Source organism: Meriones unguiculatus, chromosome 4 (assembly GCF_030254825.1).
Source record: "Meriones unguiculatus strain TT.TT164.6M chromosome 4, Bangor_MerUng_6.1, whole genome shotgun sequence".
Taxonomy (NCBI): Eukaryota; Metazoa; Chordata; class Mammalia; order Rodentia; family Muridae; genus Meriones; species Meriones unguiculatus.
The window spans coordinates 89948191-90231745 of record NC_083352.1 but is presented as its reverse complement, the minus strand read 5'-3'; the positions used below and the strand labels follow the sequence as shown (position 1 = coordinate 90231745).

Sequence of the window (283555 nt, the reverse complement as noted above, 5' to 3'; positions counted from 1 at the left end):
CTTCATAGCCAGTGTTTATCATAGTTATTTCTTCCCTTTGGGTTGAGACAGCTGGTTCTCCTAGGGTCCTGCTCTGAACATTGACCACAGAGCACTGCAGTTTAAACGTTTTGAGTTAATGTTTTCAAGTGACTTTGGCCTTTGAAGAAAAATAATGATCAGTCTTCAAATTCATATGACTAGGATCTTGCTTTATTATGGGTCTTTGAGGTACTCACCAGTGCGCACCCAGAGCACAAACAGGGATCAGAAGCCACCGACCCCAAATATGCGCAATATGTTTCCTGAGCCCATATGTTGCACACACAATGTACTCACCTTAATTAGCCAGTGACAGTAGTCTGCCTGGGATTTGTGGCTGAGGTGACTCTAGAGCTGCTCCTCTTTGCCTCTTCATGGACACTTGTGAGGTTGGGAAAAGGTGAGGGGAGGGACAGAACAGAGTGCGGGTGGATCTCTGTGAGCAATAGGCCAGCCAGGGCTGCACAGAGAGGCCCCTCTCAAAAACGAAAACAACAAAAATATAAATCTCTAAGTGAGAGATTTGGTTGTAAACTCTTGTAATCCACTACTCTAGAGGCTGAGACAGGAGGATCATGAATTCAGCATGAGACCTTATCTCAAAAACAAAAATAAAAAAATCAATCTCTGAAATACATTGCTCTTTTGGAAATTGTTTGTCTTTTTTTTTTTTAAAGTTCATTTCCCCTCCCCCCTTAAATCTTAAGGTTGAAGGCGATACTGTCACCTTCTCCTTTGAAATGAGAAGTGGCCGTGAACACAACACTCCTGACAAAGCTATGTGGGGCTTTGCTTGCACAGTTCGCGCTCAGGTACTGAACCTAACTCTGCTCTGGGCAGAGTGAACTTTCTCCTGTGTGCCATGGTGACATAGATCATATTTGCCTTGGAAACTGGGCAAAATATGAGCCACTCTTTCATCTATCTTTCCATCAGCAAGTAGGAACCTAGCAGGAGTGAGTGGTTACTTTGTGGAATGAAAAGAGCTGGAACTTAAAATGAGCTCAGCAGCACAGGAACCTGCTGTGGTAGGACTCTGTGAGTCCTGGAGAGGTGGCCTGACTTTAGCATGCTCCCTCAGGGCAAAGGCAGCTGGGACACTCGATTGACATAAGCACTTGGATTCTGAGTCAGGAGCTGGCCTCCCTCTTGGGTTGTACTGTGGACTTGGAGTTTGTTTGAGCTTAACCCAGCCCAGAGCCTTTGGGGCAGAGCCATAGGCTAGCATGTGCACCTTGTGAGGCAGGGGTCTCTGTTTGTCCTCTGTTTATCAAGCAAAATGGCTGCTACCCAGGAGGTGTGCAGGTAACTTGAGTGCAGCTGCTGATGGAATAAAGGTCTGCACTCGACTAATAGAGCCGAGAGCAAACACATGGCTTCCTGCACATGATTCGTGCTTTTTCTGATATGAAGTCTGACTAGATGTTCTTTCCCCAGAACTCTTTTGAGACCTCATTCAGGGTCATTCCAGTGCCACCTTCTATTCCTGATAACAGGAATTCCCATAACAGCTGCACTTGGTGCTGCTCTGTGAAACCCAGTGGGGATGGTCCAGTGTGGTACAGCGCAGCTTGCAGTGCTCTGCCCGTGCTGACCCTTGCGTGTGGTTTGCCCCTGTCTGCATTGTAGGAGTCCTCGGAGGATGTCTCAGGAGGCTTGCCCTTCCTGGTAGACCTGGCCTTAGGTCTGTCTGTGTTAGCTTGTTCCATGTTAAGAATCCTGTATAACGGACCAGAAATTACCAAAGAAGAGGAAGCTTGTCAGGAGCTGTTGCGGTCCAAACTTTTACAAAGGTAACATAAGGTCTTCATGGAGCTAGTTCTGCCCACAAACAGTAATAGGACTTCGTGTGGAAAACTGTGCTCAGTGCATTTCCCAGCTAATTGTGCCACTACCCAACCATCTCATTGGTGTCTAAGTTTCTTGGAAATGAGATGAAAATGACACCTCCTGCCTTCTCAGCCTTACCTTGCTAACTTTTTATTAACATCTTGGAACTCTAGTTCAAACACTGTACAGTTGAAGGATTCCTAAGGGGAGGGTAAATGTATGATGAGCAAATCAGACATAATGGGGTGGCAGATAGTAACCACATAATGCTTTCAAGTTTTACTATGAAGCCCCATGGTTTCCTAATAACATGTTGGGGAGGAGATAGATTCCCAAGATTACTCTACACAATGCTATGGAAGTTTGCTGAATACAGACTGAACACATCACGTGAACTTTCATGTGTCTGTTGTAGCTGCAACTGATCAAGTAGCTTTCCAGCAATCTCAGTTATGAAGAAGTGAAGAACGTCCTTTCTCTCTCTCCCCAGGTGCCAATGGCAGGTGGAGGCCAATGGTGTTATCTCCCCTGCCCTTACTCCGAGTCCCTCTCCACTGCCACTGACCATAGAAGAAGACAGAGAATTCACCTACCCCTCGGATGTCCTCGTGCCTCCTGTTGGGAACTACTTTGACCTGCCTCGAATCAGGCTGCCTCCAGGAATCATGATAAAGCTCAGGGAAATTTCGGGGCGTGCACGACCTCAGTTTAGACCAAGTATAAAGTATGTTCAGACAGTAGGGCAGCCATTTTTATTTTATGTCTAGCAAGTGAACCTTGAGCTTTAAGTTTACTTGGGATTGGGGTGTAACTCAGTGGAAGAATGTTTTCCTCTTACAAGCCTCTGGGGTTTGAGTCCCTACAACTAAAAACATTGGTTCAATTCTGTGAAAATATCATGTTTACTTAATGGACATGAGCCAAGTATTTAGGTGAGTCTGCCAGGTAGCATTCTAGCCAGTGGTTCTCATTGTGTGACTCTCCAGTCACAGCCAAGCAGCCCCTGGGAACGCTGTTGTGCAGCCCCACTTCACACTTGTTGAAACTGATAGTCTGAGGGCAGGGCTGCTAGCCATGTCCAAACAAGCTTCCCATGGGATTCCAATCCATGGTAAAACTTGGCAAGTTCTAGATTTTTTTTTCTGATAGTTTGACCTCAACATTTACTTTCAACTTCCACATAGTCTAGGAACATCTTTACTTGAAGTCTTAGAATCACACACAAGCTTATGCTCTTCTTACTTAAAGTCCTTTTCAAAGGGGCAAAATTACTCATTTCAGAGAAAATTCTGAAGAGTAGATGAAACTTTAAATGAAACAAATACTTTTTTATTATTTTTTTTGTGGGAAGGGTTCATCTGCACACTAGGGCACGTGTGTGGAGGTCTGAGGACAACTTGTAGGAGTTGGTTCTCTCCTTCCATCGTGTGTCCTGGGGATCAAACTCAGCCTCTTAGACTTGGCAACTAACCCCACTCCCAACTGAACCCTCTAGGGTTAAACAGCATTGTTTAACCTGGTATCCACATGCACTACACACTACATCTCGGTAGCACGTGGACTCAGTATCACAAGGTGAATGGTGTCGAAGCTGTTTTCTATTTTATGTATGTGGAAATGCACACACCCATGGTTGAGAACACAGAGACCAGGGAAGGGACATGCGATGTCCTGCTATACCACTCTCAAGCTCACACTCTTGAAGCAGGTTCTTACTGAACAAAGCTTGCCATTTGGTGTGACTGGCTGTCCACTGAGCACCTGTTCTGTCATGTCTCTCTGTGCCCAGCACAGGCTGCAGTCATGGCTATTATGTGGCTGCCATAGACTCTGGTGCTCAGACTTTATGTATCCAACCGCCGTCTCCCAGAGCTTTAGACCTGTTCGAGATGTGATACAACTTTAGCTCAAAATATACAAATCTTACTAATGGACTTTTCTTTAACTTTGATTTCAGCTTCATTAGCCAGTGTCAGTTTTAACAGCTCATATACTAAGCTGGTTGCTAGCACATACTGTCTGTAGTGCCACCGTCTCTCCCTCAGTGTAATCCAACGGTTACGATGAACTAGTGTTTGAATCAAAGCCTGCAATCTCCAGCCTGTTGCATATGGTGCTGCTAAGATAAGCTTACACAGCTGTCTGGTTTCCATTATCACCACAGAGAAGTGATTCAGCCCGATGTCATGGAGGAAATGGTGGTGTCATGTGTTATTAAGCACTTGAACCTGGTTGATGCACTGCAGTCCCTGATCAATTTCCAGTATCAGGAAGAACATGCTGAGGAATATGACTTACTGTGTAAAATTATGGGAGAGACCTTTAAGAAGCTCAATGCTATGGAGAGACAGCTGCAGGTAAGTGAAAAAGGAGGCGTGTAAGCCCTGTTGAAAATAGCTTCTTTCCTGGCAAGTTAGAGAAGTGTTCCATAGCTGTTAGCCAAATTCCAAGCTTATTCCCCTTGTTCTGTCTTGCATCTGTGTACATGTTGTGTTTTCAACCCCCCTAGAGTGTGGCTGAACTGGAGCAGAAGTGGCAGAGTGAGGCTGAGGATGCCATGCAGGGGAAGCTGGAGAACAGCATGCCTTTCTTTTATGATTACCATTTCAATGAGGTCAGTGCAATTCGAGAGTCAACATGAGGGTATGCATCTTAGAGAACAGAGGTACCACGTGTGCAGAGAAAGAAAGTAGAGTTAACTTCCTGAAACCTTGTATACTATGTGCCATAAGCATGCTCTAAAAGGATAGAGTAAAGTAGCTAGATTGACATGTTAGTCTACACGTAATTGATTTTTAACTCGTTGATAGCTTTGTACAAAGGCAAAAGAAATTGCCATTATTAAGCTGGTGAGATTTTCAGTGGGGTGAGGTGCTTATCACTAAGACTAGTAACGTGCGTTTCAGCCATGGGAACAATGTGATAGAAGGAAATGTCCTCGAACTTTCACACAGGCACTGTGGCACACTTGTATACACTCCTACACTCACATAATAATAAAAAGGAAATAGAGGGGAAAGAAATTACCACTATTACCAAATTTTATTTTCAATCCTTAAAAACAAAGCAAAAATTTAAAACTACAGTTTGAGTTGGAAATCTCCAGAAAATAGACCGTGCAATTTTTTTTAGTGTTTACACTATCACATAAATCTATACAATTCTAGGAAGTCAAGGCAGGAAGATTGTGAGTTCAATGTCAACCTGTGTTTCAAGTTGAGATCCTACATCTAAAGAGTCATGTTGAGGCTGTAGCATAATGGCAGAGCATGTCCGAGGCACTGGTTTAATTCTGGCAATACAAAAATGAAAACAAACCCAGGGATCACTTTTAACAGTAGCAGAAAGCACAGACCAAAGGTGGTGGTTGGTTCCCAACATGTGTTTCTGCTAACAAATTTACAGTGAACTTGGTTTTTGCAGGTCATGCATACCATCTTTTCTTGATTTTTCCTTCTTTAGAACAAAATGAAAGAACTAGAACTTCTGTGTTCAATGAAGGAAGTCTCCTTTGATGGAAATGATCTTGAAAACATGGTCCTCTCATTGAGGTTAGTGACAATTCTCACTCTCAAGGCTGACTTCTCACCTGGATGCTCAGGAAACTGCAGGCCCAGTCCCTGCTAGGTGTTTCACTGTTGTGCATTCACCAGATACTCCGAGTTAAGCTTCCTGGTAAGTCAGCAGCTTTGGTTTGAACTCTCAGAAGGTAGCGCAGGCATTTGAAATAAAAGCAGAGAACCTGTTGGATAGAGGAGGGGCAGGTGAGCTGTGTTCACTAGGACACTGCTTACCTCCTGTCTTTGTCTCTGGAGGCTGTGTGGGGTGAGATGGAGAACGACTAAACCCACCCTAGTCTCTCTCTCTCTTTAGGGAGAAGTTCCTTCAAGAAGTGAATTCTCTTACTCAGAAGCCCTCCCACCCTCTGGCCAAAACAAAGACACTGGTGAAGAGTCTGATGAATCGAGCTGAGTTGCTGCTGCATGTCACCATTGCCGCTCAGTCAGGCCTCACTAGGAGCATCTCAGGGACACCGGCAGAGACACCAGGTACTGCTCCAGGCTCTGGCCTGACTTTGTTCCTAAAATAGACACTAACTATCTTTAAACAATCCACTGGTGGGTTTTCCTAGAACAACAAAATGGAAACATAAACAGTTTCCTTCTTGCCCCTTACTTTCCTTAGTCTCTAAGACTTCAATCCCTATGGAATCATCATGATTGGATCTCCTTTGGACTTGAGGATTCCTCCTAGGGCATCTGGTTGCCAAAGTGGGCATTGGATCCCCTTGAACTGGAGTTACAAATGGTTGTAAGTCACCATGTGGTGCTGGGAACCAAGTCCAGGTCTTCTGGAAGAACAGCAAGTACTCTTAACTTCTGAGCCATCTCTCCAGTCCCCTCTTCCAGATCACATTTTAATTCTTAGTCTAGAAATATGTCTCCCAGGAAAAACAGTGAGTTACCAACATGATCCACTATATGCATTCCTGGCCACAACTTCCTTCGTTTAATTAAAAGTCTATTTTTAATGGAAACCTCAGTCATTCCCTGTAGGTGGTGACATTTTCCAGGGGCTCATAGTCTCAGGGATAACAGGCTGGTAGCACCAAGAGATATCGTTATCATATTAGGGTTAAGCTGTCTACTCTTAAGATAGGTGATGACTTTTCCCTATAATTGTGACTTATTTAATTTCAGTGATTTTTTTTTTCTTTTCTTTTCATGTATATGTGTGTGAGGGAGGTATGTGTGTTTGTACCTGTGCAGGCCTAAGATTGGGAACTATCCTTAACTGCTTTTTTACCTTAATCCATGAGACAGGGTCTCTGGATGAAGCCCAGAGCTCACCCGTGTGGCTAATATTTCTTTCTAGCCAGCTTGCTCTGGGCTTCTCTGTTCCACCACCTGAGGCTGAGAGGATGGCGAGCTATTTAATGTGAACTATCTTTCCAGCCACTCATTTGTGTCGTTATTGTTGTTTTTGTAGCCCTGGCTGTCCTGGAACCTGCTCTATAGGCCAGGTTGTCCTCAAACTCATAGAGATCCACCTACCTCTGCCTTCCAAGTGCTGGGATTAAAGGTGTGCATCACCAGTGCCTGGCTTCTTCTTTTTCTTCTCATTTTTCTTTCCATAAAACAACTATAGGACTAGAGAGATGGCTCAGTTGTTAAGAGTGCTTCCTGTTCTTACAGAAGACCCCAGTTCAGTTCCAAGCACCCATGTTGGGAGGCTCATGCCCACCTATAACTGCAGCTTCAGGAGATTGGATACTCTCCTTTGACCTCCATGAAAATTGGTACTCATATGTAGGGACATGCTAATGTATACACACATACTTAAACACTTAAGAATGAAATAAATCTTTTGTTTTGTTTTGTTTTGTTTTGTTTTTTGAGACAGGGTTTCTCTGTGCAGCCCTGGCTGGAACTCACTGTGTAGACCAGGCTGGCCTCAAACTCACAAAGATCTTCCTGCCTTTGCCTCCCAAGTGTTGGGATTAAAGGTGTGTGCCAACACCGCCTGGCTGAAATAAATCTTTTAAAAAAGTAAAATAAAACAACCATTTTCTTGGTTAGTGGACTATCTAACAGAAAATTCAACCATGTGATCTCTCTACCCAGCCACTCTTTTTGTTGTTGTTGTTGTTGTTGTTTTTGTTTTTCAAGATAGGATTTAATGGTGTGGTCATTAAATGTAGTATTTACTCTACCAACTCTATGAAAGCAGAGATGTCAAAAGTCAGGTTAATATTCCTAGTAGTACACAGTGTCAAAGGCAGTCTCTGAAATAAATTACTTTGTGTTCATTTTAATTAAGAAATTTGGAGGGTGAGGGATAAAAAAATCCCAAGTTTTAGATTCTGTAGCTACAAAACAAAAGCCAGTCTGGGTAACAATGAGACCCTGCAGAGAGATACAGAGATATAGCACAGTGATTTTGTACCTGCCTACCTAATTAACATATAGTTGGCCATGAATTCAATCCCTGTACTAGAGAGAGAGAAAAAGAGAGGAATTGGTACTTCTGTTTTGCCTTCTTGCCTTTTTTCTCTCTTCGGTCTTGGACAATGAACCTCAGGCCTCTTGCATGCTAAGCCATTGCTGGAGCACTGAGCTATAGCCGCAGGCCTTGCCCCTTAGAGCGTGTACAGTGACGTGACCACTGTTAGTTATAAAATGAGTTTTTGTCCTCTCTGTGGAAAACCAATTTAATTAAAACACATAAAACTTTCAAGCTAAAATGAAGTTTAAGCACATACTTAGGTTTTTAAAATTACTGTTCACTCTCTTCCCTAAGCTGTGCTTGCTGGATCACTGGCCAAACCCTTTTGTAAAGTGAAGATGCCCTTATCCTGGTCTTTCCGTTGTTGCTTTCCTCCATTCAGATCAGACAGCAGAAGTGTTAAGCACTTTTTCTTTTTCTTGCAGCATGCAAATCAGCTTCTGAAACAAAGGTAGCATCTCATGCTGTCCGGCAGCCTGTTTTCCTTCGAAGCATGTCTGCTCCTTCTGACCTGGAAATGATTGGTAACGAAGACTTGGAATTTACTAGAGCAAATCAGAGGTAAATGGTCTTTGGCCAGGGCCAGATCCCAAAGCATTGTTGCACATGGTTTTCAGAATGGCCTCCCTAAGCATGGTGCTTGTTTGCTCATCTGTTACAATTCTGTTTTGTTGTAGGCGTCGTCATGTGACCAGTCACCGAAGCAGCTCCTTCACGCTCCTACAGTCACTGGCCATTGAAGACAGCAGGGACAAGCCCACTTACAGCGTCCTGTTGGGCCAGCTGTTTGCTTTCATTGGCACCAACCCTGACCAAGCAGTAGGTCACAATGTGTGGCCCTTTTGTGAATGGCTCCTGACAGAGCATGCACGACAGTGGAAGTCAGCATTCTCCCTCTTGTGCATTTTAGGTGTCCAGCAGCAGCTTCCTTCTGGCTGCACAGACAAGGTGGCGACGGGGAAACACTCGGAAGCAGGCCCTGGTGCACATGCGGGAGTTGCTGACAGCTGCTGTGCGAGTCGGTGGAGTGACACACCTGGTGGGGCCAGTGACAATGGTCCTTCAGGGAGGACCCAGGTCAGTGGCTTCTTTTAGTTCACACTGTTACATTCACCATGGACAAAACGACACAGTGGCATTTGATAGTGACTTTCCTCAAAATTTTTTTTTAATTTTGCTTTTTTGAGACAGTTTGTCTGTCTGTCCTAAAACGCAGCTCTGGCTGTCCTAAAACTCAGTCTATAGACCGTGCTGGCCTGGAACTCAGAGATCCACCTACCTCTGACTCTAGAGTGCTAGGATTAAAGGTATGTGCCGCAACTGCCCAGCTGCCCTCACATATTTTTATAGTTGGTGTATGATTTTGAAAAACAACACAGGATACACAACAGAAGGTGAAGGTCTCTTTCATACCTTCAGTCCTGAATTCTCCCTGTCTTTTTTGGGTTTGTTGAACTAACCATATATATACATATATAAACAGCTCTTGAGTCTTTTTGTCTGTGTAAGTATATATACATGTAATGTTTTCACATAGATGAGTTTGTGTTACAACTTTGCCCCTAGAATCATGGTTGTTCTCAGTACATCTTAGAAAGCACTGTCTTCTCACCCAACCTTTTGGATTTGCCTCTTCATTGTTAAAAGCAGCTCAGAACTCTACTATACTTTTGTTTTTACACTGAACTCATGTCTAATCATGGACACATAGGATTATTCATTGTCTTCTTTGCATTGACTACAGTGATGCAGACAGCATCCTTTTATACACATTAGTGATACTTTTTATTTGATCAGTTCTAAAGACATTATTATAGATCCTAACTCAGTAGAAGGCTTTGGCATATGTTTGGGAAGGTTTCCATGCTACAGTTCAGTGGCCCTCAGAAGAACATGAAAGACTGGAGCAGACACTGGCGGCTTGTGCCTTCTGGGGCTCTTTGATGCTGTATGGCCAGCAAGCAGGGGCCCGGTGGGCTGCTAAGTGATGTTTGGGGAAATTTCTGTCAATCAGGACAGCTCATGCTTTTCTTGAGAAACAACTGCAGAATGGCAGAGGCTTGAAAGACAGGATATTAGGTCTCATTTCCGTCCATAGTTGGTCCTCTCTGGCTGTCAGCCATCACAGTGGAAGAGACCCCATGTTGAAAACCAGAAATCCCATGCTCCCTTGGTAGACTACTCATTGCTGGTGTGTGGCAGTCAGGAGAATTTTGAGATGCGGTTCTCTCATTACATTTTTATGAGGCAGTGCTTGTCTTTCCTCTTTCACTGCAGTATGTCCCCCAGGCTTGCTGACCTGTGAGCTTCCGGCTGGTTCTGCCTCTGCCTCCCATGTTTCTGGAGGAGTGTGCGTGTTGAAGATGCCACCATGTCGAGGTTTCCAGGGATCACACCCTTTTTGATTTGCTTTGTTTTTTAAGACAGGGTTTCTCTGTGTAGCCATGGCTGTCCTCAACTAATTTTGTAGACCAGGCTGGCCTCGAACTCACAGAGATCCACCTGCCTCTGCTTCCCAGAGTGCTGGGATTACAGGTGTGCCTCACTATGCCCTGCCCTCAGCTCCCTATTTTTGAAGGCAACATTATTTGTGTTTGTTTTTATAAACATAATTACGTTATAAATCATTATAGATAAATCTTGATCATTTCAGCCCTCTGTTAATATTAAATTAAAATAGAATCAGCCTCATGTTGTGTTTTTACATTGGGAAAGAATTATTTTTCGTCACCTGGGCTCCCATCCTTTGTTAGTAATTTGAGCATGGACCTGGTGGAGACACTTAGCTTCTATCTCTAGGCCTTCACTCTTGCATTAGTGTAACTACATGTCCAGTCCTCAGTGCAGCACAGGATATGACAGGCATGGCTCAGATAACTGGTTTCTTATCAAATAGATTGAGGAGATGAGTGCCTGTTCCTTGCTGTTAGAACTGCAGCAGAGAACCCAGTGTAGTGTTCCCTAAGCCAAGATTGCCTGAGGTTTTCTTAAGTGTGGAGCATCTTGTTTGAATCCTTCCCAGCAGTCTTCTGTGGTTCTGCAGCATTTGACACTGAGCTTGGTGGTCTCTAAGATGCCTTTACCTCTGTATTCTTGTCACTGGGCTTCTCGCAAGAGCAAATGTGCTTCCCTCATTATAGTCACTATCGGCTGACATCTTCAGGAAACCTGAGCTTGGTTTTGTCTCATAGAATTGAAGAGCTCACTTGTGGTGGAATGGTGGAGCAGGTGCAGGAAGCCTTTGGTGAGACCATGACCTCAGTGGTGTCCTTGTGTGCTCGTTACCCTATTGCTTGTGCAAACAGCATTGGACTCCTGTGTACCATACCTTATACCAGGTGAGTACGGACACACCCTTGGCCATGTGTAGACTAGACCCAATGTGGTCAGATAAGCAGAGCGCAACTTGCCTTGTTCATCTTGTTTTTTTTTAATTTATAAAATTGGATTTGGGGGATCTAGAAAAATGTTTCAGCAGTTAAGGGCACATACTACAGCTGTGGAGGATATAAGTTCAGTTTCTAGCTCCAGGAGATTCAACCAGTACCTTCTTCTTGTGTGTGCAGACATCCACAAACGTGTGGTGTACATCACACTAGACACAAATACATACACAAGTGCACACAATAAAAATAAAATCTTAAAATTGGGATTTTTTGGTTTTGGTTATCTAATACCTCCTAATGATTCTGTTCTACTGACAGATATCTAAAGTCCCTTAATTGAGTTGCTATGTGACTAAATGTTGCCACTAGGATTATATTATACTATACAGATTTGGAGGTTTAAAAAAAAATATAAGATAGGACATATCTGGCAAGAATCTTTTGTCGTCTTGGCACAATTCTTTTATTTTTTGGGTCACTTCATTAGTAGCTTGGAGCTATTAAATATTCATGGACTCATTCTTTGAATGCCCTTATAATGAGACAAGTGCTGGGAGCAGGGTGCTCAGTTGTTAAGAGCACTAGCTGCTCTTTCAGAGTACCTGGGCTCAGTTCCAGGTACCCACATGGTGGCTCACAGCTCTCTGTAACTCCAGTTCCATGGCCTCCAAGAGCACCAAACACACACGATGCACAGAGAAGCAAGGAGACAAAACACATGAATAATTTTTTTGAAAACAATTTATTATTTTGTCTGTTATTAAGAATACTCAACAGTTTCTGACTTGCTATCCTGTGTGAACAAACCTGCTTCTGAATGTCCTTCTTTAAGGACATCAGCATAACAGGAAAAGCATTCTGGGTGATTGATATGGCGGCACCCTTAACAACAACAGCAAAGCTGCCAATATATCACAGCCCGCTCAATACCCTGAACCTTCACAAAGACTGCTCAGTGTGGTCCACCTCTTCTCTCTGCCCCTCACCAGGAGTGAGGAGAAGTGCCTGGTCCGTAGTGGCCTTGTACAGCTCATGGACCGACTCTGCAGTCTGAGCAGTCAAACTGAGTCTAGCTCCAGTGAGAAGCAGACCAAGAAGCAGAAGGTAGCCACCATGGCCTGGGCTGCCTTCCAGGTGTTGGCCAACCGCTGTGTGGAGTGGGAGAAAGAGGAAGGTGAGTATTGCGACTCTGTTCTAAACCCTGTGGGTGGTGGAGAAGAACTGTGGTCTGACCGAGGAAATTGGTGAACAGATAATGATAGTGTGACAGGAGCCAGGGCACATTGGGGTGCTTACTACATACTATGGAACACAGCTGAGCTAGAGATCCAGCAAAGCTTCTGGGGGAGGGGATATGAGCAAATAGGCTGCAAAGCTGATAAGACAGCATTTGTAGGCTCAGGTTCTACAATTGATGGGAAGCTCAAGACATGCTGTGGCTTTTCAAAAGATTTAGGAAATGAAACTCGAATGAATATAGAAATTGGTGTTATTCCTATATTATTTATGAATTAACTATGTTTCATTCTTATGAAAAGGCTTCTCCTCTGCACTGAGTGCTTATGTGTAGATACTGGTTAGGGGAACATTGAACAAGATAAAATGAGTCCAAAGGATGCTCTAATGCAAGGAGACTGAGGGGGAGGCCTCACTGTGCAGGGAGACCAAGAAGGAGAATTCACCATACCTACAAGCTGGTGTACTCCTCATTACTCTTTCCTTCTTTTCCTCAACTCTGAAGGTGGCTCCACAGAGGCTGTGCACTCAGGCCTGGCCCGACAGGTGTCCAGTCTCCTCACCAACCACCTTGCCCGAGCCACTGAGTGCTGTGGCAACCAGGCTGCTGGGAATGATGCCCTGCAGGATGTCCTGAGTCTTCTCAATGACCTCTCCAGGTATGGTAGGCCCTACAGAGCTGGAGAGCAGTCTGTTTTCCCTTCAGTGGCTGAAATAACTTTTGCTTATGTTGGTTTTTTTGGAATTTCTAAGTTCCCAGACCTTTTTTACACACTGGTGCTTCAAGAAAAATGTTAAAGAATAAGGTCATTGAAAGTATTTAGACTCAAAGTGTGAGGATTATCTAGAGGAACAATACCCTGTTGTATGCTTTATGACTTGATGGCACCAGCCACTGGCCTTGCAGGCATGTGCACTTGCAAATGTCAGCCACCTCAGAGTGACATAGAGGATTGGCCAGGCTGGTGGGGGGGGGGGGTGCTGTGTGATGTGCACAGACCCCAGCTGGGTTTCATTCTCAGCACCACACACTCACAGAATCAGTCAGGGCCTGGTATTACTTAGTTCTTTTGCACTGTACCTCTAAACAGGAGTTATTCTCCGTGGGTTTAATTACCCTACAATCCCATGTCTTGTATTCTTTGGCTTTTGCTGACTCAGTAGGCTTGCCTATGACAGGTTACCCTAGTTGGGGGCTGTAGCACTGTGTGACATTGTTGCTTTTGGCACACACATTCTGAAGGCACGAGCGGGGAATTGCAAAGCTCCAAGTTTGGACTTCTGGTCCTGTTGCTTCTTGAAACGTCATGAACAGATGAGCTATAGGCTCCAGAGATCAGAAAGGATGAGGAGGCCATCCTTTCCAGGTGTTATTGGTTAGTTTTATGAATGTTTGCTCCAGACCACATCCCCTGTACACATAGTGTCAAGTCCATGTCTTCCTCCTGAGGTCTGAGCTCACTTATTTGTCCAGCCAGCTTCACCTAGGGAACTCTTGCTTCTGATGACAGTGGGTGACCTTTTCAGCACAGTGCCCTTTTCCTCCCCCTCTTGCAGGAGCCACATAGGGAAAGCCATCTTGAGCCAGCCAGCCTGCGTGTCCAAGCTCCTCTCCCTACTGCTGGACCAGCGTCCATCCCCAAAGCTGGTGCTGATCATTCTTCAGTTGTGCCGGGCAGCTCTGCCACTGATGAGTGTAGAGGACTGTGGGAATGTGGAGCTCCCACCCTGGAGCTACTCCGTCCCTTCCTTGAACAGTGAGCAGGAAGATCCCAGTGACCCTGCCTCCAAGATTGCCTCCCTGCTCTTAGCCAAGCTGGCAGACTATGTGGTCCCAGGTGAGGAGAGCCTGGACAGGGGGTGGTGCTGGGAGCTCAGTTTCTGCTTATGGCCAGGCCCCAGATGCACCTGTGATAAAGGAAGAGGGAGGGGAGGGGAAAAGAGAAGAGGTTCGAAAGGGTTTTTCATGTATGGGGGAGCCCCACAAATGGCGCTACAGTGTTTCTGAATGGGCCTTGATTTTGTTTTAAGGATGTCAGACGGTTCTTTCTCCAACTGCTTCTGAACCTGACACCACATTGACAAAAACTAGTCCTAAGAACTCCTTAAAAGGAGATAAAGATCCTGGAGAAGAGAGTGAAGCAGTGGATGGCAAGCTCTCCATATTTATACACAAGCGGGAAGACCAGTCCTCCCATGAAGTCCTCCAGCCGTTGCTGAGGTGACTGCAATGATAAGCCCCCAGACCACCCATGTCACAGGCACCATGCTAACCCTGCTGTGGTGATTGCCTGAGCCCTCTTCACAACCCAACGAGGCACACACCAGTGTCTACCACTCCTGACTGCAGGCCTAGGCCTCTAGAGCCATCTCTCCAGCCCCTATCAGAATTCTTAAAAACAGACTTTGTGAGGCTGGAGAGATGGCTCAGCACCCACATGCCAGCTTACAACTGTCTGTAACTCCAGTTCCAGGGGACCCGACACCTTCACCCAGACATGCATGCAGGCAAAACACCAATGCACGCACATACATAGACAAACAAACAAATACCATTTTTTAAAAAATATAAACTTTGTTTGGGGTGCTAAAATATTATAATTGTGGAAAAGTTTTTTTAAAGGGAAAAAAAATCTATGGATTTTAAAAGCTAGCTTTAGATCTAGCAAGATGGCTCAGAGGAAAAACAAAAACAAAAACCATTGCCACTAAGCCTAATGACATGAGCTTTATCTCTAGACCTGCTTGAGGGAAGGAGAGATTGTCCTCTGATGTCTGTAGGCATGCTATGGTTTGTACACACACACACACACACACACACAGGAGTTTTAGCACTAAACAGGGCCTATACATCATTTGGTTACTGGGTATGACACATGCTCCTTCTCACATTCCCCTAAAGTGGCTCAGTTTCTCTGCCTTCCTTTTTGCAGTAGCTCAGAAGGACGGCCCTTTCGACTTGGTACTGGTGCCAACATGGAAAAAGTTGTGAAGATGGATCGAGACATGACCAAGGTAACCAAGAAAACTGACAGAAGAGCATTTGCCACATTTCCAGAAGAAACTGGCCTTGAACTCACAGTGGTTTGACTGCCTCTGCCTCTCTGAGTGCTGGGATTAAAGGCGTGTGCCACCATGTCCTGCTTTTTTGTTGTTTCTTAAGAAATTGTTTCATTCAGTTGGGTATGGTAGCATGGCCTGTAGTCCCAGCTGAAGCCCAATTTGAGACTATCCTGAGCAACATAAATAAGATAAATGAGATGTCAGCTCAAACTTACTTAGTAGCCAAGAATGACTTTCAAATTGTGACCTTATTCCCCCGGTTTCCCAGTGCTGACCTATGCCACCATGCTTGGTTTATGCAGTGCTGGTGAGTGAACCCAGAACCTCAGGCATAGCTGGTAAACACTGTACTGAGTTACATTCCTAGGAAGAGAATCCATTTGGGCTACAAAGTTTTAAGAAAGGTTTATAGTCTTAAATAGTTAAGAAGTTGAAGAGGTGAAAGGCTGCTAAGAGAATAATACTTGAGAGTTACCAGGGATGATAGTGTGACTCCATTGTTCAAATGCTTGCCTAGATGCACTGAGCCCTGGGCTTGACCCCCAGCAGTTTGTAAAAAGTGAGTGGTTATACATGCCCATAGTCCCAGTGCTCTAGAGGCGGAGGAGGCAGGAGGATCAAAATTTTAAGGCTTTCCAACTTGGGATACATGAGACAACTATTAAAGGAATGAAAGCAACAGTGATGAACAATTTTTTTAAACATGAGTGAATAGACATCTCAAGATCCAGGGAGTAAACACACAGTGGGGGCGTGTACCCTCATACTCAGCACTCAGGAGGTAGATGCAGACAGATCTCAAAAGAGGTCCAGACTAGCCAGGGCTACCTAGTGAGACCACAGCATGTTTTTCAGTTTTACATGAAAACCAAACAGAACAGAATCTGTGTATCTATAAATAAGGGATGTCTAAAGACATTAACACACTTGAAAAATGAAGTACTAGTCATCTAGAAGTCCAAAACCAATCAAGCAGATTGTCAGGCGTGTGTAGAGGTCCATGTAGTCACGAAAGTCACCATTTACAAAGACAAAATCTAGAGGATTCAGAGTTTATCGAGATTTGTGCACTGTGTATTTGTTTTCTGTTGTTTGTGGCATTTATCATTTGGTGATAGGGAAGAGATTTGAGAGAGTATAAGCTGGGAAGAATGAAGTGAGCAATGCAGGTATCTTCAACCCAAACCCCCAGGGTGGCTGCTGTGAAGTGATCACAGAAGAGGCCTCAGCCGCCCTCCGGAAAGCAACCAAGTGGGCACAGTCAGGCCTCATTGTCAGTGTCGGGCCACCAGTAGAATCCATTAATCCAGAGACTGTCAGCGGGCTGTCCACAGGTGACAAGAAGAAAACTGCCCAAACCTCCATGTGCCGAGAAAGGAACTCTGAACTGGCCAGGTAAGCCCTTCAGGGAGGTCCCACCTGCTGGTGCTCTTCTAGCCACACTGCAGAAAGCTTTGTAAGTAGGGTCTGAGTCTGTGCCATTCCTTAACCTGCTGGAAATGCCAAGGAGCAAGCACTCCTTAGTGTTGTGGAGGCTGCTCCCAGTCTGCTGCTGGGACGGCTCCAGAGAAGAGCCACAAAGGCAGTGCTGAGGCTGCTGTGGGAGCCAAGTGCACATGACAGCTAAAGGAGCCTCCTGATGTCATTGAGCTGCCTTGCACATAGTGCGTCCTTCCCCACTTTCTTCCTGGGGAAGTGGAGTCAAGGGGAGTGTTGCCCGAAAGGGTCTTTTCATGGTGGTATGCACCTGCAGGTTAGGAGCAGCTGTAACTGACTTTCTTTGATCCCTGAGGTAAGAAACTTGGGGTCCATTGTTGCAGAGCATTAGTGAGCATTCCTAAGTTAGGAGGCTTACTTAGCTTTCTTTGGAGACTCCGGGCCGTGTTACTGATACCAACTAGTTCTTGTTCGTGTCACATCATGCAGATCCTGTGCATGGGCAAGTGTTTACATATCCATTTAGGAGCAAAGGGACAGTTGGAGGAGCCAAATTCAGGGTTTTATAGAGCCCTAGCTCCAAATAGCTCTTGCAAAGCCAAGTCCCCAGTGACCTCCCAACTTCCCATATCTTATACTGCCTCCCATTAGCACCATCCTGGGACCATACTTTTAATCACTGTGGACTCTTGGGAGACAAATGATACTTAGATCATAGCACAAAGGACACTTCACATACACCCCCCAACACACACACAGACAAAATCAAGAAGTGGTTCTTCCTACTGTTGACTTTGCTTGTTATTTGTTAATCAAAATCTGTCATCTGTCAGCCCTTCATGTATAGCAGGAAATCTTTTCATTCTACATTAACTCTGAAACCACCTTTTTGCACCCTTTTTTTTTTTTTTTTTTCCTGAGACAAGGTTTCTCTGTGTAGCCCTGGCTTGACTGGAACTCATTCGGTAGACCAGGCTGGCCTCGAACTCAGAGATCCTCCTGCCTCTTCCTCCCCAGTGCTGAGATAAAAGCCTTGAGCCACCATGCCCGGTCTTTTTTGTACTTTTAAGCATCACTAATCATTGAATGTTTTTCATGTTCACACTTGCAGGACTGACCCTGTGCGACCCTTTATCAGTGGGCACGTGGCAAACAGCATGGCTGCAGAAGTGATCGCCTTGCTTCATAGCCTATTAATGGCACCTGAATCCAATGCTGCTCAAATATGGACCACAACGGCAGAAAAGGTTAGCACGAGGCTGCTGCTCAGCTGAGGGAGCAAGAATGAAGCAGCATTATAGTCATGCATAGCAAGGATCATCCAGGAGAGAGCGTTCCCAAATTAGTCAGACACACCTACACTCCTGGAGTCTCCCCTGCCCCTGCTGGTTCTGAAGCAGCAGTCAGGACAATATGTCAGGGAGACAGTGGCTTGTTTCTTTAGTCCTTGTTTCTTTTTGTTTGCATCAGACTGGTACTGGCATTATTACATCATGTATTCTTGATTGATTAGCCATGTTCAGTGTCCTCGCAGTCTTAGAGCAGCCTCAGTATGGTCACACTGCTCTGCCTTGCACTGCTCTATCACAGCTAGAGTCTAATTGCCTGAACCAGAGTCCAGTGTGTGAAGATACAGACAGTGGGGATGGTTTTCCCTCAGGTGAATGACTGCTTGATATAGTAGGCTTGTAATACAGTGCTAAATTCTCCTATATTATGAGCTTGTAGAGTCCTAGTTCTATCTGATCGTACAGGGGTACCTATAGGTAGAACGTTACTGGCCACACCTGTTAGTTTTTGTCTATCCAGAGTTCCTGTGATAGCTGGGCCCCAGGGCCCTGTTAGTCATTCCATTTCCGTAGCCAATGCTTTAACTCCCCAATAACTGGCCTCTTTTTTTTTTTTTTAAGATTTATTTAATTTTATCTTATGTGTGAGTGTTTTGCCCATATATGTGTATGTATACCACATGCATCTCCTGACTTAAGGAAGTCAGATGAGGGCATCAGACCCTTAAAACTGGAGTTAGAGATGGTTGTGAACCACCGGATGGTTGCTGGAAACCAAACCCAGAACTTCTGTGATCGCAGCAAGTGCTCCTAACCCCTGACCTGTCTGCCCAGCGACTGTCATTCTCCTCCTCACATGCAGGTTTTGTCTCGAGCACTGATGTACATTCCACAACTTGGGAAATATGCAGAAAGCATCCTGGAGAATGGGAGCAGCAGTGGCAGGAAACTCGCCAAACTCCAGAGGATTGCGCGGCAGGCTGTTGCTGCACTCTGTGCACTTGGAGGCTTTAAAGAGACAATCAAGATAGGCTCCGAGGTCCAGGTAACCCACCGCTGCTTCCTCCTCCTCATGAACCAGTGCTCTTAGACTGCTATCATTTACCAGAAGGACAAGCTAAAGGAATGCATCTGAAAAACTGCTGGGTTTTCATTGACATCATTCTGTACATTAGTTAAATGCTAAGGCAGTACTATATGATGTTAACTATGGTACTCATGTCCTAGGGTGCCATTGCTGAGAGTTTGAGATGATGACATGTCTCATATTTCTGTGAGGTTGTGGGCCTGATCATGTCTTGGGCCTGGCTCCACATCAGAATCAGTAATGACTATAGCTCTGGTGTGTGTGGCGTCTGCAAAGCTCTCCCTCTTCTCACTTTCGATAGTTGCTTTAGCATGACCCTGGCGGGTGGTGCTAATAGTCTCTGTCACCAGGTTCTAGGTAGAGGAATATCTGGAAGCATCGGAGTTGTGGCTTCTATCAATGAACAGGAAGGAATAGCTACAGTCAGATTCCCTCCTGTAGACTGCCGAAGGACGTCGCAAGCTGCAGACACGCTGACTATTCCCTTGTCTAGGCTTTGTGTTCCGAGGTCAGAGGTAAGGCGATGTTCGCCTGCTTTGTCAAGATGCTGTGTAGATGCTGACTGTTGCTGTGGGGTAGACAAACGCTGTAGAGAAGTGAGGGCTTCACCTTTACCTGTGATACTGGCTGTAATGGTTTCACAGTAACATTGGTGGGAGAGTTTTCATCCAGATGCTAGCTGGGGATATTCCATAGCATATGTTATTTTTGGTTGCTTTTACCTGGTTTATGATTTTCTGTGGTAGTTTTGATAGCCACATATTGATAATACCTTTGTTTTCTGTCCCTTTTGCCCTGGCCCTCACTCTGCCACAGGCACTGCCTCTTCATAAGCTGTCCATTACTGAGAAGGTAGTCCAGGCAGTCCAGTCCATGCTGCTCCCTCAGGAAGGAAGCCTCTCTATCCACACCTCTCTTCCGGCAACAGGAGATGGCTCTGCACCTGTCATGGCAGTTGTCCGACTCTTGGCTGAAATCAGAACAAGGTAAGTTGACCTGGCCTTAGAAGGTCCGTAGTCCGAAGCTCATTTTGGCTAAGTAACAGGCACCATTGTCAAGCACCACTTACCGCAACTTGTGTTTCCAGTTCCTGAAACTCTGAATGCATCTCTAGTTACTGTACTTCACGACAAGGCTGAGCTATTCACATGAGGGAACCAGCTGCTGCTGTGTGCCATGCCATGTGAGCTCACACTTAATGCTGCTCTAGCTGCTCTCCTGAAAGAACCTGCTTCACTGCAGGAATCACATGGCCACTTTTTAAAGGACTCAGGAAAGTGAGGGAATGCTCTCAGTACTGGGGTTGAGAGGGGCTGTCTGCCTAAAAATATGTATATTTTCCACTAAACAAGAGAAACATGACTCTCCTGACAGTGGACTGCTCAGAAACTTTTCAAGTGTAAGGTAATTTATGTGAGAGAAATCAAGAGGCAGATTTTCACTTACTTCTGGAGCTCTGTCACTGTTCACAAGGCTCAGTGAGGTTGACTTTGACAACTGGTCACCCAGCACTTCTTGTCTCCTTCTAGTGGAAACTGCATTGCAGCAGGGACTGAATGAAAGGCTTCTTAGTGATGCCAATTGTCTGCAGGGAGCAGTTACAGAGCCATCCTCAAATGCCACACCTGTGACTGTTCACATCCTTCCCTAGCGTGGCACAGCATGCGGATCCCACACGCCCCTCCACCCCCCATGTACTGAAAGATGTCTCTGGATGTGTTAGGCTCCCTGTGCAGGGCCAATACTGTGGACGCATTGTTGTGCCAGTGGTGTGTGCTGACTGTGAATAGAAGAGAATGTCCACACTCATTCAGTACCAGGGAGCTTTTTCTAAATATTTTCAGTGTGGGTCATCAAACCCATAGGTCCAGACCACCAAGATATGGAAGGCCAACTATATCTTTCCAAACCAGTCTGCTGTGGAAAAAGAAGTGACGAAATTGACTGAAATGTTTTCATAGTCATTGTCTTAAAGAATGAACATTGATGCCATTGAAATGTTGTGAATCTTTTAACATTAAGAGCATGCCTGGTAATGGCGCAGCTTTTAGAAGACAGCCTGTTTTGTGAAGAATTCATCCAGCAGTGTCCAGCAGCTGTAGAAGTTCTGAACCTTGTCGCCCAGGAGTGCAGTGCAGGTGAGCCCAGTGAGCACCTGTGCAGTGTTGCATGAATTCTTGTGTTCACACTCACCATATGCTGAGCTCCAAAGACAGCTCACCTCATATTTTCTGCCCTACACAGGGGCTTTCAGTCTCTGCTTTCAGGAAAGCAGCACTCCTCTTGAGTAAGCACCTGGCCCATATCTGAGTGTTTTCTTTTCTATATGCTCATTAATTCATACATAGCTGTGCATGCTGTGGTTTGGGGACAAACTCTTAAGTGCACAGTTTGTGTTGACATCCTTTTTCAAGACAGACTGCATTTAAGAGGTACAGGGGCCGTGGTGGCCCACACCGGTAATCCCAGCACTCAGGGAAGCAGAAACAGGCAGATCTCTGTGAGTTCGAGGCCAGTCTAGTCTACAAAGTGAGTCCAGGACAGCCAAGACTATATGGAGAAACCCTGTCTTGAAACAAAACAAAACAAAACAAAAATAGTACAGGGTTTGGGTTTTTTTTGTTTTTGTTTTTGTTTTTTTTTTTTTTTTTTTTGCTTGTTGGTTATTTGTTTGCTTGTTTTTGAGTCTTATGTAGCTGTGGTAATCTTGGAATTATTGATGTAGATCAGGATGTCCTCAAACTCATACCCACCTGCCTGAATGCTAGGACTAAAGGCATGTACCATATGTCCAGTCAACATTAATATTTAAAGTAAATTTAGATTTTAAGTGTAATGGCCTTCACCTGGCATGAGTGAGACAATCCTATAGCTTTAGAGGTTGAGGCAAGAGGATCAGAACTTTCAGGCTAGCTAGAGCTAAAGAGTGAGTTTAGGCCAGCCTTAGCTATACACAAAGACCCTGTTTAAAAAAGTAAAATATAGTCAAGAGGGTAGGGGTACATTTTTCAGATGATAAGAATCACAAGTGTCATCTGCTGAGTGTTGTATGCCTGAGGCTCAACAAGCTTTGCTTGAGTTAACACCATCTCATCTTCAGAACCCCTGCAGGCCTCAGTGCCCTCAAAGCTCTGGGGTTGGGGTTGGAAGCCATGGGGAATACCAAGTCCAGGATGCTCTTCTCTAGAGCCTGGCTTGCACCCGCCAAGCCCTGCTGTTGAGCTTTGTGAGAAGGCTCGGGCTCGGGCATTTCACTTTTGTATGGATGGAAATGCCCACTGCAGGTGATATCATTGTTTTGGTGCCACTCCTGGGAACTGTTTCACAATTTGCCTTTCCCTCCACAGGAGAACGGCTTGCGGTTGTAGAGGTACAGTGTGAGAGGCTCAGGATGCTGTACCGAGACTGTGCTCGGCCCCCTCCACCTCCGCTGCAGGCTGACCGGAGACAGGTGAGAGCTTGGTGCCTCCCTGCAAGCAGTGACTGCCTCTGAAGGACAGGCACTGGGTATGGCATAGAAAGAGTATGTGGGGCTAAGGACTTTGCTCTGAGGTGGAGTGCTTGTCTAGAATGAGCATGTGCAGGCCTTTGGCAGCTACACTGTCACCTTTGGAGGTCAAAGAATACTGAATATAGGAACATTATACTATGCAGCAGGATTTCTTAATGTCTTTGGAGTCTGAATAACATAAATAACAAAACAAATACACAGCTCTTTTAAAAGTTAGTAAACCAGAGTGATGGTAAAGTGCTTGCAGTGCAAATCTGTAAACTTGAGTATGGCTTTCCAGCACCCAGGTAAAAGGCAGGCATGGAGACATGCACTCATAATCCCAGTGTTGGGCTATCAGATACAGAAGTACCCCTGGGGCTTGCTGGCCAAATCAATGAAAGACCCTGTCAGAAAATAAAGTGGACAGTGATTGAGGGAGACCCAGTGCTTCCCCATGCATGTGTGCAAAACCATACAAGACTAAAAGTGTTAGGTACTTTATAAGAATTAGATTCTAGTAATAGGAGGATGTCTGGGAGTAATTAAAACACAAAAATAGCAAATAGAAAAACTGCTACATTTTAATTTTTGTAGCAGCTTTATTCACAATATTCAAAAGTGAAAGAGCCTCAATGTCCTTCAAATGTTGAATGAATTAGCAAAATATAATAGCCAAGCAGTGAGCCATAACATGACCATATAAAGGCTACCCACACAGCACCACAGATTTCCTGACTCCATTTATGTGTACAGAAAACCCATGGCTGAAGCAGCAGGAGCTGGGGAGGAGAGGAGTGAGTGAGAGGCTAGGGCATGACTTCTGGTGAGTAGGGGATTGCTTACAGTGAGAAATCAAATGCTTTAGTCCAGAATGTGCTGATGGTTGCACAACTGCATGAATGTGCCAGAAGATATGGGCTTTCAACTAGAGATAGGCAGAGTGTACATTATGAGAGCTGTGTAAATAAATTGATGCATATAAATAAAAGCATGCATAAACATCATTTGACATCTCAGCATCTTTGGTTACCATGGTGAACACACTGAGATGTGGCTTAAAAGGCAAGTGATTTCTGCTGTCTATAGTGTTCATGTGTTCACATCCGGCGTTTCCTTCACAGCAGAAGGCGACCCCTTTCTATGCTATCCCTCAACAACAGTAACCACCATGCACTGTGCACACCGTGATATACTGGCAAGCTTGTGAACTGATGGTGCCCTTGCAGCCATGTCCTTTAGTGGCTACAGTTGTTTGTGTAGGATGTGTTGGAATTGGCTGGAAAGAAACTTTGTCTCATAGAGAAGCTTGACACTTCAGTGATGAGTATTGGAAGCATGAGGAGGCAGGTGACCTGAGAAAGACCCTATTGCCCATCTGAGCATTGTCCTCAGAGTACAGCTTCTCTTTAAACACTGAGCTAAATTTGTCCTATGCACAGCTGTGAAGATGAGCATGATGAGAGAAAAATGTCATTTATCAGGAAAGTCAAAAAGTAGCATTACAATCATGAGAAGCAGAAATGGAAAGCCAAGTAGGAAGATGAACAGTTGGAGTTCAGGGAGGAATTTTATAAGCCTGGGAGCAGGGAAGGTGATTGCCTTGTAAAAAGTAATTTAAGTTCCTGATGGAGAAAAAAGAAAGACCTTTAAAAACAAAACAAAACCATTAAGCTTTCATGCTGAGTGGTGATGCAACACGTCTTTAACCCCAAGCACTCAACAGGCAGAGGCAGGTGGATTTCTGAGTTGGAGGCCAGCCTGGTCTACAGAGTGAGTACCAGGATAGCCAGGGCTACACAGAGAAACCCTATCTTGGAAAAACAAAAACTAACCAAAAAACCAGAACACTCAGAAAGCTTTCCTCTTTTAAAGATGTATTTTTATTTGTTGTGTCCGGGTGTTCTGCCTGTCTATCTGTGTACCATGTGCGTGTGATATCTGAAAGCAGAAGAGCGTGTCAGACGCCCTGGAAATGGGTGCTGAGAAATAAATTCAGGTTTTCTGTAGGAGCAGCCTGTGCAGCTAACCTCTGAGCCCTCTCTGTAGCCCAAACAAAAAAACTTTTAAATAATGTATATATAGGGGTGGACAGGGATGGTGTTGTTGAATGGGAAGCCTTGCCTGCAGGCAAGACTTTGGGGTCCATTTCCAGGAATATGACAAAAAAATGAAAAAGCGAGAATAGAGCACCAGTAGTTTAATCATATCATATGAAAATTATTTTCTTCTCTGAGGGAGCAGTGAGATTATTCGCTTTGTTGAATGAAATCCTCCTTCCTGCCCCATTGCAGCCCAAAGAGATCACCTGGAGCCCTTCTCGAGTGTTCCCTCCAGTTCGTGCCTGCATGTTCTCATCTCACCTCACCTCTGTCACCTTCCTGGCTGACCCCAGTGCTGGAGGAGGTCTTCCCCGGGGCACTTTCATCTATGCCACCTCCCCACTGCCAGTCCAGGTGAGAAAGGACCTGCCTCTTTCTGTACCTCAGAGAAAGAAGCTGCAGGTGATAGGCCTGGCCAGTTGGCCCCTCTGACTGTCACCCTCTGCTGCTGTCTCTTCAGGCCCCATCTTTTTACTGGGAAATTGAGATTGTTTCCTATGGAGACACTGATGATGACACTGGACCAATCGTCTCATTTGGCTTTGCTACAGAAGCTGAGAAGCGTGATGGGGCGTGGACCAACCCAGTGGGCACCTGCCTCTTCCACAAGTAAGTGGCTGTTCCCGAATCAGCTAAAAAGGAAAAGTGTTGTCAGGCATGGTCAGGCTTGCCCTTAATTCCAGCATTCAAAAGGCAGCAGATCTTTGTGACACTGAGGGTCTCAATCACCTGGTCTACTAGTGAGTTCAAGGCCAGCCAGGGCTACATAGTGATACCCTACCTAAAAGTGGGTCAGTGTTCCAGAGAAAGTGACTTCCCATAGGTGTGTATGGACATTCAGGGAACCAAAGTGCAATTGTGTGTTTGAGGAACTTGGGACAGAAAGTGTAACTTTCCTCTGTGGATGATTATGATTCCTCTATATGGTTCTTTCCTAGTTGTCCTCCAACAGGAAATGTGTTTTTCTTCATTCCCAAACATATCTGAGTCATATACCATGATGCTATGATCTAGACTGGAGGTTAGCTGGCCTGTTTTAATACTAAAGGAAAGCAGATAAGCCTCAAGCCAAATGTAGACAGTGATAGTTGGAAATCTGTTAGTGTTTGGGAAAGCATTGCTCATGGCTATTGGGATTTCCTCCTTGCCTGCCCTTCCTTCTCTCCCTCCACGTTGCTGGTGAGTCTCAGCCTGTACCCTCTTGTTCTTCTAGCAATGGCCGAGCTGTGCACTACAATGGCTCCAGTCTTCTGCAGTGGAAGAGCGTCCGCTTAGATGTCACACTCTCTCCTGGTGGGTGCAGTGGGGCCTTCTTACTCTACATGCTTCTGTGGGTACCAGCCTTGGACCTAGATGGGTTAAAGTTAAATGAACTTTGCAGTTGGAAATGGGTCATTTGTCTTTGCATGAAAGTCAAACTTGCCCTTATTGTCCAGTATCTATACCACAGCTCTCATATTCTGAAGTAATTATCCTCAGAGCCTCCATGTTAGAACTCAGGAGACAGACACATCTGCTTTCGTCCCTCCTTATGTAACTTGTCACATAGTTGCAAATTAGAAGTTCACTTGATAGTAAAATGAGAAAATGTGTGTGTGCTTCCTGCTGTAGGTGATGTGGCAGGAATCGGCTGGGAAAGGACTGAAGGGACTCCGCCTCCTCCAGGGCAGCCAGCTAAAGGTCGGGTGTACTTCACATACTGCGGGCAGCGCCTCACACCCTACCTGGAAGACGTCTCTGGTGGGATGTGGCCTGTAGTTCACATTCAAAAAAAGGTGAGTCATCTCGATAGGAAAGAAGAATAAATTCTTTTCAGAAATGTGTCCGGACCAGAAGGGGAAGGAGAAAGGCTTTTTTACAACCATTCCCTGCAGTGATGGGGCACAGTGAGCCTGGATAAGTGCTTCCTTCCCTGGTGGGCTCTGCAGTCTAGCATCCAGTGATGCTGTGTCCAGAATTTATTGTGTACCTGCTCTGAACTCCTCTTAACCATCCTTCCATGAAGTGTCTCTGAAGATCGCTTGTGAGAGCAACCCTCTGAGTAACAGAGTGGTAGGAGCTTGGAGACTTATTCTCTGGTGAAGACTCAAAAGTTGAAAGCTCCTTTTCCTCCAGCATCCCCAAAAGGCACACTTGAGCACTCGGGCTCACACACACAAATATGCACACATGTACTCACACTTGAATGCATACTCACATTCTTACACACACAAACTCCTGTGCACCACACACACTTCAGGGGCTTCTGTTCATTTTGAAGGCGCACCTAGGCACACCTGCTACTCTATGGGACATTATTACTGATGGCACGCTGTAGCCCCTCATCTGTGTCCACTTCTCAGTCCACAGCCAGGGGCCCATCCTCATGTACTCACAGTCAGTCAGCGGCAGAATACATGTTCAAGCTGAGGTGCCTCACTGGCCTTCCTGTCTCAGAAAAGGTGGCATTTCCCTCTCTGTCTCATGCTTTCATTCACTCAGCAAATGTGCTCCCAGCAAAGAACAAGGTGTTGATGCTGTCTGTCACTGTCATGTTATAATCAACTGGAGCAATTAGACATTAGTCAGATAATCATAGGAACATACGGATACAGTCACAAATCAGTAAGTCTTTAGAGTACCAAGCATATCCCTGCCCTCTGAAGACATGCTGTTTAAGCCAAGCCTGGAGATTAGCTAGCCTTGGAAAGTTAGTGGGAAGCATGTTCCAGACAGAAAGATGAGCAGCGTATACACAGGTATTGGTATGACAAAGCCAATGGCCAGGCGTGGTGGTGTACACATGTAGTCCTGCTTTCCAGAGACAAGTAAGATGATGGACCTGGAGAGTTGATCAGCCATCTGCAGCTCCACCCGAGGAATCCCACACTCTCTTCTGCCATCAGTGGGCACCAGGCACACATGTCCACGGACATACATGCATGCAAAATCCTCAGACATATGAAAAATAAATAAATTTTTAAAAGAAGATGATTATTGAGAGTTTGAGGCTAGCCTGGGCTATAGAGCAAAACTCTCTCAACTGGGAGAGGGTAAAGAGTGTTAGGGACAGTGAGTAGCTAGGAACCTGAGCATGTGTGATGGGAGAGCAGGAGGGAGGCCGAAAGCATGTGCAGGACTCCAGGCACAGCTCACGCATGCCTTTTCCTCTGCCTGTTTCTCCTGCCTGCCAGCTCTTGGGCTGTTCTTTAGATTTACCATTCATTAAAAAGAAAAGTGAAAGAAAATCTAAATAATCCTAAATCCTATATTTGCTCTTTCTAGAACACAAAAACTCGAGCCAATTTTGGCTCCCGCCCATTTGCGTATGCCGAAGGACAGGCCCATCGAAATGCTGCTGACCTGTGCACTGACCTGGCAGAAGAGATCAGCGCTAACTTTGAGGCCTTGCCATTTGCCATGGCATCTGACAGTGACAACGATGCTGGTACCAGCATTGCATCAGACCCAGGCACTCATGGGCCACCATGCCGGATTGCAGCAGTGGCCACAGCTCAGCAACGTAAGTCACATGATCCTTTTGCCCTGTTGCTAGTGCTATGGCTGGTGCTGTGAACTCCACAAGCCCACTTAGCTCGGCCATTCTCAGTGCAGAAAGACACAGGAGGCAGGTCACACTGGGAGTGTCCCGCTACATGGTAATAAAGGTGTAGGTGTAGCAAGTGTGGTGTAGGAAGGAAGCTAAAAGCCCAGACATTTGTCTGAAGTCACTTCACTTTACAGTGTTACTCCTTTTTTTTTTTTTTTACTCACTTAAAAAACAGTCTCTAAACTGTGGGAAGGCCACCCACATTCTATGCAAAGTTCAAGTAAGAATAAAATGGTAGAATTAGGGAAATGGTAGAATTAGGCACTATTGTGTTTCCTGATCATTTTTTAAAAATTATAATAAACCAGATTGGGTGATTCAGGTTTATAATCCCTGATATTCAGGTGACTGAAACAGGAAGATAATAAATTCAAAACCTTTGTGTGGGGAGCTGACGGTCTGCCAGGCTGCTTTGTAGTTTTGATCTCAGCGGAAAGACATGTTTTCACCTTGGCCTTCACTGGAGTCAGTGATAAACTGCCAAGTCTACCTACTTTTGTTTGAGACAGCAGGTGGGATGTCTTGTCAAGTTCACACCTTTTGCTTATGTGAGGATCACGCAGACAGGTGGTTGACGTAAAGAAGTTTGGCCTCCCTGTGAATTCATTCATTGTACTAAGGGACTTTTGCTCTGACTTAAAAGGGTCAGTCTGAAATAAAGCAGGCACGACTAGTGTCCACTAGAGCCTCTCAGAAAGATCCCATGTGCTGTGTGTTGCTTTATTAATTTTTCTTTCAATTACCGGTCGACTCTGCGGGTGGGCTCCGGCACCTTTGTGGGCTACAGAGTGTTCAGCTCCAGTCTGAGTAATTTAGCAAGACCCTATCTCAATGTTTAGATAGATAGATAGGCAGACAGACACATAAAAGATAGATACATGCATACATATGTATATAGATACATGCATACATGTGTATATAGACACATGCATACATATGTAGATAGATAGATACATAGATAGCAAGACAAACAAAAGCTGGTAACATATCTCAGTGGTTAAAAAAATACTTAGAACGGACAATGTTCCATTCCTAGAACTGTGAAAGAAGAGAGAAGGAAAGGAAAAAATAGTCTCATTGTGTTTTTCTACAGAGTATGATAGTGACACCTCCTGCCATTATAAAGTCGAACTCAGCTATGAGAATTTCATTACCTCTGGCCCAGATCCCCACCCGCCTCCCATTGCAGATGATGAAAGTGATGATGATGACGATGATGACATTCCACAGGTAAGACCCCCACAGCCTGGGGCAGGGCTGGGTGGTACTTGCTTAGCTCCCTGGTGACTCTTGGGGGCAAGCCCTATGCTGTTAGCTTTCAGCGGTATTCTTGTGTGTGTTGTGTGTGTGGTTACCTTGACACATTCATCACTTTGAACTGTCAGTAAGTAGGGATGTCGGCTAGGCTGGGCTGTCCAAGAGAGGTCTACATGTTGAAAAGTAAAGGACCATGATGGTAACTTAGCAGGAAGTCCAGGCTGTAGTGAGAATGCTTTGGTGGCTTGAAAGGAAAGGAAAGGTTTGCTGAGAGGGATCTATCAGGGAGTGCCTTGTTGTGGTGGGGAGGAGGGCTTGTTGGGGTGTTGAAAGCTTGTTGTGGGGGAGGAAGGGCTTGTGTAGCGCTACCAGAGCCTACATGAAGCTCTTCCTCAGCTCACAAGCTTCCTCTTCTCACAGGAGGACCACTATGCCCTGCTGGTGAAAGCATGGGAGACCAAGGTTTTCCCTACCATCCGAAGACGCTTCCGCAATGAAGCTGAGAGGAAGTCAGGCCTGGACCAGATCAAGGGTGCTTTACAACTAGGTCTGCTGTGTTTTGTTCTTTTGAAGAGTCATTGAGAAGCTGGAGGGATAAGGGAGATGGTTCAGGAAGCAGCTCCTCAGATGGCATGTCTGGCCTTCATTGCTAGGCTTCCTTTTCCTTGTCAGTGTGACTTGTGAAGCTGGAATGTGCTGGTGCAGCTACAGTAGTAGTTGTACAGTGGAGGCTGCATGGCCCCGTGGAGAATGCTCAAAGCTGAAACCCCAGATGGGCTGGTTTACCAGCTGGTGGAGCTTGGCTTCCCCATCTTGAAATGGAATCAGTAGAGACCTCTGACTCATCCACATGTGTGAAGTGAGCTGCTGAACATGGTGTTCCTAAGAGCAGGGCCCTCAGGTGCTCCCAGCACAGTACTCAGTGCTGCAGCAGCAGCAGCAGCAGTGATGATGGTGGTGCCATGTCCCCTTCAGCAGAGCAGTCAGTGGCAAAGGCAACAAAGGGGATGGATACTAGTGCCCAGAGGACAACCTCTGTCACCAGGTTCCGTGGGGAAGGCCACCCACATTCTCTGCAAAGTTCAATATAGAGTTTTCCAATGTTCCCTGGCTTGTTCCTCAAACAGTATTTTTCCTCCTGCGCTATTTCTTTTGAAAAACCTGCAAAGATTATTATTCTGTAATCTTGTCCTGTTGAGCCTAGCTTCTTGCCCACCCTGGGGACTTCCTCTTTCCATAGAATCCTTCTCTAATTGTGCTTTCCTTTAAAGCATGCTCAGATTGCTATGCCTTTTCACTGCAGTGAGGCCAGCAAATGGAAGGACTGTAGCTCTGTGGTGGCTGGGATTGATTAAAACAGTCTCCTGCCAACTCACATGCTCTTGCACATGGTGTCTAAGCATTGTAGGTCTGAGACAGCCACAGAAAAAATCTGGGTCCTACCTCACTGAACTTCCCACAGCGCTTTCCTTTTTGTTTTGTTCCCAAGTTTTTAGACATCTCTTTTCTTGACTTAGTATAATTAATATGATAGTGCCATTTTTGCTATTAAGTGTAACTGTAATCCTCTCCCTATGGGAAGAAACAAAAAAGCTGTATATAGAGGTGCAGGCCTACTACCAGATGAGAGGGTTCAAGACCATCCGGGGTCACATAATGAAACCCTGTCTCGAAAAGAAAGCAAACAAATCAGAATCACTGCTCTCATATTCTTCTACCTCCCATTTGCTATTGTTTGTTCTTTAAAGTTAGCTCAATCTAAGTGCCACCATAGTCATGTGCCCTTCTTGGTAACCGTCCTGTTCTGAGGAACTTTAGCGATTCCCACCTTGTTGCACACCGGCAGTGCTGACTTAGATGCTCTCAGCCCTGAGCACACTAGGCAGAAGAGCTCTGAGGCCCTAGAAGTGACACATTCATTACTTCACCTGGGTACAAACTGTCCTCCCAGCGTCAGTTCATTCCAAGCACGAGTCAGTGCCCTGTTGGTCTGATGATTGTGTTTCCTAAAAGTTACTCACTGTACTATGTTTGCAGGCATGGTGGATATCGCCCGGCAGACAGTTGAATTTCTCTATGAGGAGAATGGCGGCATCCCAAGAGACCTTTATCTTCCCACCATTGAAGACATTAAAGATGAAGCAAACAAGTTTACAATTGACAAAGTTCGAAAAGGTTTTGCTTTTGCTTCCTCTCTGCTCTATGAGTAACATTTCTTTTGAAGGGAGTAGCTGCTGGCTCCCTAGGGTGCTCTATTCTGAGTGACTTGACCTCGTCCAGGCTCTCTCGTGAAGCCCTCATGTGTCCTGGTGGGCCACAAGAGGACATGTAGCCTCAGGCCTTCTCCCACATGCCCAAAGCTCATACCATAGGCAGTTTTCAGGGCTGAGAATAGAGGGAGGAAGTGGTACCTGTGCTGAGGGCTTCAGGTAAGCTTCCTGGCCTGGGCATGGATTCTGAGTTATCTGGGCATATTGGCACTCTTTTGTCTTCCGAGCACTTGGGAGATGGAGATCCATTCAAGGTTAGCCTTGGCCACATAGTGAGTTTGATGCTAGCCTAGGTTATGTGAAGCCCTGTCTCAAAGACAACAAAAACCTAAAACACCCAAAACCACGTACTCATGTTTTATAGCACTTTTTACAGTGTACACGCACTTTTTCAAAACTAAGACAGTCTATTACATATTTTGAAGAAACAACAGAAAAGTTCATTCACAAAGAATTTTAAGCCACTCATTTTATTCTGCCTCATACTCTTCAGAAAAATATGTCATAGTTGGGGCTAGAGAAATGGCTTTGCAGCTAAGGGTGCTAGTTGCTCTTGTAGAAGAGCTAAGTTTGGCTCTCAGCACCCACATGGCAGCTCACAGCCACATAGGACACCAGCTCTTTTAACCTTTTAGCCTCTATGATGTGTACCTAGACACATGTGCCATACAAACTTAGACACACACATGTCTTTATATTGATGTATATCACTATAAAGAAAAGTACATCTTATTGCGAGGTATGGTGGCACACACCTTTCATTCCAGCACCAGGGAAGCAGAGGCAGATCTCTTTAAGTTTGAGGCCAGTCTGGTTTACAGAAGGAGTTTTAGGACATTCAGGGCTACACAGTGAAACCCTGTCTCAGGAACAAAAAAAGAAAAAAAAGAAAAAAAAAGTGCATCTCAAAAAGATATATCACAGATAAGTGGAAGTATATTTATATTTGTGTGCCCATTTCTTTTTTCTTCTTTTGGGGGTGGGGAGAGTGTGGCTTAGTGGTAGAATGCACACCCAGCATTCTTAGGTGTTTGGCTACCACCAACAAAAGTATTTGCCACGGCAGCTTTTACTGTCATCACACAGTTGTGTAACCACCAAACTGTTTCCTCTATAATTCTTTATCATGTTCGTATCCCCAGAGAAATTTGTGCTCTCCTATCTGCCCATTCTTTCCTCTCCCTAGACTCTGTGGATTGTGCCTCTGCTTTCTGTTTGTGGACTTACTCATTGTGGACATTTGTGACAAATGGAATCATTTAACATAGGCTCTTTAAGGCTTAGCTTCTTTTTCCAAGTTCATCCATGTAGCATGTATCAATACTTCATTCTTTGATTGTCAAGCAATATTCCATTGTATATCTCTGCCCCTTATTTGTTTCCAGTCATCATTGATGGGCTTGAGTTGGCTGTACTCTTTGGCTATTAGGAATACTGTTGCGCTAAACATTTGTGTACACACTCTTGTGTGAACATATATCTTCATTTCTCCAGGAGAAATACATATGTATTATATAGATGGGAATCTGAGGCATAGGTGCAGTTGTTGGGTGATACTCAGTGTTTAACCTTTTGAGAAACTGCCAAAATATTTTCCAAAGCAAGAGACCATCCCAACTTTGCCAGCAGCTCGTCGGCTATGCACATGGGTGGCAGCCTTTTCTCTGTCTTATATTAGCCGTTGCTGTTAGTGTGAGGGTTTCACTGTGGCTCTGTGACAGGTTTTCATTTCTTTTTGGAGAAGTGCTTATCCAAGTCCTTTGCCTGTTTTTAAATGGCTTGTCTTCTTAACTAGTACATTGAAAGAGTTTGCTACTTTTCTCTTTACAGGCTGAGCTGTGTTCCTTTTATGGTTACATTGAAACTGAGGATGTTGTCACATGCTGTTGTCACGGGTATAGCTATTTGGACCCTACAATACCTCCTTCCATGGTGACATGGTACTTCCTCTACCTCCTCAGGTCTCACAGTCGTAACCCGCTCTCCAGACAGCAGCAATGTAGCCAGCAGTACCGTGGGAACTGCCTTGCCAAAATTTGCCATCCGAGGGATGCTAAAAACCTTTGGCCTGCATGGAGTCGTCCTAGACGTTGATTCAGTAAGTGAAAAGCCAGCCACTCAGGCTATTCCAGTCCTGTGTGTGTAGAGAGGCTCCTGGGCCCAGGTACCGTACAAAGCGACTATAGGCTGGGGTGCTAAACATGTGCAAATGTGCATGTGCCCTGGGGTTCTGTCCTCAGCTCCACACAGACGCATGAAAAGGGATTGTGCTTTTAGATCCTTCTTCAAGTTAGAAACAAGGAAACCAGGCTGCAGAGGTTTTTCAGTGGTTAAAAGACTCACGGTATCATTAGGAACGGAATTCATATCCCAGGAACCCTGTCAGGCAGTTCACAGATGCCTTACTTAACTCTAGCATCAAGGCATCAGAAATGTATTCCAGCCTCTGTGATCACCCAGGCACACACATGTGCATACAGTCACATGGACAGGCACACATAAATAAACATAAAATAAATCTTAGAAAAGAAAGAAGGGAACCAAACAAAAGTGCAGCTTATGGGAGTGAAGCTACACCAGGAGCCCCCGCCATTCTGTGCTGCCAGTCACATCTAAACTGTCACTGCCTCACATCGCTTCATTACAGAACAAAGTGACCCATTATCCTTGAGGACAGCGTCAGGATCATTACACAGACCAGAGCTAAAAATTTAGGCTGGGGCTCTGTAATCATGGAGATGGTGGAAGAGAAAGAACCTGTTCTGAACATTGGCTCTTTCAGCATTGGTTTCCCCTTCTGTCACATGAGTGTCTTAAGCTCATCAGCAGTTGCTCCATTTTGCAGACCTGAGTTCAGACCCAGTGGTGTATCTGTGACCCCAGTGCTGAGATAGGGAGGACACTCGGAGGATCCCTGGAGCTTGCTGGCCAGCCACAGTAGCCAACCTGGGGAGATCTGAGTTCACTGAAAGGCCCTGTCTCAAAAGAGCTGGGTAGAAAGTAACTTCCTTAGGGACTCCCAACATCAGCCACTAGCCTCCACACACGTGTAACATTTGAGCATGTTGCCCCCAGGTTAAAATCTTCTAAAGTCTGTTTGTCAGTGTCTCTCTCTGCTTTGGCAAGTTTCCAGGGTCCAGGGTAAGCTCTGGGACAGGATGCGGAGTCTCCTGTTCACTTTATCTCTTGAGTCACCAAGCTGATGGCTTAGGCAACTGATCAGCAACTGACCATGAAAGATGATTGAAAGAAAGTGAAATAGGGGAGGAAGCCCAGGATTCCTTCTCTAGGACTAGGGACTGGCTACACTGCTCCTAAGGTGGAAAACTTTTAACTGGTCACTTTTTTTTCTGCAGCCAGGTCTGTAAAAGGCTGCTTCTAGCCGTAACTTCAAGGGGTTGTAAAAAGGGGCTCTTTGATCTGAGATTAGTTCCTGTGCTGGAGCAGGCTGCTGTGGAGGCCTCTACAGGCTAAAGTAAATTTTTTCCTGCTTGTCCTAGGCTGATGGTTAGAGCCTGAATCTGCTCACTTATTTGTGAATCAATAGGAAAAGGAAGGAGGAGAGAAAGTAAGCAAAGACCATTCATGTACACAGGCTCAAGGGAAAAGGTGGATGAAGTTAAGAACTTTAACTTCAATGGATTCCACAAGCTTATATGTGACGATGATGTTGATTTCTGCTCGCATCCCCTCTGCAGAAACTGCAGCAAGTCTAGGCTGCTGGTTCCATTGTATCTGCCCATATGTTCACACAGACAAACAATCAGACATGTAGACCTATACATATTTATACACACATTCAGTGGACGACACAAAAGGAGCTCCTTATATACAGATAGACAGTTGACATACACATGTAACATATGAACAAAAAAATAGACAAATGTACATATTTATATGTAAACCCATATCTATATACATATTTACAACTCATGGATGAAACGAATTCCAGCAGGCTTCTATTCAGTGGCTTCCACTACCAGGCTCCTGCCAACAAAGGTGGTTGGTTCTGCCACCATTTATTATATGGCCTTTATATGGCCCAGGATAGGAATTACCTCATAGTAAAAAATGTAATTAATCACAAAAACAGATGAATTCCAAAATACAACAGGTTACATTTTTTTTAAATAAACATTTCTTATCTGTGTATCCATTCTATAAGTTCATAGTGAATTCAGAGTGTCAAAGGCTGACAAGTTAAAAGAGTCTGAAAATTACAAGAATATATGTCTTTTCTATTAGGACTGACCTGGCTACACATTTTTCAGCTATCTCTAAGTTTATAGTGAGTTCAGGACAATAATTTTATCTTTCTTTCATTCTAAGAAACAAAGTAAATTTAAATGACAATATATAATGCCATAAGGTGACAAGGTATAAGGAATTACAACAGAACTGTATATATTTTGACATTAAGGTTTGCACTTAATTAGACATTGCTTGGTAGTGCCATTATAATTTGGGTTCATAGGAGGTTTAAATCAACTTGCCTATATTTATGATGTATACCAGGATTCATGAATGAAGGCTTATCTTGAAGACACAAATCTATCTCAAGCATGTCTCCTAGTGAAGCATCTGAAGGTCCACAGAGGTATTTATTGTAGCCATGAACTTTCTAACGTTGTTTTAGAAGTTCTAAAACAATTTAACTTTTAAAATTGTTTGAATCAAATTAGGATTTCTAATCAGGAATTCCTAATCAGGAATTAATTCATCTAAATAGCAGTACATCTTCAATAAGATCCCGGAGGATGTTTGTTCAGTTTGAGTGGGAAAAAGACAATCCATACCATGCCAAAGTATAGACAGATGCAACAGTGTGCAAACAATGAGTGTCAGAAACTAGAAGCAATTTTGGGGTGCATCACAGCAGACCTTGCAAAATACTGGATCCCCTTCCACCTGCCTAATGAGCTGCTTTAACAGAATGGCTCCTGATACCCACATGCACACACATGCACACATACCACACACATGTGTACACATGAACACATACCCACACACACATGCATACACTACGTATATGTGTACATGTGAGCATGCACATACATGTTCGACATGAAAACACAAAAGAAATTGGAATGGTGGTACATGCCAATAATCTTAGTAGTCAGGAGGTTGGGACAAGGGAATTGGGAGTTCCTGCCCAGCCTGAGCTATTTTGCAGGACCCCTTCTTAGTAAAAACACAATGAACAAAAAAGGATTTGTTGTGAGTTTCAATAATACAGTAGATACCCACATGTACAAGGCCCTGGGTTTGATCCTGGAGCACATACACATGTATATGCACACACAAATGCAGTAAATTGGACCTTCAGAGATGACTCAGCAGATAAGAGCCTATACTTGCTTATGCAGATGACCTGAATTCAGTTACCAGCATCCATATTTGGCAGCTCAAAACCTCCTGTAACTCCAGCTTGAAGGGACTCAACACCCTCTTCTGGCCTCCAAGGTCACCTGCTCTCAATGTGCATGTATGTACACAGAGACACACAGATGCAGATGTGTAATGAAAAATAATAAAAATGAATCTTTTAGCCAGGTACAGTGGTGTGCTCCCTTAACCCAGCGCTATGGAGGCAGATGCAGGTGGGTCTCTGTGAGTTTCAGGCCAGCAAGGAGTCCACAGCAAGAATTAGATAAACAAATGTATTGTAAATTGTCTTTGGGTTCATTAATTTCCTTTATAAAATAGGAAATAGACACAAATTATAGCATAATATCAAAAGATTTAATATATACATATATTTGCATAAACTTGAAAACCAAAGTCAATTCTCAGAAAAGCAAGTTGGAATTTTCCTTTTCCACTACAGGTGAATGAATTGGTGCAGGTGGAAACATACCTCCGGAGTGAAGGGGTGTTGGTGAGGTACTGGTACCCCATTGATATGTTAGAAAGGCCCCCTGCAGGCTACCGAAGGACTGCCACCAATGGGCTGGTCACACTGGACAATACCAACCTTCAAATTCACAGGTAAAATTGAGCCTTTATTTCTTTTGGGGAATAGAGATCTACTTACTGTTTTTTTCCATGTGTCCCAGTTATGCTTGACTAGAGGCTTTTTCTTTCAGAACTAAGAGTTGGAAAGAGGGAAGGCAGTTTCACAGTTGCAGGGGTCAGGAACTAAAAAAAAAAACAGGTCTAAGAAGCACATGGCCTAAGCCACATGTACTCTGCTCTATGCTTGGGGCTGGAGCCAACTAGAGAGATAAAGACATGGAGAGGAAAGAATCAGGAGGGAACAGTTCATCCATGTCTCTTTCCTGGTGACCAAGTGTACACTGGCTATGTGTGGTGCAGTGCAGGATTCTGGAAATGACAGGACTACTGTGGAGACATTCCTGCCCTCTACATGCAAAAATCTAATGTGGTGATCAGTTACCGTTCTTTGCCATGCACTGTTAAATAATGCCTTATGATTCAAGGGGCAGAAGCAGGAGAATCTTTATGAGTTGGAGTCTAGCCTGGTCTGCATAATGAATTCCAGGCCAGCCAAGGATTATGTTTATTAAAAAATAAACATAAATTAAAAAATCCCCCAATGACTCATTTCTTCCCTCATAGAAATCCCTGCTGCAGTTGAGAGGAAGGCAGAGCAACAAGTTAGTTCTCTTTTAAGAGTCTACAGACCAGGTTCACGATGATTGTTCTTAGCATCACAGGGCCTCCTCAAACAAACACACACACTGTGTCCCTGTGCTTCAAGGATCACCTGATTTTGACACACCCAAACACAATCAACAAAAACAAAAACCAATTTCTCTCCAGGGTGTCAATGTGGAACTGAGCTGAGTGTGTCCTCTAACTCCCCCTCCCCTTTTTTTAAGGACTATATAGTCCCAGCTGGCATCAAACTCATGTAGTCATTCCTCTTGTCTCTGCTTCCCAAGTGCTTAGACTATAAGCAGTGAGCCACCATGCCCAGCTTGGCTCTGTTTGGCAGCTCCAGGCTCCTACTTTTGTGCTGTTCCACTGGATATTAGATCATTCCATGGGGTTGTCTGAAGCTCAGTTAATGACCAGATCAAATAGGCCACAGGCAGATGTAGTGGCACACGCCTTTAATCCCACACTTAGGAGGCAGAGGCAGGTGAATATCTTGAGTTCCAGGCCAGTCTGGTCTACAGAGTGAGTTCCAGAACAGCCAGGGCTACATAGTGAGACCCTCTCTCAAAAACAAAAACAAACAAAAAACCACAACCATAAAAAACAGCAGCCACAGTTGGTGGCCTTAAGACACTTAAGACACCAGGGCAGGAAGAATGACATACTGCATTGCACTGGCACTCAGTTATCCACAAAGGTCAGTGCCAAGTGACAACTCAGGTGTATGTGTATGCTGACTACGCAGCCCATAGCATTAATCAGTGTGGGTGCCTTTGAGACCACTTTGCGCAGAGCTCCAGGCCAGATGTCCAGATGCCAGTGTGGTTCCTCTCCATCAGCTGCAGTGCCTCTCAAGATGATAAGCTGCTGTTGGGCTTGCAGAAGAACTGAAAGGAGATCTGGACCAAGGCTGTTTTGATGAGGCTGAGGAAAGGGTTTGGATAACCCAAATGAGAGTTCCTTCTTTGGTCCTCTCAATCTGGAGGATCAACATAAGCCACCTCTTTTCCTGAGTCACACCTCACCCCTCACATCCTTCTAGACCAGTTGTTCCCAACCCGGGGGTCACAACCCCTGTTGGGGGAACAACTCTTTCACAGTGGTCACATATCAGATATCCTGCATACCAGATATTTACATTTCAGTTCATAACAGAAACAAAATTGCAGTTATGAAGTAACAATGAAAATAATTTCATGGTTGGGGTCACCACAACATGAGGAACTGTGTTAAAAGGTTGTAGTGTTCAGAAGGTTGAGAACCACTGCTGTAGACTGTACCAATAGGCTTCCTGCCTATGCTCTCTGCAGAGGCAGCTGATGCAGATACACTCAGAGGACGGTGTTGGGTGTGAGTCAGCGTTTGCTCCTCTAATCAGATGCTTCTCACTTGGAAAGCTTCAAGACCATACATACTCATAGCACACTGTGAGCCTCTCAGGTGTCTTCCCTCCTTGGGCCATGCTGGTCTTTTTGTTCTCTGCACACTGGACTCATTTCTGCCTCAGGGATATGTATAGTCATCTTACTCTGATTATGCTGATCTATGTTATCCCTTTATCCTACCTTGTAGCAGTCAGTCGTGTAGACTTATCAATAACTATATGGCCTTTATACACACGGTTGCTATGAATTTATGTTTATAAGTTTTTGTGTAAACACATTTTCATTTTATTTTCTGGGATGTTTTTTGAGTTGGGGAGAAAAAAAAAAAGAGAGAGAACCATTGTGGCTGTTATTTATTTAAAACTCGAGTTACTTGAAACACAGAACATAGAGCCAGAAGAAAAGCTTCTGCTGTAGTGTCATCCATCATCACCTTTATCCCCACTCCACCCACAAGAACTCTGCTCAGGTGTGATGGCCAGACCATCAAGACACTCAGCATGTGTCATTTTTGTTTTCCCCTCAGAGAGCTCCTGCGGTGTGAGGCTGCACTGGCCCGGCTGTACTGTCGCATGGCCCTGCTCAACATCTTCGCCCCTAAGCTACCTCACTTATTCACTCGTCTCTTCCACATCCCCGCCATCCGAGACATTACATTAGAGCACCTGCAGCTCCTGTCCAATCAGCTCCTTGCTCCTCCCCTCCCAGGTAAGACTTGGCCAGAGAAAAGAGCCCCAAATTGAGCCAGGAAACACAGACTGCCTAGCACACTATGTCTCCAAGGAGTGTCAGGGAGGCCTGTGGTAGCCATGCGGTCTGCTCTTCAGCACCTACAGTGTACTCTCACCTAGTCATTTACTCTACTTCGACCTCACTGAGCATAGGACTGCTGTCAAAGTGTTCTGCTTGACCTGGAGAGACAGAAAGAGGTTCCCATGGCAGGACCTGCTTTATAGCTACTCATGTGAGTCAGCTAAGCCTGGGATACTTTCTGTGCCAATCTGGACAGAGCTAAGTGAGGGAAGTATTCTTGGGTCCCCCCCAGGCTGAGGGCTCCTCTGTCTGCCTCTGGTCCCTCGACTTCCATTATACTCAGAGCACCTAAGGTAGGGGGCACGGGCACCCTCTCAGAACCTGTTGCAAGCAGCACTGTGAGCCCATGGCATCTTGGGCAGCCACAGGATCCCAGTCCACATATGCAGACCACCTCCCCACTAGCAGACAACACTGGCATCCACCAGCTTACTTAGAGAAACATACCTGCAAGAGGAGTAATCACACTCACCTCAGCAAACCTCAGAAGAGCCAAGGCTGCCCAGAGCAGCAGGGTAAGCTACCCCACATTGGTCTCTAAAGTTAGCAGAGGAGATGGCTATCAGTAAAGTGCTGGCTACACAAGCATGAGGAACCTAATTCAGGTCACCAGCACCCACGTGAAAAGCTGGGCACAGTGGTGTGCATCTGCAAACTCAGTGTTAGGAGATGGACACAAGAGGCTCCCTGGGGTTCACTGACCAGTCAGTGAGCTACATCTTCAGGGAGAGACCCTGTCTCAAATACAGTGAAGAGCTACTGAGGAAGACACCCAACACCAACCTTTGGCTTCCACAGGCATGCCCATGCATGTTCATACATGAATGTGTGCACGCATGTACACAGAACAAGAGAGAGCCGGGCTTCCACTGAAGGTGTTACTTGAGGCACTATGTCACTGCCAGAGAGAAAGCACAGGTTTCAAGGCCACAGGCTCTTGACTCTCTTACACTTCCCTGATGCCTAGGACTTTCCATCTACTATTTCTCATCCTCACCGTCCTTTCTGGTGGGTAATTCCTGTCTGTTTCTCAGGTTCTTCCAGGCACTAGCCGAGGCAGTTCTGTCAACGTCCCTTTCTTTTCCTACCCACAGATGGCACCATCAGCTCCAGCTCCATCCTCCTGGCACAGTCTCTGCAGCACTGCATCCACTCGCAGAGCTGCTCTGCCACTGACCTCTTCTACCAGGGAAGCTCTCAGACTCTGAGGGAGTGGCTCAATGTAGCCATCACCCGCACCCTGCACCAAGGCGAAGATAGCCTGCTGGAGCTGACGAAGCAGATCTGTGCCTTCCTGCAGGTACAGGCTTGAGCTCATGGCCACACCTGTGGACACCACTGAATTCATTGGCTTGCTTGCTAAGTAGTGCTCTCCCCACAGCCACCCTGGGTAGCCGTAGGAGCTCTTCTGCCTTGGGCAGCCTTCTCCCCCAGAGGCTGCCAGCCTCCTACATCTATTTCAGCATGTGTCCTGGATAAGATGAGAAGATAAAATGTATTCCCTGTGTCTAGCCACACTTGCTTATTACATGTGTCCTTTCAGACAGCACCTGAGAGGTTCCCCTCTGAAGAGTTCCCAATTTCCGAGTCCAAAGTCAACATGGACGTGAATTTCCCTGGAGCGGCTTTTGTTGTTGTGTCTTGCAAAGAAAGTCAGTCTGGATTCCGCAAAGAGTAAGTTGTTCTTTGTCCAGAAGATGGTGCTGGGGAGAGAAAAGCTCAGTGGATTCATTCCAGCAGCACTGCCCCAAAAATGTGTCTCCAGTTATCCTTGCCCTCAGTTACATACTGTCTTTAAAGCTAACTTGCAGTTCTTCCTGTATCTCCTTCTGTGGAGACCTAGGCTTTATAGAGAACAACCTTCTAAAGGTGATGGAGATGACTTATGCCCAGTGCATGGCCTGGTCAAGTCTGTCTTAACCCCCACTTCCTCTCAGCTCCTCTCTGTACAAGGCGCCATGGGCACGTGTGCTCGTCTATGGGCTTGGCCACAAAGTGAAGCGCACCGGCCAGCTGAACCTCATCGAAGCTGCCTGCTACCCTCGAGACGCCTCCCCAGCGAACACTGGGCTTGCTCCTCCACCCACAGCTGACCAGTACCCTTCTGTCGTTCTCTCCACAGACAAAGTCCACATCAAACTAGGTGAGTCTTTTTCAGCTTGCACCGTGCAGATGGCAGGCAGCCGTGCTCTGCTAGCCTGTCTTTGGGGGTTCCCAGTTCCTACAGCTATGAGTGAAGAAGAAAACTGCTTGAAACTGTGTTTGAGACAGCAGATTAGAGGCCTGGCAGAGGCCGCCTGGGCACAGAGGGCTCACCTTCCTCCTCAAGCGAGTGGGAGCCGCCTACACAGGGCAGCCGTCTCGCCCCTGCGGCTGTTGCAGGCTCCAGCAGTCCTAGTTGCTGAATGTCCCTGGAGCTTTTCTTGTAAATCCTCTGGTGTCCGGTGTGGCCCGTGAGCACCTGCTGCTCTTATCTCTGGCATTCTATGTGCCTAAGCGCTTGGCTGTCTTGATGAAGCCATCACTGCCTGTCCTTGTCAGAGGCAGATGAAAGGAATGAAATCTTAATCTCAGACCTCCACTCTTCCTCGATATATTTAACCAGAAAAGAGATGCATGTGTCTTCCCAAGACATATGATCTTGTCACCGCTTCACAGTCTCTTCTTTCTGTTTTCTTTTTCTCCTCCTCTCACCTCCCCACCATATCCTTAGCTATCCTGGAATTTACTGTGTAGACCAGGCCAGTGTTAAACTCAGAGATCCGCCTGCCTCTGCTTCTGAGTGTTGGAATTAAAGGTGTATGCCACCACTGCCCCATAGTTCTGGGTTTTGAGGCACTTGTTATCTTTTCTCTTTCTTACTTATTATTTCTTTTTTCCATATAACATAGACTAGCTTCAAATGCAAAATCTTCCTGCCTCAGCCTTGCAAGTACTAGGGTGACAGATATAAGCCACCGAATCTGATCTGCCTATTAGCACTTCACTAGACAGTTCCCATTGCTGCCCATTTGTCCCATTGCCACAGCAGCAGGTGCAGTCCAGGCTTGCTTCTGATTGTCAGACCTGCAGATGAGGCCTGTCTGAAGACACTGGTCAGCAGGTGCTTTCTCAAATGTACTTGGGTCAGATACTGCCAATCACACATGGTTTTTTTGGGCCCTTCCTTTAGGAGTGTCCCCACCTCCTGGAGCTGTGCTGGTCTTGCACTCTCTGCCCCTGGAGTTTCCTCTGGCAATGGCCTTTGCTGAGCAGCTGCTGTCCTGGAAATCAGAGGACGGTGAAGGGAAGTCAGAGGATGAGCCTGATGCCATTCCTACCTCCGTCCTCCTGCATGTGGTGGAACTTCTGGGTGAGGTTGCTATTTCTTGGAACAAGTGTAGAGGGGTGTATGGATGGTGGGCTACAGGTAGTCCTGGTAGCTGTGGCCTGTCTCAGAGCACTGCTTCTGAAAGTGGGCTTGGGAATAGATGTTACATACAGTCCTGACTCCAAGTCTGTGGTCTGCCAGGGATCACTGTTGTGATGCATGGCAGCAGCCAGCCATGAAGCAAAGAATAACATTGTCAAGCTTTAGAGTGTTACATGTTTGCCTGGCATGGAGGGAGAGGAAGGTAGATCTCTGTGAGTTTGAGGTCATCCTGGTCCTCATAGTGAGTTCTGGGCCATCCAGGACTACACAGTGAGACCCTGTCTAAAAATAACAATACCAAGATGTAAATGATTGCCTCATATGCTGTTTGTTGTAACTTTGATGGTGAAAGGTGGCATAGACTTTAGTGGTGCTACCAAATGGAACATTACAGCCACAGAGCTCCTGATAGGAGTTGAAGCATACACACTCACAAATGGTCAACTTAGAGGTCAAATGTTTTAAACACGGGCAAACTTACCTCCAAAGTGTGTGAAGTAAACAACTTTAATTCACATTTGCCTGTTCATGGTTTGGGAGTGAATCATACTGATGGATGCTCAAATTAATCAGGACATAAGGTGGGGGCTGATGGCTAGAGGTACAGATAAGTATATGCTAAAGCCAGTCCAGCATCTTGGTAATGTTGTAGTCAGGGTGATGGGCAGAAAGGAATGATGCCCTGCTGAAAAGTAAAACAGACCCGTTAGCAAGCCCAGGTGTCTCAGGGCCACATGTCATTAAAACGATAGCCAGAGGAAAGAAGGGGGTGTTGACATACAGGCAGTGACAGAGCCCTGACTGTTCACCGTCAAAGTAGGTCTTGCCGGAGTTAGGCAATTTTGTCATTTTGCTTTGTTTTTTTTTTTTTTTTTTTTTAATGTAGGCTGTGTCTCGCTTTGTAGCCCTGGCTGCCCTGTGAAAACCAGTTGGCCTCAAACTGTGATTAAAGGCATAAGCTATCATGCCTGGCCAGAATTTAAAAAACAAAATAAAACTAAACTAAAAAAGTACATTTTTTTTGTGATCCTTCCAATTTTTAGACATTGCATCTAGGTCAAATTTGTAGGACATTTCTGACACCCTGGGATGTCCTTTTTGAAGGAACAGATGTCTGTGCTGCCATAAAGAGGTTTACTGAAGAATTCTCTTTGAGGCTGTCTGTCCTCTGACTCAAGTGTCCTATGGTGAAGGAAAGACGTGGCGGGAGTGACATAAGCCTTGAGCCTAGTGCTTTGACCTTTGGCATTTGGAAAGCTCCACAGGAACCCGTAACTTGTTTTTAGTAAGAGCTTGCCAGCAGCCTCTGCCTGAGAGAGCAGGAAGCTCAAGATTGCTGCCCTCCCTGCAAGGCTCTGCACATGAGCAGTAGCAGCCTTGGGAACCCCAAGGAGTTCTACCCAGTATCAGCCCAATCTGGACAGAACCAGCTGCAACTTGCTTCCTTGTAGCTATGGAACCAGCTGCCTCCCTGGGAAGTGGGCCAAAAATTGTTCACTATCCTCATAGCTGTTCACATACCTCACTCAGCTTTCACCGTCTAGCTCCAGGCAATAGGAATAGGAGCATTTGGGAGCCTGAGATACAGCAAAGTTGGCATAGTGCCTGCCTGGCATGCACAAAGTCCTGAGTTCAATCCTAACTCCGCATAAATCATGTGTATGTCTTATTTGGAGAGATACTGGGACATCTTTTTGTTGGTGCTTTTTTTTTTTAACATTAGTGTCTACAGTTTCAGACATATATAAGTTTCTTAAATCATACTCTACCTCCTTATTATCATCTCTTATTCTTTTCCTTTCCCATAAATCCTTTCTTTCCATCAAGTAAGATTTTCTTTAAGCCAAGTTCCCATGTAGCCCAGGCTAGCCTGGAACTCATGATATAAGCAAGGATGATCTCAAACTCCTGCCTCTACCCCTCAGGAGGTGGAGGTTCTGGCATTACATGTATGGAGTGCCATGTATGCCTTGTTTTGGACAAAATCCAAGACTATGCATGGTAGGCAGTTACTCTTCTGTGTAAGATACAGCTCCTACATGGAACATCTTTTTTTTAATATGTTTTTCCTCAAAGATAGCCATTGTCATACTCCCTTCATGGCCTCTCTCTTGTACCCATGAACTGCAACTGGATAATGTAAGACTCTTAAGTCAGTTTCTTTGTTTGCTCAGTTGGCTGCTGCTTCTCCTCTTCCTCCTCTTCCTTTTTTCTTTCTTCCTCCTCCTCCTCATCTTCTTTCCTTCTTCCTTTCTTTCTTTTATCTTTTTCTTCCGCCTCCTCCTCTTCTTTTTTATGGTTTCTTCTTTTTGTTTATTTTATTTTTTTGAGACTGAGTCTTTTTTAGGCAGGTTGGTCTTGAACTTGCTATGTAGCCAGGGATGACTTTGAATCCGTTTCTTCTGCCTCTACCTTCAGAATGCTAGAATTATACATATGCACAACCACACTTTGTTCTTTTCTTGGTGTGTATGCATGTGTGTGTGTGTGTGTGTTTGTGTGTGCATGCCTGCCCCCATGCATGCATATTAAAACAATCTCTTTACTAAATCTAGAGCTCACTGACTTGGCTAGGCTGGCTGGCTACCCAACAGCTCTGGGAAGCCACCTGTCTGCCACCCCCAAGCTGAAGTTGCACTGTACCCAGCTTATATATGGGTATGAGAGTCAGACTCAGGTCTTCGTGCTTATACAGCAAGCACTTTACCATCTGACCTGTCTTCTCAGCTCTTCTTTTTCTAAACTTACTTTTTAAGGCAGTTTTACCTCCCTGTTGTAAGTGAAAAATTAGTATACCTTGCCATAACTATGAAATGTGAGTATAAGAGAAGCCAGGCATGGTGGTGCCTGCCTTTTTCTCAGTACCAGGCGGATCTCTGTGAGTTCAAGACCATCCTGGTCTATAAAGAAAATCCAGGACACCCAAGGCTGCACACAGAGAAACCCTGTCTTGAAAAACAAGCAAACAAACAAAAAGTGAGTGTAAGAGAACTACAAGGAAAATAAATACTCTTACAAAATTTTAGCTAAATGATGTAGCCCATCAAAGGCTGTTATGGTAAAGATAAATATGTGAGGGTTGGGGCAGCCCAACAGTTAAGAGCATAGGCTGCTTTTCAGAGGACCTGGGTTCAGCTTCCTGCACCTCTGTGTAGGAGCTTACAGCCACCCATAGCTGTAGCTCCATGAAATCTGAAGTCATCTTCTGGCCTTTGTGGGTAACTGTACACATGTGGCAGGCAGACAGGCGCACAGGCATGACACATACAGATAAATAAACACCATGAGCTGGAGAGATGACTCAGTAGTTAAGGGCACTGGTTTCTCTCTCAGAGGACCTGCGTTCAGGTCCCTACACCAACATCAGATGGTTCACAACCTCATGGACACCTGCACACATATGGCACACATAAATTGATGCAGGGCACACATACACATAAATTAAAAATTAATGCATTTTATTTTGAAAAAATAAATGGAAACCAATCTATTTTGTTTTGTTTTGTTTTTTTAATATTTATTTTTTTTTTATGTATACAATGTTCTGTCTTTTCTGCAGGCCAGCAGAGGGCACCAGATCTTGATGGTTGTGAGCCACCATGAAGTTGCTGGAAATTGAACTCAACCTCTGGAAGAGCAGCCAGTGCTCTTAACCTCTGAGTCATTTCTCCAGCCCCCTCCAATCTATTTTTGGTTTTGTTTTTTTTGAAACAGGGTTTCTCTGTGTATCCTTGGCTGTCCTGGACTTGCTTTATCAAGATCAGGCTGGCCTCAAACTCACAGAGATCCCCCTGCCTCTACCTCCCCAAAATTACAGGCATGTGCCACCTATGGAAACCAATCTTTAAAAAAAGATAATCTCGGGGCTGGAGAGATGGCTTAGCGGTTAAGAGCATTGGCTGCTCTTTCAGAGGTCCTGAGTTCAATTGTCAGCCATGACATGGTGGCTCATAACCATCTATAATGGGATCCGATGTTCTCCTCTGTCATGCAGGCATGCACGCAAATAGAATGCTCATGTAAATTTATAAATCTTAAAAAAAAATACAAAACAGATTATCTCAGCCAGCTGTGGTGGTACATGTCTGTAATCCCAGCACTCAGGGAGGCAGAGCCAGGTGGATCGCTTTGAGTACCTGGCTACACAGAGAAACTCTGTCTCAAAAAAACCCAAACAAACAAAAAGATTATCTCAAAGTCCTTTTTCCTCCCTCCTTTCCCCTACCTCAGTTCCCTCTGTTCATTCCTTCCTTCCTTTTCTGTCTTTGGCAGAGCTATATCCCAGCCCACAGTAAGGCTCTCTTGTTGACTAAGTCAGAGCAACTTTCAGTCATTGTTCAGTGTATGTTTTGGAATTGAGGTCAGTCATTCATTCTTAGTGGTAGGCATCCTGCATCTTGGAATGGATTCTAGTGACTTGTCACCATCCCTCTGCAGAGCAGTGATGTCTGGCCTGAGCTCCAAAAGCAGGCGGTGGGCATGCTATCCCAGGCATGGGCTAAAGGCCATGGCCACCTGGCCATCCGTCAGTGGAGGTCCATCTGTAAGTTCCATCACAGCTCAGAGCTGTTCCTGGGAATTAGAAGCAGTGCTTACATGCATACTCTGTTTTCTGTCTGTCTCAGGAAACTTCCTGTGGACCACAGACATGGCAGCCTGTGTGAAGGAGTTGGTCTTCCACCTCTTGGCTGAGCTCTTGCGTACTGTACACACTCTGGAGCAGCGGAAGCACCCAGCTGGCCTGTCCTCCTCTATCGCCCTCCAGCTCAACCCCTGCCTGGCCATGTTGATGGCCTTACAGTCAGAGCTACATAAGCTGTATGACGAGGAGACTCAGAGCTGGGTCTCGGGCAGTGCCTGCGGGGGCTCTGGAGCAGTAGCTGTGGGCGACCAGGGCAGGTTTTCCACCTACTTCCACGCTCTCATGGAAGGCTGCCTGGCAGTTGCCGAAGTAACTCTGCCTACCAATATCAGTGTCACAGCTAGCGGAGTGACCTCAACAACCACTCCAAACCTAAGCGACTCGTCCTCCTCCTCCTCCTCCTCCCCAGGACAGACACCACAGAGCCCTAGCCTCCTGTCCAAGAGAAAGAAAGTCAAGATGAAGCGGGAGAAGGCCTCCTCCTCCAGCAAGCGTCAGTCCTCCCGAGCCACCGATGGAGACTCTACCATGCTCAGCATTGCAGGGAGTAAGCCTGAGGACATGCTGTGGTTCCACCGTGCCCTCACCTTGCTCATCATACTTCGCCACCTCACTAGAAAGGACCCACAGGGCCTGGGTGTGACAAGTGATGCCATTGCTGATGCCTGTCAGGCCCTCGTAGGCCCTACTGCCCACAGCCGCCTGCTGGTGATTTCTGGCATTCCTACTCACCTAGATGAGGCTGTTGTCAGAGGGGCTATCCGCAAGGCCTGCAATGCCCATGGTGGCGTCTTCAAAGATGAGATCTACATCCCACTGCAGGAGGAGGACCCCAAGAAACCAAAAGACAAGGCCGAGGGCAGTGACAGCAAGGTGGAGTCTGAGAAGTTGCTGGGGTTCCCCAGTGTGGACAGCTTGGAGGGGAGCACATCAAGCAGCCTGGCCCCCGCCATGAGCATTAGTGCCTCAGCTTCCACCAGCCAGGCCTCGGTCTGCAGCTCCCAGGGTGTGTCACAGACTGCCAGTGACCTCTCAGTGGACCCGCTGCCCTCGGGCCTAGAGCTGCCTGTTCCTCCTGTCCTGTTGGAACCCCATGTTGTATCCAGCCAGGAGAGCCTGGACATTTCCTTATGCAGCACTGGCAGCCTGGGGAGCCTGGGGAGCCTAGGTGAACCTCTGGACAATGCAGAGACAGCATCTGTGTCAGACGTGGGCTCCATGTACACAGTCACTTCCCTGGACACCCAGCCCCTCACAGTGCGCCCAATCAAAGGCTTTGCAGTGGTGGAGGTAATAGCTCTCAGCCTCAAAAGCCACTCAACCCTGACCTGGCCAACATGGCTTCTCCATGTTACTTCCAAGGAGTTAGCTAGTAGTCAACATGGGATTCTGGGGAGCTCCTGGGCAACTCTGAGCAGCTGTTTTTCTTGAGGTCAATTCTAAGAGGGACATCCATTCTGGTGTTATGAGCAGTCCCTTGCTGTGAGTGGGGTGAGGGTCTCTGGCGGGTGCACTCTGGGACTGTGGCAGTGTTTTGAGAGGCTTGGTGGCAGCGTGAGAGTCATGTACACTGTACTCCAGGCATGCTGAGTATAGCTGCTGTGTGGGACCAGGTGATTGCACTTCAGATGCTGCATGTTTCTTGGGCCGCCTTGTTTAGAAACGAGGCATCTGATGACTTCCTGCACTTTTACAAGAGTTAGACTCAAAGGTAAAGCCCAGCACTGGGGTGCAGCACTTGCTTGGTGTGCACGAAGCCCTGGGCTCACGCCCCAGCACCTCTGTAAGAGTAAGTGCCCTCTCCTTTGACTACATAAGGCCCAAGGGCAAGAACTTCATCAGTTTCTCTCCCGCCTTCCTGGGGACTGGCCATCCTTTAGGCTCCAGAGCTTCCCAGGTGAGCTGTTCTATAATGGCCATGTTGGCATTGAGAGGGGACTTCCCAGGAAGCAAGGTCAGCAGCACCCATGCCCAGGGCACGCCCATCCAGAGCCCAACCTTTCTCTTTGTTCATACAGATAAGATCCCGAGCCAAAATTGAGAAAATCCGTGCAAGTTTATTTAACAATAATGATTTGATTGGTTTGTCAAGTCTGGATGGGGAAGATGAGTTGATGGAAATGTCAACAGAGGAAATTCTGACAGTGTCTGTGGTGAATCAGAGTCTGTTTGACACCCAAGGAAGCCCAGGACTAGAAGATTACTTCAATGACAAGTCCATTAAAGGTGAGCTGTAGGCTGTGTGTGTATAGTGTTTGCAGTTTTTGTTTTTAGCTTTTAATTCCATGTTTTGTGTGTGAGTATGCATTCCCATCATGGTACCCATGTAGAGGTCAGAGGATCTTGTGGTAGTCCATCTTCTCTTTCCACCATGTGGGTCCCAGGGATCAAACTCAGGTCATAAAGCTTGGAGGCAGGCACCCTTACCCACTGAGCCGTCACACGGGCCCAGATTTTGAAATACAGTTATATATATCCAGGATATATATATATATATATATATATATATATATATGTAATATATATATATTTGAAATACAGTTATATAACTTGAGCTCCCAATACACTTGACACTGGCCTTGAACTTCTTGGTCTTCCTGCCTCTGCTCTTCCAGCGCTATGATTACTAGTGTAAGCTACCACACCCAGCTTGACTATATCTTTTTAATTTAATTTTTATTTACTTCTTTAGTAAGCAGGTTTAAAGATACAGAAATGTTTGAGCTCTATGCTGGGTGATGTGGCCGATTGTGTGGTTCTCTGTAGGACATGAGGATCTCTCAAATTCAGCCCCAGTACACAGGGCTTTGTGTTGGAGGTGGGCCCGTATTCATCTAGAGACCCTGAGAAGCCACCTGGGCAGCTAAGGCAAAAGGATCACCTAACTCACCGGTTAGGACCAGCCTGTAGGACTCCATCTCAAAGGGGGAAAAAAAGACAAGGTGGCAAGATGGTTTAGTGACCAAATGTGCCTGCCATTGAAACTGATGACCTGTGTTTGGTCCCTGGGACCTACTTGGTGGAAGGAGAAGAAGGACTACCACAAGTAGTTGTCTTCTGATTTCCACATTTGTGTTGGTCCACACAAAAATTCACATGCACACACACTCTCAGAAATAAATAAGTAAATGGGTAAAATGGTTCTTTATCCTAGGCCCCAGCAAATGTAAAACAGCACTGTTGACATGAACTATTTTGTCCGTCACAGGCTTTGCCTTATACTTTGTGCCTGATCAGTTGCCTTCTGCCCCAAGGGACCTGCACTGTTCCTTTGAAGGGTGTATTTTCCCCTCACCTCAACTGTCCCCTTAGTAAGTGAACAGTAGTGGGTTTATTTGCAGTATGCCCAGGGATTTCCAAGACTCTCTGACTTTGAATCTGGAATGTTCTTTTAGCTCCTGATTCTATTGCAGTCAACCCTTCTATTGACTGTGCTCAAGGTTTTGTTAATGCAAATGTTGGCCTCATTTTGCCATATGCATTCACACACACATACACACACACACACACACACACACACACGCACGCGCGCGCACACACACAATGGTCTCATATAGTCCAGGCTGGCTTCAGACTCACCATGTAGCCAACATTGATCTTGAATTCCTGGTCCTCCTGCTTCAGCTTCCCAAGTGGTGAACTTACAGGTATGAGGCACAGACCCAGCCTGGAGACCCTGCTTGTCTCTGTGTACCCTGGAAGTGTCACATGCTCTCTAACAGCACAGTGACTCATTTCCTCACTCTGTCATGCTGCAAGCCTGTATGTTCTTATTCTTCTTTGGACGGTCTAGGACATTGGTGCTGTTTAAGATAAGCCTGGGCCGCAGAGATGGCTCAGTCAGACAAGACTTGTTGCTCTTGCAGAGGACCTAGGTTTGGTTCTCAGCACCTTCATGGCAGCTCACAACCATCCATAACTCCAGTTCCAGGGGCTCTAGTGCCTTTTTCTTAACTCCTGTGACACCAGGCATTTCTTTGGTGCACAAACTTACATGTAAACAAAACAATCATGCACATAAAATAAAAATAAGTAAATCTGAAAATAGAATCAAGCTGAGTGTGGTGGTGCACACCTTTAAAAAAATAAGATAATGATAATAACATGTGTTAAAGCACTGGGACATGTAGGCCCAAGAGTGCTGATTTAAGAGTCCAGAGTGAGCGAGGAGGCCTATGGCTTCTAAGCATCTGGGGAGAGAGGACAGCAGTCTGGTCAAGGTGACATGTTCAGAGGGAGACACCTCACTGCAAGCAAGGGCGTGCATGCGACTAAGGTGGATGCCTGCGGATGAGGACCAGTTAAGTGTTTTCACCCAATGTTACCATCTACCTATAGAAATGTGTGGCTGTGGGCAGAGATGGCTCAGTGAGGAGAGGAGCCTTCTGTGAAGGCATGGCTGCCTCAGTTCGGTCTCCTTAACCCTTCTTAATATTGACGAGAGGAAACTGGCTCTACAAAGTTGCCCTCAAACTCAACACACATGACATAGTGCATTCAATTTTATCATGCATGCACACGTTCATTAATTAATTTTCTGAATGTGTAGTTGCAATCTAGGCAAGAGAATCAGAAAGCCAAGACCAGCCTCAGCTACATGAGACCTGAGAACAAAATGCACAGTTGCTGCAGGGTGTGTCCTGGCATAGTGTGTTTATGAGAATTATTTGGCCTTGTCCTATTTTGTAACAGGTGAGAAATTGGTGCCTGGAGCCAGAGAGGTTCTGACAGAAATATTTAAAAGCTGTGCCCACTCAGAGCAGACGCTGAGCCTGACACCAGCGAAACCCATCAGGGTCTCTGACATCTATCTTAGCAAAGAGCAGATCAACTCCCAGACCCCAGGCAATCTCCTGCACCTCTTCTTCACCAACGTCCGGCCTCCGAAGAAGGTACTGGAGGACCAGCTCACACAGGTACCACGCTGTCCACATAATCTCTGTGCTGAGCCATGTGCTCCTCTTCTGGGTGGGCTTGAGAATCTCTCTCTACTTAATGTACTCCACAGATCCTGAGGAAATATGGCGTGCCCAAGCCCAAGCTGGATAAAAGCAAGTACAGCAAAGCTGGGAAGGAGCAGCATCCGGTAAAGGTGGTGAGCACCAAGCGACCAGTCACCAAGCCACCTGCCAAGGACAAAGCTGTGCTCAGCAGCCTCAGGTGCACACCCAAGGAGCTTGGGAAGAGGGTGGCTGTGGGCAGCCTTCCAGGAGGTACCCGAAAGACTCTGGCACCCCTGGAGCAGCCAGGTATGCCAGGTGTCTTCTGCTCTGCTGCTCAGGTCCCTCCAGTCCCTTTAGTCTTCAGCCTCAGCCACTGCAAGCTAACATTTTACCTCACCTGTGAGTATAGTCAAACCTGGGCTATGTGGCCTGGCAAGCAGTGAGTGCTGAGAAAACATCAGAAAGGTATATACATTCAAATAGATCATACTTTATCCATACACATAAAGCAGTTGTTTTAGAAAGCTTTCTTAGTGCATGTGGGGAAAGCTGATGAAGGTTCGGGATGGTAGCTCAGCAGCAGAGTGTACACTCGGCATATGCGGGGCCCCAAGTCCTTTGATTTAAGCAATCTGTCATTCCTTAACTGTCACAAAACCCAGAAAGATCACAAGCTCTAGGCCTACCTGGCCAGAGAGTGAGTTCCTAAGTTGCCTGTTTTCAAGCAAAAAGTCAGAAGAGGCCTAGGCCTAGCCAGTTATAACAGCACACACCTATCATGCTAGCACTCAGAAGGCTGAGGCAATTGGATCTCTGTGAATTTGAGGCCCGTTTGTTCTACATGGCAACCCTCAGGCCAGCCAAGTCTACATAGAGAACTGCCGTCTCAAATGATATGGCTCAGTGGTAGAACATTTGCTAAGTATGTATGAAGCTCTGGGCTTAGTTCCCAGAAGAGCATACATACATACATACTACATACATACATACATACTTACTTACATACTTGGTGAATAGACGTACCTTCCCTCTTTCTTGACCTCAAAGCCCCATTCCCTGAGACTGCTGTATTATGTAAGAAGCCTTCTAGAGCCGCCTGTGGCTATCCTAGTGAATATCTCCATATGCTAATGTGGGAACTGTGTACAGTGGGAGCACCCTCATTTCTGTTTTAACACTACTCTTGGCTCAACACAGAAATTACCTCTGCACCTCTAATATTTGTTTGGTTTGGTTTGGTTTTCGAGACAGGGTTTCTCCGTTTAGCTGTGGTTGTCCTAGATTACAGGCATGTACCACCACACCCAGCTTAAAATTGTTTTTACAAAGATTTGTTACTTATAGGTGTGTGTGCCTGGATGAGTGTACGTATGTACATCGCATGCTTGCAGGTGCCTGAGGGAGCCTCGAATTGGAGTCATAAATGTTTGTGAGCTACATTGTGAGTGCTGGGAATCAAATCTGCACCTCTGCAAGCACAAAACGCACTCTTAACTGCCCAGCCACTTCCTCTGCCCCCTACTTCATTTCTTATTGATAGCTATATAATATTCCACACTTGAATTTTCGTATGTGTTTAGCATAACTTTCTTAAGACTGTCTCAAGTCTGGTGAGGGCAAGGGCTGCACACTTGGGAGTGGAGAGAGAATCAAGAGTTCAGGGTTACTACATAGTGTGTTCTAGACTGTGTAAGACTCTCTTTCAAAAAACACAAGACAGGGTCTTAATATAAAACCCTGGCTAGACTCAGACTAGTGATCCTCCTGCATCAATTCAGGAATCACAGGCATTGACTGTCATGCTTAGCTCTAGCTTATGACTCAGATCCTCACTGTTCTGATGCCTTTGCACTGTGTGTCCAGAAGAATTGTATGAGTGACCAAAGAAATCCTACATCTCTTCATCAGCTGGCTGTGTGCAGATGGCCCGTCCTGCACATGGCATGATGCCTGTGCTGGTCAGCACCTCTGCCCAGTGAGAGCTTGTGAATTTACTTGGGTTTACTTAATTTAATTAGGTAGCTAATCTTGCTACTGGCTACTCTATCAAGCAATGCCACTCCGAGTGTGTAGGAGATGTCTGACAAGACTCTTACATCATAAAGCATTGATTTGTCTTTGTACTCAGAACAAAGCCTCACACTGAACCCTGTGTGACCTTGTGCCAGAGTTGGGGTATATAAGGTTCTGTGTTTCCTGTTGGGAGGCAGTGTGGCCATACACATCCTAACTGCAGAGCTTCCATCTGTAGCAGGACTGCACTAAGTGAGAAGAAGCCTACTGTGAAGCCAAAGTCACCTGAGAAGAGCAAGCCAGATGAAAAGGATCCAGAAAAGTCACCCACCAAAAAGCAAGAAGGTACATTAGTGGCTGCAGAGCCTGCTTCCATCCTGGGGTGGCAGCCCACCCCAGGACAAGCCACCCACTGGGATGGCCCAGCTCCTCCTAGTCTTAGTTGAGACAGTAGAGTGTTTTCGTAGACTGTGGGGAAAATTCCTGGCTGCCAGCTCTTTGATGGTTCTCAGCTTAAGAGAGGTAAAAATAAGGTGAAGAACTGATAGTTATAACTGAAAAGTACAGATTTGCAAATCTACTTGGGGTTCCTAGAAGGCACTTGGCCTGAACCTGTGAACCGACGAGGGGCTGTAAGACGGGAGCCTCCTGATGTCTTAAGCAGAGGAAGCTGTTCACGCTGTTTGGATTGTCTTGTTGACCTTGTGCTTCTGAGACTTGGAGAAATAGGGGAGATGGGAGCCAAGGCAAAGCCTAGGTGGGAGGCTGAGTATGCAGAGGCTGCATCACTGTGTTCTGCTTTCTGTGGCAGCACTAACACCAGAAGCACAGGGAGTGGAGCGAGGTAGAACAGGCCGTGGACAGGAGGCCACCGTGAAAGTCACTGATAGGGCCACAGTGTGCAAGCTTCCCACCCCTGACTGTGCATGCCCTTCCTTCCTACTTCTGACTGTATGCACATGCTGTCCCACCAGTTCCAGAGGAAAAATACCTGACTCTAGAAGGATTTCACAAATTCGTCATTGACCGAGCCAAGCAAGATATCCGAAGTGTCTGGAGGGCAATATTATCCTGTGGTTATGATCTTCATTTTGAGAGGTGAGACATTGTCCTTTCTCTAGGTTGAGCCCTGGATAGAACTGGTTTTGGGGGCTGGAAAGAGGGCCCAGAGGGTAAGAGCACTGGCTGCTCTTCCAGAGGTTATGAGTTTAATTTCCAGCAACCATGTGGTAGCTCACAACCATCTATGATGAAATCTGGTGCCCTCTTCTGGCTTGCAGTTATACATGCAAACATAACATTGTGTATTTAATAAATAATAAATCATAAAACAAATATATATATATATATATATATATATATATAAAAGAACTGGTTTTGGCAGGTAGATATCTTACCTGTGGTCCTGCTGGGGGATTAAAGGCATGCTTCACCACCGACCAACTCTCTTTTTTGTTAAAAATACATGAGGCCTGTTACATTAGGGCCCACTTACATGATTTCATTTAGCTTTAATTACTCCTGTAATTATATAATTACCTCTCTCATGGGACACATGATTTGATCCATGACCGAGACATTGCTTATTCTAAAGTCTTCCTCAGATTTCCTCTGGTCTCCATTGTTTTCCATCCCAGGAGAGAGCCAGCAAGGCCGGGATCATCAGCTCTCCAGGGCCCACTCAATTATACACAGGTTCCCTCAGCCTTGTCCATAGTTGAATATGCTGAGCCACAAGGGAGGGGTCTCCAGTACAGACTTTCTGAGAAATCAGATTTTCAGAGAATTGGCAGAAGAGATCCCATGATCACAGAGTGCTTTTCCCAGGGAGACTTATTCATTGCATCCTGAACATGCTGACTCCTGTAATTTAGACAAATGTGGGAAGCCCACCCCCATCATGCGGGACTGTTTGCACTCTACCCTGATCTGAGAATCTGCTTACTTACTGTAGCTATTAATTGGGCTAGAGGGACTTTTTGGACTAAGCTGTGATCCTAAGTGGGAGGAGACTATCAGGGCCATCAGTGGAATCTGTTGTGAGTGTTTCTTCTATGTGGCCATGGAAGGACTCTTCCCTCCTCACCACAGACTTGTCTAAGGGCAGCCACAGCTGATGCCAGGTCAGCCCACCCAGTAGGGCTATGTAAGAACTCTCTAGTGAGAATGGACTAGGGTATGTAAGACTCCTAGTGTGGGGCTGAGCTGACCTCCCAGTGTGAAGAGAACAATGCTCTTATTCCCTCCAGAGATGCTGTGGCCAGCCTATCACATGACCTCTGACTGCTGAGAAGCCCAGCCTGTCCCAGCTGACAGCTCTGGGTTTGTGAGAGAGGGCTGTGCACACTAACCACAACATGGTGATTACAGCTGTGCCCAGGATATACCCTGTGGCTCTTCCCAGGGAAGCAGCTTGTGCTCAGGAACCAGCTCCCTGCCAGACATGTGGTTTAGAGGAGGGTGTCTTTAGCTCTGTCTGAGTCTCCACCCTTGCTGTTAAAGGGTCCCATTGCAGTCATTTTCTTGGTTACCCAGAGTTCCACTACAAGGTCCAGCAGTTTATGCAGCTGTCTCCAAGAATGGGCGTGTAGACTGCACCCAGTGTTACTACAGTAATACAGCCCTGCAGTAACACCCTTGTAAGCACACCCTGGTCTGTCTGTCGTAACAGCTGCTCAGGTAAATGCTGGAATGGGTTGCTGAGCTGAGGGGTGGGTAAGGTGGGCACCATGCCCTGTGCTTCACAGGAACCTCTCATTGAATTCCTGTAACATGCAGGTATGGGGAAAAAAACCCAAGCTCAGATGTGGGTGTGCTTTTGGTTTTTCAAGACAGGGTTTTTCTATGTAGTCTTGGTTGTCTTGGACTTGCTTTGTAGACCAGGCTGGCCTCAAACTCACAGTGATCCACCTGCCTCTGCTGGGATTAAAGGCGTGTGTCACCATGCCCAGCTGTGGCTAAGTGGTCTCCATGTCATCCAAGGACCCCATTCCTCCACCCAATAAGAGGAAAGTGCTGATGCATGTGGGTTTCCAGACTTCTCACAAGGCCCCTGCATCTCCATTGCCCTGATCACTCATACTGTGACAGCGCTTTCCCTCTCCACCCAAATCCCTGAGAGACTCTCCTGTCCTTCTCCAGGTGTGCTTGCATCGATGTCCGACATGCACAGAAGGCCTCCAGGAAGTGGACCCTCGAGATGGATGTGGCTCTAGTGCAATACATCAACAGGCTATGCCGCCATCTTGCTATCACACCAGCACGGCTCCACCCTCATGAAGTGTACCTTGATTCAGCTGATGCCACTGACCCCAGGATGGCCTGCCTGTCGAGTATGTAGCCTCTAGGGGTACTCCTCCATGCTTCAGAAATACTCAGGGCTCCCCAAGGCATCAACTGGCAGGGTAGAAGGACCTCTGACATTGGCCAAATTAGCCTCTGGCCTTCGCTTAATGTTCATTAAAACAAAGCCAAGGTGGCATAACAAGCTCAGAGTGGACAGAGTGGGCTTCCCTCATGCTCACTGAGGTCAGGCTGCTGTGAGGTGAGAGGTCACAGGGATCCTCCCTCAGGGAGAGCAGCATATTTTTCTTAAAATCAAGGAATGAACAGCAACAAAGCACTGGTGAGTCCATTACTCCGTGTAGGCTGTACACAGGCATCATCTAAGAGCAAGAACCAGGCCCTAATAGATGCCAGGAAACAAGATGGGCAAGTTGTCCATGATGTGAGTTTCTTACCAAGGGAAAGGACACAGCTGCAAGGGAGAACTAGCAGTGTGCCAGTGGCAGTTTCCTGGTCACGTTTGAAGGCAGCTAGGTGAAGAACATACCAGACTCTGCACTGCTTTTGCCACTTATAATTTGTAATTATTTCAAAACCATGTATTGGCTCAGAGGTTAAGAGCACTGGATGCTCTTCCAGAGGTCCTGAGTTCAATTCCCAGCAACCACATAGTGGCTCACAGCCACCTATAATGAGATCTGGTGTCTTCTCTTCCATGAGCAGGCATATATGCAAGGTGGAACACTGTATACATAATAAATAAAAAAATAAATCTTTTAAAATATGATAATAATAAATAAATCTTTTTTAAAAACCCAAATAGGGGGCCAGGTGTAATGGCACACAGCATTAATCACAGCACTTGGAAGTCAGAGGCTGCAGATCTCTGTGAGTTTGAGGCCAGCCTGGTCTACAAAGCAAGTCTAGGATAGCCAAGGCTACATAGAGAAACTCTGTCTCAAAAAAACAAAAACAAAACCCATGTAGGGCCAAGAATGTAACTCAGGAGTGAGTGATTGCCTAGTATACATAAGGTCCTAGATTCTAGCTCCACAAGATTACTAAAGCCACGTGTGCAGCCCCAGCATGTCCCCAAGAGAAAGTGTAAGGGTGGGGCTTGGATTCCCGGGGCCTCTCCCCTTGTATCTGCTTGGCACTGGCTTGTGTTCCTTGAGAGCCCCTCACTCGCATCATCTCCGGGTTCCCAGGGCTAAAGCCCACTGAGTGGAGCCCCTGGCCCTGCTCTGGCTGCCCGCCCTAGGAGCAGGCGCTTGCTGAGTTGCCTGTCTGTCTGGCCTCATTCTGAGCGCCTTCTCTCTGCAGGTGTGCCCACTGAGAGTCTGCGCCTGCGTTTTGCACTGCTCCAGTCCCTCAACACTACACTGGAGACCTTCTTCCTGCCCCTAGTGGAGCTGCGTCAGACACCCACGTACACACACAGCATTGCTGCCCTGCTGAAGGAGGCAAAAGGTCAGTGCTGGGCTGCTCTCTGAGTTGTCCAGCAGGAAGACCCCACCATTCACTGCTGGCAGGCAGGCCTTCTGCCAAGAACCAGGATCCCCACGAGAAGCTAATCAGAAGTAGCGTGAAAAAAAATAATTGTAAAAGTTCAAAGCCTTCAGAAATAAGGCCAGTGCTGTCTTCCCAGGGTGCCCTTAGGGACTAGTTAGTGCAGGGCTGTCTGTCCAGTCTTGCTTTATACATGGCGTGTCATAAGGATGAGTAGGGCAGAGACAGGTGGATTCAGGGGCCTCACTGTCTCTAAGGAGTAAGGCATAAGGTGACAGGAAAACACCATTATCTTCCTTTGGTCGTTCTACATGTATTTATACTCATGAGGAGAAGCAAACTACATCTCCACCTCTCCTACATTTCTCTCTTCAGGGCTGATCTTCTATGACACAAAGGTGACTGTGATGAATCGGGTGCTAAATGCCACTGTGCAGAGGACAGCTGACCATGCAGCACCTGAGATCACCTTGGACCCACTGGAAATTGTGGGAGGTAGGGCTGGCTGCAGCCTGGAAACTGAAGACTGCAGTACTTAGACAGCTGGCCCTGAAATCCACAGGAAGGCCCTGAAATCAGTGGGGCAGTTCCAGCCCTTGCTCATCTGGCCACTTTTGTCTATGTACTAGGCTCCTGATGTGGGCCTCTAGCTCCAGGAGGGGCAAGTAGAGGGGCTTAGCCCTTCCTGCCCCAGTGCCTTTCCTCTCAGAAGCCATTCTAACTAGTAACAAGCCCTGATTCTGTAGTTAAGGACAAGGTTTTGTGGGGGGCAGAAAGAGATATGAAGAATTCAAGGGAGGAGCCAAGTGTGAATTTGGAGGAAAGCCTCTGGGAGCATCTAGGTTAGCCATCAGAGCACCACATTTGCACAGGCAGAGAACGCTGCACACAGAGTAAAGGAAAGCAGGCTGCCCGGCTAGCCTGGCTTGAGTCTGTTCTGATGAACAGACAGGGTGTGGCCACCAGAGCTTATGATCCCCTCTCACTTCCAGGGGAACTCAGAGCTTCGGAAAACTCCTACTTCTGCCAGGCTGCCCGGCAGCTTGCCTCTGTGCCATCTTCTCAACTATGTGTCAAGCTGGCCAGTGGCGGTGACCCCACATATGCCTTCAACATCCGCTTCACTGGAGAGGAAGTTCATGGCACCAGTAAGTGGTTCTTGGGCTGAGTGCAAACTCACAGACCCCAGGTGGGAGGAAGGGACATGATGACAGAAAGAAATGCCACAGCCAGGTCTGGTGGGACAGTCCTGTCATCTCAGTCACTTGGGTGACTGAGACAGGAATATCATAAGTTGAAGACCAGTTTGGGGTTATAGAGTTAAATTCAAAGCCAACCTGGGCAATTTAGTGAAACCTTGTCTTCAAATGTAAAACAAGTGGAGGGCTGGGAGTGGAGAGGGCTCAGGGTAAAAACAGCTGAGTGCATAGGGAGCTGGGAGTATAGACAGCTAGAGACATGGGGCTGGAGGTATACAGGGTGGAGGTATAAAGTGATGGGAGTTTAGAGGAACAGGGTGTAGAAGCCCGGGGAACAGAGGGATGGGGTATAGGGACTGCGGCACTGAGGGGCTGGGTTGGAGAGGGCTGGGGTTATAGCTTGATTGTAGAACACTTTTATGAGGTCTTAAGCTCCATCTTCAATACAAAGTGAAGAAAGCAAATGTCATCTCATTGCCCTGGCAACAAAAGTCAGGCTAGCCTCCATTGACTTGTTCTATCACCAACCACATGGGAACTAGTGCCTTCATTAGTATAGAACCTTGGCCAGTCTCCCCAGATGTGAGGACCAGATCCCTCTTAGCACATTAATCTCACTCTTACTTGTGACATTGAACACATGCTTTTCCCAGCAAGAGGCACAGCTGAGTAGTTGCTTGAGCCCAAACCTCCAGCTGACATAGACATTGAAGTCCTTCCATTAAAGTGGTGCCTGGCATCATGAAGAAAAGCTGAGATGTCCCTTGGCCCTGTCAGTCCTGTTTGGGCCCAGCCATTCAGGAATTCTTTCCTGTTGTAAGTGGGTAAAGAAATCCCTCTGCCCCACCCCCAACTCATTTCCCTCTGTTCTTCCCCATGGGTATACAAGCAGCCTCCCAGTCAGGGAACTCCGTAAACAGACTGCTTCTGTGGGCAGCTGCCAGGCGAAGGCTCCACACCTTGCCGCAGGACCAGCATCTTAATTGGACCATGCGAACTGGGATACCAGAAAGCTCAGCAGCCTCCCACAGTCAGCCAAGCAACTGCAGCTCCACACTGGGGCCCTGCTGACAACAGACACCATCCTGAACCAGTCTCCTGCCTCTTAGGCCTTGACAATCTGCCCTAGACTGGGCCTCCCCAAGGCCCACACCTAGCCTACATTGTCCTGAATTGCCTGTAGCCTCCTGATCCTTCCGTGTCAGCAGGAGCATTCTGTGTGGGAGGGACAGAGGGGGTCCCAGCTGACTCTGCAAGGTTGCCACTCTGGCCATCCTTATATGTATTCACTGAGCCAGGGCCAGTTCTGAGAGAGGGTGGGAGGCAGCACTGGACAAAAACAAACCCTCAGCTGGGGATGCCAACAGGGTTAAATCAAGCCTGGGACTGGCACTGCCCTCATTTGGTCCTCAGGCTTCAGGTTGCATTTCTCCCTGACTTCCCCCCCAACCCCCTCGTGTGACAGGAGACAGCTAAGCCTGGGCCAGGGACCTTTGTGGAGAGCTAGAGTCAGCAGCTCAGCAGACCCAACCTCAGCCCTCCATTCTCAAACAGGCAAGGCTTCTTTCCACACATCTCAGGAGTTGGCAAATGAGCTGACATTGTGGTGGTCCCAGCAGGCTATATGGAGGCACTGCTATCTAGGTAACTCTTGGGTCCATGCTGAGACCTGACAGTCTCTGTGCTCTGCAGGTGGCTCCTTCCGACACTTCCTGTGGCAGGTGTGTAAGGAGCTACAGAGTTCCTCTCTGTCACTGCTCTTGCTGTGTCCCAGCTCTGCTGTCAACAAGAACAAGGTGAGGCAGAGGCTGGGCCCAGTGTCCCTGTGGTCCTGCCCCTCTCTACACACCTTCCTGGCCCAAGTGGGACAACTTTGATGCCCAGCTGGCCAAGCATGGGAATTGGGTGTGTCCTCTCTGAAGCTTCCCTTTTGCCTGGGCACATACTTAGAGCTGACCTGACCTTGCTTTTGCAGGGCAAGTACATCTTGACACCCAGCCCCATCACCTATGGGGAGGAGCAGCTGCTGCACTTCCTAGGCCAGCTGCTGGGGATCGCCATTCGTGCAGACGTGCCTCTTCCCTTAGATCTGCTGCCCTCCTTCTGGAAGACGCTGGTTGGTGAGCCCCTTGACCCTGACCAGGACCTGCAGGAAGCAGACATCCTCACCTACAATTACGTCAAGAAGTTTGAGAGTGTGAGTGAAGGCACATTCTTTGAGGGCAGCAGGGCCCCCATGGTCATCTGGCTAGCACTCCATAAGGACCCAAGTTTCCTGGGATCCTCCACAGAAGGCTTTTCTTGAGGCAGAGCCTCTAGCATCCCATGCAAATGAGAGAAGCAGAGGGTGATGCTGCCACTCTTAACGGGTCCATTTACTATGTCCATTACCAAGGATACAGTGTACCAGGCAGCTGAAAGAGTGGGTGTGTGACTGTATGTGTGCATGCATACCCACACCAGGTTGTGTTTCAATGTCAAGCTGTTTGAGAGCTTCAGAAAGAGAACAAGAGCCAGCAGCGACTTGTGGAGATGGCATTCTTGCCCCTCCTTTGCTGTCTCAGAACAATATGATCAAGGCAACTCTTATAAAACAAAGCACTTAATTGGAGGCTTTCTGTTTCAGAAGCTGAGTTTATTATCATCATAATGGGAATCCGACAGGCACAGTGCTGGAGCAGTACTTGAGAGCCACATCCCGATCCAAAAGCAGAAAGGGAGACACTGGGCCTAACATGGGCTTTTGAAACCTCAAAGCCAGTGACACACTTCCTCTAACAAAACCACACCTCCTAATCCTTCTCAAATAATGCCACTGCCTGGTGACTATTTAAACACATGAACCTATGGGGCCTATTCTTATTCAAACCAACAGTGTGGCTACTGGGAACTGCTGACAGAAGGCTTCCTAATACTCTTAAGTGGAAGCAAAGGGCAGGGGCAAGCAATAGCAAAGAAGCTAGACAGGACTACAGAAATACTAGTACCTCTCATGAAGAAATACTCTCTCTCAGGCTTGTGAGATGGCATAGTGTGTAAAGGCTTTTGCCACCAAGCCTGATCATCTGCGTTTGGTCTCCAGAAACCAGGTGGTAACGAGAGAAACAACTCTCACAAGTTGTTAGTTGCTCCGTTGTGTACTCACTGCTGAGGACAGACAATAAGCTCTGATCCTAACCCACTGTCATGGCCTTGAGCTCTAGGCTGGCTCCCTTGGATCAGATCTTGTCATGTCCCTTATGGTCCGGTATGTACATCTTCTTTACAGAGAAAGTCAGAACTCTTCTGGTAGCAAGTGACAGAAAGCCCAGCTCCAACCAAGCAAAAAATGTCTACTCTCAAAAGTCACGGATGCCATGTGGTGGTGGCGGTGATGATGCACGCCTTTAATCCCAGCACTCACAAGGCAGAGGCAGGTGATTCTCTGTGAATTCCATGCCAGTGTTCCTGGACAGCCAGGGCTACACAGAGAAACCCTAGTTTTTTTGGTTTGTTTTTTTTGGCGGGGGAGGTGTCATGAATGTACTAGATAGCAAGATGGCCTTAGAAGGTAAAGATGCTTGCCACCAAGCCCCACTACCACCACATACACTAATCTTACTTCAAAATTATTAAAAATCATGGAAAGGGGCTAGGGAGAGGCTCAGGGGTTAAGGACAAACCCAGAGGACCTGGGTTTGATTCTTGACACCACATGGTAGCCCACAACCATCTGTAACTCCAGTTTCAGAGGATCCAGCACCCTCTTTTGACTTCTGTAGACTCCTGAATACATGTGGTGCAGACGCATGCAGGCAAAACCCCCATACACATTAAAAATTTTTAATTGTGGGTAAAAACAAAGGCTTGACTTCAGGCCAGCCTGAATCAAGGAGCTCAAATGATGTTAAGTATCAGTCTCACATCACACATGATGGCACACACCTTTATTCCAGAACTCAGAAGGCAGAAGCAGGTGGATCTGTCTGAGTTCAAGTCCAGCTTAATCTGCATAGCAAGTTCTAAGTCATCCACGGTTACATGATGAGACTTTGTCAGATAGGTGGGTGGTTAGGAAGGAAGGATAGGTAGATAGGTAGGTAGGTAGGTAGGTAGGTAGGTAGGTAGGTAGGTAGATAGATAGATAGATAGATAGATAGATAGATAGATAGATATAGATAGATGTCCATCTAGAGCCCTTGGGATGGCTCAGGCTTGAGTTCCATCCTGGAACCGAATGGTGGATAGAGAGAACTGACTCTTCCTAATTGTCTTCTGACCTCCTCATGCTCACCGTAGTACATATGTATCCTCCCTCCCCAACCTCATGCACACACAAATAAATAAGTGTAGCATTTAAGAGTCAGCATCCAGGGGTGTGGAGATGGCTCAGTGGGTAAGAGCATTGGCTGCTACTCTAGGGGACCTAGGTTCAATTTTCAGCACCCACATGGCAGCTCACAACCATCTGTAACTTTAGTCACAGGGAATCTGATGGCCTCTTTTGACCTACACACTACTCTTTCTGGGCACTGCATGCATGTGATGCACAGACACAAGTGCAGGCAACACACGCATAACAGTTTCAGAAGTACAACCTGATGGAGGTGGAGGCATGAGAATCAAGAGTTCAAGATTATGTCCAGCTTCATAGGGAGTTGAAGGCCATAGTGAGACCCTGTCTCAAACAAACAAACCAACAGACCAAACCAAACCAAGAAAAATAAATAGATAGATAAATGAATGAATGAGGGAGGGAAGGAAGGAAGGAAGGAAGGAAGGAAGGAAGGAAGGAGTGAAGGAAGGAAGGAAGGAAGGAAGGAAGGAAGGAAGGAAATAGAATCAGTCTCAGGCCAGGTGTCCAAAGCAGGTAACTAATTCTAGTTACCTGGAAGACTGAGATGGTAGGATTATGAGTTCTAAGGTCTGTCTGGCCTACATATCAAATAAGGCAACTTATCAAGGCCTTGCCTCATCTGTTAAAAAAGAATGATGGCAGTCTCTAGAAGTGGGCAACAAGAATCATCAGATCCTGCTACCTCTAGACAGCCTGGGCTTTGGGTTCCATGAGCCTGCCCTAGGATACAAGCACAACCCTGAACTGTTGGCAACACTGTCAAGGCCTGTCATGGGCCCAGGAGCATGCCAATGTCTGCCAGCTGTAGGACAGAGCTCCTCTGCCCTGGGACCTTGGCAGCAGAGCAGCCGTGAGCCTTACCCTGCCTGTGCCCCACAGATAAACGACGAGAGCGAGCTGGAGGCCTTGTGTGCCGAGATTGCCTCCCAGCACCTGGCCACGGAGAGCCCTGAAGGTCCCAAGCCCTGTTGCCGGTTCACCTACCTGACCATGACTGGCGAGGAGGTGGAGCTGTGCAGCCGTGGCCGGCACATCCCTGTGGCGTGAGTGTGTGCCATAAAGGGGATGGACCACACTAGTGAGAGGGGTGTGTTCCCAGGGGAGGGCATAAGACAGGAGATAAGACACTAGGCAAGAAGAAAAGATGATCTTTAGCTAAAGGCTTCCCTTCAGGCAATGGTTCTCAACATGTGGGTCCTGACCTCTTTCGGGTTGAATGACCGTTTCACAGGGATCACCTAAGATCATCGAAAAACACAGATATTTGCATTACAATTTAGCAGCAGCAAAATTACAGTTATGAAGAAGCAAAAAAAATAATTTAGTGGTTGGGGGTTACCACAACATGAGGAACTATATCAAATGGTCACAGCATTAGGAAGGTTGAGAACCACTGCCTTAAGGCAACAACTGCTCTGAAGGAGAGGGGTGAGCCATAAACCCAGGGCTCGACCACCTTGGTGGACATGGCCCTCAGGCCCAAGAGCTGTGCCATCACTCTCCCCTCACCCTCACTGGTGGTCCTTGACCCAGCAGTTGGGAAAACAAGGATATCTACGCGGCAGCCATCCGGAGCCTGCGGCTTCGGGAGCTACAGAACATGGAGTGCGTGACAGCTGTTCGTGCTGGCCTGGGCTCCATCATCCCCCTGCAGTTGCTTACCACCCTCAGCCCACTGGAGATGGAATTGCGTACCTGTGGCCTCCCATATATCAACCTGGAGTTCCTGAAGGTAGGCAGTTCCCGCAGGCCTGTCTCAGCGCTCTGCCATCAGCACAACTGTCCTGTGCTCTGGTCCACTTGTGGCCCTGCCCCACCCGGCCTGGGACGGGCCAGGCCAGCTCACACCTGGGCCTTTCTTCCCCAGGCCCACACCATGTACCAGGTGGGACTGATGGAGACAGACCAGCACATCGAGCTTTTCTGGGGGGCTCTGGAGATGTTCACCCAGGAGGAACTGTGCAAGTTCATCAAGTTTGCCTGCAACCAGGAGCGCATCCCCTTCACCTGCCCTTGCAAGGATGGGGGCCCTGACACAGCCCATGTGCCACCGTACCCCATGAAGATTGCCCCTCCAGATGGCACAGCAGGTATTGACCTTCCCTGCTCCTGTTCCAGGTAGGACCCTTAGGTCCTTGTGGAGATCAGTGACCAAGACCCCACACACCAGGACTCAACTGTGAATGAGGAGGCTTGGTGGGCACTGTGGCCATCCAGCCCTGATGCTGTACAGCATTCAGCATTCTAAAAGCAGCCAAGGAGCCACAGCTTGTAAATTTCTTAACATTTTACTATTTTATTTTTAGTTCTGCATTGCTACAGATGAATTCCAGGGACTCCTATGAGCTAGGAGGCTAGGATACCTCCAGGACACACCCCTAGTTTCTAATCTTTCAAATGCAGAAAGATAATTTGTGTTTCAGTTCTTTGACAGCATCGTATGTGTCATAGGCTGGCCTCAAACTCACTATGTACTTGAGGATGACATTGAACTTCTGATCCCCCTGCTTCTACCTTCCAAGTGCTGGGATTACTTGTGTACCACCATGCCCAGTCAAAGTACAACTTTATCTCCCTGTTGGGGAACCAACCCTAATGTGTGCAGGTGGGGATTTTTACCACTGCACTGAGGTCATATGGCATTTGACTCCACAGAACCCACATTTAAAAGGAAGGAAGGACAACAGGCTGGCCAGGGAGCAGCAAGATGGCTCCAGCCTGACTTGAATTCTATCCCTGGGACCCACATGGTTGGGACCCACATGGTGGGGAGAGCTGACTCCTGCAAGTTGTCCCTGACTCCATACATGTGGGACACTACGCACACATTCTAATTTGTTTTGGGGTTTTGTTTGTTTGTTTTTTGCTTTTTTCGAGACAGGGTCTCTCTCTGTAACCCTGGCTGTCCTAGAACTCACTCTGTAGATCAGGCTGGCCTCAAACTCATAGAGATCCCCTGCCTCTGCCTCCCAAGTGCTGGGATTAAAGGCAGGTATGGCTGCTGCTACCACCACCACAACCCCCACCCTGTTTTTGTTTTTGTTTCAAAGCCTGGTGGAATACTTATGATCTCAGCACTGAAGAAGGAGACAGGCTTAGTGTAGCCAATCCAGCCTGCTTCACCAGCCCCAAAATGAGGGGATAAACTGCTTCTTCTGCCCCTCCAAACATGCAGGCACATTTGCACAGAGATCCACACAGCATATCTGCATGCATGCACACATACAGAGAATTTGCTAGATAAACAAGTGGGTGCCCAAAGAGGCCAACCTGGAGGCAGAAGCCAGCTAGTCTCCAGCCCTCTAAGGTGGGTGTTGTGTCTTCTATAGGTTCCCCAGACTCCCGCTACATCCGTGTGGAGACCTGCATGTTCATGATCAAGCTTCCCCAGTACTCCTCCCTGGAGATCATGCTGGAGAAGCTGCGCTGTGCCATTCACTACCGTGAAGATCCCCTAAGTGGCTGATGGGAGTGAGCTGGAGGATTAAGGCTGTCACCAAGGCACCATTCTGCCAGCTTGGAAAGCTTGCCATTTGCAGGCACATCCCTCCAGAGCCCTGCGTGAGGAGCTGGCGACATTTGCTTTTCTGAACTTTCGTCCATGTCCCAGGGCCACCTGGGAGACATCTTTTGTATGTGTCTGTTTTGTGAGGGTCCGTTCCTTTGCTGCCTGTTTGTGGTACATTTGTAGGATAGTTTAGTTCCTAGACAGTTTGTGTCTAATTTGATCTTCCTGGACACTGTCCTTGGTGGCCACCAGAGTCTGATGCCACAAGGTTCCAGCTGGCTCTTCATCACAGAACCACCAGTGGAGAGCTGGGGATGAGATGATCTCAGCCACACGAAGTGTCCTGTTCTCTCTACAGTGTCTCCACAAATGTGTGTGGCTAATCCTGCCCTCCTGCCCCGAGCTGGCATCTCTCCCAGAGGCAGCTTCTGCAGGTCTCCCTCCTTCCATCTTGAAAAGGTTGAGCCAGTGCTCAAACATTCAAGAGACACAGAGAGCTCATGTGTTAACCTTTCTGCTTTACTATGTGTTCCTGGCCTGGTTTTCTTTTCTTTTTTAAAAGGAAATTCCACAGAGGCCTCTGCCTCTCCCATCCAGGCAGCCCTATCTGCCACCTGTCTCTTCTGGGCCCTTGGGCTGAGTTTCCCCTGAGGACACCTCAGGAGCAGACAGACATCCAGGGGCTACTCCAGGCCTTAGTTCACAGACAGGTTGGGTCTGTCCTGGTGACTGGAGCTGAAAAGACAGTGGAGCTATAGGAATAGCTGAATGGGCCTTTTCTACAACTGACTGCACAGGAAAGCACATGATTCCAGCCCACCCGACTGTGCTCAGAGACAGCCCTTCCTCACCACAGTGCTGTAAGGAGCCCAGGAAAGGGTTACGTAACCCATCTCTAAAGACTGTCTGAGGTGCTCTGCCTAATCAGGGCAGCATCAGTGACCCAGACAGAGACTGCAGGGTATTCCTCTGTGCCCTGGTTGGCCTGCCCAACACCCTTCATGCCCCACGTGTGTGTGCCAGGGCTGAGCTGCCTGAAGGCTCACCCACTCTCCCAGTGCATTTGTGCCCCAAATAAGTCTTTGTCCAATGGTACTTTGTTCAAGAACAGCACATGCCAACTGTTGGACACTGTCATTTGGGCCTTGCCAGTTGTCACAGCAGTGCTGTAGCTATTGTATGATATTGTGCACACAGACGTCCTGAGGAAGGTGAGGAGCATGTGCTCCTCTCTCCACAGCACCTGGCTTGCTTGGAAGGTGTGCAAGCTTTAGGGCTGGTATGCCAGCATCCATCTCCTCCCTGATATGCTTAGGAAATGCATTGAGGACCATTACAGAAAAGACCCCCACTCAACCCCAGCTGAGGAAGTGATACACCCCAGCTCAGTGTGACGGCCACGCCAGTCACTGGGCTGCAACATTCACCTGGAGGTGAGCGCCCCAAGCAAGCCCTGCTCCCACAGAAGATAGTGGCCACTGCTTGCGACCGCCCCAGTGGCCTCAAGGATCCTGACTCCATTCTACAGAAGGAAGGAGCCTCTGAGTTTACTAAAGTGGGTTTTCATTCCTGTACCTTCACATCCTTGGTCCCCTTCAATCCTCTTCCCATGAATGGACTTGGGATTCTGTCAGCTACCTCCACAGGAGGGTTCTGGAAGCTTCTGTTGGCCCATTCCTTGATTAGATGACAGCTGTGAGTGAGATATCTGCTGCTAACTCAGCTGCTTCTCCTAGAGAGCACACTGAGGTCCAGACAGATCCCAACCTTGGCCCTGAACAATGTGTGCTGTAAAGTTACTTGATGTATATTTATTATAATTATTTATGATTGCATTAACAGACTTCCCATTCAGTCTGATGCTATTTACACTATGCTGTGTAAAGGAAGCTCACTACAGGAAAAAGTCACACCAATAAATAACCTTCATCTAACTGATTGACCCTAAGAGTATGTGATCATCTCTTGCTGAGCAAGTTCACAGGCTGGCACTGGTAGATAGCTCTGATGCATTAAGTGTCAGAAGTGGCTAGGAACTAACATTTGTAGTCAGCAGGGTCTCTCTGCACTCCATTAGCTTTTCAACTGCTTTCCTCCTATTCCATGAAACCCCAGAGTCTGCTTTCCACGAGGAAGGTAGAGTCAGAGAGCTCAGCCTAGCTCACTCAGCGTGTGCTGCCCACTCTGCCCTGACAGCTTGTCTGTGCTCTGGAGCCTGGTTAAGGGGGTGATGAGTTTGGCTGTTCCTAAATAGTCCTCCTGGGGTGGCAGTGCATCTAGACCTGCTTGAACTGCAACCACCCACTCCAGAGAGCCTCTACTGTCTCGGGGACCCCAATTCCATTCTGACTTGCTTCTCCCCTCCTACTGCTCCCTGGTCATCCTCAGACAGACTTGTAAATAACATCTTCATCACAGGAAAAGAAAGGACCCATGTAGGTGCCATCCAAGTAGCTCTCCTTTCTTATCCTGTCGCTGGAAACAGCAAAATCACTACTCAACACACTGCTCCACTCACACTCGGGGCACAGCGAGGAATTCCCACTCCACGGTACCATCATCTCCTTATACAGCACATTCTGAAGGCCCCTTCCCCTGTGATGCAGATGCCCTTGGCAGGGAAGCACTGCTGGAAAACAGGGAAGCTTTCTATAGTACCCAAGGGTGGAGACTGCAGCGCTGACATGGTCAGGGCTGTGGCAATGTGACCCTGATGGTTTGGTTTGGTGGGCTTTGCACCATGTAGCCACGGAAGCTCTACTGGGTAGAAAACCAGCAGAGAGGGATGCATGTTCACCCACTTGAGACTACACAGACCACAGCCCCAACCCAGCCACCAAGGTGAGGTCTGCAAGAGCAGAATGAGGCAACCAACCTGCAATGCCCAAAACATGAGACAGTCATCCCAAAAGGCCAGCAGAGCAGTGACCAGGAGAGCCACTCCCATGTGTGTGCACAGACCTTTCTGCACGGATGCTCCACTGTGAAAATCTATAATGAGGACCGCAGGACAAGGGGACCAGGGGCACACATCTGTACAGAACCGTGAAATCTGTGAAGTGGTTGTTTTTATAATTCTGAAAGAGGGCAGCTTGTGGAAATGACTGAGCTGAAGGCCACATGCATAGGAATCAGGCTTTTTTTTTTTTTTTTTAAATGTAGCCAGGAATAGTGGCACATGCCTTTTATCCGAGCATTTTGGGAGGCAAAAGCAAGTGGATCTCTGAGTTTAAGACCAGCCTGGTCTTCCAGGCTAACCAGGGCTATGCAGAGAGACCCTGCCTCAGAACAGAGGAGGGGTGGCTATAAAGGAAAGAATTGGAAGGCCGGTGTACAAGGAGAACAACAGAATTTCAAGCAGATGGGGGCTGGGGTCTTTCTCTCAACTGACCTAGAGGAAGAACCGCAGGCACAGGCTTCGGGAGTGTCTGGGTAAAGTGCCAGCTAATTGCCATAGTGAAGCTGCTTGGAGCAGCCTTAGGATGGATTTAGTGTCCATCCTGACATGATGAATGAGAAAGTCTACACTGGAAATGGACAACAGTGACAAAATAGCCAAAACCCAGCAAAAGTATTCATCCATTAACTCAGAAAAAAAGATGTAAGATAACAGAAGACAGGCTTTGAAGATTAACATCAAACTTTTAAAATGAAAAGGAGTTACAGTCTCTGGAGGATAGAAAGACAAAGGGACATTTTTAAATTGTTGGGATCAGTACAGTCAGTCTGAAAAGGTAAGTGGACATGCGTCACCAACAGGGGCGCTGTTTAGATGGACGCAGCACACACCATACACAGGAGGGTGCAAAGCTTGACAGAAGATCAGCCTCGTGTCAAGAATGGCATCAGACTTTGTAACCCAGAAAGTGAAAGAGGCCTTCTAAGCCTAGCCAAGACTGGCTTCAGGAGCCAGGTTCACCCTGCACGCAAAACAACTGGGACGGTCAGATATGTGGCACCAGTTAATGACTTAAGAGCTCAGATGGGGCAAGGCATGGTGGTACACTGAGAAGGAAAAGGGAAAGCTCAAGGCTAGCCTGTGCTACATGAGACTGTCTCTCACCACCAGCCACAGAAAAAGAAAGTTTAACAAGGATATGCCTATGATCACAGTTCATTACATAGCAGGGCATGGGCACTAGTACTAGCACAAGTTCAACGCCAGTCTGGTATATGTAGTGAATGCCAGGCCAGGCAGGACTACACAAAATGAAAGAGACTGAAACCCCATTTCCTACAACTAATATACACTAATTTTCTAAAATCAGTTCTTAACAAGGGTGTGTAACACCTGCAACTCTGAGAAGTCAGAGGGAACTGCGGACACTGAAGCACGCATGACAGTTTAGACAAAAAGTGTCAAAGGAATGGCTTGGAACCCTGCCTGTGAACACCAGCTTGGCTGAGAAATTAAGAAGTGCAGACTCTGGAGATTACCGGGAGACCTTAACTTGTAGCTATATTCATCTTACTGTAGTTGCATGTGTATTTTTTTAAAGTGTATCTATCCATAGCCATTTAGGACAACAGATTACTAACAAGCCACAAGCCAATCCACTTGTTATTTTACCATGTCCAATCCATACAGCATCCTGTGGGATGAGAGCTCTGCTTTCTGGGCCTGCTGTGCTCCATCCTCACCATGGAGAGAACCACCCCCCCCCCTTACTACCACCACCTCTTTGAAGTGCCAAGAGGACATCAGCGACAGCAGAAGCCATGCCCTCTGACTCCTGAAGAAGGCTTTTCTTACCCAGCCACCCTTGGTGAGCCTGGTGTCTTGAGTGATATACCTTGCCTACAGCACGTCTCATTTGGGGACAGAATAATTCTCAGTGTCCTAGCTCTGCTGAAAATTAGAACAGCCTTGTGTAAACCACTGTCTCTGGTTCTCCCACCCTCTCAGTCTTTAACAGGAGTGTAGGATTGGTGGGCCTTCAAAGGCATGGCTCCTTTTGGGATTCAGGATTTTGTATGTTTTGCTTTGAGGCACATCCCGAGCAATCTCTCTTCCTTAGCCTTCCAATGGCTACAGGTGTGCACCGCTGTAGCTGGCCCAGGACTGAGGCTAGGATCCTCCATCTTCTCTTCTGTCAGAAACAACTCTCTAGGCTCCAAGTCTTAAGATGTTAGGCTGCAGTGAACCTCTGAGTTCCCACCAAAGTACAAATTTTGGAGGAAACCAGCAGCATTTATGGTGGTGCAGGCAAGAGAGCCAAGAATTTGAGGCCAGCCTGGTCTACATGGGACATCTTAGGAAGGAAAAAGAATAGGACCCCTTGAGTTCTGAGCACTCTGAGAAGGAACCCGTGTTGGGGTATCCAACAAGGAGCCCAGTCCTCCACTGTACCTGCAGTCTAGAAGCTGAGGCAGGGAGACTGTCAAGTTCAAGGCCATCCTAGCTACACAATAAGACTGTGCACTCTCTCCTCCATCTCTATAGAAAGAACACAAGCCTCAGCTGAGTTCCAAATACAAACTTTATTTCTATTACAAGGAAATAGATAATTAGAACAGTAAAATAAAAAGGGAGGGGGACTAGAGCAGAGGCTCTCTGTCCTCATGAAGGCAGGTGTGGCCCTGGTGCGGGCAGCGAGAACAAAGCAGTACATTCTCCGTCAGGAACAGAGGGTGGCGAGTGACCTGCAAGCACCAAGGTGGCCTCTAGTCCATGTACCTGCAACTCAACTTGTTCCTAACATGCTGCAAACCCAAGCTTAGGCCCCCACAGGGAAAGGATTACTTCACTGATAGCTCTGAGATTCCCGGAACACGCCTCTCTGTCCACCAGGACCACAAAGCACCAAGAAGCAGTGGTGATGGTATCTAAGGATGGAGCCCTTATGGGCCAAGAGGGCCACAGATGCACTGATTTCACTGCTGCCCAACAGTGGCAGCCATAGCCTCCCAACTAGCCCTCCCTCAAACCCAAACACCCACAGCACAATCTCAAAGACACAAAATGGCCATAACCTAGGAAAAATCACAATCTGGAGTCTCTCCTGCCCGATGAGCCGAGAGGCATTTGGACACTGCACCAACGTGTGCTGCTATGCATAGGGGTGGGCTGTAAGAGCCCCCCCCCCCAGTCACCATTACTCCTCCTCTTCCTCCTCCGCATCCCCTGCTCCCTGCTGCTTGGAGGGTTTTGCCTGTTGGACAACACAACATTTAGTAGCGAAAGAACACTCATGCCAGAGCTGCCTGGTTCCCAGAGAGCTCCCCTCACAAAAAGCCAGGGAACGGACCCTAAGCCACTAGGAATGTGCCCAACAAGTTCTCTGAACTCACAATCCCACCAGCCCCATCCACATCTGCATCTTTCCTGAGCATAAGTTCAGGACCCCAGTTACCTTTGTTGCTCTGCTATGGTAGCTGGCAGCTGCAGGGGTGACCCGAGAGCTCCGACCACCTTCACTCCTCCCACTGCAAAAAGAGATCAGGAAGCAGCATGCTGAGGTGTGGGGACTCAGAGGAGGGGAGGAAGTGACAACCACTCAGCAAACCCCTGTGTGCACCAAAAGGGAAAACCAGACTCTTCAGTGAAGGTGGGGACCACCTAGTTAAAGCACGAGCCGAGCAAGTATGAGGTTCCGGGTTCCACCCTAGCACCACTGGAAAAACAAAGTCCTCCCTCTTTCCATAGACCATGCTGGACCAGGGTGAGCAGATCTTTTGTATTAAATATTCTGTGTGTGTGCAGACATATGTGGATACATGTGCTATGGCATATGTGTGGTGGGCAGAGGACAACTTTGTTTCTGGGGTAGAACTCTGGTCATCAGGTTTTGCAGCAATTGCTTTTACCGACTGAGTCATCCCACCAGCCCCAGACTGCCTGCCCATGCTTTCCTCAGCCACTATTGGCTCCATTCTGGGGCTGCTGCTTACCTGGCTCCGTATCTCCCAGGAGGAACATGAGAAAAAGTGGGCACAAGGTTTTCTGGATAGAGATTTCGAATAGAGTGGATCACTGGAGTGCGCCCAGATGCTAGGGGCCCATTCTCGATGCCCTGACTCCGCCCGCGGATGTCCTGGCTTTCTGAGTTGTTGAGCTTCAGTGCACCAGGAGGGATAGGCTGGCAGTCAGACCTAGGGCCTGAAGGTGAGTTCAACAGTCGGTTACAGGTAGTCACACTGTTCATGGTTCTGCTGGGAGACATCAAGTAGGTGGACCCTTTCGCTGCTTCCTGCTTGACATCATCCATGTAGCCAGAAGACAGGTCTCCTGGGAAGACAAGGTGGTGATGGCTTTAGGGAAAGGCTACTCTAGCTGTTAGTGCTGGATTCAGGGCAGAATGCCCACTCTCACATGCTGATGTCCTGACCCTTAAGGACAGTCCCCTAACTCTGAAAAGCTGTTGGCACTTCACTTTGTGGTGGGAAGTTTCAGAAATATGTGCCCAGCTCACACACCGAACTGCTATTCACAGCTGCCTCAGAAGCCATAACCCTATGAAGTCTGAACTTAGAACAGCCCTCTCAGCCTCAGCAGAACTCTCCAGGAGACCCTCATACATGTGAACTAGAGGTGTAGGTTAGCCTCCTGCAGAGCAGGAGTTGGAAGCAGGCCTGAAGCTGCAGTGGCTGCAGCCTAGCTCAGCCCCAGCTGATACCCTGATGTTTGACCCGCCTCCTGGGCAGCTCTGGTGAAGTGTCTTCAGGCTGGGAATCCTGTGTAGGGATGCCCTCCATCACATGATTTGCTGTGGCTGGGCGTTGGTCACATTGATCCTAAACAAAGGAAAAAGAAAAAGAAAAATCAGAACTTGGGATATTGGGGAGAGGAAGAGGAGCAGCAGGTTGGGAGGTCATCCCCAACCTACAGCAAACACTGAAAACCGCTAAGAAAATCCTGGGAATGGAATGGACAACCATCGTGGGCTCCTGAGGCTCTGATGAAGATGAAGAGGCAGAGATGAAGCAAAGGCCGGTGTTGAGAGTTGAGAAGTCAGAACAACATACTTTGTCTGGAGTGTTTATGTGGTGGCTTATTTGGTCTCTCTTCATTGACAAAAAAGCAAGTTTGTCCTTGAAATGCAAGACATACAAAAGTAAAGAATGATGCCAGCACTGTTGGCTTTTCTTGTAACTTGTAAATTTTAACTGGGTTGGGGAATATTTTCTGCTAACAACCTGGGATTCCAGACTGGAAAAACTGGAAAGACTTTTAAGAGTATGTAGCGTAGCACCCTTCTTTCCAGAAGCCCCGTGAGTTGTACAGAGCCAAGCCACCACATGAGAAAGTCAGAGCCAGAGCCCGAGTCTCATGGAACACAGTTCTCAAATAGCACAACAGGAGAGCCTGCCTGTCAAAAATCAGGATGATCTGTACTCTCAGGGAAATGCTCCATCAGTCTCCTGCTCAAATGTAGTCTGTGATAGCATGGGCAGGGCTCTGAGGATGGAATATGCTGGAGGCTGTGTGCATAACCTGCACTCCCAGGTGACCCACATGGAGACCAGAGAACAGCCTCCAGGGACTCTCACCTGATGATGGAACAGCACCTCCTCTTCCAGCTGCACACCACAGAACTCACAGGGGATGATGATGCTGTCTTCCACAGCAGTTGTGTTGCTCAGGCCCATTAAAGTGTCTAACTGGTTACTTGTTGCTTGTTGTAGAAAGTTCTGGAAGATGACACCAGGATCCTCTACCCCCCTGACAGAAGAGCTGCCAGTATTGAGTGAACGTAAGGCATGTGAAGGGTTGCAGCTTGTCTGTCATTCAAAAACATATTAAAAAAAAAAATAAAAGGAGGTTAAGAAAAAATTAAATTACCAAACATTTTCTCCAAGAAACTCCTTAAACCTGTGAGCACTGTGGAGCTGGAAAGGGCATCTCTATGTTCTGCTATTCCCTAATGAACCTGTGCCATTCATCACACATTGTCTATAACCATTTGATAAAACAAAAGCCAAATAGTCTTTTTATCCTTATTAAAGGGCCAAACACTAGATGTATTCAAAGTGTTCAGCGCTGTTTCTGAGAGTGGGGTATGTGCCACCGCCCAGAGTAGAGACTACATGGCAGCTTTAGAAATGCTGGCCTAGACCTCACCACAGGAGAATACGGGGAAACATAGCTCCCTTATAGCCAGGCACAGTGCTGTGTGCCCTTGGGTCCCAGTTGGTTGGGACACTGGGACAGAAGGTTCTCTTGGGGCTGAGTGCCACAGCCATATGATAAAAACAGTTACACCTCCCCACAGGCACTATACGCAGTAAGGCCACTTGTGGCTTGTCACACTGACCACAGCTTGCTCACATTCTGCCTGAAGCTGTCAAGTGACACACACCTGATGGTCAATGAGCAGTTCCTCAGGGTACAGCTCCTCACAGAACTCACAGGGCAGCAGAGTCTCGTCAGCAGCACCTGGGGCCACAGGAATGAACGAGCAACTGCTGGTCAACCCTGTAGGGTATCTGACACACAAATCTGACTTGGGGCAGGGGTGGGCATTGGATTGCCAACGAAAAGGACACAATATAAATTCCAAACTGGACAGGTGCGGTGGTGCACACCTGTAATCCCAGAACTAATGGAGGCAGAGGCAGGCAGATCTCTGTGAGTTCCAGGGCAGCCAAGGCTATACAGAGAAACCCTGTCTCAAAAACAAAAATTTTTTTAAACCAAATGAACAAATAAATAAATTCCAAACTGTGAGTTCAAGGGGAGGTTTCACATGAAACGGAAGTTCTCTGAAGTTTAGGAAAGTCTGTTTGGAAACAGGATACTTTTTTAAAAGAAAAGAAACAATTGTGTAAAGACGTAATGAGCTAAACAAGGAAGAATCCCATAAAGGGCTACCAAGCATAGACTTCTTGCTGTAGATTCTTGCCACCAAGCAAGAATACTGGCATGATGGCATACCCTATAGCCTCAGTACTTCCGAGCATGAGGCAGGGAGGCAGGATAGTGAGTTCAAGGCCAGCCTGGGCTACATAAATATAGCTTATCTCAAAAAACTAAATAAGTAAATAAAAGTGAAAATGCTGTAGAGACACCAGTCAAGGGCCCTGACTGTATCTAGACTGTAAGCATGGAAAACAGCTAAACAGTGTGGCACACAGCTAACCCCAGCACTCAGGCACAGACAGGCGCCTCTCCGCAACTGCCAGGCCAGCCAGGACTGCACCCTTAGACCCTGTTTCAAAAAAAAAAAAAAAAAAAAATATATATATATATATATATATAAATACATACATACATACATACACACTGCCAGATGGTGCGCACCTTTATTCCCAGCACTTGGGAGGCAGTGCTAGGTGAATCTCTGAGTTCAGGCTTGCCTGGTCTACAAAACAAGTTCTAGCCAGATATACACAGAGAAACCCTGCCTTGAAGGAAAAAAAAAAAATCATGTATTTCGAGCTACTGTCTCACTATACATCCCTGGCCTGGAACTCACAGAGATCCGCCTGCCTCCACTGCCTAGGGACTGGGATTAAAGATGTGTGCCAACTTGCCTTTACTTATTTTAGATGTTTGTAATAGGAGATGGTCATAAGCCATAGGGCTCATGCACTGTCAAAGATCAACTATGGGAGTTGGTTCCAGACCCAGGATTGTTAAGTCTTGGCAACAAGTGCCTTTACCTGCTAAGCTGGCTCACCAGCCCAACATTTCAATTTTTTTTTCAATTTTGTATGACTTAAATAATGTAAGACTAACAAAAATTATAGTGACTGGGAGCTGGAAAGATGGTTCAGTGGTTAAGAGTACTTGCTGTTCTTACAGAGGACCTGGGTTCAGTTCCTGACACCTGCATGGTAGTTCATAACTGCCAGTAACTCCAGTTCTAGGGGACCCAACATCCTCTTCTGGCCTCCAAGGCACTGAATGCCTGTACATTTGCTTATTTGTACAATAAGCAAAACACTTTTAAAAATAATAAAAAATTGTTGACTATGCAAAAGAAGCAAACTTACCCTTTATGTCACCGAGAGATGTGGGCCCAGCAAGAGCTGTATCAGCCTCAGACACAGAACCCCAGAAGCCCTGTTCTGTCATGCTGGAGGCCTGTCCCTCATTCTGAAGACTCAGGGCCAACATGAAGTCCAAGTGTGCATTATTTTCAGCACTCTCTTTTGGGGACTGCTGGCTTCTATTCCTTTCTTGCCTTTGTTGTTCTTCAACTAGGAAGAAAATAACTAGCACATTAGAGAAAGCCACCATCCATGACTGACAAACTGTCAAAGATCAACAGAAGCTTGCCAACCCATTAGTACCCTGAGCCCTCTGCCTTCAGGGGCCTCTGAACCTGACATGTGCCATGAAACAAAACTCCATTAGGATCACAAGCAAATGACTAATCAGCAGTACTACTCTCCGGGCTCAACACTGCTCTCATCTGCATTATGGCAGAATGAGTAACTACAGTCAGGCTACCTGGACAGCAACCTGAGGGCATGCTGCCTGTGTCTCAGGGACTAAGGACACTGTCCGCCCATCACCATCAATCCTAACAGCAACAGCATCTAAGCAACAGCATAAGGGAACAACCCTTCCCAGTATCACCCAGTAATGGTCATGTTTCTAGCATCAAGATCTTTTTGTCTCCAAAGTCTAGTTGCCCTTTTGCCAAGCACAACTCACACAGATTATTTTGAATTGGAAAGTTGGCTGTCGTGCTCCTCTGGCTAACAGTCCTACTGTAGAAAGGGTCCGACTCAAAGGCTCTCAGGGGCCTTCCAGGGAGCCTCATGGGCGGGTCCAGAGCTTCAATTTGTCTGAGGAGCTGGGATGCAATCCAGATTCCATCCTGACTCCAAGACTCATCGTAGGCATCAGGAGGGATGGCAGCCTCATTTCTCTTTCCCTCCTCCACTCTCCCACAGACTTCAGGGTGAGTCTTTAGCTCCTTCACAAGCACGTTGCGCCCACAGCTGCCACACAGCTCTGTCCGGGCACCACAGTAATCTTCATGCTCCTTCAACTTGAGAACAGAAAGCTCCAGATCACAGTGCTGGCAGACAGCAAGCCGCAGAGGACACTCAGTCTCCTGCAAGGCAAGGTGGGAGGGCTCTTACGATATACAGAGCCTGGAGCTCAGCACAGGGAAGAAACTGTCTACTTCAGTCTTCTCCAGCCCCAGCTGGAATGCTATTCTTTCTAAGAATCAGGAGTTGTGGCCCTGTGGGATGGTTTTACGGTGCTTGCTGCCAAGGCTGACAGCCAGAGTTTAAGGCCTAGGATCTACATGGTGGAAGAACTGACTCCCCAAGTTATCCTTTGCCCTTCACATGTGCACTGTGGGACAGCGCGCACACGTACCAACTAAAAAGAATTGAAAATGAAAGGAAAAGCTATTTTCCAACATATAGAACAAGTCACAGACTTGGTTTCATATGCCCCAGGAAGGCACCAATAGGGAAACTCCAATGAGCAGACAGACTTGGTTCCAAAGGCCAAAGAACAGTCTAAGGAGGGAGTACAAGAGCTGCAGTTCCATCTACAGGACTCAGTCAAAGCTTCAAGTAGGCTTTGAGCATGGGTCTGCATGAGAGACGGTGGGGAAAAGGCTGTGTACAGGCTTTCTTGCTGCACATGGCTCTGTGGTCTCAGTAGGTCTGACCCCAGAAGTCCATCCCTTCTTCCCTGGATGACACTGACCTCATGCTGCTGTAACTGCCTCTTCTCCAACTTCATGTTACATTTGCAGGTCACCTAGGATAGAAAGACTCAATCAAGTGGCTCTGGAACAACATACTTTTCTACTGCACATCTGGGAATGGGCAGTTTACCTGACAGTGCTCTGTAGCCATGTGAATGTCCATGTCAGATTTGGGGAATGGTTCCTTGCAGATAGGGCACACACCAATGTTCCTTTGACAGTGGATTTCATGGATGGTAAAATTAAACACAGGAATTTCCTTTTTGCTACAGAAATAAGCCAAAGAAAAAGACAAGTATTAATAACTGATCAAAGCCTTTTCTCATACAGTGGTATCACTTGGACACATGTACCATCAGTGGGGTTTTTTGTTGTTGTTGTTGTTGCTGGTTTTTCTCTTTTTTAAAATTGTATTTATTGTTTTAATTTTTACTGTTTACAGTTATTCATTTTATATCCCGATTGTAGTCCCCTCCCCCATCTCTTCCAGGTTCCACCCTCCCTCCCTCTGTCCCCCATCTCCTTCCCTCCTCTCCTGCTATCAAATCCTAGCCTATTAAGTCTCATCAGGGCTGCCTGGATCCTCTTCCTCTGTGGCCTGGCAAGGCTCCATCGCCAGGGGGAAGTGATCAAAGAGCAGATAACCAAGCTCATGTCAGAGACAGCCCCTGCCTTCCCTTACTAGGGACCCCACATGGAGACTGAGCTGCCTATTGGCTACCTCTGAGCAGGGGGTCTAGGTCCTCTCTATGCATGGTCCTTGGTTGGTAAATCAGTCTCTGCAGATCCCCTGGGCCCAGATTTTTTGGCTTTGTTGGTCTCCTTGTGGAGCTCCTGTCCCTTCGGGTCCTTCTATCCTGCCCTTTTTCCATAAGACTCCCTGTGCTCTGCCCAAAGTTTGGCTGTGAATCTCAGCATCTGCTTAAATCCCCTGTTGGGTGGGGCCTTTCAGAGGACATCTATGGTAGGCTCCTGTCCTCTTCCCTCTCTTTCACTGATTCTGGTATCTATCCTGTTTGCCATTCTGAATGAGGTTTAAGCAATGTCTCCTTTTTGTCCACCAGTGTTTTGTCTCTATCCACATTTTAGTTTTGTGTTTGTCTTTTCACACAGGATCTCACATAGCCCAGGCTGGCCTCAAGTCCCTATGCAGACCTTACTATCTCTTACCTCCCAAAGGTGAGACTACAGGAATAAACCACTATGCCCAGCTTGGTTTTTGAGACAAGTTCTCACACTGTAACACAGACTGGCCTTAAATTCATAGCAATCTTCCTGCCCTAGCTTACTAAGTGTTGGTAGTGGAGGTATAAACTACCTTGCCTGCCTAATGACTTTATTTCTGTTTGTTTTACTTTTGAGACAGGTTCTTGCTACTGTAGCTCTGATTGGCCTGGAATGTCTTCCTCAGTCTTCCAGGTGCTAGGAGCATTCTATTACTGATACTCCCATGTCCTGGAATGCCCAAAACCAAAAGAAAAGCTGTAACTACAAAAATAGTTCAGGACTGGTGAGATGGCTCAGTGAATGAAAGCATTTGCTGTCAAGCCTGGCAACCTAAATATGATCCCTAGGTCTACATGGTAGGTGGCGAGAACTGATCCCAAAATGGTGTCCTCCAACTCTCACTTGCACAGTGTGGTACTCATGTGCATGTGTGAACACACACAGTAAATGCATAGAGTATAATAGATACCGGTTAGAAAAACAACATTTCCAATCACAACAAACTTTTCTTTCTTGCTAACTGCCTAGTTGTGGCCAATGCAACTATGACACTGAAGAATGCCTTATCTTTTTCTTAAGATGTTAGAGAACCAGGCATGGTAGCATACAACCAGAAGGCACAGAGGAAGATCCAAGTCTGAGTCCAGTTTCGACTACAAAGTAAGTTCCAGGATGGCCAGGCTACACAGAGAAACCCTGCCTTGAAAAACCAAGGTGGGGGGGGGAGGAGGGAGATGACAGAAAAGGCTCCAAAGACCAATTATTGGGGGAGGGGGGTGTAAGGAAGCACAGGCATGTTTGGTTTATTTTGTGAAACATGGTCTCTCTATGTAGACCAGGTTGGCCACAAACTCACAAGAAACTCGTCCACTTGCCTCTGCCTCACAAATGCTGGAATCAAAGGTGTGTACCACCATGCCTGGTTTTTAATTGTTTTAGATATATTTATTTTGTGTATACTGGTGTAATGCATGCTTGTATGTATGTGCTCCATGTGCATGCCTGGTACCCACAGAGGCCAGAAGGGGGCTCTGGATCCCCTGGAACTGGAGTTATAGATGGCTTTGAGCCATAACATGGGAAACCAAATGCTGGGAACCAAACCTAAGTAAGAGCAACAAGTGGTTTTTGTTTTCAGGGTTTTTTGTTTTGTTTTATTGTTTTTGTTTTGATTAATTAAGACAGGGTTTCTCTGTGTGTAGCCCTGGCTGTTCTGGATCTCACTTTTTAAACCAGGCTGACCTTGAACTCAGAGATCTGCCTACTTCTGCCTCCCAACTACTGGGATCAAAGGCCTGCATCACCTGGCTAAATTCAAAGAAACTAAATTCAAAGATTTAGTTTCTTTTTTTTTTTTTTTTTATATGCATGTATGTATAGGTGTGTGCCCATGGAGGTCAGAGGCATCTGATTCCCCTAGAACTGGAGTTATAGGTGACTATAAACCACCAGATGTCAGGTGCTAGGAACTGAACTCAAGTCCTCCGCTGGAATGGTTTAAGCTCTTAAAAACTGAGCCATCTCTAGAGCACCTCCCAGACCAGCTTTCAAAACCTACAAAGTAAAAAGTTCCTCAGACAGACAGGTGTGGGCTAGGTCAGTCCTCCATGCTAAGCTGCTTTTTCTTCTTTAGTTGCTATGCTGCCGGTAACCTTGTTTTCACTAGCTTCTCCACTGCGCTGTTTGAACTCCCTTAGTACAGTTATTTATACACTGTCCCAGGCCTCAGACTCCTTCAAATTAGAACAAACTGAAAATCAGGATGTCTCAGCCAAGTATAATTTTTCTTCTCAAGTCTTTTTTTTTTTTTTTTTTTATCCATGTCAATGATGACAGAGCCACTGACTTACACAGACATGCAAATAATGCTAGGGGAGTCTCTAAAGCAGCAGGCAGAGAGCATCAGTGGAAAGCCAGTCTCTGAAAGGCACCTTCACCCACAAGGGCAGGGCCAGCAGCAGAGCTCTGCTCAAAGCTGAGTAGAGAGAAAAAGCACCAAAACAGAGAGGCACTCTCCTCAAGCTCTCCATTAGCATGGCACTCTCCTCAACCAGCATCTCCCTCCTGCTGCCATGTGGTAAGTGAAGCAGAGAATAGTGCTCACTTGCTCAGTGGGTAGCTTGCTGTGCCAGCACAAGGATCTGAGTTTAAATTCCCAGGCACATCTAAGAGCCAGTGTCATGGCAAAGACAGGCAACTGCAGGGCTTGTGACCAGCCAGTCTTTCTGAAGTGGCATGACACCCTCTCAGACATGTGCACACATGTAAAGAGAAGAAACCATTCCTCTTTCATTAGGTTTCAGTAGAAGTACTGATCAAGGGGCTGGAGAGATGGCTCAGAAGATAAAGAGCACTTATTGCTCTTGCAGAGGACCCAAGGTCAGTTTCCAGAACCTATAAGGTGGCTCACTATCACCCATAACTTAAGCGCCAGGGTACCCGGTGCCCTTTTCTGGTCTCTATAGGCATAAGGCACACACATGGCGCACAAACATACACACAGACAAATCACTCATACACATAAGTTACACAAATATTAAGGGGGGAAAAAAAGAGAGAAAAAATTAGTGGAGCCAGGAATAGTGATGCATGCCTGTGATCCTATCACTCAGGAGGCTGAGGCAGGGAGATCACAAACAAATTCAAAGCTAGTCTGGGACAAAAGCAAAACCCTGTCTCAAAGGGAGGGAGAAGAAAACAAATTAATCAATCAATCAAACAAACAAACAAAAATACAACATGTACTACCAGCAAACAGCAAGATAAATTCTTGGGAAAGCCACACCAGGCTACTCTCACCCACCTGCCTAGATCTCATTCCTCAGGTAAACGTAAAAATGGAGTCTTGGAAGATGTCTCTGACCACAGGTGTGCAGCATCGCTCACATACCTCACACTCACACCCAAAATAATTTTTTTTATGTTTCTCTTTCAACATGTTTTAAAAACATGAATATAATAAGCTTAACACTCAAGACTGTACCACACAGACCTTGACAGTAGCCTTAGACCCGTGAAATGATAACAATGAAATGTGACTGTCTAAGGCAAGAGTTTCTGTCACCATGCTAGCATAGGCCCCAGGTTTACTCCCTGCACTGAAAGAAAAAATGACGGGGGGAGGGGGGCAGGGCAGCATGGTACCACATGTACTCGCGTGTGATGTGTCCAGAGAAGCCCTGGGCTGGCTCCCCAGTACAGAAAAAGGAAAAAAAGTACTACATGTACTGGAGCAACATGTGGTAGCTCACATCTCTTAGCCCAGCGCTTGGAAGGTAAAGACAGAAGGTCCGTGATTTAGGTCATCTGTTTCTATTTTCTGAGTCTGAAACTAGCCTGAGCTACATGAACCGTCTCAAAAAGAAAAGCCCAACATGTGACTCATACTTGTCATCCCAGCACTCTGGAGGCTACATATCCAGTTCCAGGCTAGCCTGAGCTTTTTAGCAACACCTTGTCTCAAAATAACCGCCACAACAAAAAAAGCAAATGTTCATCCTGAGCTGCTCAGCTAATTTTTCCATCACTACACTTAGAGCCATTTTACACACTCAGTCTCAAGCACCCCAAAACAGCCTCTGGGATTACACAGGGAAATCCTTCCTTCCACCACAATGGCAGAGGCAGATGGATCTCTGTAAGCTCAATGGCAGCTGAGTCTGCAAAGAGAGTTTCAGGCCAGCCAGCAAGACCCTGTCTCAAGCAAACAAATACAATTTTTATACTTTTTCAGACATATAAAAAAAAAAATCAGTTCTTGGCCTAGCAGTGGTGGTACAAGCCTCTAATCCCAGCACTTGGGACGCAGAGGCAGGTGGATCTCTCTGAGTGCCCGGGCTATAAAGAGAAACCCTGTCTCAAAAAAAAAAAAAAAAAAAAATTAGTTTGCTTCTTATATGTGAGCAAAGGCTATAGGGTCTGAGGGTAGCTCAGTGGCAGACCTTGTCCACCACACACAAGACTGTGTACAATCCCTACCACTGCCCACACCCAAAGAAGTTGAGGATCCAAACCACTCCAGGTTTTTTGTGCTTGTTTTCTTTTTGAGAAGGGTCTTTCTATATAGCACACTGAAGACCAAGCTGGCCTGGAATTCAAAGATCTTCCTGGCTCTGCCTCCTGAGTGTTGAGATTGAGACTAAGGTATGTGTTACTACCACCCAGCTCCAGGATCTTTTTTGAAAAGTTTTATTTACTTTATTCTTTGTGTATGATGTTTTGCCTGCATGCATGTCTATGCACCACATGTGTGCCTGGGGTCTAGAGAGGCCAGAGGCCATTGCATTCCCTGTAACTGGAGTTACAGATGGTTGTAAGCCACCACTGGCTGATGGAAACCAAACCTGGGTCCTCTGAAAGAGCAGGCAGTGCCCTTAAACACTGGGCCATCTCTCCAGCCCTAGCTCCATCTTGCTAAGTCACTAAAGACAGAACAGAGTCCCAAGTCCCAGCTTTATCCATTCCAATCCCTATTTTACCCAGAGAAAGGTGTCTGTCGAATTCTAAACAAGCAATTTGCCCAAATTGTTAAAAGTCTCTAATTACAATGACTCGCATAGTTTAGGATCACATCCAGCCTCAGTTACAACCTACCAATAAACCACCCAAGCCTTTACAGAGCTGGCTTGTCCCCCTGTCAAACCATTAGATTCCATGTCCTACCAGTTGTCACACAGCCGAGCAGCCTGGTCATCTGGAAACTCAGCCATCTTAGCTCTTCCTGAAAACTGCAAAGGAAGAGGTGTCACTTTCTGTTTCGTTTCTGCTTTAGGGATGACATGCAAAAGAATAAAAACTTGGGGCATTCCTTTTCACTGTTTTTAATTGTTTAATTTAAAGAATAATTAGATTTACAAAATGTTACAAAAAAAAAAACCCTTAAAATACAAAGAACTCACCCAACTGCAGTAAAAGTTAACATTTTAAAGTCCTAATACTAACTATTTAAAAATGTAACTAATTTACAGACCTTGTTCAAATGTCAGGGAGAGACTACCAACCCTCTTCTGGTTCAGTTTCAATCCCAAGTCAAATACTTAGATGTTACTTCTTACTCTGATCTGATCTGAAAACTCTATAGTTTTTAATCTCTCACAGCCTTATTCCGCTAATTAGTACCTTAATCAGAGCTTGCTAGCTACTAGCAGTTACTAATGGTTTTTAGCTACTGGCTAGTTATTTTGTAGACAGTCCTTCAATTTGTGTTTGTCTGATGTCTTCTTGGACGAAATTCAGGTTACACACTTTTGGCAAGATTATCATCAAAGTGATGAGGCTAGACTGGGGCTCAAGTGGTACAGGGCCCTGTGTTCCCTGACCAGCCATAAAACTGGACATGATGTACGTGCCTGAAATCTTACCACTAGAAATATGGAAACAGAAGAACCAGAAGTTCAAAACCGTCTTGGTGACCTAGTAAGGACAATCTAAGATGCATTAGACCCTGTTTCAAACAAACACACACAAACCCCAAACCAAAACCAGAACAGAGGCAGAGAGCTAATCTTTGCCTATCAAATGGCAAAGATGCCTAGTGTTGATGCTGACGCTGCCTACTCAGATGAGACGGGGCCTCCCAGGATTTTTCTCTGTCAAGTTTGAGGAACTCCCACCCGGGTATGCCAGGCAAGGACTGTCCGCGCCAGCCCTTCTCTTTCCTTATAGGATGCAAGGCAGAGGGCGAAGCGCTGGCAACCGCAACGCCAGTGTTTACATCACTCCTTCCCATGACACAGAAATAGACTTAAGATACTGACTGCTAACAAGGCGCCAGGCTGGTCTGGGCATTGTCAAGCCACCCGCCATCCACAGTGCCCTGGCAACTGCGACTGTTTAACGAATTCAAGAGTCCAGTGTGGCAGAGCACGGGAAACAAGCAAATGAAACCCAGTAACCTAAGGTGAGTGTCTACGGAAAAGCAAGCAAAGAGGGCGGCGGGGCGGACGGACCTCTGGCGACAGCAAAGACTCGGCGGGCGGGAGGCCCAGGGAGGCGGAGGCAGGCCCGGCCACACGCCACGACGGCGCCTCGGGGAGCGGCCGCTCTAAGCTCCGCGGGCCGGGGCGGTTGGAGCGGGCCCGGCCTCCGCCTCCCGCCGCGAGCCTCGGCCTCCGCCGCCCGCCCCGCCCCACCCCAGCCCACCCCACCGCGCCGCGCCGCCCGCGTTCACCTCAGAGCCCAGCGGGAACCACTCCACCACAGCTACCTCGGTCGCCCCGCGCCAACAACGGCCCTGCCGCCCGGCCGCTTCCCACAGTCGCCGAGGGCCACTCCCATTGGCCCGCTGCGGTGCCCTGACGGACGTCCATTGGGCGGCAGCGCTGCCGCTCCCTCTGGCCCGCCTCCTCCTCCCCCATTGGATCACGGAGGTTAGGGGCGTGTTCTGAAGGTCCCCGCCCCCCTCACATCTGGAAGCGGAGACCTCTGCGGACTCAGGCCTTTGATTGCCTTAGTAATGCTGGGTGAAAATCCCCAGGGAGACGGAATGTGCCTACTAAGACGGTGGGTGGCATTTGTGCCCCGTCATGGGCCGTTAACACCCACTCGTCATCCTTGTCATTAACGCTTCCTGGTGCCAGACCTCTTCCAGGCACTGGAGAATCCTGTGTGACAGCCAGGGTCTCCTTGCCTGGCCTTGGTGGACTGATTCTCTGAGCTCCTCATACCTAGTGCATACAAAGAGGGAAATTATAAGTGTACACTGGGCTGGCGGGTAAACTGCAAAACAACTCAGCTGTGGGGCTAGAGAGATAGCTCTGCCGTTAAGAGTGCTTGCTGCTCCTGTAGAGGACTCGGTAATAACAACTTAAAAGAGAAAAGCAGAACACAGAGGCACTTGCCTTTAATCCTAGTACTCTGGCCTCAACTGCCTGTGAACCAAGGAAGATGACCTTAAACTCAGTACCGTCCTGCCTCCATCTCCCGAGTGCTGAGTTTGCAGGCTTCTGCTACGGCACCTAGCTAACTGCCCTATGTTTTTATTTCTCTCAAATATATATTTGAAATTAGAACTGTGGGCTCACTTTTGACTCGGCTGCCGTGGTTACCCGTGTTTCTGTTTTGTTTTTGGTTTTAACTGGCAAACTGTTTCTGAAAGTGATGGCATCATTTAACATTCCCATCGGGAGTGGAGGAAAGTTCCAGATGCCCCACATGTTCCCAACGTGATATAAATACATCCTGAAGAAATAAACAAGAGAACAGCAGTCCTGTCTCCTGGCAACAGCTCATCATCCTTCCTGTGAGAGTGACTCAGAGGCTCCTTTTGAATTAGAGGTTTACAGGGGTAGGAAAGGACAAAGGATAGTCCAGGAGGAAGAGAAACAGCGGGGAAACTCCTGCTACCTCGGGCTCCCCTTAACCTTTGGGTTTGTAAAAAAAAAAAAAAAAGTTTCTGGCTCTGTGTGCTGGCACACCCTTAATCTCAGCCTTGGAGAGGCAGAGGCAGGCGGGTCTCTGTGTTAGGAGCCAGTCTGCTGTACAGATGTACAGAGCTAGTTCCAGGACAGCCAGAAACCCTATTTTGAAAACCATGAATAAATAAATTAAAAATAAATGAATGCATGCAAACAAACAAAGACATTAAAAGAGAAGGGCACTAGTGGAGAAGAGCTCATTAGAAGGGGAGATGAGAGGGTGAACATTATCAAATACATCATGTGTGAAAACGTCCTAATGAAATGTATGCTACTAAAGCATTTAAAATCAATAATATTTTGTCTTGGACAGCCCTCGGTCTCCACACATGCAGCAGATTAACTGAATTTGAATGTCAGAGTCTAAACATTCCTTCTGGGCTCTGACAGCTTCAATACCGACTGTGTGGAATTTGGATAAAGCCCCAGGGGAGGTGGTGTCTGCCCTCAGCCCTGCCAGGCTGGAGGAGGGGGAAGCCCTCTTGTCCTAGCCAAGGCCCTCACTACCTCCATCCTCACCTCCTTCATCCCCACCCCCCCAAGCCCTGCCCTTGCTCAAGGCTCCTTCCCCACCCTCCCAAGCCCTGCCCTCGCTCAAGACTCTGGGCCTCTTTCTGACAAGGAGCTTCTGGTCCTTGCTGCCTGCCCTTTCCCTTCCTCCTTCTCTGATTCCTGAGCAGCTGCTGAGATTTGCTGATCCCTGGCCTGATGCCCAGAGTAGACTGGGCCTCACAGGGAAGTCTCCATACTTGCTAGATTATATCAAGATGCTCGTGGGTTTTAACTCCAGCTTCTAGTTGATAGTTTTGTTTTTGCTGCTTCCTGATAGACATTAAAAATTACTCTCCTAGTCACTGACCAACACCAAATTTGTTTTCTTTTGAGAAGGGATCTCAGTGTGTAACTTTGGCTGCCCTGAAACTCGTTGTATAGACCAACTGGCTTCAAACCCACACAGCTCTGCCTGAGTGCCAGGGTTCAGGACATGCACCACCATGTGGGCCTGACCCTAAATGTAGCAAGGAATTGAATTCCCTTTTTAAATGTGCTTTATTCATTAGTGCTGCTGTTGTGTGTAACCGGGATGATGTTAGTGTGGGTTGTGAATATGCAGGTCCCAGCACACCTTTCAGGAACCAGTTCTTTTTTCTACCATGTGGGTGTCAGCTTGGTTATCAAGAGTGGCATGGCAGCAAGCACCTTTACCCCTGGAGCCATCTCACCAGCTCCGGATTCCTTTATTTTTCTTTAGCAAGAAGCGAGTCTCTGGAACCTCAGCAATGCAGCCAGTGTCCCACCCTAGAGACCTTCTCTTCTTCCACCCATTTCCTCCAAAACTGCTGGGACAACAGGGCTGTTCATCTGTTAGTTTATATGTATTGGAGTATAATTCCATACAGTAAAGTTCATAAATGTTCTTATTCCATTTCTTTTATTTACAAGCCCCTGGTAGTGGCACAGGCCTTTAATCCCAGCACTCTGGAGACACAGAGGCAGGCAGATCTCTGAGTTCAAGGCTAGCCTGGTCTACAGAGTTCCAGGACACCCAGGGCTACACAGAGAAACCCTATCTCAAAAAAAAAAAAGAAAAAAAAAAGAAAAGAAAGAAAATGTATTTACAGTTGTCCAGCCAAACCCTTCCTGGCCTCTAATTGTGGAACATTGTTGTCAGCCCCCAGCAGAAGTGGTATTGTTTTAGCCGTTTTCTCCTTTAGTTTCTGTTTCTGTGAACTTGCCTGGGGATTTGTGTGAAAAGAAGCAGATAATCAGTATAACTTTGTGGCTGGATTTATATTATACCAGATTAGATTAGATTAGATTAGATTATTTATCTTTGTGGAGAGTCTTCTACCTCTTCACCTCAAGTGCCAGAATCACAGGTGTATGTCACCACACTTTATGTGGTACTGGGACTCAAACCTGGGACTTCATACTTGCTGGGCAAACATTCTATCCACTGAGATACACTTCCAGCCCCCCCCCTTTTTTTTTCTGTGCTGGAGGTCACAAGCTATGCTATGCACTGAGCGCCTGACTCAGCCCTTGTTTCATTTTTTTCATCGTTACAGCAAAATCCATTATTACTGGGGTTGTAGTTGCAAAACCACTGCTAGAAGCCAGTTTCCTATTGGAGGGTCTCTGGAACATTCCGTGGGTGTATCCTCAGGCCCCAAAATGCAATGCACACATTATTTTTCCAGTTCTGAAGCAGAGAACTGAAGATGATGCCAGCTATTGTAGAGAAGGAGGAAGGCTGGGGTAGGGGGTGAAGTTGCTCTGTTTGAGCAGGGAGGGTTCAGCTGACATGGGGAGGGGACTCATACATATTCATGAGGAGGACAGGGATTGGACCATATTCCTCAGAGCATGTTGGGACACTTTCCAGGCTGTCTGGTTACTAGGCAGAGTTCCCAGGAGCTATGGCTTCATCCTTCTCCTGACAGCTTCATGCTTCAGTGCCTGCACAGAGCCTTCTGGTGTCTGCAGCGGGAGACACAGTGCTCAGAGACTCAGAATCACATGCTTCTTAACCTGTTCTTTTCTGGGAAACTCACAGTTTTCTCTCCTAACCCTACCTAAGAGAGTATATACCCCTGCCCTGCCTGTGCACACACTGTGATCTAAGCGTTTAAACAGTGGAGGAGAGTCAGCTACTAAGGAGTTCAAGGCCAGGCTGGGTTACACACAGGTATTATTTTTAAAAAGAATCTGGGCAGCCAGGCATGGTGGTGCACACCTTTAATTTCAGCACTGGGGAGGCAGAGTCACGTGGATCTCTGTGAATTCCAGGACAGTGTGGTCTACAAATCAAGTCCAGAACAGCCAGGACTACACACAGAAAACCTGTCTCAAACAACAAAAACAAAAAGAAACTGGGCAGCTAGGTGGTATAGGCACACGCCTTTAATCCCAGCACTCTGGAGGCAGAGGCAGGCAGATCTCTGTTTGTTCGAGGCTAGCCTGGTCTCAAGTACCAGGACAGCCAAGCCTATGTGGAGAGACACCGTCTCAAAACAACCAAAAAGAAACTGAGCATGGAGTCTCACCTTAATCCATCACTCCAGAAGGCAGAGGCAGGGGGAGCTCTGTGAGTTCCAGCTACAGCTACATAGTGAGAGAGACCCTTTCTCAAAAATAAATAAAAATTTAATGGAAAGGCAAACCACTAATTGGGGGGGGGGTGAAATGTCTACTGTCCTGGTTATTATTTATTTATTTTTATTTATTTATTTATTTGTCAGCTTGACAGGAGCTTGAGTTATTCGAGAAGAGAGACCATCAGTTGACAAAATACCTCCATCAGACTGGGACATCTTTGATTGAAGATTCACTTTGAAGGGTCCAACCCTCTGCGGGTGGTACCACCCCTGGGCAGGTGGATCTTGGGTATAAAAGAAAACAAACTGAGGAAGCTTCAGGGAACAAGCCAGTATGCACCTTCCTCCATGACCTCTGCATTAGTTCCTGTCCTTAGGTTCAGCCTAGAGTTCCTTCCCTGACGCCCTCAGTGGGGGAGTGTGACCCGGAAGTGTAAGAAGAAATGAACCCATTCCTCCCCAAGCTGTGTTTGCTCATGGTGTTTATTACAGCAACAGAAACCCCAACTGGGACACCTATGGATGGCATAAAGTGACACACCTTAGAAGAACGTGTAAACGAAAAACCCAATGGTTACACGCACTGGCTTCTTTTACAGAGGACCCAGGTTCAATTGCCAGCACCCACATGGCAGCTCACAACAGTCTTGAACCAATTCCACAGCATCTGACCTCTTCCAGCCTCTGCAGGCAGCAGACAAACACACAGTGCACAGTCATACATGCAGGCAAAACACCCACACATAAAACACAATCAGAGTGGGGAAAAAAAGACTGTAAGTGCAAATGATGACAGAACACTAAAGGGCCACAGAACATGAGCAAACTGATCAGAGGAAAAGACATCTGAGTTCATCTAAAGCAAGGGCTTGCTGCTATCAGTTCTCAACACCCACATCAGGCTATTCACAATTGCCAGTAACTTCAGGTCCAGGAGACACCCTTCTCTGGCTCCTGTGGTCACCTGCACACACAAACATGTGCACATAAAATAAAAATCTTGTGGCAAACACTGGAGAATATGCAAATTGGTATTCGTGACATCAGAATCACGGAGAGGTAGAGCACACTTTTCTTTCTTGTTTGGTTTGGATTTCTGAGACAGGATATCTCTGTGTAGCCCTGGCTGTCATGGAACTTACCCTGTAGAGCAGACTGGCCAGGAACTCAGAGATCCTCCTGCCTCTGCCTCCATATGCTGGGATTAAAGGTGTGTGCCACCATACCCAACCTTACATGTAAAATTATTTTACGTGGTATTTAGATGTAGTTCAAATGTCATCAGGTCAACCTGGTTTGTTTGGAGATAGTTTCTCACAGAGCCCGGGCTGGCTTCAAATTCACTACATAGTCAAGCTTGACCTTGAAGCTGGGCATGGTGGTGCACACATTTAATCTCATCACTGGGAAAGCAGAGGCAGTCAGAGCTCTGTGAGTTTGAGTCCTGGCCTGGTCTACTATAGAGAGCTGTCAAACAAAACAAAACTTAAACTTCTAAGCCCCTGTCTCACTTCCCAGTTGCTGAAATGTGAGTTGTTTCATCATCTAAGGATTATAAGTATTTCCTTATTATACTTCACCAAGGCAGTGCCAATCTGCACTCTCTCCGAACTCAGGTAAAAGGTAAGTTTCTGTTGTCCACATACTCTCTTCTCAAACTTTTAGATTTTGGGCAATTTCATGGTGAAGGTATGTTCTAAGCCAGGAGGTGGTAGTGGAAACTTTAACCCCAGTACTTGGCAGGGTACTGAGGCCAGCCTGGAGGCCAGGACAGCCAGGACTACAGAGCTTGTCTTTCAAAAAAGAGAAGAAAAGAGAAAGATCTAAAAACGTGTTTGACAAAGCCAGGCTAGGTGACTCACAACTTTTTTAAGGTGGCTGAGTCAGGATTGTTGCTGGACTTTGAGGCCAGCCTTGGCTACATAGTGATGTCGTTTTCAAAACTCCATAAACAGAGCTTGGCACAAGATGGCTAAGAGAGTCAACTGTTTGCAGAGCAAGTTCAAGGACCTGAGTCTGACCCCTTAAGGCAGTGAAGAAATAAAGCCACGTGTAGACTCAGGTTTGTCACCCTCGGTGCGGCAAAGGCAGAGACAAGCAGATCCCGGGGGATCTCTGGCCAGTAAGCCCATGGTCAAGCTGGCCAGCAGCGTGTCCCAGTGAGAGAGCCTGGTCCCAAAATACAGCAGATTGTGTCTGGAGGAGGGCTCACGTATGTGCACCCAGGAAGACAGGCTCCTTCACACGCCTAAATCCCAAGAACAAACAAACCCAAACTCTCATATACATCTGACAAAAAAGTCTTATTTGCTGTGTTTTCTTTCTTTCTTTTTTTTTTTAATTTAAATTTAATTTATGTGCATTAGTATGAAGGTGTCAGATCCCCTGGAATTGGCATTACAGACAGTTGTGAGCTGCCACGTGGATGCCGGGAATTGAACCAGGGTCCTTTGGAAGAGTAGGCAGTGCTCTTAACCACTCAACCGTCTCTCCAGCCCTTGCTGTGTTTTCTTAAACGAGACAAAATAAGACACTTTTGCTGTGTTTTCTTAAACGAGAGAGCAAGTAAGACACTTCCTTTCTGACAGTGGAAAATGGCTGAGGCATTTTCGCGCTCAGGTGCCACCTGGTGGACACAGTTACAGTCGCAACAAACCTCTGCTCGGGTTAAGCCGTCAAGGGGATGCAGTCAGAGCTTCTCCATTTTGATGAGGAAAATTCTTATCTTAACTTTTTTTTTTTTAAGATTTATTTTTATTATTCTGGGGAGAATGGCCTAGCAGTGAGCACTGGCCGCCCTTGCAGAGGAGCCAAATTTGATTCCTAGCACCTCATGGTGGCCCACAACTGTCTGTAACTCCAGCTCCAGGGGATCCGATGCCTGCTCTGGCCTGAGCGGGCATACATATGCATACCACATCAGTTTTCTGTTAATTTTGCGAAGAGTGAAAGGTTAGGAGGTTTCGAGGAGGTACGAGGACATTAAGACCAAAGAGAGAAACTAGAAGAGCCCACTGGGCAGGAAAGCCAGAGCTAGCACATCCTCCTGCGTTGGTGTCACTTCCTGTGGCCTCAGCTTGCGATGCCAGTGCAGTGCATCCCTGGGGAACCTCCCTGTCCGTTAGGAAAGAGGGCCTCTCTCAAGAGCAACTCTGCCCCAAATGACGCAGCTCCTCTGGTCTTAAGTGAAAAAGTGGCAGGTACCATTTAATGAGCACCTTCTGTATTCCATGGTGGGACCTACCTGTGCTCTGGGTTCTCAACAGCAGAACAAGGGTGGGTGATCACCCTCCTAAGAAATCACTTTGTGTCCTGACCCTTCTTTGAAAGTGTGTAGACACTGCCACACTCAGACCTTTCTTTGAAAGGGTGTGCAGAGCAGGTAAGCACAGGCCCACAGCTGGCTGGTGGCTTCACTCTCAGTCTCTGAGGACCAGGGACAGGGACAGGAAAGACAGAAGCTACAATTCACCCTGCTTAAATACCAAACAGACTTTACGGATACAAGGAAATGTATCCTGCTAAGGGCTGAACTAACATTCTAGAGACTTCTCTGAGGAGGCCCATGACACCACTAGCCTTGCCAAGTCCAGGGCTAGCTGTGAAACTGATCCAGGTTCCTATGGAGCACTGGCAAGTGAGGTAACAATGAGGACAGAACTGAGTAATCCCAGACCTGACCAAATGCCAGCTAAACTTCGTCCTCCCCCTCCCCACACCCAAAAGTGGTATTTTTTCCACTCTGCAAAATTTATTGTTGTTTTGTTTGTTTGTTTGTTTGTTTGTTGAGACAGAGTTTCTCTGTGTAGGCCTGGATATCCTGGAACTCACTCTCTCTAGACCAGACTGGCCCTGAACTCAGATATCTGCCAGTCTCCCGAGTGCTGGGATTAAAAGTGTGTACCACCACTCCTGGTTTTTTTTTTATTTGTTTGTTTGTCTTTTCTGACGAGGTCTCAGGTAGCCCAGGCTGGCCTGGAACTCACTATATAGCTCAGGCTGGTCTTGAATTGTTCATCTTTAAAGGATGAGAGTATAGCCAAGCACCACAATGCTCAGCACATGGAATGTTATCTTTGGCTTATTTACTTGTTTAAACAACTTTCAACAATATGGAGCAGGGCTTATCAAAATTTAGTGTGTGTGTGTGTGTGTGTGTGTGTGTGTGTCTCTGCTCCTCTGTGTGGGTACAGAAGTCAACTGCAGCTGTCATTATTCATTTGTTTTTTGTTTTTTATTTCTATTTTATGCGTATGAATGCTTGCTTGCATGTAGGTCTTGTTACTTCTATAGCTTGGTGGCTATAGAAGCCAGAAGATAACAGATCTGGTGCCTCGTCTGGGTTTCTTGTGTGCTTGGACACACTCCTGTATGTACACTCTTGCACACATACATGAATAACAAAAGTTTTTAAATGGGGTGCAGTGGCACACACCTGTAATCCCAGCACTTGTGTGAGACCCCAGGTCTTACATTTTTTTTTTTTGTAACTGCTTCAATCATGAAGCAGCTACACTTGGAGGCAGAGGCAGGAGGATCTCTGTGTGTTCAAGGCCAGCCTGGTCTACAGAGTGAGTCTGGGATAGTCAAGGCTACTCACAGAAACCCTATCTCGAAAAACAACAAACAAAAAACAAAACCAACCAAACAAAAAAGGTGATAGGTTTTCAGTGCCAGAGCGATGGTTCAGCAAGTAAGAGCATTTGCTGCCCCTGAAGAGAACTCAAGTTTGTTTCCAACATTCACGTTAGACAGTTCACAAACGTCTGCAACTTGAGCTCCAGAGCAAATACAACACCTCTGGCCTCCTTGACCTCCTGTACACACGTGTACACACGTGTACACACACATAGAGACATACACACATAAATGTAAAAAAAACTCTTTTGAAGCAGGGTCTTTCTTTGTAGTTCTGGCTGTCCAGGAACTTTCTACACAGACCAGGCTGTCCTTCAGCTCACAGACATCTGCCTGCCTCTCTGTCTTGAAGGGTGGGGTTAAAGGCATGCACCACCATATCCAGCAAGAATGACTTTTTTTTCATCAGTTTACAAATAAAAACACCATTCTTAGCTCAAGGTTTGTAGAGGGAGAAGTGTTAAGTTTGTAGGGATTGGGCGCACAGTTTGCCCACCTTGATCTAGAGCAGAGTGTTCAGTTCACATACTTTCATGTAAATCAGGCTGGCTTGGTGGGGCAGGCCTATATTGCCAGCTTCCTGGAAGACTGAGGGCAGAGGACTGCCCAGACTGCAGAGTAAGTTCAAGGCCAGCCTGGACAGCTTGTGTGGCCACCTGTCTAAAAAGCAAAAGCAAAAGCAAAAATAATGCTGGGAGCAGGACAGCCCAGGTGGTGCATGCCTCTAATCATAATCACAGCACTCAGGGGGCAGGTGGAACTCTATGAGTTCTAGGCCAGCCTGGCCTACAGAGAGAGTCCAGGATAGAAAAAAAAAGATAGATAGATTAGATTAGATAGATAGATAGATAGATACTGGGGATGTAGCAGGCATAAGGACCCATGTCCGATATCCTGAGCCACAAAACAAACCAACACAAACCAAGCTACACCTGTAGCCCAAGAATTGAGGAAGTAGAGGCAGGAGGATTAGGACTTTGAAGCCAGCCTAGGCTACATGAGACTGTGTCTCAAAGGTCCAAAACAAGAGGCACTGTTTGCTCTTCTGGAGGACCAGGGTTTGGTCCCCAGTACCCACATTGTGAGTTGAAAGCTGATGTAACTCAAGTTCAGGGGATTTGACAGCTCTAGGAATGCATGTGGTGCACAGACATACATGTAAAGCAAGCACTCAATAGGGTGGGGAGCTGGCTCAATAGGTAGGAGCTGTTTGATAAGCAAGCATGAGGACTTGACTTCCCATCTCTAGCACCCGCACCCGTGGAGAAGGCCAGGCTTGCCTCAGTGTAACTTTAACCATAGTGATTGGGGTGGGTTTGGGAGCTGAATGGAGGATTGAAGAAGCTTGCTGGCTGCCAGCCCCGCAGAAAAATAGCCAGCTTCAAGTTCAGCTGAGAAGTCCTGCCTCGCCTCGAGTGAATGAAATGGCGAATGATAGCTCAGAACAGGTGACATCCTTCTCTGGCTTCTTCAACACACACCCACACATATGTATACATTGGTACACACATATATTTAAGTCATTCTGTGTACTGCCCAGACCTAACAAGTTAAAGACTCTGAGCCTAAGGCAAGGCCTGTGTTTGTGTGCTGATTCAGGTATGTCTATGTATGTGTATGTGTGTGTTTCATTTTGGATGTAAACATTTTTTAAAATTTATTTTAGGTGCATATTTTAGGTACCTTTATTTTAGGTGCATTGGTGATTTACCTGCATGTATGTCTATGTGAGAGTGTCAGATCTTGGAGTTACAGACAGTTGTGAGCTGCCACGAAGGTGCTGGAAGAGCAGCCAGTGCCCTTAACCTCTGTGTCATCTCTCCAGCCTCTGCATGTAAACATTTTTAAATTAAACATTTATGTGGATGAGTAGTTGGTCTGCACGTATGTCTATGTACCACCTGTGTGCAGTGCCCAGGGGCCAGAAGAGGGCCTTAGATTCCCTAGAACTAGAGTTAGAGACAGTCATGTTGTTGGGTATTAAGCCTGAGCAGTCTTTTCTTTCTTTCTCCCCCCACCCCCTGCCTCCTTTTTCCAAGGCAGGGTTTCTCTGTGTAGCCCTGGCTGTTCTGGAACTCACTCTGTAGATCAGGCTGGCACAGAACACCTGCTTCTGCCTCCTGAGTGCTGGTATTAAAGGCGTGCATTGCCTCAGTTTTCTCTATTGTTTTGAAATGGCTGGAAGGTAAAGGTCCCTGTCACCAAGCCTGATGATGTAATCAGTGTCCACATTGTAACAGTGGTTTTCAACCTTCCTAAAGCTGCAACTGTTCATAATACAGTTCGTGTTGTAGTGCCCCCAGCCATGAAATTATTTCATTGCTACTTCCTGACTGTAGTTTTGCTACATACAGGTGAAATAACCAATGTTAAGCTTTAAACTTAAAGAGGATACATTAAAACAGTTACACACATGTATAGGATACTATGTATAGTCGTGATACCCTTGATACATGTATGCATATGTAATGTTTAAATCCCTAAACCAAATCAGCTCAAACTCGTATCTTTTCTTCTCCCTCTATTTTGAGACAGGGTCTTATTATGTAGCTAGCCCAGACTGGCTCTGTCTCTATCTTGCCTTAGCTTCCTGAGTGCTGTGGTCACAGGTATACACCCTACATTTTGAAAAAAGCTACTAGATTCACCGTTCTCTGCAAGTGTTATGAAAGCCAAGTCTATTTACATGCTGCTAGAAAAGAGGCACCAGGAATTGAGGGCAAATTGTCGGCGCAAAGAGGAAGATTTATTTGGAATGCCAGCAAATAAGAAGGCAGGCAACCACCTGGTGGGAAACTTTTTAGACAGGGTCTCTACATATCCTTGGCTGTCCGAGAACTCACTATGGAGACCAGGTTAACCTCGAACTCACGGAGATCCGCCTGCCTCTGCCTTCCGAAGGCTGGGATTAAAGGTGTGACCCTTTAGCTCCTTGTTACCTAAAAGAACTTGGTAAATAATTAGCACTCGTGTGCAGCGCGAGTAAATCTGTAAAAAGAAAGGCAATGGTAATGTCTAGCGCTGTATAACTATTAAACAATCTACTTTAACAGCTTGCACCAGTGTCTGGACACACACGGAACTGAGTCCAGGGAAGGGGTGGAGGGCTCCTAAACTTTTTGTATAGTTTCACGGTTGGGCAAGCGCTTTCCCAGGGCTCACACTCCTCTACAAGTTCCCGGCTGCTCCAATCAAAGCCAAGATCAACGGGTTCTTCAAGACGTAAAGTCAGTGGGATTAAACCGCTTCTCGCTTTCCGCGTCTCGCCCTCTCACTGAGAAAAGCCTTCAACAGCAACAACATCCCCTGGAGATCAGATTATTCCCCCGGCAAAAGTCAAACAAGTGGAGGCAAGCTTCCCGTTTTACGCAGGCGCACTCCATCGCAACCCCCCCACTATCGCGATACATCGTCAAGCTCGGCGTTGGCCCTTTAACTGACCCTTCCCGGGGGCCTGCCTCACGCGTGCGCACTGCAGTTCTGCGCTTGTCATCATGGCGACGCGGGGCCATGTGCAGGACCCTAACGACCGGCGCCTCCGGCCCATTTACGGTGAGTTACCGGAGCTGGCCTCCTAGCCAGGGTGGCCAGCCGAGGCCTGCCCTGCTCCGGGACGAAGGCCCAGGAGCACCACCGGGGGCGTGCGCGGTCCGGGGCGACGAGGGGGCGGGCCGCGCGCGGCGCTAGGCCGCAGCCTCGGCCTCGCTTAGGCGCCGGCCGGGCTTTGCTGGTCCCTGAGGCGGCAATGGCGGGTGCGCGCAGCTGTCAGGCCGTGCGAGTCTCGCCCTTCCATTGAGACCAGCGCTACCACTAGGTCGCTTTATTGCAGCTGCTCCCAGGGAGGCCGCGGTCTTTCCTGCAGGTGACAGCCGGCTCCGGCGTGACGGTGGCAGCGCCTTCCTGAGGGGAGATGCCCCAGGGATGGTGGCTCTGTTTATAAGGATGAGGACCGCGGGGTTGTCCTACTGCGTGTAGTCTGCTGCACGTGGAGAAACCGGGGCCTAGGGAAGGGAAGGGGCTGATGCAAGGTCACTCAGATCGGGCCCCATCCTGGTGCTGCTCAGTGCAGGAACAGCTGCTCTGGGCACACGTGGGAGGTGGGGGGCGGGGGAGAGGGGGTCGCGGGCCCAGAATAGCGAGGAGACAGCAGTAGCTGCTGTCGGAGGGGCAGGCCGGGCTGCTGGAAGGTTTTTCCTCTTAGTACCGTGTCTATGGTTCTTCTCTGCAGCTTGCCTTCCGCGTGCTTAGTGGATCCCTCTCCACGGCGCTCGCCCCAAGTCCACAGGCTTTAAGACGTACCTTATTGTCATCTGGCTGTCGTAGTAGAATAAAAGAATCACAGAATTGAGTCAGAGAGAAACACGTTGCAATAACTGAGATGGTCTGTCATTGGAAGTCGTTCCTTTTTTTTTTTTTTTTCGTTGCCTTTCTTCATTGATGGTTGTATGGCCTTGTCTCCCGTAATGATGAGGAAGCTTCAAGGTCAGTGGTTTTTGCTAAAGCAGACCTCACATTTTCAGTTTTCAGTGTGGCTCTGCGTTTTGGCTTTTGCTTTTTTAGCAGAGTGGGTGCTTGTGTCTCTAGCAAATTGATATTAATGATCTTTTTTTTTTCTTTTTCTATTTTTCCAATATTTACATCTGTGGTTATTTTCTGCATGATACCTGTTCACCCCGGGCGTTCCTGGTGCTTGAAGAGGGCATTAGGATACCCTGGAAGTGTAGTTACAGACTGTTGTAAGCCATGATGTGGATGCTGGGTCCTGTGGAAGAGTAGGTAGTGCTCTTAACTGATAAGCCATCAAGCCATCTCTCCAGGCACCTCCTCTTTTTCTTCCTTTCTTTTACATATTTGACAGGATCTCAGTTTGCAGCTCTTGACTGGCCCAGAACTTGTAGAAATCACCTGCTTTCTGCCTTCTGAGTGCTATGTTTAAAGGTGTGGGCCACCAGGCCAGCTGCTCTTTTCTTTAAGACAAGGTTTCACTAACAGTCTTGGATCTCCTTATGTGGAGCAGCTGGACTCAAACTTTCAGCTATCCTGACTCAGCCTCCCAGCTGTTGGGATTGCAAGCATGTGACCCTATGCACAGTCTTCATACTTTCATATGTGTGTTTGATGCATTTTTAAAATTACATTTACTGAAGAAATATTTTGTGTGTGTGTGGTGGGGTGTCACACGAATGGCCTGTGGAGTTCAGGGGACACCATGCAAGAGGGAATTGGTCCTCTTCTATCATATAGGTCCCAGGATTAAACTCAGGTTGTCAGGAATGGCAGCACACACTCTCACTGGCTGAGCCATCTTGATGGCCCTTAGGTGCTATGTTGTATGATGGCTTTCCTTCCCATTACCTGTTTCTAGCACTGGGGATGGGGCTATGCCGTGGATAATAATGAGGTTCAGAACACTTAATTCAGTCAGTGCCCTTGAGCTTTTACAGGGAGATTTCACTTAATCTTACACATTCTTCCCATTCTCTCTCTCTCACCCCTTAAACAGCTGGAGAAGCAAGCTTATTGCTCTCACGTAATTTATCTAACGCTGATATGTTCGTACTTGGGATGTGAACTCTGGGCACACTGTGTTAACCACTGTGCTACGAATTGCATCAGTTTGATTTAAGATCACAGAGGTTGGGGCTAGCAGAAAGGGGGCTCAGATATCCCCATTGTTGCACATCCTCCTCCCTTTACAGGCCCTGCATAGACCAGGCTTGTCTCTGGCTAGTAGTTGCCCTCCTGCTTCTGGGTAATAGAAAGTAAAACATAAAATAAAGGTTTGTGATTTGTGCATCACATCCTTACACAGACCCCGCCTGCAGACTCCTCCTTTTTCTGAACTTTTATAAAAAAAGACTAAGAACTTTAAGAACAATTAGATCCATAACATTATTCTTAAAGACCGAGGAGAATCCTGTTGATCTTCCATTCAGTTAGAGTTAATAGTGTTCAGTATAAAACACCATTTCACTTTGTCAAACATCATGATGTATTTATTAGCCAGAAGTGACAGGTCATAAGGACTGAATTGTAGGGCTGGGGTTGAGCCTAGGCTTCTGTAGTCCAGATTGGCCTGGAGCTCCCTAAATTACCTGTGCTTAGGTTACCTGTGCTGATCTTGCACCCAAGTCTCTCCAGCTCAGTTACGAGGTGTTAGGATTAAAGGCAAGTGCCACGCTATCCTCCTGCCTTCTTGAAATGACCTCCCTTGCTGTGTGGTTCTCACCAGTTGACACTTTTGTTTGAGTTGGTGAGCCCAGTGCTTTTTCTCTGCTGTTATTGCTGATGTTGGGCTGGGAGATGGCTCAGCACATAAAGGCCCTGGCTGCCACACCTGATCCATCAGAGTTCTATCCTGGGGACCTACATGGTGTTAGGACAGACCTTACTCTCAGAAGTTGTCCTCCAACTTCATACGCACAGCACCAACCCATGAACACACACATGTGCACATACAATCCTTTGTTCTAACCTGTTGTGTGATCAGTCTTGTCTAGATAGGGGCAGATGTAGCATAATTCCAGCAGGCTTTCCAATGTTAGTTGCTTTATTGATAACTTAGAATGTTTCCCTTAGATGTCTGGTCAAATAATAGGGCAGGTAATTATCTGCTGTAGCACATCAATAAAAACTTGATGGTCCTCACTCGAGGATAATATTTATTCTGAGTCTTTTGTTGGACGTTTGTAATTGTGTGAGTGTTTGAAGTGAGTGATGTGTGTGTGCATGTGTATAAAGGTGTGTACAAATGAGTGCTTGCACATTTGGAGGCCAGAGTTCAACCTTGGGTGTCATTTCTCAGGCGCTTTCTACCTTTTTTTTCTTTTGACTGTTGTCTCTTTCTGGCCTGGCACTTGCCAGGTAGCCTAGGCTGGTAGAGACCCCAGGAACCGTCCTGTCTCTGCCTCCCCAGCAGTGGGGTCACAAGAATGCCACTGCATCTATCCTTTTTACTTGCTTATGGGGAGTAAACTCAGTCCTCATCATGTCTGCATGACGAAGATTTTGCCTCCTGAGCTGTAGCCCTTGTTTGGCTTTCTCTGGAAATTTCACTTGGTACAACATCCTTTCTTCTGTAGTGAGAATTTAACCACTTCAAAAGCTGTGTTTTCATAGGGATTATAGCTCAGTGATAGTGTCTGTCTAGTGTGTGTAGGTCACAGGTTCAGTTTCTAGCACTGGGGGCAAGGAGAAAAGAAAACAATCCTTGGGTTATTTTTGTTTGGCTTTTGGTTTTTCTAGACAGGGTTTTCTTGTGTAGCCTTGGCTGTCCTGGACTTGCTTTGTAGACCAGGCTGGCCTCAAACTCAAAGATGTACCTGCCTCTGCCTCCCCGACAGCTGGGATTACAGGCATGTGCTACTGTGCTGGGCTTTTGGAAAAAAATTTACATGAGATAGAGAATAAAAGAATCATGGTCATGACAGACCTGCCTGTTAGCCCTTATAAGTGTTTTTTTTTGTTGTTGTTGTTTTTTTTTTTTTTACCATAACATGTATTACTACTATAATAGGTTATATATATATATATAGAGAGAGAGAGAGAGAGAGAGACAGACAGACAGACAGACAGACAGACAGACAGTGTCTCATTTAGCCCAGCCCAGGCTGGCCTAGAACTTATTGTGTAGCTAAGGATGACCCTGAACTTCAGATCCTTTTGACCCTGCTGTGTTCTGGGATCACAGGCTCTATGAGTTGCTGGGTTCTACTGAGCTGCATTGGCAGCCCAGAATGTTTAACTGTGCATGTGCTGAGGGCTGTGAAAAATGTGGCTTGCCCAGAGATTATGCAGTGTGGGCATCTGGGCTTTTGGGAGCAGGTTACAAAACATCCTTGTGGACATAGTTTTACTATGAATGGAACGAGGGGCATAGTGATAAAGACTCCTAGAGCCTGGCTATCTAGGACAGATGTAGAAAACTCCTGTGGGGGATTTAGAGGTGCTAGAGTAGAAGTGGGACCAGACAGCAGAGGAACGGGGCCTTGTAAGATATTTGTAGGACCAGAAAGACTTTTTTTCCCCCTGTCAGAGGTTTGCTCTTTTCACTTACTGAGACAGAGTCTCTTGTAGCCCAGGTTGACCACACACTAGTTTTATAGCAAGAGAGGACCTACTCCTGACATTCTTGCCTCTACCTCCCTGAATTCTGGGATTATAGAGGGCTGAGCTCTTGTTCTTGTTTAAAAGGCAGTAGGAAGCACTGAGGGATTTATCCATTCTTCTGGCTTGTGTTTAAGGAGAAATAGGTGGGAAATAGGTTCAGATTTTTTTTTTATTGCACTTTTTTTATGGGTTTGGGTATTTTTTTGCTTGTATGTCTGTGCATCACATGCATACCTAGTGACTGCAAGTGCAAAGAGGGTGTCAGATTCCCTGGAGCTGACAAGTGGGTGCTGGGAATCAAATCCTCATCCTGTGGCTGAGCAACCAGTACCCTTACACACTGCACCATTCCTCCAGTCCCTCTGCCCACTCTTTAATAGATGGAGGCTCTTAGCAAATTGGGCAAGGCACGGGGAATAGCTTAAAAGGAGCAGATGATGACTAGGGCTATGTGTAGATATTCTTTTGTCCCTGTTGAGATAGTCTTGTTATAGTTCAGGCTGGGCTCAAATTCCTGATTCTTGTGGCTCATCTTCCTGATTGCTGGAATAGCAGGCATGCACCATACCAGGTTGGCATTCTTTTTTCCTTTTCTTTCTTTCTCTTTCCTTCCTTCCTTCCTTCCTTCCTTCCTTCCTTCCTTCCTTCCTTCCTCCCTTTCCTTCTTTCCTTCTTTCTTTCGTATGTGTGCGCCTGGCCTGTGGTCACTGTGTGGCCTGGCTGGCCTGGAACTTACTACATAGACCAGTCTGGCTTTGGATCTACACATACACAAATAAATGTGATTTTTTTTTTCTCTCTTTAATCTCAGTGTTGGGGAGGTAGAGGCTGGTGGACCTCTGTGACTTCAAGGCCAGCCTGTTTGTTGTGCATATGGAGCTAGCCAAGGCTAGCTAGAGACCCTGTCTGAAAAAGAAAAGAAAGATAAACAACCAATCAAAAAAAAAAAAAAAAAAGTAAGACACACCTTTCATCCCAGCACTCAGGGAGGCAGAGGCAGTCTGATAGAGACTTCCCTGGTCTACAAAGAGAGTCTGGGACAGCCCTGGCTACACAGACACCTTGTCTTAAAAACAAACAAATGGAAAAGTTGACGGTCATCCTTGGCTATATAGTTCTATCCAGAATACATGAGACGCTACATCACCTGCCCTCCAAATAATTATAATATATATCCTTATTAGTAACAGAAACTTGTATCTCTGCTAAGAGGAAACAGTGAAAACAAAATGTGACTAAATTTTTATTTTTACCCTCCACTAAAAGAAACAAAAAGGCACTAGTAAAGATACTAGTGAGAGGGTGGGAGAAGGCACAGCAGGGCCAAGCTGGCTGCAGAAAAGCCATCTGGTGGATGTTTTTAACAAAATCTCAATCGTTGGATTTTTACCAATAAAGACTTGGGAGCCAGATGCTGGAGTGAAAAACCTGCTAGCTCAGAGAGGCAGAGAAAGCACCCTGTTGACCTTCCTAGTCAGCTGACATCCCAGAAGAAAAAAAAGCTCCTTTTTCCATCTCCATGCTATCTTAATGCCCTTCAGCTCAATGTCCCTCCTTCCTTTGATTGTTTTTCTGTCTTTCTTTCTTCCTCGAGATAGGGTTTCTCTGTGTAGCTGTAGTTGTCCTGGACTCACTTTATATACTAGGATGGTCTCAAACTCACAGCCTGCCTCTGCTTCCCTGAATGCTGTTATTAAAGGTTTGATTTCTTATGTTCACTCCCTGTCAACTGGTTGCTTGCTCCTCCTCTTGACCTATGCTTGACTTTATCTTTTGTTTACAGAAAGCTCTTGGGTTAAAGGTGTGTGCTAGGGCTGAGCCACACCAACAAGAAACTAGTTTTTGAGGTTGGGCTTGGTCGTGCATGCCTTTAATCCATCTCAGCACTCTAAAGAAGATCCCAGCAGGTTCAGTGCCAGCCTAGATTACTTACATAGTGAGTGTGTAGGTAGGCTGAGCTACACTGCAACATTCTCACACACACAGCTAAAAGAAAAAGCACCCTGTAATCTCTCTGCCCCAAACTGCTGAGTGATGAAATTTTCCCTTTCCAGATGTGGTCTGTGAACCTAGAACCTGACTCAGACTGAGAGCAACACTGAGTTACGATGGCAAGAGTTGCCGTTTAGTGCCGATTGTCTCTGCTGCGTGTCTGTAAGGACAGCTGATGGCCTTTCACCTGAGCTAAGGCTGTAAGGAAACTGGTCTTAGACACTGGACTATTCTGGTGGCTGTCCAGTCTCTAGGATTCTTTAGTCCCTTTGCCTGCATGTTGGGGTCTTTGACCTCCCTCTCTGGGTTGTGATTCCCCACAGAATAAAGTGTGTTGTCTTTTCACTTGCATTACTGCTGCACATCAATAGTAAATGTTCACACGGCTGCTAAACGTTTTAGTAAATGGGGTAGGAGAGATGGCTCAGCATTTGAGAGCAATGGGTGCTCTTCAGAAGCTCTGGGTTACATTACTAGTACCTCCATGGCAGCTCACACCTCCAGTTCCAGGAGATCCAGCAGCCTCTTCTGGCCTCTGATGGCACCAGCCACAGAAGTAGTGCAGGCAGAACACCCAGAGACAGACAGACAAGACAGACACACACACACATAAAGAATTGCTTGGAGTGCCCCTCCCGCCAAGCTGATTTTTATTGATGGGTGTGTGGATGCAGACCTTAAGCTGTGCACATTCACACAGCAAAATACTACTGAGCAAAATGGAGATGGGACATTGTGACTACCTGGAATTCCCTACTAAGTGACATAAGCCAGACACAGAAAGGAAATCCTGCTTGCCTGGTCTTGCTCAAGGAGCACACAGAAAGTCTGACAGTGTTGTGGGTTGTTGAGGGGGAGGGAAGAGAGATGGGGACTTGTTGTACAAAATGGGCAACATTTTGTGTGCTAACTGCACAAAAGTGGTTAAGTACCTTTGTGAGGCTGTGAAACGCTTGGCTGTGGTCATCGTATCAGTCTCACACCCACATACACACTAGGCATAAGTTTTGAAAGGACAAGTGGCATTGGTTCTTCAAAGCAGAGCTTTGTGTTGCTTTTGACTTGTGTTGAAAGTGCTCCTTCCTTCACACCCTACCTGCTTCCTTTCTCCTCTCCTAGACTTTTGTATAAACTATTTTTCCACTGCATTAGAGTTGCCTGCCAAAATAAAAACTTGATGCTGTATCGAAGGCACGTAGTCCACCTGAAACTTTGAAACTTGAATGTTAAAAGAGTAATTTTACAAATGTATTTTTACATTTCTTTCTTTATTGTGTAGTGTACACTGCATACCTAAGGTTAGAGGGTGATTTTTGATTCTTTTTACCATGTGACTCCAGGTTCTAATCAGGTCATCAGGTTAGTGGTACATGCCTTTCCCTGCTACAAGAACTTGGGCTGGAGAGGTGGCTCAGGTTAAGAGCACTGGCTGCTCTTCCAGAGGTCCTGAGTTCAGTTCCCAGCAACCACAAGGTGATTTACAACCAACCATCTATAATGGGATCTGATGCTATCTTCAGGCATGCAGGCATACATGCAGACAGCACTCATACATTAAAAAAAAAAAAAGTAGTAAGATTTTTTTTTTTAAGTTTAAAAAAACCTCAACTTTGTTGCCCAACACCCATGTGGCACCTAACAACCACCTATAACTCTAGTTTTAGGGGATTCAATGCTTTCTTCTGGCCTCCTCAGGCATGGCATACACACGGTACACAGATATGTATGCAGGCAAAACACTCATGAAATAAATAAAATCTCAAAAAAAAAAAACTCGTGAGGAGAAGAGTTGACTCCGTGGCTGTGAGGTGCCCCATGGGTGTTGGGTGTTGAGCTCCTAGCCACGAAGTGAGCTTTTTGCTTTTTTGTTTTTTTGTTTGTTTGTTGTTTTCATTTTCCGAGACATGGTTTATCGAAGTAGCCTTGGGTGTCCCAGGCTGGTCTTGAACTCACAGAGATCCACCTGCCTTTGCCTCCCTGAGTGCTGGGATCACAGGCATGCGCCACTGCACCCAGCTTGCTTTTTAATAGAAAACTTTAATTAGTACATGCTAGGGGCAGTGCTGGACAACAACAGAAAAATTGTCAGAAGCCCATGGCAGGATGTTGTAGTTTTGTTGAATTTTGTTGCTGTTGTTTGGTTGGTTGGCTTGTTTTGGTTTTCCGACATAGGATTTCTCTGTGTAGCCCTGGCTGTCCTAGAACTCACTCTGTAGACCAGGCTGGCTTTGAACTCACAGATCCTAGTGCTGGGATCAAAGGCATGAGCTACCACTCCTAGCTTCTGGCATGATGTTTTAAATAAAAACTTAAGGTACTTTCTGAAGATCTCAAAGGAAACTGTATTTCTCATGTTTCTTGGTGTAGGATTATGATAACTGATTTTTTTTCCCGTAGATTATCTTGATAATGGGAATAATAAAATGGCTATTCAGCAAGCTGATAAACTGTTGAAGAAACACAAAGATCTTCACTGTGCAAAGGTAATTGCATTTTTCCTTTAGCAATTTATATTTGTGTGTTATTTATATTTTTTGAGGCAGGGTTTCTATGTAGTCCAGGCTAGCCTGAAACTTGCTTTGTAGACCAGACTAATCTCAGACTCACAGAGATCCATCTGAAAGGCATGTGGTACAATGCCCAGTGAGTTAGTTGTATCTGTAAGTCTTTATTTCTCCTTTTGATGGTTTTCTATTTTTGAGACAGGGTCAAACTTGCTGTGTAACTGAGAATGACGTTGAAGCTCTGATTCTCCTGCTTTCCTCTCCCAGGCTGTTTCTCCCTGCCTCCTTCCCTCCCTGCCTCCCTTCTCAGTGGCTGTACAGATGCCCCAGTGTAAATCAGAGGAGAAACAACTTTCAGGAGCTGGTTCTCTCCTTCCACCAAGTCAGTTTCAGGGTCTGAAGTCAGGTTACCAAGCTTGTCTGACAGGTGTCTCTACCCATGAAATCGCCTCCCCAGTTTTCTTGCTCACCGGCCCTTCCTTCCTATATATCACATAGTGTCCTGCGTACTTTATATCGCATAGATAGTATTTAATTGAAGTATAACTGTGTGTTAGGGGATACTGCTTCATTATTTTATTTTCACAGTCCCGCCTAGTCAGGGTTTCGTTGTGGTTCTGGCTGTCCAGGAACTCACTTTGTAGACCAGACTAGCCTGAGTGCTGGAATTAAAGGCATGCACCAGCACTACCCAGCTTATTTTCACAATCTCCAGAAACAATATTAGGAACTTTTACTGTGACTAGAGTAAGAAGGACTTTTTAGTTGCTGTTTATTTTTAGTTGCTCAGCAGCTCACTATCCCTTGCAGCTTCTGCTTTCAGCCTAGCTCTTGGTTTGCGTTTCCTTGTCCTCTGTGTGCATGTGTGGGTTTTGGTATACATGTGAGTACATGTTGAAGCAGAGGTGACTTTTTAAAAAATTTACAGCCTGGTAGTAGTGGAACACACTTTTAATCCCAGTACTGTGGAGGCAGAGGCAGGTGTGAGTTTAAGGCCAGCCTGGTCTACAGTGTGATTTGTAGAACAGCCAGGGCTACACAGAGAAAACCCCTGTCTCAAAAAATTGAACACAAAGATTTTATTATGTATGTGTCTGTCTGTACACCCTCTATCCTCCATGGCTGTGGAGACTAGAATGGGGATTAGTTCACTTGGAGCTGGAGTCATAGGCCTTGTGAGTGCTGGGATCCAAAGTTTGGTCCTAATTTTATATACCAGCAAGTGCTCTTAATTACTAATTCAGCTCTCCAGCCCGTTTGTTCGTTCATTTATTTTGAGACAGACTTGTACAGGTCTGAAACAGGCCAGGTAGGCTGGGCTGCCTGACTGCTGAGTCCCGCGAACACTTGCCTCTGCCTTTCCAGCGCTGGCATTAGGTGCATATGATGATGTTTGGGCTTTGGCTCGGCTATAGTGCTTCCAAGGAAGCGCCTTCTCAGCCTTGCTCCCACCCCCTCCTTGCTTTTTGGAGCTGGCCTCTCACTGTTGTAGCCCAGATGCAGAACTGGTACTCAGCCTTCTGCCTTAGCTTTGCTTTTCTTGTGTAAACTGATTTTTTTCTTCTTGTGGCCAGGTTCTCAAGGCGATTGGTTTACAGAGAACTGGAAAACAGGAAGAAGCCTTCACCTTGGCCCAGGAGGTAGCTGCCCTTGAGCCCACAGATGACAACTCCCTTCAGGCCCTGACAATCCTCTACCGGGAGATGCACCGGCGTAAGTGACTTTCCATGTCACCCTGAACAGTGGGTGGCAGTAGACAGATGAATGGAATGCATTCATTGACTGTGGCCTGTGGATAACTTCTCCAGGATAGTTAAATGCATTAGCTTCCTTTACTTGGAATGAGAGTCACTTTCTTTCTTTCTTTCTTTCTTTCTTTCTTTCTTTCTTTCTTTCTCTCTCTCTCTCCCTTTCTCTTTCTCTCTCTTTTTCTCTTTCTTTTTTCTCCCTCTTTCTTTCCTTCTTTCCTTCTTTCTCTCTTTTTCTCTCTTTCTTTCTCTCTCCCTCCCTTTCTTTCTCTTTCTCCCTCTATTTCTTTCTTTCTCCCTTTCTTTTTCTCTTTCTTTTTCTTTCTCTATTTCTCTTTGTCTCCTTTCTTTCTCCCTTTCTTTCTCTCTCCCTCCCTTTCTTTCTCTCTCTCCCTCTATTTCTTTCTCTTTCTCCCTTTCTTTTCTCTTTCTTTTTCTTTCTCTATCTCTCTTTGTCTCTTTTCTTTCTCTCTTTCTTTCTTTCTTTCTCTCTTTCTCCCTCCCTTTCTTTCTCTTTCTCCCTTTCTTTCTCCCTCCCTTTCTTTCTCTTTCTCCCTTTCTTTCTCCCTTCCTTTCTTTCTCTTTCTCCCTTTCTTTCTCCCTCCCTTTCTTTCTCTCTTTCTCCCTTTCTTTCTCTCTCTCTTTCAGAAATGACAGAGGTATTGACTCTGGCTCCCTACTGCTAGGATTAAATATGTGCACCACCATGCTCCAGCCTCATTTTGGACTTCTTAAATATTTTATTATGAAATATATTGTTTTAGAAACATTATTTACATTGTTTATGTAATTTTAGTACATTTGATGAGTCATAATGAATATTTGTGAAGCTACTCTGTAATTAAGAATAGAATATTCTTGGGCTGGTAAGATGGTTTAGAGGTAAAAACTACTAGGAAGATGGACAGCCTGAGTTTAGTTCTCTGAGTCCTCCACAGTAGACGAGAACAAACTTCCAAGAGTTGTCCTGTAGCCGCTGCATGTCTGCTGTGCTCTCTCACACACTCAGCAGTAGGAAAAAAGGCAGAGTGGACTACAACACTGTTGATGCTGGGAAAGCCTCTGATGTTCTCGCTGAGTCTGTTTTCCCAGAAGTATTTGCTCTCCTGGATAACTTTGATTGACTTGCTTGTTACCCCTCCTTCTCTGCCTCTTTTCTTCTTCCTTGCTCAAGATGGACAATCCGTCTATCTCAGAACCACACCCATAGCCCTCTGCTGGCTTCAGATCTCTGTCCTGTTTTCTCTGGTGACAATGCCCCCTTAGCTTATCTTGGGTTTCCTGTTGCTGGGTCTGTGCTTTGTGCTTCTATGTGATACCTTTCTGGTCTTATGTCTGCATTCATTGCTAGGGAATACTCATTCCATGTGGCCACCACATTAGGAATAGAATGTATCAGAGAGCACTTCTTTGCTTGAAGATGAAGAAAGACAATGTTGACTATTTACATGCTATTGGGGATCAAACCCAGGACCTCACACATGCTAGGCAAGCTCAGCTCAGCTCCTAAGGTACACTTAATCCTTAACATTTTTAAGGTTTTTTTGTTTTGTTTTTGAAATGGGTGTTACTGGCTAGGCCAGGATAGCCTTGAACTCAGTCCACAGCTAGGCTAGACTCCACCTTGCCATCTCCTATCATAGGCATGGGCTGCCGCACCTAGATACATCACCTGTCAGTAAATGCTACAATAGAGGCTTTCTCTTTCATTCTGTTTTTTGTTTTTTTGAGACAGGGTTTCTTTGTGTAGCTCTGGCTATCCTGGACTTGCTATGTAGACCAGGCTAGCCTCGAACTCACAGAGATCTGCCAGCTTCTGCCTCACTTAAGTTCCTGAGGGCTAGGATTTCACGCGTGCGGTGCTAAGCCCAGCTGAGGCTTTCTCTTTCAGTAGGAGTGGAACACAGGCAGCAGACAGTGATCAGATTGGGGTGAGGTAGACTGTTGGGGGTGGACCATGCAGAGAGGGCTGTGATTGGTTGGGGTTTTGCCTGGAACTGGGTACTTGGTGAGTGGAAGAGAGGACAGAAGAATCTGGGCAGTGAGAACAGCATGGAAGCCAGGCCATGACACTGTGCGGAACCTTGGGGAACTACAGTGACTGTTCCTACAAAGTAAAGGTGCCCTTGTGATGAGGAGGAGTGGCCTAACCCATGCTTCATCCAAGCAACACCTGAGCAGAATAGCAGTGCCTCCTCCTTTAGTGGCAAGAGGAACCCTTAATCCAGCGGTTCTCAACCCTTGGCTAGAGACCCCTTTGGGGGTCACATCAGATATTTATATTATGATTCATAACAGTAGCAGAATTACACTTATGAAATAGCAACAAAATCATTTTATGGTTGGGGTCACCACAACATGAGGAACTGTTTTAAAAGATTTTAGCATTCGAAGGGTTAAAACCACTGATTTAACCAAACAGGAAAATGAAGAGTGTTGGGATTTTCTCTCATGGAAGCGTAACCAAATCTTGCTTCTCTTCCTCTTAGCGGAGTTAGTCACAAAGCTTTATGAGGCAGCTGTGAAGAAAGTTCCCAACAGTGAGGAGTATCACTCTCACCTCTTTATGGCCTATGCCAGAGTGGGAGAGTACAAGAAGATGCAGCAGGTAACCGCATCCCCACACACCTCTGGTATGGTGTAAAGTCTCTAATGTCATTGAACCGGCTGTGTGTGTGCGTGTGTGTGTGTGTGTGTGTGTGTATTGGTCAGTTACATACTGTTCAAAGTTTTGAAATATTTTGCTTGGGGAAGTGTGCCTCTGGCTGGCTGATGGTGTATTTGTTTTGGTTTGGTGTCAGCTCCTGATTGCTTTCCTGCTTGATGTTGCTGTTTAGGTTGCAGAAAATTAATGGGCAGAAATGGCAAAGCACAGAGTAAACAGACAGACAGTTGTTATAAAGTTTACATCCAGCTAATTGAGCTATGTTAGCCTTCTGAGAGTTTAATAAATTCACCAAGGGAGAAGTCCCCATGGCTGAAGTTTTTCTTTCTTGCTTGCCAGCAGTGGCTTATTTGCCAGTGATCATATTTTAGGGTTTTTTTTGTATAAGGCTTTGAAGGAGCCTTACCTTATTTGGATACAGGTTCGAACTGGTTTTGTATAGAGCTGACATTCCAGAGAGATCAAAACCTGTGCTTTGAAGCTCCAAGTAGCTGTTTTGCTAATATTTGTTTACTGTTTTTTTATGGCATGATGAGTTACACCCGGGGTCTGCAGGCTAGGCAGACATTACTTCTGCCTATCTTCTTAGCCTTTTAGAAATTGCGTTAGGGCTCGGGGATAGCTCCCTTGGTGGAGTGCTTGTCAGGTGGACACAAAGCTCAAGCTGGCATTTTATAGGTTTTTGCCTGCACTGTAGGATATTTTATATTTCTAATACTCAGGATCTCTTTAATCTGACATTATAAAAATTTCCCCTTAGATCATGTCTAAAATTTGCCTTCTAACATTCTTCAACCATTCCTTGAGAGTATGTGTCCCCTGCTGTTAGATATACGCAGCTCTAGACAGCTTAGGCTGTCCTCCACCTTACCCTGAGGGTCTGCTCTGTCTCCCGCCCATCTTGGTTTTCCTTCCAATGTGCTATCAGGGCCTTCTGTTGCTGGCAACATCCTGGTACAGCTTCTCATCACCCGCCCTGCTCTCTTCCCTCTTTGCTCCTATTTAGTACCACTAACACTCAATCCTGGAAGGACAGAGAGTTAGAAGTATACTTTTCCTCTCCCCACCCTGCTCTCTTCCCTCTTTGCCCCTGTGTAGTACCACTAACACTCAATCCTGGAAGGGCAGAGACTTAGAAGTATACTTTTCCTCTCCCCTTTCGATTCTTTACAACCAGAGTAATTATGTTTCTTTCTTATGAACATGTTTTCTTTTTCTTTCATTTTTGGTGCTGGAGATTGAACGTAGGGCCTTGCAAATGCTGGTTGTGTGTCCCTCATGCAAAGCCCAGCCTTTGACTTTGTTTTCTATAGTAGTTCTAGAGGTTGGACCCAGGGATTTCTGGTTGCTGGACCAGTGTTCTCCTATTAAGCTGTCTCCTGGCCCTCTTGATTTTTCTTTATGTGTGCATGTGTGCTGTGGAGCGCACATCCTTTGGAAGGATAGCAGGCTTTCTTAGCCACTGAGCCATCTCTCCAACCCCGTGACCCATTTTTCTTGATTTTGTTCAGACTTGTTTCTCCTGCTGAGAATTGATTGGCTTTCTGAGCTGTTGAATGTAAATGTTTGTGTGTCATAAATATCTTCATCTGGTCAAGAACCTTATTTTGTCCTTTAAGGTCTATCTGGGATACTATTTTTTTCAGGGGATTTCATAGTAATACTTCATTTTCTCTTAAAGAGGAAAGAACAACATGTATGTATTTGAACTCACCTTTCTTAAAATCACCTCACATGCGATTTTCTTTATTTATTGTTACTTTCATTAAATGTATGTGTCTGACCGAGCGTAGTGACACAGACCTGTAATCCCAGCACTCTGGGAGGTAGAGGCAGGTGGACCGATGTGAGGGCAAGACCAGGCCAGCCAAGGCTACGCAGTGAAACCCTGTCTCCAAAAAAAAAAAGTATATGTGGGTATGTGTATGTAAGTGCTGGAGGCTCCTCCAGTACAGGAGTTATATGCAATTGTGATCTGTCTGACATGGATGTTGGGACTCAAACTCGGGCCTTCTGGAAGGACAGTACATGCTCTTAAACCTGAGCCATCTCTCCAGTCCCCTTTTATTTTTATTTTATTGTATGTATATATAAGTGTTTTGCTATGTGGATGTTTGTGTACAGTACCTGAGGAGGCCAGAAGGAAACTATAGATCCCTTGGGTCTGTTAGTTATGGAAGGTTGTGAGCAGCTGTGAGTGTGTGCTGGAAACTGAACCTGATACTTGCAGTCAGATTTTGTGTGTTTTGGTAGTCTTCTTAGAACTGTTCTGGGCCTTGTCCATTTTATGAGTTTTGAACTTTGACTTTAGAACAGCAGTTCAGAAGTTGAACTATAACTTAGGATGGTAAAACTTGCCATTTATTTATTTGTGTTGCCGATATTTATTCGTGTTGCTGAAGTGGTCACCCAGCACTGCCACCAACTAGGGTGTGTAATCGTGTTGCCTACATACCCTAGTTGCATCTCCTCAGAAATGTGCCACACATCCAGATTTATTGTTTTCATGTCCAGCTTATTAGTTGTTCTCTATCTTATGTTTTCTAAATTAAGCTCTCTTATCTTTCAGGCTGGCATGGCTCTATATAAGATTGTCCCCAAAAACCCTTACTACTTTTGGTCCGTGATGAGCTTAATCATGCAAGTAAGTATGTGACTCAGTGTGGGATTGAAGTCTTTCTTTACCATTGTTGTTTGTAATGAACTTTGAACTTAGGTAATACACTGCACCAAGTGATAGGAGGGTCTTTACGGATCACCCTTTGGCCCCTCAAGTTGGGGATACTTGGGGTAGTCTTCATTTAATTCAGTTTTATATTATGTGTCTGGGTATTTTGCCTGTAAAGGTGTCTGTGCAACGTGTGAGCCTGGTGGCCCCAGAGGCCAGAAAAAGGTGTCTGATCTCTTTTAACTGGAATTACAAATAGTTGTGAACTGCCTTTTGGGTACTGGGAATCAAACCAAGGTCCTCTGGAAGAACAGCTAGCTGTCTTAACCACTGAGAGTTTTTGAGCTTCCTTTATTTAGTTTTGTATCTTTTTGTACTTGCTATGTAACCTAGGTTGACCTCAAACTCAAAATCCTGGTCCTTCGACCTCTTGAATTTGGGGATTACAGGTGTTCATAATGCCTGGCTGCTTAGGATTTTCTTGGCTGTTCAGTTTTACCAATAAAGACTCGGGAGTTAGATGCTGGGTTGAAGGCTTGCTGGCTCAGAGAGGCAGAGAAAGAACCCAGCTGACCTACCTCCTCAGGAGACATCCCCAAAAGATTCCTCCTTCCTCCTGCCATCTCAAATAACTCCTCAAACTTAGTGTCTCTCCCTTCTACTTCCTGTGAATCTCTCTGCCCTCCTGAGTTCCTTTTACTCTCTTTTTTTTTTTTTCCTGTCAGCTGGCTGTTTGTTCTGCCTCTTGATCTTTATTTAATCCTGTTCAAGCAGAAAGCTCTTGGATTGAAGGTTGTGTGCTAGGGCTGAGCCACACTGCAACTAGAAAGAGGCTTTTCTAGTAAATACATTCTCTGTGATCAAATATCCTGCAGCAACAGGTCACAGTGGTTGTGGTGTCTACATGGTGACCTGAACAGAGCACGCAGGTGAGAGCTCAAAGTATCACTTATCTTTCCTCCTGTAGTCCATATCTGCACGAGATGAGAACCTCTCAAAAACCATGTTCCTGCCCCTGGCAGAGAGGATGGTAGAGAAAATGGTGAAAGAGGACAAAATAGAAGCTGAAGCGGAAGTGAGTACACACCATTCCTCCATTCCCCAATTGTGACAACACAAGCCTTGTATCCCAGTGTCCGCCTCCGAGCTGGTGACCCCATCTAGACCTTGAGTAAACAAGACCAGGCAGGCTTAGCTCAGGCACAGTGAAGCCAAGCTGTTGCCAGCAAGTGCACCCTGCCAAGATGTGTGTGGAAAGGGAGATCTTGACACAGTTCTGTTAAATAGCTGTAATGAATACACAGATGCTTGTGTTGCTGCTGACATCTCAATACTGCAACTGTTTGTGTCTTTTGCAAGGTTGAACTTTATTATATGATCCTGGAACGGTTGGGGAAGTACCAGGAAGCCCTGGATGTCATTAGAGGGAAATTAGGAGGTAATTTATAGTTTTCTGTTTTGTTTTTAATTTGAGGATGAAAATTATTTCTTGTAAACTCCCATGCAGTCATAAAAGTTGAATGACTTTGTGCTTCTCGTCTTCTTTGTTTTCTAAATTTATATTTAAACTATTAAAATATATATATTTAAAATTATTTATTTTATGTGCTTTGCTGTTTTGCCTACATGTATGTCTGTGCTAGAGTTACAGTTTTGAGCTGCTGTGTACGTGCTGGGAATTGAACCTGAGTTCTCTAAAAAAGCATTCAATGCTCTTATCCGCTGAGTCATCTCTTTAGTTCCCATTAAAAATATTTTTATTCCTAGCACTTGGGAGGCAGAAGCAGGCCTGGACTACATAGTGAGTTCCAGGACAGACAGAGCTATGTAGAGAGAACTGGTAACAAACAAACAATGAAACAATAATTTTTTCTTTTCTTGTATTTTTTTATTTTATTTATTTATTTATTTTTGTCTTTGTTTTTGTTTTTCGAGACAGGGTTTTTCTGTGTAGCCTTGGTTGTCCGGCACTCTCTTTCTAGGCCTCAAACTCATAGCAATCCACCTGCCTCTGTCTGAGGAGTGCTGGGCCTAAAGCCGTATGCTACCATGCCTGGTTCAGTAATTTTTTTTTTTAATTAATTCTTTGAGAATTTCTCATAATGCATTTTGATGCTATTCATTCTCCAACCTCTCCTATCTTCCTCCAGGTTTCCTCTACCTTACTTTTCTCGTGCTCCACCTCCAGTTTCTTCCGTTGAGCCCAGTTTGTGCTGCCTGAAAACTCCTGGGTTAAACTGTTTGTTTGCCTCTGTTTTTTGAGGCAGCATTTCTTTGTATATCCTGGCTGTCCTGGAACTTGCTCAGTAGATCAGGCTGGCCTCAAACTCAAAGATCTGCCCACCTCTGCCTTCTGAGTATGGGTATTAAAGTTGTTCGCCACCAACACTGGGCTGCCTTAAAATGTTTTTAACTAAAGATAATTCATGGCTTTAGACTGAAGGTATATGAGAGGATGTATCCAGGATCTTCTACCCTGTTGCTTGCTGTTGCCAGGTTTTAAGTGTATGAGTATTTTACTGCATGTGTGGAATGCGTGTCATGTTTGTAATGCCCACAGATGCCCTGGGATTACTGTTATGGATGGTTGTGAGCTGCCATATGGGTTCTAGGGATTAAACCTGGGTCCTCTGCAGAAGCAACAGTGCTCTTAACTGCTGAGCTCTCTCTTCAACCTGTTGTCTTGTGAGGTGTTTGAGACAGTCTTACCTCTGCAACCTTGGATGTAGCTCAGGCTGGCCTCAAACAGCAGTCATTCTGCCTTGGCCTCCTAAGTATTGGGATTACAGACAGAGCCTTCATGCCTGGCAAAACTGTCCTTCTTTGGCTTTTGAAGACAAAGTCTTGTTGCGTAGGGCTGACTGGCCTGGAGTTCATTATGTGGACCAAATTAGCCTCTAACCCTGGCCTCTGTGTCCCACATGCTGGCCAGGTATAGGTATGCATCATCACACCTGAGCCCAGTCTTTTTTTTTTTTTCCTTTCTTCTTTCAAACATTTATTTTATATGTATGGGTGTTTGCCTGAATGCATGCCTGCATCATATATATGAAGTGACCATGGAGGCCAGAAGAGGGCATCAGGGCCCCTGGAACTGGAGTTACTGATAGTATTGAGCTGCAGTGTGGGTGCTAGTAACTGAACCCTGGTCCTCTTGAAGAGCAGTTCGTGTTCTTTACCACAGTGCCACCTCTTCAGCCCCCTCTCTTTGGTTTTTGGTGTAGCTTGTCATCTGGCTTGACCTTCTTCAGATAGATGCAAGCCTGTCTCTGTGAGCCCCATTGATAATGTACTTGCTACTTACTGTCTTTCTCGCCCAACTCTTCTAAGTAGTTTTGTCTTCTATTTTAAAATGTCATCTTTCTGTGGCTGGAGAGATTGCTCAGGGGTTAAGAGCACAGCCTGTTCTTCCAGAGGTCCTGAGTTCAATTCCTAGCAACTACATGTCTCTCATAATCATCTATAATAAGATCTAGTGCCCTCTTCTAGCCTACAGCACACGTGTAAGCAGAGCACTATATACATAATAAATAAATCTTAAAAAAAAGTCACCTTTCTTACCCCATTTCAAATGTGTCAGCTGAGCTTTCTAGTCCTGAAATGCTGTATTTTACATGTGGCTCATCAGTGATTATCAAAAGTCATTGTTGGGAGTTTTCTATTTAGGAAGATGATCTATGTAAGATAGTGTGTATTCTAAGAGGGAGCAAGAAAATGTGACCTTGTTTTTCCTGTAATTGGGTTTTATTCTGAGATGTGAAACCAGCCCACCACTTTTGTACTTTTTATTATAGAGAAGTTGACAAGTGAAATTCAGAGTCGGGAAAACAAATGCATGGCCATGTACAAGAAACTGAGCAAGTGGCCAGAGTGCAACGCCCTTTCCCGACGCCTCCTGTTGAAAAAGTGAGTTGATGTTACTGCTTGTGGGGCAAGATTACCAGGCCTCACCTTAGACTGATGCTCTCTGTGTGCCATGAGGGTTCTGGGTGTCTTTTAGAGGTCTGGAAGTTTTCAATGAGCTTTACTTTCTATTATGGTCCAGTGTTGCCTTTATGGTGGTAGCTGAGCTGGGTCTTGGAGTAGCACTTGTTCTCATATTTGACACTCAGAGGGGCTGCCCTCTCCACCCAGCTTCTCTGTAGAAAGAGCTCATTGGGAGCTTTTGTTAGTTTTTGAGCATCTCATCCTCAGGCTATCACAGCCTTGGCATCACCCATCTTGGGGCTCCTGGTACACGAAGGGTATGATTAGAAAGTGGGTTGCAGTCACGGTTCCTAAAGCAGCTTTATCACAACCTGGGTTTAATCCTGTGTGCATCGTTCAATCTGATTTTAGCTCTGATGACTGGCAGTTCTATCTGACTTATTTCGATTCTGTCTTTCGACTGATTGAAGAGTCCTGGACGCCTCCTGCTGAAGGGGAACAGTAAGTCACCATCTTTTTCACTTCCATATCTTAATATTTAAAAGGGGGATGTGTGTTACATATTTTTAAATGTTTTTCAGAGATTACATTTATTTTATATATATGAGTAATTTACCAACAGGTATATGTATGCACTGTAGTGCTCTGGAAGACTAGAAAAGGGCATTGTATCTTTTGAAACAGGAGTTATTGATGAGTGAGCTGCTGTGTGGATGCTGGGAACCGAACCTCTGAAATAGCAGCCAGTGCTCATAACTGCTGAGCCATCTCTCTAGCCTGTATGTTGTATTTTAAAAGGTTTGGTTTGGGCAAGTTACAGTGACACTTTTGGGTTTCTTTACCTGTGTCCCCAGATGGTTGTTATCTTTGTTGAGTTACAGTGTCATTGCCCGTGCACTGAGAGTTGACCCCAGGGTCAAGCCTTTTCAGCACTGAACTGCATCCCCAGTACAAGGATTGCTGTTTTGCATTAGCCTGAGGAATGGGGTCACAGGCATGTGCCAGCATGTCTGGATTATGTTGGTACTTCTGAGTGTGATGGAGCAAAAGGACTTCATTGTGCATCAGTGTTTTATCTTTCCAGTCCTTTCAAATAACGCTTTGGGTTACTGTAATAATCACATGTACCCTGTATAACTTCTTTCTTTAGTCCCCATGTGGTGTCCCACGTAACCTATTAGTGTAAAATAAATCCCAGCAGCACCTCACCTCCCCACTTGTTCCTGTTGTTTGTTAATACAGCTATGTACCATGAGAGTGGGGCTTTTTGTTAGTGGCTCAAGAACATCTCAGAGATGTTTTTATAATCCATTAATGTTTCTGCTTTGGACGGTAATTGAATTATTACAGAATTTTTCTACCCCCCTTTCTAAATTAAAGATGTATTTGTTTATTTGTTTTATGTGTGAATGTTCTGTCTGCATGTACACCTGCATGTTAGGTGAGGGCACCAGTTTCCAGTATAGATGGTTGTGAGCCATTATGTGGTTGCTGGGAATTGAACATAGGACCTCTGGAAGAACAGACAGTGATCTTCACCTCTGAGCCATTTCTCTAGCCCCGTTCCCCTTTTTATATAAGTAATATTAAGCAAGTTTATGTTGAATCTTTAAGAATTAGTTTTTTTAAAAAAAACTTTATTTAGCCAGGTGTGGTGGTGCACACCCTGAATCCTAGCGCTCTGGAGGGTAATCCCAGCACTTGGGAGACAGAGGCAGGCAGATCTCTGTAAGTTCAAGTCCAGCCTGGTCTACAAAGTGAGTCTAGGATAGCCAAAGCTACACAGAGAAACCCTGTCTTGAAAAACTATAAAGGAAAAAACAAAACAAAACAAAAATTTTTATTCATCTATTTGTGTGTGTGCTTGTGTGCCACCACATGTGCATGTAGGTCAGAGGACACCTTGTAGGAGTCCCTTCTTCCTTCTGTTTGGTCCTGGGGTAGAGCTCAGGTGGTCAGGCTCACAGTGGTGATGCTTTAACCACTTTGCCACATCACTATCTTTAAAGATGTGGGAGTAGTTTGTTATTCTACAGTATCCAGGAATCAAAGCTAAGAGTAATTTTGTTGATTACTACCTGTTAGGTCAGGCTCATGGATTTCTCACACCTGCCTGGCCTCACTTGATGGAGGCTGCACCACTACCCGTGTCAGGGACTCTGCCCAGCACTTTGATTTCCTGCTAAGCTACACTGCTAGCTCTTGCCTTTTCTTTTTTTTCTTTGCAACAGGCTCTCTATGTAGCGCTGGCTGTCCTGGAAGTATGTGGACCAGTCTAGGTCAGCCTCTTCACCCTGGTACTGGGAGCTCTTGACCTTTTGAGGCAATTTCTTGACCTGCAGACTGTGTTGACCTTGTTGAGTTTCCAGCTGCTTCCTACAGGCAGGGGTTGTAGTTGTCACCACATTCAGCCACCGTTCTTTCATTGCTCCTATTGTTTCTTAAGATCAGTCTGAGGCAGTCACTTTGTCCTGTGTTTCCTCTAGTTCCTTAGAAGGGGAAGTACACTGCTCTGCAGAAGACGCTATGAAGTTTATAGAGGATCGGATAACGGAGACATCGCAAAGCTCTCGACACCTCAGGGGCCCACACCTAGCTAAGCTGGAGCTCATCAGGCGCCTGCGGAGTCAAGGTTGTAACGAAGAGTATAAGCTGGGTAAGAAATGGTTGGATAGTGGTGAAACCCAGAGAAGATGAGAGGTCTCCCAAATCTTGAATGCAGTATTCATTTTCAATGCACTTACTGACTGAAAATAGTTACCAAAGATGGTTTATTTACAAGACCCGTCTCCCGCCCATATTTGTCTTTGCTTTTTATATAAGTGTGTGTTTAGTTCATTGTGCACTTGATGATCCAGTTAAAGAGAAATTTCCAGTCTCAACCATTTTCAACACTTCTCAGAGTGTGTCAGTATTATCTTCCCTTTTGCTTTATCATGAATGGATCTTTTCACTCAGTAGCCCAAACTGGCCTGGAATTCACTTTTCCCAGTCTGAGCTACCATCCTTAGCTTTTTTTTTAGAAAGTGGGAAGGACAGCCTGAGCTCACAGTGTAATCAGGATAGCTTTAAACTGCCTTTATCTCCCAAGTGCTGGGATTGCAGGTGTGCCCACGATATGACTCTTATTTTTTTTCTTTTTTGATATAGGGAGTGCTAGAATTAAAGATGTGTACCACCATGCCTGGGTTTAAACAAAGTTAATTTAAATAAAACAGATCCTTTTAGATTAGGCATGTCTCTAATCTAATTAGGTATGTTCTAGAAATTGCCTCAGTCTATGGCTAATTTATTGTCTTCTTTAAGGTGACCCAGAAGAGTTAATGTTCCAGTATTTCAAGAAGTTCGGGGATAAGCCATGTTGCTTCACAGACCTGAAGGTGTTTGTTGACCTCTTGCCTGCTGCCCAGTGCACACAAGTATGTGTCCCTCAGAGTGCTGCTACTGGCTGAAGTGTCTGTTTGGACACTTCAGCAGGAGGTGGTATAGTAACTGTCCTGCAGCCACAGTGCTTAGCACTGTCACATCCTGTAAATCAGATTTCTCCATAACAAGAGGAACTTCATTTTTCTGAGACAGGATCACATACCCAGGGTCCTTCCTCTCCCTTCAAATGCTGAGATCAGGTGTGAGCCACTGTGTCCAGCTAACTTCTCATCTAGTGGCTGAGCATGCCTAAGTCAAGCTAGGCTGGTACTTTTGTGGCCTGTACCTCCTGCTGAGTCCTTACATGCTAGAGTGCCATACATAGGAGCACCCTAAACAGCAGCTCTCAACCTTCCTAACACTGCAGCCCTTTAATACAGTTGCTCATGTTGTTGTGACCCCAACCACACAGTTATTTTATTGCTTGATATCTGTATTTTGCTGCTGTATGAGATGTAGTGTAAAGGTCTGATATACAGGATGTATGATACGCAATCCCTGTGAAAGGATCATTCAACCCACAAAGGTGTCACAGCCACAGGTTGAGAATCACTGCCCTAGACTGTTTCATACTCAACGTGTTTAGCACGTGCTCCAGAGCCGTCCTTTGTTAGGCACTTGGAGTCCTCTGTCCACTGAAGCAGTGTGCCTGAGGTGGAATACAGCACCATGTAAAGTGAGAAGGCCATGGATAAAGCCAGCTGTTCCCATCTACTTTTTTACTAGTAACCATGTAGCAAAGCTTGTGAGGACTGGAAGCCTTGCTGTGCCAAAGCTGATGCCTTCTGTTCCCATTAGGAGTGAATGAAGTGGATTGAGAATAGTGGAATGCATGTCTTCCCTCCACCAGGACTCAGTACTTTGGCAGGCTTTATGTGGTACATGATATTAATCTCAGATACCTAACTCATAGGATCCAGTCATCTCAGTGGGGCTCTGAAAGACTACATTGCTTTAGTGGAACTGTTCTTGGGATAGACCTACGAACTATCGGGTAAAATGTAACATGCAGAAAAGAATCTGGGTTCTAGAAGCATTTGATGTTTACAAGAGAAAAAGATAGGTGAGTGGGTTAAGTTTGGTCTGGGAAAGATATATTTGGACAGCTGTCACATAGAAGAGGGAGGGGAGGAGGGAATAGAATTTTTGGTTCAGTGAGAAAAAGGTAATAGAGTCCTCCAAAAAGTACGGTGAGTTTTGTTTTGGAGGGAATCTAAGTAGAATCCAGGTGACCATGTGGACCAGATTACTTGATTACAGATTACTCGTGTGAGTAGGTCATGTTCTGAGCAATGGGGCAGAGGGTCTTGTCCAACAGTGCTGGCCTTCTTCCTGCTGGAAGCACTGGGTGGCAAGGCTGTTCTGAGGAGAAGGCTCTGTCTCCTGCCAAAGACTCTGATGAAGGCTGCATGAAGGCTTCTGAGCAGCTGTACTTGATGGGTTTGTTTGAGTACCAGGGAACCCCACACAACAAGGCTTGTTTCCTTAGAGGAGGTGCTGGCTCAAGAATGAAAGCTAGTCCAGGGAGTCTCATAGTCTTATTTTACTTTGTAATTTTGCTATAACTTTTTAAAAAAGTAAAAAAAAAAAAAAAAAAATTAGGTTTTTAAAGATAGATTCTTTGGGAGCTGGAGAGATAGCCCAGTGATTAAGAGCACCGGCTGCTCTTGTAGAAGCCCATGTTTGATTCCTAGCACCCACATGGCTTACAACTACCTGTAACTCCAGTCCCTGGGCATCTGGTGACCTCTTCTGGCTTCCACGAGCATTACCACTGGCATATGCAGGTACACACACACAATGAAATGTGGGGTAGAAAAAGGATCACTTATACTCCAGGCTGCATAGCAATGGATGACCTTGAACTTGCTCCACCTCCCCAGGCATGCAACACCACACCACACCTGGTAGAGGCTGAACAATAGCTGTTGGTGGTAGAGATGGCACAGTGCAGGGGTTCTTTTTATAGAGCATCTCAGGTGATATAACGTGCTTGCATTGTGTGGCCTTTGTTCATCCTCTCTGCAGTTCATTAACCAGCTTCTTGGAGTTGTTCCGTTGTCAACACCAACAGAGGATAAGCTTGCTCTGCCAGCTGACATCCGAGCCCTGCAGCAGCATCTGTGTGTTGTGCAGCTGACAAGGCTCCTTGGCTTGTACCATATCATGGATAAGAATCAGAAGCTGGAGGTGGTCAGAGAATTAATGTTAAGGTACCAGCATGGACTGGAATTTGGTGAGTAGCTGTTCAGATAGGTGAAGTCTTCCTTGCCCTGTATCCCAGTTCTGCTAAGACTGAGAAGTCAGGAATGTTGGATCACGTGCCCGGCTCTCTGAGTACTCAGAAGCTTTCTTAGTCCTATTGTTGTATGGTGTCTCTTATCAGCTGGGCTGTTCCATGGTTCTTAAATGTGTTCATGATATGTGAGGATTTTTGAACTTGGGAGATCTGTCCTTAGTCTTCATAAAGGCTGTGTGAAGCAGTGTGCTTTGTAAGGTAAATGTCCAGTGCAGAAGCAGGGATCCCTCTGACTAGATTTGCTGGACACCTGATGGAAATGCAAGCTGCTCAGTAAAGTTGTTGCAAAAGCACTGCTGTACATAAGAACTACTTGGCAGGGGAGGTTGGGCCGTGGTTCTTTCTTTAACATCAGACTTCTTCAGATCTTTCCCTTGTGGCTGGCATGTACACCTGGGAACGTTTCTGTTCTAGCTGAGTGTGACTTCTTTTAAGCCTTTGGTTTGTATCCATACATCCATCCATCCATCCTTTCTCCTGTACATTCTCTTCTTACCAGAGATGGAAGCCAGGGCCTCATGTATGCTGGGCAAGTACTTTATTTCCACTCTACATCCTCAGTTATTATGGCTTGAATCTGTCTTCAGTATGTTTTCTTTTTCCTCTTTCTCTGCCTGTTATTTTTCTTTCTTAAAAAGCAAATAAACAAAAGCCTCTTACAGTAGCACTTGATGAATAAGTATTAAGAACAGGTGTGATTTTCCCCTAGGGCGATCTTGTTTGAAGACAGAGTTGCAGTTCTCTGACTATTACTGCCTCCTCGCTGTCCATGTGCTCATTGATATCTGGAGAGAAGCAGGTAGGACATCTGTGTCAGCTCTTGGGCTTGCTGGTGTTGGAGGCTTCACACTGTACAAGCTCCACATTTACGACTTTCTTAGACCCAGCTCTTCCTGCTCTCTAATGAGCAGCTATCTGATTGTTTTGTTTTATTTTATTTATTTATGTACTTTCTTAATATAGGAGTGCTTTGTTTGCATAGTACACCTGAGTGCTAGAAGAGGCCATCAGTACCATTTTGGTCATGAGCCACCATGTGGGTGTTGGGAATTGAACCCACTTTCTTCTGGAAGAGCAGACAGTGCTCTTAACCACTGAGCCATCTCTCCAGCTTCATGGTTTCTCAATGTAGCTGCATAAAGAACAGTCGCCATGAAACAAAGCTAGAGTTCAAGTGGACCACACTGATTCAGAGGCAGATGGGCAGCCCCGCAGAACAGAAAAGCCCTTTATTTACCTTAAACAATTATAGTAAAAAATGTTTGTTTGGTTTGTTTGTTTTTATATTTTGATTTTTGAGACAAGGTCTTGCCTTGTATTCCTGGCAGCCTGAAACTCACTTTGTAGACCAGGCTGGCCTCAAACTCAGAGAAGTCCACCTGCCTCTGCATTCCGAGTGCTGAGATTAGAGAAGTGCGGTACCACATTGGCTTCTTTTAAAAAAAAAAGCATTTTGTGTGTTTATGTGTATATATATATCCATGTGGACACAAATGTGCCATGGCTCATGTGTAAAGGTCAGGGGACAACTTGGAGGAGGCAGTTCGCCTTCCATGTGGGATTGAACTTGGCTGCACTTTGTTCGGGAGCATTTATCTGCTGAGGCACCTCTCTAGTTCTAATAGGGTTTTTGTTGTTGTTGTTGTTGTTGTGTTTGTTTGTTTGTTTTTTAAGTATCATGTGTGGTATTACATATGAAATAAAAATGACGTTAGGATAATATCTTGTAGGTCTTGTAGGGAAAACTCTGCAGGGAAGGGCTAGCATTCTCCAGTTCTTAAAAGCCCTTCTCTTCCCCAAATCTGAGATTCTATGAGATTCCATGATTCCCTCCCAAGATCATGCAGCTTTTTTTTTCACACTGTATTTAAGCACTGATGTAACTACTGAGGGACTTTGTATTCAAGGAGATTTCCTGTTTTGATCCCAGGTCTGTATCTAAAAATAGTAAGCATCCTCTCATTGATAGCCTTGTCAGTTCAGGTGATGATGTCGGCAGGTTCGTTGTTAGGAAATCTGTTCTTAAAGATGAGTTGATAATGATGTGTTTTGATTCTAGGTGAGGAGACTGCCGTGTGGCAGGCCCTGACTCTGCTGGAAGAAGGCTTAACACACAGCCCATCCAATGCTCAGTTCAAATTGCTGCTTGTTCGAATCTACTGCATGATGGGTGCATTTGAGCCAGTGGTGGATCTTTACTCCAGCCTTGATGCCAAGCATATCCAGCACGACACCATTGGGTTGGTAGTATATACTCTGAATACTGAGCAGGCAGCTGCACCAGGCCTTGGGAACTCACTTGTGTAGACAGTGGCAGTGCAGGGCTCCAGGCACTAGTCAGGGCATGAAGATCTGCATCTCTGAGCTAGAGTTTGAAGCTTCAGAACAGTCACATGGTTCCCCAGAGACAGCACCAGCTGTTGGACAAGGCGCAGTTGCACCCTTTTGTTGGGTGTATATTTAGGACTTTATTTTGGAGTCTACTCCCTTGCTCTTGCCTCTGATCCAAGGCTTCACTTTGAGTTTGAGTTTGTGCTATGCTATGCAATTACTTAAGGGCATTTCTTTCTTTCTTTTTTTCTTTTCTTTTTTTTTTTTTTTTTTTTTTTGAGACAGGGTTTCTTTGTGTAGCCCTGGCTGTCTTGTATTAGCTTTGTAGCCCAGGTGGACCTCAAACTCACAGAGATTTACCTGCGTCTGTCAAGTGCTGGAATTACAGACATGCGTCCCTGTGCCCAGCAAGGGAATTTTTTTTTTCTATGTGCATTTAGGACGAGAACATTGTGTTCTCTGACCAGTTCTATGTTCCAGTTATTATTAAGGTATAAAAAAGGAACTCTTTGTTTTCTTTTAGTTTGATCCCATGAACAAGAAGAGTGTTTCTTTTCTTCCCTGCTCTCTTTTTACCATAGTAACTTGGCAACTAGTATTTGACAGTAGAGTGAGGTAGCTAACGTTTTCTCTTTCCTTCCTACCTAGCTATCTTCTGACCCGATATGCCGCATCCCTGGGTCAATATGCTGCTGCCTCCCAGTCCTGTAACTTCGCACTCAGGTTTTTCCACTCCAACCAGAAAGATGTAAGTGAAACCCACTGGTACTGTGGCTTGCTGCTGACTGCCTGGTTCAGAGTATACCCCCTAGGGTCATGGCATACATGTCATCTGGCACCTTGCTGTGTTGCTGGCACGAGCCCTGAGGCTGAGTTTAATCATCCAAGGCCACTAGGTAGAGATATTTGCATTTGTTCAGTGTGCATGTCTATACTTAAACCCTTGGAAATTTATATTTCCAACTGGGTATTAATAGACTAAGACATCTTATGGCTCTTAGCTCTGTGTCTCACATGCTATTCAGAGACTTCCCAAGATTGGAAGCAAGGGGCTCCGAGTTCGTGCCAACAGCCTCCTCCACTGCATTGAAGGGGCAGTAAATTAGAGCTGCCCTAGGTGAGGTTGAGGGTGGGGTCCACATGTAGCCTTCACTGCTGTTCACTTGGCCCCACTTGGTTAAAGAAGTTCCTTTAGGGAATCCAGCTTGTCTCAGTTGATGGTCTTGCAAAACTGTCCGGGAGCTAGTGTATATAGAAGGCCTGACTTCAGATTGGCCAGTGCTTGCTTCTGTTCTTCTTATGTGTGGCTAAACCTCACTTCTTGGAGTTTGGCCATGCCAGGCTCTCATTATCCTTGGTCTGTCAGCATCATCAAGCTTGATGAGGAAGTTGCCATCTGGAATTCATCTTGGCAAATACCCTTGAGGCCTGTGTTTTAAAGTCATACCTGTTTTCCACCTGCTTCTTGAGAGGTTTGTTAGAGAATAGAGAGGCAGGTGAGAAGGGCTTCTGAACACTGTGTCCGTGTGGGAAGGCAGCTCTGATCTCAGAGAAGGCTGGCCCCTTTGCCTGCGCCATCTGTCCACTTGTCCTGTAGGGATTGGCTTCTGGCGATCTCACTTTCGAGAGAGAAGAGGTATTTGCATTTGAGCTTGTTTCAAAGATGCTGGCTTGGCTGGTGTTCAGATGCTAGGCTAAACTTCCAGTGTAAATAGCAGCTGAATGATAAATCTATAATTACATAGTACATTCGGGAATCTGTGATCAGATTACTAACTCAAAAGAACTGTTCTTCAAATCTCATTTTAGCTCTTTTCTGTCTTTATAAGGAAGATATTTCATTTACTGAAGACTTTTAAAATTTGAGACAGGGTTTTGCAATATAGGTGTGACTGGTCCCAAGTCCTTTATCTTCCTGCCTGGTCTCAGAGGGGTCAGAGTTTTAGTAGTAGTTGATTGTGGCAGGAATCACTAATGTAGCTAAATGTACACGATGTTGAGTCTGATAAATTAGCATTTTATTAATGGAAGAATAACAATCCCTTCTTTGAGTTTATTCCTGGACTATTATAACCATTCTAAGGTAGCCCATCAGTAAGGACCCAAGGCAGTGATGCCTGCGTCTCTAGTAAGGAAGTGGTGGAGCCCTGTGTCTGTTGGAGCCGCTCTCTGCAAACCCCAGTGACTGTGTTCTGCACCTTTCATTCTTAGGTCGTTTTGGGGAGTCTTCAAATGTTTTTTTGCTTGGGTGATTAATGTATTTCACTTCCTAATTAGTTCTTTAATAAAGTACTTCTTAAATAGGAAATCTGCTGTTGATAGGTGGGCTTTATGCTGTGGTGTTGAAAGTTATCTTTGGATAACTGTCTGTCTGTGGTCATCATATCTGGGAATCAGTGTTAGGTTTCCACATTGCCAAAAGATAGTTGTGAAAGCTCACTTTTGGACAGAGACTTGGCACAGTGGTTAAGAACTTTCTGGGCTTGCATAGGGCCTGAATGTATGATAGGCAAATCACAACCATTTGTAACTCCAGGTTCAGGGGATCCACCCAAACACATTGCATAAATAAAAATAATAAAATATTGAAGTCTCTATTTTTGGTATTCAGAAAGGTCATCATTTAAGGTCTGATACCTACGTGCTTTGCTAATTTGCACAGCGACCAGGGTTCATTTCAGGGATCCTTCTGGTGTCTAACTTGCCTCATTGGTGCACAAATGAAAGGGGGTAGGCATGGACGCATGCTCTGGTCAGCAGTCTTTAGAGTACCTGTGGCTTCTGGTTTGGCTGCGTTCCACAAAGAGCCAGGCTTCAGCAGTGATGTTCTAGGCCTCCTCCTCCTGCTTCTTGGGCCTTTGGCTAGCTCTGCAGAGCCCCTTTACTGTGGAATTTAAGGAGGACTATTGCAGGCAGATGCACAGAAAATTGCAGACACTCCTGGATTGTTAAAGACTGTACTTATTCCTTGGTTGCCCCTTGTTTCTCTCACATAAAAGCTGTTGTCTGCTTTCTCAAGTGAAGTTCCATGGACCACTCAGACACTTAGCTCCCACTTGAGGGAAGGCTGGGCCTCATGTTGGAATTGCAGTCTGCCTAGAACCACCCAAGTCATACTTCCATCCTGGCTAGTTAGAGTGTTTTCAGACTCTAAGTTCCCATTATAAGGGTGAGCAGCAGTCAACCCTGCTGTGTCTTCTAAGTTGAGGACTATAGGAGAGAAGTGTGTGATAAGTGTGGGCCTCTTGATGGGGCATGCCAGTGTCCTCAGTCAAGCTGGCAGGTAGTCCTAAACCTGCAGGATCACACGTAATCTTTTTAATTTTCTTGTGTCCGTCCGTCTTTAATCTCTCCAGATACTGCAGGCAAACAGCTGGCCGAGGTGTCCCCTGGGGGTTTAAAAGCCGCATCGAATGCAGTTGACTTAGCGCCCGTGGCGCAACCCCACGGCCTGAAATGAACCCTGCGAGGCTGTGTATCAGAGGGTATGTTGTTGACTATTGGCCTATTTTCCTACTGGGCAAATTACTTAGGCATAGAGGAAATGGGGGCAGAGCAAGCAAACTAAGGCTAGGCAAAAGACTGGCTTTTCTAGAAGTGTCTTTGGGGTAGACATCAGCATTAAGCGAAACACTTCCCTTGGCCCAAAGGGGTGATCTGTCTTGTGAACCTGGTGGTCTGTGAGGCATTCTTCCCTGATATTTACTTCTGGTGCGCCAGGACTTCATGTAGAATTTTCCATCTTGCCTCTGCTCCGCAGCATTCCATCTGGTTATTTTAATCTGTAACTAAAATACACGCTTCACTTAGTTGTCGAGGACAACTTCTAGCAATTCGTGTGCTCAGGAAACTTGGTTCTTGATGGCTTCCTCAGAAGTGAAATTATGACATTCCTGATGGTGGGTCTCGTGTTTGGTGTCTTCTGTCCTGCTGTAAAGCTCATCTGCCTTGTGTCTGGTACTGAGTTCAAAGAGAAGCAGTCAAGGAGCAATCTCTTTCTGAAGGAGAGTGGTTTCATTTTGGGTGGGGTAGGATTATATGATTATGGCATCTTCAGAATCTTTGTACAGAGCACAGTTTGTCTTAAAAGCAGAAAGATACATTGTAAGATCCCTTTTAGAATGACACTTGCCATATTCTTGGCTGATGTGGTAGAAGATCCTATTGTCCTGAAAGACATGATGGCTGAGACAGGCCTGGCTGTATGGTAGAGGAGACATTTGCTGAAGATGCAGGAGGGAAGAAAAGTAACGTTCTTTATGTCTGGGACCTCGCTGTGTAGCCCAGACCTTCAGAGTCTGGACCAAAGCCTTGGTTCTAGTTTAAATGTTTAGTTGCCTGGCAAGCTTTGCTTCTATTGCCTGACCAGGGAGTATTTATACCACGGTGATGTCTTTCCTTCTCAGACCTCAGAATACATTATTCAAGCTTACAAATACGGTGCATTTGAGAAGATCCCAGAGTTTATCGCTTTTAGGAACAGGCTGAATAATTCTCTGCACTTTGCACAAGTGCGCACTGAACGGATGCTGTTAGACCTTCTACTTGAAGCAAACATGTAAGTACCCAATGAGAGACCAGGAGGAACAGAGGCCCAGATCAGATGTTCATGGTTGTCAGTAGCAGAGTTAAGGGAAGAGTGGAAGATAGGAAGAGAAGGAGGGAGACACAGAACCTTGACCCTGTCATGGAGAATGCTGAAGGGCTATAGCTGTGTCTCAGAACCAGTAGAAAAGCAGCCTGCCCTGGGCACCACCCCTCCTCCATGTTCTTTGGAGGCCCCTCCCTGGACAGGTTTCAGGAGCAGGTGCTTTTCCAATTGAATTCTCTAGAACTCCAAGAGGTGTTTGCTTGTTGTGTACTGAGCTACCGTAACTTGTCTTTGTTTTGTTTGACCTAGATGAGACCATGATTTTTAAAGCAAGTCTCTATTCTGTTTCCAGTAAAAGAGAGTCCTGTCTGATGTTTTCATATCTTTATTGTTTATAGAAATAAAACTTCAGGGCTGGGGAGATGGCTCAGTAGGTAAAATGCTTGTTGTGTGAATGTGATGACCAGAGTTATGATCCCTAGTACCCATGTAAAGAGTCAGGCATGACAGTGCATGCCTGTAATCCTTGGCAGGAGGATCCCTAGGGCTCACTGGCCATCAGGTGAGGTCCTGGTTCAGTGAGATACCTGTCTCAGAAATCAAAGTAGATGGAGATAGAGGAGAGCACTTGATGTAGAACTCTGGCATCCCTGGGCTTACATATTCATGCAGTCTTTCGTGTACAGCACACACGCACATGCACACAATATAAAGCCTAAGCAAACCTTTTATATTACAGATCAACTAGCTTGGCAGAAAGTATCAAATCAATGAATCTGAGGCCAGAGGAAGATGACGTTCCTTGGGAAGATTTGCGGGACAACAGAGACTTGGATGTTTTCTTCAGCTGGGATCCAAAAGACAGGTAAGAGAAACTTAATTCCAAAGAGTCAGGGTGAATCTAAAACTTTTCTGGTTTTTTTTTTCTTCTTCTTCTTCTTTTGAGACAGGGTGTCTCTGTGTAGCCTTGGTTGTCCTGGACAACCTGAGATGACTGCTCAGCATGTCTCTGCACGTGCCCTGTATAAAGGCCAAGCTTCGTGTGCTTTTCAGTGTTGAGAAAAATTGTTGGCAATTCCAGAGCAGTGGGTTGAGAGCTGGGCTCCCTTTGTGACATTGATCTAAATACTTAACCTCTCTCAGTCTAGTTTATCTGCTGGATAACCAATACCTTGTCTTAAAACCTTTCTCAGAGCCTGGCATGCTGGTACACACTGTTAATCCCAGCACTTGAGAGGTTAGAGGCACATGGATCAGCAATTCAAGGTCCTTCCCAGCTACACAGCACAGCACGTTCAAGCCCTGTACAAGCCTTCATGTATGCTACACGTTCAAGCCTTCATGTATGCTACATGAAGCCCTGTATCAATGTGATAATAAATCTCCCTTCCCATGGTTCTTTTAGAAGCAGCTGCTTAGCCACTAGAAGAGCTACCTCCACCCTTCTTAATCCCACATACTCAAGTGTAGTCCTTCAGATTGCTGGCCCTTAGTGTAATTTTAAAAGGGTAAACTGCTGGGCAGTGGTGGCGCACACCTTTAACCTTTATGCCTTTAAAACTCTGGAGGCAGAGGCAGGGGAATCTTTGAGAGCTCGTTCTAGAGCAGCCAAAGAACCCTGTTGGGAAAAACAAACAAAGAAGCCATAGTCAATGCTTTCAATTCCACAAACACTTGATGGGTGAAGTGCCTACCACATTGGGCCCTGGATTGGAGCTGGGCATAAAGATGAGCAAGGCAGCTCAAAGGATGACAGTCCAAAAAAGACATAGTATAGAGGGTGTTGGAGGTACAGTGAAAACACTGTCTTCTCTAATAAAAAAGTGGAAATTAAGAGGAATTTTAAAGAAGTATGAGGAGTCATGCCCATAAAAGTTCTGAACAGACTGAGTGGTATTTACCAGACTTTACTAAGGTACAGAGCCTGATGTGTGGCACTCTGCTGGAATCCAGTTCTTGGGATGCAGAGGTGAAGGGTCAGGAGTTCAGGGTCATCTTTGATATATAGCAAGTTTGGGCCAGCTTGGGCTATATGAGACCCTATCTCAAAAACAAAAACAAAAAACAAAAAAAAAAAAAGGAAGGAAGGAAGGAAAGAAGGAAGGCATTCTCAGTTCTTCATTTGTATGAACATTCTCTGTAACTCAGTTTTTATTGTGCCTACACTATTCATGGCTTAGAATAAGACATCAGTTGTTAGTATTTTTAAGAGGCTGTAACTACAGCAAGACTTGTTTCTAGCACAAGGATGAATGACTGGTCAGCAAGGATGTGTGGGAATATGGTTACTGTCTTGTATTTAGGTGACATGTAAAACTTATAGCCCTTCTGTAGGGAATTTAAAATGCAGCATACAGTTTACTTTAGCATATCATGTACCAGGAAGCTAGTGCACACATATGCTGAATGGAGAGATTGCTGTAGTGAGGCAGGTGGTAAACAGATGCTTGGCCTGAGCCATACCTTTCTGCTTAGGGCAGCTGGATGCTTAGTGAAGCTCAGTGAAACAGCTGGTTTCATTGGCATACTCTATTCAGCATATACCAAGGTCTCAGGCTTCCTGCAGAAAAGATGTTCACCATATACTGATGGTGTGTTCTCACAGCCACAGGAGCTGCTCTTATTTAAGTAATTCTTGGAGTTCAAGCTGCCAGGCATCAACTGAATGCTAGCCTTGCAAATAGGTCCTTCTATTATATGCATTATCACTAAATAAATGTGGGTCAAAAGTAGTATAAGTCAGCCGGGTGCCATCCATGCCTTTAACCCAGCACAAAGGAAGACAGGGGCAGCTGGATCTATAGAGTGAAAACCTATCTCAAAGAAACATGGTACAAGTTCTCAAGATTTTGCCTATATATTTCTATATGTGTATTTTTTGGTGCTACTTGGAGTTCATCCCTGGGCCTTGCAAATGGTTAAGGTGTCCTGTGGCGGCTAGCTAAAACCCTGTGCAGCCATACATTTGTATACTTGTGTGTGGGAAAGACTGAAAGGGTCTTTGTGAGCTTGTGGACTCCTGAGTGTTTGGGTAGCTGGGCACTTTTTACCTACCCTGTTTGTCTGGCATTTGAGCTTTTTTGTAGCCTGTTTTAATCCTCAGAGCAAATACCCCTCATGGGGAAATAGCCTTCAGGTAAAGCTGCCATGCCAAGCTTGCTGTAGTAAGGCAGGTGCTAATCATATGCTTGGCCTGAGCCTTACATGAAGGGAAACTGTACCAAAGTGCCTTGACAAGATGCATACTCAGGAATTTGAAGGCAACAGGCTGAGTAAAATGGACGGTTGGGAATGTTTCTGTTTAAGGAATGTTTCTGAAGAGCATAAGAAACTCTCCTTGGAGGAGGAGACCATGTGGTTAAGAATTCGCTCCTTAACGTTGAGGCTGATCAGTGGACTTCCAAGTCTTACCCACCCTGTGGAGCCAAAGAACTCAGAGAAGACGTCAGAGAACGGTGTGTCCTCCCGGATTGACATCCTTCGTTTGCTCCTCCAACAGCTAGAAGTGGCCGTTGAGACAGGGAAGCGGTTTATTGAAAAGGAAATTCAGGTATTGATAAGTATTTGCTGTTGGAAGCTAAATAATTATACTGGTGGCTTTTGGCATAACACATTTTTGTCCCAGTTTGTGGCATTTTGAGAAAGGGGGATTGATAGTTCTAGGCTGTGTCAGGGTTTTGCTATGTTGAGCAAAATGTTATAAATTTTTATTTATAAAAATTTCTGACTGCATGTTTGCTTGTACTCCAGAAAAGGGCACCAGATCTCACTATAGATGGTTGTGAGCCACCGTGTAGTTGCTGGGAATTGAACTCAGGACCTTTGGAAGAGCAGACAGTGTTCTTAACCTCTGAGTCATCTCTCCAGTCTTCCCCTCCCACCCCCCTAGTTACTAGTTTTCTGATGGGTGGATTTTTATTAAGTTTTATCCAATAGTTACAAGTCCTATTTGCATAATTTGTGTGAATTAAGGATATGGTTTTTCTTTCTTTCTTTTTTTCTAGTACCCCTTCCTCGGGCCTATTCCTACCAGGATGGGCAGGTTCTTCAGTTCTGGCTGCTGTCAGTGCCAGGTCCGCTCCTTTCATCTTGTCAATGATATGTATGAGCTTGACAGCAATGGCTTAGGTAAGTGTACATGGGCATGTGTTTACAAGACCTTTATCATTAAAAGTTTAATAAGTGTGATAAATAATGAAATCCTAAACTTACAGAAATCAAAAATATTCACTGGCTGAGCCCCATACCCAGACATCCTGCAAAGCTGAATGATAGATCTGCAGTGCTCAGGACACAGCTGGAAGGTGTGATAGAGAGCCTGAGACAGTCCTGGGCCAGAGGAGCAGTCACTGTCCCCTCCTCCTCCTCTGTTTTTCAGTAGTGGATTTGAATGTTTTAGGAGGAGAAAGCCTTTGCCGTCACTTGCTTTTGGTATTGACTTTACTGTTCCTGCTTTTTAGACTCTTTGTTTTTTTGAAACATGATTTCTCTTTGAGTTCCTGGCTCAGTTTGTAGAACAGACTATCCTCAAACTCACAGAGATTCACTTGCCTCTGCCTCCTGAGTGCTGGGATTAAAGGCATGTGCCAGTCAGGTGTGGTGGCACATGCCTATAATCCCAGCACTGGTGGAGGCAGAGGCAGGCAAATAATCTGTTAATTCAAGGCTAGCCTGGTCTATAAAGCTAGTCTGGGACAGCCAATGCTACACAGAGAAACTTTTTCTCAAAATAAATAAATAAATAAAATAAAAAGACATTTCGCCAGATCGTGGTGGCGTATGCCTTTAATCCCAGCATTCAGGAGGCAGAGGCAGGCAGATCTCTGTGAATTCAAGGCCTGCATGGTTTACAGAGTGAGTCCAGGGCATCCAGGACTGTTACGTAGAGAAAGTCTCGAAAAAACAAAAAAGAAAAATAAAAAATAAAGGCATGCGCCACCAATGTCCATCGATTATTACTTTAATTTTTTTTGTTTTATTATTTTATATGTATGGGTGTTTTGCCTGTGTGCATTTTTATGCATGATATGCATGCCTGGAGCCCTCAGAAGCCAGAAGAGGGGAGGCCAGATCCCCTGGAACTGAAGTTACGGTTGTGAGTCACCATCTGGGTGCTAGGAATTGAACCTGGTTCTTCCACAAGAGCAGCCAGTGCTCCTAACTGCTGAGCCATCTCCTACAGCCCCAACTTTTAATTGTGTGTGTCAGGGTGTGCATGGGATGTCATGCGCCTATGGAGACCAGAGTTATCAGCTCCCCAGAGTTGGAGATAATCTGTGTGAAAGATATGCTGTGTGAGCACTCAGAAATGTGTGCTGGGAACTGAACTCAGGTCCTTTATAAGAGCAGTATTTACTCTTAACTGCTGAGCCAGCTCTCCAGACCTGTCCCTACAGTTTGTTCATTCATTCACTCACTTCTTTTTAAAGATTATTTATTCTTTATACAATGATCTGCCTGCATGCCAGAAGAAGGCACCAGATCTCATTAATGGGTGGTTGTGAGCCATGGTGTGCTTGCTGGGAATTGAACTCGGGACCTCTGGAAGAGCAGCCAGTGCTCTTAACCTCTGAGCCTCATTCATTCATTTTGTGTGTGTGTGTGCGTGCATATATGTACATGCCACAGCATTTATGAGTTCAGAGGACAATTGAATAGGAGTCAGTTTTTTCCTTCTACCAAGTGGATCCCAGGGATCAAACTCACTTCTGGAAGCTTGATGACAAGTGCCTTTCCCAGCTCTCTGCTTTTTTCAGCATAGCTTGTGTGCTAGTCTTGAACTTACTCCTGCTGCCTCAGTGTCTTGGGTCCTGGGATCACAGTTATGTGGGGCCATGCCCAGTTTGCTTCTTTATCTTTCTAAAAAAAGAGAGAAAGAGTTGATTGTTTGTTTTTCATTTTTAGAGGGTACAGTGGATATACAGGAGCGAATAGAAAATAGTCTTGCATCTTTACTAGAACTTTTGAAAGGTAAGTTCTTACCATAGATTTCTGAATTGTGTCTGCCTGTCTGACAGTAGTTCACTGTTTAAAGTCTATAAACACATGGAAGGATTGGAAATAATAAGCATATTTTTGGAATTTTAACTATTTAAAGTTAAGTGTTGTTGCTTTTATGTTTTTGAGATGATCTTCCTGTATATTCCAGGCTTATCTCAACTTGCTATGTAGCCCAGGGTGATTTTTACTTGGTGATCCTCCTGCTTTACCCTCATGAGTGCTGGGATTACAGGCATGCAACAGAACCAAGCCTTGAAGTTAAAATTACTACAGAGCACTTAAAAACTAGTATAAACTGGTTACAGTCTTACCTAGACCCAGTGTGGAGTTATACTCAATTGCCATGGGTGACTCTATGGATATGGGTGTTTATGCTAGGGAGAGGTAGATGTGTGTGACTCTGTGGGTGAGAGGGGGAGAGAGGTAGGTGTGGGGTGTCATGGGTTGTGCAGAGGCTAGAGGTTGAGTGTCTGTCTTACCACATTCTACCTTATTTGAGGCAAGGCCACTTACTAAACCGGGAGTTCATGGATTTGGCTAGACCATCTCTGCCAGTTAGCCCCCTGGGACTCTACTCTGTGTGTTCGTGTATGATCCAAGCACTTCATTAACCAAGCCATCTCTCCATCCCCATGTAGATGCTCTCCTACAGTGACCTTCCTATCGTTTCAGGTCACAGTGGCACGGTTCTTTTAAACCACCCTCTTAATCTTCACTTTATGATAAGCTGTATTCAAATCTCTTAGCTGATGGCTAGATCCTAACATGTATAATTTTTAAGACTACTTTTCATATTTTGGAGACTGTAGCTCGATAATTGTTAAGACTTTTACTTCATATGCCTTGAATCTTTTGGTTGCTGTTTTATTTGGGAGAGGTTTGATTTTGGTTTTTGGTGGTACTGGGGATGGTGTGTGGGACCTGGAGCAGGACAGGCAAGCACTGACACTGAGCTACGCTCTCATTCCACTGTAGCTTGGCTTTATTTGTTTTTTAAGACAGGGTCTCACTTTGTACCTCTGGGCAGCTTGGAACTTTGTATGTAGACCAGGCTGGTTTTGAACTTGGAGATCTGCCTCTGACTCCCAGCGCTGAGATTAAAGTATGCGCTACTAGGCCTGACTTGGATTAAGTTTTTATGTCACCAATTTTCAGATTCTATATCCTAAAAGTATCAGAACTTACGGAGAATAATAGCACAAACCCTCTTTCTCCCTCAGGTGTCTTCAGCACATGTAAAGGCAACCTCTTGGAAGTTAAAGATGGTAATGTGAAGACCCAGCCTGCGGTCCTAGAGAACCTTGTCTTCTTTGTTGAGGTGTGTTTGCATCCTCCTAAGGCACATGGCCTACCTCTTCAGTGGAGCATGGGCTTTACACCCACAGCTTACCCTTTCTCACTGATTGTTTGTGATGCTAGACACAATTTTCGTCATTTCCTAAACTGGTTTTCTTCACTCTGCTTAGGGACAGCTTATGAGTGGCATTCTTTTCTAAGAGGTTTGCCAAAGTCACTGGTTTGTCTTCTCTCCTTTGACATTTTATTTGAGTTCATTCCTCCATTTGTTTTACTTACTACCTAGCGCTCTGCATTATGAAGGAGTCTGGGAGGTGGGGGTAAAATACAACTTAGTTTCCTTGAACTCTGAACCCTGCCTTGGTTTCCCAGGTGCAGGAGTCATGGACTCATGCTGGCACATATAGCACAAAGCTCTTGTTTTTAGACAGATTCTATTGTTGTTTTAGATTTACGTGCATGTGTGCACCTGCTTGAGTCCATGTGCACCTTGCATGAGTACCTGCAGAAGGTCAGAGGGCATTGGACCCCCTAGAACTACAGTCACAAGCAGTTATGAGTTGCCATATGTGTCCTGGCACCAAGCCCAGCTCTTCTGCAAGAGCAGCCAGCACTCGCCAGTAGCCATAATTTTTTTTCAATTCATGTGTGTCTCTGTTCTTTTTCCTGTGGCCTGAAGTATCCAGAAGGTCAGATGCTCTGCTTTGGTGACTGGTGAGAGCCTAGAGCTACTCAGTGAGGGCTGAGCAGTTGCTGAGCATGCATATGCTCACAGTGTGGGACAGGAGCCAACTGACTGCTCAAAGGTCTTTCCAGCTGAGGACATCCCAGGTTTGATGCTGAGTCTTCTGACTGCTGTGTGGAGACTCCATGGTTTAAGGAACCTTTGCATCCCTGCCCTGAGGTGTGGACTTTACACTCAGCAAAGGAATGGATTCCCCACTGAGAGAAGGGAGGTAAAATGGAATGTAGCAGAGCGAGAGCCACAAGGAATGCTAGGGGCGAGGCTGCTGTGGCAGACGGGCAAGTACAGGAGGGAGCGCCCTCAGTGGAAGAAAGGGCGCCTGGCTCACAGTCACGGCCTGCGGCCCTGGTTGGCTTTCCCGCTGCCACGGCCGCTGCTTGGCTTCTGCAGAACCGCCGGTTGCCATGACTTTGTTTAAACCTTTGCTGCTGTCTGCTGTGTAGACAACCTTAATGTAATTTGTACTGACAAATTTGTAAATTTCCTCTTTCAGACTATTTCTATTGTCCTTTGGGTGTCCAGTTACTGTGAGAGTGTCTTGCGGCCATACAAATTAAATATACAGAAAAAGAAAAAGAAGAAAAAAGAAACCAGCATCATCATGGTAATAACAGAGAGCAGCCGACAACCTGGCATGGCTGCCTTTCCTTCTGCTGTTTTCCTGCATGCTGTAAGAGCCTTCAGGGCTCTGTAGGCCCCTTTTCTCCCACAGCTTCTTGAAAGGGCTTCCGTAGTATGTTGCCTGGACTTGTAGTGACTTTGGAGCCTCAGCTTTCCCAGTAGCTGGGACACAAGTATGTGTTGGTTTGGAGGCAGCCTCACTGTAAACCAGCTGTCGCTGAACTTACAGTGTTCCTGTTTCCGATGCCTGAGAGCTCTTTCCCCAGTCACATCCTTACAGTAACGGGGAAAGACTAATGGCTCCATGAAGATCCTTCCCCAGTCATTACCTGCTGACACTCAGCCACATTTGCTGTCTATCTTGTCCGTTGAATCATTTGAAAGAAACACTTCAGGCTTGTGACACTGAACCTGTGTATCCAAGGTGGTCATATCAAACCTAAGCTCTTGGTGCTCACACTGAACCACGGCCTCAGAAGGCTCCAGTGTGGAGTGCCTGTGCATCCCAACTACATCCTTACTAGTCCTTTTCACAGTGATGCAGCTTTTCTTTTCCCTCTCTCTACCTTCCTTGCATTTGAACACACCTTAACTTTTTGTTTTGTCTGTTTTTGAGGAAATCTAGGCAGGTGTGTGACAACAGTCAAATAATATTTCCTTATTAGATACAGGCAGAAATTCAGGCTAGACACAAGCACTGTTCTTTCAGTTAATTCTTTCAGGAAACACTGGTATTTGTGCCTCATTCTTGAGATTTTAGTGTTGGATGAAGGGAGTGTCTTTCTGGTTTATTGCAGAGGTTCTCCTCTCCTTCTGTGATTGCACAGTAGACTTAAGGCTGGGGAGCTACCTCAGAGCTGTGGAGAGCTTGCTGTGCTCCCCAGACCCTGAAATTGGTTCCAAGTGCCATGTCAACCCCCTTTATCCCTAGCTTTAGTGGGCTCACATTCACAGGCTACAACACTGTCATGTCAGCACATTCCTGAAATTCCAGGACTCAAAGAGCAGAGGCAGGAGTATCACAGCAGGTTTGAGATTTGCTTGGTTTACATAGAGTTTCTGGCAGCCAAAAAATATTCAGCAGAAACAAACCTCACATAAAGTTAAGTCCCATGAAAGTGTGTAATCCTAAAACCTACTTGAGAGTTTTTATTGGTTTGCTTACTTATTCATTGGTTTATTTATTTGAGGCAGAGTCTCTCTACATAGTCCCTGCTGTCCTACAGTTCACTGGCTGGCCTCAAACTCAGAGATTTGTCTACTGTCTACCGGGTGCTGGTTTTAAAGGGGTGAGCTGCTGCACCTGGCTTGTTGTTTTTCTAGTTATTACAGTGAGCTATGAACATGTGACTAGAGTTTACTCATGTTCACAGCTGATGCAAATCAAGATCATGCTATGTAGAAGGTTCTGAGCTGAGCAAGGATGATAGTATTTAGCAGGTGGAGGCAGAGAGGTCAAGAAAGAGTTCAAGGCCAGCCTTGGCTACATAACGGAGTTAGAGCCAGACTAGGCTATGTGAGACTTTTTCTTAACAAAAATCTGCAACTTGCATATTTTGTTTTATTTTTTATTTGCTTAGCATATTGGCCTTTTTATGTCAGTAAATACAACTGCATCTCAATATTGATAGCCATTCCTCCATTGTACTAATTAATGTAGTTTATTTTTATTGATTTATATGGAATTGGTTCATATCTTGACTGTAGAGATCCTCTTAGAATCTAGACTCAGATCTAAGTCCCTCTAGCACTGACCACCATTTTCTCAAGGCTGAGCCTTTAGGAACATTTCTTGAGTGAACAGCTGGACAGTGTCAGTTTTAACTCTTTATTGTAGAGTTAACTTTCAGGCTGGCCTTGAACTCACGATCTTCCTGCCTTTGCCTCCCAGAGTGCTAGGATTATAGGCCCGCGCTACCATGTCCAGTGTAAAAAAATTTTTTTAAATAAAAGTGTGGTGGTTTTGTCCACATGTATGTCTGTGTACCACTTGAGTGCCTGGTCTCCACAGAGGCCATCAATTCCCCTCAGAGGTGTGAGCCACAAGTGGATGCTAGCAATGTCTAACCTTGGTCCTCTGCAAGAGCAGCCAGTGCTCTTGACTGATGATTCATCTCTCCATCCTTTGCTCTGTTATTCAGTGAATGGATTCATTTTGAAAAAATATGATAATCTTTTTAATGGTTTTCTAGGTAAGTGTCCTCTTTAGAAAGGTCTTTTCACATTTACACAAACTGATACTCAAATCTTCTTCTGGTATTTTTGCTATTGTTGAATCTGGATCTGGCTTTGAATTCCATATGTAATTAAGGACAGCCTTGAACTGATGCTGAAATGACAGCTATGAGCCTCCATGCTGGCTCTTTTTTCTTCCTCTTTTACTCACTGTAGGATGGCCAGGGCTACATAGCAGGATCTTATGTTAAAAAAAAAACAAAACAAAAAAACAACAAAACGAAAACAAAAAACGAAACCCAGGACCCTAAAAATAAAACAAACAAACAAAAGGAACCAGAACATTATGTTTCTGTCTCCCATTAACATTGGAAATCTCAGATACAAAGAAGGAAAGGAGAATAAAATGTTTTCTTTGGTGTGTGTGTGTGATTTGTCATATAAGTGTGAAAGTTCACAAATAGGCACATTTGATCAAGAGGTGGCTGTCAAGTCAGATATCATCCTTGGTTGCTATTCCACCTCACACAGTGAGGCAGGGTCTCACTTGTTTGACCAGAGCTCACCAGTTTGACCAGTCTAGATTTCCAGTTTGCTCCTGGGGTTCCTAGTCTCTGGCTCGCTGGTGCTAGTATTACAGCCAGCATTTACATGAGTGCCGGGATTGCACACTTGTAAGTTTTTTACCCACTGAGCTTCCTCCTCAGTCCTGAAAACAAAGCCTTGTTTCCCCTCCATCCTTTACTGTTTTTGCACATTTCCAGCCCTCGGGAGTCATGAACAACTAATAGACTTTCTATTAGTTCTTCTGCTCATATGGAAGTAAGAAATAGAAATTCAGTGGGTCCAGTGACTCATGCCTGTAGTAATCCCAACACTCTTGGAGGCAGAGGCAGGCAGATCTCTGTGAGTTCGAGGTCAGCCTGGTCTACACACAAACCCTATCTTTGAAAAACCAAAAAGAAAGAAAGAGAGAGAGAAAGAAAAAAATTCATTTTAAAAACGGGGGGGGGGGGGGAAGCCCAAACCCTGGATACACCCACATTGGTAGAATGAGTGCTTACAAAGCATACATGCTGCCTAGGTTAATTCCTGACCCCCTTTCCTATCCAAAGAGTGTCTTAACCATTACCGTCAAGTTGCAGCTAATTGGTCACTCCAGGCTGTGTGTTTATCCCAAAGTGTATCCATCCCTGTGGTCACAGCATCAAACTTTGCATGGTGGAAAGTTAGCATTTTGTGTTAGAAAATAGGAGATGTTGTAAAAGCTTTTAACACCTCTTTAAATCTTCCTCACCCCAGCCTCCAGTCTTCACCAGTTTCCAAGACTATGTTACTGGACTTCAGACTTTAATCTCCAATGCTGTGGATCATGTTAAAGGACTTGAAACACATCTAATTGTACTTAAACTTGAGGAACTTACTTTAGAAGACACTTCTATCTCTCCGGTAAGAGAAGACAGGCAATTAGCATGCTTTCTGCACATGTCATGAGGACCAGTTAATGCTCAATTCATCATTCTCTCCCTGCAAGACATAGAACCATGTGTTTTGGACACCAATTTTTTATTGTGATAGTTGTTTTCAAACTTACATTGTGGTGAGATTACATTTTGGTGATAGGGTTTTCCTCCTATTCCATCCCCCAACCCAGTATATTTTCTGTGCCTGTCCTGTACTAAGAGGACTAATGCCAAGGGTTGGTGGTGTAGCTCAGTTGGTAGAGCACTTGTCTAGCATACCAGGAAGCTGGGCATGGTGGCACACACCTTTAATCCTGGTACTTTGAAGCAGGAGGATTACTCCAAGTGTGAGTCCAGTCTGATTTATGTAGTGCATTCTAAACCCATGAGGGCTAGATTAGCAAATTTTTACCAAGCAGGGAGAGGGAGGAGACTAGCTGTGGGAAGGTGTGCTGTGGTACTATGGTCTACTGATCTGCCTGCTTCCTGAGTGAGAGACAGTGGTTCTGGGTTGGTGCTGCGAAGTCCCTCCTTTCTCTCTGGTAGCTTAGCCTGGTGTCAGGGACAGCGATCACAGGCTAGATGCTGTCCCTGACTGTACAGTACTCTGGGAAAGTTTCTTTCTACCCAAATGGAGAAGAGAACCTGACTGATTTTGAGCACAGTAGTAATGTTGCTAGTTATGGCCTGATTTAATTAGTCCCAATCCGCAGAGTACATTGCACAGATCTGTAGGGCACCTGGCTCCTGTCTGTTTTCCCTTTGCAGAAGATCTGATCACAGCCTCACTTTGTGCTCTCCTGCCCCAGTGTCAGAGTAGTAGGGGTGAAACCACATGCCTGGGCTGTCCTCATCTTTTCATGTTGTTTTGTTTTAATTTTTAAAAAGTATTAAGTTTGAGTGTTTTGCCTGTGTGTACTTGAGCTGTAGTGGACATCTTTCTTCATATTTATATTCATGGAGAAAGTGTAGAGTATTGTATTATTCAATAGCGCTGGGAACTGAACCTAGGTCCGCTGGCTCTTAACTCCAGGGTCATCTCTCAATTCTATTTCCTTTAAGCACGTGTTGTATTTCTTGGTAGACTTTTCTTCCTAGTCTCCATTCTGCCTCATGGGGTACCCAACTAAAAAGAGCTGTAGTGGACATCTTTCTTCATATTTATATTCACGGGGAAAGTGTAGAGTATTGTATTATTTAATAGCGCTTTCTGTAACTTGGGCTTTCTTTACACAGCTACACAAATTTGTTCGGACTGACTCGTGCAGTCAGCCTTGTATTTTCTTTTAGCTGTTTGTATCAAGAGAGGAATGACCCACAGCCACTGGCATTATAGGTTTTGGGAGGTAGTTGCTGTTGAGTATGGAACTCAGCGTGTTGTATGTTTGAGATGAGTGCTTTTCTACCGTCCCGCTACCCCAGTCCTCTAGGTTGTTATTCTTTCAGTGTACACACACGCACCCTGAAAACCAAAAACTGGTGTAGCTCAAGCCCTCTAAAAAACTGCAGTGTTTGCATGGAAACTGTGCATCCCCTGGTTCCATGGGACTAGGCTACATGTGATTCCTAGCTCATACAGTGTCAGTGCTATGTAGATCATTTTTATTCTGATTGGATCTTAATGGCCATAAAAGAGTCTGTTCAGCAGACTCAGTTTGCTCTTCAGATTAGTTTTGTGAAATGTGTGTTTATCTCTACAGCCTATGGCTAGAGACAGCTAAATTTGCTGTTTTATTGTGTAATACTGAATTCAATGTACTTGGAGCTGTGTGTGGTAGTACATACTTTAGTCCTAGCACTGGGGAGGGAAGAGTCAAGCAAGTGCATCTCTTGATTTCTAGGATGGCCAGGACTATTTAGGGGAGACTCAGTCTCAAAAAAAAAAAAACAAAAATAAAACACAACATTTGCACATATTGTCTTCTATTCACCTGTTTCTAAGGCCTACCGCATGTACATCTAACACTGTTCGTCAGAAGGTATGCCTGATTTTGGTTGTAGCTCTGGGCTTTGAAGCACTGCCAACCTCATGTAGCCCTCCCTACTCATGACTCTGTGTTTGAGCACTTATTTTTGTGGTCTCTACCACAGTAAGTTTTGAACCTCTATACTGTCACAGGTCAGGACTCATTTTGGGGGATTGAGTTGGTATGGACTCCAGTATTTTAATAGGAAAAGATGGTGGTAAAGCTGGTGCTATTGAAAGTAGCTGTGATGGTATCAAACTAGTGATACAGGTTTACTTTATTTGAAAAAAACTGGAAGCCTCAGATTTTATACCCTGACCAACTTATCATAAAATGGTTCCCATTATGTGTCCAAGCTGCTGAGGAGATTCTCCCACCCTCCTTGGCATGGGACACATACCTGTTTACCCCAGTCTGTGCCACATGTGAGTTACCTAGTGCCTTCCTGTTTCCCTTCCTGTATATATGAACTGAAAAGATGTGGGTGTTCTGGGTGAGATCACTTTAACACGAGTGAATGGTTTTCCAGCGAGACTATTTAATTGTTGTTTCTTCTGTAGGAAGAAAGAAAATTTTCAAAGACTGTCCAGGGGAAAGTACAGAGCAGTTATCTGCACTCACTTCTGGAAACAGGGGAGCTGCTAAGAAAAAGACTTGAGACCACAAAGAAACTAAAAATTTAAGGAAGAATGAACCACAGACACTGACGACACTACAGCAGAAGACGACCACCACCTTCCCCAGCAAAAGCAACATCTGGCTGGCATCGTTCTAATCCAGAACTTCCTCACAAATGCATGAAGGACTTTGATCGTGAATTAATTTTTGAGGTATTAAATATATACAACGAATTAAATTATTGTATATAAACCAGAAGCAGGACCCTCAACTGGGTTTACCACTCTTTATACCTGTTCATATCCACAGGACAGCAACAAGTGAACCCCACTTCACTCCCATCACCAGAAATGTCTTGGGTGGAGGTTTCTTTACAAGCAGCAATAGAAATTCAGTTTAAAGCATCGACCTCAGAGCAGGTGGATTGCTCTTCCGTCATGCAGTGGGAGTTTGGGTTTGGTCTTTTAGCCACAGGAGGCAGAAAGCAGTTGTAGGAGCAGACATGGAAGCAGGGCTTTTTCTATAGCAGCAGGTTGCTAGTGAGGCTCCTACAGAATCAGGGTAGGTCCACAGAGGGTCAGGTGAGAAGTGTCATGAGCACATGCTGCACACATGACCACAGGTGCTCAGTTTTGGCTTCATAGTTCTGACAGCCAAGACATACCCAGTCCGATCCTGGGAGAGCTCAGACTGTATAGCCCGCCTCGTGCTTCATAAGCTGCTGAGACCTTGTGCCGCTGGTCCTCTAGGAAAGGTGGGAAGAGCTGTTGAAAAAGAGGTGTACATGGTTTGTGCAGGCGATTCTGATACGTGTGTCATTGGTTTTGAGTCACATTTTGCAGCCAATTCATGAGTCTCACAGATACATATGCATAAATATGCTTGGAAACAAAGATTTACTACTTAAGTGTTTTTAGGTGGGGTGTTTGGGGCAGAAGGAATTGTACATTATGGATTTAGCCTAGGTTTTAAGTTTTAGGTTGACAAAAGATACATTTTACAATGGGCCTAATATGGGTCTGCTTTATTGACACTTGAGAACTGCATCAGGATGTATTGACTTTGTTCACCTGAAGTTGGAGGTCTGGTCCCCAAACACGCAGCTTGAGAGGCTGGTCTGACAGAAGATGAAAGCTGCTCTTGAACATGTTGTGCCGAGCTCTTACAGCTCCTTCGGTGACTGTTTTGGGGTCTGAGTCACCTCTTCTGTTCCTGTCCCCATCACCTGACTCCTCCGAGTCAGTAACTAAAGATGAAAAGATGAATTTGGTGATGATTGGTCCTCCCACCGACTGTTCCAGCAAGAGGCGGCACCAGCTGAAGGAGAGCTGACAAAATCTTGGTGGCTAGGTTTGCATTTTATCCTTTATCTTGACATTCTTAGATTCACAAATTGGCATAGTGGTTAGTAATAGTTTAAACGTCTAAGGAAGCCTATAGAAACTACTTTTTTACTTGTAAGATGTGCTGGAGCCTAGACCATGTAATCGTACCAGAGTGTCACTTGCTCTATCTCAAAAGAAAGGGCCTTTTTGAATAAGATGGGTTGAAGACTCTGATTTTGACTTGCCTTGAACAACATGTGGTCATTTTCTGTAGTTACGGCCTGTTTCCCATGGGACTGGGCGGGCTTTTGCCTGCATTGTGGCTCCTGGAATGTTTCTTGGGATATTCAAATTATACTGTATGTATGTGGCCATAGATGCTCTAAAACATCTGTCAGCCATCCATCATCAGTTAGATATGGACTCTGTGGGCTGGCTCTGGTCCTCAGGCATAGCTCCTCTCTAGTGGTCTATCCAGTCAGTCCTCTGCCTCGGCACCTGGGACCTCCACTGGTCTTACTGACAAATAATGTCATGTTGGACTTATACTTCCTTTGTTACTTGCTGATTTTCTTACTAAATGTAGCATTTCAATTAGATCCAATTCTTAAATTTTGAGATAATTGTAAAAAGAATGAAATTATGAAGAAATGGCCAATATCTTTTATCAGTCTATTCTTTTTGGAAGCCGTCATGCACTATAAATTGTGTACAGTTAAAGTGTATATACATATATATATGTGTGTATATACACTTTTTTACTTAGTGAGTAAAAGCACCCTCTCCCCATGCTTGTATGTCATTAGTATCTGAGGAGAATGCTCAGAGACTTGCTGCTGCTGCTGCTCTGGTTTATATGGTTTTGTTTTTGTGTGGTAAATTGGTATTTAAAAAACAAAAAACAAAACAAAACAAAAAAAAACCACGACTACTGTTTACAGATGAAAAAAAAAAATCACTGCTTTTTATACTACTGAGATCCTAAGTCAAGACTTTCCAAAGCAGGCATTGGGTTCAAGTTACTTCTCTGACAGAGCGTCCTCTGTAGTGTCTCCACATATGGAGAGTGTGCACAAACCTAGGTGTGCTGCCATTGATTTTGTATATTTTCATAATTTTAATTGTTCAAAATTGCATTATATTTTGCAGTCACCATGTTCAATCTGTATTTGTCTTTCACTTCAACTTTTTCAATATAAAAAAGGGGTTCAATTTATCTGCAGGCTTGTTGAAACTCTTCCTACTTTCCTTTGTGATTTATTGGTATGGGAAATCTGCTCTTGAGAATTGAGTGAAGGCAGCAAATTGGCTTTAACTGGACAGGTTTAATTTACATAAACATTTTAATTTTAGTTTGGCACTGCCTGGTTTATTTTTGTTCAGTCTTAAAAGTTAAAGCTTCCTGGCACACACCTATAATACCAGCAATCAGGGAGACAGAGGCAGGCAATCTTGATAAGTTTGAGGCCAGCCTAGTCTACAGAGCCAGTTCAGGACAGCCAAGACTACACAGAGAAACCCTGTCTTCGGGGGAGGAGGGAGAACTTCCTAAACAGTATACCTCATCTCAATTCTGTACTGAGAAGCATCCCTAATGTGGGTTAGCACAGGGTAAACCTGTAATCCCAGCTCTGAGAGATAGACAGGAGGATCAGATCAAAACCATGCTCAGCTACTAGACACTGTCTCGAAAACAAATGAAAGTAAACAAAAACCAAAAGTTTAAAGGTCAAAGCTAATCTTTTTGGCTTAACAGTAGTGCCTTGCACAGTCCCATTTATTAACTAACTGGTGCATTTGAGCCATTGTCAGGTACCATGTCTGTTAGTCCCTGGGACTCTTAAGTTGTGTTGGAGGCTGTGTGCTGGAGTGTGTCAGTGTGTGTCTGGAGACCTGTATGAGTCACCTAGGAATGTGCCTGGAAGGCTTCAGGCAGTCTGGTGACACACACTGACCATGAAGTGGAAGCTGTGGCTGTTTTTGTTTCCTTTTTGTCCTTAGCAGGTTTTGCCTGCTTTTGCAGAGAGGAATTAACTTCATGTGAATGTTTTCTTCCTTTAACAAAAAGATGAATGCTCACCTGAGCCTCACTGCTGTTCTTACCTTCCCTACATGACGCCAGCTCACAGATGCTATTACTGCCTAGCTAACTAACTACAGTGATGAGTGCAAGACAAGTCACATCATCACATTATTTGGGGTTTCCCACTGCAGTTCATGCTCAAAAGGCACAATTTTATTCAATTGCTAGCTTCTCTGGATCCCAGGAATATGCATGAGTCCCACATAAGAGTTAAAATCTCGACCCAGGTTGGCCGTGAACTCCTTTCTGCTGCCTCACTCTGCCCTTTTTAATGGCATTTATTACTAGAAATGATCCTGAATTAATAAGTTCCTCTCCAAACTATTTGAGAAAATGTCCAGGTTCGTTAGAATAAAATTCTTTATCTTGGATCCAGTGTTTGCTCCTTCAGGTTACTAAGGAATTCCCTTCCACTGTATGTAGCCGTGTGATGCTAGGAAAACAGACTCTAGGTAGCCATAGTTGCAGCCTGACTACTGCCCTGGGCCAGTGTTATTGGAAGGAAGCATCTGGCTGCAGTATGTGGGGAGACTGCATTTCTCTGACATATGCAAATCTCTTAAGCAGATTCAGCTTTAAATAGAAGACACCATTAATTTGGTCCTGCTTCAGAGCTCTTGGGGTAAGAAAATGGGCTACCAACTGGAGCCCAGCCTGTCTCAGGTAGCCCAGGCTAGTCCTCAGATTCACTTTGTAGCTGAAGCTGGCCTTTAACTCCTGATCCTTGTGCCTCTACCTCCCTGTTGCTTGGGTTACAGATGTGTCACCACAGCTGGCTTAGATTGTATAAATTCTCAAACAGTACATCAGGAAAACTAAGAATTTGCTCTGTAGAGAGAAAGCATGAAACATAATGCCCCATTGTTTGTTCAACCATAAGTCAGAAGGTAGAAGCACCCTGTACCTTGCCATAAATGATTCTTCTGAGAGTGGACAGCAGAAGAAAGAAACAAGGCTATGCCTTGTGCAGGGAAGAGTTCCCTTGAAGAGCAGAATCCACAAAAGCTTAGACTCAAAACTGAACTCTAATCATAGGCCAAAAGTACAATCTGAAAAGAAAACCATCTAACCAAAACAGACTTTATTTGAACAGAATTACACTCGTCAAGGACCTGAGCAGTACCTCCCTCTGTAGCACCAATTCTTCTGCAGGGGTATTTCAACAGCCATCTTGACTGAGCACACGCACAGGCTCTCCACAGACTGGCTCTAGAGATGTCCTAAATATGGTCTCAGCAGCATGAATGTCCAGGCATATTCAGGGCTCAGGTTTCTGGCTCAGTACTGCTTTGCTCCACTGCCCCTTACACCCCACAGGAGCCCCACAGTCAGCAGGTAAGCTCTCCCCTTCCCGCCCTCAGCAAACCCTGGAAATCCCTCATGCCCTGTCACAGCTCCTCCTTCTCAGCCCCCTTCTTCCGGAAGGCAGTCAGGATGTTTAAACTCTTCTGCAGCTCTTCCTTCTTGCTGTCACTCATCTTGTTCTCAATCAGCTTGCTGATCCTAGTCATCTCTGAGGCAGGAAAGTCTTCACCTTGGTCCAAGATCTTCCCCATGATCTTCAGGTACTGGCTGGCCCACTTCTTCTCAGTTTCCTTCACACCAGAGAGGCCTTCCTGCCCCTTTTTCAAGATGGCCTGGCGGGCCTCTACACTGGAGGCCTTGATGAACTCGCCTGCCAGGGCATCATAGGCAGGCAGGCAACCAGGCATGCCTAGGTAGACCCCCTGCCCCTTTAGCCAGCGCTGGATGGCTCCAACCTTAACTGCCCCACTGTATGGGACAGGGTTCTCAAAGTCCCCGTCTCGGAAGAGGTAGAACACTGGGTAGTCCTCTTTGTCCAGCTTGTACTTTTCACTCAGCTCCATGTTCAGCTTGTCACCATAGTCTGTGAACAGAAACAAAATGTGAGGAACTAGCAGAGCACTGCTATGGGACCTCCTGAGCAGAGGGAGAAACTCCAAGGTTGGCTGTGTGTGTAGTTTAATGTGACGATCCATCAGAGACCTGGGTCTGAATTCTTTTCCTAACATGCCTTAGCGGTGTGGCTTTACTTGTGTCATTCAGTGACTCTGCCTTTTTAAATTTTTTTGGAAATGAGATCTTCTCACTATTGTCTCCACCATGTGCCAGAACCTGTTGTGTTTGTGAGGGTTCAGATGTCAAGCTCTGTGATGCTGCAGGGTAAAGAATGAGACAGGAGTGAAGAGACCCTAACAAATAGGATGGTGGCACAGTTTGAGACTAGGAAGCTCATGTGATCTATGAAGGCAGCTGTGGGACCTGACAGGAGGAGCTGGGGGAAGGTTTGGCAGGGACTGAGCTGCACATTCGGCTATAGCTTTATAGAAAAGGGAGCATGTAGTGAACTCTGGCTGCCACACAAAATCTGTAGGGAGACCTGGGAGGGAATGTGTACATCATTTGGAAGAATGAAGTGTTTAATGTGTGGCGGTAGCTCTGACGCCCTTCCCAATGGGCAGTAGTAGTCTCCAGTCTGAGGTCTGTTAGTAGGTCATGGCTGCCTGGGGTTGGAGTCCTAAGTCTGGCTTTTTTTTTTTTTTAATAATTTATTTTAATTTGGTGTGCATTGCTGTTTTGCCTACGTTTATGTATGTGTCAGATCTTGGAGCTGGATGACAGACAAGTGAGCTGCTATGTGGGTGCTGGCAACTGAACCTGGGCCCTCTGGAAAATTAGTCAGTATTCCTAACTGCTCAGCCATCTCTCCAGGCCCCTACATCTGGTATTTATCTGCCCCATTAAATTTTAAGCATTTGAGGTGACAGTCCCATAGTACTTCCTTCACTGAGGTGTCAGGACAAAATTCATGGAAAGCAGATAGTGGCCTGGCACATAACAGACACAGGATGAATGTTGGCCATACTGCAGTCATTCAGCAAGCTCTGAGGGAACAGACTGGAAACTGAGTCACCTGACTAACTGCCCTGGAGAAATGTGCCAGCCAGCCAGCTCTACTGCCACCAGACTGCTGGGAGGACACAGGTAAGGCCCTGGAGCTTGGGGTCTCCCAGCTGAGGTGATGGTACATCTTTCTCCTCATGCAGTGTTCAAGACAGGACTGAAATTCAGTGTCTACAGATCTCTGGACTGTCGCCACTAGATGCAGGTGACCACGAAGGCAGAAAACTGCCCTTCTATTTGTGGTGGCATGGGTTCATTTCAGCTAAATGCCAGAACCCAATGCTGTGGCATAAAAACTGAAATGAAGACAAGAGGATGGTGCTCCTCCCGACCTCTGCCTTGCAAGAACAGCCTTGGTTCTCAAGACAGGCAGTTATATTGGTCTGGGGCAGCACCTGCTTTGCCTCAGCTTGCTGCGGGTGCCAGACCCTGACAGACCGCACGACCAAATTCTCCAGGGTAATGGGTTGGAGGTATGTATTCCCCCTCCCAGCAGGGAAAGGCGCCCTAACTTCCTTCCTCCCAGCCCCATCCCCAGTCATTCTGGACTTGTCCATACCTGAGATTCCCACCTCTGCCACCAAAAGATCATCACTGGAGGCTGAGTTCTCAGCCAGTCGCTTGAACTCGTCCTGCTTCTCACCGTAGGGGTACTGGGTGTCGAACTTCACCAAGACGAACTTGCTTTTGGGAATGACCTGAGGGTGCATAGAGCTGAGCAAGTCGGGTGCTTAGGGACATTTGGGGCTAATTACTTTCCCCAAGGGGCCCCTGTTTAAGAAACACGGTGGAAAACAAGCTGTTTTATGCTCTCATTCACTGGTTCTTTAAAGTGTAGGACATGCTTCCTTTACAGTAGGTATGTGTTTGGACTAGCAAGACAATTGGAAGTCTAGCAATGGTTGAGCATGCCTTTAATTCCAGCACTTGGGAGGCAGAGGCAGGAGGATCTCTTGAGTTGAGGCCAGCCTGGTCTACAGAGTAAGTTCCAAGACAGCCAAGGACACAAAGAAATGTAGTCTCCACAAACAAACAAACACATAAAAAAAAAACCAGAGTTGTGGGTGAACAGAGCTACGGCCTTCCCCTCCAGTGTCTGAATAATTCTAAGACCTTAGCATGCACTCTGTTTTCCCTTGCCATGTTTGCCATTTCAGTTAATACTAAACCACAAATCTGCTAAAAAGCAAACAGCCACATAAAGTGTCCAAACTATCCAAGATGCTTTGGCCATGGAGGCCAGAGTTCAACAGATAGAAGGTTGGTAAAAGGCTAGACTTGGGTCAGTACCTTCTCTTAAAAAGACCAGAGTACCATTTAGCTACATTTCTGTTTTAAACTGTTGAGGTCAGAATTTTAATTGTGATGAAGTTAATTTAATGAAAATATTTCAGAATCTTAACAACTACAGTTCAGCCATGTGCACACCTATATTTCAGCACTCAGGAAGCAGAAGCAGAAGGACAAGATGGAGGTTAGGCTGTTTTACATGGGGAAACCTGTCAGCGAAGAAATAACAGTGCTACTTAGCCACCATTATTGTCCAGGTACCTTGCCTAAAAGGAAGACCTGTACCATCAAACCATCCTCCTGTATCCTCCATGTTGCCCTGGTTTGTCTACTCGGAATTACTCACAATGTAGCCTTCTGTGTCTCATTTCTCTGCCTACCATGCCTATAGAACTTGTTCTTGGTATAGCATATGCCAGTACTATATGCCTTTTTTTAATTTCTTTTTTGGAGATGGTCTGTGTAACTCAGGCTGGCTTACACTGACCCTCTGTCTCCACGTTCCAAGTGCTGAGGGTACTGGCATGCATCACCACACTTTGCTTAGTACTTCAGAAACCTACCCCATGCCCCAGGTAAACCACATCAGCTGACAGACTCTTGAGCTGTTTTTTCCTCCCCCCCCCCGCCTTTTTTTTTTTTTTCTTTTTTGGTTTTTGGAGACAGGGTTTCTCTGTGTAGCCTTGGCTGTCCTGGACTCACTTTGTAGACAGGCTGCCCTCTGCCCTCTGTATCCCAGTGCTGGGATCACTGGCTTGTGCCAGCAAGCCCAGCGCCTCTTATTTATTTTTTTAAGATTTATTTATTTGGCAGACAGTCCTGATGAGACCTGATAGGTTAGGGTCAGATGGAAGGGGAGGAGGACCTCCCCTATCAATGGATTGGGGAAGGGGCATGGGAGGAAAAGAGAGAGGGAGGGCAGGACTGGGAGAGGACTAGGGAGAGGGCTACAGCTGGGATACAAAGTGAATAAATTGTAATAAATTAAAAAACCAAAAAAAAATTTTTATGTAGATGAGTGCTCTATCTACTTGTACACCTGCCCACTAGAAGAGGGCATCAGATCATATTATAGATGGTTTTGAGCCACCATGTGGTTACTGGGAATTGAACTCAGGACCTCTAGAAGAGCAGCCAGTGCTCTTAAATGCTGAACCATCTCTCCAGCCCCCTCTTACTTATTCGTGATATCACTGCCCTAGTGTTTTGTTTGAGCATACAAACTCAGATCACCTTCAGTTTACTAGGAAGGGAGCTTCAGGGGGTCCTAATGGTGAGTCTACATTGAACTTACTGCAGACTGAAAGACTTCCTTTGGTGGCTTCTTTTAAATGCACACATTTTATCTAACTAGCTTTGATCAGTAATACTGCCTTCCCATCTTCAACTTAATTTTTTATTTTTAATTATGTGTATTTGTGTGGCTATGTATCTGAATACAGGTACCAGAGGGGGTCAGAAGAGGGCGCCTGATCCCTTGCAGCTGTGAGCTGCCTGACATGGGGACCAGGAACTGAACTTGGGTTCTAAGAGCAGCATTTGCTCTTAACCACTGAGCCATCTCTCCAGCCTCCTCCAACCTTTAATGCTTATAACTGCTATGTTTTCATCACAGGCAAACACTGAAGGTAAAAAGACATTGTTTTTTACATTCACTTGGTTTTACATTTTTAAAGGATATTAACATTGCCTAGGTACATGAAGAACAGAAGCCATGGGAACAGGTCACTGATAGCAAAAAGTCTAGAGCTCTAAGGGCCCAATAGCAGGAGAGACTGAAAATATAAATCAGATCATATCCCTGTGGCCCAGGTGGCCTTGTTTCTGCTCAGCACTTGCTCCAACTGTTGCTGCCTGGAAGCCTTTTCCTGAGTTCTTTTCTGGCTGCCTCTATCATTCAAGGCTCAGTTCAGATGTCCGCTTCTAGTAAAGAGGACTATGCCAACCACCTCTTACTTTACTTCCTTAATGCTCTCCAATCTCTCTCTCTGAAACTGTATTTGCTTATTTTCTGTCATTTCTACTAACGTGCATTTCTAAGAATATGGACCATGGCCTGTGTTCTGGTGCATTCTTCAAGTCCTGGTGTCTGGCCTATGATAGACACTAATGTGAACAGAGTGTGTACTATTGGAGATCTGATGCTACATGGTTGTGACTCAGTATAGAAGTGGGGTGATATTTCAAAAGCACAACGCAGGGTCCCTACCACGGGACCTACATTTATAATACAGAATACCAGTAGCCATGGGGACACTGGAGTAGAAAGGTAAATTTTAGCTAACAGGAGGCAGTAGTGTTGTTTAGTGTGTGTGTATGTGTGTGGGTACCCTCATACAAACACAGGAACTGAGGTCAGAGAACAACTTGTGGGAGTCAGTTCTCTCCTTTCATCATATTGGTCCAGAGGAGTCTGGCCATCAGGCTTTGTGGAAGTGCCTTTACCTGCTGAGCCATCCCGTAGGTCCTTCACTGGGTTTCTTAAGACAAAGAAGGTTTCATTAAGTTAACCAGACTGGCCTTGAACTCATGGCCAGACTTTCTGTCTCTGTCTCCCCTGTGCTGTGTGTGACACCATGTCTAACTGAAAAATCTATTCACCAAATAAGAATCTGCTAAGAGCCTATCACATCCTAAATGAACATAGCAGTGAACAGCACGGGGCCTCTCATCTAATGAAGCCTTCAAGTGAGAGTCAAAGTAATGAGAGAATGTTTTTCCAAGATGAAAATCATTGGAAGGCAGATTATGTAACAAGACTCCTGGACAAAACACCAGGAGAGGCCTCTTGTCTCTGAAGACAGTAAAGTTTAGAAGAGACTGGAGGAGACACCTGTTCATTCACAGGAACACAGCCTACCACCAGATCAACTGTCATATTAATAACCTGGGTCGAAGTATAGAGTCAGAAAAATAAATCAGATACAGCTAGTTGATGGTGGCACACGCCTTTAATCCCAGCACTGGGGTGAGAGGCAGAGGTAGGCAGACCTCTGTTCAAGGCCAACCTGGTCTACAGAGCTAGTTCTAGGACAGCTGCCTCTATCCTGTCTCGAAATCTCCCTGTCCCCCCTCAAAAAAAGAACAGGTACCTAATAGACATGTAGTATTCTACTATGGGGAATATGAATGACAAGAAAAAAGTAATAGGTGATATGTGCCCTAAGGGGAAACAAACAGCAAAAGGGTTGACATTCAAGTCTGGGAGTCTGAGAAAACAAAGAAAGGACTCAACGAGATAATATTTAACCTAAGACAGAACAATGAAAAGTAACCTATTTCAAAGACTAGGCAAAGAATGTTCTAGTCACAAGGCAGCCAGTGCAGATGTGCTAGCAGCTGTGAACTAGGGACAGTCAGAGAGAAGGCTTGTTTTGGCTGGAGCAGATTAGAAAAGGGGGTAAATAGCTAGGAAATGAGAGGCTACAAGGGGCATTCCTTATAGGACTTGTTAGTCTATTAAGTGGAATCTCAAGGTGCCAGGAGGAAGGTGAGTGACAGTCTAGAGCAGGGAGGCAGTCGGTAAAGATGGAGGAGCCTGGAGTGATTAAAATTCGGTGCAAATTTCTAAGAATAAGAACCATGGCCTGCACCTCCCCCTGAGCCGGGAGCAACCTTACCAGGCCACAGTGGAAGACAATGCAGCTACTCCTAATGAGACCTGATAGACTAGGATAAGGAAGGAGAGGAAGACCTCCCCATCAGTGGACCTGGGGAGGGACATGTGTGGAGAAGGGGGAGGGAGAGTGGGTTTGAGAGGGGAGGAGGGAGTGAGCCACAGGGGGGGATACAAAGTGAATAAAGTGCAATTAATAAAAATTAAAATTAAAAATAGAGAAAGAACCACGGCCTGTGTTCTGGTACATTCACACTTGGACTGTGGTATAACTAGATTGCTATTAGAGTTGAGTGGGTGATTAATATGTTTAACAAGCAATTAGGCAGTTTGTTCGTTTTTTTAATTCCTAAGAACCTTGAATGGGCTCTATGTCTCGGGTCCGAACAGCAACCATCTCCAAAATAGACATGTTCCACCACCACTCGAGACAGCACCTTTAAAATACTCTTCTGCTTCTGCTTTTCAGTTCCTCACATGAAACCAAAATAAGAAAATGACTACTTCTCTCCACCCTTAGCTCGCCCAACAGAGGAAGCGAGAAGCTGCTGGTAGCTAGACAGACGCCTGAGAAGGAGTTGGGTCCACAGAGGCCACTGCAATAGGACTTCAACATTTCCACCGTCCATTCACCCAGACCTAGATAGCAAATTTTGTGAAAATTGCTGGGGGTAGTGAAGGTTCCTTCGTGCCTTGATCTGGTCTTGTCAGTTTCGTTCTCTGCCCCAAGATGTTGTCTACAGGCGGCAGCCCTGCACCTTCGCATCCTTACACTTGGTAGGGGTCCGCGTGCTGTCTGAAGATGGTTTTGCACATTGCCAAGTAGGCTTCAATCCATCCTCCGAGAGGAGGGGGAGCGGACTCGCATGCAAACACGCGGAGTTCTCTTCGCCACCCCCACCCCATCAGGGAGCGTCGACCTCGCCCCGCCCTCCGGCCTTCCACTTGGGACTCGTGGATTGGATCTCTCCCGGCATTGTCTTTTTCCAATAGATAAAGGGAACGGACACTTAGTTCCCTTGACTTCGTCTTGGTGGCTCTTTTGTAAAAGGCGGTAGCGTGGACCCCGGCTGCAAAGCAAACGCAAGGGTGCCGGGAGGGGGGTCGGTCAGGGTGCGCCCCTGCTCTGTCAACACTGAGCCTACGGATCGACAGGCTGTCTAGGGATGGTCCTTAAGCACTGCCTGCTGCCACCCCCCCGGGGCCCAACGTCCCCATGGGCGCGCGCTCCCACGGACGTCTACCTGCAGCTGCGCACGACCCCCAGCCCTCATTACCTTATAGAAAGTGACTGTGTCCAAGGGAAGGGCGCCCTTCGTGTGCAGGCCGCTACCGCCATGCGGAGCAGAGAGGAGCAGCAGGCCCAGGAGAATGGACAGCAGCGGGGAGAGCGAAACGGCGTCCGGCACCGCGGCAGCCATCACGCCGGATTCCTGGAGCGGGAGATAGGAAAGCCAGGGCCGGAGCGCTCCGAGTGGGCTGTCACGTCACTGGGAGGGCGGTCCCGCGAGCGCGCGTGCGCGCACGCGGCCACTCCAGGAGGCTCAGGCCCCCACTAAGGTGGAAGGGATGGGCCACCCGCTCGAAGGGCAGGGCAGCGGGAGGTAGGTGCGCATGCGTGGTGGACGCAGCTGGGGGGCGCGGCCACTTGGCAGACAGGCGGGCTAAATGAGACTGTCGCGCACGCGCACTCGGCTCCGCTCCCTCAGGCTGCCCTCCACCGCGTTCTCGCGTGAGGAGAGGCGCGAAGCGAACCCTCAGCAATTCCCTCGCTGCCTCTTCTCGTCTTGGGGAAAAAACGAGGCAGGCGCCCCTGGCTTCCCGGCGCTAGGCCGTCATGCGGTCTATTGGGACCCGCTGCTCCTTCGGTTAGTCAACTGTCACTGGTAGTCGCCTCCATGCCTCGTAGGCCGCAGGCTGCAGCCCTGGTCAGTCCCGCGGGTACCTTAGGGACAAACTCCTGTTCGCTACCCTACTTCCGGTCAGGTGTGGTAGGTGCACATGTTTGTAATCTCAGCACAAGGCAGGAGTGAGTGTGGCAAGTCTAGGGTGGGCTGCGTAATAAGAAAACAAGGCTGTTTTCAGGGACTAGTGATAAAAGCTGAAGGAGAAGACACGGGGATAGTAACAAGGCTGTGTGTGGGGGCGCAGGCCTTCAGTCCTAGTGCTAGGAAAGCTGGCAGACTGATCTCTGAGTTGGAGACCAGCCTGGTCTACACAGTGTGTTCCCAGGTCTGTCAGGGCTGCAAACGCGCCACAGGCCCCGTCTAAATTCCATCCTAAGCAACCAAGGAGAAATCCAGATGTGGGCTCCTTGTGCTGATACACATCTCTACTCGAACCAATCCCGAGACCCAGGCTGGTCTACAGAGTGAGTTCCAGGCCATCCAGAGTAAACCTGGTGAGACCTTTCTCAAAAAGACTAAAACAAAACACAAGAAGTTGAGTGTAGCATACTTGCCAGTGCTGGGGAGGCAAGGACAGGAAGATTCCCAAATCGCACCTGATTGAATCAGTGAGCTCCAGGCTTAGACTTTCAAAAAGGATGGGAGTATGATTAAGGAAGATAGGTTAGTTACTGGCCTCAACATGCACAGTCACACATGTGCACATGCGTGCTTGTGAGAGACTGGTAGAATCATGAAAACAAAAATGGATTATGTTGTGCATTTTCTTTTCTATTTTATTACTCTTGAGTCTCAAATCCCTGAACAAGCACCTGAAGTAATTTATGTAACACATCAAAGTGGACCTCACTGCCAGGTTCTTCCAGCATCCCTCAGTCCCTGCCTGTTACAAGGTATGGCCAGGGTACCCGGGCCCCTACCCTTAATTTCTCCAGTCCAGGAGCTTGGCTGCCCTTCCCTAGATAATCCAGCCATTTTAGCTAAGCCACTGTCTTGGTCAGTCTCCTGGCCCAGGCTACCTGTCTTGATCCATACTCCTCTTTCCCCTTTCTCCTCCCTGTCTCCTCACATGGTTCAGGGTCTTGTCCACTCTGGACTCCCCAGATGGCTGCCTCTGACTGTCTACAATAAACTTTCTCCTCCACCAGACCTAGGAGCAGTCATGTTCTTTTGGGTTTAAAGTTGTGTCTTTGGGGGCTGGAGAGATGCCTCAGAGGCTGCTCTTCCAGAGGCCCTGTGTTCAATTATCAGCCACCACATGGTGGCTCACAACCATCTATAATGAGATCTGGTGTCCTCTTCTAGTGTGCAGGCAGAATACTGTATATGTAATAAATCTTTAAAAAAAAGAAAAAGAAAAAACCCATCTTCTACAGCTGTGCTTTCTACAGTTGTGTAATGACCGCTCCTCTAATAGACAGCTAGATGCCCTCCATTTGACTAGCCATGCTGACTTCACATTTAGCACAGGCTGTGCAGGTATGACACAACTGATTACTCTGTCACAGTGTGACTTCCTGGGATTCATGCCTACTTACTTTAAGCCTACCAATTAAAACTCTCCCCAGGAAATATATTTGGATATTGGTATGTCCTAAGAAAGGCTGATAGGTCCTTCCCTGTCTCCTTGTTTACACATCTTGAGTTGTATGTGTGGTCTCCAGGGCTCCCATCTACCCAGTAAGTATTGAAATCTTCACTTGCATCTCCTATCTTTCCTAATTGCTGCAGAAGTATTCTCCACCTTAAAAGATCCTGTATTACAAGTTAGTCTTGCTCAGAAGTGTCAACATTGTTCTCAGAAGATAATTTTGGGCATGCTGTTGAAGGGTAGGAAGCATTTGTGAAACAAAAGGAAATTAGATAGTTCTGGTAGGTGACAAATATGACCAAGCATGTTGAGCACTATGAATCTATGTAAAGGCAAATTAGGAGTCAAAATACAGGCTCTCACTAATCTAAGGGGTTTAGAGCCACCAGCAGCTTTAATTGGAGTGTTTCCAGATTTGTATATAAGAACACTCAAGAATGAAGGGAACCTGGTGTGGTGGGGCACACCTCTAATCCCAGCCTTATTGGGTTCTTCCTGAGAAGGAGAGCAGTGGAGACCTGCGGAAATCTGAGGAAGAGTTTGGAATAAGAGTGTCCTTGTCATGGACTAAATCATATGCCTCAAATGCACTGTGATTGCATTTGGAGAGATAATTACAGTAATTACAGAAATAACTAAAGCTAAATGAAATTGTTCAGGTGGGCCCTAATCTGATGTGCCTGTAAGAAAAAAGATTACAGCTGGGCATGATGACATGTGCCTTTGATCCTAGCATTCAGGCTGAGGCAAATGGATTTTTGTGAGTGGGAAGCTTGCCTGCTCTATGTAATTTTAGGTCAGCCAGGGCTGTATATGTGACCCTTACTCACTGTAAAATGAAAAACAAAGGGAGAAGACTGAAGGCTAAAGGGAGTTAAGTATCTATTGCAGTATTAAAGGAGGTGAGAGAGGTTAAAATATGGCAAATAAGAAAAATGTACAAAGTTGGGTGGGAAGGGAAGGGGTCACAGATCTAGAAAGAGTTGGAGGAGGAGGTTAAATATGATCAAAGCATACAAAATTCCCAGAGGGACTAATAATACTAAAAAAAAAAAAATAGGTTGGCCTGGGTGTGACAGCTGAGTAGTTGGGTATATGCCTACTTTAATGTTCCACCCTCAGGTGTGTGCTTAAAAATGAAATCAAGAAGCATTTGCAGAAAGTCTGGTCATGGTGGTGTACCCCTTTAATCTCAGAAGGCAGAGGCATATGGATCTCTCTGAGTTCAAAACCAGCCTGATGAATAAAGCAGGTTTCACAGAGGGAGACCATGTCTCAAGTAAACAAAAAGGTCTTTTAGTAGGATAGAATTGGTAAGAATTTGATAAATAATTCAGGTGTAACCGTATGCGCCTCCTCTGGCTTTCTCTGTTTTGTAGAATTTCTACTTTCAGCCCATTCAACACTTTGATCACATTGAGCTTAAGTGTCAAGGAAAAGTGACTCTACACTGTGTTCACATAAGTCAGCAACTGTTGTCTATAGGCACAGGAGGATATACAAACTGATAAATGATTTGTTTTGTGTGAATGAGCAGTGCTGCCTGTGACTATCAAATCAAAGCAGAGACACTGCTCACAGGAGCTCACCAGGTGTAAGCCCCTCACCAGGAACTTACAGAGGACTCCAGTTTTGACACCCCACTGTCAGGAGGCCTGTCTAAGAAACTGGCTCAACTGAAAGACTTCCTCCTCTGTCTGAGACCCCAGCAGCGCAGGCTCTCCATCATGTTCAGTTCAGATCCACATTTGAAATAGCCAGACACCTGGGTCTGTACTGACAGCTCTGAGCCTGAACAGCTGTGTCTGTGTCTAGTCGGACTTCTTTGTGGCCCCTGCTGGACTGAGAGTGGTCAGTTCAACTTCAGGAGAGCCTCTCTGAACTCTGCAGCACCCGTAACTCTGTGGCCATGCTGTAATGTGCATAAATATAGCATTGTAGGTCAGGGTAGTGTGTGATCTATGAGTTAATGCTAGTAACCCTTGAATAAAAGGACCTAGGATTGCTGGGGTCAGAATTACTTTGTTGCAGCCAATGAAACTGACATAACTCTGTTAATGTATTGTTAGTCAATAAATTCTGATGCTGTGAAAAGACAAATGCATCTGTTTCTGGCTCATGACAATAAATCACAATGACATCTATTGTTCAGAGACTGGATAATTTAAAAAGTCACTGAACTTTTACATATATATATATATATATTTATTTATTTTTAGACCAGGATGGCCTTGAACTCACAGAGATCCACCTGCCTCTTCCTCCAGAGTGCTAGGATTAGAATAGTGCCCTACTGGGCTGGAGAGGTGACTTGGTGGTTAAGGGCACTGTTTGTTCTTCCATAGGACCTGGGTTCAATTCCCAGAACCCACATGGCAGCTCAAAACTGTCTGTAAGACCAATTCCAAGGGATCTGACACCTGCATGTTAATGCACATAAAATAAAAAATTTTTAAAAAGTGCACCATCATGTCCATCAGGGGACACTGAACTTTATTGCAATAAAGTTAATATTCTATTTACTTTATTTCATGTATATGAATGTCTGGCCTCTCTATATAAATGTGCACAAATGCACATGTATGTGCATGTGTAGTTCCCTCAGAGATCAGAAGAAGACATCGGATTCCTTGGAACTGGAATTACAGAGGGTTTGGAGGCACCATGTGGGGAGAGCCAAACTCATGATCTCGGCAGGAGCAATAGGTGCTCTTAACCACTGACCCATCTCTCCAGCCTCTGAGACACTGACCTTTTAAAGCACTAGAATTTGTTGTTTGGTTAGTTTTCACTTTTCAAGACAGGGTTTCTCTGTGTAGCCCTGGTTGTCTTGTAACTTGATTTGTAGATCAGGCAGGCCTCAAACTCAAAGATCCTTCTGCCTCTGCCTGCCATAGTGCTGGGATTAAAGGCATGCACCACTGTGCCCAGCTCATAATTAATTATTGTATATATCTAATAAGTGTATGTCATCAAAGATAGCAGGGTCTAATCTTTGGTAAATTTGAGAAAAAGAAGTCAGTGTGTATATATTATACAAAACCATCTTCCATGCCAAACTGCCACCATCTTCAGGAGTTCAGGTGTGCCCATGTCCACACCACAACTGAGCCTGTTGACTGTTAATATTCCCTCCTGGAAGGAGGGATGGGAGCACTGTAGGTCTCTCACCCAAGTATCCAGCCACTCCTCCCAACCAGTTGTATGCCATTCTGCCCCAGCTGTGGTGTTGAGGAGCTCCAGTATACAGGCTGGGAAGGACTAGGAAGGAAACCCATCTGTGCAGCCATGGGCAAGCTTTCATCCATGCTGGGCACTTGAAGGTCACCAAGGCTCCTGCTCAGAACTCCTCACCCATGTTCTGTGAATAGTCTTCATAAACCCATTGGTTACCCAGGGTAGATTTTGGCAGAATCAAACTTTGTTTTGTCTTTATGATCTTATGAGGAGTGTAAAAGACATTGTTTAGACTCTCCCAGCCCCAGGATGAGAATTCTATAGGCGTGTGTATGTCCAGAAAGTTCAGAAAAACCCATTTTTGAGTTTACCTTAATAAAAGAAAAAATGAGCTACGCAAATTGATAAGGTTTAAGAGGGGATGTAGGGATGTAGCTCAGTTGGTAGAGCACTTTCCTAGTGTACGTGAAGCCCTGGGTTCCATCTCTAGCGCTGCATGAACCCTGTGTGGTGGCACACACCTGTTGTCACAGCACTAGGGAAGCAGGGGCAGAAAATCAGAAGTTGAAGGTCTTCCTTGACTACATAGTTAGTTTAAGATAAGCCTCATGAAACTCATGAAACCTGTCTTGAAAATAATTTTAAAATGGGAAAATGGCTTTTGAAGGTGTTGTCTCAAATGTCCTTTAAGTAGAAGAGTGATGCCATGGTATGAGAAGGGTATGGAGGAGTGCAGTGTGAGTAGAAACAGGCAAGTCCTCCAAGAAAGTCCAGTGCAGTTGGGAAACTTGAGAGGGACAGATACAGAAATGATGCTTTAGGCCCTAAAGAAATTTAGGGAACAGTGCCTTGGAGGGAATTCTCAAAATGGTAAAATAGTTTATAGTTAGGAGAAAGTATATTGAAAACGGGCTTGAGACTGTCTCTTCTGTCTTAAAGTCAATAAGACCTATTAAGAAAATTGAGGGCCATGTGTGGTCATGCACACTTTTAATCCTAGCACTTGGAAGGCAGAGGCAGGTGGATCTTTGAGAGTTAGAGGCCAGCCTCGTCTACAGAGAGAGGTCCAGGATAACCAGGGCTACACAGAGAAACCCTGTCTTAGGGAGGAGCAGAGAATTGAAAGCTCTTTACAAAATCTCATCATTTTAGACATTGCTCACTTCTGAGTACATGAATACTCTTGGGCCCTCACCATTAGAATGGTTACCCAGAAATGCCTTTCTGGTTGTGGTTAGGATAGTAAGCCTAACACCGTTTCCCCCACATTTCATAAATGTGTTTGTGTGTGAGCTATGCATTTGTGTATGCATATTTGCATACACAGATGGGGGTGGGCATGGGTAGGCCGGAGGGTAACAGTGAGAATCATTTTTTCATCTCTCTGTCCCATTCAGTGAAGCAGAGTCTCCACTCAAACCCAGAGCTCACTGACATGGCTAATCCTGGTAGCCAGCGTGCTGTGGGGTCCTCTGGGTTTGTCTGCTGGAACCACAGGCATACTGGTATGCACAGCTAGCATTTAGGCAGGTTCTAGGAATCTGAACATTGGTCACTAGGCTTGTGGAGCAAACTCTTGAGCTTTCTCCTTAGCCCTAGAAGTATAGTCTTTGTGTTTTGTTGTTTGTTTGTTTGTTTTGTTTTTCAAACAGAGTTTCACTGTGTAGCTCTGCATATCCCGGAACTCACCATGTAGACCAAGTTTGCTTCAAACTCAAAGAGATCCGCCTACCTCTGCCTTCCAAATTCTGGGATTAAAGTCATTTGCCACTATACCTGGCTAGAATTCGGTTTTGGAAGAAATGAAGGAAGCGGTTTGGTTGGAAGGTGTCAGAAGGTCCAACCTCTGCTGTAAATTGTGTTGCAAAGGTAATTGCTTTAATGTTTCCTTTGTTGAGTGATGTCCTGATGTGGAAAATCTAAAGGCTCATCTTGACTATTCCTTGGAGGTAAAAAAAGAAGGGCGTATGTTAATGGATGCTACAATACTAAGTGTAGAAGCAGAGGCAGGAGTGCCAAAATGGTATAAGGTTTTATCTTATGGAGAGGGTGTGGATGCAGTTTTGTGCTTCTGCTCAAGTTTGAGGTTTGCAGTGTTTGTTCCATTGATTTTCCTAGTATCTGTTTTCCATGCTAACACTTGTGCTCAGGACAGCTTTGAGCAATGCTATAGGGCTGTGGAAAAAAATGAGTTTTAAATGGGAATAATTTCAGTCATTGCTAATGTTTGAGTGTTTTTGTTGGTGGTTTGGTTTGGTTTGGTTTATGAAAGCTTCTGTTTGTTGAAGTGCCAACAGTGGCTGTGGAAAGGGCCCTGGTGCAGAATAAATGAGGAAGAGAGTTTCGTTCACTGACTAGGCCTCATTCAGAACTAAAAGGCAAAAAAATACACACAGACACCTCATAGTTTTGCGTACAGGTCAAGTGTACCCAGAATCCCTATCCGTAAAGATTCTTGTGAATAAAGTCTACAGGAACCACAAAGCATGTGCTGGCCTTACTACATGGGTCCTGCTAGGAACCATCTTCTAGGAGAGCACTGAGCTCTAGCCAGGCAGAAGACTGACCTTACCATGCACTGTGTCAAGGGCACAAACAGACTATGCCAAGTTTTCACCACTGGCAGCTGCAAGTACAGGCTCCTGCTGAAATCAAGTCTGCTCAAGCCCATGGAAGGGAGGATGCTGAAGAATAGGACTGATGCTTCTCACCTGGGTTACTGAAGAAAGGGGTATAGATGGCAGCCAGGGTTTATTTGCAAAAGAAATTACCTTAATTGTGATTTTGTTTACCCTAAAGTGTAGTTGAGGCAGAGTCTCTCTAAAAAGCTGTGGCTTTCCTGGAACTCACTGTGTAGACCAGAATGACTTCAAACTCAAAGAGATTTCACCTGCCTCTGCCTCCAAGTGTTGGGTTTAAGGTATGTGCTGCCATTTGGCAAAGCTTGTTTTTGTTTTGTTTGTTTGTTTGTTTGTTTGTTTGTGTTTGTTTCTTTTCAAGACAGGGTTCTCTGTATAGCCCTAGCTGTCCTGGACTTGCTTTGTAGACCAGGCTGACCTCCAACTCACAGTGATCCTCCTGCCTCTGCCTCCTGAGTGCTGGGATTACAGGCATGGACCATAATGCCTACCTAAAGTTTGTTATTTTAATATCGTGAAATTTCTCACCAATTACTCTGTCCAAATCCCAGATAAACTCAATGTAGTTAATCTATGCAAGAGAACATTATTAGTCTGGTATAACTTTTCTTACACACCTCTTCTTGCTTAGTGGTTGTTTACACACTTTTCAGGCAGTTCATTCTGAAATCCTGCTTCTGAAGAACTAAGTCCCTTGACTTCTAGTTGCAGGTAGGTTCTACCCTCTTCTCAAAAGACATGGACCAGAGAGGTACACAGTGATAGTCCCAGTATGTGGGGCTGAAGCAGGAGGATAGAGAGTTGGAGGCCAGTTTGGGCTACATACAAGACCAGGAACTTAAAATGTTTCCATTGTTTATTGGGGTTAACCTGAAGATTTCATAAAAATCTTGCAATGTGGTTTTTCAGCCCAGGAATAATGGATTTCTTCTGAGAAGTTAGGTGTTTTCATGTAAGGTTCATCTTTAATTCCCTCTTACAATGTTTGTTTTGTGTTTTTTGCTTGAGGTTCCCACCCCCCCACCCTCAGGAAAAGCAGATATCTCCAGTACTCATTATACCACGAAGTCCAGTGATACAACATTTTTGTTCTTGCTTTTGTCCCAAACTTCATTTTTCACATACAATCCATGAACTATACAGTTCATCTTTTCAGTGTGCAGTACTGATTTCTAGTGTATTCAGAGTTCAGCAGCCACAATCACTACCTGCTTCATGTACTTACCGGTTATTTGTATCTTTGGGGAAGTTTCTATTGACAAGTTTTTTGAGTTTTAATTGGGTTATCTCATCTTTAGTTGTAAGAATTCCTTATATGATCTATGTTCATAGACTACATATAGTCTTTGTGTTTTTAAAATTACATTTGCTCATTGGTTATGTGCCCAGCAGCTGTGTAGAGGACAAAGGACAACTTGCAGGAGTCAGTTGGTTCTACCATGTGGATCTCAGGGACCAAACTGAGGCCATTAGGCTTGGTAGCAGGTGCCTTAACCTGCTGAGCCTCCCCACCAACCTGAGTCTTTGTTTTTATTTGAGACAGGCTCTCACTAATTAACTCAGACTAGGTTTGAACTAATGTTCCTCCTACCTCAGCCTTCCAAATAATTGCTGGGATTGCAGGACGACTGTGCCAACACGTTAGGCTTACATACAGTCTTTCCAGATCTAAAGCTTACAAATACTTCATCCTACTTATGGGTTGCCTTTTAATTTTCTTGATGGACTCTTTTTTAAAATTTATTTATTATTTACTTACACAGTATTCTGTTTGCATGTGTGCCTGAGTGCCAGAAGAGGGTACCAGATCTCATTATAGATGGTTGGGGGCCACCATGTGGTTGCTGGGAATTGAACTCAGGACCTTTGGAAGAACAGCCGGTGTTCTTAACCTTTGAGCCATCTCTCCAGCCCGATGGAATCTTTTGAATCACACAAATTAACATTTTAAATTGGAATAAAATTTCTCACATTCTAAGTTACAGAACAGGACTGGGAGGCATAAAGAGGAGAAGGGGAAGGCCTGTGTAGCCCAGCTGGTGAAGCACAGGGCTTGCAAGCATGTGGATCTCAGTTCACAGCCCCAGCCACAGGTAAAATAAATGCTCAAAATGCACACTTATGATCCTAGCAACTGCAAGGGGGAGAGGCTCGCTGGACCTCTGTCTACCCTCGTTGCTACATCAGGTCAAGATTAATAGTCTTAAAGGTGGTGGACAGCCACTGAGGCTATCCTTTGGTCTCTACATGCATCCACATACTCAGACATGCACCCTTTCCTACATGCCTGTGTACTCACCTCTGAACTGTAAAGACTCATAAAAAATACAGCTGTGGCCAGGCATGGTGGTGCATACCTGCAATCCCAAAATCCCAACACTCTGGAGGCAGAGGCAGGCAGATCTCTGTAAGTGTGAGGCCAGCCTGCTCTACAAAGCAAGTCCAGGACAGAACTACACAAAGAAACCTTGTCTTGAAAAACATATATATATATATATATATATATATATATATATATAGAGAGAGAGAGAGAGAGAGAGAGAGAGAGAGAGAGGAGAGAAGGAAAGAAAGAAAGAAAGAAAGAAAGAAAGAAAGAAAGAAAGAAAGAAAGAAAGATGGCAGTTATTATCACTATAAACTTTCCAGGCTGGGTGTTGTGCCTTATGTTTGTAATTTAAATTTCAATACTCTGGAGGCAGAGGCAAAAGGATTGTTATAAATTTAAGGCCATTCTAGGATACATAGTAAGTTCAGGCTAGGCAGGAGTGCAGTCACAGTGAGATCGTATTTTAAAACAAGAACAAAAATACCAACAGCAACAAATCAACATATACTCCTGTCAGAAGTTTAGTAAAATCCTGTTATACATATTAATATGTAGCTTGCTGTGACCATATTATAGTCACCGAGGGTGAACGATGGCGTGCACAAGCTCCGGGGTTCAATCCCAGAACCATACACACAGATACACATGCACGCAAATCAAAAGCAGAGCTTCAAAGCAAAGGATCAAAAGCTGAATGTGACTGATTTCAGTGAGTGTGGGCTAGTCCTGTAGCAAGAGAAGGCAAAGCTCTGTTTCCAAAGGGATTCCAAGGGGACAGTGCACCTGCACACTCAGGCATACATATGCACACAAGGCATGTTCACACACAACACACAAACTTGAACATGTGCACAGCCACATGCATAGATACACGTCTGTGTACACAGACACATGTATACACACAGGCATACACACATGTGCTGGAAGGTGGCATAGACATTTTAGAAATGTGACAAAGGGAAAGGTTCTCTGTGACTGATGGTTGGCTGTTCTCTGAACAATATGACATTTGTCTTGAGGAACAGAAGAGCCTTTTGTCCAAGAGCATTTTCTTATCACTCGGGGACAGTCATTGGTCTCCACACCCTTAGGAGGCAGACATGATTAGAGACCTCCAGATGCTCCCAGGACTCTTGATTACCCATCTGTGATGCAGATGCCTCCTAATACTTCAGTTGCCTGTTTAAGACAAGTTATTAAAACCTCCTACCTAACAACATGTGTACTCTCACTCTGATATGAACACCTGCATTTAAGTTGCTCCCACTATGCAAGCAATTATTAGGGCATAGCTCAGTGGTCAGCATATGTGCATGATATTTGCCAAGCCCTGGGTTCAGTTCTCAGCACTTAGACACAGAGAGATGTTGCAGAGCATATGAAAGTACAGTTAAAGCAATGCTTGTTCTTTCTTGCTTTCCTCTGTCCCAGGCTCAGCCGCCGCCCCCACATGCCAATCCCCATCCTTGCTCTATGCAGACTGTGTTCCTTAGCACTCAGACCATGTCCCACTGTGTTAAAAGTCCCTGGAAGGCTCTGTGTAGACGTCATCTCTGTGTCCCTATGACACATCGCTTTATACAAAGTTGGTTACACTTACGTGTGCTGAGGAAGTGGTGTGACATAATATTTGCTATGCTAGTATTGGATATAACAAATGTGAACAACTTCTTCCGATTTTCACTGCTGCCAAAACTTTAGCTGAATGTGCCACCCTGGGCTGGAGAGATGGCAGCCGTTAAAGGCTGGGCTCTCAACCATAAATGTGAGAGTGTGACACCTTTCTCATCATTCTGTCCCCAATCAGGGACACGTTTAACCAGGGACAGATTTAACCCTTCTTTCTTTTCTTTTTTCTCCTGTTCCATTTCTCTTTTGCAACTTTATCTTTTTGCTGTGAAATATGCTCTCTGCTTTTTATTACTCCTGCCTCTTGCGCCTTCTTAAAATTTCTAATGTTTTTTACAACTTGGTTTCTTCTGTCACCTGCTCTTTCTATTTTTGGCTTTCTCCTTGGCCCTTCCGCCTCCTGCCCTTAAGGTGCAGGGCAGGAGTAGATGGGTGGAGCCCTGCTGAGGCAGAGGTGGAGTTACCTGTTCCGAGCCTGACTAAGAAGGGCCAAGGCTTGGAGGGGCGCTGGGACTGGAGTCCTTATGGCCCTCCCACTGGAGACTAGCCCTCTGGAAGGCAGATGGGACCCTGTAAGGTCAAAAGCTTAGCTTCCCCCCCTCCTTTCTGCTCTTTTTTTCTCTCTGTTTTGTGTTTACTCACAGTGGCCCTCTCCTTACTAATAACCTTTTTTCCTCTTCATCATTCTCCTTTTTTGTCTTTTTAACTTTCTGTCAGTCAGCTTCAGTTAGTACTGTCTTCCTTGATAACTCTTCTGTCATCTCTCTCTTCTCCCTTAAACGTGAGGCTTTCCTCTCTATTTGCCATTTTGTTCTTGTAGTTTTCTCAACTTTCCTTTCTCATTCAGTCATTTTCTGCTCATTGCTGTTTCTTTTAAAATGTGAGTGTTTTATAAGGAGTTAGGCTGAGGGCAGCAAAGTCCCTGCCTTATCACAGGCCTTCTCAGACTTCACTCCCTCTCAGTTTTGTAGTGTGACGTAAAGGTCTCTGTTGACAAGATGGTTAATAAACACTGAAAAGAAAGTTAGATTGAACATTAATGTAAGAAATTAACTATTCTCTCTCTCTCTCTTGTTTAGTTTTTTCCTGCAATACAGTGGATACAATTTGCCATGGCTACCCTGAGGTATGTTGTATTTTTTTTTTTTTTTTTTTTAGTCTTGTATCACATGACTGTTGAAATTGCATGAGCAGACTGGAGAGCTGTTCGGCTTTCCGCATCTTCCTCCTGGGACTGCATTTTCCTTTTTAATTAGAAATTCTTTTCTATACCAGTGGTTTCTGACCAGTAAATGGTAGGGGCCTGGTTCAGTGTCTTAGCGAGTAAAGTGCTCGCTTTGAAAGCATGAGAGCCAGAGTTGGGAGCCCTAGCACCCACATGACAAGCTAGCTGTTTTGTTACCTGCCAGTTATCTCAGCCTTTGGAGGATGAAGGGGAGGGTTGGGGGGCTGCTGGCTAGCCAATCCTGTGAATCTGGGAGCTCCAAGTTCAGAGAGAGCTATCTCAAAAAGTAAGGTGTAGCATGAGAGAGGCTGACACTGACATTGACCTCTGGTCTCCCTCTGTTGATGGGTCATCACACTTTCACCCCCAGTGAAAGCAAGAAGCGTAACAAGAAACAGGGAGGGCTCTTATCTGAAATGAGTGGGCAGCTGGCTGCACGACTGATGCAGACCAGCACTGGGTACGCCCCTCACCATTGTGTGTGTTAAACATGACAGTGGTGGCTCATCTAAACCCAGCACTTGGGGACTGAGGCAAGATGATCACTCTGAGTTTGAGGCCAGCCTGGTCTACACAGTGGGTTCTAGGCCATCCATGGTTACATAGTGAGAAAAATTGGATGATACTGAGAAGATTGGCATGAGCCTAAACAAGGATGACATGCAAATCTATGAAGCATGTTCATAAACTAAAAAATCTGTGTGTTATGTTTTATATCAACTACATCAATAAACAGTAAAAAGTAGTCTGATCACTATGTTGTAATGGCTGTGGTCTGTGTCTCAGTGTTATAGGTTCGAGTTCACTTATCACTTACACCATGTTCCAGAACCCACAGAAGTCTGCAGAGGTAAGCAGTCTCTTTTTATTGAGTTTTTACTGTCAGTGACAAGCCTTTGAAGTAAGTGCCAAGACAGCACCAGCATGTGCACAGTGGAATAATTGTATGACCTGTGACTAAAGACTGCATTGTAATACATAGGATTGTTTGCCTCTGTCCACAGGCAGGACTACAGCTCTAACCCTCAGTTGCTAGAGATTAGCTATTTAGTGTAGGTCTCTTTGGTACTGTGAATTGTTAAGGATAAAGAAGATACTGCCTGAGGTCTGAGGCCAAAATTGATGGTAAGTGTGGTAAGGCCCTCCCTCCAGGTAAACAGCTCTCTCTCTCTCTCTCTTTCTTTCTTTCTTTCTTCCTCTCCCTGTCTCTCATTTGTTTTGTTTTGAGACAAGGTCTCTCTACATTGTCAGTTCTCAAACTATGGGTTGTGCATGATTTTCACAGGGGCCATCTGCATATCAGATATTTATATTCATAACAGTAGCAAAATTAGTTATGAAGTAGCAATGAAATAACTTTATGGTTGAGAGTCACCAAGACTTGAGGAACAGCCACAGCATTAGGGAGGTTGAGAACCACTGTTCTACGTAGTTCTCAATGTCCCAAAACTCACTCTGTAGATGAGGCTGGCCTTGAACTCACAGAGATCCTCCTGCCTCTCTCCTGAGTGCTGGGATTAAAAGCATGAGCCACCATGCCTAGCTTAAGTGAGCTTTCTGATCTTGACCTTGGGAAAATCACTGGAGTGGCCAAACGGCAGTTAATTGCTTGAAATACACTTGATTGCTGCCCTGTCCTCATAAGCAATTACAGTTCCATTTTGAAAAAATAAATAAATGCTTTATAAAAATCACACCAAATGTTCAAGTTAAAAGCCTTTCTGCTGGCATGGTAAAACTTCGCCTCAAAACATGCACACATGCCAACACACACACACAGACCACAGACACAACTTGCACACACACAGAGACACACCACACACATTCACATGCGCAAACACATGCACATCCTCTCTCTTTCTCTCTCTCTCTCTCTCTCTCTCTCTCTCTCTCTCTCTCTCTCTCATGAAGTGCTGGCAAGAGTGGTCTATTGCTATCTCAGTAAGGACCTTAAAAGACAGGGAACAATTATTGCTGCAGTCAGGCCAAATGGCACAGATTTAGCCATAGTGTCATTTAATGTATAAGATCTTCTGTGAAGGGACTAGAGAGATGTCTCAGCAGTTAAGAGCACTGGCAGCTCTTCCAGAGGGCCTGAGTTCAATTCCCAGCAACCACATGGTGCTTTCAACCATCTGTAATGGAATTCCCTATTCTGCTATGCATGAAAATAGTGTTCATCTACATAAAATAAATAAATCTTCAAAAAAAAAAAAAAGAACTTCTGTGAAGAAGGCAGTTTGGCCTGTTTCACACATGAGGAAACTGAGGCTCAAGTTATGTACTAGGCAGCAGAGCAAGGTTTTTCAGAGCACCAATTCTCTCTGAATTAAACAAATGTAGTATTTATTATAGGCTAGGCATATTTTTTCAGTGCTTTAAACCCTAAATATTTCTTTGTCAGTGTTGTTATGAAGCCCAGGTAGTCTTGCTGTATTTTGAGTAGCTTCCAATTCTTGAGTCTCCTTTCTCTGTCTATTGAGCTCTGGGATCACCAGCCATTCCTGCTGCACCTGGTTAATACATTTTCAGATTTCAAGTCAGTTTGTAAATTTCACAGGAAAATCTGTAGAGAATAAGATGTATCTAATTTGTAGATTAATTTAGAGAGAACCACCATTTTGTAATATCTTACATTCATGACAACTACATATTTCTTAGACTTTCTCTGATGTCTCTCAATAAACATTTTATATTTGTTCTATAGGATAATCAGAAAGATGTCAGAAGGTGGTGGTACATGCCTTTAATACCAACAACTGCAGGTGGAGGCCAGCCTGGTCTACATAGCAAGTTACAGGCCCGCCAAGGTTACAGTGAAGGCCCGGGCTCAAAAAGTAACTAACTAAATAACTAATGAAATAGAGTGATAAAAAAAAAAATTAACTGAGAGCAGGGAGGCGAACAGATAGTAAAATGCAAGCAATTGGGGGCTGAGGGATGGCACCGTGAATGAAAGACCATGCAGTGCAAGCCTGAGGCCAAGTTCAGAGCCTCATGCTCCGGTAAAAGGTAGGACTTGGCCCTGTGCGTGCCTGTACCACAGTATTGTGGTAGCTGGAAACAAGAGGATCATGGGAGTTGCTGGCCTCAGCCTGGCACAGATTCTATGAGAAACCTGGTCTCAGAGGAGCGAGGGGGAGAGTGGTAGAACAGGAGTCCTCCTCTGGCATCCACATATCCTTACACAGGAGCACACTTCGTCTAACATGAGTACATGTACATACATGACACACTTACACAAATACATACAAAACAAAATAGGAAGATTTATCCCTGTAGTCAGAAGGCAAAAGGAAACATGCACATATACGAATACACATACACATATAATCATACTGGCATTTCCCCTCACTTTTTAAGTCCTCAGCTACATCTGCAAACATATAGCTCATGACATCATTGTCTAGCTTTAGCATATGTTGTTTGTACACCTAGCACTTATGGTATAGCTCCACCATAAAGTTCTCATCTGTCCACTCTATCTTTGGCCCTATAGCTGAGGAAGGAACATCCCTGTGAATGAGAGCCTAAGTGCTTAGCTGTTCACGAGCCCCCTCACTCCTTTCTTTACATTCACCACAGTCAAGCAATGGCAGAGGCCCTAGCAGAATGACACCCAGTTTTTTACTAAACACATAAAATGTGAAGATAATTGGTATGCTCTCCTAGCTACATTACTAGCTAAGATTTTGTGGCTTTTGACAGGTGAAGTCCCTCTTTTATCTGAGTTTATCTGACCTGCTCCTGGGAATTTGCTGGCTCATAAAAGCACTTGTCTATGGAACGTCAGCAGCCCACAAAGACAGCATGTGCTATAACCTACAGACAGTTGGAGAGGTAAGTATGCCTAGACTGCCAACACTTTGCAGTTCACATCAGGGGTGATCCCCTGTGGAAACACAGACCCATCGTTCATTGTTACATTTTGATACAATAGTTTATCATTTTTCATCTTAAAAATAGCTACTGCATGGGACACAAAGTAAATAAACAGTAATTAATATAAAAAATAGAAATAAAATTATATAAAAAAATAGCTACTGCAAAGGAGGACATGTGGCACACACCTTTAATCCCAGTGCTTTGGAGGCAGAGCCAGGTGGACCTCTGGGAAAACTGAGTGCTGGGCTTAAAGGTGTGCACACCACCACCCAGCTTTTAGTCTTAGCTTGACCGTATTTACATGTACTGAAATACTTTTTCTATAACTTTTGAAATGGCTACATAGTTTTATATTATGTAACTATAATAAACATTGAGTTTTAAAGGCACCACATGTGTAGGTCACATGCCTTTCCTGAACTTTATCAATAAGTTCAGTTGTTCAGCAACATCAATGTGGGCTGCTTCTAAATCTCTGAGACCTGCAATGTGAAAAAGTAGTGGTTAAAGTGGATGTTCCCTGGAGTCTGTTACTTAAGACAAAATATCTTCTCATTGATTAGGAATACAAGAATCCATAATCTGAAAGGTGAACTTATCAAGAATATGAAATTTTGTGAGAAAACGTGCATTCACCCACTTGCATCAGATCATAGCCAAAGTGCAGTCAGACACAGTGTTTTTTTTAAAAATTACCTATAAGTGAGTGGTGTTGGCTCACACCTTTAATCCTAGCACTTGGGAAGCAGAGGCAGGCAGATCTCTGTGAGTTCTAGGCCAGCCTAGTCTAAAGAGAGTTGGTTCCAGGACAGTCAGGGCTTCACAGAGAAACCTGTCTCAAAACAAAAACAAAAACAAGCCTTTGGGAAATATGTCCAATATATCCCATAATATATTAAATATGCAACATAAGTGGATATCTTGCTTACACTTGAAGGGTCCCCAACACATCTCGTGTTTGTGCACATGTGTGTGCATGTTCATTGGGCATGTGAGTCATGTGCATCTGTGTGTGTGTGTGCATGTCTGCATATTTCCAGTTTAAAAATAAATCACAAGCACTTTGACTTAGTTCAGACAGGTTGGGATACCAACCTGTAATATGTGATTGGTATTACAAAATCCATGTATTTACATGTTGTGAATCACAGAGGCTTTAACTGTTCTAGAGACATCCTTGTCTCAGTCCTGCCAATAGCCTCATGTGTTAAGAAGCATTGTGGCCATATTTTTTCAGATGAAGAACTATTATACTATTTAAAACAAAATTTTTTAAAAACATGTTTATTGAAGGGACTGAGAAGATGGCTCAGTTGGTGAGGTGTCTGCCACTCAGGTGTGAGGGCCTGGGCTGGGGTTCCCAGAGCCTATATAAAAGCTAAGTGAACCAAGCAGTGGTGGTGCATGCTTTTAATTCCAGCACTCCATCATGATTGAGTCATGAAACCATCAGGGAGGCAGAGGCAGGCGGATTTCTGTGAGTTTGAGGCCAGCCTGGTCTACATACAGATCAAATGCCAGGACAGCCAGGGCTACATAGAGAAACCCTGTCTCAGAAAAACAAAAACACCTGAATGAAGTGGTGCACACCTGTAATCCAGTGTGGGGGTTGGGGTAGAGACAGGCGCATCTTGGGGCTTATTGGCCAGACAGCCTAACCTGATTGGTGAGCCTCAGGTCCCAGTGAAAAATTTTTATCTCAGAAAATAAAAGTAGAGAGCAATCAACGAACACCTGATATTGACTTCTGGCCTCCATGTGCACATGTGTACACAATCATGCATCTGGACACACATGCATGCACACACACACCATAAATATCCACAAACAAATCTAGTGTTTGGTTGAATTAAAGAAAATATAGACCACGCCTGCCTCATATCTTTGGACTGATTAACTTTGTGACTCTGGGCGATGACTTCATTTCCCTGACCCTCAGTGTCCTCTGCTCATGACTGGTAATTACATTCACCTCATGCTTGGTAGATGCAAGGAATCGCCTTCTTTTTTTTCCAACTGTACCGAGCTATCCATGCAGTAAAATGCATATTTTACCCTGTGTGGGTGTGTATAGGTACATGTAGGTGTGTGTAGGTGTTTCCGTAGGTGTGTGTATATGTGGGGGGGCTGTGTGTGTATGTATGTATGTGTGTGTAGGTATATATATATAGGTGTGTGCATATATAGGTTATGATCTTATCACTGTGAATATATGCATCTTCATTCATCATTTTTGTCTTTCCTTCAAAACACACCAGATGAAAGCAAGGTGAAGAAGGAAGGGTTTATCTAGCCCACAGTGTGAGGGCACAGTCCAGTGGGTGTGAAGGGATGGCCGCAGGAGCAGAAGGAGGCTCACATGGCAAAGAGGTGGATGTTGGAGCTCAGCTTCCTCTCTTCCCTTTATGCAGTCCAGCACCCCAGCTGTGGATAATGCTGCTCGAATTTAAGCTAGACCGTCCTACCTTACCTAACCTAATCTAGAAGTTTTTCCCATACACACCAGAGGCTTGTCTCCTAAGTGATTCCAGATACTATCAAGTTGACATCAGTATTGGCATTATGATTGACTCATGAAATCATCAGGGTATCCAGGAGAAAGCAAAGCATTCCTATTTCCATCCCCCTCAAAACCGTTGCAGTGTGTTTTTCTTTACCCACTAGGATACTTGTCTTACCATGGCCTCTCTGAGTATATGCGTTAGATGTTTCTATTGGTCTTTCCTAGAGTTCTCTTGACAGTCTTTTTGTATTTTCCTGTTAATTACATGTTATGTAGTTGAGAATTGCAGCTTTATGTTGCACAGACTCTGGATCCTTCCGTCATTTTCTGGAGATTTCTTATGTTTTCAGTTTAACAGGAAGTCTAACTGGTTAAGTCAAGAAAGGCATGTGTTTCATCAGATACAGGTGTCAGTTCAAATCTGGGTTCTCTATGCCTTCCTGTGTGGATTAGCCAATTGTGCACACGTGTGGTGGTGTTCTTATGCTGACTCTTGTATGGCTTTGTAACAAAACCAAAGCATCCTTTCTTGGCATTTCCTCAGAACAGCCCTGCTTAGTGGGGCCTTTGGTTTCTGATTAGAGTTGTAGGTGCTGCTATTGAAGAGCACACCGTGACTGCACTGCTGTGACTGGAGTGCCTGACAGGACAGGGAAGGGAAGAGGGATTTTGCCTCACAGTTTCAGAACATTGGGTTCAAGATTGCTTGGCAATCTCCTCAGAATGTGGTGACAGCAGGAGGATGACATCATGGCAGGGAGGTGCAGTGCTGGCGCTCACTTGGCTTCTCCCTTCCCTCCTCCTTCCACCTTTCCATCCCTGCCCTTGGGATGATGACACACATGCAGGATGAGTCTTCTCCACTCATGTAAGGCACACCGCATCAGTCTCCCCTAGGAGTCTACATCTAAGCAAGTTGACATCAGCTGCCACATCAAGGCACACACTGGAAACAGTGAAGGGACAGGAAGTGGAAGCTGGAGAAACTGACTTCTCTAGAGCTCACTTCACCACGTTTGACCTCCAGCCACAACCCACCCACTTTCCTTCATTTTTCAGTCCTCGCAAGTTGGCGGGTTTGTATGTCTATCTATATCTATCTATCTATCTATCTATCTATCTATCTATCTATCTATACACACATACATACAAATATATAATATATTATGTATTATAGTATTATATTAGTTTATAAATATATAATATTTATAATGTATATAAACATTTCTAGAGAATTCTCTCTCTTGTTTGTGTGTGTGTGTATATGTGCATGCATATGCGAAAAAGTTTTTTGTTGTTGTTGTTTTGAGACAGGGTTTTTCTGGGTAGCCTTGACTCCTGGAACTCACTCTGTAGACCAGGCTGGCCTCAAACTCAGATCTGCCTGTGTCTGCCCCACGAGTTCTTGGATTAAAGGTGTGTGTCGTCACCACCTGGCTCTGGAGTTGTTATTTACTTTAATGGTTCTCTCACTTTCTCTCTGTCTCAGAGGGTTGAGGGCTCGGGTCTCTTTTTGTCTATATGTTTATATGAGCACCATGTGTATACCTGGTACCCATGAAAGATGGAAGAAGGTGTTTGATCCTGTGGAACTGGAGTTAGGTGGTTGTGTGTGCTGGAAACTGAATGCAGGTCCTCTATCTCTCCAGCCCTTCATTTAAGTATTCTTCATTTGTTTATTTGCTTGTTGACACAGGGTCTCCCTATGTATCCCTATCTGTCCTGGAACACACACATATTCTCTCTCTTTCTATCTCTCTCTCTCTCTCTCTCTCTGTAGATCAAGTTGGCCTTGAACTCAGAGTCGTTTTACTATTTTTTTTTTCTTTTTGTTTTTCAAGACAAGGTTTCCCTGTGTATCCTTGGTTGTTCTGGACTTGCTTTGTAGACCAGGCTGGCCTCTAACTCACAGAGGCCAGCCTGGTCTACAAAGAGAGTTCCAGGACAGCCAGGGCTACACAGAAAAACCCTGTGGTGGGGGTAAAAAAGAACATTTAAAAACAAATATCATTTAAATCTAAGAAATAAATATCACTTGTGAAAAAAAACTTGGCAAAATATAATCTCAAAGGTAGTGGTTCTCGGTCTGGGGAGATGGCTCAGTGGGTAAGAGCACTTGTTCTTTCAGAAGACCAGGTTCAGTTCCCAGTGCACAGGGTGGCTCCCAACCTGTAACTCCAGTCCCAGGGCATTCAGCACTCTCTTCTGGCTTTCCAGGGACCAAGCACAAGTATGCTAGATATAGACTGAAGGCAACACACACATACACATAACATTTTTAAAAATCTCTCAAAAGTAAATTAGAAAACTTGGCCCAGTTAGAAACTCATTATTATAGTGGACTCTTTCTGTGTACTCCTAGACCAGCCTTGTTACGAGCCTGCAAATGCCACTCTTGATTTTTCTTCACTGCCAGGTAGACGGATGGACATGAGTTAGAAATTAGGCTTGTTCCCTTCTTGTTTGTGTAGCTCAATCATGGGACCACTGGGCCTGAGCCTGATTCAGATAACAGGAAGTCATTCACAAAGCCCTGAGCTGTGAGTACAGGCTTGGTCCAGCTGGAGTACCTGGGGCCACTTCACCAATCTGGAACACAGGAAGTCAACATTGACTCAGACCTAGGCCTCTGTCCCAGATCTTACGAGCTACCCAAATGCTTAGAGAACCCAGCCATCAAGAATAATTTTTGTTTTGATTAATAGGATATTTAGGGATTTTTTTAAGGGTTATTTATTTTGTCACCTTAGCCTAGTGAGCAGGCCTTATGATACCAGAATTGCATCTAAGTGAGACCCCACTTCCCTTCCCAACATCTCTTCTGCTTCATATCTGAGATGCTGAGGTATCTTTCTTAGACAGCTGTTTGTTTTCAATTGTCCCCTAGGTCAGGCATGTGGCCGTTCTTTGCCTTCTCCGGAAGGGCCCTAGCGCAGCTCTCCTCAGGCTTCTGTTTAGCAGAGGCAGCTGCTGTGTAGAAACAAGAGCAGGGAATGATGTCAGAGATGGCTGTTGTGACCTGTTGGGTTTCTGTTTCCTGAAAGAGCTCGTTGGTCACAAACTGTAGAATGTAAATTTGGGTTGCAAATGGCATGATGTTTGTGGTTTAGACTTAAGTTTAGTTTTCAGCCCCATAGCCCTGAATTGACTTCATCTTTTCAGATTGGGTGTGGTGATGTGTGTACTCAGGGGGCAGAAGCAGGGGATCTCTGACTTTGAGGCCAGCTTGCTGTCTGCAGTGTGTTCCAGGATAGCCAGAGCTACATACATAAGACCTTGTCTCAAAAACAAAACAGCAATCCTGGACACTGGTGGAGCAAGGCTTTAATCCAGAATTCAGGAGGCAAAGGCAGAAGAATCTCTGAGTTAAGAGTCCAGCCTGGTCTACAGAGTGAGTTCCAGGACAAACAAGTCTACACGAGAAACCCAGTCTCAAAAAAGAAAGAGAGAAAGAAAGAAAGGAAGGAAGGAAGGAAGGAAGGAAGGAAGGAAGGAAGGAAGGAAGGAAGGAAGGAAGGAAGAAATTAGCTGTGTACTTTTGTTTTTTGGTAAATTCAAATTGGTACTTAAGAAATTTCACAGGTGTGAGTCCTTCACTGTCTGCCAAGGTCACTGAAGTTAAAGATTCCCCAAGGCGATCTGTGCTCACATGCTCAGAGTTTTAGTCCAGTGATCAGCTTAGCAAGAACAGAGACCAGATAAATCTGACCTACTCTGCCTCCCTTACATAGGGAACACCTTATTGCTGGCAGCAGTCACAGAAGCTCTGTGTTCCACTCAGGGACTGTATTGATGATCTCAAAACTTAATCAGTAACACAAAGTTCCCAACAGGTTGATTGCTAGCAAAAAAAGTAAGCCTATGGTAATGTGTTTTTGTTTGTTTGTTTGTTTCTCTTTTAATACATTTATGTAAAATGAGAAATTGCATTCCAAAAGCCTTGGTAGCAGGGCAGTGGTGGCACATGCCTTTGATCTTAGCACTTGGAGACAGAGGCAAGACGATCTCTGTGAGTTTGGGGCCAGCCTGTTCTATGGAGCAAGTTCCAGGACCGTCAGGGAGAAACCCTGTCTCAAAAAGGGTGGGGGTGGCTTAGCCACATACTTCTAAAACAAGCTAAGATCTCCAATTCATTGTTTTCTCACTTAAAACAAGGGTAATGGTAAAGACCAAATCAGGCAAAACTGAAGAGTGCTTGCCCACAGTTAATATAAAGTATTATATTTTTGGAGCTTAAGAAAGGTTCATTTGGGGCCTGGAGAGATCATGCCTCAGTGGTTAAGAACATTGACTGCTCTTCCAGAGGACCTTGGTTCAATTCCCAGCACCCACATGGCAGCTCACAACTGTCTAGTCTGTAACTCAAATTCCATTGTATTCGACTCCCTCACACAGCTATATATACAGATATATATATATATACCAAACACCAAATGAAACATTAAAAAAAAAAAAAAAAAAAAAAAGGTTTACCTGGGGCTGGAGAGTTGGCTCAGAGGTTAAGAGCAGCACTGGCTGCCAGAAGTCCTCAGTTCAATTACCAGCAACCACATGGTGGCTCATAACCATCTATAATGTGATCTTGTACCCTCTTTTGTTATGCAGGCTCACATGCAAGCAGAACAGTACATAGTATTGTGCCCAGATCTTAAGGTCCCCAAAGACCACCAGGAGCCGGACTACATATGCAGGAGCAAAGAACTCTCTTTGGGCTTAAGCTCGGCCCCTCCATCGTCACCAACGCAGTGGATCAGAGAGGAGAGCCCTGAGCAGCTGCATGGCAGGGTTTCCATTTGGGGTTTGAGCAAGAACCTGGAATTCCCAGCTTAGCAGTTTCATGATTGGATGATTTTCAGCAAGGGCAAGCTTGTTACAAAGTGATTGGCTAACTAACATAACTAATATTGAGGGAGCTATCTATAGACCTCAGGAATGTTAGGTTGGTGGGCTGCCCAGCACAGATGCCCCACCTGAGGTAAGATACCTTCCCATTCTTGTGGTTACCTACAGGCTATTCCTTGGGTAGGGAATTTTATGATTTACTTATTGGTGACTCATAGCCTCGTTCCTGGGACTGATGACTTTTGGGGGAGGGGGTCAGGCCTGGTCCTTTCAATAGTAAATAAATCTTTAAAAAATAAAAAAGGTTCACACTTGTAGGCTTAGTGTTTGCTTCACATGCTTTAGGGTCTTTTATTTTCTCCATCTGTTTGAAATAGAGAGCATGTTCTATCTGAAGTATCTCCTTTGATTTCATGATCTTTGCTGATTACTGTGTTCATAGTGCTTGTCTGAACTCTTAGGCTCACCTCTTCTAACTCCAAGCCCTAAATTTTACAATGGTGACTGTGCAACTCTCTGCAAACACTAAAGCAGCAGAATGCTGATCCTTGAGAGTCAAAAAGGAAGTCAGATTCATCATGACTCAGTAGCCAGTGTTGGTTCAGACTTATAAAGTCTGACCTTGGACAGTTGATTTTTGCCATATTTAAGCACAGCACAATTTTAGAAAGAATCCCATGTATGCAACAAAGCTTAAAACATATTTACATTGAAATTCTTGAAGCTGTATGTATGCTCTCTCTCTCTCTCTCTGTTTCTCAAGACATGATTTCTCTGTGTAGCTGTGGCTATCCTGGATTTTGTAGACTAAGCTGGACTTAGATCCACCTGTGTCTGCCTCCCAAGTGCTGGGATTAAAGGCATGTGCCACTGCGCCTGGCATAGTCACTTCCTTAAGGATGGGTTCTTTGACTCAGAAACAGTGCTTAAGATAAGGGTCTAGGGAGAATGACTGGAAGTAAGGAATGACCTGGCCGTATAGATAACATAGAAGGTACACAGGCCATTGTAAAGTACAAGTGACAGCTCCAAAAAAGGATGCTTTTTTAAAAAAGGTTTATTTATTTATTATGTATACAACGTTCTGTCTGCATGTACATCTGTAGGTCAGAAGAGGGCACCAGATCACATGATGGTTGTGAGCCATCATGTGGTTGCTGGAAATTGAACTCAGGACCTCCGGAAGCGCAATCAGTGTTCTTAACCTTTGAGCCATCTCTCCAGCCCAAGGATGGGTTTTATTGATTGAGAAACTGTGCTCAAGATAAAGGTGTAAGGAGGAAGAGTCTGTATAAACATAATAGTCTGGAGAACCAGGTGTGACCTTGCCCTACAGACAGTACAGGTCACCAGACTATTAACTACATCCAGTATAGGCGTTCAGGGTGAAAACAGATTTATCTTCTCTGTTGAGGAGAAACCTTGTGTGTTTAACATTCCTAGGTTCTCTAGTGCTTCTGTGAGCACATGGACTTTGTGTATTCTGTTGGTGAGGGCTTAGGTAACCTTATTATTGTTCTGTTTTAGTTATTTTTTAGGGGGCCCCTCCAATTGTTTAAATATAAAAGGGGTATAAATTTCCTTTTAAATATTGAAAGCATATGATAGATATTGAGATCATTGACATAACTGACAAAAACTGAGAGTCAATTTATACTTAATTGGAGACTTCTCTGTAATAACCTTGCACTCTAATCTATTTACGATATTTTTGCTACGAATTAATTTTAGGTGGATTCATCTTGTAAATAAGCCATCAAGAATATCAAGATTTGCTTACTTGACAGGATCTCATTCAAAGTCTAGCTGACTTGAAGCTTCCTGTGAAATCCAGGCTAGCCTCACATGAGTGGCAATCTTCCTGTCTCAGCTTTCCAGCACTAAGATTACAGGTGTGCTACCACATGACACTTCAGATTTTTAAGTTCTGGTTAAATATCAAGATTAAGAGCCAGGTTTGGTGGTTCATGTCTGTAATCGACATCTTGGAGGTAGAGACAGGAGGAGTTCTGGGTCATGCTCACCTGCATAGTGAGCTCACAGCCAGCCTAGGAAACAAGGTACCCTGCCTCAAAAATGGAACCAACAAAAGAAAGAAAACCAAGACCCGGGAATTTGCCATTTGGATATTACTTTAATGGTGTGGGGAAGATGTGGGTAAATAGCTCATTCATCCTCGTTGTTACCTTAGTCTAGGTTATTCATATTTTGTTTTGTTTTTTGAAACAGGGTTTCTCTGGGTAGCCCTGGCTGTCCTGGAACTCTTTCTCTGGCCTCCTTAATGCTAGGATTAAAGGTGTGTACCTTAACAAAATGTAACTAATGAGAAAAATAAAATTATGGAAAAGAAAAAAAAAAGGTGTGTATCACCACACCCAGCTGTAATTTAATAGAGGAAAAGTAGTTTCTGCTATTTTAAGAGCAGAAACCTTTTAAAAAGGCTCTTCAATCAGCCATGGTACCACATTTCTTTAGTCCCAGCACTCAGGAGGCAGAGGCAGGCAGATCTCTGGGAGTTTGAGGTCAGCCTGGTCTACAGGGCAGCAAGAAATGCAGAGAAACCCTGTCTCAAAAAAAAAAAAAAAAAGACAAAGTTAATAGACTTGTAATAATTACTTCTCCTTGATACTTTGATTACTTAACTCCAGTAATCCATACTTCTGACACTGTCTTTCAGGCTAATTACAGTTTTTAAAAGTATAAAAACTTTTAAGGTTTTGCATGCCTAGCTGGTTCAGGAATCTGTTTCATGATATCTTAGCTCCCTCTACTGGCTGTAAGTGAAATTATCTATTACCTTTTTTTTAAAAAATATTTTATATATTTATTATGTATACAGTATTCTGCCTGCACATACACATGCCAACCAGAAGAGGGCACCAGATATCATTCTAGATGGCTGTGAGCCACCAGGTGGTTGCTGGGAATTGAACTCAGGACCTCTGGAAAAGCAGCCAGTGCTCTTAACCTCTGAGCCATCTCTCCAGCCCCTATTCTTTTTTTTTTAACTTTTATTAATTACACTTTATTCACTTTGTATCCCCCCAAAAACCCCTCTTCCTCCCCTCCTAATTCCACCTTTTCTCCCCCTTCTTCACGCATGCGCCTTCCCAAGTCCACTGATAGAGGAGGTCCTCCTTTCCTTCCTTCTGATCTTAGTCTATCAGATCTTGTCAGGAGTGGCTGCATTGTCATCTTCTGTGGCCTGGTAAGGCTGCTCCCCCCTCAGGGGGAGGTGATCAAAGAGCAGGCCAATCAGATTATGTCAGAGGCAGTCCCTCTTCCCATTACTGTGTAAACCACTTGGACACTAAACGGCCATGGGCTACATCTGTGCAGGGGTTCTAGATTATCTCCATGCATGGTACTTGGATGGAGTATGAGTCTCTGGAAAGACCCCAGTGTTCAAATTTTCTGGTTTTGTTGCTCTCCTTGTGGAGTTACTGTCCTCTCCAGATCTTACTATTTCTTACTTCTTTCATAAGATTCCATGCACTTTTTTTGTTATTCTTAAGTGTTTTTAAGTTTTATGTTGCTATTAATGAAATATTTTTTATTATTAATTACACTTTATTCACTTTGTATCCCCCCTGTAGTTCCCCTCCCCCTTCTCCACACATGCCCCTCCCCAAGTCCACTGATAGGGGAGGTCTTTTTTTCCTTCCTTCTGATCCTAGTCTATCAGGTCTCATCAGGACTGGCTGCATTGTCTTCCTCTGTGGCCTAGTAAGGCTTCTCCTCGCTCAGAGGGAGGTGATCAAAGAGCAGGCCAATCAATTCATGTCAGAGACAGTCCCTGTTCCCATTTCTATGGAACCTACTTGAACACTGAACTGCCATGGGCTACATCTGTGCAGGGGTTCTAGGTTATCTCCATGTATGGTATTTGGTTGGAGTATCAGTGTCAGAAAAGAACCCTGTGCTCAGATTTTTTTGGTTCTGTTGCTCTCCTTGTGGAGCTCATGTCCTCTCCAGATCTTACTATTTCCCACTTCTTTCATAAGATTCCCTGCACTCTGCCCAAAGGTTGGCCATAAGTCTCAGCATCTGCTTTGATAGTCTTCAGGGCAAAGCCTTTCAGAGGTCCTCTGTGGCAGGCTCCTGACTTGTTCCCCAACAGTACAGGCTGTAAGATCAACAATCAATAAATGGGACCTCATGAAACTGAAAAGCTTCTGTAAAGCAAAGGACACTGTCGTCAGAACAAAACAACTGCCTACAGATTGGGAAAGAATCTTCACCAACCCTATATCTGACAGAGGGCTAATATCCAGTATATATAAAGAACTAAAGAAGTTAAAAAGCAACAAATCAAGTAATCTAATGAAAAAATGGGGAGAGAGTTCACTCCACAGTTGTCCTCAGACCTCATATGTACTGAGGTGCACACACACACATACACACACTTAATAAAAATGGTAACAGTAACGATGATGGCAACAACAACAATAAATAAATTGAAAAACGCAATAGAATATTCATCCCAGCACTCAGGGAGGCAGAGGCAGGTATATCACTGTGAGTTAGAGGCCAGCCTGGTCTACAAAGTGAGTCCAGGACAGCTAAGGCTACACAGAGAAACCCTGTCTCATAAAACAAAACAAAACAAAAGGGATTCATAAAAGATCTATGGTTGTGGGGCTGGAGAAATGGCTCAAGGGTTAAGAGAACTGACTGCTCTTCCAGAGGTCCCAAGTTCAATTCCCAGAACCCACAATGGCAGCTTACACCTGTCTTTAACTCCAAGATCTGACATCCTCACACAGACATACTTACAGGCAAAAACTAATGTACATAAAATAAATTATTTTTTAAAAAATCTGTGGTTGTGAACAATCCAAAGAGTAAGACAAAGCTGAGTAGCTTAGATAGGCCTGATCTCATCTGAGAATAATGGAGTAAATTCAAGGAAGTTGGAATGCAACATTTATGATGGGTTGTTTTGACTTTCACCTAGATATTCTACATTGCCTCACTTCTCTACACCGTCAACTACATTTGGTCTTTGTACACAGAGCTGAGGATGAACCAAGGCCTGAGTGGACGGAGCACAGCTGCACAGGTAAGCACCCTGCACGGCCTGGAGCAGAGGGCAGGCACTCCCCAAGATTCTCAGGAAGCAGTGCACTCTCTCAACCCTCAGTCACAACACTGAGTTGTGGAAGCTGCTGTTCCCCCAGTTTCCATCTGTTGAGATCGCGTCCTCTCCTTCCTCACCACAAAAAAGGGTTGTTGTTGTTTTGTCCTGTTTTTCAAGACAGGGTTTCTCTGTGTAGCTCTGGAACTCACTCTGTAGACCAGGCTGGCCTCAAACTCAAAGATTCAACTGCCTCTGCCTCCCAAGTTCTGAGATTACAGATGTGCGCCACCATCCAGCCCCAGAAAAGGTTTTAATGTAGGAATATTGTTGAAGCTACTCTCATTCCTATTAAGCTTGATTGAGTAAGGGAAGTCTTTGGCTCTCTGTTACCCATCATTGTTGGTGAAATACTGGTCATGTAGAAGAGTCAGGGAAGGTACTATATCTGCTGACAGGGGTTACAGGCTGACAGGTGTCAAAGGAGAGTGTTTTCAGTATCTGTGAGTGACAGCTGTTGGTTCTCGGAAAGGCAGAAATTATGCTTGTGTTATAGTCAGACACCAGGAAGAATCCAGAGAGCACTCGTCACGGTCCGGCATTACAGGAAAAGTGAGACAACCACATCCATGGTATGTCTGGGCTCCCTGGTTGTGTAGATCCACACAGCACAGCCATGTTGTTCCAGGTATGGGGATCTGCATTTTAGTAAATTTATCAAATTGTACAATTATCACATCCATTTCAGGATGTTTCCCTTTCCCAGTCAAGTCTCTAATGCTGTTTACACTAAGTCCTTTACACCTCTGCTCTGGGCAATCAAACATATGTCCTTCTCTACAGACCTGCTCTTCTGGATACTTCATATAACAGTAACATTGTATGTGTGTGCATGTGTGCCTGTACATGTCTGCTTTCATTTAGCAGAGTGCATGTTTTTATGATTGAAGGGAAAGTTTTCCCGGTAGATATGAGGGAGAATATGGCCAGAGGTATCGGGAAAGTAGTAGACTGAACACAACCAACAGAGTGAACCAGACCGTGAGGAGGGTGTGGGGAGAGGAAGAGTGGAGAACCAAGAGAGAGGGGCCCAGAAAGCAAAGAGCAGCACAGTGCTTTTAAAGGCCATGCACTTTCACATGTATGAATCATTCATTCTTTTTACTGCTGAATAAGTAGCCGCTCATTGGAGAGTAAATTGAGTTTCTTGCTTTTTTACTCTAGTTTTTTTGAGACAGCATCCCATGTGGCTTATGCTGGCTTTGAACTGGCTGCAGCTGGTTTCAGCTTCTGACGATTCCCAGCACCTCCCAGGTGCTGGATTATGTGTGTGCACCCCCCCGCCCCAGCCTCTGATGCTTTGAGAATATCACTGATTCTGACCCATGAAATATTTGTGATTTCTCAGTGTTTATCTCTAAATATCTTTACATTTTTAAGTCTTTGTTTTGTTTTGTTTTGTTTTTTGTTTTGTTTTGTTTTGTTTTGTTTTGTGACAGGGTCTCTTTTTGTAGCCCTGGCTTCCCTGGAACTCACTATGTAGAAAAGGCTGGATTTGAATTCAAACTCACAGAGTTCTACTTGCCTCTGCCTCCAGAGCACTGGGATTAATGACATTCCCCATCACACTTGACTCAATCTTTTTGTTGTTGTTTTGTCTTTGAGTCAGGGTCTCATGTAGCCCAGGGTGACCCCGAATTCACTAGGTAGTCAAGGATAACATTGACCTTCTAACCTTCTTGCCTCTACTTCCCAAGTACTTCCCAAGTGCTGGGATTGCAGGTGTGTACTACTAAACCCAGTTTATGTGGTGCTGGAATTGGTCCCAGGGCAAATGCTCAGCTAATGCTCTACCAACTGTGCAACAAAACACAGGCGCCATTTAATCCTATATACCTTACTAAATATTCTAATCTTATATCTGCAATATTCATTATCTTATGGGGGTTTTTTTAAGTAAATTTTTGGTTTTTTTTAATTATTTTATGTGCATTGGTGTTTTGCTTGTATGTATGTCTGTGTGAGGGTGTCAGGTCTTGGAGTTACACATAGCTGTGAGTGGCCATGTGGTTGCTGGGAATTGAACCCATGGGAATTGAACCCATGTCCTCTGGAAGAGCAGCCAGTACTCTTAACCGCTGAGCCATCTCTCCAGCCCAAAAGCAAACTTCTGTTAAAAGAATCATATAAACAATCTGGAAATCTGCTTTACCTTTTTCCCTAGAGTCAGTAGATGACTTCTCTAAAAGAAAGTATCCCAGTGAACACATGAAACAGCTCAGTAACTATTTGTTGTATGAGTAAGTGAAAGACTGTGTGGGTTAAATGCACTAGTGATTAGCTTAGAGTCATCAATAATGCATTAGTGTTGCATTAAGGTTAGAAATAAAGGCATATCCCTTCAGAGTCATTTAAATAAGAGGGAGTCCAAGCTGGCCATGGTAGTGCATGCCTTTAATCCATGCACTCAGGGAGGCAGAGGCAGGTGGATCTCTGTGAGTCCAAGGCCAGCCTGCTTTACAAAGCAAGTCCAGGACAGTGAGGGCTTTTTTACAGAGAAACCCTGTCTTGAACCCAGCCCTCCCTACTACCCAAAAAAGAGTGAGTCCAGATTTGAATTCTCTACTTCATGTTCCCTATGTTTTCTGTCCTTCATCTGTTGTTATAAGTGTAAATGTTTGCTTGCCTGAAGGCTGTCTTGTGAATCTGTCTATGTCTTTCTGTCCCTCACATATAGCTTTGCTCTGTCTTTATTAGATAGCACAGAAAGCATCATAGGGAGGGAAGGGGGATAATCTACAAAATTGTTAACAGAGTTTTTGAAGAGATGAAGTCACTGTCTCCAGCTGACCAAATAGCAAACACCATTGCTTTAAATGTTGAGGTCACATAAATGATGGGTATTAATTTTAGAAGGTTGCTTTCAACTCTACATTCTCTGCTTTTAGTAAATGATACACTTGAATTGTTCTGGGTCACTCATTTGTTCTTAGCCTTGGGCACTTCTCATGAGGTTGTCTAGAGGTCCTAAGTTCAATTCCCAGCACCCACATGGTGGCTCATGAAAGGCTTTTGCTATGTGGCCCATACTGGCCCACAACTTGCTATGTAGGTAAAACAATTAGGCCTCAAGTTTTCATCTTAAAGTTAAGTATTAATCTTTATGATCCCTGGTGCCCCTTCCAGCACCAAGATACTGTGATCTATGAAAATGTCATCTAACTGACTGTAGAAAGTCATCTTTCTTTTTTATCTTCCTTTTTTTATTTTAACTTTGTTCAAGATGTTCACGTTAAAGAAGGGTAGAAACAAAATGTTCTCTCTCTCTTCTTTCCTCTGGTCACCACTTCTTTTTCAAAGGGCAGAAGAAATGGTGAAACCTTAACATGAAAAGTACCCATAAGCAGCATCCTAAACAGGATATGACAATCTATACAAAAGCTATTCAACAAAACTCCTTGGAATATAAAAAAAAATTTTTTTGAGGCAGGCTTTTACTATGGAGCCCAGGCTGGTCTAGAATTCTGTATGTAGACCATACTGGCCTTGAACTCACAGAGGTCTGCCTCAAGTGCTGGGACTAAAGGAGTGTGACATCACAACTGGTAATAAATACATTTTATATCAGCAGCTATTAGCCACTAGTGGCCACTGAACACGTGCAGCAATCCTGCTGTCTCTGCCTTTCAGATTCTGGGCTTGGAAGCATATGCCATTATACCTGACAGGAGTTTACATTTTCATTTTATTTAGTGTTGGTTTTAGTATAAGCAACCATGTGCTTCTAATGGCTGCTATGTAAGGCCCAGAACTCCACTGTGCTGCCATTTTTCTCTTGCTCACTCTGGGCATTCCATAGGCATAGACATTCTTGTGCACTGTACCTGTGCATGGTCTCTGCATTTAGGGAGGGCCTGTGGCTACTTTTACTTGCTTCTCTGTATAACCCTGGAGTCCTTGAAATGGAAGATACTGCAAAGAGCTGGGGGTCTGTTCTCTTTGTTTAGATGAGTGCCTAAAGCACAGAAGCTTCCACTCCCTCACTCAAAGCCATGGGGCTGAGCTGCAAACTTCATAAGACCATGAACTTTTCCACTATGATATCAAGTTCATAGCTATCTAAGTTCTTCATTATCTGATGCAAATGGGGAGTATTCATCTGTCTGTCTGTCTGAGAGTGCTATGGATTTGAACTCAAGACTGTTCTATAACAAGTACATACTCCACCATGCTACATAATCTAACAATTGGTCTATGTGGTGTATGTGTGGTGTGTGTGCCTGTGTGTCCGTGTATAAAAATCAGAGGTCAGCAACAGCTGCTTTCCTCTTTTGTTCTCCAACTTTTTTGCTTTTTGTTTTTGAGACATTGCTTTTCATTGAACCTGGCTCTTGCCTCCAGGATCTGACTGTCTTTCCCTGCCTCCTCCAGAGTGCTAGAGTCTCAGATGTGCTGCTGTGACCCATTTCTTGTGTGGGTGCTAGGATTCTGAACTTAGGTTCCTGTGCTTGCTCAGCAAGCACTTTATCTAGTGAGCTGTCTCCTAGGTCTCCAGATTGTAAAGGTTCCATCCTCTAGAATTCAGTGATCTTCTATTCAAGGGCTCCTTTGACACCATCATCTCAACATTGTCCTATTAATACTTTATGCCAATTTATGCATAGCTTCATTCATCCATACCTTTCTGGGTCTAAAAGAAAAAAGCAACCCCGTGATTTCATATCTGCTGTTATTCCAAAGGGAAATTGTTTCAGCATTCAAATCTTAGATTAAATTACTTCCTGTAGACTTCTGTGTGGCTTTTGCTGGTTTTTTGTTTTTGTTTTTGTTTTTGTTTGTTTGTTTTGTTTTTTAGCACAGTAATATAGATAAAACACTGTCATCTCCAGTACCACAGGGACAGGCTGGTGGATTCTATAAACAACATGGCTTACAAGAGCAACAGGCCTGCTAGAAATGTGTGTCTGTTTACGGGTGAGTGGCGATCACTGAATCACCACTGGTGTGGCTGTGGTGGGCTTGGCACTGATCCTGATAGTGTCACATCTGTTCTTTTTACAGGTTATAGATTACACTTGCCAAGCTGGTCACATAGTGTTCATTTTGTCAAGGTAAGATTTTTTTTTTCCCTTCTTAATAACATGGCAAGGGAACAAATGGCCTATTACTCTTCATTTCCACATCCTTACAGTGCATTATACAACAGGAAGCAAGCAACAAACTTGTAATCATTGATTCCTTTCTTTCTTCCCCCAGTTGATACTAGAGAGCTGGGTTTTGGCTTCAACCATGTAACCCCTATCCTTTGTGACTTTGAACAAACCTCTGTTTTTGCATTTGTATGTGTGTATTGATGTTCACATGTGGGAGTGCAAGCTCATGTGCATGTGTTTGAAGGCCAGAGTGTGGTGTCAGCTCCTTTCCTTCATTGATCTCTTTCTTCCACATGGAGCTAGTCTCTCACTGAACCCAAAGCTCAACAGACTTGCTGATCGGACCAGCTACCTTATGCTAGGGATTCACATCTCTGACTTCAGTGGCTGGGTAACAGGCCGGCCTCATTATCTGTCAGCTTTTTATGTGGATTCTGGGTAACACACTCTTTCCCACTTCAGTCCTCAGGCTTATGTGGCACATACATGTGGCAAATACTAAGTTTACCCTGTGAACTAATCTCTCATCATGCTGTAACACTATGAGAATCCTAGTCCAGAAAGGATTAGGTTTCACACAAAGTAGTAGTCACATCATTTCCAGACTATAGCTTTTGCTCCCAAATCCCTTCTAGGGCAATGGTTGTATTTGGTAGATAAACAGCTGTCTGTTTAAAGAGTAAACACATGGGAGAGATGAGGAAAGGAACTAATTTGGCCACTTTGCATTGAGGAGACCATGCAGGGATGCTCTATAGTTTTCTCTCACTTAGATTTTTTTCAAGTAAATTTTGTTTTGTTTTGCTTTTTGAGACAGTCTTGCTATGTAGCTCAGAATGGCTTCAACCTCAAGATCCTCCTGCCTTAGTCTCATACATGCTGAGGTTATACATCTGCATGAGCACACCCAGCCTCCCTTAGATTGTGTGTGTATTCGCATTCATTCATCACATGTGGGGAGGGGGGACAACAAGGAAGCCAGAGGTTCTGGGTATCTTTCTCTGTCACTCTGCACTGTCGGAAGGACCGTGCTGTTTGAGGTTGCATTCCTCTCAGCACAGATAGCCATTCTGAACTCAGCATTAAGGTGCAGGACTCCCTCTCCCCAGCAGGGCCTCCTGCTCTCTGCCTGACTTCATCTGGAGAGTGTTTTTAGACACAGATGTCCCTAACCACATTTGATATATGGCCTTTGACACAGCTCCCTGCTAGCTCTCCCTTCCCTGCACCTATCGGATAGTGAGGTACTGTGTTCTCCTTCATATGACAGGAGTGTGCTGATTAATGCAAATGAAGCATCCTTGAAGTGCCTAGTTCCAACCAGTTATGTACAGCTATCCTGGGAGCCCCCTGCCCACTCCCCATGGGGTATACAGCCTTTGTTCTCTGGAATTAAAGTTGAACTAGTTCCTTGGAGTGGTTCCTGGAGTGTTTGATCTCTGTCGTGCTCATGGCCTTCCAACCTCTGTGCCTCATCTTCTGCTCTTCCTGCCTGTGTGGGCTGGTGGCCAACAGCCCCCCAGGAATGAGGAGAACCACATTACATCTTATGTTTTAAGATAGCATCTCTCATTCAACCTGGAGTGAACCAGTCAGCTAAGCACCTAGCGAGTGAGTTCTGGGGATCCGTCTGTCTCTTCTCAGCTCAGGGTTACAGATTCATTACCATGCTCAGCTTCTTCCTGGCTGGTGGGGACTGAACTTAGGTCCTTATGCTTGCATAGCAAACATTGTAGTGAGTAAACCATCTCTCCAGACCACCTTGAGGGCCCTTAGATTTTCATCTGACTATAATTCCAAAGATTCTCACGAACTTGTATATATGAAATCAGTTTCCCATCACAGGAAATAGAAAATGAGGATAGCTATGGTATTTGAGATGTTTTTCTTCATGTATGGGGGGAATGGCTGGAGCTAATATAGTTGGGGGAAAAAGGGTTACAGAAAGGGGAAGGGCATGAAATTTTCTAAATTTTCTCCTCCCAGCCTGATACCTCTGCTGTTGATGACACCTGTGTTCTGTCTGGGCAATGTCAATGAATGTTTTCATAACTTTAGCCAGAGCCACAGGTAAGGAAGGACCAACCCTTTGATTCCCATTTGTTCTTTTCTATAACAGAGTAAAAAGGGGAAAATTCTGCATACATTCTAGCCAAGATGCTTGTTCTACTTGTGGCTGTAGCTCAGGCGGTAGAATGCTTGCCAGGCTTATACAAAGCCTCGGGTTGGATCATAGCACCACAGTGTGTGTGGTGGTGCAGACCTGTAACCTCAGCACATGTGACATGGAGACAGGAGAGCAGAGCTTCAAGTCATCCTGAACTACTTAGTTTGAGGCAAACCTGGGATACATGAGACCCTGTCTCAAAAAACAAATGTTTGTTTTGGAAATAGGCTATAGACATAACAAGATGTAGTCAGGCTGAAGAGACATGAGGAAATACACAGTATAAAGTGACTTCAAGATAGTTCAGTGGGAAGGAACAAGTGTTCTAGCTACAGGCAAGAGCCAGAAAATCATAAGCACAGTTATTGGCTGGCTAGTTTTATATCAGCCTGACACAAGCTAGAGGAGGGAGCCTCAACTGAGAAAAACACCGCATAAGATCAGGCTGCAGGCAAGCCTGTAGAGCATTTTCTTTAGTGCCGGATGTTTGGGCACCATTCCATTGTGGGGGAGCCTACCCCTGAGCTGATAGTCCTGGGTTCTGTAAGAAAGGCTGTAGCTGGGTGTAGTGGTGCACGCCTGTAATCCCTGCACTCAGGGAGGCAGGGGCAGGTGGATCGAGTTCGAGATCACTGGTCTACAAAGTGAGTCCAGGACAGCCAAGGCTACACAGAGAAACCCTGTCTCGAGAGAGAGAGAGAGAGAGAGAGAGAGAGAGAGAGAGAGAGAGAGAGCAGGCAGAGCAGGCCAGTAAGCAGTACCTTCCAGTGTCTGCATCAGGTTCTGCCTCCATGTTCTTCCCAGCTTGAGTTCCTGCTCTGATTTCCTTCCATGATGCATTACAGTGTGGAAGTTTAAGCCAAATAAGCCCTTCCTCCCCAACTAGTAATCCTAACTAAGACACTAAATTTGTGTCATATTTCTCCTGTCTTGTGCCTGTAATGTCATCCTGCACATTAGGTGTATCCTAATGCACTCACCACCATCAGCCACAATTGAAGCCCTGCCTTCCACCAACACATCTGTCTGCAGCACACTCTATTTTTATGGAGTTACAGTTTTCCTGGCCAGCTTTTTCTTCAGCTTCTTCACCATTATGGTAAGGTAACTTCCTGTCTGGTAACTGTGGAAAAAAAGGATTGGCAGAGGTAAGCAAGTGTTCCAAGGCTGGAACAATGCAAGAGACATTTCCTGTGGACCCAGCACTAAAGAAGTGGCCGTGGTTGTGAGAATGTAGCTTAGTTGGTATAACACTTCCCTGGAGTACATGAGAGCATGAGGGATTGAGACAGGGCATCAGAAGTTCAAGGTCATAGCCGGCTATATATAGGCAGTCTGAGTTATATATGAGGTCCTTTCTCAGAAAAAAAAAAAAAAAAATTAAAGTGCTTAGGAAATGTAGAAAATGTAACTACTGGCTCTGTTTTTTGACTTTCTAAAATCAAATGATGAGTGGACAAAAAGAAGTGCGTGTATTAGATGACAGTCATATTCACGCTAGAATTAAAGTGTTTCCTTGGGCTGGAGAGATGGCTCAGAGGTTAAGAGCACTGGCTGTTCTTCCAAAGGTCATGAGTTCAATTCCCAGCAACCACATGGTGGCTCACAACCATCTATAATGAGATCTGGTGCCCTCTTCTGGCATGCAGGTCTACATACAGATAAAACATTGTACATATAATAAATAAATAAAATCTAAAAAAAAAATATATATATATATATATATATATATATATATATATATATAAAGTGTTTCCTTGATTCCAATGGAGAGCCAGAGCAGAAAGGTCACACGACTCCAATATAGCCTTTGCTGTTGTTGGGTTGTGGTTTGGTTTTTGTGTTTGTTTGGTTTTGGTTTTTCTTTACCTTTTTTTGTTTGTTTGTTTTGTTTTTTCAAAACAGGGTTTCTCTGTGTAGCCCTTGTTGTCCTAGACTCACTCACATAGATCTGCCTGTCTCTGCCTCCCTGAGTGCTGGGATTTCAGGAGTGTGCCGCCCTGCCTAGCTCAGATATATCCTTTATACAGGTGAAAAGTGACATTCTGGTACATATGACCCACGCTTTGATTTTAATTTCACAGATAATTAAAGCACATCCTTTCCCCCCCCCCCCGCCCCAGAGTTTGTGAGTGTGTGTGTGTGTGTGTGTGTGTGTGTGTGTAGCCCTGGCTGTCCTGAAACTCACTTTGTAGACCAAGCTGACCTGGAACTCTAAGTTCCTCCCACCTTGAGATCCCTCGGCTTCTGGGTCCAAGTACTGGGATAAAAGACATGCACCAGCACACCCAGCTTGAAAGCACCTTCTTAACTCCTTTTCATCCATATTTGTATTTATGTTAGTGTAACTGGAGTATGGTGGCTATGCAGGTGTCATTTACTCACCCAGGGTCACTGTAACACTGCAGACCTAAAACAAGGGGCTCATCCAGGCCTAGGCCTCTAATCCCAGCACTTGGAAGGCAGAGGCCGGCATTTCTCTCTGATTTCTGGGCTACTCTGGTCTTCCTATCGAGTTCTAGGACAGTCAGCACTGCACAGTCAGACCATGCCTTAAGCAAAGAAACAACCCGCAGTGAGCCAGAGCTCTAGCCGCGGGCCATCCAGCATGGAATAGAGCATGTGCGCTCACACTTGCCACACCAGGGTGCTGCTTACTCTCATGTCCTAGTCTCCGCAGAGTGTCAGTCCACAGGGCAAAGCCATCCTCAGAGTCTCTTCTGAGAGTGAGTTTGAACCAGCTCTTATTATGGGAACAGTGCAAATGTAAGGAGCTTGACTCAATCATCAGCTTTGCAATTTATGATAAAGTAGATTATCTTATATTTGGAATCAACTGAGAAGAGAAATGAGTCTGCTAAGACTAGTGCTAAGACTTGGCACTCAGACAATTCTAGGTTTATGTGTAAAACAATCAACTGTCTTCTGGGTTAAAAATACCCTGGAGCTGGTCATGATGTAATCCTAAACTTGGGAGGGTATCTAGGGCTCCACAGTGAACCTGTCTCAGCACAATAGCTAACCAACCAGACCTTGTGAGAAATACCTGTAACACCAGCACTTGGGCAGTAAATGCAGAAGAACCAGCAGGTCAAGGCTATGCCCAGTCACAGAGCCAATCTGAGGCCAGCCTAGGCTACCTGAAACCCTACCTCTGAAGACAAAACAAACAAAACCCAAAAGCTAGACTTGAAATTTTGAATGTCAGCCAGGCACAATGATACATGCCTGTAATCCCAGCACTCAGGGAGTTCAAGGCCAGACTGTCTGCAAAGTGAATCCAGAACAACCAAGGACACATAGAGAAACCCTGTCTCAAAACAAATCAACCAACCAACCAAAAAAAAAAAAAAAAAAAAAGCCTCTGGGGTGTTAAAACGGTGGCTCTGAGTTGTCAGCACAATGGTTCAGATTTGGTAAGTTTTTTTTTTTTTTAACCAAGATTGTTGCCTGTTTGTGTCCCACAAAATAAGAATGCTGGGCTTCTGAACTGTTTCTTGGTTCTTCAGCTACCTCACCCTTAGCAGATCACTGAAAAATGGGGAGATAGAAAACCTCCTTTTTGCTCAGAGTTAGAATTTAAACTCAGCCTCTGTTCTGATGGCCTTCAGGGGCTAAGGGTGAAACAGGCTCTAGGAGCATCTCTAATAAAACACTTTAAGAGATGGGCTAGCTGGAATATACTCTTAGCTTTCTGGGTAGGAATGTAGCTCATTAGTGGATTGCTTGCCTATCATGTACAAATCCCACCTCCACAAGAAAACAACACACCTTCCAGTATATATTGTGATTTGTTTGGGAGCTGGGGAAAGCTGGGGTTGTTAATTAAACATTGATAACCAAAAGTTGGGTTCATATCCGTTCTCTAAGTGAAAGCTTACTTGGTACCTTTACATGGTAAAGGTAGGAGAATATTTTTTCCTGACATGGCTCCTTGTAGATTGAACCTTGTAAAATGTTGGAAGATCTTACCAAGCCATAGGCCAACTACTCATGATTACATTCATGTTTAGGTCTTACTCGTCCGTGCTCACCGACTGTATAAGAAGTCTGTGAAATGGACGGGCTTTCTGGTGAGTGAGCAGTGGGCACTGATTCACACTGTGGGCCAGCGAATGTGCTTCTTCCCAGTGGCCTCTGTGTGCTGCTGGGGCCCAGGTTAGTGTCTTCGTAAAAAGAGCTGGGATGTGAGGAAGGGGACTGTGGGGCTCGTCAAACAAAATGATCTCACCAAAATCATGAGTGCAGATTCCTGTCCAGTTGGCAAATCTTAGTTATTTACTTATTGTTTTGTTTTTTGAGACAAGGTCTTATTATGTAGACCAGGCTGGCCTCAAACTCGGAGAGATCCACTTGCATTTGCCTCTGCCTCAAGTGCTGGGTCTAAAGACACACATTGCTATGCCAGGCATTAATCTGTAAATTTTAATCAGTAATGACTACAAATCAAAGGCCAAAGGCTCAGAGGTTTACATAATTGGTTAACCTTCAGGCTGCTCTTCAGCATACCTGCAGCTTCTATTGATGAAATGCTTGGGCATGTGCACTGGGAGCTAACAGCAATTCACACATTGTGTATTTGCAGCTGTCACACTTCTGATTATAAAGCTGACCAAGCCACAGGATACCTCCCTGCACATGGCCTTCTCTGTGCTCCAGGTAAGGCCTTCCAAAGCTAGAATCTTTTGTCTTACACCTTTGTACCCCATCTCTTATCCATTTAGAAGACACAGTTTTTCCTTCAGTGTATTTATTTGTGCATTGTAAAAGAGAACATCTGATTTTTATACTTACTTGTGAGGAATATAAAAATTTCCTCAAAGGCAAGCTAGTATAAGTAAGTGTTTTTGGTTATAGTTTGGACCATATGTATCTCTGGACAATTTGTTTTGGTATGTTGAAGATACAGCAGTACTGTAAGATCTCACAGGTTGTATTCTTGTGAGGCACAGGTAATGCTGATGCTCATCTGGAGGGAATCAGATGGCACAAACTTACTAGTTACATAGTGAGTGCTGGGCAGTAAAAGGATGCTTTTTCTCTTTCCTCCATTATCAGAAGAAAACTTGTGGACTAACTATCCTGATTTGGAACACTTTTTTTCTGAGAAATGGGTCAGTAATTAAGCCCATTTTATTGTCATCACACATATGCTAAGCAATGTAACTAGCCTTGAGCTGACCATGCCAAGGTATAATGTGAAGAGTCTAAATGAGCTTGCATATAATTCAGTAGCTCATATGACGACACTGCACATATGATGGGTACTTTTATACCACACACACACACACACACACACACACACACACACACACAATGTGCAGGCATGCTTTATAAATAAGGGCTAAGGAACCTATTCCTGGACCTCAACAAGCCTGAAGGTTGGGCTCTATCATTCCTCATCTCCTCCAGGCTCTCACAGCAGCATCCCAGGGGTTGCTTAACTGTGGCATATATGGCTGGACACAGTGCAAATTCCAGCAGCTAAAGCGTGAGCCTCACCGTGATGCAGACACGCAAACCCCATTGCTGTGTTCACAGAAGAGAGTCTATAGCGGGTGCCTAAATCCATCGACGTCTTCTCTCACTTTTGCTTCCTGCTCTTCCACCATCCTTTGAACTATGGGACTGGAACATCCAAGAAGTAAATGTTTCACATGAATGGACTCTGTTCTGGCCATAACCCTGACTGAAGAGCTGAAAGGGAATGTAGACTGTGGTCAGTAGCGATTCTAGTGAATTAGGAAGGAGCTTTCCAGGTGCTCGTTCAGGGAGAGAGGGCCTCTTTCCACCTAAGAGACCCATTACTTTGACGAGTACTAGATTTACTTACGTCTCTTAAAGAAAAATAAATAAATTTCAGGTTCCTATGTATGTGTCTCATTTGCAAGCTGCCTGCTCTGTGAAGGCAAGAGGAGTAGGAAGCCATGCAACAACTTGCAGGTGTGCAGCTGCAGCGGTTGCGTGGAGGCCTGAGATCACACATAGCCAATGCTCTGTCACATACCTCTTTCTTAGTGTGTTAGTGCTTTCCAAGTTATTTAATAGAACAGTTTTTATCTATAATTTTTTTGTAAAACTCTATTTTAAGATAGAAGTAGATTTGGTGTCTATATCCATCTGAAGTATTTATGGTTGAGCAAAGCTTCCTCAGTGGCCATTACAGCTATGGTGGAAGAAACATGTGTCCTGTATAGTGTGAGAGGGGTTGGACACAGTTGCTATGGAAACTGAAGAGATCCCATAGTTACAGCCAAGGCTCCCAAAAGGACAGGAGCAGTAGTCACCATAGCTCAGCCAGCCCCAGGGTCTTTAGTGTTACCAACAGCATTGTTCCCTGAGCCCTAGCAGGCCCAAGGCAACGCTCTGCTATCCCACAGTGTCCACTGTCAGTCCAGCATCTAGACAGCTTCCTAAGAGTTCTATTGCCAGAGGGAGTGGTGGGGAAGGTAACGGCAGGCAGCACGGAGCAGAGCCCAAAGGAAAGCCCTGTGCTTTGAATTGTGGGTATTTTAGGCATCCAGTCTTTAGTAGCTAAAGCCAAAGAAGAGTCATATCTATGTGTACGAACATCATTTAAATAACTATAGCGATACTAATGTGCCATGCAACGCTAGTCATAAAGAATCATTTAAGAAAAAAGAATCATTGAGATGTAAGACTTTAGAAAAAACAATTTATAAAAGATGGTCCTCAAATACCCACATATATTTATATGAAGGTGGGAAGAGTTTGGAAAGTGTAAAAATAGGCTCCGGATTAAGGGTTCAGAGTTCTATAGCCAACACAGGGGGAAAGACAGAGCATGGTGGGCAAGAGAAATGAAGACATTTTGTTAAAGGGAGGGACCTCCAGAATTTGAGAAGCACAGAGGGTGAGACCCAGTGTTGTAAAAGTAAGCATACTGAGCACAGAATTAATGAGGTATGGACATCACTGATACCTGAATGCTTCATAGGCCGTGTTCCTCCAGGTGGGGTTGCCTTCCAACATTCTTAAACCCCATTCTTTTGCCTGGACCCTCATCCTACCTTTTATGACATGAAAATTCTTTCTTTACAGTGGTAACCATCCTAGCAAACTGAAGTGTGAATATTACCTCATTCACATTATAAACAGTCCAGCTGTAATCCAGTCTTCATTCTAGGAAAGCAAAGTGTGTGAGATTTGCCTTTGTAAGAAGTGAAATCACAGACAAAGATTCTTCTATATGTAAAGACAAGTTTTACCTGTATCTCTGATTAAACCAATGAGTAAGCGTTTGACATGTCTATAATTACAGTTCAGTGTGTGCACAAGCTTCCAAGACCCAGAATCTACCACATAGGGCAGGTCAAGACTAGAGTGTGAATTGCTTCTGCCTCCAATACTCTGCTGTAGAAAATGGTGACATTTTCTATAATGCCACACTAGATGGTGCAGAGTGTATGCTCATGGAGCAGGAAGATGCGATTAATAAGACACCAGAAATTTTGAAAGCTGGATCAAAGCAGGGTGAAAACTTATTTTACACTTTTGTTTAAACCATTTTTTCTCTTGATGGAAGACAAGCTGTTTTTCCCTCCTTTGAGAAAACATTTAACTGAGTTGTTGCCCACTCAACCATAATGGCAAAATTCTGTTTCAGAAGAAATTTGGGGAAATAGGAAACCATTTTATTTTTCAAATAAATGTAACACTTTGGGCTGCATGTGATAACTCCACCTGTAATCATCTCGGGACTCCAGAGGCTAAGGCAGAAATATTACAGTGAGGTTGAAGCTAGCCTGGGCTACAAAGTTGAAAACCAGTCCCTGGGACACATATGTGAGACACTACATCAAAAACAAACAAAAGTAACACTTTGTGATCAAGTACAAAACTGTATCAATTTGGAGTTATCTTATTTTACTTTTCTTCAGTTGAGCTCCAGACAGAGTGCAATTTTACTCAATAAGATAAGGAAAGATGTAAAGTCAGGCCCAAGGACCCTGGTCCCCTAGGGAGAAGCATGAGCCCTGGTCTTCAGAGCATCGATACCTGCAGAGCAACAGTACCTGCAGCATGTATTCTATTCTCTCTCTTCCCTTTGTTTTTCCCAAGTCTGGAGGCAAATACAGAATCTAGAGTTGGCTTTAGGAAACTGAGAAAAGTGCTAGGATCTTGACTGGCCAGAGGTAGCCCAAGGAAGGCAGACAGAGGATTGCAGGACATCACCAGACTCTCCTGGGGAGTATGTGACTGGGTCCAATAGGAATGCCAACATACGAACTACAGGACATCTTCCTCATAATATGCCACAAGCACATGAGCAAGATGATTCATGAGAAACGTTGTACTTTCTAGAAACAGTCATAGCAAAAAACAATTTTGTTTTGCTCCACTTTATTTTGTTTTTAGACTGAGTCTTGCTAGGTAGCCCAGGCTGGCCTTAAACTCACAGTCTTCTTGCCTTGGCCTTCTGAAAGCTGGCAGTATGCAAACACCACCTGAAGAGTGGCTTAGTACTGAGTGTTTCTCCTTTTCTTCTTTAATGTGTTTGTTTGTTGTATATTGCTCATGTATACACGGATTGGGGGAGGTAAGTGTGCACTTGCATGCATGGTGAAAAAGATGTTAGCATCTTCTTCAAACATTCTCTGCCTAGTCCTTTGAAGGGTCTTTCCCTGAACCCCGAGTTTGCATTCTCTGGGCTAGAAGCCCTCACAGCCCAGTGATCCTCCTGTTTCTGTTATGAGCATGTATAAGATAACTGTCTTGTCAGGTGAGTCTTTGTGATTGTAAGCACTCTTTGCCCCTTGAGCTATGGCTAAAGCCTATAATGCCGTTTTTTTGTTTTGTTTGGTTTGGTTTGGTTGATTGGTTTTTGAGGGTATTTCTATATAGCCTTGGCTATCCACGACTCGCTTTGTAGACCAGGATAGCCTCAAACTCAGAGATCTACCTCTGCCTCTACCTCTACCTCCCTGAGTGTACCACCATGTCCATCAGTACTGGCTTCTTAACTCAAGATCTAAAGTTAGGGCCTTTTTCCTTATGAGGTACAGCCTTGCCCACACAGCTATAGAATAAAATGGACTTAACAAATACATACATGGGAACTGAAGACATGTCTAACATTGGTAGTTTTATTTTAAGACTCATCCCTTGAATATATATTTTTGGGCAAGTTAGAACAATGAAGCTCGTGGAGATTGCCCTTACATAATAGGGAACTGTTACTTGAAATGAAAATCCGGGGGTTAGTAAGAAATTCAAGAATATAGTATTGTATACCAAACAATCTATGTAGAAGAAATCATGTCCTAAAAAACAGTTTTCTCTGGTGACCAAAAAAATCAGCCCAAAGATACAAGAACATAAATGTCCAAAGACAATATGTGACAAGTTCAAGTGAAATGTGAAAACTAAAGTACTAAAATACTGAATATGTCAACACTCATCGACTAAATGATAATGACGGAGGGCTCCTCCTCCCTTGCAAGTGTAATTTAGGCCCTGGAGGACAGGGGCAGTTCCCACAGCCTTTGCCTCACTGAGCGCCTCATTCTCAGGGGTGCAAGAAGCTCAGCTATTGGCTTTGTGTTTCCCTACTTATTACTCTCCCTCTTCTTCCTCGTCTTCCTCTTCTGCCTCTTCTGTCTCTTCTGCCTCTTTCGCCTCTTTCTCTTTTTCCTCCTCCTCCTCCTCTTCCTCCTCCTCCTCCTCCTCCTCCTCTTCTTCTTCTCCCTCTTCTTCCTCTTTCTTGGCCTCCTCCTTTGCCTCTTCTGAAGGTTCTGCTCGGGAAGTAGGTTCTGAAGTACTGTAGGTAGTTATTATGCAGATGATTATAAGGAGTATGAAGAGTACCAGAATGACAGAAAGAACTATCAGCTTTAAGTTAAGTATCCATTCATTTTTACTTTCCTCGTTAGAGATTTCATTCACATCTTCTTCAGGTTTTGCGCTTGGCGGTCCAGTAGAAGGACCACTGTCCACACTGCCTCCACTTCCAGACTTTGCGCAGTCAGGGGGCGCAAAGCCTGATATACAATGACAGTTTCCTAAATCATTACAAATGCCATGTCCATTACATGATTGCTCTGCATCACAGGAAGATTTGAATTCAGGGGCGTCTACACAAGCGAAATCCTTACAACTTTTTTGTGGGCCACAGTAAATGTTGTTCTTCACCTGTCCCTCATCAGGGATATCTGTTTTGTCAAAAGCGTCCATACTCCAGCACCAATCCACTATCTGAGGGATCTGAATCAGCGTGTGTTTGTGTTTGATTGGTGGCAAGAAGGCCACTTCTGTACATACAAGTTTCCCACACAGTATATTTTCATCTGAACACTTGGCATACGTTCCTAGAGAGGAGAAGCCACAGTTCCCGAATCGGTCCCCTCTGCTGTTGAAAGAGTGGTAGCATTCATCTGATGCAGACTTTGCTCCAAACCCAAAGACGCGTGAGCACTGAGAGCTAGGGTCCATGCACCGACCACCAAAGCAAAAGAAAGATTCATGACACACAGAGCCATCCTGAGCCAGCCTGTCCTTGGGACACTCTGCAGAGCTCCCATCACAGTATTCTTCCAGGTCGCATGGTCCATCAGCAGAACGGCACATCTGTCCTAACTTTCTAAATTTACATAGGGAACAGCAAAGCCCATTATTACACTCTGCATTCTTCTTCAGTTTACAGTTTGAATCACAACACTGGTTAGAGTCACAGTCAGGACCACAGTCACACTCTTCCGGTTCCTCCACCACACCATCTCCACAACCGGCATCTCTGCGCTTGCGGCTTTGGTGCCAGGGCTCATCAAGCAGGCAGGACCCTCTGTGGTCGTGGAGGAAACGGTAGAAGTGGTCAGAGCTGCAGTTGCTGAAGCCACTGTCCTTACTGATCTTCTCGTGCATGAGGCAGAAGTGCTTAGGGTCACACGTGCAGGCCGGGTGGTCATGCTGGATACCCAGGTTGTGCCCGAGCTCGTGGGCCATGAGGGCCGCAAACAGGAGCACATCTTCATGATGGAAGGCCTCCACAGCTGCCGCAAACCCACCTGAACAGGCACCGTTGAGAAATGCCAGGCCCTCGTTCTCTCCTGGGTGATGCCCAACGATCAAGTGTGCGACATCGTGCCTGACCCGGTCCCTAAGCTTCTCCTGTCTCCAGCGGTTGAAATTCCCGAGCGTAGCCTGCAGGTCCCCAGGGACCTCTATCAGGTCCCCCTCTGTCCAGATCTCCACACCCACCAGCACCACCTCTGTGTTTATGCCCCTGGTGAAGCTGTTGGCCAGAGCAATGATGTCCACTACTGCCCGCACCGTCTCCTTGACGTTACTGCCCCACATCTGGAACCGCTGGTGGTTGACCACGACAAACAGCTCCACGTACTTGGTGTGTGACCACAAGTCTGACAGCGCCTGTAGCTTATCAGGCTCCCTGCTCCTCTGTTGCTGGCTCATGTCCCCTGGGCTGTCTCTGGGAGTGACGCTGCAGGAGACCTGAGGCTGATGCGCCACGGCATAGAGGATGTGTTCATACTTTTTGGAAGAGAGCATGGGCTCAATGACATAGGACGTCTCCTCCTTAATCAGGACACCCCTCAGGCCTGAGCAGATGTTGACAGACACAAAGGAGCCTGGAACCCCTTCCATGTAGCCTTCATAGTGGCAGTCCTGTGACACGAGAGGCATTTCTTGCCCCAGGATGCCACTGTGGTAACTGTAGACGGGGAAGTTCTTCATGGAGTAGTGTCCCTTCACCTTCAGATGAAGTAGCTGCTCCTGGCCCTGCATCAACAGCATGTAGGACACCTTCTCTTTGGGATCTTCAGCCCCCTTGCCCGGCAGTCTCTTGGGGATGACTGTTTCATAGGAAGAATTATATACAGAGCCTGTGTCACAGAATGTGCTCGGGAGAAAAGTTGCTGCCAAGAGCAACATGGCCACCAGCCTAATACACAAATGTTCTGGCATTTGCTCTAGCTTTACTCTCTCCATCTGGGGAAGCCAAGTCTGAAGTGCTCCCCCAACCTTGTACAAAGCCACATAGGGTCTACTTGGAGGAAAAAGAGGCTGTTGAGTGTCTCGCTCTGGCCGTGTCTGCCATGACCCTCCTGAATCAGTTGGTGCTTTGGGACCTGTGTATTGAGCAGCAGTGGCAGTGGCTCTCCCTGACATGGAGAACCCGGGAATCATCCCCCCATCTTCACTGGGTGCTTTAGTGGTTGTTACTTCCCACCTCTTTGAGCTTAGCTTGCTGGTCTCTTCCTGGTATCTCTAACCTCTATGCCTTTTCAGTTTCTGCTCCTGGTTGCTTCTTTCAAAGTCAGCTCCAGTACTCCATCACTAAGTCCCTTTGACCAGATGTAGAGATGTCTTGTGACAGATAGACTCTATAATTCAGGACTGTACCTTGAGAGAGGACATAACATCTCTACAGCTCACTCAGCAGGGCCACGCGGAACGCCCCTCCCCCACAGCTCTCCTACTCTTCCTGTTGTCAGTTGCTCAACTAACCCCAGATGCTTGGAGATTCCCTAGGTGGGCACATTCTGTTCTGTTTCCTGACCTCTGAAGCCATTGCTCTGTAGACAAGAGCATCCTAAACCAGGGCTATCCTTGTGCTCTGAGAGATGGATACATACTCATCTAGGAGACCAAGCTGTTAAATCAGGCCAGTGAGCTGACCCCCTTAGCTGTGTGTTGCAGCACAGAGTGGTTAGGGTTGCAGCCCATGGGGAAGGGAAGAGAACAATAGTCACCCTTCTAATCATCCAAACTCAGCTGCTCAGAGGCTGTAGAAGATAGCATGGTACCCTCCTGGTAATGTGTCCACAGCTGCCATCTCCTAAGGCCTCGCCCTGACACAATGATCCCCTAGGGTTATGTTTGCACTGTGTGTGTGTTTGTTTATGCAGCATTGTTCTGTTGTACAGCCCAGGCTAGCCTGAAACTCTTCATCTTCCTCCTAGTTCTGACAGTTGGTAGGATTACACACGTGAGCCTTTCTCCTAGCCTCTGTGCACCACACACACAGGGGTCACAGGATGTTCCTACAGGTGTGCATACAGACATACAAAGTAAGTTTTCCACAGTGTGCTTATGGATCTTATGGGATACAGCACACTAATTTCACATGTGTAAACAGTGTGTGATAAAAGAGGAGTATTTCCTGCTCTATAAATATTAATCACTGTTTGTTTGTTTGTTTGTTTGTTTGTCATCTCTATGGGGTTTTTTTGTTTGTTTTTTTGAGACAGGGTTTCTCTGTGTAGCCTTGACTCTCCTGGACTTGCTTTGTAAACCAAACTGGCCTCAAACTCATGGAGATCTGCCTGCCTCTGCCTCCCAATTGCTGGGATTAAAGGTGTGTGCCAATGCCAGCTTCCACAAGGTTCAGGGTAGATTCTGGGATGGGGTACAGAATCCCCTTTCATTTTATCTCTTGGGTCGCCAAGCTGATGGCTCAGGCAACTGATCACAAGGGATGATTGAAAGAAAAAGAAATAGGGGAAGGTGCCCAGGATCACTTCTCAAGTGATTCTTGACTGGCTGTACTGCAACTAATGAGGAAATTTTAAACTGACCACTCTATTCCTGCAGAGGCTGCTTGTGAAAGGTTGTGAAAGGAAGCTCTTTTGATCTGAGATTAGCTCCTTCAAAGGAGCAGGCTACTAGGGAGGGCTCCACAGGCTAAAGTAAACATCTGCCTTGCTTATCTTAAAAGGCTGATGGTTAGGCCCTGAGTCTACTAACTTATTTGTGAATCAACAGGAAAAAGGTAAGAGGTGAGAAAGTAGGCAATGACCACTCATGCACACACACTCAAGGAAAAGGGGTGAATGAAGTTAAAAACTTTTAATTTCAACAATGGCCACAAGCTTCCACATGACAATGATGCAATAATGTTGATTTCAGCTAGCATCTCCTTTGCAGAAACTGCAGCAAGGAAAGGCTGCAGGCTCCATATGATCAGCCCATACCTGACGTAGGCAAACAATCAGATATATATGTACATATTCATACATACATTCAACAGATGATACAAAAGGTGCTCCTTGCATACAGGCAGACAATAGACATATACTCATATAACTTATGTTCAAAAAACTGACAGACATATTTACATGCAAAAACATATCTATATGCATATTTACAACTCATGGATGAAGAGAATTCCAGCAGGCTTCAACTCACATTTATTGTCTGGTCATAGCTTTTATATCTTTTTGAGACAAAACTTTCTATGTCAGAAAAGGAATTATATCATAGTCAAAAAGGCAGTTAATCACAAAAACAGATGGATTGTAATATACAACAGGTTACATTTTTTTTTCATTAAAACTAAACATTTCTTATCCGTATACCCATTACACAAGTTCATAGTGAGTTCAGAATGACAAAGATTGACAAGGCCTAAAGGTTGACAGGGTCCAAAAAGTTAATATGTCTTTTCAGTTCTGACTACCTGTCTGCACATTCTCCAGCTATGTCTCAGTCTATAGTGAGTTCAGGACAATAATTTTATCTGTCTTTCATTCTAAGAAACAAAGTGAAATGACAGTATATAATGCCATAAGGTTGTCAAGGTATAAGAAATTACAATGAATCAGTTTGTATTTAATAACATCAAGATTTATATTTAATTTAGACATTTTTAGGTAGCCCCATTGTATTTTGGGTTCATGGGAAGTTTAAACCAACTTGCCTATATTTATGATGTGTACCAGGATTCATGGTGGTGTTCCTAGAGTGGGAGCTTATCTGTGGCTTATCTGACTCAATCCTGTCTCCAAATGAGGCATCTCCCAATCCAAAAAGGTATTTATTGCAGCCATAAACTTTCTAAAATTGTTTTAGAACTTCTAAAACTTTTAAAATTGTTTGAACCAAATCAGGAATCAATTCATCTGAACAGCAGCGTATCTTCATAAAGATCCCTTAGGAAGTTTGTTCAGTCAGAGTGGGTAAATACCCAGAAAGTGGCAGTTCACACTATGTCAGATTTTAGAGAGATGCAGCAGAGCACAGATGACGGGGTTATCAGAGGTTGGCAGTGATTCTGGGATGCATCTTGGTACAGACCTTACAAAATATAGGATCCTTCCAGAAAGCCCATCTGCCTATTGAGCTCCTTTAACAGAATGGCTCTTGACAGGTGTATGCCTGGTAAATATTAATCTGTTTTAATAGATAGGTTACCCACTGTGCTGCCAAAAACTAGAATGAAACCTAGAAGCAAATCTCTGTGTTTGTGAATCTTACTGAACTGTTTTCCACTCCCTTTCCTCACCTGGTCCCTGGTGACCACCATCCACTGTGCTCTTCAGCAAGATCAGCCATTCAGTTTTCACAGAGGATTAACACATATGGTGCTTATCTTGCTGTCTGACTCTGTCACTTGGTGTGACCTCCATCTCCCTCCACATTGTAACAAGTGAGATTGGCTGCACAGCTGAGCTATCACAAACACTGCTGCAGTAGCCATGGGAGAGCAGCTGTGTCTCTGGCACAGTTATTTATCTTCTTTGGAAATATAACCAATTGTGGAGTTGCTAGATCATATAGATCCTATAGTCTCTTGTGTTTTGTGAAGATTCACCATAGTGTTTTCTGTAATGGTGGTGCTAGTCACATCCCTGTCAAAAATACATGAATTTCCTTCACATCTGGGTTAGCATTTGGTTTTGGTCATTCAAGGGCATGTCTCCTTCTAATTAGATTTCTGATGCCTCCAAAATCACTGACATGGGCCATTGTTTCCTACATTTCTTGGCAATTTGAAGTTTTTGTTGGATAGAATATTTGTCTTTTCTTCATCTCAGGATAAAGTACAGGTTAGCCAGGAAATAACTAGGTAGCCTAGGGTGTCTTCCAATTAGGAATCCCGCTGCTTCTGCCCCAAGTGGCAGGGCTTCAGGCACTGCAGTCTCTGGCCCATATCCACGTCCCCTAGCTCCTTCCTCACTCCTGCAGAACCTGCATACTGAGGATCAAATCTACGTTTTGCATGTGCTGTGTAAGCACTGCCTCAGCTGAGCAGACATCACTGTGTGTCTTCTTCGGAGAAGTGTCTAGTGAATTCCTTAGCCCATTTCAAAATTTGGATTAGTTTGGTTTTTGATGTCCAGCTGTGTGTGTTCATTATACACTTTCAAAAATTAAGCCTTTATTAGGTGAATGGTTTATAAATATTTTCTCAGGCTTAACAGGCTATGTCTTGCCTCCTTAGTTTAATAGATGCTTATTTTCTTTTTACTTGCTTGAGTCTTTGTAAAGAATTCTTAGGAAAGAAATCGTTGTCAACACATTGCTTACCATTGTTTGAAATGGTTTTCAACCTTCGTAATGCTTCTACCCTTAAATACAGTTCCTCATGTTGTGGTGACCCCCAACCACAAGATTATTTTTGTTGCTACCATTATGAATTATAATGTAAATATCTTTTATGCAGGATATCTGACATTGGACCCCTGTGAGAGGGTTGTTTGACCCCACAGGGGTCATGACCCACAGGATGAGAACCAGTGGTCTACAGCAACACTTTGGAGTGTTTCTTTCATGCTGTATTATGGCTCAATGTTTTAGGTTTAACATTTTGGCTCCTTCCTCTCCCCTCCTCCCCATTCCTTTCTTTCTTTTTGTTTCTTCAGAGGAACTCTTGTATTCCAGACTGGCCTAGAACCCACTATAAACGTGTAGTTTTGGTTTTTTTTTCTGAGATGGGGTTTCTCTGCATAGCCTTGAATATTCTGGACTTGCTTTGTAGACCAGGCTGGCCTTCCTGAATGCTGGGATCACAGGTGTGCACAACCATGCCTGGTGTAATTGTAGCCTTTGTACCTCTGCCTTCCAAGTGCTAGGATCACAGGCATGTACTACCACAATCAGTTTATGCAGTGCTGGGCTTCATGAATGCTAGGCAAGCACTGTACCAGCTGAGCCACAGCCCAGGTCCTGTTTAGGCTTTTGATATGAATTTCTTTGAATGTTTAGAGGTTATAATCCAGCTTTATTATGTCACATATATTTATTCAATTTTGCCAGCAATGTTTATTGATGGAATTGTCTTTTTCCATTATATCAAGCTGATGGCTGAAGGCAGTATTTTTCAGCCAGTATTTCTATGAATGGTCAGCCTGCTGCTCCTTGCAGTGTGCTAAACAGAACAAAACCCCAAAGAAGGAATCTCATGGGTGTCTGATCCGTGTCTGTTAACTTTGTGGGTCGTTGTCCATTTTATTTGTCTTTCTCTCTTTTTTTTTTTTTTTTTTTTTTGCTGGTTTTTTTTTTTCCTTTTTTTTTTTTTTTTTTTTTTTGAGACAAGGTCTCATGTAGCCCAGGTTTGCCTAGAACTTACTATGTATCTTAGAATGACCTTGAACTCCTGATTCTTTCTCCGCCACCTGAAAGCTGGGATTACAGAGATATACCACCACACCCGGTTTTCTTTGTTCAACTAATTAATTCTTTGACAATTTCATATATGTAATAACACTCTATTCATACTCACTCTTCCACCCTCTTTTATCCTTTCCCCGCCCCTTACCTTACCCACACCCTTCCTACCATCAAGTCTTCATCCTGCTTTCATAGTTGTTTTGTTTTTGTTTTTGCATTGTGACACAGGCCCACTAGGTTTAACCGGAACTTTTCATGGCCATGGATGTAATGCTATCCACTGGAGCATGAGTAATGCACCAGTGGTTACATCACTGAAGACAATGACTTCCTCTCCTCCCACAGCCATTAGTTCCCTGGAAGGGGCCACAGAAGCCCCTCCCCTGTCTAACTGAATGTTGACTCTCTGTGGTAAACTGCAACTAGTGTGAGCCATGCCCTTCCTCGCTACCATTCTGGCTTGTCAACTCTTTCTTCTCCCTCTTCTGTAATATGCCCTGATCCTTGGAGGGAGTAACATCAGCATCTCACTTAATGCTCAGCACCTTGAAAACCTCAGCTGCTTTGATCAAGGCTGAGGATAACACTAATCTATGAATGTAAACATAAATTTGTTAGGAAGTTTGACAACATGTCCATTTAACAAAAGGAGATTTCCTTAAATTCTGTGACCTCCACAGCTCTGAGCTTTTGACTAGGTCCAGAGAACTGGCATGAACTTACTTCTACAGAGCACTTCTCAGTTCTAATCAGAACTGGCAGGATCTTTTAAAACATCAAAGCATGCCTTCAGTGACATGCTTTCTCCACCAAGGCCAACCATCAACTAGAATCCAAGTATTCAAATGCCCAAGCTACAGAGGGACATTTCATTCAAGACGGGACAGTCCTGAAGCTGCCTACAGAGCAACTTACAATAGTTCCAGCTGGGCTACATTCCAAATCTACTGCTTCAGTTACTGTGACAGTTGAGTAAGATGGCTTTCTGTTATTTCTGTGGTTCAGTATTGGTTATGGATACCCTATGCTTTTTGCTTGTTTATTTGTGTGGGATTTTTTTTTTGTCTCGGTGTGTGCCAGTTTCTATGAATTTTAGAATTTTCTATTTCATAAGGAACATCAATGGTAATTTTTAAGAGAAATTGCATTACATTTGTAGATCATCTTTTTAGATTTTCAAATTTTATCTGTATGAGCATTTTGCCTGTATGTATATGTACATCACAATTGTACTTGGTACCATGGAGACCAAAAGAGAACATCAGATCCCTTGGAACTGGAGTTACAGACAGTTGTGATCTGTCATGTGAGTGCTAGGAATCAATCCTGTGTCTTTTAGAAGAACAAGTGCTCTTAACTACTGAGCATTTCTCCAGTCTTAGATACTTGACTCAGCCATGGTAGCAATTCTGATCTCTAAATACGGGGTATTTACCATTTTGGAGTCCCTTCACCAGCCTTTTATGATTTTTATCGTGGAAACTTGTCATTACCTTTGTGAAATTTATACTTAAGGGGCTGGAGGAATGGCTGAGTGGTTAAGAGCACAGGTTGCTCTTGTAGAGATCTCCAGTCTGATTCCCAGCACCCCCTGGCAGCTCTGTAACTCCAGTCAGTTCCAAGGATCCATCTCTCTTTCCTGGTCTCCATGTGTCCTGCATGCATATGGTACACAGATTTACATGCAGACAAAACAGCCAAACATAAAGTAAAAATAAATTTCAAAAAGTATCTTAAAATTTCATCTTTAAATATTTTGAGTTTTGTAATAATTACAAGTGAAATATCTCTCAAAGATTCTTTGTCAACAATGTTCATTGTTGTATAAACTGCTAGTGTTCTTTCTGCATAAGTCTTTGTGTCTACAGCTTTAGTAAATTTTCTTGTCAGTTTCTGACAAATTTTCTTCTTTTCTCTTAAGATTTACAGGAGCTGGAAAGGTGGCTCAGAGGTTAAGAGCACTGCCTGTTTTTCCAAAGGTCCTGAGTTCAATTCCCAGCAACCACATGGTGGCTCACAACCATCTATAATGAGACCTAGTGCCCTCTTCTGGCCTGCAGCCATACATGGAGGCAGAACACTGTATACATAATAAATAAATAAATCTTTTTAAAAGATTTACAAATTTTTTTTAAAGATTTACGTGGTTGAGCAGGGTATAGTGGCACATACCTTTAATCTCAGCCCTTGGGAGGCAGAGGCAGGTGAATCTCTAAAGTTCAAGGACAACCTGGTCTATACAGGGAGTTCTAGACCAGCCAGGAATACATAGTAAGACGCCATCATGAAAAAATGAAAAAATAATTTTTACATGATTGTAAATATTGGGTTAGGTGGTTGCAAGCTTGTTATTGTTATTAGTGTGTGTGTGTGTGTGTGTGTATGTGGGAACGTATGGAGGTCAGAATACAACCTTGTAGCATGGGTTCTATTTTTCACCTTTACAAGCATGGGTTCTGGGGATCGAACTCAGATCTCCAGGGCTGTGTGACGATAACCTTTACCATCTGAGTCACTTTACTGGCCTCTACCTTTTTTTTTTTTTTTTTTTTTTTTTTTGTGGGGGTGACAGGGAACATAGCCCTGCATATCCTGAAACTCTCTGTAGACCAGGCTAGTCTTGAACTCACAAAGATCCTTTTGCCTCTGCCTCCCAAATGCTGGGTTTAAAGGTGTGCTCCCCCCCACCCCGTGCCCAGCTTTGCCCCTACTTTTAAAAGATGTTTTTATTAGTATATATCAGTTAAACATATTGGTTTTATAATGACATTTCACATATATACATAATGTATTTCAGTCTTATTCACCTTCTCATTGCCCTACAATTCCCACTCCTCTTCCCATTTCCTCCTCCCTCTTCCCAACTACTCCCATCTGCTTTCATGTCTTGTTTGTTTGTTTTGATGACTCAGTAAATTTTATTAGTGTTATTTATAGGCACACAAGTGAGGATGTAGAGGAATGTGGGCATCTTACCTGTGGCTACACCACTGAAGAACATGTCTGTCTCTCCTTCACCAAACATTAACTGGGCATATATCCTCAGGGACGGATTAGGGCTCTGTGTCATCTACAGCAACAGGATCCTACCATATAGTTCTGGTTGGCAATTGACAGCAGTAGCAACTGCCTGCATTATTTGAGGGGCCTTGGGGTCTCCCCGACCAATGACTTATAGGAAGAGCAGCTGTCCCTGGCACACAGTTTTATTTAATAACCTGTGGCTTCTGGAAGCAGCTTTATCTACCCACAAAGGAAATGTCTGCTCAGATGTTATTTTCTTTATTAGATTATTGAGTATTAATTTTCCTTGTGGCTGTCTCATACACCATTACTTTTGGTTGACCATGCCCCCACCCTTCTCCCCCACTTCCTCTGCTCCCAAACTTCCCTGCTCTCCTCCCTGCTCAAACCTTTTCCCTGTAGTAATCCCCCTCCACTCTGCATTACATGTATTCTTTGGCCGTTCTCCCCCCTTAAGGACACTTCCCTCCCATGGTCCCTTGCTGATTGCCTGACTCTACACACATACTCCTACGGTAGTGCACACTGTAAGAGTCGGCAGCCTGGATCTGCTGCCGCCCTGGTCTTCCTAAGTTCATTATCAGTGGGTGGACATTTAGGCTGATTCCCATTTCCTTGCTGTTATGAGGAGAGCAGCAATGAGCATGAATATGTGATTCTCTCTGGGATAGTAGCATACAGAGCCCTTGGGGCAGATACCCCTGTGGCAGAGTTGCATCTTACGAAGTTGTTTCTAGTGTTTGAGCAGCACACACACCAGTTTCTATAGCTGCTGCATCAGTTTAGACCCTTAGCAACAGCAGAGGAGGCTCCTCTCTCCGCACCGCCTCAGCAGTGTTTGTTTTCTTGCGGTAGCCACTCTGACTGCACTAAGGTAGGGTCTTAAAGTAGCTTTAATTTGCGCTCCCTGTTGGCTGAGAATGTCGAACACCTTTTAAAACATTTGTTGACAGTTTGTTGGAGGGGGTTGTTTTGTTGAGAACTCTCCTTCAGTTTCTTAGCCTTTTTTTTTTTTTTTTCCTGCTGTGGTTGTTTCCTTGCTTAGTTTTTTTTTTTTTTAAGTTATTTATTTTTGGATACTAATGCTCTATGAGATATAGCTCACAACAGTTTGTTCCCAGTGAAGGCTGCCTCCTTACTCAGTTCATTGTTTCCTTGCTGCACAACAGCCTTTAATCTCATGAGGCCACATTGATTGACTGTTGACCTCACTTCCTGAGTGACCAGAGTCCTCCTCAGACAGTCCTTACCTGTACCTATAGCTTGGAGTTTTCCTCACCTTTCCCCTAGCAATTACAGAGTTTGAAGCTTTCAATTATGGTCTTTGATCCATTTGTAGTTGCATTCCATACAGAGTAATACGTAATGGTCTGTTTTCATTCCCTATCTAGCACCACTAATTAAAGAGACCATGCTTTCTTCAAAGTGCTTCAAAGTGCTTATTAAGTGTTTTTGTCAAAAATTGGTTGTAGCTGGGTGGGCTACTATGTGTCCTCTACTCCAGCCCATTGCCCTGTGTGCCTGTTTTGTGTCACTGGGACACTGGTGTCACTATTATCACTCTGTGGTTTAACTTGAATAATTTATGATAATACCCCCAACATTATATTTTGCTCAGGATTGCTTTGTTTGTCTGGGGTCTTTTGTGCTTCTATAGGAATGTTAAGATTAAAAAAAAATTCTGTGAAGACTGGTGTTTGGATTTTAATGGGGATACTTGAACGTGTAGATAACTTTTGGTAGACAGACATTTTTATAATATTAACTCTTTGAATCCATGAGCATGGGAGGTCTTTCCATCTTCTAATGTCTTCCCCAATTTTCATCTTCAGAAGAGATTGGGTGCATTCAGGGTGGTATGGCCGTACACAATTTCCGTCTTCAGTATTTTAAAGTTTTCATTGCAGAGAATTTCACTCTGCAATGAAAGTGAAATTCTCTTTTATTAGTTTATTCCAAGATATCTTCAAGGCAGTTGTGAATGGGATTGTTTCCATGATTTCTTCCCCCAGTGTGTCTGCCATTGATATATAGGAAGGTTACTGACTTCTGTGTGTTATCTTTCTATCTTACTGCCTTGCTGAAAGTGTCTATCAGGTCTAAGAGCTTTCTGCTGGAGCCTTTGAGAGTTTGTGACACACAGAAACTTGTCATCTGTATTCTTTCCCATCCTTATCATATTACTCTTGTTAAGACTTCAAGCATTCTGACAAGAATAGAGAAAGCAGACCTTAGAGGGAATGCTTTGACTTCTTCCTCCAGTTAGCATAATGTTAGCTACTGTTAGCTATAGATCTGACCTATATAGTCTGCCTTAGCTTAAGATATGTCCCCTCCATTCCTGGTCTCTTTGGGGGTTTTGTTTTGTTCTGTTTTTTTCTTTCAAGACAGGGGTTTGTCTGTTTAACATTCCTGGCTGTCCTACAACTCACTCTGTAGACCAGGCTGGTCTCAAATTCACAGAGCTCTACCTGCCTCCCGAGTGTGGGAGTGTGGGAGTGTGGAGATTAAAGGTGTGAAGGTGTATGCCAACACCACTTGGCTTGGGATTTTATCCCGAAGGGATGTTAGGATTTGATACAGGGCTACTGAGGTGATCATGTAGTTGTGTGTGTGTTTGTTTATGCGTTTGTGTGTGCAGATCTGTCCCTGCATTTTCAGGGTGAAGCCAACATGATCATGATGAAATTTCAGTGTGTTCTTAAATTCAGTATGCAAGCATTTTGTTTTGTTTTTCAAGAGAGGCTTTCTCTTTGTAGCCTTGGCTGTCCTAGAACTCTGTAGACCAGGTTGGCCTTGAACTCAGCAATCCACCTGCCTTTACTCCTGAGAGCTAGGATTAAAGGCGTGCACCACCATGCCTGGTAGCATGCAAGGCGTTTGAGAACTTTTTGCACCAATATTCTGGAAAGACTGTTCTTTTTTGTTGCTGTTGTGCCTTCACCTGGTTTTAGGGTCACGATAATACTAGTTTTGTAATGGGAGCTTCTTTTCTAAATGCCTGGGGCGGCTCTGCTGTGAATCTATCTGGGACAATCTTTTTGGAGGAGGGTTTTTTTTTAATTAATATTTTAATCTCAATGCTTATAGATCTGTTCAAATTATCTCATTTTGATTTAATTTTGGTAAGTCATATGTGCCTAGAAATTCACCTTTTTTAAATTTAATTTTGGTGGGAAATGAGTTAAAGGAGGTCCTGTCGTAATGCCAGTTTCACAGGACTCTCAGAGACCACCAGGAGACGACTCGATGCAAATAGCAAGAGAGCTTTATTACGAGAGCAATCAAATTCAGGACCCAAGTCTCACTGACGAAGCAGTAGAGAAGTGGGACCTCAAGCCCTGAATGAGCAGGGTTTTTAAAGGGAAAGACTGTGAGCAGGGGGTTTCCATGATAGCAAGCGGGGGAGGGGGGGCACATGTTTCCATGACAGCAAGCAGGGGGGATTCATGCCTTGATGTTACAGGATCAGGTAAAAGTTAGAGGGGCAAGGTGACCTTCTCTGAGGCACAACTGCCTAAGACATATGATCACAATGGCTATTCTTTTAAACTATATCTGAAACATTGGGGAGAATTTTCCCACCTGATTCTCAACTGGTTTTCATTGATTATTGCCAGGGAGATTGTCTCTATTTTCTATGAAGTATTTATTCTGTGATATTTCCTGGAGGCTGTTACTAGGAGAGTTAACTTTGTTGTCTTCTAAGTGTACATTATATGATATTTCCTGGTACCTGAATTCAGCTCCCAGTCAAGATGGCTTTTTATTTCAAAAATGGAGTTATACCCAAGCTAACTTAAACTCTTCACTGCCACACTGAGTTTCATTGGTGTCTGTTACAGAGGCTCCTTTTTACCCACATGTTTATTAATTTAGGCCTTCTCTCTTTTCTTTGGTTAGTTTGGCTAAGGCCTGTTCATCATGTTTGTCTTATCACAAAAAACAATTCCTCATTTCATTGATTCTGTATTTTGCATTTTTAAATTTCCATTTCACTAATTTCTTCCCTTATCGTATTTCTTTACTACTTTTGGACTTGACTTATTCTTGTTTGTCCAAGACCCTGAAGTACATCATTATTTATATGAGATCTTTGTGATTTTTAAAAAAAATATATTTTATGTGTATGGTTTCCACAGATTCTAGGAGAGGGCATCAGATACCCTGGAACTAGAGTTACAGAATCACCCTGCTCCAAAAAGTTGTGATTCCCCCAGTATGAGTTCTAGGAGCTGACCCTGGGTCCTCTGAAAAAAGCAGTCAGTGCTTTTTACTGCTGATGAACTTTCCAGTCCTCATCTCTGTGACTTTTTAAAAATGAAGATACCTATTGCTATGAACTTTCCTGTAGGACTGCTTTCATTGTGTACTCTAAGTTTTGGTGTATTGTGTCTTCATTTTCCTTCAGTTCTAAGAATCTTATTTTTATTTATTATTTTTATTTTAAGCCTGTGAGTGTTCTGCCTGCGTGTGTATGTGCACTGTGAGCATGCCTGGTGCCTGCAGAGGCGGGAAGAGGGATCTGGCTCACCTGAAACTAGCGTTAGGGACAGCTGTGAGCCACCACACCGTGCTGGAGAGCAAACCTGGGTCCTCTTCAAGAACAGCCAGTGCTGTCAACGCTGAGCCATCTCTTCTGCCTTCCAGTTCTACACGTTTTTTTAATTTCCTTTTTCAATTAAACAGTTAGCCATTCATTACAGTATATAACTTCTTTCTTTTTGGCTTTTTTTTTTCCTTTCTGAGACAGGGTTTCTCTGTGTAGCCCTGGCTGTCCTGGAACTCACTTTGTAGACCAGACTGGCCTCGAACTCAGAGATCTGCCTGCCTCTGCCTCCCAGAGTGCTGGGATCTCAGGTGTGTGCCACCATGCCCAGCTTAGTGGTGTTACCTTAATGTGTTTTTCTATTAATAAGTACAAAATTACTTTTTAATCTCTCCTCACTAGTGTTGGTTCTAAATCTGTTACTATTAAAATAGCAATGTCTTCTTGTTTCTTACTTTTCATTTCCTTAGAATATTTTTCCATGTTTTCACCCTCAGGGTTAATCTTTGGATGTATGTTTCTTAGAGGAAGCAAATAGATAATTTCTGTTTTTTAATACAGTTTTCTAGTTTGTGTCTTTTTATGGACAAATTGACGCCATTTGCAGTTATTAGTGAAAAGTGTGTTTTAATTTCTGTCTTTCTGTTGTTTTTGTAGTGTTTAGTGTTTTCCTAATCCTCATTTGTTTACTACTATTGTAACGTGTTTTTAATTTTTCCTTGTACCTGATTCAATGATTTATCATTTTCTTTGGTCTAAAGAATTCCTTCTGAAATGCTCTATATAAGTGGCTTAGTGACCATAAATTTTGTTGGCCTGTTTTTATCATGGTATATTTTTATGTATCCAATTATGGCAAATAATTTCGCTAGCAGTAGTAGTGTGAGCTGACATCTATGGGTTTTCAGGACTTTACATACATGGTTCTATGCGCTCTGGCTTTTAAAGTTTCTGTTAAGAAATTGGCTCTTGTAATCCCAGCATTCAGGGAGGCAGAGGCAGGCAGATCTCTGTGAGTTCAAGGCCATCCTGGTCTACAAAGGGAGTCCAGGACAACCAAGGCTACACAGAGGAAACCCTGCCTTGAAAAAGAAAAAAAAAAAAAAAGAAAGATAAAGTTCTTTAGTTCTGATAAAGTCATCTTTATAGTGACATGGTGCTTCTCCCTTGCAGTTTTCAATACGCTTCCTTCATTCTACATGACATGGGGAATCTCCTGGTCCTGTCTACCTGGTGTTTTATATGTCTTTTGTACTTGCATAGGCCTCTTTTTCCCTAGATTTCAAATTTTCTTTATTATGGTTGTATTGAAAATACTTGGCAGTGGTAGCATAGGACTTTAATCCCAGCACTCAGGAGTCAGAGGCAGGTGGAACTCTTGAGTGTGAAATTAGCCTGGTCTACAGAGTGAGTTCCAGTTGCAGGACAGCCAGGACTGCACAGAGGGAAAAAAAAAAAAAAACAACTTCCTAATGCTTTTAGCATGAAACATTCCTTGATGTTCATAATTTGTAGATTTTGTCTTTTCATAGTATATTATTTACTGTTTCTTGCTGGGATAACACACCAAAACCAAAAATGACGTATAGAAAAGAGCTTCTTTTGGCTCTAGAGTAGAATCCCTGATGGTGGAGAAAGTGCAGTAGCAAGCACAGGTGAGGGATCACATCAGGATCCACACACAGGATACAGAAAAAGAGAAACAAAAATAGGCCGAGGCAATGACCCTCAAATCCCACCCTCAGTGAGGTATTTCCTCCAGCAAACCTACCCAAACAGTGCCATCTGCGGGGGAGCACCTCTTTAGACACCTGAACCTATGAGGGACAGTTCTTATTGAAGCTACTATACTTTTTATTGTTATTTTGGGGAACAGAGTCTCATTTATCTCAGGCCAGCTTTGAACCTCTAGTCCTCTTATCCTCAGCCTCCCTGAGTGTGGGAATTAGGGTCACATGCTTCACTAATATTTTTGCTTCTTTGTTAACTCCTTGAAGATAAATTAGAGTCAATACTTTCTTTAAATGTTTTGTGAAATTCTGCTGTAAATCCATTGGCTTCTAGATTTAAAAAAAAAGATTTATTATGTATACAATATTCTGTCTGCATGTTCACCTGCATGCCAGAAGAGGGTACCAGATCTCATTATAGATGGTTGTGAGCCACCAAGTGGTTGCTGGGAATTGAACTCAGGACCTCTGGAAGAGCAGCCAGTGCTCTTAACCTCTGAGTCATCTCTCCAGCCCTTGGCTTCTAGACTTTTTAAAATACTTTAATTAAAAGTTGTTTCTGTTTGAGATGGGGGCTCATTACATACGTTTGGCTGGTCTGGATCTGTGGAGTCCAGGTTGCATTCCAACTTGTGATTCTTCTACCTCTGCATCTTAAATAATGGAACTGTAGGCATATGCTGTCATACCTGACTGACTTTACTTTTTAAAGATTATATTTATTTGTAGGTGTGTGTGTGTGTGTGTGTGTGTGTGTGTGTGTCTGTGTCTGTGTCTGTGTATGTATGTGCATGTGTGCAGGTGCCTTCAGAGTGGCCAAAGAGGGAGTCAGAACCCCTGGAGCTGAGTTGCAGGTGGTTGTGAGCAGCCCAGTGCAGGTGCTGGAACTAAGCTGAGGGCACCTGCAAGGACAGTAAACGTTCTTGTTGCAGAGCCCCACTACAGACTTTTTAAAGACAGACTTAATTTCTACTTCTTTCTCATCACTGATTAACAACTTGTTTCAATTTTCCATTCTTTTTTTTTTTTTTTTTCCAGACAGGCTTTTTCTGTGTAGACCAGGCTGGCCTTGAACTCAGATATCTGCCTGCCTCTACTTCCTGAGTGTTGGGATGAAAGGCATGTGCCACCACCACCAGCCCTATTCTTTTTTTTTTTTTTTTTTAAACAAGGTTTAACTATATAGCCATGGCTGGCCTAGAATTTGGAACTTGCTTTGTAGACCAGACCAGCATTGAACTCACAGAGATCCACTTGCCTTCACACCATCACTGTAGCACTCTTTTTAAAACTCTATTTGGGGGGGTTTAGGCCTCAACCTCCCTTCCAACCTCCCAACCTTTAAGTGGGAGAGAAAAGGTTAGTGGGGAGAGGGGTCCCAGACCCTTTTACTTCTCCAGGCTGTTTAGGATCAAGGGGTTCTTTTAGGGCTCTAATCTGTTAACCACAGACACAGCTAGCAGTCTCCTCCATGCCACTGTACTCCAAAGCATTTCTTGCTGTCTGCTCTAAACCACCACACTGACACTGGTCTCTGGTCTCTCCAAACTGCTACAGGCCACAGGCCAACAGCAAACACTACCACCTCTTCTCTTGCTTACTCTCATATTTATACTCTCAGAATCCTAGACCCTGCCTCTCTCCATGTGGCACGTGGAAGGCTGTTACCAGCTGGCAAAGATCACACTTTGCATGAGAAAATTAACAAGTGTGGACAAACTATAGCCCAACTGAAATCCCACACTTGATATTAAAACAAAAGCATATTTACATAACATAACCGAGTTTACAAAGAAACCAGAATTTCCATTACACTCTGCCATGTTCAGCAAGGCTTTCTATACTTGATTTAATTTTGGTAGGTTATGTGAGTTCATGTGTTTAATCATTTCTTCTGAGTGCTCTAGAGATTTGGGTTTTTTAGTATATTCATCATAATGTGTGTGCATGTGTGCAGTGCACATTTGTGTTTGTGGATGTGGAGACTAGAGAACAGCCTTCGGCATCACTTTTCTGTGTTGAGGCAGGGTATGGCTTTGGCCTGAAACACGTCGCATCACATAGGTTAGTCTGGCCATGGTGGTCTCAGGGGTTAGTGCTGGGACTCTTAAGTGTCACCATCACACCCATCTCTTTTACTCGGGTTCTGGACGTATAACTCAGTCCCTCATCCATTGCCAGCTGAGCCATGTCCTGAGGTCAGCAGTGGCTGCTACTACTGTAGATTGGGTTTTTATGCTAGCTGGTGTCATGTCAGCCTGACACAGGCTACAGTCATCTCTGGAAAGGAAGCCTGGGAGATATCTTCTTAACTGGTGACTGATACGGGAGGGCCCAGTTCACTGTAGCAGTTCATCCCTGGGCTGATGCTCCTGGGGGCTCAAAGAAAGCAGGCTGAGCAAGCCCTGAGGAGCAAGCCAGAAAGCAGCACCCCTCCATAGCTTCTGCATCTACAGATGTCAGATAAGTAAATCTTTTCCTCCCAAAGTTGCTTTTGATCATATTTATCATAGCAGTAGAAACCTAACTAACATGCTTTTTAGTTATTCCATAATAATTAAAATGCTAATAAATCAGCTGCAATACCATGACATGCATTCTTATCTGAACTTTGACAACACTTTAATTATTTACTTTTGACGGTGAGTAGGTATGCAAGCCATTGCATGTGCATGCAAGTTGGTTCTCTCCATGACTTCGTGGGTCCTGGAGACAGAACTCAGGTCTTCAGGCTTGGTGACAGGCATATTTTCCCTCTGAGCCATCTCACTGGCCCAGGTAACACTTGTAAGTCACAAAACAGACACACAAAACACACTTACTAGAAAAAATCCAGATGATAATAGGCAGAACCATATTTAACCTGAGGAGTGTTTTTTTTTTTCTTTTATTAACCCCATCTATATCAGGGCCTATAACACTGTCAACACCACACAAAGCTTGTTTCAAAAGACATGCATGTCTCTAAGTTTAGGTCTGACTCTTGTGTGTGAGGTGGGAGTTAAAATGTAAGTGATATGTATGTGTATGAGTGTATATATGTGTTTGGTATGTATGTATGTGTGTGTTTAGTGTATATCTATATGTGTGGTTTGGTGTGTGTATTATGTTTGTAGGTACTGTATATATTTTTGATATATGTGTATTGTGTGTATATGTGTTTAGTGTATGTGTGGTGCACCTGTGTTTGGTGTGTGAATATATAGGCTACAGGATGCTATGTATAGTATATGTGTTTGGTGTGTGTATATATGGCATCTGTATGTGTGTGTTTGGGGTGTGTATATATATGGTGTCTGTGTGTGTGCGTTTGGGATGCGTGTGTAGTATGTGTTTGGTGTGTGTATATATGGTGTCTGTATGTGTGTGTTTGGTGTGTGTATATATGGTGTCTGTATGTGTGTGTTTGGTGTGTGTGTATATGGCATCTGTATGGTGTGTTTGGGGTGTGTATATATATGGTGTCTGTGTGTGTGCGTTTGGGATGCGTGTGTAGTATGTGTTTGGTGTGTGTGTATATGGCGTCTGTATGTGTGTGTTTGGGGTGTGTCTGTAGTGCATGTATATGAGTATGCAGGTGCTTGGACTTGTATGCATGTTTCTACAGCCCAGAGCAAGACATCAAGTGTCTTCCTGTGTTTCTGTTGCTATCTGCCTTTCTGCCTTGTTCCAGGGTTTCTTTCTAAACTGGAAGCTCATCATACTTCCGCACTGCCTAGCCCTTAAAGCTCTCAGGATCTGCCCTTCTTGCTCCCTGGTGTTAGAGCTGCAGTCATGCACAGCTATGCCTGGCCTTGTCTGAGGGGCTAAGGATTCAAACCCAGGTCCTGATGCTCATGGAGCAAGTACCCTTACCACTGATCCCCCTGCAACCCACTCAGGACTTATTTCAAATGATCAGACATGCTTTAGCTTTCCCCAAAGTTTCAGAACTTGGGAAACAGTATATATTAAAAATACAAAATTTAGGTAGGGTGTGGAGATACATGCCTTTAATCCCAACAGCAGAGACAGGTGAATCTTATCAGTTGAGAGCACTTGCTATTCTTGCAGAGAGCTCAGGGTCCACTCCCAGCACCCACATGGTGGCTCACAACCGTCTGTAACTCCAGTTCTAGGGGATCTGATGGCCCCCGCAGGCACCAGACACGCATATGGTTTAGGAACGTAACATGCAAGCAAAACATTCATACACTTCAAATAAAATCTTAAAAGCTAAAACTAAGAAGTTTTAAAGTACACAAAATTTCAGGGCCTATGCGCTGAAAAAGTCTCTCTTTTACAGTGGAGAAAGCTGATAACCACCGTGTCTCCACCCCATGCCGCTTTGATTTGTATCACATACTAGGGGCCTTGACGTGGCTCAGTGGGTAAGGGCACTTGCTGTGAAGCCTGGTGGTGATGGGGATTGATATCCAGGATCCACATGGTAGAAGGAGCTAACTAACTCCAGAAACTGTCCTCTGACCTCTATGACTTCCATGCTCTGCTATGGCACTCCCTCCCTCCACCCCCACTCAAAACAAACACCCGTACAATACATACTGCCTAAGGGGTGAGGTGTTAGATAAGCTTTAATTCACCGTTCTAAGGTCACAAAGGCCACACTCTGCTCTTGGTAAAGCTTCTGCAGATTTATCCCAAGCTACACAGTGAATGTGGGCTCCTGTATTTTCTGTTCCCACTCCAAGGAACAGCATCTCTCAAGATCAACTCTAACATGCAGGGTCAAAATAAAGAGATAGGGAGTAAAGCCTAGTGAGGTCAGCTTTAAAGCAGGGCCAGACCTCAGCTTTGTAATCAGGACCCTCACCAGCCCCCTCATAGTTTTCTCTTGCTGTGGAGTGGTATACAATACCCTAAGTGAGACTAAAACTGGCTACATTTTAGGAAGGATGGACCTGCTTCTAAGAAAGCAGATGAGGCTGGGGTCTACCAAGTCTTTTGCTCACAGGCAAGGAGGGTTAGTGATGCCACTTGAGTGGAAGAGCCCCTGGGGCCTGTCAGAACTGGGATGTCAGCGTGAGCCTTATCTAATGCTGCTGGCTTGGGAGAAGCAGGGAGGAGCCAGCCTCCCGCCAAGAGTGCTGTTGCCATGGTAGTTGCTGTGCAGGGTTTCCTCACCTGTGATCCCCAGGACAGGGGCTCTCAGCACCTCAGTTCTCAGGTCATTCTGGGAGTGGAGCTTCCTTTTCAGCACCCAGTGACAGCTGGTGGCACACTCACAGAGCAAGGCCTCTCTCTGGCATTTCTGTAGGGAGAGTGGTAGAGTGGCCATGCAGTTGACACTGGAAGAACTTGTGGCCAGTGTGGATCCAGATGTGCTGAGTGGAAAGGTTACAAGCCACAGGTGTCTGCTGGCCAGAAATAAGGCCTCTCATGTGCTGCTGTCTTCCTGGGTCTGCTGTAGGGTACTTGGTAGGTGGTATGGGTCACAGGCACCAGCAGTGACTGATGCGAGGCCCCTCCATTGTCTTTGGTGCTCCACTCCCACCTAGGGTAAAGTTATGGCTGACAGAGAGGAGTGTGAGTAGAAGGGAGACCTACAGGGAGTCCAGAAAGCAGGGAAACAGTTTACAGTCCATGCAGCTGCACCATGTGGGTCTCTGGCACAGAGATGGAAAACATTCAAAGTAATCTGTGTTAAGGTGATGATGGGATGTGAGTCACATGAGGTTGTGGCAGCCTTGGGAAGTGAGGAGCAAGGGTGGGGTTGGTAGGTCAGAAAGGAGGTAGGAGTGGGGGGTGGCAACAGGAATACAGAGGGAGGAGTCTGTACATCTAGAGGAGGCAGTAGACCTGACTGGGTCTAGGACATGGATGCACATGCCCGGGAGTTCTGTGGCCACTGAATTGTGATGTAATACCCAGTTGGTGAGTCTCCAAATGACCAAAAGGAATTGAGTCTGTTGCAAAACACAGGAGGGTCTTTAATTACAAGCTCGAGCTGGGTGGCTGCCCTTTACAAAGACAAAGGGGCAAGCAACCCCCCACTCTGGGAGAACACGGTTTTTAAAGGGACAAAACACAAGTGGGGAAGTGCAAGCCTTGGCATTACAGGATTGGGTAAGAGGGTCTCTGAAGCTGACCTTTAAAATGATTGGCCTGTTTTTAGGCGCCAAGACTGCAAATGGTCAGGCCTGGCTACCTGGGGGACATCTGACCTCTAGTACTGCCCTGTTAAGTGCAGGTTAGGCTGTAGGGGGGTTAGCACTTCTTGTGGGCTTTCTTAGAGGCTATGTGACTCCAGTCATACCCTGAGGTTTATCTGGGTGGGGGGCTGCTGCTGGTTGAACCTCTCAGTGGGAAGCAGAACTAATGCTGGGTAATTTGAGCCCTTGCAGAATGCCTGCTTTCACAGTACAGATGATACTGTCTGGATAGCAGCTGACACCAGGGTCCTGGAATCAGTGGAGAACTTGCTCACAGAAGTGCTCTGGTTTCTAGGTGTTGAGATGGGAACAGGGCTCAGCTGTGGGAACCTCAGAGCCTCTGTCCTCCATCCATGTCAGTGTTGATCATCAGGGTGCTCCTTCAGGCTACTCCAAAAGTTTCACCAAGTACATTCCACAGAGAAGTGATTGTGGGCCCTTCTTGGCATTTTTTTTTGCTACTTAGCTTTCCAGATACACAACTCTCTAGAAGCCCTGAATGTTCTCCCAATCACAAAAGTAGAGGCCCAAGTGCCAAAAAGCTGAAGGGCCAGAGTCAGTGCACATGGCCAGAATGGGCTCCTGCACAGTATGTCTTGTGACCCTGCAGTTTCTGTGGTATCTGTTATAATGCCTGGTTGAGCTAAAACTTGGTCAGGCATGTACATGGCACACATACGTACATGTAGGTAAAACACTCATAAGCATAAAATAACCTAAAAATATTTTAAAATAAAAAATAAAAACCCTGACTCGGGAGGTAAAGGCAGGTGGATCTCTCTGAGTTTGAAGCCAGCCTGGTCTATAGAGTGAATTCCAGGACAGCCAGGAATACACAGAGAAACCCTGTCTTGAAAAACAAGCAAAGAAGAAAGATTTCTTGAGACTTGATTTTTAAACTTTCAATTATGTATGTGTATGTGTGTGTGAGTACAGATGTCCATGGAAGCCAGAAGAGAGTGTCTGTTCCCTGGAAATGGGATTACATACAGGCAGTTGTGGGCTACCTGACTTGGGTTGCTGTTACTAAACTCAGGTCCTTTAGGAGAGTGGTCTAGACACTTGACTACTGGGCCATCTCAACAGTCCCAAGAGTTGATTTTACCCTAACATGTTCATCTTAGAGAATTTCCTATGTGCTGAAGGGAATAACTTGTGCCCTTCTGCCATTGGAAGTGTTCTACAGTAGGTTACAGGACATTTTTCCACAGTGTGCTTAAAAAGGCGTTTCTTTGTTGATTTTCATTGTAGAGTCAAGCAAGTAGGGTACTGAATTTTTTCCTTTTAGATCACATAGTATTTGCCATTTGTATTTGAGTTGTTCCATAATAGGTACGTATATATTTATGATTCCTGAATTTTCTTGATGAATTTATTTTTTTAAACAAAGTCTCATGTATCTCAGGCTGGCCTCGAACTATGTAGCCAAGGATGAACTTGATCTTCTGAGCCTCCTTTATAGCCAAATTGCTGGGGTCATAGATGTGCACCACCTCTAATTTATATGAGGCTGGGAACTGAACCCTAGGTAAGCACTGTACCAACTGAGCCATACCCCTGGCACTTGTAATGAGTTTTTTACATTCTTGTGTTTTCCTGATGGTTGATCTTTTTGTCTCTAGTGTAGAACTCCTTGGCTGTTCCTTTAAGAGTGTTTATAGGAGAAACTTAGCAGATTCCCTCAGCTTCTGTTGACCTGTGAAAACAGTTCCCTTTCAGTTCTGAAGGGTAATTTTTGCAAGGTATAGTAGCTTTTTAAAAAAAAAATGTATATATGTGTGTGTGTGTGTGTAATATATGTAATATATATATGTGTAATATATATGTAATATGTATGTGTAATATATACATAATATATATATACATATACATACATATATATGTTTGTCTATATGTAAGTGCTGGGAACATGACCTGGGTCCTCTGTAGGAGCAGCCAGTGCTCCATCCATGGCACGGTAATTTTGTTGGAAGTCTTTCCCAGGCCTCTGGGCTGTATGGTTTTTGCTGAGACATTGCCTGCAAGGCAGACAGCACTCTCTTGTTTGGTTTTCACTCTACTGCTTTAGGATCCTATATTATGCTTTTGTTACATCATATTTAATATCATTTCTGGGCTGCTTTTCTCATTTCTTTGTACTGTCTCTCTGTATTTTCCTGTACCTAAGTTTCCTTAGGATTGGTATTTTAAATTATCCTCCATGAATTTGCTACATTTCTTTCAAACTGGCATTCTTGTGGAATGGTGTTGCTTGTTATTGGAGGTATTACAGTGTAATGCCAGGTTCATGGGGCCCTCAGAGACCACCAGGAGACGACTAGATGCAGGAGCAAGAGAGCTTTATTACAAGGGTGATCGAACTCAGGACCCAAGTCTCACTGACACAGCAGTAGAAAAGTGGAACTTGGGTCCCGAGTTCAATCACTCTCGTAATAAAGCTCTCTTGCTCCTGCATCTAGTCGTCTCCTGGTGGTCTCTAAGGGCCCCATGAACCTGGCATAACATTTGGGGGCTTGTCCGAGATTTAGGGCCAAAGGTCTCATCTTCTGAAACTGTTTCAGTTCTGACTATAGGACCGTTGGCATCAGGGGCTAGGAAGGCTGAAATATCAGTCAAAGGCTGGGTAATGGGGCAGTCCTCAGAAGCATCTGATTAGTTGATCCACCTCAAGAAGCAGGGAGCAATCATGTCAGCTTCCAGATTGCAGTCTCAACCAGGTGAAAATCTGCTGAGACAAATTTAAACTAGAAACAGAAATTAAAATTTGTATGATAAATAGGAAAAGTGAGAAATCCCAAGACCAGGGAAAAACTCATCTGGGGTCCATTTAGGCTATGTCAAATCCAGGTCTCATGACTTTTTGGTTTCCTGAAACTCATATAAATTTTTAGTTTGCAAAAGGAAATACATAAAAAGACTCAGAAAAATAATATATTAACAACATTTTGTGAATAACAGGTAAAACTGCATCCAAAGAATGAGTATCAATTTTTCTTAGCTGTTTGTTTTATAACTTTTATAAACAACTTAAGTGTGTTCACGGTCTGAAACCCTAACATTTTAACTGTAGACCCTGTTGTTGGTAATCAGCCACCAAAGGAGCTTGGCTACTTTCTGTCAGTTCTTCTTAGCATTTACTTTTAGTCCCCATCTCCACATTACATTGGAAAGTTAGGTAGAAATACATTAATGGTTTTATATTAAACTCTGAATGCTTCTACTTTCCTTAGCAAAGCAACTAGAAGAAATAAATTTAAAATATTTTAAAATCCTATATCAAAGTCTACCTCAAAAATGGCAGATATTAAAAAATACCATAGTAAAAGCTCTGGCTTTTGGGTCAGATATATACATTATTTAGATGTGTTTAGCATGATGAAATGCATCTCTAAATCTGTCTCCAGAAGACAACCAAAAGGCAATTAAAATCTCAAGCTTGTGACTGGACAATAAGCAGTCAGTGCTCCATCAGCTTATCAGAACCCTATTAATCAATGTCAAAACTCTGGACTTCCAAAATCTTATAACAACATAAACACAACAATAACAGAGAGAGAAGAGAAATCTGAAATATCTCCCATTTTTAATATGCCTCAAATCATTTTTCTGTATCATTACAATTCATATATCTTAAAATACCTATTTACACCCTCCAATCTTTCTTGCATTTATCAACCCTGAAACATTTTCCCAGACGAAACAATATTCTCTAGATTCTCAAAACCTAAACTCCTATATCCTCAGACCCTACATAAACTCCATTGTCTTTCTATCCAGCTATTTAGCCGAAGACATAGATAATTAACATGAACCTGTAGGCAAAGCAAACCTGCTTGCCTTTTTTTAAAATAGAAGACCTACTACCTGGTAAAAAAAATTTTTTTTCATTAATAAATTAACCAATAAACTAACAATGGATCTAATTATCTGCTCTTTAGCTGCAAGGCTACCATTAGCTGAGCTTAGCCATCAGTGTAATCAGAGACCTGAGAAAGATAAATATGTACCAATCCATGTACCAACCAAAATGATAGTGACAACTAGTCAGTCCATCGCTCTAGGCAGCTGTCCCTGGCTCCTGTGGTGTCATGGCATCATGAGCAGGGCGGTCCAGCCACCAGGCACAGAAGATGACAGACTGTTTCTGTGGAGAAAGAAACGAGAGAATGGCCTCACCTCACCCTTAACAACATGAAACATTGACTCTCCAGGTGTCCACAGTTTTGTCCACAGTTTAGGCTGGGCCCTAGCAGAGGGCCAGTTAGGGCAGTCTCGTCCAGTGGTTAGCATACCATAATCCAGAGTCGCATTGTGCCCAAATCTTCTTGGAGACCTTGGGGGAGCTACTGCCAGGATTTTGGGTCTCTCTGTCATAATAAGCTTACACATGTTAAAATGCCATATTCATCAGATCTCTGACAAGCTTGAGGGCCAGCATATCTGAATTATTTTTCATCTCTCTTTTAATTTTCTATTTTAAATTGCATCCCATGAAATAGAGTGTCATAATCTCTAATTCTGGCATATTCCTTAAATAAATATTTTAAAACCGTATTTATCTCAAGTAGATCTGCATAGGCTAACTTCATAATTACCCATCCTAGGCTTAATTTTAAAAACATAAGCAAAAGACCAGACAAAATCCATTCTTATAACTAATTGAAATCATTAGCATAACTTTAAATATCTTTTTAAACTAAAATCAAAGCAAAACTTTTAATTAGATATAATATATAGAAGGGCCAGCAAATCTTGCTCATCCTATCATACTGCATAAGACTGAACAGCAAAAAAAGCATAAAGGACAAAAGTTTCATTTAGCACTAAATGGAGAACTAAACACAGCTGGCAACCTTAGCAGAGATGGACCCTGGCCATTTCAAACCTATGGGCCAGAAAGAAACAGCATCAAACCATTTATATAGGAACTGGCAACTAGGCATATACTTTATATAAGAATTAACAATGACTTGAATATAACCCTGTGTAAACCTGGGCTACAGAGTATAAGAAAGTATTTTGCATTGAAGAAACATCAGCCTCTAAATGAAGAGCAACATATCTTATAGTTCTTTCTCAAATCCTGCTTGCAGGTGTAAAAAACAAAGCAAATAGTTTACATTTTCTCTAACATTCTATATGCCTTCAGGTTAGGCTTTTCTCCGCTCTGTTCTTTTGATTTTACCAGACATTTTTCTTGATTTTCAGACCACATAAAAGTTTTCATCAGGGGTTGGGGATTTAGCTCAGTGGTAGAGCGCTTGCCTAGCAAGCGCAAGGCCCTGGGTTCGGTCCTCAGCTCTGAAAAAAAAAAAAAAAAAAAAAGACAAAATAACAAAAAGACCAAAAAAAAAAAAAAACGTTTTCATCAGAACCGTATAACTGCAATTTTCACAATTGGCTCAAATAGTATAGCTTGGTTTCATTTGGTAAAATTAACAAAATAAATACCAAAGTCTTTTGTCTTCCCCAAAGGATTGAGAAACTGTTCCAAGTTCCCTGTTAGAATGCCCAAGGTCATTGTCTAAAATACCTGATAAACTTTAAAATATTTCGTAGCCTTAAACATACTTTTTTAAACCTGTTTTTGCAATATCAAAATGAAGTACCCTTTTAAGGAATGAAGTCACAAAGTATAAAAGTCAAAACCAAATTTTATCCATGCAAACAATTCAGTACTTTTAAAATCAATACCAAATGTATTATTTTGATGTTGACTGCCAGCAAGAGAAGTTCCTATATACAAACACATGGAGGTGCAGTTTCAATATTTTATATAAGCAGAGTTTCAACCTTATTATTTTTATAAACCTGGTTTTTAAGACAGGACAGAAACTATGTAAAGTCTTAATACATTTAATAATCAATAATCAGACATCAAGAAATATAGAACATAGTAAACATATTCAAAACAAACAAACAAAACTATAAAACTTATTTTTACTCCCTTTAGCTGTAATTTCAATGGAGGAACATCTTGCTACCTGTTGAATCCAATTTTTTATGACCATAGAGGCTTGCAGCTTTCTTACCTGAGAAGCCTCTGTTGCCCCTTTAAGAGCTGCCTACTTGTGCAGGAGCCTTAAACATTTCTCAAAACCTGTTTTATCCACTTCAGCAGTAGCATCAGTCTTAAGGTTGGGTACTATAGGGGCTGGCATCCCATATATAATCTCAAAGGGAGTAAACCCTAACTGGTAACGGGAATTCCTAACCCTATAAAGGGCAAAGGGGAGGAGCATCACCCAGTCAGTGCCAGTCTCCAAGGTCAATTTTGTTAAGGTCTCTTTTAATGTTCTGTTCATCCTTTCTACCTGTCGTGAACTTTGGGCCTATATGCACAATGCAATCTCCAATCTGCCCCAATAAACTTAGCTACATTCTGACTTACCATTGACACAAATGCTTGTCCTCCAGAGCCAGGACCTTCGTCTAGGACCTGGGTCCCTGTTATTATACACTCTCTCTGGAATAAATCCCACCTGGAATAAATCCTGCAATGTCATCTGTCCTATTCTTTACTGTTTCTGTCAAAGAAGGCGGCTGGACTTTCATCTGTTCCCTGTCTGGCAAAATTAGTGGACCCTCTTGCAGCCACCTTGAGACCTGCCAGCAGAGCCTAGTAGTAGACTAGGAGACGCTCCTTATCTGCAGCCTTGTTGTAATCCTAATTGGGCCTCTTATAGGGAAAGTAATCATCAATATGGGCTTGATTGTTGGTTGGGACTCCTGTAGTGTCTGGGACATTTTTGTGCACCTCTGAAATAACACGTCCCTGATCCTCTGTGGTAAAAAGCTGCTGGCAATCCCAGGTGGGCTGGTGGGTGAAAAGAACACTTTTGAAGAGATAATCAAATCCCTAGAATTGTCAGGGAACTTGTCTTTCTGAGTTCTTTCCATGGGAGTCCCATCCTGCAAAACAGTGCAAGGGAGCCAGGGCAGTGGCCTCTGGTTTCGGAGAGCCTGTGGAAGAATTGTTAGTGGGGTCAGAAAGGGCTTAATCCATGGAGGTGGGTGAATCATCAGAACCCTTTCAAACTACAATATAGAGCACCTGGTCTGGGTGCCCACATGCTTTCTAAAAGATTATATTTCTTACCGCAAGGATGGTGGGAAGGTGGAAAGTTCCTTCTGGCAACTGGCCCACATTGAAGATGGGCCATTCTGAGCTGCAAAAAGTCATCATTTTTCCTTTCCTCACATCAACTGAAGGATCCTGAGCTCTAGTCTTAACTTCCCTAAAATAAGTCAGACCAAGCAATCATCAGTCAGTCTTTTCATCAAAAAGAAAACAAAGAAATGAAACGGACAATTTCTTTTTTTTTTTTTTTTTTGACAATTTCAACAAACAGTAAATCACACAAACACAAAAAGAACCAGCCATACCTGGGCTAATATCTAAAATCACTAAAGCAAGAAGAGCTATGGCTTCAAAGGCAAATGCAAAGCCACAAGCAATTAATCACAAAAATAAAACAGTAACTCCAGGTACAACACCAAGAAAAAGACAATCATATACAGAAACGAAGTAAAACCAAAAACCTGGCTTTTCCCAGACTTCTCTGCCACAGAAGTTCCAGAAAGGCTACGAAAACCAATCCTCACTCAGGTTCCCCTATCCCAGGAGTTCCAGGGAGGCAGAAACTGACAAGGTCAAAAATGTCTTTTTGACCCCCAGCAGCCTGATAGGTCTGTCTTATCCACATCTGGCCACTTCTACAAGCATCTCGAGGCTTTTCAAAACAAGGAACAAAAAGTAAAGGCAAACACTTAAAGCAGATGGACAACACAATAGACATTTACTTGCAAGATTAAAGCTCTCCGGGTCGGGAGTCTTAGAGGTCCTGAGGCATCCCGAGCGGACAAGCCCCCAGATGTAATGCCAGGTTCACAGGACCCTCAGAGACCACCAGGAGACAACTCTGTGCCATAGAAAGAGAGCTTTATTATGAGAGCGATCGAACTCAGGACCCAAGTCCCACTTCTCTACTGCTGCGTCAGTGAGACTGTTCCTTCCTTGGCACTCATGTCCTCACACTGATGCATGTGCATGCTATGACAACCTCCTCTGGTGTGTATGAGATAGAGGTTATTGGGGTCTTTGGCTATCAGTGACTTTAAAAATGTTGATTCTAGGGCTGGAGAGATAGCTCAGTGGTTAGGAGCACTGACTGCTCTTCCAGAGCACCCGAGTTCAATTCCTAGCACCCACATGGCAGCTTACAACTGTCTGTAACTCCTTTTCCAGGGGACCCGACACCCTCACATGCAGTCAAACACCAGCGTGCATAAAAATAAAACTAAATAAAAAATTGTTTAAACCTTGATTCTAGCCAGGTGTGGTGGTGCACACCTTTAATCCCAGCCTCAGAGAGGCTGAGGCAGGTGGCTCTCTGTGAGTTAGAGGCCAGCCTAGACTACCAAATGAGTCCAGAACAGCCAGCTCTAGAAAAACCCTACCTCGAAAAAAGAAAGACAAAAGCTTCAGCTTTGTTCAATGTTAGGAGTGGGTGATGGCCTGGGGAGAGCAGCAGCTCTTACAGTTATGCAGCTTAGTGACCTCTGGCTCCACAATTGAGTATAGAGGGCACTTGGTATCATGGTGATAGCCACCTTAGTAGTACCAGATGTAGACCGTTTGTTCAGGGCAAGCAGAGATAAGACAAACAGGCATGGTCCAAAATATGCGGGCCAAAAATATGTGAAGTGGGCCTGCTCCCTACCCTAGGAAGAGTGCAAGAGAGGCAGGTTGCTCTGGCAGTCAGGCCAAAGCCACAGGAAAAGGAGAATCCTCTAGTTTCCATGGGAAGGACACAGGTGATTTGGAGTACGTAGTGGCAGGAACTGCATGCAGAGTTGAGGTTTTGTGTAACAAAGGGGACCTTCTTGAAGTCATTTGGGGATGATTACAGATGGTTATGGGGTTTCTAGTGCTGAAGCTGCTGGCTAGGCCCAAGTGAAAATCTTACATGCTAAGGGTTTTGGCATCAAAGTCTGGGTCTCAGTTCTGAGGAGGAGGTCTCCCCGCAGTCCTCTGATTGAGTACAATTAGTACCAGAGTGCAGAACTTTAGTATTTGAAGTCTTGGAGCTACAGGGCATAGATCACCAAGACTAAGGCTTGTGTCACTGGTATTCATGATCCTGGAGCTACAGGATGCAGATAGGAAACTTCTCATCCCCAGAGACAGGCTTGACTGGGACTGGAGTTTATTTTCATGAGCAGTTAGTCTCAGGAAGACCTTCCCTACTGCACACAAGATGTGTGCAGTTGGTGCCTCTTTTAATCTTCCTTTCAGCAACATGTACATAGCAGATGTCCCTTTTCTAGCAAGGCAGTGTCAGCCAACCCTAGAGCAGACCATTGTTTCTGGAACTGCAGGATGCACTTGGTACCACCTTGAGGGCAAGCACAAATAACACTGGGCGTCTTGAAAGACACATGGTATCAGCAGTCCTAAGGTCTTTGTTGTTTTAGTTTGGTTTTGGTTTTTTGAGACAGGGTTTCTCTGTGTAGCCTTTGCTGTCCTGGACTCACTTTGTAGACCAGGCTGGCCTTGAACTCACATAGATTCACCTGCCACTTCATCCCTGGAGATCAGCCAGTCTCATCTCCATTGTAAATTTGAGGTAAGCCTAGGTTACATGGGACCCTGTCTCAAAAATCAAAAGCAAGCCTGGAATGGTGGCACACTCCTTTAGTCCTGGAATTTGGGAGGCAGAGGCAGGTGGATCTCAGTTAGTCTGAGGACAGCCTGGTCTACACAATGAGTTCCAGGATAGCCAGGGATGCATATGAGATCTTGTCCCTAGAAATGAAAACAAACAAAAATTTAATAAATTAAAAAAAAGTTACTAGTGATCTGACTTCGTTTAAGAGCCACAGTGACCACTGGCTGCAGACCACATGGTGGAAGTAGACAGCAATTCATGGCCTCTGTGACTGCCTGTGGGTGTTGATGCTGAACTGCACAGCTCTGGAGGGTTTGGGGATGCTGAAGAGACACTGTTCTGGATGTGGAGGTGGACTGGATTTCTGCAGTAAAACTCTTCTAGAAAGACCTTTCTCGTGGTTTCCAAAATGATGCTCTCCCATACTGGATACTCTCTGACACTTTCCCAGAATCTTCAGTTCGGCAACATGTACATAGATGATGTCTCTTCTCTAGAAGTATCAACCAACCCCACAGTTTTCAAAACACATCATTGGTTAGTTCTACTGACTGCAGACCTCATCACGTTACTGCCTAGTGGACACACCCACAGTGTGTTTAGCTGGCACCTCATACTGAGCACAGCTATGTCTACTGGCTACACTCATCTCTGCCCCAGAAATGGCTGCTGCTTCTTGAGTTGATGAGGGCAAGCCATTGAGTCTACATCCTGAGCTGTATTGCTCTCACTGTGTCTGCTCTGTCAGTAGATGCTTTTAGCTTTGTAAGGTATCGTATCTTAAGGCATTACAGTATTTCTCGAGCAGGGCTTCTGAACCTTCCTAATGCTGTGACCCTGTAATCAGTTCGTGTTGTGGTGACCTCCAACTCCTTTGTTGCTGCTGCTATGAACCATAATGTAGATATATGATATGCAGATGATCTTAGGCAACCCGTAAGGGTGAAAGGGTCATTCCAGGTCCTAGGTTGAAACTGCTGCTAGGACCTCGCTTCTGCTGTCTAGGGACTGTTGTCCTGAGTGCCAGCATCTTCCACTCAGCAACACAGAGCAAGAGTTGATACAGTTCTCTAACTATACAATGAAGTGCACATTTTTATAGTAAGAGTTTACTCTATAGTCCAGGCTGGCCTGGCATTGGTGCCAATTCTCCTGCCTCAGTCTTCCTAGTGTTGAAATTACAGGCATGAGGCCCCATACTTGACTGGGGACTAATTTTTGGGCATTACATGTGCATAGTAAGAACACCGCCATTGACCTAGATCCACAGCTAATGGTGTCAGGGTACTTCTATAATGGCCACAGAGTGCAGGAAGTTCTTGATAGTTCTCAGCATGTACTGGAATGGTCTAAACAATCACAGGCTTAGCAAATGTTCTTCCTTTTTACTGAAAGGAAAGGCTCTGGGGACACAGGATGTAGGCTGTTGGGTTAAACTTCTGGGTGCAGTACCCTCTATCTGCTTACTGTCTGTCTCCTGGGAGCTGGGGAGATTACAGCAGTGACTGTGGCATCAAACCGTTGGTCCCACCGAAGGAACTGTTTTGTACTAGTTCTGTGCCTCAGAGGAAACAGCCTCCACACTGTAGACCTGGCATGTGCAGACACTGGCGGCCCACAGAACATCAGCTGCCAGGCTAGAGGTGGAGGGACAAACACTTAGTGGTTAGAGAACCAGCTGCCCTTGCAGAGGACCCAGGGTCAGTTCCTAGCACTCACCTGACAGCTCACAACTTTTGGTGACTCCATTTCCACAGGGACCAACGCTCTCTTCTGGCCTCCTTAGCCACTAGGCACATAGCTTGTGTACATACATACATGCAGGCAAATAGTCATACATACAAAATAAAAGAAAATAAATCATTTAAAAAATCAAATTCAATAGAAAAACTGAGAAATCAAATGAAAAAAATAAATGCTGCAAATACGAGCTCAGCACAGCTCGGAGCTCTGTGCTGAGCCTGGTTCTTGTGCCCAAGTACTTACTGGGCACCTGAGATCTAGCCTTGTCAACGATTGCCTGAAAACTAAAAATCCTGCTGGGTGGTAGCGGCAGCACAATGCTGGTAACGTCAGCACCTTCGAGGCAGAGGTAGGTGGAACTCGGTGAGTTCAAGGCCAGCCTAGTCTACGAAGTGAGTTCCAGGACAGCCAGGACTGCTTACACACACACACACACACACACACACACACACACAAAAAAAAAAAAAAAAAAAAAAAAAAAAAAAACCTGTCTCGGAAAAACAAAACCAAACAACAAAAAACCCGAAAGATCACAAAGGATAAGGATAACCAGTCTGGAGTGTTGCTTCCTCTGAGGAGAAAAAAAAAAAGGCTTTATTATTTATATTTATTTAAAATCACCTCTATTTTATGAACCGTAGCTGACAGGACAAGTTAGAACATTGAGATTCCATAAAAACATTCGTGATATAATGCCAGTTGTTACTGAGATGAACACAGTATAGATAACACACCACATGAAACAGTGCAAGATGAGCAGGCCCTGAAAACCACTTAGTCAAAACTGTCCTGCAAATACGAGACATTGATCGACAGCAATGATCTATAAAAAGATCTGAAATAAAAACTTCACGGAGGGGGGAGGAGCCCCAAGAGCTCAACGTTTAATTTCCTCCTCTGTATCCTCATCTGATGATGATTCCTCTGAAAACTGTACTTCAGACCAGAGGTAGGCGATCAGCATTAGACAACACAGTAAAAGGACAAGAAATATAGGGACCACAAGTACCACCACTTTCAGGTTTACATCTTCGTCCTCTATCCTCCTGTCGACAACTGGAAATAAACTCAAGTTTCGCTCAGCTGGCTTACCAACAGGCCCACTGTCCACACTCCCCCCATTGCCTGGGCTGCTGCAGTCAGGAGGGGCAAAACCAGCATCACAGTGGCAGTGCTTGAAATTGTTGCACACTCCATGCCCATGACACATTTCCTGTGGTTTGCAGTCATACTGGAACACCACGTGATCAGTGCAGATGTACTCCACACAGACTTTGTTTGGGGCACAGAAGGTGCCAGTCTGCACATCTCCATAGTCAGGGATATCAGTCATGTCATAGGCATCCATGCTCCAGCACCAGTCATCTCCGTAAGGGACCTGGAGAAGAGTGTGTTGGGGTTTGACCAGTGGCAAATATCTAACATCTGTACATACCAGTTTCCCACAAAATACATCCTCATCGGTACATGTTTCATATCCTAAGTTAGGAGAGGGGGGATGGCCGCAGTTTCCAAATCGGTTCCCTTTGGTGTTCATTGCAATGTAGCAGTCTTCAGGGGCGGATCTTGCAGGGTACCCATATATCCTTGTGCACTGCTTATCAGGGTTCCTACACCAACCTCCAGAGCAGAAATAAATCCTGTCACACCGTGTGCCATCCTGCTGGTAGCTGTTTGCAGGACAGTGTTGACTTTTGCCATTACAGTACTCGGGAAGGTCACACACATCCTCAACAGGACGACATAAGGTCCCCTTTTTCCTGAAAGTGCATTTGTAGCAACAGAGTCCCTCACTACACTCCGCACCTTCCCTCAGAGTACACGTTGATTCACAGCATGGGTGATGCTCACAGTTAGGACCACAGTCACACTCTTCCGGTTCCTCCACCACACCATCTCCACAACTGGCATCTCTGCGCTTGCGGCTTTGGCGCCAGGGCTCATCAAGCAGGCAGGACCCTCTGTGGTCGTGGAGGAAACGGTAGAAGTGGTCAGAGCTGCAGTTGCTGAAGCCACTGTCCTTACTGATCTTCTCGTGCATGAGGCAGAAGTGCTTAGGGTCACACGTGCAGGCCGGGTGGTCATGCTGGATACCCAGGTTGTGCCCGAGCTCGTGGGCCATGAGGGCAGCAAACAGGAGCACATCTTCATGATGGAAGGCCTCCACAGCTGCCGCAAACCCACCTGAACAGGCACCGTTGAGAAATGCCAGGCCCTCGTTCTCTCCTGGGTGATGCCCAACGATCAAGTGTGCGACATCGTGCCTGACCCGGTCCCTAAGCTTCTCCTGTCTCCAGCGGTTGAAATTCCCGAGCGTAGCCTGCAGGTCCCCAGGGACCTCTATCAGGTCCCCCTCTGTCCAGATCTCCACACCCACCAGCACCACCTCTGTGTTTATGCCCCTGGTGAAGCTGTTGGCCAGAGCAATGATGTCCACTACTGCCCGCACCGTCTCCTTGACGTTACTGCCCCACATCTGGAACCGCTGGTGGTTGACCACGACAAACAGCTCCACGTACTTGGTGTGTGACCACAAGTCTGACAGCGCCTGTAGCTTATCAGGCTCCCTGCTCCTCTGTTGCTGGCTCATGTCCCCTGGGCTGTCTCTGGGAGTGACACTGCAGGAGACCTGAGGCTGATGCGCCACGGCATAGAGGATGTGTTCATACTTTTTGGAAGAGAGCATGGGCTCAATGACATAGGACGTCTCCTCCTTAATCAGGACGCCCCTCAGGCCTGAGCAGATGTTGACAGACACAAAGGAGCCTGGAACCCCTTCCATGTAGCCTTCATAGTGGCAGTCCTGTGACACGAGAGGCATTTCTTGCCCCAGGATGCCACTGTGGTAACTGTAGACGGGGAAGTTCTTCATGGAGTAGTGTCCCTTCACCTTCAGATGAAGTAGCTGCTCCTGGCCCTGCATCAACAGCATATAGGACACCTTCTCTTCGGGATCTTCAGCCCCCTTGCCCGGCAGTCTCTTGGGGATGACTGTTTCATAGGAAGAATTATATACAGAGCCTGTGTCACAGAATGTGCTCGGGAGAAAAATCAATAGCACCAGGATCGCTACACTGATAGATGGCTGTCCTGGCACTGGTCTCTGACCCAAGTTCCACTGCTGAGCAGCCCAAATACAAAATGTTATCTTAGCTTCCTTTAAGGCGACTTGCCTGATCTGTAGAACAGAAAGAATGGAGGCAATCCCTCTCACTGATACTGCCACTGACATGGCGCAAACAAGCTGTTGATGATGTAGGATCTATGTCCATCAGTGGCAGCTCTCTCTGAGAAGCAGATTTTCCCAGACTCAGGAACCCAGACTTGTGCCTGTCCTTTACTGGGTGCTGCCCAGCTTGAACCCTGCAGCCTTCATGCTATGTCTCCGTTCTTTCTTTTCTCCTGGCTTGGTGGTTATGTACAGCACAGGGACCCCTTTCAAGTGTTGCTTTCTTTGATGTTCATGGAGATGAGCCGTGTAACTACAATGACTCAGCCAGTTCTATAAATCAGATCATCTCTTATCCTCCGGAGGCCATGGACACCTGACATCTGTTAACCTGCTCATTCTTTCAGACCCAACATTCTGGCAGGGCTGTGGGGGAGGGGACAGAGCTTCTCTGGGTTCTCTGAACAATTAAGAGTTCTCTTTTGCCCTGCCTCTTTTCCTCATTCTATGGTGGTTATGCTGTACTGATGGCCAGTTCTCTTGTCCATGACTGCTTCATTCCTTTCATAGTACGTACACACACACACACACACACACACACACACACACACACACACACAATTTGGATGTTCTACTTTCCCTCGTCCTTATGTGTATCAAATGAATTCTGAATTTTATATCTGCTTTAAACATGATTCTTCTTTAAGGCCTAAGTGTTAAATGACCTTTTTCTTTCTTTCTTTTTTTTTTTTTTGTTTTTGGTTTGGTTTTTCAAGACAGTGTGTCTCTGTGTAGCATTGGCTGTCCTGAACTCACTTTGTAGACTAGGCTGACCTCGAACTCATAGAGATCCGCCTGCCTCTGCCTCCTGTGTGCTGGGATTACAGGTGTGCAACATCACCATCCAGCATGTTAAATGATAAATATATTTTATCACAGAAAAATATTAGAGCCTAAATCTTAGTTCTCCCACGGTCTCACCATAAAATAAAATAGCAAAAGTGATTGGTGACTTGGATTTCAACGAGAGGAAAATGAAAATGGGCTCTGGAAGAACTCTTAAATTCCCACACCTGTCTGGCTTACACTGTTTGTGTAAGTCTGAGGCTTTAGTTTCATGTTAAAGTCCCTGGTGTATTTTTTAGCACTACATATCGAGAAGGAAAACAAGTTATGTGTACATTCCTTCCCCCATTTCTTCATTCTCATGCATATTCTAAGATTAACTAAAATAAAACTCTACATCTTCTACATGGCATAAAAGTAATTTTATATTACAAGCCAAGTATTTACAACATAAAGCATACAAGCTGTAACTTCAGGTAATGTTGGATTTGTTTTTCAAGACAGGGTTTCTCTGTGTAGCCTTGGCCATCCTGAACTCTCTTTGTAGACCAGGCTGGCCTCTAATTCAGAGATCCACCTGCCTCTGCCTCCCAAGTGCTGGGATTACAGGGGTGTGCCACCACTGCCCAGCTCAGGTAACACTTAAAATTGGAGAAACGCCCTGCTTGTTTCAGAAAGGTGGTGTATGCCTGCAATCTCAACACTCAGGAGGGAGGCAGAAACAGGAGGTTCACGTTCAAGGACCACACAGCTTCTGTATGAGTTCTGAGCCATCCAGGGATACAAAAAGAAAAGAGGTATCATCAAGAGAGTATTATCAGTTCATGATGTTTACCAATGATGCTTGGTTCCTATCAGATGGCATCAGGATTTAGCGGAAACTGCATACTCTGGCCTCACAAATACGCTTGAGAACTGGCCATCTTCTCGACTCTGTGACTCAAATCTCATCTAAGTACCTGTTCTGGAAATGACCACAGCTGCTCCATGCTCTTCTGTGTGATGACTAACAAACAAGAGAAAGGTCAGGTTAAGTTGTAAGACAAACCAAGAATCAATAATGGAAGCACAGGCTACTTTTTAAAACGTGAAAATATGTAATTAAAAGGAAATATTCTATTTTCCAGTTCTCAAGCTGAAACACAATTTCTACTGACACACAAGACCAAGTCGTTTGACTTCTTTACCAACAAAACATTCTGTTCTTTCAACTTGTTCTTTCTCACGTGTGCGAAGAACTTAACTCTGAAAAAAAAAAAACAAAAAAAAAAACAAAACAAACAAAAAAACAATCCTTGCAGCCACGTGTGGTGGTGTACACTGTTAATGCTAGGCTGAGTTCCAGGACAGCCTGGTCTACAAAGCAAGTCCAGGACAGCCAGGGCTCTGTTAAAAAGAAACCCTGTCTCAAAAAAAAAAAAACAAAAAAACAAAGCAACCCTTAAGGCGATGTTTCAAAAACCTTCCACCAGTCAGAGGTAGCAGACACCTTTAAATTGAGCACTCCAGAGGCAGAGGTAGATGGTTCTCTGTTTGAGGTCAGCCTGGTCAACAGGACAAATTCCAGGACAGTCAGGGCTATACACAGAGAAACCCAGCCTCAAAAAACCAAAATAAACAATAAACAAACAAAATTCTGAGAGGCCATACAGTAAGTGAGTCATAAAGACACTGCTCTCCAGTGAGCCGACGTAAGTGTGGTAAGATGGAGAGTGTGACAGGCAGTGGTCTTAACTGATAACGTGCAAACTGGAGACAACAGCCTACTGCTTGACTGGAGCTGTTCGTATGTTTCCACAGACATCAGTAGCAGGCAGGCAGTAAATTACCAGGAATATAAGGTTGAATTTCCAGCTAGGAGTAGAGTTTGTATCATTAGCAAAACTGACTCATGTTAAAACATAATTTACTACTGGTCTAGGAATATACAAACAAAACTGCTCTAGAGTGTCGAATTATTGTTTGGGGGAATTTTGTCTAGGGGTAGACCTACTTTTGAGGGACAATAGGTGGGACATCTCCAGGATTTTTACAGACATCCAACATAGTTACTTTTGTTTTTGAGACAGGGTTTCTCTGTGTAGCCTTTGCTGTCCTTGACTCGATTTGTGGACCAGGCTGGCCTCAAACTCTGATCCACATGCCTCTGCCTCTGCCTCTGCCTCTGCCGGGATTAAAGGAGTATGCCACCACGCCTAGCTCCAACAGTTCTTATCTAGACAAAGGTAGGTATGGATTTCATTATGGGCCAGATGAGTTTAGCTGAAAGCTGCCAAAACACAGTTAAGCAAGATGAAAAGCAGCCATCAAGATATAAGCTCTTCCCAGTCATGCCTACAATCCACCACACTGAAGGCAAAAAACACCCTAAGCTTTTAGAAGAAAACCAAATGGTAAATTTCAAAGATGAGTGGCAGGTAGAGAAATGTGCCAGCAGTTCCTCTGAAGATAGACTAACAACTAACTCTGTCCCCAAGAGAACACTGGGTTCCAACCCCGGGACAGGACTGCCAGAGGTTTGTGGAGATGAGAGAGCAAGTGTGGCCTCCCTGATGATCTGTGGGACAGGAATTCATTGAAAACAACAGGCTCTTAATGCAACTCTCATCTACATTGTTTTCTGGCCAGAAATTTTGCTTAAAATTCTTTTTCTCCGCTGCCTGACTCTGAGATCTTGCTATTCTGAAAAGTGTTCCCACTTGTCACAACAGTTCCAGTCACCTCAGAGTAATGAACCTTTCCTCCCACTGCAGTCTTCAAGGACACAGCGATGTTTATCACACACCCCCGGTCAGTGGTACTTTCCTCAAGAACAGTGAGGACGCTCCAGGAGCTACACAAGGACAAAGTCCTTTGGAACCCTTCTGACTGAGGAGGATGAGACAAAAATTGAGTAACTGAGACAGAGGACTTGCCCTACCTGTAATCGAAGTGTCTGTTACCTCCTCTGGGTGCCAAAAAAGGCAATCATCAAAAATGGCTCTAAAAAAAATCACCACTAGCAGAGGAACTGGCTATATACACGACAGAAAACAAAGAAAAAGGCCATTTTCTGGACCATAATTCTATTTCCTGAGCATAGAGGATACTGAAGAAGATAAATACAGCCTGGGAGGATGGCACTAATCTAGGCAGAGCCCCCACTGTGGACAGCAATAAGAAAAAAACAACCGAATAAAACTGGATCCTTTCTGATGCTGTTTCTCAGCGCCATCCTGCAAGAAAGATGTCAGAGGAGCAGGGGAGAGTAGTGACTATCATGATTCTGTGAAGGAGAACACAGAGCGGGTGCCAGGGAGGGGAAAAGAGGAATACGCTCCAAAGCAAATCTCAGTGGGCTGAGGAAATACACCAACACCTTGACAAACATGACAGAAAGGAAATGCTTTTTTTTCCCCGTAGGTGATCAGGGACAAGCAGGCCATGCTCCTGCTTTTCTACTGGAGTGACTGCAGGACAAGGAGTGTACATCCTGAGAGCTGTGCCAAATAGTTGACAATGCTTGAGTCACAAAATCAGGTTGGCACTAGAACTAACCTAGCCAACGTGCAGGGAGTGAAGGAAATGAGTCTCCACAGTCCTTGATGCAACAGTTTAGTGGGCAGAAAGCCTGGCTCTGGCAAAGGGCCGTAATACTTTACCACAGATAAATCCATCTTTCTTGACAGTCTCATCTCATAATATGACTCAACCATCCTGTTTCTAATACGTATTGAAATTGAGCTTCTTAAAAACAAAAACAATTAACAGTTAGGAACTCTGAACCTAAATCTATATAGCAACTTAAACAAAAATGAAATGAAAGTATGATTTATTAATTTACATAAAAATTACTTTTTACATTAAGGAATAATTTTTCCAATTGTTAAAAATAGTTTGAAGCTGTTACTATTGGGGCTCGTGGGGAGTGGTCTGCTCCTCAATCACCTGCTTCACAGCCTCTGCCAGCTTTAGTCGGTCTACTTTATCTGTGAATCCACGACCTGAAAGGCAAGAAAGAACAAGGTCAGCAGGACAGCTTAGCACCTGGAATCTGCGCAACAGTCGTTTTCAAGCAGTAACTGAGCACCGAGCAACTTCACAAATCAGAGATAGTGTATGTATGTCTGACAAAGGACTCATACCCAAGCATATAAAAACTCCTAAACATGTAATAAGAAAGCCACACTGACTAGAAAGACAGGCCAAAAATTAAGACAGGCATGTCACAAAGGGGACTTAAGTAAGTGGTCAGAAGCATCTGAGATGCACAGCGTCACCAGCCTAAAGCCATCCAAACCCACACTGCAGTAACACCACAAAACCATCAGAACAGATATAAACAGTGGCAAAGCTGGTGCCGCTGCAGATGTCAGAGTCAGAAAGCACCACTAAAGAGCATTCTTGAACTCATGCTACTGCTGTCAAAAGCTGGCTAACCCAGGTAAATATAAAAACTGGTTAATAAAAGGTAAAAATTATTTCACAAGCTATTCATCAAGACACAGAAGAGTGGTCACAACAGCCCTTTCCTTGTTTATTGGAACCTAGAAACAAACTAAATGTCCACGCAGCAGTGAGTGGACAGTATTCATGCCAGCATGGGTGAAACTAACAAAACAATGCTGACTAAAAAGCCAGAGGAAAACACAGAGACCTGATTTTGTTTATATAAAATACAAAACTCGGGGCAGGAGAATGGCTCAGTGGTTAAGAGCACTTGCTGTTCTTGCAGAGGACCCAGGATTAGTTTTCAGCAACCACATGGCTCACAACTACCCATAATTTCAGTTCCAGGTATTCTGACTTCCTATTTTGACCTGTGCAGACAATAGCACACATGTGCTAACGAGATATACATGCAGACAAACACTCATACACATAAAACCCAAACAAAAACCCCTATAGACTACAGAGCTCAGACTCAGGGTTGGCAGTGCCTCTGAGTGGATGACTGGTGCTGGTACAGAGCAGGGTGCACTCCGCACACTCACAGTCCACACTGTCCAGACTGCTTCACACCCACCACGGTTCACATTCTAGAACAAGCTCCTTGTGAAGTGAAATCTCTCCAGGGTTTCGGGCCAGGCACATTCAGAAGACAATGTCAGAGCAAGTGCCCCTTCCTTCTTTTCCTTCCTCCCTCTCCTCAGCACACTGGAGCTGGTCTGATGGCCCACTCAGCTGGAATCACAGTCTCACCCAGGCTGCTAACAGCAGGGCAGGGAAAAGGCACCTCTCTATCTTGTTCTGGGGAAGAAATTTACCCACTGGCAGATCTGGCAATTGACTGAGTTCAATCAAATGATTCAGAAACAGATAATTGTGGGGAACTTTCTGGCACCCCCTCTGGTAGTGTATGTTGTTCCTTATCATGTGGTGAACAGCCCAGGAATGTGGGGAATGGATCTGGCTTTGTTTTGTCCCCCCCAAGAAATACGGCAGAGCTCTGCAGTGTTCACTGTGACATATAATGCACTTGCAGTTTGGAACCCGAGTACAAAGAGTGCACAGCAAACATGCCCGGGCAGTTAAAGTGGGATGCCCCCTTCTCTACATGCACCACCCTCACTGCGCTCTGGCCTCAGAGACCATCTGTGTCTCAGCACAGGCAGTCCTACCATTCCAGCTGAAGCTCTGCAGCGCGTCCCTCAGGAGCTTGCACTCCCGGTTGTACTTCCAGGCTTCCTGCATCACCTCATTCAGCTTCTCGTCTTCATTCTCTCCTATGAATAAGAATGGAGAGAAGTTTCACTTCTTCTGTAGCATCATGGGATTTTTGTGTTAAAGATGAAAGGACATGCTGTCCAACTAGGTGAGAAATTATGATACAACATGTATAACTTGGTAGTCACTGGCTCCCTGCAGTCCTGGTGCTCCCAGGTGACCCTCTTGTCACTAAGCTCTTCACACACAGGCTCTAACAACCGCAAGGGTGAGTGCTGGGAGTTAAGAGAAATGTGGGAGAAGTTTCTGAGCAAAAACATCTGGCCAAGAGAGGAAGAAAAACAAGGCTGTATGTGCTGCCGTTTTCCTAAGCACATCCCTTGCTTCAAAATACTCAGGCATGTTCTCTGAGTGCTCTCTTTAAAAAACAACAACAAAAGATTTAGTTATTTGTGTATTACATGTGTATGAGTGCTCTGTCTTCATGCATAGCAGAAGATTCCATTACAGATGGTTGTGAGCCACCATGTGGTTGCTGGGAATCTTCAGGACCTCTGGAAGAGCAGCCAGTGCTCTTAATCTCTGAGCCATTTCTCTACTTCCTCTGGGTGATCTTAAATGGCAAAGGATTTAGGGAGAAAGGTTAATCCAACCTTTTCTGACCCCAGCTAATAATGAAGCATCTCATTCATTAGCAAAGAACAGCCCCTCACATCACAGTCCTCTGAAGAGGAAGGCCTTGGGATGGGAGATCCCTCCTTTAAAGGCCAGCATGAAGCCAGGGACACAGCTGGGCTAGTCGTGAGCCAGTGCAGTGTTCTTTTTGTACTCACAGATACATAGGGGCATTGTAAAGGTTCTGGAAATGGTGTTGACGGCCTCTAACCTATCCCTAGACGCTGTTCACATTTCCATTCTTCACCCTCTACTTTGTGCTTTCATTGTGAAACTGAGATAACACAAAATCACATGCCACAGCTGGCACCTGCAGTTAAGCTTAAACTAGAACTTCACAGAAAAGCAGACACACATGACTTACTGTGTGCCTGCACTTGCACTGTTTCCTAGTTGGTGTGGACTCATTTAGTTTAAGATATAAACAGAGCATCATAGACTAATCCACTCCTCTTGTCACATGCACACCCATGTATGCTCATGCACACAAACACACACATATGCAGAACATTAGTAAGTGGCATGACCTTTACCAGCCTGGGGGAGGATACACTGGGCAATGACATCTCGAAGCTTTTCCAAGGCAACATTTGAATCCTCAGCTCCATTCTCATGGTCGTGTATATAAATACCGTCCTTTGGCTTGGTGCTTTACAAGTATGGGGAAAGATAATAACAAGGTGAGACCTCAGAACCCAGCTCTAAACTCAAGATACCAGAACAAGGGGCAGGCATGGTGGCTCACGCCTTTGATCCCAGCATTTGGAAGGCAGAGGCAGGCCGATCTTCCTGAATTAAAGGCCAGCCTGGTCTACAAAAAGCCAGTCCAGGACGGCCAGGGCTTGTTATACAGAGAAAACTTGTCTTGAAAAAAACAAACAAACAAACAAACAAACAACAACAAAAAAGATGCCAGAATGTTCACAAAAGTAACTACAGAGCGTGTCAACTTCTAAGGCTGTCTAAAATTGGTACTCACCCCAGTAGCTTCCTTTTCCTCAGAATGGGGTTGTTCACAGAGTGCAGGGGCTTGAGGCTGACTTTGAGGTCCTGGATCCTCATGTTTGCCAGTTGCTCAGCATGAGCCTGCTGGATCCCTGCAACCACTGCCTGCGTGTAAACACTACTATCAGTTAATTCTGCCTGCTGGCCTTTTTTTTTTTTTTTTTGGTATGTTACCCATGTTCATCTTGGACATACAGGATTTGCCAACCTAAGCCCCCCAAGTGAGTGTTGGGTGTGGTGTGCCATTGTGCCTGGCTTTGTCAGCTTGTGTCCACATTTGTTACTTAGCATTCAAAAATGCAATCTAAGACAAAGGCAAAGCATAAAGTGTGCTGATGACACACACATTCTCATCTGACAGGGGATTCTCCCCCAGGATCAGTGAGGCCCAGGAACAGCAACACAAAGGCCACATACCAACTCACCTTCTTCCTTGGCAATGGGAACAGAAGTTTCAGCAAGAATCACTAACAGTGCTAGAAAGATGGCTCAGCGGTTATAAGCAAACACTGTTTGCCTCCTATCAGGCAGCTCACAACCACCCATAACTCCAGTTTAAGGAGATCTGAGACCTTTTCTGGCCTCCACAGGCACCTGCCTGCACATGGCACACAGATAAATAAAAAAAATAAATCTTCATATTCCTCAATATAGAAGCTAGCCAGTAAGTGCCTTCTTGGGTGAAGATCTGGTTTCTAAAATAAATTTGTTTTGTTTGCCTTCACAACCTGCCTGACCTCAACACCTTGCAGAGAGACTCTTACACGCTCTGTGCCAGATAAGCCGCATTGAAGGTGTTAAGGGTACTCCTTTGGACCTTCCCTTGGATCCTGATTTTTCAGGAAACGAGAAGTAGCATGTGCTTGTCACTGTTTCCTTTAAGCCCCATGTTCAGCCATGGTAACTTCCCCTTCTCACAGTCTTTTCACACAACAAAATAAGCATCACTAGAAAAAGGGGAAAAAATGGTTTGCCGGGTGGTGGTGTCGCACACCTGTAACCCTAGCACACGAGAGGCAGAGGCAGGCAGATCTCTGTGACTTTGAGGCCAGCCTGGTCTACAGAGTGAGTTCCAGGACAGCAGGGCTACACAGAGAAACCCTGTCTCAAAAGGAAAAAAACAAAACAAAACAAAAAAACATCACTGACCTTATCCATCATCAGCTGAGCAGAGGGTAGCACATTATCCAGGGCCTCCGTCGAGTTGAGCCAGGGGTGATCCAACACGCCCTCAATGGTGAGTCTTTCCTCTGGTTTGACCTTTAGGAGCCTGCAAAGAAAACATACCAACAGACACAAAATGCATAATGTCCCCTAAAGAAACAAAGCAAGGTCTTGGGCTTGGCTCCAGATAGCTCTGGATTCTTTTGACTTTCTACCAACTCCTATAGGCCTGGGGCTTCTAACAGCAAGGCAAGATGGATGCTAGTCCCATGTAGTACTTATGGGTATGTTTTGGCTTGAGGTCTTCTGGGCAGTTGATTAAAAGTGGTACCACAAATTTTATTCAAAAATACTTGAGAACATATCACAGGATTCAGTAGGTAAAACCAACATGATTATAGGTCCTGCTGTATTTAACCCCCACACTAAGGTGTCTGGGACAATGCTTCAACTATTGTTGGCTGATAGTGGCTGTAAATTAGCTGAGAGTCATGCATTGTGAAACAGGAGGCTGTTATCTAAGATTAAACTAGATCCCATCAGATGGTAACCCAAACCTTTCTTTATTCCACAGTCAATAACTTAAGACCAGCCATGACATGGCACTTTCCCCTAAGCCCAACACTTTCTTTGTAACCAGCTGTGTTTTGGTCATCTTCATGACCTCACATCCATTTACCCCAACATACTCCTGAGCTCTCTGTAAAACCACCTCTTCTAATTACATATCCCTTCATCCCAAATGTCTGAGTCAGGACAAGCCTATATCCCTTGTGAGCCCTAGAAAGGCAAGAGATCTTTATCTCAAGAAAAGAGCAGAGGAGGAGGGAGAAAATGTGGATGGGGGCCTGAAAAATGATACTCAAGATTAACCTGTGACCTCTATATGCAAGGACACCTATACTCCAAAGGGCAGAGACACCCAGGTTTTCTACAGAGCTGGCATACTGCCTAGAAGCACTATATGAAGACTGGTAGGAATTAAATCCTGCTCTCACCATAATAAAAAGTCCTTTACATATTTTAGGAAATAGTCCCTCTTTAATAGCACACACTCCATAAACTACCACCTCACTTTTTTTTAAAAGATTAATTCACATATTTTGTATATGAGTGCTGTCTTCAGACACACCAGAAGATGGTATTAGTTGCCATTATAGACAGTTGTGAGCAACCACGTAGTTCCTGGGAATTGAACTCATAGGACCTCTGGAAGAGCAGTCAAGTGCTCTTAACTGTTGAGCCATGCCTCCAGCACCATTTTTTAAATTTCTTGTTTGATATAGGGTGCCTGTAGCCTTGAATTCATGATTCTCCTGCCTCAGCCTTCTAAGTGTTGGAATCACAGGCAGGCATTAACATGCTTGGCACAAGTTCACTTTTAGAAGGGAGTGCTGTCAATAAGGATAGTTCCCAGCACAGCCCCTTCTATGCTTCCCCTCCTCTCAAAACATATGATCAAACAGCCATGCATTCCACACAGTCCGGCAGAGGAAATAGTCAAGTTCAACTCTTTCTTTCATCTTCTTGCTACAAAAGGGCTGTGTCAACTCTTTCTTGCATAGTTACTATCCTTACCTCTTTTTAAGATTTTTATTTCATGTATGAGCGTCTGCCTGCATGCATCTCTGTGCACATGTGCAGTGCCCAAGAAGATCAGACGAGGGCACTAAGCCCCATGGAATTGAAGTTACAGCAGTTATGGGTCACCATATGGGTGCTGAGAACCTAGCTAGCTCTGGAAGAACAGCCAGTGCTCTTAACCACTGAGCCATCCCCGCAGCCCTGCTATTCCTAATTCTTTTTTTTCTTTTAAAGATTCATTAAAGCCAGAAGGTACCAGATCTCATTATAGATGGTTGTGAGCCATGTGGTTGCTGGGAATTGAACTCAGGACCTTTGGAAGAGTGGCCAACCAGTGTTCTTATCCTCTCAGCCATCATTCCAGCCCCGCTATTCCTAATTCTTTCTGAGTCCCCAGCTTAGTGACTGTCAGAGAAACCATTTGGCAGAGAATGCTGGGTGTGCGTTCTGAGACTAACACCACACATTTCAACAGTATATAAAGAACAAAAAGGCCAAATGTGCTGTCTTCTGAAACACATGGAACCCCAGTTAAAGTCTTAGCATTGCTGGGAATGGTGGTGCACATCTGTAATCCCAGCACTCAGGAAGGAAGAGGAGGTGGATTGCGGTGAGTTGGAGGCCAGCCTGGTATATAAAGCAAGTCCAGGACAGTCAAGGCTACACAGAGAAGCCCTGTATTTAAAAAATGGGGGGGGGGGAGGAGAAAGAAAGTCTTAGCACCAGATCCATCCCTGATGGCTGACTCATCTATAAGAGAGACACAAACTGGGCATAATGCCACACCTGTAATCCCGACACTCAAGAGATTAAGGCAGGAGGTTGCCACAAGTCTCAGGCCAGCCTCAATTACACAGTGAATTCTAGGCCAGCCAGAGCTATAAGATCCTATTTGAAAGCAAAAATAAAACCCACACAAAACAAGATGACAAAAAGAAGAGGAGGGAAGTGTAGAAAGGCCCAACATAGGGTCCTGAATTTAATTCTCATGGAGACTGACTACAGGGCGCCCCTAGGTTCACAATCTCGGGACAAAAATCTACAGCTATACAGAAAAGGGAGAGTTCCAATTTTACTAAAGCATAAATAAGGTTGTTTTTGGTTGTTTTGGTTTTTCAAGATAGGATTTATGTAGTCCTTACTATCCTGGAACTCATTCTGTTGCCCAGGCTGGTCTTGAACTCAGAGATCCAACTGCCTCTGCCTCCAGAGTGCTGGGATTAAAGGTGTGCACCACCATGCCTGTCTAAATAAGAACTCTTAACTCAGGCTCTAGAGATAGTAAAACATGAAGATGCCTTCCAGAACAAAGGACTTCTCTTTACCCTGCATTCCCAGCTCCAGGCTCCCTAGCCACCCTTTCGGCAGCCCAGGGACTCACTTCCTCACAACGTCTTTGGCCATCTCTGAGATCTGGCTCCACTCTTCTTCTGGGAACTCGAAACTTCCTGTCATGATCTTTCTCCGCATATCCTTTGGGATAGTCCGACTGTGGTGTTTGGAGTAAAAAGGAGGATAGCCACACAGCATCACATAAATGATCACCCCTAGGGACCACAAGTCACAGCTCTGAAAGCAAAACAGAAAACAATCATCCTATCAGAGAAGAGCCTCACACCAAAATGAGCAGAAAGTTCCCCAGCTAAAAGTCCCAAACAGGAAATTCCTCTTTCAACACTCCTCAGTAGAATCAGGTATAAGATATGAAGGCAGGGCTGGAGAGATGGCTCAGCGGGATTAAGAACACTGGCTGCTCTTCCCGAGGTCCTGAGTTCGATTCCTAGCACCCACATGGTGGCTCACAACCATCTGTAATGGGTTATGATTCCTCCTTCTGCTGTGCATGGAAAACAGAGTACTCATATATATAACATACATGAACAAATATGTCTTAAAAAACCATGAAGGCATGGTTCACATTTCACAACATATCCCTGAAATAGCTCGTGAGCCACAGTGAGGGGCTACATAGGCAGGCAGGCTGAAGCCATTGTCAACACTTGCACTGGCTCAGGTGGGTCTGGGCCTGCAGTTAGCTGTTCTGCAGGATGCACACCGGGAATACAAGCTCCATCAGCCAAGTATACAGGAGGCCAAGGATTCCACCAGTGAGAACTCTGCATCGCAGTGCTCTGAGGAACCTTAGATAATGTATGTTTGTGCATACATGTGTATAGGGGTGCACATGCCTATGCATTATGCATGTGAAACAAGAAGATATCTGGAGTTCTCTATCCCTTGAGAGAGGTTATCTTATTAAACCTGCCACTTTTTGTCTAGGCAAATGACCTGCACCCTCCACAAATCCTCTGAATGCTCCTGTCAAGAGTGCAGCTTAAATCGGGCAGTGGTCTGAGTTCCACACCAGCCTGGTCTACAGAGCAAGTTCCAAAACAGCCAGGGTTACATGGAGAGACTTTATTTTGAACAAAATGCAGCTTAGTTGCCTAAAAGGAAGCCATACAGCTGGAGCATGTGGACCCACAGCTGCTCTCCCAGGCCCCCGTCACCCATAGCTAGTTGCAAGTGCCCAAAGAGCAAGCACACTTTAAACCTGTTCAGCAACTCCAGGATCCAGGGGCACTGGCATCATGGGCTCCAGATAGCAGGTTTGATACATGGCTATACACAGACAGCACCACACAAACAAGCACTTGCTATGCATAGAAGACATTGTTCAAATTAGGCAGTTGCTTTTTAAAAATGTACCTGTTTATCTTTTTCAAACTGACATTTTATGAAGTACAAAAGAATCGTACTATAAATGATCAGAAGGCTCTAGAACACTCTCAAAAATGACCCTTCCATCTAAAATAAAAGTGGACTGTAAGGTGACCATGGCCCTTGGCTCCTGTTGCAGGCACTAAACTAATGGAAATGTTCCTTCCTATCTCGTCAGATTAGAAACCTGGGTTCCAAGTCACTTTCTACATTCCAGCTGCTGGTGCTTCATGAACATCCCACTGAAGAGCTACCAAGCCCACAGCGCGAAGGTGCAACAGCCTCTTCCCTACCTTGTTGTAGGTGTAGGGTGTTGGCGAGGTAGGTATGATGCCGGACTTCTCCTTCTGGTGCCTCCTCTGTGCTTCTAGTACCTAGCAAAGAGGTGGACAAATGAGACAGCTAACTGGAAATCACACCTCCAAGTCCCACCACCTGGGACAGCAGGCTACCGATGAACTGGAAATCAGCAATCAAATACTAACTCAACATCAATACCGCACTTTCAACCAGGCATGCTGGCACACAGTGACAACCTGGCATACACAGTGAGGACATGTTTCAGAATATAGTGAAATGAAAAACAAAACCCTTTTGCCAGCTGATGGTGATTCAGTCCTTTACTCCCAGCACATAGGTAGGTAGATCACGCTGAGTTTGGGACTAGCTTGATCTACAAAGTGAGTTCCAGGACAGCCAGGGCTATACAGAAAAACCCTGTCTAAAATACCAAACAAAAAAACACTTTCAAATTTCCTTCTTACAACTAGTAATGTTTCAGTCTGTTAAGGACATGTCCAGCTAGACCAAAAACATGAAGGTTCAAATCCTTTTATCTTTACCCCTAAAGAGATTTCTCTCTTCTGACCATGGTATGGGGGGGGGAGGGTCTGTGACCACTGGCTTGTCCCTGAGGACAACCTGATGCCTATGCAAAAGCATATCCACACGGGGCAGATGGACATCAGAGTATAACAGTCACATGGATCTGAGTGACAAATGCTCTCAAGAAGGTAGCTACTGCTACCCACGAGCTGTCATTAACCAAAATGCTCACCCTGCCAGTGCACAGCACAATGGCCCAGGAGGGCAGGACTGGCAAAGCGTGCACTGACTTCAGAATGGTGCTGCTCACCACACCTACACTCCTAGTGCCATCTTCACTACCACACTCATGCTGCTGGGGATGGCAGATACCAAGTGTGAGCCTCAAGCATGGGCTCCACTGTCTCCTTAGGCCTCTTTGACAAGATACTTTCACGGCCCTCTGCAAAACCTACAGATCACCTAAGAGGCTCAGATTATCTTTAGAAAGGCCCACGTCAGAATCTCAGTTTTCCTGAAATTCATTTTGATTTATATACATGTATGTGTAAATATGCATGGGTGTCTGAGGATGCCAAAAGAGGGCATCAGCTCCTCTGAGCTGGCGTAAAGGCATCCGTGAGCCACTGTATCATCTGGGTGTTGGGACGTGAATTCCAGCCCTAGGCAAGAGTAACATGACCCAGGCAGAGGACTCATATGGAGTGCGTGTTTGTTAAAACAGAAATTATACCCAAAGCAGGAATGGAGTGATCTCCTTTCTATGTCTAACTTACATGTTTGTTTATTGTATATGATATGCATGTGTGCAGTAGCACAGGTGGAGGTCACAGAACAACTCAGTTTGTGACGTTTGGTGGCAGCACCTTTACACACGAAGCCACCATACAGCCCTGGTCTCTTTTCTTTTTTGTTTTTTTCTGGTTTCCTACTGTTTCGGTGACCAGCAGTCAACCACGACACAATCTTAACTAAAAGTTCTGCACTACTCTAAGTATGATACCCTGCAGTACCATTCTGCTCCACGGCACCCGGGACTGGATTCTGCCCTCAGTTAAGGACATCTGCCCTGTAGCCGGGTATGGCGGGGCATGCCTGTAATCCTAGCACTTGGGTAGGCAGAGGCAAGTGGATCTCAGTGAGTTCAAGGCCAGCCTGGTCTACATAGTCAGGTCTAGGACATCCAAGGCTACGCAGAGAAACCTTGTCTCAGAAAAAAAATGAAGGGGGCATGGGGAGAGCAGCTACAGGCAATTTGGTAATACATCATAAGAAAGAAAGCATGTTTACCTGAGGTGCTACATAGTACGGGGTAAACTGGGGTGTCATCAGATCACCTTGGTCAACTTTAGCAAACCCAAAGTCACATAACTTCACAGGGGCGTCCTGAAAGAAAACAAACGGGTCAATACTGCATAGTTGTTGGTAAACACTCACAGAAGCCAGGTGTGTTGGCTCTTGCTTGTAACCCCAGCACTGTGGACTCTGAATCAGGAGGGTCACCCTGACTCTGAGGCCTGGCTGGGAAGGGTCTGAAAGCTGTTCTTAGTGCACCCCTTATAAGCACTTCCTGCTCTTGCACACTGCCTGGCTTTGGGTCCCAGCACCCATTGCCCTCCTGTGGCCTCCACAGGCACTGCATGAGCAAAACACCCACATACATAAAAATCAGTTATCAAGGTCTAAAACACAGAAGAAGGAATCAGTCAGCTCTGATTTTCACTGGTGAGCACAGCTCTGAATTCAGTGTCTTAGCTCCCAGCCCCTCTCCTCCACCCAGGGCACTGCCTCAGTCTGAACATTAGCCACAACCTCCACAGCAACCAGAGCAGATGACTAGTAGATATGGGGCAGGGGACAGCAATACAGGGAAAACAGCCTATCAGGGTTAACAGCAACTCAAACTTAACTTTCAAGGACCGTATAATAAACAGCATACCAATTCCTGCCTCTCCCCAAAGGCCCTCCAGATAATATCCAAATTCATAAGTCTCACAAATACATCTGTACCATCCAGATCCACCATGTCATGGGTGTGGCAACATTTCTGAGCCCCTTATAAGGAAACAAGGATGAAACTAAAGTATTGGAAGCACCATGGCCTAACACTTCCTATGCAGCAGTAGGCTCAGTGCAGCAGTAGGGAGGCACACACCTACAATCCCAGCACTCAGGAAGCAAAGGCAAAATTTTAGGCCAACCTAGTCTTCATGGGGTCCAGGCTAGCCTGGTCTACAAAGCAAGATCCTGTGACAAAAATAAAACGGGCCTGGGGATGGGCCTCAGTTGGCAGAGTGCTTGCCACTATGCATGGAGTCCTGGGTTCCATTTCCAGTCACACAATAAACTGAATGTAGTGGTGCATGCCTGGAACCCCAACACTCAAAAAGAGGGAGAGGCAGGAGGATCTGTTCAAGGTCATCTTCAGCTACATAGCAAGTTCAAGGCCAGCCTGGGATACACAGACCCTGGGGGGGGGGGGGGCGGACAAAACAAAACAAGACAAAGTGACAACATCAAACAAGGAAAAGCAATTTTTCTCACCAAAGAGTTATCCTTGAAAAGCAGATTTTCAGGCTTGAGGTCTCTGTGCGCAATGTTAAGCAAGTGACAGTGCTGCAGAGCCAGGGCTATCTGGAAAAGGGCACAGTAGACCAGCCACTTCTTAGAAAAGCACCATTTCTAACACCCCTAGTGTGAGAGCTCAGGGGTTAGGTCAGGCACAACTGTGGCTAGTGTCAATTTCAAAACAGAAACTAAGAAAGACTTGTGACACCATGAAACAGAAATGAATTAGCCTTAGTTTAACTATATTCACTATACAAACATAACTACAAACCATCCTTTGTCCAAATAAAGGGGTGGATACATCCCTAGGATACCTAGCCGTCCCTTCACCTGTGCTGTGACAGGTACTGTAGGGGACCCATAGGTCTTCAGTAGGCAGGGACTTCCCCAGTGGGCAACAGGGCTGCTCCTTGAGACAGCTGTACTCTACGGAGCAGGCAACACCTTCCAACCAGCTGGCTCCATTCCCTACCTAATGCTGCAATCTGCTCAGTACTCAATGACAGTGCATGCACTGTGCAGACTGCAGCAATTTCTGTTTTACACATGATCAGATCTCATCTTTTAGTCTTAGCATTGAAAAATGAATGGTGTAATTTAAAAGATAAATGAATAAGTTCTGTAGTTCCTCAACTCTGTGTGAGATTTATCTCAGCATTTCAAATATGGTTGCTCACAGTCAACTGGAAAGGAGGCATCCAAAGACAGCTGTAAACTGAGGGGGAATCTGCAAGAGCTCTTTGATGATGCTAACTGCTGTGCCTCTTGATCTTCCATGGTCTACCTGCTTGATCTGATGACAGGCCTGAGGTTTAGCTTGTCACCTCTATGAGTGGTGAGTACTGGCTGGAGTCAAGGTATTGAATTTCTATAATAAAACATCTCTATAAGAAAATGTAACTAAAAATCACACACTATTTTAAAATCTGCAGAAATGATAGGTGACTTCTACAAGAAATATCTTAGGTACAAATGCCTGAGAACAAATTTATACTAAAGGGTCTTGCAGGTGACATCAACAGCATGGAAAGCTACCTGTCCACAGCTGTCCACAGTTAAGACAGTCAGTGGAGGAAATTCCTGGTAGCAGCCCTTGGGAAACATGGAACAAGCAATTAAAAATGCCACCCTCCCTCCCAGAGTATAAAAGGGTCACACTTCTATGAAGGCATTCTTTCTGATTATAACAAAGCAGGCAATGAGAGGTCAAACGGAGCTTTTCTTTGAGCTTGCTTTCCCCTAATGCAATTGTACTGCTTAACAGGTAGTCCCAGTCTGACTGTGCCGGGGTCGACTTGCCTGCTTTGTTACTTGGCTGGCTTGCTTCTCTGTAAAGTGCCGGTGCTGGCTGATTCTGTGAAATAGCTCTCCCCCTTCCATCATCTCCATTACAATTAAGAGTCGAGCCCTGTTTGAAAGCATTTGATTTTGTTAAGTTAAAAAAAAAAAAAAGAAAAAAGAAAGAAAGAAAGAAAGAAAGAAAAGAAAAAAAGGAATAAGAAAGAAACAAAGAAAAGGAAAATAAAAACCCTGGAACAGCAAAAAAACTGACCTGGAGTAAACTCATCTACAAAATATGCAACCACTTACTAAGTTCAGGGTAACTCAGCCACTGATTAAGTGCAGTACTTCTCAGTCTCAAAGAAAAAATAAAAAAAGAAAAAGAAAGAAAAAAGAAAATCAAACACAGGTTTTGGCTCCTCTTCCTTCATGTAAATGCTTCTGCTTGCATCCAAATGCTTTCACCGACAGAGCACACTTGGGAAATGCAACCGACTTCCCATTGGCTTTTAAAACCACAGCTCCTTTTACCACCTTCCCAGTGTGCACTTCCCACAGCCTCCCAGGCTGCACTCACAACAGCTCTGCTGAGTAAGCTTTAAAATTCAAGGGAGGAGGCTGCTTGCTTGCTGCCCACCACACTGCAGTGACAGGGATATTTCAGTCTCCACCTAAAGTACTTCCCAAATACATGCACCTAAAAGAATGATGAGGGTTCCTTTCTCCAGAAGGAAACTCAGGACAAGCAATGGGGCAGCTTGGTGGATTAGCCTCTAAGACTTGACCAGGAAAGACATTTAGGCACTCTCCACCCATCTGAAATAGCATCTATTTCAATTCAAATTTATTTAGAAAAAGTCTTACTATGTAGATCAGGCTAGACTAGAATGTATGATTCTCCTGTCTTAACTTCTCAAGAGCGAAGATTACAAGCATGCACCCACCCCTATACCTGGCTCATTAATGTTCTATGTTGCTTTTAACTAAACTAGAGTTAGAGAGTAAATCCAGGGCCCTGGATATGCTTTGCAAACAACCACTGAACTATAACCCTCAACCCTTAAAAGTGTTTTGAAAGGACAAAGTAATCAAAATAATGGAGGGTTAACAAATGAAACAAGATTCCACACAGGCAGCGGGTAAAACTTGGTGATAAGAGCTTAGGCATGCCTTACATAATTCCACCTTTACAAAGGTTTAAGTTTTTAAAACACAAAGAGGAAAAGGTAGAGAAAGGAGAGGAAATGGGTGGGGAAGAGGGGGAGGACACAGAAGAGGACGACTCTGCTCCAACATGACCTCCATGTGGGTCCTATGGTGACAGCCCTGTTTAGTCTTACCTGGGGCTGGACTCATGAGGGAACTGTACACTGTTAGCAAACACTTCAACAATCTGAACTATATTGGGGTGTGTGGCACACATCATATGCAGGCGCACCTTAAAGAGAACACAGGAAATGTTCATGTGCACAGAAAATGCCATCATTTTCCTCTATAGTTCCCATCAGAAATTGACCATGCTTGGTCCAAAGTATAAGTCTACTTAAAAATCCTTATCACCTAGAATAATACAAAAAAGTGTTTCCCTGTCCAGACCATCCCCTCAGCCTTCTCTCTACAAATAAAACTGCACTAACAGATTCACTGTGTCCTTTTATTAGTAAATGGAAAAATAACTTACTTTATTTCAGAAATTTCTACTAAGTAAGAAAAAACTGTGAGGTGGCTGGAAGAAAAAAGACTATGCTAGCTTTCCACGCTCAGTAAGAACCCTTGCTAACAGTAATGAGAACAGAGAGTAGAAGGTTAGTATACACAGATACTTGGTGCAGCTATAGTTTTCAGGAAGCTGCCTGCCTTAACTGTACATACGTATGTATTTTAAGGCTCTAAAACCATTTAGACAAGAGCTGGAAAGACAGCTAAGTGGTTAAGAGTGCTTCCTGCTCTCCAGAAGGCCCAAGTCCAGTTCTCAGCACCCAAGCTGGATGGCTCATACTACCTATAATTCTACTTCTAAGGCATTTAATGCCCTTTTCAGGCCTGCGCAGGCACTGCACACTCCCTCTCCTCCCTCCTCCTCCTCCGTGTGTGTGTGTGTGTGTGTGTGTGTGTGTGTGTATGCAAGTGTATATATGTGTGAGTGTGAATGTGCAAGTCACATGAAGAAACCTACCTCATTTCTAGCTTTTGGACGATCAAGAAGGATTTTAAGTGCAAACCGTTCTTGAGTAGATTTCTTCACACAGACTCTAGGTGTAGAGGGAAATCACAATGACAGTTAGGAGAAAATAACAGGATAGCATGGCCTATAGAGACCCTGTCTCAGAGAGACAAACAAATAGAAGGACAAACAACTTGTCCTAGAGCAGCAGGTGGTAAGGGAGAAGTCTCTTGTTCCTCAGTTCAGCCTAGGGTCACCATAACAGGCAATGTCAGCTCACTACCAAAGCACTGAAGAAAGGATGGCCTCTCAAAGTGGCCTAGAGTCTTACTTTACATTTCTTACATTTTTTTATGTCTTAGCTAGGCGGTGATGGTACACACCTTTAATCCCAGCACTCAGGAAGCTGAGACAGGTGGACCTCTATGAGTTGGAGGTAAGCCTGGTCTACAAAGAGTTCCAGGACAGCCAAGGCTACACAGAAAAACCCTGTTTCAAAAAATTAAAATAAACAAATAAATAAATATTATGTCTTTGTTTTTATTGTATGAATGTTTTGCCTGTATGTACGTTTGTTCACTACATGGTCCCTGTGGAGATTGGAAGAGGGCAACAGATCCCTTGGAAAAACGAGTTATGGGTGGCAGTGAGGCACTTTATAGGTAGTAGGAAATCAAGCCCAGATCCTCTGCAAGAGCAGACAGCACTCTTAACCTTTGACCCATTGAGCTGGGTGTGGTGGTGCACACCTGTAATCCCAGCACTTGGGGAGGCAGAGGCAGGCAGATTGCTGTCAGTTCAAGACTTACAAACTTACCTTTTACATTTTTATTTTTATTTTTATTTTACATTTTTAAAATGACATGTTAAAGATTTTTATTTTGTGTGTATACGAGTATACATATGGAGGTCCCGGAGTCATCTGCAGGGCCAGCTCTCTCCTTCCAGTGTTACTACTGGCCCCAGAGAGTGAATTCAGGCCATTAGACTGTAAGCAAGCACCTCGACTCGATGACCCATCTCACTGGTCCAAATACCTTGACATCTTAAAATTAACCCATACCATGTGACCTTGCTACTTGGCTGTTTCTAGATGTAAAACAAAAAGCATTTACTAAGGGGCCAGTGAGATCTCTAGGACCCATATGAACCAAGAGAACAAACTCCTGACAGTGATCCTTTGACTTCCACACATTCATTCATAAAAATGCAAAAAACAAAAAATAAAAATAAAATACATCCCCTCTACTAGGAGCTAGAAGTACAGCTCAGTGGTACATGTTCTTCACACACACACACACACACACACACACACACACACACACGAACTGACAGAAAAACCAAAACTACACAAAAACTCCATAATTTAAAATCAGGCTAAGCTGGGTGTGTGGCTCACAACTGTAATCCCAGCACTCAGGGAAGCAGAGACAGGTGGATCTCTGTGAGTTAGAGGCCAGCCTGGTCTACAAAGCAAGTCCAGGACACCAGGGCTACACAGAGACACCCTGTCTCAAAAAAAACTGAAACACACACAAATAAGCTCAGGCTAATTCTTAATGTGTATCTGATGCCTGTAGCTCAAGGCTCATGTCATACATCTCCCAGAACAATGCACCCAGCTTTCCACATTGTCTTACCTAACTGGACCACTAATTCCGGCTCCCAGTTTCTGAGTCCAATTGATACTATATTCTTCTAAAATGGAGGTTTCCTATTAAAAAGAAGAAAAAGGAAAAAAATAAAGGAGGGGGTCCAGAAATGATTCCACTGTTCAACTAGATAATTAAGCAGAGGTAGGACAGCCATGGCACCTCACCTTCTAAGCCAGTTTACAGGTTTTTATAATTGTGCAATGGTCTACATGACTGCCACTACCTCCCAATACCATAGGTTCAAGAATAAAATGAAACTGTGCAACCCGCTTACATGGTCTATTTAAATAGACAAACGATACCTTAGAGAGGTGTTGGGGACAGACATTACTTCAAAGTATTGACAAGAGCTAGGACTTTACATGAGTGGCGGAATAACTTCCCTAGCATACGAGAGGCTTACATCCATCCCCAGCACCCCATCCCATTTGCTCAAATGTGCACACACAGAGCACAGTAACTTGTGCACCTTCACTACAGCACGCAAGTGTACTTCCTTGGAGTCCAGAACACCAGGTCAGGCACTTGTAGAGGCTTCCATCCTTGAACAAACTGCTCAACTTGTGCAGACAGGAGGTGAACTCCGCCTAATCTTTCATCATGCTATGGAGTGCAGTCTGCTTGTCACAGAACAGAGAGCACTCATGTTAGACTGTGTTCAGACACTCAATGTGACGAAAGGAAGAAAGGCATTTTCATTCTAGGCTGCTTGTCCTCAGTCACCACCCACTACAACCAGCTGAGAATGTTTAAATTCAAAACAACCCAATGTTCAGACCCCTCACTTGAGATTCTAGTACAACTCATCTTGGATGGAGCAGATGAAGTATTCATTCTCCACCCATCTTTACCTGGGTAAGCCATCAACCTGTCTGGGGCTCAATAATAACAAAATAGGGAATTCTCGTACTCAGTGTCAAAGGCAGGCAGCTGCTTTCCATAAATACATTTAAAGCTAGACAAAATTGTCAGAACAAAACAGACAACAACAAAACTGCCAGACTTGATGGCTCTTACTGGGAGGCAGAGGCAGACAGATTTCTCTAAGCTCAAGGCATCCTAATCTACAGGCCAGTAAGAGCTACACAGACCGCTGTCAGTTGTCAAAACTAATTATTTCAGAACAGTATAACCTAAACAAACTGAGAACTGTCCTTTTTTAAACTCACTAGAAGTGAGGTCAAAAGCAGCATGCAGCCTGGCTCCCACAGCTTCCATCCTCTTTCCTCTGCCCAAAGCAGTCAGTGGTGTTGCTTGCTCCCAGCATGGAGCTGGCTATGAAAAGTAACACTGCTGCTCTAGATGACAGGAAGAACATAGCAGACAGTACGGGTGAGAGCAGGTGAATGTGGGTGAGAAGGCACAGCAGTGCTGAGCCCCAAGACAACGGTCCTGGCCAGGATAACAGAGTGCATGCATGGGTTTGGAGGGCAAATTGCTACAGAGAGCCATAGAATACAGCCAAAGTGAGCCCTCCACAAAAAACTGGAGAGAATGAAAGGCCAGAGGAAATCTAAAGCCAAAAGTGACTTTGCAATCAACTCCATTCTAAAAGGACTCCAGAACCACAGGGGTTGAGAGGCAGGGGGTAAAGACCTCAAAATTCCAAACAGAGGAAAGTCTCTGCTCACATGAGAGGCTGATCTAACAGGAGGAGGCTAAGAAGAAAAAAAAACAAAACAAAATAAAACAAAAAACAGCCCTGATCCAACATTAGCATGTACAAGGAAAAGAAAATTCCCTTTTAATTCTAGGCAGCTACAACTATAACAAGGGTGAGAGTCCAGAGTTGTTACAATGTTACCAAGCGTCCACTTTGTCAACAAAAACTACTAGACATATAAAACCCAGGAAATTACCATCTAGTATGTGTGTGTGTGTTGCGGGGGTGGTCAATAGCAACTATCTCTGACTACTAGATACAAACTGATAGGCTCTGTAAAGATTTAATAGTTTCTGGTTTGTTTGTTTGTTATTGGCTTGTTTTGTTTTGTTGAGACAAAAAGTTTTAAATCCCAGCCACTCAGGGAGGCAGAGGCAGGCTGGTCTCTGTGAGTTCCAAGCCACCCTGGTCTACAGAGTGAGTTCTAGGCGAGCTAGGGCTAACAGAAAAATTCTGTCTTGAAAAGAAAAGAAAAATTCAAAGACTAAAAAAAAAAAACAACAACAACACTGAGTCAAAACTAAAGACTTTTAATTTTTTTGTTTTGTTTATGTTTGTTTTGTTTTTGAGTCTGGGATTCTCAGGGTTTCTCTGTATAACAGAGCCCTGGCTGTCCTGGACTCACTTTGTAAACCAGGCTGGCCTAACAGAAAGGGTTAGGGTCTCATAGAGACTGGCCTGCCTCTGTGCTGGGATTAAAGGTGTTCAACACCTCATCTGGCTTATCTGTTTTTGACTGTTATTCCTGTGTAGCCTTTAACTCCTGGCCTCAAGCACATGCCACCATACCCACGAAATATACATATTCTCAATGGTGAAACAAAAATAATGAAGAATAAATGTATGAAATTGTCAAATGAAAACACGTAAGAGTGTCAATACATAACGAAGCTGTCACTCTAAAAAAATCTAAACAAAAAAATAAAGTCTATTTGAGCAGGGTAGTGGTGACAAATGCCTTTGATCCCAGCACTCACTCAGAGGGGTAGAGGGAGGCAGATCTCTGAGTTCCAGGCCACCCTAGTCTACACAGTGAGTTCCAGGAAAACACAAAGAAACCCTGTCTCTCTGTCTCAAAAACAAAACAAAACCCCCAAACCAAAAAGACAGGAGAAATAAAAAGTCACTTGGATTATTTCAATTTATGCACTTATTTATCTTTTTTTTTTTTTTTTTTTTTTTTCCTGAGACAGGGTTTCTCTGTGTAGCCTTGGCTGTCCTCAAACTCACAGGAATCCACCCGCCTCTTAAGTGCTGGGATGACAGGCGTGCACCAGGCAGCCCGGCTATACTTACTTTATCTCTAGGCAGAGTTTGTAGTCCCAGGCTGGCCTCTTAACTACCTATGTGGCCAAAGACAGTCTTGAACCTTTTATTATTTCACTTTTAAGGAGTGTATGTGTGTATCCCTAAATATCAGAGGGACAACTTGCAAGAGTTGACCCTCTCCAGCCATGTGGTTCTAGGGATCTTACTCAAGTAATTAGCCTCCTTTGGTGGGCTCAGGATTCTTTGACCCACCAAACACTGAGTATTGCACTGGCTGGGACACTCAATTCTGACCCTTCTACGTGCTGGCATGACAGCCAGTTTTATGCAGTGAGCTACATGCATTCCAAGTCCCGTTCCGGGTCGTTAAAAGTGCATGGGGCACTTTAACTTCTCAGAAATAAACTCTTGGTTCTTAAGAAAGTATGCAAGAGAACAGGAAGAAATGATCGCACAAAGGGAGGGAAAATTCAAAGGACAGGTTTTGGAAGAAGGCCAGCCAATTCCTGAAGCTTAAGGTCTCAAAGAGGCTTGTTTCAGACCCATTAAGAGGGGTCAGAGCCGCTGCCAAGTGTTGCACGGAGAAGCAAACGGTGGCACTTGGAGGCGATAAAAACATGAGAATCCTAAGAAGCCCTTAGTTCCACTCACATCAAGTATCTCCATGCTACTTACCTCCCTTCTAACTGAGCACAAACTACATCAGCCAAGGAAGCTGGAATCAGACATCCCACCCTTCATAACCCAACACTCTGGGCTTTCAAATGTGATCCAAAGATCCCAGTGAGGCAGGAACCCGGAGTTAATAGATTCCAGTGACTAGAACCTCTACCTCTCACCCAAATTCTCTCGATTTCCCAAAGCCAGCGCTGAGAAAGAATCGCCAAAGTAGGGACAGAGTAGCATCTCCCTCTTACCTTGATGGCTTTCTCCATGTCGCTGTCCTCCGACATGCTCCGCAGGGCTCCCACTGCCCGAAGCGGCGGAGGCTGTACGGCTGTCCGGTCCCCTGGCAGCCGCAGAAGCAAAGGGCTCGGAGCTCGGGTCCCCGGGCCTCGGGGAGACGGGCAGCGCCCGCCCCTGGGGACCGGAGGGGATGAGGGCCCGGGTGCCGGCTCAGCTTCCACAGGCGGCTCTAGGCTGGTGGGGGCGGTGGCGGCGGCAGCGGCGGCGGACCCTGGGGACAAGCCTTTGTGCTGGGCCCCGCGCAGCCGCTTCCCGGCCTCATCCCCGGCCGGGGAGGCAGGCTCCCGGGGCAGGGCGAGACGGGGAGGGGCCCGGCCTGGAGCGCCGTGCGGGGGTTCTGCGGGGCCGCCGCTTAGGCCGGGGCTCGCCAGGTCCCGAGGAGAGGCCTGCGCCGCCGCCGCCGCCGCCGGCACCAGCACCGCCGCGAAGCCGAGCCCGTCGCCGCCGCCGCCGCCGCCGCTTCAGCGCCACACATCGCCGGGACGCCCGCGCCGGGCAGCCCCGCCGGCCGCCCGCCCGCGCCGCGCCCTTTGCAGCCCCACGCCACCCCTGCTGCCGCCCGGCTGCGCGACCCCACAGCCACGCGCGCCCCTCGCCGGCGTCCGCCGGACTTTCCGAGGCTTCTCCGGGCCGCGCGACTGATGTGCAGGCGCCCGCCGGGTCCTCCCCGGAGCGCGCCGCAGTCAGCACAGGTCCCCGGGCCTTCCGCTGGGATGGCGCCACGCTAATGACGTAAGACGGCGGGCCGGTTGGCCCGCCATGGGAGCTGCGGGGCGCTGGTAGTACGCGTGCGCTGGAGCTGGCTCGTCCTTGTCCGCGCTGCCAGAGAAAGCCTGTGGCGACAAGTCGCAGAGGTTGGCTAGGGACCGAAACGGTAACTTGGGACATACAGAAACCTCGCTGTGTGGGAACTATATTCTTGTTCTGTCAGCTGTGTGGGGATCGGAGATGCAGCTGCCTGCTGCCACCCAAAGAGCATGCCAAGGAGTGGGAGTCCCCTAGACTTTCAGGGGGGCCAAACGAGTTCGTGTCTTACATGCTGAGAGTTTTAGGACCAACCAGTTTATGAAGCAGGGTTGATTATTAGAGATTATTTAAATGGAAACTTACACATGAGAGAGTTAGAAAATATGGGTGTATGAGCTTCTCAAGAGCAAACTTGGAGAAAGCAAGGCGTACCCAAACGTGGGGGTAAGTTGTTAACTATCTTCGCGTTGGCCCTACGGAAATCCTCTGTACCGTTTATAATGGCTCTCTAGTTATAGCTCAAAAAGTTGCTAAGAAGCCCGGCCTGGTGGCACACGCCTTTAGGAAGAGGGTTGCTGAAGCAATTTCCCCGGTCCACTCCTCTTTAATAGATAAGAGGTATATGAACACCTCCTGGAGAGGCTTTGGATGAAATTATAATTTAAGAAAATGAAACCAGGAGCCATGAAGGTTGTACAAGGAACTTAGTATGAGTTCTTTCCGTTAGATTTGTGAAGCAGCTCAAAGGTACAGACAAGAGGCAGAAAAGAGATGGGAGCCTGACCTCCAGCACTCTAGGCTGTGTTTATTGGTAGGACAGCAGGGGGCAGACTCCTCCAGCAAGTTGGAATAGTCTGCCAGAGGAAAAAGCTGCCTTGGAGCCTTTGCAGTGACGGTCTGAAGAATGCAGAAATACAGGGGAAGAGTCCTCAGGCCACTCTCCATTCCGTTTTATGAAGTTATCTGAAACAGTTTAGATATTAAAATCAAAAGTTCTGAATCTGGGCCAGCAATGGCCATTGTCCAGTGTGTACTGAGGCTAGATTGGGACCAATAGCTGAGCAAGTTAGCCTCCTGAGGTTTCCCAAATGGAGCTCTTCAGATTAGCCTTCAGGCAGGCTAAGGGTGTGCCCTTTGGAAGGGTCAGTTTGGAACCTCTGGCAGGTGTGAAACCAAGTTAAAAAAAAAAAAACCTTTTAAGCCTGTGAAAATAGCTTAGTCAGGAACCCCACATAGCCAAGGTTGTACCTGATAACCTGATAATCAGCGACATCACTCACTCAAGATAAGCAGACAGAGTCCTGGAACCCCATGACAGCCGCTGGACAGTATGTCAGCAGAGACCAAGAGCGATGCTCTGCTCTACACATCTGGAGAGATGCCATCTTGATCTGCCCTGTGGCTGGAGAGTTCCCCAAGATCCTGACCCTTGATCAGAGACTTCTGTTAGAGAGTGGACCTGACCTTCAGATAAGGTGCATTGCACAGGTCAGCAGCCTCGGGGAGATAGGCATAGAACCGTAGTTGGGGATTTAGAGTGTAAACTGTGTGTGATGACCCTCAGCATAATAAAATATAACTTGTTATACCAAATACACATATCTATATTCTTGCTCACAACAGCAAATGTGATTGGTGGACGTCCCCAGTCTCCACATTTCCAGGAGTGGAGTCCAAATGGTACATGGAAAGTTCCTAGAGCTTACTGCGAAGCAAGTCACACAGGCCTGCCCATGGAGAGTTCCCAGAACCTGGCCAAGTGATTTCACAGCCAGTGGAAAGCCCCTGGAATAGTTGAGCCAGTCTCAAAGAGGGGCTGCACATGCCTCACCAGGTTGCCTTGGCGTTAGGTCCTCATATGACCGTGTCCAAATGTTTTGGCAGTGTTGGATACATGGTCTGGTTGAATGGAAAGTTGGCCTCTGGTTTGGAATTCAGACTGACAAAGCAAGACAGAAAAGTGAGAGGAGGGTGGAAACAGTGAAAGAAATGGCTGCCTCAGAGACTGCGGCCCCTACAGGCCAACTTGGGGCATAGGACCAGCGAGCAGAGGAGAACAAGGGAGGTTTGTGAGGGCTCAAGGTCCTTCCAGGCACTGGCTCCTTTCTGCTGTTTGGGCTGTATTGCAGGGCTCTGGGCAGACAGGCTGGGCTCTGGTGCCCCTATGACTACAGCTCCTGCTGTTACCCTTTTTTCTGGCAGCTACAGGCTAAGGCTGCTTCCCCACTGCACCACACATTAATAAAGGAGCTATATTTGTGGGAGGGCCCATGTCAATAATGGATCCTGGATTTCATTTCTGAGATTTGACACTGGATGTTAGATTTCTGGGGCAGCTCAAAGGGGCAGGAAGTGGAAAAGAGACAAAAGCAAAGCCTGAACATCAACCGATGGGATTGTGTTTATTGGCATACACACTGAAAGGCAGACTCTTCCCATTGGAGAGGAATTGGAAAGAGATGGCTGCTACCCTTTGCTCGGGGTGAGGGTCTCAGGCACATGCAAATGTTTGTAACCTTGTCATTTTCTCTTATAGTCCCTGTCTTCTGGGATTGCCACTCTGGTCCCCAGAACAGAGTCCTTTTGCCACACCAGCTCATCCTCCAAGGCTCCACCAGGACCTTGCCTGAAAAGAGCCAGGGGGAGTGGACTGCCTTGTGGAAGAGGCCAGCCCCTACCCACTCCTACCAGATGTCAGCCTAATCTGACTTCATGCTCAGCTCCACAACAGGGAACTGCTTCTCAGCTGTCTCTGCCACAGAGAGTCTCTGCACACCCACCCCAGCCCTCTTGAACACCACCATTAAAATTAGATATCCTCATCACCACTGATTTGACCTTGTCAATACGACCGTGTCTCCTGGTGCCAGTAGACACTTTCTGTCCCCCAAGCCTTTTTTTTTTAACATGTAGGGGTCTGCTCAGGGAGGACGCAGTGCTGTGCCCCTCATTATGGTGGCCCCACATTCTTCTTGGGTGTGTTATAAACAGAAGCCATTCCTCAGGCCCTCACCCACTGGTACCTCCTGTCCCCTTTGCAGTTTATCTGACATCAGTGCGCCACCCGGGTGGCTTGTCTACCTCAGTATTCTATTTCAGAATGTTGTCTGAGGATCTTCCTGACTCATTGAGGGAAATCCTCTTCCCAAACATGGTCTAAATCCAGGACCAACTGGACTCCCCGGGAGGACTGGCTTTCTAAAATTGCAGAGGCCTGGATCTCACCAAGACAGAAAAGGGTGACCTCTGCCTAGCCCTGCAGGAAGAATGCTGCTTGCATCACTGTCAGTCAGATGAAGCACCTGAGCTAAAGGAGAGGCAGGAATGATGAGCAACTCCATAGCCAGCTGTCTTCCTGGAACTACCCTGACTCACATCTCCCCTAGCTCCTGCCACAAATAGGAATAGGTCCTTTTGCTATAATAATTTTGTTCCTGCTCTTTGGGCAATGCCTTTCTCCAACTGCATGCAGGCATTCCACCACAAAGTGATGGGGGAGGAGAGAGGCGAGTGTTGATCTTCATAACCAAAGGACTCTGTCATTCCTTAGCCTCCCCTGCCCTGTACTACATCCAGGGTCCACAGGAAATAGCCAGAGAAAACTGCTCCTATTCCATGTGACTAAAAAGGCATGGATAACAGAACTTAATATCAGAGACACCGTCTTAGTCTGCTGACTGAGGTGTGTGTCTCAGTTCTTCAGATAGACATGCATCTCTAGGAAACACAAAACCTATCATCTTCCAAACAACTCTGGTTGTTTGGAAGGTTGCAGCATACTCCCTCGCCCTTACTTGGAAATGTTTCACCTGTAGCCAGCCAGGGCCCAAGCAGCTAACCTGAAGCCTGCCCCTGTTCTACCCCTATAATGCTCCCTTCTGTAACTCTAGGACTGTATGCTGCCTCCAGTGGACTTAAAAGCCTGTCAGCGCCTAGTCGGTTACTCTGGGAGTAGTTTTCTTATAGAGTTGTATTTTTTTTTTTTATCAGTGATGACTTAGAAGCAGATTGAGTCCCACAGTTACCTTGCTCAGAATGGGGTCCACAATCGTCCATTTCATGTATGTACGTATGTGTATATAAAGACACACCTTTGGTTTGCCTTAAAACAAACCTCAAGGCATTAGGTCTAAGTGACCTTTGGCACACCTGCCAGCTGAGGTCAGGGCCTAATACAGAGTGGACAATGAAAATACATGGCCTAGATGCAATATTCTCAGTTTTCAGGTTCTCATAGGCTGGGGCAGCTTCATTGCCAGCACGATAAGTGGTCTGGAGGTCCTTGTGTATGGGTTTGCTTTAGCTCAGGACATCTTTCCTTCTGCCCCCAAAGCTCTATGTATCAAATCCTTCTCCTTGGCTCCCCTCCTATCCCCAAAAATGTCCAGTCCTTTTTCACTTTCTCTGACTTTAACCCCACTGATGAACACCCACCTTACCCAATCCACTGACTACCCAGTGCACCCCAGCTCCACCTACCTTACCCAGTGTACCCCTAAATCAACTCCCTGACCCAACCGTCTCCCCCTCACCAACTGCCTGAACACTCCTCCCCTGACTTCCCTGTCTCAGGCTCCCCCAGGCTCCATTCTCCCCCTCCCTGCCCCTCCCCTCCTTTTGCTCAGTCTCACAGACAACACCCTTCCCAAAATTCCCCAGCCCACACAGTTCCCCTGAGAGGTTATAGGCCCAAGGCTCCTATCAGGGCTCACATCCTGTTCTCCCTTTCAGGCAGGGGCTAAACCCAAACAACGTTGACACCCCTTTCCAAAAACCCTGTAAAATAGAGCTGGAGAGATACAACATCCTCACCACGACCCTGACTCCAGATGAAAAGGCAAAGTGCCCGCCATCAGCTCTAGCCCACGTTGCTCACCCCCATGAATAACATTTAGCCATCAGCCCAGCAGCAGTCACAGTGGTCCCTGCTGCCTGGCCTGCCTGCACCTATCAACCCGGTGAGCTTGGCAATACTACAGCTCAGTCAGGATAACCTCTTAATAACCAGACACACAGATCCCCTGGAGTAAGCAGTTTCAGTCCCCATCAGTGACCTCTGCTCAATCTACACCTTCCCTCTCACGACCAAAGAGAGCCTCCAACTTCTGCCCATCCCAGCCGGGCTAGGCATCTCTCCTGCCTTGGGAACAGGCATCTCAGACGTATCCACCAATGGCAACCACTCTCAACAAATGCCAATGGCCAAAAAAAATCCCCTTGCAAGGGTCCTCTCCAAAACAGACCTCCTTATACATGCCAGTGGCAGAAAAGTGGGGGACATGCCTTCTCCAAGAAGACTGCTGCTTCTATATCAACCAATTAGGGATCCTCTGAGACACTCCCCCCAACCCCCCCCCCCCAAAAAAAATTCTGAAACAAGAGGAACCTGGTCGGCTATAGGAGAGTGGCTACCCTGGCTGGCCCTTCTCTTCCATACATTGTTTCATCTTTACTCACTACAGGACCCTGTCTAACTGACTTTGTTTGTTTTGGTGTTTCCAGACAGGGTTTCTCTGTGTAGCCCTGGGTGTCCTGGGATTCACTCTGTCAACCAGGCTGGCCTCAAACTCTAATTGACTTCTTTCAGAGCAGAGATGTCTCCAGGAGCACATGACTGCCATCAGATGATTCCTCACAATCAAGTCAACACCGTCCACTTGCTACATAAAGTCAATTTGACCTTTACCCTTCTAATCCTTGAGGACAGCCCTTGAGCCCTCCCCCAACCTCCCAAGAAGGAAGTAGCTTTAATTCTTCACCTCTTAATGGGTTTTCATTTGCTCACTTACTAAGGTCACTGCACAGCTGGGCCAGGCCGTCTAGACTGGGGGACTAGAGTAGAAAAAGAAGCTGACAAATGGGGACATAGGCAAGAAGAAAACACACTGTGGTCAGAGTATCAAACTCGTAATTACATCTGGTAGATGTTTGTTTCTCATTACATGGTCACAGGGGTCTCAACTGGGAACATCTGGGCTGAGGCCATTACAGGAAGAGAGAGTTACTAGGATATCAAAGGAAGAAGTGTGGGCAGAGGAGCAGTGAGTGTAAGACTCTGAGGCTAGACAGGTGTGGTGGCATGCACTTTAGCTCCAGCACCTGGAAGGCAGAGGCAAGAGAGTCTCTGAGTTCCAGGATAGCCAGCGTGGCATAGTGATATGCTATCTTAAAAATAAATAAATAAATAAATAAAGCCAAAAAGGCAGGCAGACCTGGTCTACAAAGTGAGTCCAGGACAGCCACAGAGAAACCCTCTCTCGAAGAGAGAGCGGGAAGAGTTACAAAGATGGCTCAGAGGTTAAGAGCACTGGCTGCTTTTCCAGAGGTCCAGGGTTCAATTTCCAGGACCCACATGGCAGCTCACAGCTGTCTATACCTCAAGTTCCAGGGGATCCAACACCTTTACACAGGCATAACACTAATGCACATGAAAAATAAAAAGGAATCATCAAAAAAAAATGTGAAAGAATATAAGCCAGTTGTGTTCAAGGAGCATCAAAGGACAAAGAACAGGGGCAAAATATTAGCTCATCCATTGACTATTAGCCAGGCCATCGACTGTTAGCATGTCCACTGACTGCTAGTCCATCCATTGACCATCAGGCGCCACAAAATATTAGCGTTCCAGATGTTTGAGGCTGGATACCTCTTAGGAAGGAGGGGAACACACTGCTTACTGGCTAGAGGACAAGGAGGGAGGAGGACAATGGCTGTGGCTGTCTTGCTCCAGTCACCAGGGTCCTTTCAGGTCATAGGCTTCTTTTCAGGGAGCAGTTAAGTTCTGCTCTGGGGACTTTCAGCTTGTGATGACATACAAAGGCCACAGGATAAGCCGGTTTCCTCTGGGCACGTCCTTCGTGGAGAACTGGCTTCTGCATACATTGGTGGGTCCTGAGGGCCAGCACTCAGTGACTAGAGGAGTTGTTATCAGGCCCTAAAGTGATTTCTCCAGGGCAGTGTTGTGGTTAGAGCAGAGGGAGGAGAGGGAAAGGGTGAGATTGAAGATGCAAGAGCTGCACCATCACAGGATTTTGGGGTCTTACTCTAAGCCACAGGAAGGTTTTTGTTTTTGTTTTTAAGATTTATTTATTATGTATATAATGTTCTGTCTGCATGTACACCTACAAGCCAGAACTCATTATAGATGGTTGTGAGCCACCATGTGGTTGCTGGGAATTGAACTCAGGACCTCTGGAAGAGCAGCCAGTGCTCTTAACCTCTGAGCCATCTCTCCAGCCCCCACAGGAAGGTTTTTGACTAGAGAGTAATTAAAATTTATGTGAGGTGTATGTGTGCATGTACATGTGTGTGAATGTTCAGACTCCAGCACATATCTGTGGGTGCCAGGGTATTGGGTAATCTTTTTGTATGCCTTGTAAAGATTGTCTCTTGTTGTGGCTATAAACATGTCTTTGTTTTAGTCTCAGGTGTGGGATGTGGGACTTATTCAGATAGTCCACAGCAGCAAACTATTTGCCTCATGCAAGCTCTGAGAGGAGCTCTTTGCCAACTGTAGTCTAGATCTGAGGACTCTGGAGAGAGAAGAAATGCCAGAGCCTAGAGACTGTTGGGGAGCTCTAAGAACAAGGCTGTTGCTGCCTGCCCCCTGAGGCTTCTGGTTGCTGTTGATGCAGTGAGACAAGAAGTTGGAGATCTCCTGAACTGAGGATTGGACTGGCTCCAAGGAACTCGATGACCCTAACTAGCAGGAAGCAGCTAAAAGAACAGCATCCCCTCTCCCACCAACCCTTTCTTTCTCCTACCTGATGTTGGGGTATTGGAAGGAATTGAGGTGGAGAAGGGAGAAAGAGACTTTTTAAATGTAAATAAAAGAGTTTTTTTTTTAATAAAGTATGCCAACACTCTCTGTATCAATTGTTAATTCTGAGTATTGTCCAGATTTTTGTATTGTTATTCTTATGGATCATCACCTGTCTAGTATTTTGTAAACACTTTTCCTCTCTCACCTTTTAATTAGCTTAATAAAGAGCTGATAGCCAGTAGCTGAAGCAGGAAGGGCAGAACTTCAGAAGCAGAACTTCTGGGCAGAGATGGAAGAACTGGGAGAAGAACTAGGAGGCAAAAGGATTTGCCAGCATGACATGGAGAGGAGACATGCCAGGACTGAATGCGAGAAGTAATGAGCCACGGAGGTCGTGGCTAGACTAGTTGGGCTGAAGATAGATTGAATAGCAGAGAGTCTGCCACGCTCTAGTGCCTAAGCTTTTATAAAGAATAAGTCTCTGTGTCTCTTTCCTTTGCTGGCTGATCAGAAAGTCCTACTATACCAGCGTTTGACACTGATGTCTTCCACTGTCATTTCTGTCTGTTTGTCTTCTGTTTTTTGAGACAGGCTTTTTCTGTGTAGCCGTGGCTGTCCTGGAACTCACTCTGTACACCAGGCTGGCCTCTGACTCACAGATCTTTCTGCCTCTGTTTCCCCAGTGCTGGGATTAAAGGCGTGTGCCATCATGCCCAGTTGCACCATCACTCTCCAGTTTATCATTTGATCCAGCTCTTTTGATGAACCCAGGGCTGTTTTGTCTACACTATCTGGCCAGTGGCCCTGGGGTGCCCCTGTCTGTACTGGGCTAGGGTCACACCCACCATACCTTCCCAGGCTTTTTACCTGAGTGATGGGAGTCTGAATGCAGGTCCTCATACATGGAAAGCAGGCACTTTGCCCACCTCGCCATCTCCCCAGGCCGCACATTTATGTTTTATGCTACCTTCTTGCTGTATGTATGGAGAATGGAACACACAAATGTGTTGCTAGGCTGTTGGGAACAAGCCAGGTGCGACACTGCTGAGACAGCTGATCTACTACAGTGACAGTAAAGATGAAAACAGATGGCTGAAGACTGGGGCAGGCTAGGCAATGATGGTGCGGGACTTTAACCCTAGTGCTTGGGAGGCAGAGGCAGGCAGATCTCCGAGTTTAAAGCCGGCGCTACAGAGTTCGTTCCAGGACAGCCAGGGCTACACAGAGACACCCCGCCTAAAAAAAAAAAAAAAAAAAGTTAGCTGGGCATAGCAGACATGGCAGTGCACGCCTTAAATTCCTGGGAGGTAGCATTAGAGGTCTTCGTAAGAAATGAGTTAAGATGACTCCCAGGGGTTTGGTTTAAGCAACTGGAGAGATGATGCTGTGCCACTCTGTGAATGAGTGCCTACGTGATACCCTGCGCCATTGGAGTCGGTGTGGATGCGTCCCAACGGAAGGTGAACAGAGAGATGTGCAGGTTCTTGGCTGCCCTGGACTTGCTTTGTAAACCAGGCTGGCCTCAAACCCACAGAGATGCACCTGCCTCTTCCTCCCCAAGTGCTGGGATTACACACCCAGCTGAATCCCATTTCTCTTATCAGAAAGATGAGCCTAGCTTTTGCCTAAATCAGGTGTTCTTATAACTTACCTCCTTGTGCTCACCCAAGTCCTAACTTGCATGTTGATTTGCTGTGTGTTCATCACTGGCCTTACCCCGGTGAATTGTAAGTAATTTCCACCGGTCTAGTCAGGTTTGTCCCTAACCCCCAGCCAACAGCAGGTGTTAGCCAAAATTTGTGAAAGGACAAGATGGTAGAGACAGAGCCATGAGGGACGAAAGCATTCTTCCTGTGACGTTTCCATCATTGTTTGCCAGGGAGGTGGCTGTGGTGGGCGGGGAGGCTTTTCTCCTGACATTCCTGACTTACTCCCGATTCTTGCACCCCAAATGATGGCTGGGGTCTGAGATTTTTCTAGGGTTTGGAACCAGAAAGACACGACTTCTGCCTTGGATGCCCTCCCTCTGAAGGAAGCCAGCTCCCCTTGACAGAAATACCACATGATCATCTCATTAGATACAGAAAAGGCCTTTGACAAAATCCAACACCCCTTCATGATAAAAGTCCTAGAAAGCTTAGGGATACAAGGGACGGACATACCTTCACATAATAAAGTCTCCAGCAAGCCCATAACCAACATCAACTTAAATGAAGAAAAACTCAAAGCAATTCCACTAAAATCACTCTCTCCATTTCTTTTCAACATAGTACTTGAACTCCTAGCTAGAGCAGTCAGACAACTAAAAGCGATCAAGGGGATACAAATTGGAAAGAAGTCAAGTATTGTTACTTACAGATGGTATGACAGTATA

At 45.1% G+C, this 283555-nt stretch overlaps 8 protein-coding genes and 1 non-coding gene across 31 annotated transcripts in view; 3 read left to right on the top strand and 6 right to left on the bottom strand.

Annotated features, from left to right (window-relative positions):
• The window catches only part of Hectd4 (HECT domain E3 ubiquitin protein ligase 4), a 151382-nt gene extending 79719 nt beyond the window's left edge, over nucleotides 1-71663 (top strand). For 3 of the 7 annotated variants that reach the window (XM_021633173.2, XM_021633171.2, XM_060382482.1), the window contains exons 23-76: nucleotides 729-833; nucleotides 1651-1814; nucleotides 2342-2575; nucleotides 4016-4208; nucleotides 4361-4465; nucleotides 5314-5402; nucleotides 5725-5900; nucleotides 8283-8418; nucleotides 8535-8676; nucleotides 8768-8934; nucleotides 11049-11195; nucleotides 12233-12417; nucleotides 12985-13138; nucleotides 14037-14317; nucleotides 14511-14700; nucleotides 15413-15494; nucleotides 16735-16937; nucleotides 18091-18226; nucleotides 19131-19313; nucleotides 19706-19870; nucleotides 20172-20341; nucleotides 21378-21493; nucleotides 22703-22806; nucleotides 25140-25301; nucleotides 25408-25556; nucleotides 26161-26240; nucleotides 26559-26722; nucleotides 28212-28449; nucleotides 29630-29766; nucleotides 30214-30340; nucleotides 31831-31968; nucleotides 34025-34161; nucleotides 37891-38051; nucleotides 40596-40777; nucleotides 41977-42182; nucleotides 42426-42556; nucleotides 42820-43025; nucleotides 44055-44234; nucleotides 48920-50226; nucleotides 50955-51162; nucleotides 53629-53852; nucleotides 53945-54096; nucleotides 56131-56237; nucleotides 56867-56990; nucleotides 59034-59224; nucleotides 60501-60647; nucleotides 61062-61181; nucleotides 61679-61834; nucleotides 63578-63681; nucleotides 63861-64082; nucleotides 67101-67264; nucleotides 67758-67953; nucleotides 68089-68311; nucleotides 69551-71663. In XM_021633173.2, the coding sequence (XP_021488848.1) occupies nucleotides 729-833; nucleotides 1651-1814; nucleotides 2342-2575; nucleotides 4016-4208; nucleotides 4361-4465; nucleotides 5314-5402; nucleotides 5725-5900; nucleotides 8283-8418; nucleotides 8535-8676; nucleotides 8768-8934; nucleotides 11049-11195; nucleotides 12233-12417; nucleotides 12985-13138; nucleotides 14037-14317; nucleotides 14511-14700; nucleotides 15413-15494; nucleotides 16735-16937; nucleotides 18091-18226; nucleotides 19131-19313; nucleotides 19706-19870; nucleotides 20172-20341; nucleotides 21378-21493; nucleotides 22703-22806; nucleotides 25140-25301; nucleotides 25408-25556; nucleotides 26161-26240; nucleotides 26559-26722; nucleotides 28212-28449; nucleotides 29630-29766; nucleotides 30214-30340; nucleotides 31831-31968; nucleotides 34025-34161; nucleotides 37891-38051; nucleotides 40596-40777; nucleotides 41977-42182; nucleotides 42426-42556; nucleotides 42820-43025; nucleotides 44055-44234; nucleotides 48920-50226; nucleotides 50955-51162; nucleotides 53629-53852; nucleotides 53945-54096; nucleotides 56131-56237; nucleotides 56867-56990; nucleotides 59034-59224; nucleotides 60501-60647; nucleotides 61062-61181; nucleotides 61679-61834; nucleotides 63578-63681; nucleotides 63861-64082; nucleotides 67101-67264; nucleotides 67758-67953; nucleotides 68089-68311; nucleotides 69551-69687 (9807 nt within the window). In that variant the 3' untranslated portion in view covers nucleotides 69688-71663. Of the gene's footprint in view, nucleotides 1-728; nucleotides 834-1650; nucleotides 1815-2341; nucleotides 2576-4015; nucleotides 4209-4360; nucleotides 4466-5313; nucleotides 5403-5724; nucleotides 5901-8282; nucleotides 8419-8534; nucleotides 8677-8767; nucleotides 8935-11048; nucleotides 11196-12232; nucleotides 12418-12984; nucleotides 13139-14036; nucleotides 14318-14510; nucleotides 14701-15412; nucleotides 15495-16734; nucleotides 16938-18090; nucleotides 18227-19130; nucleotides 19314-19705; nucleotides 19871-20171; nucleotides 20342-21377; nucleotides 21494-22702; nucleotides 22807-25139; nucleotides 25302-25407; nucleotides 25557-26160; nucleotides 26241-26558; nucleotides 26723-28211; nucleotides 28450-29629; nucleotides 29767-30213; nucleotides 30341-31830; nucleotides 31969-34024; nucleotides 34162-37890; nucleotides 38052-40595; nucleotides 40778-41976; nucleotides 42183-42425; nucleotides 42557-42819; nucleotides 43026-44054; nucleotides 44235-48919; nucleotides 50227-50954; nucleotides 51163-53628; nucleotides 53853-53944; nucleotides 54097-56130; nucleotides 56238-56866; nucleotides 56991-59033; nucleotides 59225-60500; nucleotides 60648-61061; nucleotides 61182-61678; nucleotides 61835-63577; nucleotides 63682-63860; nucleotides 64083-67100; nucleotides 67265-67754; nucleotides 67954-68088; nucleotides 68312-69550 lie in introns of all 7 variants that reach the window. The other 4 variants (XM_060382484.1, XM_060382485.1, XM_060382481.1 and 1 more) reach the window with 2 other exon arrangements.
• Nucleotides 71664-75191: 3528 nt separating this feature from the next.
• Nucleotides 75192-89877, bottom strand: Trafd1 (TRAF-type zinc finger domain containing 1). 3 transcript variants are annotated; one of them, XM_060382480.1, is made up of 12 exons: nucleotides 89746-89877; nucleotides 88239-88303; nucleotides 82480-82615; nucleotides 82349-82402; nucleotides 81332-81737; nucleotides 80665-80871; nucleotides 79029-79105; nucleotides 78220-78450; nucleotides 77346-77463; nucleotides 76621-76828; nucleotides 76083-76155; nucleotides 75192-75881 (listed from the first exon to the last, which is right to left on the bottom strand). In XM_060382480.1, exons 2-12 carry the CDS (start codon nucleotides 88283-88285, stop codon nucleotides 75825-75827), a joined length of 1614 nt encoding a protein of 537 aa, XP_060238463.1. In that variant the 5' UTR covers nucleotides 88286-88303; nucleotides 89746-89877; the 3' UTR covers nucleotides 75192-75824. The 3 variants fall into 3 exon arrangements, with proteins under 3 accessions (XP_060238463.1, XP_021488878.1, XP_060238462.1); XM_021633203.2 differs by having other exon boundaries at nucleotides 76621-76957; nucleotides 89746-89876; XM_060382479.1 differs by lacking the exon at nucleotides 89746-89877 and adding an exon at nucleotides 89525-89633 and having other exon boundaries at nucleotides 76621-76957.
• A 12280-nt stretch (nucleotides 89878-102157) lies between these two features.
• Naa25 (N-alpha-acetyltransferase 25, NatB auxiliary subunit) lies at nucleotides 102158-152554 on the top strand. 2 transcript variants are annotated; one of them, XM_021633170.2, is made up of 24 exons: nucleotides 102158-102279; nucleotides 111226-111311; nucleotides 112907-113045; nucleotides 115570-115688; nucleotides 118315-118389; nucleotides 119381-119488; nucleotides 119773-119851; nucleotides 122208-122319; nucleotides 122752-122841; nucleotides 124827-124996; nucleotides 125647-125759; nucleotides 127795-128002; nucleotides 128775-128864; nucleotides 130125-130305; nucleotides 131045-131144; nucleotides 134803-134954; nucleotides 135727-135852; nucleotides 138294-138537; nucleotides 138992-139115; nucleotides 140892-140957; nucleotides 142208-142305; nucleotides 143522-143632; nucleotides 147127-147273; nucleotides 149815-152554. In XM_021633170.2, the coding sequence occupies exons 1-24, from the start codon at nucleotides 102222-102224 to the stop codon at nucleotides 149935-149937; spliced, it is 2919 nt and encodes a 972-aa protein (XP_021488845.1). In that variant the 5' UTR covers nucleotides 102158-102221; the 3' UTR covers nucleotides 149938-152554. The 2 variants fall into 2 exon arrangements, with proteins under 2 accessions (XP_021488845.1, XP_060238446.1); XM_060382463.1 differs by lacking the exon at nucleotides 102158-102279 and adding an exon at nucleotides 102482-102589.
• A 1792-nt stretch (nucleotides 152555-154346) lies between these two features.
• Erp29 (endoplasmic reticulum protein 29) lies at nucleotides 154347-162547 on the bottom strand. The gene is made up of 3 exons (XM_021633169.2): nucleotides 162389-162547; nucleotides 156765-156903; nucleotides 154347-155168 (listed from the first exon to the last, which is right to left on the bottom strand). The coding sequence occupies exons 1-3, from the start codon at nucleotides 162530-162532 to the stop codon at nucleotides 154669-154671; spliced, it is 783 nt and encodes a 260-aa protein (XP_021488844.1). The 5' UTR covers nucleotides 162533-162547; the 3' UTR covers nucleotides 154347-154668.
• Nucleotides 162548-162625: 78 nt separating this feature from the next.
• On the top strand, nucleotides 162626-260606 carry Tmem116 (transmembrane protein 116). Of its 11 annotated transcripts, none has more exons than XM_060382471.1 (12): nucleotides 162626-162715; nucleotides 175460-175506; nucleotides 176392-176455; nucleotides 179314-179445; nucleotides 191793-191897; nucleotides 196974-197023; nucleotides 199052-199135; nucleotides 200193-200331; nucleotides 203246-203390; nucleotides 203818-203891; nucleotides 217417-217569; nucleotides 218524-218727. In XM_060382471.1, the coding sequence occupies exons 2-12, from the start codon at nucleotides 175493-175495 to the stop codon at nucleotides 218692-218694; spliced, it is 1131 nt and encodes a 376-aa protein (XP_060238454.1). In that variant the 5' UTR covers nucleotides 162626-162715; nucleotides 175460-175492; the 3' UTR covers nucleotides 218695-218727. The 11 variants fall into 11 exon arrangements, with proteins under 11 accessions (XP_060238454.1, XP_060238451.1, XP_060238453.1 ...); XM_060382468.1 differs by lacking the exon at nucleotides 162626-162715 and adding an exon at nucleotides 162821-163039; XM_060382470.1 differs by lacking the exon at nucleotides 162626-162715 and adding an exon at nucleotides 162822-162979.
• LOC110546389 (disintegrin and metalloproteinase domain-containing protein 1b-like) lies at nucleotides 208662-211199 on the bottom strand. The gene has a single exon (XM_060381292.1). The coding sequence runs from the start codon at nucleotides 211197-211199 to the stop codon at nucleotides 208809-208811; it is 2391 nt and encodes a 796-aa protein (XP_060237275.1). The 3' UTR covers nucleotides 208662-208808.
• LOC110546387 (disintegrin and metalloproteinase domain-containing protein 1a-like) lies at nucleotides 244045-250247 on the bottom strand. Of its 2 annotated transcripts, XM_060382465.1 has the most exons (2): nucleotides 248322-250247; nucleotides 244046-246462 (listed from the first exon to the last, which is right to left on the bottom strand). In XM_060382465.1, exon 2 carries the CDS (start codon nucleotides 246401-246403, stop codon nucleotides 244349-244351), a length of 2055 nt encoding a protein of 684 aa, XP_060238448.1. In that variant the 5' UTR covers nucleotides 246404-246462; nucleotides 248322-250247; the 3' UTR covers nucleotides 244046-244348. The 2 variants fall into 2 exon arrangements, with proteins under 2 accessions (XP_060238447.1, XP_060238448.1); XM_060382464.1 differs by lacking the exon at nucleotides 248322-250247 and having other exon boundaries at nucleotides 244045-247066.
• Nucleotides 251281-272809, bottom strand: Mapkapk5 (MAPK activated protein kinase 5). 3 transcript variants are annotated; one of them, XM_021633201.2, is made up of 14 exons: nucleotides 272624-272809; nucleotides 268760-268833; nucleotides 267132-267207; nucleotides 266296-266393; nucleotides 264974-265082; nucleotides 263651-263740; nucleotides 262397-262492; nucleotides 260575-260655; nucleotides 258942-259129; nucleotides 255962-256082; nucleotides 254787-254917; nucleotides 254335-254456; nucleotides 253087-253191; nucleotides 251281-251469 (listed from the first exon to the last, which is right to left on the bottom strand). In XM_021633201.2, exons 1-14 carry the CDS (start codon nucleotides 272657-272659, stop codon nucleotides 251375-251377), a joined length of 1422 nt encoding a protein of 473 aa, XP_021488876.1. In that variant the 5' UTR covers nucleotides 272660-272809; the 3' UTR covers nucleotides 251281-251374. The 3 variants fall into 3 exon arrangements, with proteins under 3 accessions (XP_021488876.1, XP_021488877.1, XP_060238461.1); XM_021633202.2 differs by having other exon boundaries at nucleotides 254341-254456; XM_060382478.1 differs by lacking the exon at nucleotides 266296-266393 and having other exon boundaries at nucleotides 263651-263736.
• A 3515-nt stretch (nucleotides 272810-276324) lies between these two features.
• On the bottom strand, nucleotides 276325-276447 carry LOC132653887 (small nucleolar RNA SNORA11). The gene has a single exon (XR_009591714.1). It is a non-coding gene; the product is annotated as a small nucleolar RNA SNORA11 (small nucleolar RNA).
• Nucleotides 276448-283555: the final 7108 nt, after the last annotated feature.

What these genes read in the sequence shown, in the direction of transcription:
- Naa25 (XM_021633170.2), top strand. Translation starts at nt 102,222, where the DNA reads ATGGCGACGCGGGGCCATGTGCAGGACCCTAACGACCGGCGCCTCCGG. An exon ending in CTTCTACTTGAAGCAAACAT is followed by an intron (nt 134,955 to 135,726) that starts GTAAGTACCCAA and finishes TTTATATTACAG; the next exon opens with ATCAACTAGCTTGGCAGAAA. An exon ending in ACCTTGTCTTCTTTGTTGAG is followed by an intron (nt 142,306 to 143,521) that starts GTGTGTTTGCAT and finishes TTCCTCTTTCAG; the next exon opens with ACTATTTCTATTGTCCTTTG.
- Mapkapk5 (XM_021633201.2), bottom strand. Translation starts at nt 272,659, where the DNA reads ATGTCGGAGGACAGCGACATGGAGAAAGCCATCAAG. An exon ending in CCTCATGAGTCCAGCCCCAG is followed by an intron (nt 265,083 to 266,295) that starts GTAAGACTAAAC and finishes GCTTTCAAACAG; the next exon opens with GGCTCGACTCTTAATTGTAA. An exon ending in TTTTCAAGGATAACTCTTTG is followed by an intron (nt 262,493 to 263,650) that starts GTGAGAAAAATT and finishes GTTTTCTTTCAG; the next exon opens with GACGCCCCTGTGAAGTTATG.
- Trafd1 (XM_021633203.2), bottom strand. Translation starts at nt 88,285, where the DNA reads ATGGCTGAGTTTCCAGATGACCAGGCTGCTCGGCTGTGTGACAACTG. An exon ending in AGGTGCTGTTCCATCATCAG is followed by an intron (nt 77,464 to 78,219) that starts GTGAGAGTCCCT and finishes TCCTTTGTTTAG; the next exon opens with GATCAATGTGACCAACGCCC. An exon ending in ACCATAGCAGAGCAACAAAG is followed by an intron (nt 75,882 to 76,082) that starts GTAACTGGGGTC and finishes GTTGTCCAACAG; the next exon opens with GCAAAACCCTCCAAGCAGCA.
- Tmem116 (XM_060382466.1), top strand. Translation starts at nt 174,905, where the DNA reads ATGGCCCTCCCACTGGAGACTAGCCCTCTGGAAGGCAGATGGGACCCT. An exon ending in ACCCACAGAAGTCTGCAGAG is followed by an intron (nt 176,456 to 179,313) that starts GTAAGCAGTCTC and finishes GGCTTTTGACAG; the next exon opens with GTGAAGTCCCTCTTTTATCT. An exon ending in ACCTACAGACAGTTGGAGAG is followed by an intron (nt 179,446 to 191,792) that starts GTAAGTATGCCT and finishes ACTTTCACCTAG; the next exon opens with ATATTCTACATTGCCTCACT.
- Erp29 (XM_021633169.2), bottom strand. Translation starts at nt 162,532, where the DNA reads ATGGCTGCCGCGGTGCCGGACGCCGTTTCGCTCTCCCCGCTGCTGTCC. An exon ending in ACACAGTCACTTTCTATAAG is followed by an intron (nt 156,904 to 162,388) that starts GTAATGAGGGCT and finishes ATGCACCCTCAG; the next exon opens with GTCATTCCCAAAAGCAAGTT. An exon ending in GGCAGAGGTGGGAATCTCAG is followed by an intron (nt 155,169 to 156,764) that starts GTATGGACAAGT and finishes TTCTGTTCACAG; the next exon opens with ACTATGGTGACAAGCTGAAC.
- LOC110546387 (XM_060382464.1), bottom strand. Translation starts at nt 246,703, where the DNA reads ATGTCAGTGGCAGTATCAGTGAGAGGGATTGCCTCCATTCTTTCTGTT.
- LOC110546389 (XM_060381292.1), bottom strand. Translation starts at nt 211,199, where the DNA reads ATGGAGAGAGTAAAGCTAGAGCAAATGCCAGAACATTTGTGTATTAGG.